This window comes from Stegostoma tigrinum, chromosome 8 (genome assembly GCF_030684315.1).
Source record: "Stegostoma tigrinum isolate sSteTig4 chromosome 8, sSteTig4.hap1, whole genome shotgun sequence".
In the NCBI taxonomy this organism is placed as follows: Eukaryota; Metazoa; Chordata; class Chondrichthyes; order Orectolobiformes; family Stegostomatidae; genus Stegostoma; species Stegostoma tigrinum.
In genome coordinates this window covers 98,929,104-99,217,461 of record NC_081361.1, presented here as the reverse complement: position 1 = coordinate 99,217,461, position 288,358 = coordinate 98,929,104, and the positions used below count along the sequence as shown (strand labels likewise).

General features: G+C 43.6%; 4 protein-coding genes and 1 long non-coding RNA gene across 21 annotated transcripts in view; 4 read left to right on the top strand and 1 right to left on the bottom strand.

Annotated features, from left to right (window-relative positions):
- The window catches only part of LOC125456052 (mucolipin-2-like), an 82,879-nt gene extending 66,257 nt beyond the window's left edge, over positions 1-16,622 (top strand). For 4 of the 6 annotated variants that reach the window (XM_048538711.2, XM_048538710.2, XM_048538707.2 and 1 more), the window contains 4 exons: positions 2,831-2,953; positions 5,578-5,784; positions 8,953-9,032; positions 15,861-16,622. In XM_048538711.2, the coding sequence (XP_048394668.1) occupies positions 2,831-2,953; positions 5,578-5,784; positions 8,953-9,032; positions 15,861-15,900 (450 nt within the window). In that variant the 3' untranslated portion in view covers positions 15,901-16,622. Of the gene's footprint in view, positions 1-2,830; positions 2,954-4,415; positions 4,475-5,577; positions 5,785-8,952; positions 9,033-15,860 lie in introns of those variants that run through there. The other 2 variants (XM_048538713.2, XM_048538712.1) reach the window with 2 other exon arrangements.
- A 9,612-nt stretch (positions 16,623-26,234) lies between these two features.
- On the top strand, positions 26,235-98,123 carry lpar3 (lysophosphatidic acid receptor 3). Of its 2 annotated transcripts, none has more exons than XM_048539745.2 (3): positions 26,235-26,510; positions 46,680-47,432; positions 97,204-98,123. In XM_048539745.2, the coding sequence occupies exons 2-3, from the start codon at positions 46,700-46,702 to the stop codon at positions 97,518-97,520; spliced, it is 1,050 nt and encodes a 349-aa protein (XP_048395702.1). In that variant the 5' UTR covers positions 26,235-26,510; positions 46,680-46,699; the 3' UTR covers positions 97,521-98,123. The 2 variants fall into 2 exon arrangements, with proteins under 2 accessions (XP_048395702.1, XP_048395703.1); XM_048539746.2 differs by lacking the exon at positions 26,235-26,510 and adding an exon at positions 27,093-27,167.
- A 14,265-nt stretch (positions 98,124-112,388) lies between these two features.
- On the top strand, positions 112,389-199,235 carry LOC125456373 (atrial natriuretic peptide receptor 2-like). Its single transcript, XM_059648169.1, has 23 exons — positions 112,389-112,495; positions 115,500-115,590; positions 123,598-123,730; positions 128,305-128,428; positions 133,985-134,089; positions 137,839-137,941; positions 140,718-140,863; positions 142,316-142,388; positions 142,474-142,621; positions 146,668-146,754; positions 149,973-150,116; positions 154,584-154,705; positions 154,801-154,942; positions 157,931-157,979; positions 158,081-158,188; positions 159,952-160,071; positions 164,127-164,220; positions 164,324-164,411; positions 166,291-166,430; positions 175,421-175,573; positions 177,857-177,955; positions 191,274-191,365; positions 198,866-199,235. Exons 1-23 carry the CDS (start codon positions 112,442-112,444, stop codon positions 198,908-198,910), a joined length of 2,460 nt encoding a protein of 819 aa, XP_059504152.1. The 5' UTR covers positions 112,389-112,441; the 3' UTR covers positions 198,911-199,235.
- Positions 169,727-201,374, bottom strand: LOC125456505 (uncharacterized). Its single transcript, XR_009446087.1, has 3 exons — positions 201,241-201,374; positions 179,422-179,467; positions 169,727-170,104 (listed from the first exon to the last, which is right to left on the bottom strand). It is a non-coding gene; the product is annotated as an uncharacterized LOC125456505 (long non-coding RNA).
- A 14,106-nt stretch (positions 201,375-215,480) lies between these two features.
- ssx2ipa (synovial sarcoma, X breakpoint 2 interacting protein a) lies at positions 215,481-282,591 on the top strand. Of its 11 annotated transcripts, none has more exons than XM_048539670.2 (14): positions 215,481-215,652; positions 242,571-242,652; positions 247,563-247,714; positions 251,530-251,733; positions 252,348-252,458; positions 254,188-254,323; positions 255,868-255,943; positions 257,017-257,194; positions 261,205-261,355; positions 263,860-263,993; positions 271,734-271,907; positions 272,810-272,927; positions 279,704-279,875; positions 281,844-282,591. In XM_048539670.2, exons 2-14 carry the CDS (start codon positions 242,610-242,612, stop codon positions 282,049-282,051), a joined length of 1,857 nt encoding a protein of 618 aa, XP_048395627.1. In that variant the 5' UTR covers positions 215,481-215,652; positions 242,571-242,609; the 3' UTR covers positions 282,052-282,591. The 11 variants fall into 11 exon arrangements, with proteins under 11 accessions (XP_048395627.1, XP_048395624.1, XP_048395629.1 ...); XM_048539667.2 differs by having other exon boundaries at positions 242,522-242,652; XM_048539666.2 differs by lacking the exon at positions 215,481-215,652 and adding an exon at positions 215,843-215,932 and having other exon boundaries at positions 242,522-242,652.
- The last annotated feature ends 5,767 nt before the right edge of the window (positions 282,592-288,358 follow it).

The following is a 288,358-nucleotide window of genomic DNA, read 5'->3' as shown; positions in this document are numbered from 1 at the left end:
GATGGAGGTGCGGCTTGGGGTGGGAGGAAGGGATGGGTGAGAGGAAGAACCGGTTAGGGAGGCAGAGACAGTTTGTACTGGTTTTGGGATGCAGGGGGTGGAGGGGAAGGGCTGGGCTGGTTGTGTGGTGCAGTGGGGGGAGGGGACGAACTGGGCTGGTTTAGGGATGCAGTAGGGGAAGGGGAGATTTTGAAACTGGTGAAGTCCACATTGATACCATTGGGCTGCAGGGTTCCCAGGCGGAATATGAGTTGCTGTTCCTGCGCAACCTTCGGGTGGCATCATTGTGGCACTGCAGGAGGCCCATGATGGACATGTCATCTAAAGAATGGGAGGGGGAGTGGAAATGGTTTGCGACTGGGAGGTGCAGATGTTTGTTGCGAACCGAGTGGAGGTGTTCTGCAAAGCAGTCTCCAAGCCTCCGCTTGGTTTCCCCAATGTAGAGGAGGCCACACCGGGTACAGTGGATGCAGTATACCACATTGGCAGATGTGCAGGTGAACCTCTGCTTAATGTGGAATGTCATCTTGGGGCCTGGGATAGGGGTGAGGGAGGAGGTGTGGGGGCAAGTGTAGCATTTCCTGCGGTTGCAGGGGAAGGTGCCGGGTGTGGTGGGGTTGGAGGGCAGTGTGGAGCGAACAAGGGAGTCATGGAGGGAATGGTCTCTCCGGAAAGCAGACAGGGGTGGGGATGGAAAAATGTCTTGGGTGGTGGGGTCGGATTGTAAATGGCGGAAGTGTCGGAGGATGATGCGTTGTATCCGGAGGTTGGTGGGGTGGTGTGTGAGAATGAGGGGGATCCTCTTTGGGCGGTTGTGGCGGGGGCGGGGTGTGAGGGATGTGTTGCGGGAAATACGGGAGACGCGGTCAAGGGCGTTCTCGATCACTGTGGGGGGAAAATTGCGGTCCTTGAAGAACTTGGACATCTGGGATGTGCGGGAGTGGAATGTCTTATCGTGGGAGCCGATGCAGCGGAGGCGGAGGAATTGGGAATAGGGGATGGAATTTTTGCAGGAGGGTGGGTGGGAGGAGGTGTATTCTAGGTAGCTGTGGGAGTCGGTGGGCTTGAAATGGACATCAGTTACAAGCTGGTTGCCTGAGATGGAGACTGAGAGGTCCAGGAAGGTGAGGGATGTGCTGGAGATGGCCCAGGTGAACTGAAGGTTGGGGTGGAAGGTGTTGGTGAAATGATGAACTGTTCGAGCTCCTCTGGGGAGCAAGAGGCGGCGCCGATACAGCATCAATGTACCGGAGGAAGAGGTGGGGTTTGGGGCCTGTGTAGGTGTGGAAGAGGGACTGTTCCACGTAACCTACAAAGAGGCAGGCATAGCTGGGGCCCATGCGGGTGCCCATGGCCACCCCCTTAGTCTGTAGGAAGTGGGAGGAGTCAAAAGAGAAGTTGTTGAGGGTGAGGACGAGTTCAGCTAGGCGGATGAGTGTGTCGGTGGAGGGGGACTGGTCGGGCCTGCGGTACAGGAAGAAGCGGAGGGCCTTGAGGCCATCTGCATGCGGAATGCAGGTGTATAGGGACTGGACGTCCATGGTGAAGATGAGGTGTTGGGGGCCAGGGAATTGGAAGTCCTGGAGGAGGTGGAGGGCGTGGTTGGTGTCACGGACGTAGGTGGGGAGTTCCTGGGCCAAAGGGGAGAAAATGGAGTCCAGATAGGTGGAGATGAGTTCAGTGGGGCAGGAGCAGGCTGAGACGATGGGTCGACCAGGGCAGGCAGGTTTGTGGATTTTGGGAAGGAGATAGAAACGGGCCATGCGGGGTTGGGGAACAATGAGGTTGGAGGCTGTGGGTGGGAGGTCCCCTGAGGTGATGAGGTCATGAGTGGTGTTGGAGATGATGGTTTGGTGCTCGGGTGTGGGGTCATGATCGAGGGGGCGGTAGGAGATGGTGTCCGAGAGTTGGCGCCTGGCCTCAGCGATGTAGAGGTCAGTGCGCCATACTGCCACTGCGCCACCCTTGTCTGCGGGTTTGGTGGTGAGGTTGGGGTTGGAGCGGAGGGAGCAGAGGGCTGCCCGTTCTGTGGGGGAGAGGTTGGAGTGGGTGAGAGGGGTGGAGAGGTTGAGGCGGTTAATGTCTCGACGGCAGTTGGAGATGAAGAGGTCAAGGGAGGGTAGGAGGCCTGGGGGTGGTGTCCAGGAGGAGGACTTGTGTTGGAAGCGGGTGAAGGGGTCAGTGGAAGGAGGGTTAGGTTCCCGGTTGAAGAAGTAGGCACGGAGGCGAAGACTGCGGAAAAACTGCTCTATGTCCAATCGTGACTGGTATTCATTGATGTGTGGTTGTAGGGGGACAAAGGTGAGCCCCTTACTAAGGACTGACCGTTCGTCCTCAGTCAGTGGGAGGTCTGGGGGGATGGTGAAGATGCGGCAGGGTTCAGTGTGGCTGTCCTCTCTGGGGTTGCTGGCTGTGGAGGTTGTGGGCGGAGCGATGAGGTCGTCGGCCGTGGGCGGGGTTCTGTCGGTGTCGGCTGTGGGCGGGGTTCCGTCGGCCGTGGGTGGGGTTCCGTCGGCGTCGGCGGTGGGCAGGGTTCCGTCGGCGCTGTACATGATTTGAAGATGTTTCTCAAACAAGTTCATTCAATGGAATCTTGACATTTTGATGCTGGGGCTTAATCTGAGGAGTTGAATCTTGAACCAAAAATTGTGGTAAACGGTTTTGGCCATAACTCACTCACTCTTAAAATGATCCAGTCTTTTGTACTATTCCAGCCGGGAATGCAAAACCTTGACCTAGTGACAAAAAAATGGACCCCACTGACTTTCTGGAAATTTCCAGTCAGATGTGTGATGCATGCTCTGTTTAATGCTGCGTTACCTGTTCACAGGTGCTCATTTTAACAATGCAAGGAGCTTTGCCCAAGGTACTGCGTTTCTGTTGCTGTGCTGGCATGATCTACCTGGGCTATATGTTCTGTGGGTGGATCGTATTGGGACCATATCATTCGAAGGTAATTACTGCTGAAATAATAACACATTAAATATAAAATCTCTTCCATAGGCTGAGAGGGTTGGTGCTTTTTCCGAAATGCTATGATTTCAGCTTTTTCCACTGGGCTAGCTGTAGGAGAGGGGGGACGGCAATGACTTAGTGGTATTATCACTAGACTATTAACCTAGAAATTTAGCTAATGTTCTGGCGACTTGGGTTCAAGTCCCACCACGGCAGATGGTGGAGTTGGAATTCAGTGAAAAGTCTCAAATTAAGAGTCTAATGATGACCATGAATCCATTGTCAATTGTCAGGAAAAACCCATCTGGTTCACTGATCCCCTTCAGGAAAGGAAACTGCCATCCTTACCTGGTCTGCCCTACATGTGACTCCAGACCCACAGCAATGTGGTTGAATCTTGACTGCCCTCTGGGGCAGTTAAGGATGGCCAATAAATGCTGGCCCAGACAGCAATGCCCTCATCCCCTAAATGAATTTTAAAAAGTGAAGCAATGAGAGAACCTTTCTCCTTGCATCAAAGAAGGGAGCTGTGATGATGTTGTTCAAAACCATGCGAGGTTTTGACAGGGGTGGTCGGGAAGCTACATCTTGACAGGCAGGTGAGTGGTCATGAGATGACACAGATGAAAGGGAATCTTTTCCAAAGAGAAGATGAAGAGAACCTTGTTTTACACAGTGAGTTGTTATTTGCAATGAAATGTGGATGAAATGGACAAATAATTTGGTCTGTCTTCACTATTAGAGGATACAAAATAAATCAATAATAGTTGTAAGTCAGGAGGGAGAGAGGAATTTAGTAAAATTACAACCATGAAGGAGGTAGTACTGAGCAAACATATAGGACTGTGGGTTGACAGACAGGTCTCCAGGTCCAAACATAATACATCCCAGAGTCTTAAAAGAGATTGAAATGAGGTAGCAGAAGCATCAGTATTAATTTTACAACATTCTTTATATTCAGGAAAGATACCATCAGCCTGGGCAATAACAAATGTAACACTGCTGCTTAAGAAGGGAGTGGGGGATAGGAAACAGAAACATTAGACCAGATACCTTGACATCAGCCATGGGGAAAATGTTAAAATTCATCTTTAAGCAAGTTATAGAAATGCATTCAGTAAAGATAATCAGGAAGAGTCAGCATAGAAAGGGAAAGCATGTTTAACCTAATTTATTAGAGTTCTTTGGCAGAATGTGGACAAAGGGGAGCATGTACATGTACTGTACCTAGATATCTGGGAGTGAACAAAGTGCCACATCAAAGGTGATTGTGTAGTATAAAACCCTTGGTGTGGGAGGCTACATATTTACATGGAGAGAGGATTGGCTAGCTGGTGGAAAATGGAGTATCTATACTTGGATGCTTGTATGATTGGCAGGATGTGATGTGTGGTGCACTGCAGCAGGTCTTTGGTCTCTGGTGAGACATTAAATGTTTACAATTTATGTCAATTACTTAGGTAAGGAGAAGAGACACACACTCAGCAAGTTCATAGAAGATGCGAAGATAGGCAGGAAGGTATGCTATAGAAGTCATGAGGTGTTTGCAGATGTTAATCAATAGCTTAAGTGAGTAGACAAAAATCTGCCAGATGGAATATCTCTATGGGGATACGTGCTGGAGGGAAACTCTGAAAGGTCTACATATGCCCAGTTTTGTCTCCCTGTTGTGTTGTGGAATTGGGAGGGGACATTTCAACCACTTCTTCTCCGTGTTTATTTTCAATTCATTCACATGATGCACAGTTGCTGGCTCAGTCAACCTTATCACCCCTCCACAGTTACCCTTGAGAAGGTGGTGGTGAGCTGTCTTCTTGAACCAATGCTGTCCATGTTCTGTGGGTTGACCCTCAATGCCATTAGGGAGGGAATTCCAGGATTTTGACCCAGCAACAGGGAAGGAACTGTGACATATTTCCATGTCAAAGAATGGGGACTGGCTTGGAGGGGAGCTTGTTGTGGTGGTGTTCCCATATATCCAAGTTCCCACTGCCCTCTCGATGAAAAAGCTTTTCCTCACCCATCCACAAAACGTCTTGCCCCTTTGCCACCCAGCCATTGATATCCAAACAAGGGGAAAAGTTAATGGTGTGAAAAGGCAAATACATTTGAGGACCCCTCAGGATCTTTTATGTTTCACTCAAATTGCCTCCTAATTTTGTAAACTCACGCGGATACAAACCCTGCCTGTCCATCTTTGTAACAAACTCTGATGTGATTGGGGATAATGGGAACTGCAGATGCTGGAGAATTCCAAGATAATAAAATGTGAGGCTGGATGAACACAGCAGGCCAAGCAGCATCTCAGGAGCACAAAAGCTGACGTTTCGGGCCTAGACCCTTCATCATCTCTGATGAAGGGTCTAGGCCCGAAACGTCAGCTTTTGTGCTCCTGAGATGCTGCTTGGCCTGCTGTGTTCATCCAGCCTCACATTTTATTATCTCTGATGTGATTGGTTTCAGTTCACCATGTGACCAATTGTATTCTATTATTGGTGTGTACAGGATGCAGGACTGCTAATACATGCAAGCTGCATGACCCAGCCATCCATTAAGCTGAATATTTATGATTCTCTTGAGTTATTCAAATCACCATCTTTGTTCTTTCCTCTTCCCTCCCAGTTTGAAAGGCTAAGCACTGTTGCTGAGTGTCTTTTTTCACTCATCAATGGTGATGACATGTTTGCAACATTTGCTGAAATACAAGAGAAAAGTAACTTGCTCTGGCTGTTCAGCAGAATCTACTTGTACTCCTTCATCAGTCTGTTCATCTACATGGTACTCAGTCTCTTCATTGCCCTCATCACAGACACTTATGAAACTATTAAGGTAAGGATTAAATACATTGACTGCTGGATGGTTTTCAACAATAGATTTTCTTTGTGTAAAAGTTTTGTTTTAATTTTTCATGTGATGTGTGCATAGTTGCAAAGCCCAGAATTTATTTCCTATTCCCACATCACCGTGTGGACATTGATGGTGAAGAACTCCTCACACTGCTACATTAAGTAATTTATACCTACAATACCATTAAGGAAGGAGTTCTAGGATTTTGATCCAGTGACAGTGAAGGAACAGTGACATTGTTCCGATTATGTCAGGATGGTGAGTGGCTCGGAGAGGAACTTGCAGGGTGTGGTGTTGCCGTGAAAGGTGATGGAAGATGGAAGTGGTCGTGGGTTTGGAAGGTGATGTCTAAGGATCTTTGGCGAATCTTGTGGATGCTGCACCCTGCTGCTACTGAGCATCGACGATGGGTGTGGCGCTAATCAAACGGGCTGTTTTCTCCTGGATGGTGTCAATCTTCTTGAATGCTGGAGCTGCACCCACCCAGGCAAGTGGGGAGTATTCCATCACACTCCTGACTTGTGTGTTGTAGACGATGGACAGGCTTTGGGGAGTCAGGTGGCATTGTGGGTCTACGTACTGCAAGTTGACTGCAGTGGTTCAAGAAGGAAGCTCACCTACATTTTCAAGGACAACTAGGAACATGTAATAAATACTGGCCCAGCTAGTGATGCCTGCATACCATGAGTGAATTTTTAAAAATGCCCAATCAGTGCATTCCACACGATAACTACCCACTGAGTGAAAAAGTTTTTTTTTTCTCACATCACCCTTGCTTTGTTTGTGCATCACTTTAAATCCATGCCATCTCATCTTGTTCCATTTATGAGTGGGAATGGTTTCTCCCTATTTACTCTATTCAGCCTGCTCATGATTTTGAAAACCTCTATCAGATCTCCTCTCGGCTTTTTTCTCTCCAACAAGAACAGTTCCAACTTCTGGTAAATTGCTTCTGCACTCTCTCCAATGCATTCGTACATTTCGTGTAATTTGACATCAAACACTGTACACAATACTCCAACTGAGGTCTAGCAAATGTCTTAAATAATTTCAACATCACCTTCCTGCTCTTATGCTCTATGTCTCGCTGAGGATACTGTATCAGAACAGTTCTCATATGGCTCTTTCATCTTGTTGCCTTTAGATCTTTTGCCCATTGTCTATGTCTTTCTATGTCTTTCTGTCACTGAACCTCCTGAGACTGAAAGCATTTTTTCCTTTTATAGTCTGTCACAAACCTTTGTGATTTTGAACACTTCTGCCAAATCTCCTTTTCTGCTGTAGGGACAATAATCCCAGCTTCTTCAGATCACTGAAACCAGTAAAATAAAGCAGTCCAAATTGGAAATGACAGCACTGGTATGAACTGGCATTCCATTTTCAGGAATGCAAGATGCAGGAATTTCTCAAATTCATTATTTCCAGCTTTTATTGGTTTGTCCCCTTTATGTTTATTTGTGGGATATGGATATTGCTCAGTGGAGCAGTAATTATTGCCAGTTCTTAATTGTCCTGGGGAAAGTGGTGGGCAGCTATATTGTTGAACCACTGCAGTGCGCCTGCTGTGGGTTGACCCACAGTGCTCTTTAGAGAGGGAATTGCAGGGTTTTTACCCAGAGAGCGAGAAAGAATAGCAATATATTTCCAAGCCAGGATGGTGAGTGGCGTGGAGAGGAACTTACAGGGGGTGGTGTTCCCATACGTCTGCTGCACTTGTCCTTCCAGATGACAGTACTGCATTTGCCATTTATTCTTTCTGCTGTCATCCATCCCGTCTAGTCTAGTTTGATGGGGAGGTGATGGCCTACTGGTATTATCGCTGGACTGTTAATCCAGAGACCCAGAGTTCTGGGGACCCTGGTTCAAATCCCGCCATGGCAGATGGTGGAATTTGAATTCAATAAAATATCTGGCATAACAAATCTAATGATGACCGTGAATTAATTGTTGTTAAAGGCCAGCTGGTTCACTAATGTCCTTTAGGGAAGGAAACCGCCATCCTTACCTGGTCTGGTCCGCATGCGACTCCAGACCCACAGCAATGTGGTTGACTCTTAACTGCCCTCTGGATAATTAGGGATGGGCAGTAAATGTTACCTGGTCAGTGTTGCCCTCATCCCATGAATGAATAAAGGAAAAAAAGATCCTTTTTCAATTGACGAGGATAGATTGATGGTCTGGGCTTGTACCCGGTAGAATTTGGAAGAGTGAGGGATGACTTGATTAAACAGAATACGATCCTCAATAACCTTGACAAGGTGAATGTGAAAAAGATGTTTCCTCTTTGGGATAAGTCAGAACTAGAAGGCACTGGTTATAACTCTTTGGTCTGAGATGAGGCGACACTTCTCTCCAAGGGCTGTGACACTTTGGAACACTCTGCTTCAGAAGGAGGGGGATGTGGACCCACTGGATATTTTTAAGACAGAGAATCTTGTGACACAGGGACTCAAAGATTGTTGGGGTTAAATGGGAATGTACCATTTCAGAACATAAACAGATGTGATCTTATTGGATGGCAAAACAGTCTTGAGACTGAAATGATTTGTTTCAGCCCCTATTTATTATATTCATGGGCAGCGTGGTGGCTCACTGATTGGCACAGCTGTTTCACAGTGCCAGGGACTGGGGTTCGATTCCACCCTTGGGCCACTCTCTGTGGGGAATTTGCACATTCTCCCTGTGTCTGCGTGGGTTTCCTTTGGGTGCTCCGGTTTCCTCCCACAGCCCAAAGATATGCAAGTTAGGGTGGATTGGGCATGCTAAATTGCCTGTAGTGTCCGGGGTGTGTAATTTAGCTGGATTAACCATGGGAAGTGCAGGGTTACAGGCAAAGGGTAGGGGGATGGGTTTGGGTGGGATGCTCCTCGGAGGTTCAGTCTGGACTTGTTGGGCTGATTGGCCTGTTTCCACATTGTAGAGATTCTATGAGTGACTCACTGAGCTATTAGAGCGGGAATATAATAGGTAACTACATTGTTTTGGGTCTGGAGTCACATGTGTGCTCCACATGTGCAGACTTGGGTAATGACTCCTTCTCTAAAGGATACTATAAAGGCACTGCAACCCCATACGATTGTTTGTTCTGTGTAAGTATGAGCGACAAGTGTCTGTTTTATTAACTCCTCCCTGTTGGATTTTGTGTTACAGAAATTTCAGCTGAATGGATTTCCACAAACAGACCTTCACGTTTTCATGAGAGTCTGCACAGTGACACCTGAACTGAGCAGGTAACAGTGGTGTTACAGGGTGCTTTACACACTGATGCTTAAGCAGCAGGGCCACCTTAGCTAGTGGTTACCAAGAAGAGAAAGACCATCTGAAGTAATACCTAACACTAGTGACATTTGAGTTTCCTTTTTTGCCTGTTTTAACATTCAGTCTTAGGCTCACAATCAAGGGCTGACTCCATGGAGAAGGAGATGACAATTGTTTTCTGCCAGACGGTTGAGAGTCTAAGGAACTGTTTTCACTTTGGAGAACATTTGAGGACAGTGTGATTGAATATTTTTAAAGTGACAGTAGATAGATTCTTAACTAATGGGGGAGTTGATGGGTATTTGGGAACTGATGCTATAATCAGATGAACATGATCTTATTGAATGGGCAGGTAGGCTTGAGGGGGTGAATGGCCTACCCCTTGACCTAATTTGTGTGGTTTACCGGATATTGCTGGAAAAACTCTGCAGGTCTCGCAGAATTTGTGGAGAGAGAGCAGAGTTAATGTTTTGGGTCCAGTGACCCCGCTTCAGAACTGCCCTCTGAAACAGCCCTAGCAAGGCATCAGTTCAAGGGTAATTAGGGATGGGCAACAAATGCTGGCCCGAACAGGGATGCCCACCTCACATGACAAGCTCAAGAAACAAACTAGAGTGTTAAATTCCAAAAATCCGGAAAGGGGGTTGGTGTATTTTTTAAAATTCATTCACGGGATGAGGGGTGTCACTGGCTCGGCAACTTTTGTTGTCCATCCCTAATTACCCTTGAACTGAGTGCATTGCTGGGGCTGTCTCAGAGGGCAGTTAAGAGCCAATTACATTGCTGTGGGTTTGGAGTCATATGTAGGCCAGGCCAGGTAAGGAAGGCAGATTTCCTTCTCTAAAAGAGATCAGTGAGCCAGATGGGTTTTAGTTTGGACTTACACACAAGGGCTGGCATCTGCTTCAACATTAATGAAGAAGTCCCTAATGAGAGGAATTTTCTGAATTTTTCCTCCCTCCTGATGTAGTCCATTTAGTTTATTGTACCCCCCCAGAAGATATTATGGCTGCTGTTGAGTGGGTCTCGCCTTCATGATGCTTCATCTCACTACAGTTGGACAGGCTGGTCTGTTTGTGTTCCACACTCAGCGTGTTGGTGATGGTGTACAGCTAATGTCCCTCACTGAGCTCAGAATCCAGCAGACTATGTTGGGACTTAAGTTCAAATCCTGCCCCAAGTGCTGGTGGAATTCAAATTCAATGGAGCGAGCTGAAATTGAAATCTTGTGACCACGGAAATAGTTACAATAATAAACTTCAAAATAGAATTCTTTGTACTCTAAATAAGAACATTTGGAATTGATAGGAAAGTGTCAAGGATATCCTAGACGAAGAGTTAGGACAAGTACAATGGGTGAAATGGCCTCTTTGTTGCTGTACATTTCTGTGACTGCATGATCAGGTAGCAACAAAGGAAACGCCATGGTGAATTCAGGAAACAGAACCTCTTACCTAGATAGTGGTGAGAACATGTAGCTCACTACCATTAGGTATGGCTAAGATGCGTGTAAGGTAAAGAAGATAAGCACAAGCAAGAGACGGGAGTGTGAGGTTTTGCTGATAATTTAGAGGAAGAGGGGTAAGAGGAGGCCTGTGTGGAGACATCACCCTGGGCCCATTGGGCTGAATGGCCTGTCCTAATGCCTTAGTCTGTATGGAGCACCTGCAATGGCAGGGGAGACATGAGATCAATTGACGAACATAACCCGTTAAATCTTGCTGAAAGATTATTCATTTACAGAGTTACTTGTAACATTTTAGGAGACACACTGCATACAAGGAATTAAAGGGAGTCAAAGGGTGACGGAGGGTAGGAATGGGCATGGTTGAGGATCTGCTATGATACCAGTGGTGGAGCCAGTAAGATCCACATCCCATGAATTAATCAAAAAAAGTCACAGTTGTAATGTAGGAAATATTGCAGTCAACTTACATATTGTCAGCTCCCACAAGCAATATTGTGGTGCTGAGCTTGTATTCTGTTTCAATGATGTTGGTTGAGGAACAAATATTGACCAGGGCACTATGGTGACTTCTTTGAATAGTGGTTCTCACATCTTTCGTGTTCACCTGAGACAGGGAGCATCTCAGTTGAAGCCCATCTACAAGAGTAAACATCAGACAATGCAGCATAAGCTCAGCATCGCAGTGGAATGCAACCATGTATGATCCCAGCTGAAATTAACAATGGACAAGTCAGATTCCAAAGTTAAATCTGGATTAATAGATCATATTTTGTTTTCCAATTTAGCATGGTGGTCTTTCACTGAAACATCTGCATCCCAAACTGCAGATTTGTTTCTAATAATAAAAAGAAATTTAATATTCAAAAGAAAGGAAAATAAAATAAGCCAACCCATACAATGCTGTTTTTTGCATACAATGCAGTTTAAAATATTTCCATTCCCTATCAAATCTGTAGGATTGATTGAACTGTTTCTTCAGTTCTAGTCCCGGTCAGGTCCTTTTCTACCTGGATAAAAGCTTTCTCATCTCTAATTTTAGCTGAGAAATAAACACCCTGTGATTATTCCAAATGCAAAAGTGAGCTAATGATTTCAATGGTTTCTCTCTCCTGTCATAAAATTCCCCAGTATAAACTTACTTCCGTTAACACTCCAGGAAGTCTTTAGTCATCTGCTGTTTGACAATACTGGTTTATAATTATGGTTCCAAAAAGATTGATCTACTTAACTATTAAGTAGTTAGTGGTTAGTTTCTAGAATGTACTGTCTGAAAGTGTGGCACATTTATTGTACATACATTTTATTGTACATAATCTTTTTGTAGATATCTTCAAGTTTAATTTTTGGAAGTTTTGACACACATTGACAAGTACAAACAATCCTGGAACTCCTTCCCTAAGGGCATTGTGGGTCAATTCACAGCTCATGGACTGCAACGGTTCATGAAGGCAGCTCATCATCACCTACTCAAGGGAAATTATGGATGGTCAAAGAATGCTGGCCAGCAGTGACAGCCACATCTCACAAATGAATAAACAGTGGGTTAGGAGTTAGGAGTAGGCCATTCAGCTCCTTGAGCCTGCTCTGCTATTCAATGAAACCATGGCTGATTCTTCCTTAAGAATATGGAAGTTCTTTACTTAGACCACCTTCTCAGGAGGAGAGTTCCAAAAACTCTTGACCATCAGGGAGATAAAGGTTTGGTCAATCTGTTTGAAATGGATGACCCCTGCTTTTTAAACAAATCTAGATTCTGGTTCCAGATTCTCCTGCAACAGGAAGCGCCCTCTCCACATGCACCCTGTCAAGACCCCTCAGGATCTTGTATGTTTCAGACAAGTCACCCCTTACACTATTGAACTCCAGCAGCTCCAAGCCCAACCTGTCCTGAGAAGACAACCAACTCATTCCAGCAATTAGTCCAATAAACCTTCTTTCAACTGCCTGCAATGCATTTACATTCTTCCTTAAATAAGGTGACCAATAAGGTATTCATAGTGCCCCAGATTCGGACTCATCAGTGTCCAGTATAATTGAACCATTACTTCCTTTAAAAATGCTTTGATATTCAATTCTGCTTGCAATGACTAGTAACATTCTATTAGAGATAGTAGGAACTGCTGATACTGGAGTCTGAGATAACAAGGCGTGGAGCTGCTGTGAACACAGGGGACCAAGCAGCATCAGAAGTGCAGAAAAGCTGACATTTTGGGTCTGGACCCTTCTTCAGAAAATTCTATTATCTTTCCAAATTAATCGCTGTACTTGTGCATGAACTGTTTCTGATTTGTACACGAGGACACCTTGTGGACTGTGACCTGTGGGATCTATAAGGATCAGTGCTGGGACCCGAATTGTTTACGATATCTATTAATGACTCGTAGGAAGGAAGCGAATGTATTGTAACCAAATTTGCAGATGGCATGAAAGTAGATGGAAAGACAGGTTGTGAGAGGGATAGAAACAGCTCACAGAGAGATATTGGTAGGGAAAGTAAGTGGGCCAATATTTGGAAAATGGAGTATCATATGGGAAAATGAGAATTGTTCCTTTTGGAAAAGTGAACAAAATAACGGAATATTGTTTAAATGGAGAAAAACTGGAACACAGAAACTTGGGGGGAACTTGTGCACTCAGCACAGAATGCTAGTACACATTGTGCAGCAGGGAATCAGAAGGCTAACGGAATGTTGGCCCTTATTTCAAGGGGGTTGGAGTATAAGAGTAGGGAAGTCTGATTGCAGCTGTACAAGGTCCTAATGAGATTGCATCTGGAGCATTGTGAGCAGTTTTGGTCTTTTTATTTAAAATATATCATTTCATTGGAGCTAACTCAGAGAAGGTTCACTATAGGCTGACCCCTGATATGGAAGGATTGAATATGAGCAAAGGTTAAACAGGTTGGGACTGTACTCACTGGAGTTTAGAACAATGAGAGGTGATCTCATTGAAACATATCAGGTTCTTAAGGGGCTAGACAGGGTGAATGCTGAGAGGATGGTTCCCCTCATGGGAGAGTCTCGGACCAGAGAACGTAGTCCCAGAATAAGGGGGCACCAATTTAAGACTGAAATATGGAGAAATTTCTTCTCTCAAGGGCACTGGTGAGAAGCAACCAAGGAGGATTCCAGGAGAAGTCAGCTCAGTTACCATGACTGAGAAGGGGATTGCAGACATAGGCTTGGCTGCTCAGGAACCAGGCTTGCAGACTGAGTGAGTAGTGTGTGGTGAGTGTTAATGTTTTGTTGTTGTACTGTTAGGAGTAGAAAGGGGATGTTTCAGACCTGAGTTTGGTGGCTAGTGGGTCAGGTTGGATAACCAGTTGCAAAAACAGAAAGTGCTGGAAAAACTCAGCCAGTCTGGCAGCATCCGTGGCGAGAAATAGAGTTAATGTTTCGGGTCCAATGACCCTTCTTCAGAACTGACTATAGCTCGGAAAAGGTTTGTACGGATGCTAAAGAAGGAGCGGGGCTAGGGAAAGGACTAAACAGTAGGAGGAGATGAAGCCCAAAGACAGAGAAAAACAGAAAAAGAAAAGAAAAACATAGATAAGCTGCAGAGCTGGGCTGAGAGGTGGCAAATGGTGTTTAATGCAGACAAGTGTGAGGTGATGCACTTTGGTAGGAGTAACCAGAAGGCAAAGTACTGGGCTAATGGTAAGATTCTTAGTAGTGTAGATGAGCAGAGAGATCTCGGTGTCCATGTACACAGATCCTTGAAAGTTGCCACCCAGGTTGACAGGGCTGTTAAGAAGGCGTACAGTGTTTTACCTTTTATTAATAGAGGAATCGAGTTCCAGAACCAAGAGGTTATGACGAAGCTGTACAAACCTCTGGTGCGGCCGCACTTGGAGTATTGCGTACAGTTCTGGTCACCGCATTATAAGAAGGATGTGGAAGCTTTGGAAAGGGTGCAGAGGAGATTTACTAGGATGTTGCCTGGTATGGAGAGAAGGTCTTACGAGGAAAGGCTGAGGGACTTGAGGCTGTTTTCATTAGAGAGAAGAAGGTTGAGAGGTGACTTAATTGAAACATATAAAATAATCAGAGGGTTAGATAGGGTGGATAGGGAGAGCCTTTTTCCTAGGATGGTGACGGCGAGCACGAGGGGGCATAGCTTTAAATTGAGGGGTGAAAGATATAGGACAGATGTCAGAGGTAGTTTCTTTACTCAGACAGTAGTAAGGGAATGGAATGTTTTGCCTGCAACGGTAGTAGATTCGTCAACTTTAGGTACATTTAAGTCGTCATTGGATAAGCATATGGACGTACATGGAATAGTGTAGGTTAGATGGGCTTGAGATCGGTATGACAGGTCGGCACAACATCGAGGGCCGAAGGGCCTGTACTGTGCTGTAATGTTCTATGTTCTAAGGGTTGCCAATCTTTGAAACTCATGCCACAGAGACCTGTGGGTGCAGAGTCCTGATGTATATTTAAGACAGAGATAAATCGATTCTTGATCAATCGGGGAACTAAGGGTTACAGCGAAATGCAGGACATGAATGTCAGATCAGCCAACATCCTATTGATTGGTGCAGCAGGCTCAAGAGTCCAAGCAACCTAATCCTGTTCCTATTTCCTATGATCTTACACCAAGATCCCTCTTGTTATAAAGTAGAGGTTGAACCCCCTCTGATAACTTAAACCAAAACACTCAGAGAGGCACGCCTCACCTAATAATCTGTTAAAAAGCCCCAATCTGTATAAAGGAGTGATTAAATAAAAACAAACCCCAAAACTCTCCTTATAACCAACTAATAAGAATTTATTTATCTAACTCTAACAATGAACAAACTAAACTATCAACAAAGTGAAAAAAAACCCTTCTAACTACTAACTATTCCCGAATAAAACAAAATTATAATGTTACGCTGTTCCAATAAATACAAGTGCTACTTATTTAAATAATGAAAAAAAATAGAATTTAGTCTTTTGAAATTACAGCCAGGTTATGCTCCGTGAATGTTCTGTGTCTTCTCCGACGAATTCTTCTGTCAGGTACATCTTCTTGGTAAAGAACCTACAGACATCCTTTATGAATCTCGAGGCATAGAAAAAGCACATCATCTTTTAAAGGGACCACACATTGCTTTCCCCATAGCATTTTACAAATGCCAACATTCGACAAACACCAACATTTTACATGGACCAAATTCTCATGTCCTCCTTCCAATCCAGAAGTACTCTACTCAACTTCACAAGACTCTGTGACTCAGGGCTGCAGTATTGATGAAGTTTATTGGTAAGGAAAGTGAAGTTGTTTTTAATGCCTTGCTATGGATATGATTTGCTAAGATGTACCACCTTTAACACGTAACCTCTTTCCACAGACGTTGCAGCTCTGAGAATGACGATCAACTGCTAATATAAATACCTCATCGCTGACTCTTGTCATTCTGAATGTTGTAGCCATTGAAATAACGAGCCCAGTGCGCGCAGCCAAAATGATCACCCATTTAGTAAAACTGATGACTGATACAGAGTCTCCCCTGACTGGCCATAATTGGTGCCATTCAAGTGGAAAGAAAGTCACCAAGCATATTTTTTTTTTAGCTGGGCGCGAATTTTATAATATAGCCACTTGAAAAGCTATATGTGGGCTGCATAGGTATATCTGATGCCTCGCCTATTGGGAAGTGCAATTGTGTTTGGGATCCAGGCAGGCTCAATAGCTACCAATTGCAATCTGACCTTATTTTAGTTTGCATTTGCTGTACTTTTACATATAAAAGTGTATGTCTGAAAGTTTGGGATTTCTCAGCCATCTTTACATCCTGATTTGTTTCGGTCACATCAATGTAAAAGTTCCCTTCCAAACCCTTGCTGGTTGTTGGTCTGATCTAGTCATTACAGATAAGATCTCATTCATTTTGTTAATATGGTCTGTATGAATCCCATCCTTTCTCAAAAAAAATCAAACTGTAAAACTATAGAGCTATGAAAATGGAAATACGGGTCAGAACTGACTGGACTGTAATTTGTTGAAGGTCAGTTTTGTGTCAGTGGCAGAATGATTGATTGTTTCATATTAAATAAAGTATATGATGTATTTTAATTTCTTGAGATTAAACTGTATTAATCTGTTCAGATCAGATGGTTTTCTGTCTCAGTAATAACCAAAAAGTAATTGATGTTTATTCAGCTTCATTGGGTGAGTATTTGAAGAAAAGTTTCAAGTTTTCCCATGGAGAAATATACCGTTTGATATTACATTTCAACAGTGACTATACTTTAGAAATAGCCTTGCTATTTCTTTGGGATGCCCTGATGCTCTGAAAAATGCGATATAAATGGAATTTATTTATTTTCAGGTATTTGAATTGCAATAGGATCTGAGTTCAAACATCTGAAATACATACCACAGTTCAAAATGTTCACCTGTGACACAGTGTGGAGCTGGAGGAACACTGCAGACCAGACAGCATTAGAGGAACAGGAAAGCTGATGTTTTGGGTCAGGACTTTTCTGAAGAAGGGTCCCGAACCGAAACATCAGCTTTCTTGTTCCTCTGATGCTGCCTGGCTTGCTATGGTCCTCCGGCTCCACACTGGGTTATCTCTGACTCCAGCATCAGCAGTTCTTACAATCTCAAAATGTTCACCCTGTTCAATTTTGATAGATTTTTTTTGAAAAAATGTTGTTTCTTTGACATGTATCTCCAGCAAGGCCAACGTTCATCTTCCACCCCGGTTCCCTTTGAGAAGGTGGTGGGTAAGATGCTTTCTTGAGCCACCACAGTCCATGTCCTGAAGGAGCAACATGGTGCAGTTAAATGGAACTTTGTAGGATTGTGATCCATTGTGATGAAGGATAAGGGACGGTACATATCACCAAATTGGCATGTGTGTGAAAATTGGAGGTGAGATTGGGGAGTTCCTGTGAATCTGCTGACCTTCCCCTTCTCATAGTTAGGTTTACAGGCAAAATAAACAAAATATTATATGATTAGTGACTTGGGGCAATCTGTCAGATTGGAACCATTGGTGAGAAAACTCCAAAGGACAGAGAAGTAAGGAAACATGTGGGCTTCGTGCCTGTGTAGGGTGGATTTTGCCAAGTATCTAGTTCTTTATGGGTCATTATTATCTGTTTTCCAAGTACTGCACCACATTCCACACGAAATCTGAAAAAAGCATTTGAATCCCACTCCTTAATCTACTTTGACCACTACCCTCTCTACAATGAGGGCACCCTTTTCAACAGTGACATTGGGAAAAGTGAGAGTATTCACCTTCTATCTTCTGCCCCCATGCCTCAAAACTGGGAATTCACAAATGGGTGTCTACTGTGAGACAGTTTATTGCAAGTGGTGTTGTGGTAGTGCCCTGTACCTCTAAGCCAGGAGGCCAAGGTTCAAGTCTCACCTGCTCCAGAAATGTGTGATAATCTCTGAGCAGGTTAATCGCCAAATACCGACTCGAACTCATTGCTCTAAGCACCATCTGATTTAACTTAATTTTTCTAATTATTTATTTTTAAAACAACCCTTCATGGATAAAATAAAGCAAAATACTTTCAGCACCTTTTCAAATGTGAATTGAAGATCTTAAACTCTGGGTGGAAACATTTCTCCTCATCTCCCCATGCATCCTTTCCCAATGATTTTAACTCAGTGGTAACTATGACTCACCGACTCACCAAAGGGATTAATTTCTCATCACATGCTCCATTAAAACCTCATCATCTCAAAAGCTTCCTGTAACTTTCCTGTTTCCTGGACAATAGTCCAAACCCCACCCCTCCCCCTCCCATCCAAATTGATGGTCCTTATCCTCTGTAAAGCATTCCAGGAGGATTCATCTGTAGCTCAGAAATTGTGAATCCCAGTACTGTCCACAATAATTCCAGCTGAGGCCTCGCCAGTGATTTATAATGTTCAAACGTTAATCTTCCGGGACATAGTTCTAAGTCAGAATGGTGAATGGCTTGGAGGGAGCTTTGGATTTATATTTCTGTTCCTCTCTTTATAAGCCCGAGTACTGCTTTAAGCAGCTAATCAACTTGCTCTTACACCTTTTCAAGATTTCAAGCCATCTGGATGGGTATGTGAACAAGAAGGGTTTAGAAGGATATGGGCCAAATGCTAGCAAATGGGGCTAGATAAATTTAGGATATCAGGTCAGCATGTACAAGTTGGACCAAAGGGTCTGTCTCCCTTCATCTGTACATCTCTGTGAATCTATTTGTATGCCTGGATACCAGAACATCTCTGCTCATCTGCACTTTCCAATTTGATCCATTTCTTTATACTGATGCTGTCCTCCCCATTATGGACCTCACGAAATGCATTCTTTCACACCTCTCTGCATTAACCTCCACCAGCCGTGTGACCCAAGCTCCTTTGACAGCTCCATACTGCCTGACCATCTAGATACATCGGAATACTACATTCTGCTAGTTCCCTCCAAACTACTCACCATCCTGACTTGGAAATATACCACTGTTTCTTCATTATTGTTGGATCAAAATTCCCTCCCTAATGGCATTGTGGGTCTACCGCCAGCACACCGATTGCAGCGGTTCGAAAAGGCAGCTCACTACCACCTTCTCAAGGGCAACTGGTGATGGCTGGTAAATTAGTGATACCCAAATCCTCAGAATGAGAGCAAAATGAACACCTGTATCAATTTTACTATTCTGTACATTATTCTGAAGTGTAACTATTCTCAAAACTATCTTTTTCAGCAACAGCCTTCAGACAGCAAATTGACATAATTAATCTGATATCCCACTGCAGCTTGTGATCAACTGCTATCCATTAACCTTTGTCTCTCCTTTGCAGGTAGAGTTCAATAGGAGAACAAACACTGAAAACTCCTTTCTGCCCAACGTGCTGGCGATTTTTCTCCATGGTTGGATAAATAATTAAATACTTTTACAGCATGGCTACAGTGGCCTTCTATGTTTCAATGAATGAAAATACAGCACGATCTACTGAAGTATAAGCAGAGCTGCCAACAAAAATGATCCTCAAAACTCATACACCTGAAATGAAATGTCTCTCTTAAAAGGCCGGGAGAGAAATTGTCAGTAAAATGAATGTCCAAAATAAAAACAAATGAAGAAAGCACTCAGTGAAGGGGTTAGCCAGAAGTCAATTATAGAATGAAGAGCACAGGAACAGGCCCTTCAATCCCCCCAAGCCTGTGCTGACACATTTTGCCTTTCCATAGCCCTAAAACTGCCCTGGCTTACAGAATCCGTATCCCTCTATTCCCTTCCTGTTCATGTATTTGTCCAGGTGCTCCCTGAATGCTGCTATTGTCTCTGCTTCCACCACCTCCTCAGGCAGCACGTTCCAGGCACTTACCACCCTTTGAGTGAAAGATGTGCCTTGCACATCTCTTCCCCTCCTGCGTCTTGAGCCTGTGTCTGCTTGTAATTGACCCTTCCACCCTAGGAAAACACATTACACTTTCCGCTTTATCCATGCCATTCAAAATCATATAAACTTCTATCAGGTCACTTCCTCAAACTCCTGCATTCCAGAGAAAACAAACCCAGCCTATCCAACTATTCTTAAGTGCTAAAATTCCCCCAGACCAGGCGACATCCTGGTAAACCTTGTCTGTACCCTCTCCAAATCATCTATATCATTCTGGTAGTGTGGTGACCAGAACTGTACACAATATTTCAAAGTTTCATAGAATCCCTACAGTGTGGAAACAGGCCACACAGAACCTCAATGCATTCCACCCCAACACCAATGGGAGGGGGAGTTAAAATGGCCTACATTCTCTACATTGGGGAAACCAAGCGGAGGCTTGGGGACCGCTTTGCAGAACACCTCCACTCGGTTCGCAATAAACAACTGCACCTCCCTGTCGCGAACCATTTTAACTCGCCCTCGCAATCTTCAGATGACATGTCCATCATGGGCCTCCTGCAATACCACGTTGATGCCACCCGAAGGTTGCAGGAACAGCAACTCATATTCCGCTTGGGAACCCTGCAGCCCAATGGTATCAATGTGGACTTCACTAGCTTCAAAATCTCCCCTTCCCCTACTGCATCCCACAACCAGCCCAGTTCGTCCCCTCCCCCCACTGCATCACACAACCAGCCCAGCTCATCCCCTCCACCCACTGCATCCCAAAACCAGCCCAGCCTGTCTCTGCCTCCCTAACCTGTTCTTCCTCTCACCCATCCCTTCCTCCCACCCCAAGCCGCACCTCCATTTCCTACCTACTAACCTCATCCCACCTCCTTGACCTGTCTGTCTTCCCTGGACTGACCTATTCCCTCCCTACCTCCCCACCTATACTCTCCTCTCCACCTATCTTCTTTTCTCTCCATCTTCGGTCCGCCTCCCCCTCTCTCCCTATTTATTCCAGAACCCTTTCCCCATCCCCCTCTCTGATGAAGGGGCTAGGCCTGAAACGGCAGCTCTTGTGCTCCTGAGATGCTGCTTGGCCTGCTGTGTTCACCCAGCTCCACACTTTGTTATTCAGTATAACCTCTTCTGAGAAAGGACTTCTGAGGAAGGGTCACCGGACCTGAAACGTTAACTCTGTTTTCTCCTTCACAGATGCTGCCAGACCTGCTGAGGTTTTCCAGCAACTTTGTTTTTGGTCCAGTATAACCCCTTCCCCTAGTTGGACTGATTACATACTGTATCAATAACCCTTCCTGAATGGTCCTTACAATTTCTGTCTCATCCAAGCCCCTAGTACGTACTGAATCCCAGTCAATATAGGAGAAGTTACAATCACCCATCACAATGACCCTGCTGTTTCTATATCTTTCCAAAATCTGCCCACATATTCTTTCCTCTATCACCTACTGGCTGTTGGGAGGCCTGTAGTATACCCCAAGCATTGTGATTTCATCTTTATTATTCCTGAGTTCCATCCAAATTGGCTCGCTGTGCAAGTCCTCTGATGTCTGCTTACCCAGTACAGCTATGCAATTCCCCCACCCCTTTACCTCACTTCCTATCACACCTGAAGCATCAAAAACTTGGGACATTCAGCTTTCAGTCATGTCCCTCTTGAAGACAAGTCTCCACAATCAGAATTACCTCCAATAGCACAGGATTTCCTCAGTCAGTACCTTCCAAAGCCCTAACCCCTTCCATCTCGGACAACAAGGGCAGCAGATACATGGCAACACCAACGCCTGCAATTTCCCCTCCAAACCACTCACCACCCTGACTTGGGAAATATATCACTCCTCCTTCACTGTGGTTGGGTCAAAATCCTGGAATTCCCTCTTTAGGGCATTGTGGATCTACTTACAGTGCATGGGCTGCAGGAGTTCAAGAAGGCAGCTCATCACCACCTTCTCAAGGGTAACTAGGAATGGACAATAAACACCGGCCCAGCCAATGATGCCCACATTCCATGAGTAAGCAAAAGAAATTCTGGGAATGCCGAGGCAGAAATCAGAGTCAATCTACCTGATTTAAAATTTAAAAGAAACTTGGCAGCTAAATGTCAGTTATCATTAACTGATACATTCTCTACAACAATGCCTCCAACAATCAGAGTCCCCTTTCGAACTAAACAACATGTTTCTCATGCAGTATAAGTGTCATTTTCCTTGTGAAGTGGCATTCTTGTGGAACATCCTGATGAATGCAAAATGAAAAGTTTTGACAAAATGTAGCTTTTTTCAGCAAAACCCAAGTTTTGTGTGACCAAAAAACTATTGGTACCCCAAGAGATGTCATTCAGCATTCTACAATGATCTGAGAGCAGACTACTTTATAATCATTCTGGTTTTCATCACAGGACATTGCATTTGAACTGAATGAATATATCGGCATCAGTCAGAGCATGAAAGTTGCCAATATTATCAATAGTGAGGGATTAAAGACTTTATTAAACACAATAAATCCTCAGCCAATTAATGGCTATTGGTCCACAAAGGATGAGACACATAAGTCAACATCAATTAAACTGCATTGGAATTCCGTTGAAGGCGTTGCAAAGAATAAAAATGAAATTTGTGGCTTTGTGCATCAATGTTTGAGACCAATACAGAGTAGGGGCAGAGTGAAGAGATAGTCTTTGTATTTGCCACCTCCTGGTGGATGGACTGGGCCTTCCCTTTTTGTGACTCAGCATTAACTTCAGCCACAAGAAGCATGTTTTAATGACATCTTCTGTTCCTGTGTACAGTGGAGAAAATATTGCAGGACAGCTTCAACCAAGGCCACTATCTCCCTTCTACATGAATAAAAAAAAAGAAAGAACTACAAATGCTGTAAATCAGGAACAAAAACAGAGGTTGCTGGAAAAACTCAGCAGATCTGGCAGCATCAGTGAAGGAAAAAAATCAGAGTTAATGTTTTGGGTCCAGTGACCCTTCCTCGGAATCCTTCCTCAGGAAGGGTCACCAGACCCAAAATGTTAATTCCGCTTTTTCCTTCACAGACGCTGCAGGACCTGCTGAGCTTTTCCAGCAACTGTGTTTTATGCCCCTTTTATATTCCAGATCCACAGGTTCTTGACTGTTAAGGGGATTAGAGTGAGGGGGAGAAGGCCTGAGAATGGGGTTGAGAAACATACCAGCCATGATTGAATGCAGGGGCAAACGTGCTGGGCCAAGTGACCTAATTCTGCTCCAACGGCCTATAGTCTTATGGCCACTGATTCAGTTACACAAAGACTTGTTTGTTAGTCCTATTCATGGTAAAATTTTAGAGCAGTCAACTTATCAGTAATGCAACAGAACTGGCCAGGCACAGAAACACAAGAGCAGAAATGGGTCATTCAGCTGCCCAAGCCTGCTCTGCCATTCAATAAGACGATGGGCTACATGCTGGTCCTTCCCCAGGAGGGCTGCCTCTCCCTCGTTCTGGCCATGCTTTCACCCGCACTGGGCAGATCTCACCGGGATTTGTCAATTGCTATGCAGCTGATTGCCACTGGGGCCCCAGCCGTTGCAATTCTGTCACCCGCAACCCCGCACCCCCCCCCCCCCCCACATACCTGCACCACTGCTCGCTGTCTCCACGAGTGAGCTCTCTTCAAAAGGTAAGTTAAAAAAACTAAAAACCGGAGAAAATAAGCAAAAAGAGGAAATAAGAATGAATAGCGGAAGGAAAGGATCAGACCTTTGCTCAAGAGCCTACCCTGCTCCTGCCATGTTGTTTATCCCACTGTCCAGAATGAAAAAGACTTTCACCACCTCTGGCTCAGTCCTCTAGGAAATAGGGAAAAAAGCTGGAGTTCAGACCAGAATCATAGAAAAAAACAGGAGCAGAAATAGACCATTCAGCTCTTCGAGCCTGCTCTGCCATTCAATATGATCATGGCTGATCATCCAACTTCTGCTTTCTCCTCATCCCTTTGGCCCTAAGAACTATCTCTACCTCCTTCTTGAAAACATTCAAAATGTTTGGCCTGAACCACTTTTCTGAGGCAGAGAATTCCCACCAATCTTCAGACTGTGACCCCAAGTTCTGGACTCCCCGGTCATCAGCACCACCCTTCGTGCCTTCACCATGTTTAGGCCCTGTTAGAATTGTTTAGGTGTCTACAAGCACTCCACAAGGTTCCTCAGGGTAGACTGGTGATCAAAGTTAGATCACATGGAATACAGGGAGAACTAACCACTTGGATACTGAACTGGCTCAAAGGTAGAAGACAGAGGGTGGTGGTGAAAGGTTGTTTTTCAGACTGGAGACCTGTAAACAGCAGTGTGCTACAAGAATCGGTGCTGAGTCCACAGCTTTTTGTCATTTATGTAAATTATTTGGATGTGGACCTAAGAGGTACGGTTAGTAAGTTTGCAGATGACAAAATTGGAGGTGTAATGGACAGCGAAGAAGGTTACCTCAGAGTACAATGGGATCTTGATCTGATGCGCCAATGGGCCAAGGAGTGGCAGGTGGAGTTTAGCTAAATGTGAGGTGCTGCATTTTGGAAAGGCAATAACTTATACACTTAATTGTAAGGTCCTGGGAGGTGTTGCTGAACCAAGAGACCTTGGAGTGCAGGTTCGTAGTTCCTTTAAGGTGGAGTTGCAGATAAACAGAATAGTAAAGGTGTTTGGTTAACTTTATTGGTCAGTGCATTGAGGATACGAGTTGAAAGGTCATGTTGCAGCTGTACAGGACATTGGTTAGGCCACTTCTGGAATACTGCATGTAATTCTGGTCTCCCTCCTGTAGGAAAGATGTTGTGAAACTTGAAAGGGTTCAGAAAAGATTCACAAGGATGTTGCCAGGGTTGGAGGTATTCAGTTATTGGGAGAGGCTGAATAGGCTGGGGCTATTTTCTCTGGAGCATTGGAGGCTGAGGGGTGGCCTTATAGAGGTTTATAAAATCATGAGGGGCATGGATAGGGTAAATAGACAAGGTGTTTTCCATGGAATGGAGGAGTCCAAAACTTAGAGGGCATAGGTTTCAGGTGAGAGGGAAAGATTTAAAATGGACCTAAGGAGGCAACTTTTTCATGCAGAGGGTGGTGCGTGGATGGAACGAACTGCCAGAGGAAGTGGTGGAGATTGATATAATAACAACATTTAAAAGGTTGTTTCAGAGATAGTAGGGACTGCAGAAGCTGCAGAATCTCAAATAACAAGGTGTAGAGCTGGATGAGCGCAGTAGGCCAAGCAGCATCATACGAGCAAGGAAGCTGACATTTCGGGCCTAGACCCTTCTTCAGAAAAAGGGTCTGAAGATGGGTCCAGGCCCTAAACGTCAGCTTTCCTGCTCCTCTGATGCTGTTTGGCCTGCTGTGTTCAGCCGGCTCCACACCTTGCTGTCTAACATTTAAAAGGTGTCTGGATGAATATACGAATAGGAAGAGTTTAGAGGGGTTTGGGCCAAACGCTAGCAATTGGGACTAGATTATTTCAGGATATCTGGCGGGCATGGAGGAACAGCTGCATTTGGAAAGGCAATTCAGGGTAGGGAAGTGTTGGCCTAGTGGTATTATTGCCAGTGGTATTATTATCCAGAGACTCACAAATATTCTGGGGGCCCAGGTTCAAATCCTACCATGGCAGCTGGTGGAATGTGAATTCAATAAAATATCTGGAATTAAGAATTTAACAATGACTGTGAATTGGTTGTCAAGAAAAAAAAATCTGGTTCACTAATGTCTCCTTTAGATTAGGAAACTGTTATCCTCACGTGGTCTGGCCTACATGTGACTCCAATCCTACAGCAATGTGGTTGACTCTTAACTGCTCTTTGGGCAATTAGGGAGGGCAATAAATGCTGCCCAGTCAGCAACACCCTCATCGTGTTAATGAATAAAGAAAAAAAAATTGGACCGAAGGGTCTGTTTCCATGCTGTACAAATCTATGACTCAAAGATGCCCCCATTCCTTCATCTGTTTCGTTATGGTCTTATCCAAAGGTGGAGCAGATCTGAATGGCCCACTCTGCTCCCAACTGTTGTGCACACATGGTATATTTGCCCCTCAGTATTTTGGGACTCCACCTCCTCATACTGTCAGTCTGCTGGCAATTCCCAGGGACACACGGCGTTGGATTAAAATTTACAGGATTCTGGTGTCACAGCTGTGTCCGCCCTCGCCAAAGGTCTGTAACCAGAACTGGCAACATGTTGAAATCTCCTGCCTTACCCAAGAAACCTCAGTCGCTGTTACCAGACTTGTTTGACATGTTCCCTTCCTCCAAGCGTCGGAACTTGCCCTAACATGCGGAGAAGTGACACTAACTTCCTGACAATGAGGGATGGGATGGACTCAATGTTCCCACCCAAACACAATTGCATCTTTACTTTTTTGGTTCAAGGCGACTGTAGTTACTCAAAGTGGAACTCTCCCTCACTGCTCCCCTGTCGGCAGAGGATTTTAAACTAAACTTTATACAACCCTTTAACTCCTGAGCTAAAGGCATTGAGCCAGAACTGCAAGTTTTTTTCAAGAACCAGCAAAAACAAAAAAAATCCTCCACAAGGTAACGCGGGGGTAGCGAACGAAACCGCATGGCCATGGTTCACTGTGGGTGAGACTGCGAGGGGAGAGCTGCAGTTTTCCAAACAGGCTGCTGGAGGAGGTGAGTCAATGCAGTGTGTTCCCAGATCTTGCTCCTGCCCCGGGGCTGACGCCGCTCCTTCACTACAGGTGCCTTTGAGATTTCCCAGCGGAGTCTACAACCCCATTAGATTATCCCTCCTTGCACAATGTGTCAGAATATCAGCTGAAGTTCTTTTTTTCAATATCCCGAACACCTCAATTAAAAAAAAACTTCATGGTCATGCTTTGGAAAGACTGAGAGAGGTGTTATTTTACGTTAAATCGTGATTTATTTTTCGACGATTTTCCAGAGTATAATGCGTTTAAGACAACGCCACTTTTCTAAAAGGAATTGCGCAAAGTAAAAACATTCCATTTGATAAATATGAACCAGGCTGACAGTGTGTTAAAAGTGACAGTGACTAACACTCAGCCTATTGTTTCATGTTGTAAATGCTGCGTTCCAGTTGCAATATTCTCCAACTCGCAGACACGCTGGGTACAGCCGATGATTTGTGAAAGGAGCAACGTGTTTGCATTGACATAGCACCTTACAATCTTTCCACACCAGGAAAGGCATGGCCAGTGATTTTTCTTTATTAAGGTGTTGAAATGTTGCGAAGAGCTTCAGCCGATTTTCTTACACAATGTTCCTCCAAACAGCACGGAGCTAAAGGAACAGATAATCCTCACGTTGGTTAGTGATAAATTTTATCCACTATCTAAGATCTTGTGCATTGTACTTAATTGCAACAAAAGCAGAATTTGCTGGAGAACTTCTGGTAGCAACTGTGGAGAGAGAAAAACAGAGCTAATGTTTGGAGTCCAGTGATCCTTCTTCAGATATTCTCTAATCACCCTGTTCAGGGATGTAATGACACACCTCTGGAGCAGGTGGGCCTTGAATCCAAACCTTCTGGCTCAGAGATTGGGAAAACAAACCTGTGTGTGTTTAATAAGATAAAATGCTTAGCTGATTCAATCCACGCTGTCTTCATTGAGTTCATCAAAGCCTTTCTTAAAACCCCTCACTTTGTGGTGTCTCCAATTAAATGCCATTGATTCACTCCCCATGTCACTTCAGTAAAAGGCCTTGGGAATGCTATCAAGTACACAATTTGTATTTAAAGATGCTTGATCTATACTAGAAATTTTCACGAATCTTTTTCTTTTTAAAGTTGCTAACTCACACTTTTCAAAAAGATTGATTTGTTTTTACTTCTTCAAAATCAGTAGCTTCTTTCTCTTTTGACCAAAACTTCGTTAAAATCCACAGTAATCCTTACTACGTTCCCAGATCAAGCAGGAACTATCCCAATGAGATTGGTTTTCTTCACTGTCCTCTCAATCAGGAATTAAGTTGTCTCTTTCAGTAGGTAGAATAGAATAGAATCCCTACAGCATGGAAACTGACCACCCAGCTCGACAAACCCAGACCGGCCGTCTGAAGAGTATCCCACCCTGACCCATCCCCCTACCCTTTCCCTGTAACACTGCATTACCCACGGCTGACACACCTAATCTACACACCCTTGAACACTATAGGGTCATTTAGAATGGCCAATCCACCCCAGCCTGCACATCTTTCAGTTGATGAATGCTCCATGGACTGGGAGGCTTCTTTTTGGCATTTGATTGTTTTTCTGGTTGCATTAGCTGGGAAGTTCTTAATGTGCTAGCCCACACAGAGAGATCACACATTGGTTTCCATCAATTTCTCATCAGCTTTGTCACAGCCAGACTATATCACATTGTAACCCAATGGCCCGGGTCTTCTCTGCTTCATGGGCCTTCTGAAAGATTGTGACCATGTAGTTAAACATATTGGCCCATTTGCTGTGATGCCATTGTGCACTGTAAGATGGAAAAGCCCTGAGTGATGCTGACCTTCCCATTTAGAAAGTCTCGCAAAACCCACCATGAAATGGTTTAGAATTGCCTCTGCTATTTCCGAGAAAAAGCGGACAATGCTTGTGCAGCTGGCGTTGACCAGGATCCAGGCTGGCAGACCTGTGGGATGCACGAAGGTCTCCTCCTGCTCCTGTGTTTCATGTTTCTCTATGTGTGCAACATAAAGAAGCAGCATCTTACCACTGGCTCAACAACAAATTCCTCTAGTCTTGACTTCAATCTTTGATAGGAATATACAGCACAGGAATGGGACACTTGGCCCAACCAGATTTGTGAAGAAGGGTCCCAATCCGAAATGTCAGTTTTCCTACTCCTCTGATGCTGCCTGGCCTGCTGTGTTCCTCCTGCTCCTCACTGTGTTATCTCTGGCTCCAGCATCTGCAGTTCGTACTATCCCCAACCAGACTATGTTGTTGTTTATGCTCCACTCAAGCTTCCTCCCATCCTTTCTTGTCTAAACCTACAGCCATTACCCAGTGTTCCCTTATCCCTCAAGTGTGTGCCTAACTTCCCCTTAAAGACATCAATGCCATTCACTTAAACTGTTCTCTGTGGCAAATTGCACACTCTCACCTCAATTTAGGTAAATGTCTTAGGTCTGAATTCTGATTTGGTTGTGTAAGAAGTTGAGCGGTGACCTTGTAGAGGTGTATAAATTCATGAGGGGCATAGATAAGGTGAGTGGCAGGTGTCTTTTCCCTAGGGTGAGGGGTTTCAAGACTAGGCGCATACTTTTAAGGTGAGCGGAGAAAGATTTGCAAAGTATGTGAGGGGCAACTTTGTTTACGCAGAGAGTGGTTCGTGGGTGTAGTGAAATTCCGGAGGAAGTGGGGATGTGGGTACAGTTATAACATTTAAAAGGCATTTGGACAATTTTGCAGATAAGAAATGTTTGGAGGGATATGGGCTAAGCACAGGCAGGTGGGACTAGTTTAGTTTGGGATTATGGTCAGCATGGACTGGTTGGACCGAAGGATCTGTTTCCATGCTGTATGACTCTATGACTCAATGACTATCTTATTGACGATCTCTCCTTTAGTTCTTTCTGATAAGGGGAAACATCTTCTCTGTAAGTAGTCTACAAAAATGTTCATAATTGTAAAAGCCTGGAAAGGATCACCGTTTATCCTTTCTTCTTTGAAAGAAAGAGCCCCAGCCTGTCAATCTTTTCCTGATATTTACACCTCACACATTTCTGGAATTGTCTGTGTTAATCCACTCTGCATCATCTTCAGTGACTCTATATCCTTAATACAATTTTGTCCTTGAGAATCTGTGTGGTTCATACAAATTCCAATACAGATTTAGCACAACTTTTCCTGCTTTCCAAACCTGTTTCTCTAGAAATAAAGGCAAATTGCTGTTTTTGTGACCTTCCTATGATGCATCTATTAGGCCTTGATATATTTGGAGCCTGCCTCCCTTTTGTTCATTTTCCAACCAAATTTGAATCTTCCAAATAGCTAATGACCTTGTTTCTACCAAAATGCATTCCACAACACCATAAGACCAAGGAGTAGGCCATTCAGCCCTTCATGTGTGCTCACACATTCAATGGAATCATTGCTGATCTGATAATCCCCATTGCCATTTTCTATCTTACTCACCTCATCCGTAATTCCCTTACTAATCAAAAAGTTGTCTCTTTCAGACTTAAATATGCTCAATGAACCAGCTTCGCCAGCCCATTGCATTAAAGTATTCCATAGATTCACTTTGCTTTAAGTGAAGAAATTCCTTATTCTGGGTGACCCTTTTTTCATCATTACATAAAGGGGAACAACCTTTCTGCATCTCCCTTGTCATTCCCCTAAGAATCCTGTGATAACGGGAACTGCAGATGCTGGAGAATCCACGATAACAAAGTGTGGAGCTGGATGAACACAGCAGGCCAAGCAGAATCTCAGGAGCACAAAAGCTGACGTTTCGCGCCTAGACCCTTCATCAGAGAGAATCCTGTATGTTTCAGTAAGGTGGTCCCACATTCTTCTACCTTCCAATAAGAAATGATCTAAACTACTCAACTTCTCCTCATAGAATACTCCATCCCTACTGCTGATCAGCACAGCAAACTTTCTCTGTCTGCCTCCAATTTCAGTATATCTTTCCTTAGAAAAGGGACCTGAAACTGTTCATATTATTCCAGCTGTAGTCAGATCGGTGCCTGGTACAGTTTTAGCAAACACCCCTTTGAAATAAAGGCCAAAGTACTTTTTGCCTTCCCTACTACTCCCTGAGCATGGCTGCTGGCTTTTTTGTGCTTCCTTCAAGGGGATTCCATCTTTGCTGCTGCTTCCTGCATGCAAATGATATTCAGGTCCTCTATTCTTTCTGCGTAACCTCGTATTTTCCCACAGGTTATTCGATCTGCCAAGATTTAACCTACTCGCTTAACCTGTCTGTGTCCCCGTGTTATCCTCACCATTTGCCTTCCCACCTATTTCCCTGTCATCTGCAAACTTGGCAATAATTCATTTAATTTCCTCATTCAAGTCATCAATATACATTGTAAATAATTGTGGCCCCAGCACTTATCCCTGTGGCACTCCACTGTTTACAGTTTGCCATCCTGAAAATGTTCCCATTGTTCCAATCCTATATCTTTAACCTTTTCAGTGTTTCCTGCACACCCCATACTTGGCATTTTTAAATACACTGACCTTGTCTTTCATCTCATCATTCAGTGTCATATCCACCCTCCTCTACCTCTCAGGTTCATAAGAGACTGAAATAATCTACTAATGTTTCTGCCACCTCTCTACTTTAATGTCTCCCAAAGGCAGTAGTCAGTGCGCCAAGGGTTGAAGATGAGAAATGACCTGAAGTCTAATGTATTCCAGGCTTTGGCATGCAACATATTCAACTGCCCTGTTATGGGAGGTTATTTCATTTTTCACCTCTCCAGCTTTGCAGTTTCATTTTTCCTCAGTTGGACTGTCGTTTACTTAATCAGATTAGGATATATGCAGAGACCCCTAGTTTAAGAAAAATGTACTTAGCAGACCTGCATGTTTACGATGAGTTAACTCATCAATGAGAATATTATGGAGCTTAGTGACATTTAATGTCTATGATAACTTGATGCTTAGAAAAGAAATTGTGACAACAGTTCATTTTTATCCTAAATTCCCATGGCATAGGAAGTTTGTTTCGGCTGGGCGTAGATATGGGAGCTGATGGTCTTCTGTAAATGCAAAGATGAAAGTTGGAGTTTAAATTGTGGTTGAAGTTCACACTTAGGATTCAATCTGAGAATCTCATTAATTATGTACTGTCGCGTAATAGAAACAAAGCAGACGTTGGCCATTCAGCCCTTTGAACCTGCTCCAGAATTTCAACAATGATCATGGCTGATCATGGCTTAATGTGGCTGGGTGTTTTCTCAAATGCCAAATGTTCAGTCATAATCTCAAAAGAGGTTTATTAGAATCATGCATTAGTTCATGCATTAAAGCTGCCTTGAGGTTTTAAAATTGAAAGGACAAAAAAATGTTGGCAAAGAAATTGAAATGTATCTGTACAGTAATTTATGAGCAAAGATTTTAACATTTAGCATTTGTCCAATGAGGTTAAGTGGCTAATCATCGTTTCTCAGTTTTGCAGAATGATGTTTACCTTGAATTAACATGACCCTGGTAATCTCAAATTAAGTCCCTAGGTAGTACGTAACTGTGGCTAGCATTCATGAAAATAAACTACAAGCTTTGACAGCTTTGTGAGTCCTACCTCATCAGTGATGCAACTAGTAAGATTCTGCTTGGCTGAGGCTTAAAACCTAGCAGTGCTCTAGATTCAATCATTGAATCATTTCTTGTTATTTAACCTAATTTGGAGCTGAAGTATTACATTTCATCTAAATGCCTCAGCATTGAGAAAGTAGACACTTTTGGCAGCTCTCAATTGCTTTTCAATGGTAGCAGTTTGATATTGGTGTGAGTCGGTGAAGTTTGCGATGTGACATGATCAAGCATAGCTATAATTCTCCTCCACTCAAAGAACTTATTCATTATTCACTGCCCACCATCGAGGGTGGATATTAATTGTGTAAGTCAAAGTGTGTACACATTGGACTGTCATATGAAGACAGGCTGGATCGACTGGACATGTACTCACTAGAATTTGGAAGAATGAGGGGAGATCTCATGGAAACATATAAAATCCTGATGGCACAGGACAGGCTAGATGCAGGAAGAATGTTCCTAATGTTGGGGAAGTCAAGAACTAGGGATCACAGTCTAAGAATAAGGGGTAAACCATTCAGGATTGAGATGAGGAAGAATTTCTTCTGAACCTGTGAAATTGTCTCCCACAGGAAGCTGTTGGGACCAGTTCTTTAGAGATATACAAGAGGGAACTGGACGTGGCTTTGCAGCTAAAGGGGTTAAGGGGTACGGGGAGATGGTAGGAATGGGATACTGAGATTGCAGCCATGATCATATTGAATGGTGGTGCAGGCTCGAAGGGCTGAATGGCCTACTCCTGCTCCTATTTTGTATGTTTTTATGTAACTCATTTGATAAATATTTGTTCTTTTATAAAAAGAAAAACCTCCACTGATCCATATCAATCCTTCATGTGACTATATTTCATAGACATTGCAGGGCCTGGGTGTATCAATATGCTCCTCATTGCATCTTAACTTTGCTGATCAGTTTCCTTTGAATGTTACAGTGGCCCCTTGAAGTGCTGCTTCTTTCGTTTAATTAGTCAACTTACTCTCAGTGAGGGTTGGGGTGAGCAAGGAAGGGATCTAAGGAAAAAACTAGCATCATAAATTCCAAACTTAATTCAAACCCCATGTAGACTAATATCGTGCTTGTCCAATACTGTGTGCCTTCGAGGTCTCAATCTCATTTTGCCATAATGGTTTACAATGTGAATCAATCCCTTATAGACTTTATTATCCTGTAATTATTCCATGATAACCCGGGTTCTTAGACTGATACATTCTTCAAGATGTTTTATGTTGAAATTATTATGACCATTGGAACCTGGAGAATGTTTTCTTCAAACATATTGTTTTGCAAATAAGTGACACCACTCTACACTGATTTTGATTTACGAACTTCATTCTGACACTAGGTTTCTTAGATACAGATGGACCCTTGAAAGTGCTAAATGTCTATCATCCTTGGTTCTAGTATGCAGTGTTTAGACACTGGGAATTGATTTGCAGGTGATAGAATCCTACAGAGCAGAAACAGGCCATTTGGCCCAACAAGTCCACACCAACCCTCTGAAGACCAGCCCACCCAGACTCATCCCCATCCCCCTATCCTTTTCCCTGTAACACTACATTTCCTGTAGCTAATGTACCTAACATACACATTCCTAAATACGATGGGCAATTTAGATTAGATTAGATTCCCTACAGTGTGGAAACAGGCCCTTCGGCCCAACAAGTCTACACCGCCCCTTGAAGCATCCCACCCAGACCCATCTCCCTATAACCCACACACCCCGAACACTACAAGCAAATTAGCATGGCCAATCCACCAATTCTTGAACATCTGTGTGGGAGGAAACCGGAGCATCTGATGTAAACCCACGCAGACACGGAGAGAACGTGCTCATGCACACAGACTGTTGCCCAAGGGTGGAATTGAACCCAGGTCCCTGATGCTGTGAAGCAGTAGCAGTGCTAACCACTGAGCCACCATGCTGCCCCTATGTTTCACATTACTTTAATCCATACCCATGGATAGAGAATAAGCAGTGATCTAGCTGTCCAGTGTATAACATTTACCAAATCTTCATGTGATCCCAAGATGGATAAACATCTGTTTGCTATGGTTGGTTCACTCGCTGAGCTGGTTCGTTAGTTTGCAGATGTTTCATTACTCTGCTGGTTAACAGTGCAGCCTCCGATGAAGTGCTGTTGTGTTTTCCTGCCTGGTATTTAAACTCTGGGGTCCATTGGATTTGATGATCTCATTTCCAGTTTTCCTTCGCAGTGGTGTATATATAGGGTCTAGTTCTATGTGTTTGTTGATGGCTTTCTTGATGGAGAACCAGGCCTCCAGGAATTCCCATGCTTGTCTCTGTTTGGCTTCTCCTAGGATTCTGGTGTTGTCCCAATTTCACTGGTGGTTCTCCTTATCATTGTGAGCGGAGACGAGTGAGTATTAGTCGTGTCTTTTTGTTGCTAGTTGGTGTTCGATTGGGACAATGTCAGGATCCTAGGCCAGGCCGAACAGTGAGAAGCACGGGAATTTCTAGAGGCCTGGGTCTCCACCAAGGAGGCCATCAATAAACATGTAGAATTAGAACCTATATAAACACCACTGTGAAGAAAAACCAGAAATGAGGTAATCAATTCTAGTGGACCTCACAGTGTGGGTAGTATAGTTGATGTTGTATATTTGGACTTCTAAAGGCCTTTGATAAAGTGCGACGCTTGTCAGCAATGTTACCTATTCAGTAATCAATGAAACAAGCACATCATGCCAATTAATGGGAGTTGTGTGTGCTTGGAAATGCTTTAAATGCATTGGTTCCTACAAAGATTTATACCGTGCTTCAGGTGCATACTTACTATCGGTGTTTCCAGTGCAAAGATTCTCGTCTTGTTCCTGTTTCACTGCAATGAAAAAGGCATATTTTCTTCAGGTGGATATCCCATTGAATACATTGGTCGGTGAAGTATCAGTTTTCTTGAGTTTCAAGGATGTTTCTCTCTGTGAGGCCCAGTGGGTTTACCCAGGCTATCGACAGAATCGATATTATCAATACAATGCGTAATTAATCACCTCCTTTGCCCTTGTGAGCCCCTCACACCTGACGCTAAGTCAATTCTCTCCTGTGCCAATAGTCAGAATGACTTGCCATCTTGTCCAGGGCACCAGGTTTAAAAGGCCATTGTCAACCTGGACAAGCACTCAGTGCAGAGCCGCCCTGCACGGTTCCTGAAGTTTGTCCCAGATATAGGAGATCAGGGGAAATTGGGGCCCCACTGCTTGCACCCAGAGATCCTGGTGCTGGACAGAAAGAATGTCCCCCTTTCCACCAGGACCACCAAAAAAGGCCATGTCTGGGCCAGTCTGGTTTGAGGTTGCCATCCATGTCAGTGCATGCGGAGGATGCCTAGCAATGCAGGAAGAAGATCAATGACCCTTTCTGCTCCGCCAAAGTGCCACCATTTGCCTTTCCCTGTGTCACACTCACTCCTTTTCTGCTCCTGGACTCTGCTGTCACCAAATCTCATGTTCCACCCCAGTCACTGTTATCTGCAACATCTTCCTTCAGTCACTGACAACTCCCCACACCCCTCACTGTTAGCCCTTCGTACTCACTCGCCGATGATACCTCATCATCTTTCCCCCACCTGCAATGGGCCACCCACTTTCATCTCCCTTAGTACTTCGCTTTCTCTCTCTCCAAGAGAAAATGGCCCCTAGTAGGCCAGAAAGAGATAAGGTGGCTGGTTACCTGCCCAATATTCAGCTCCTTGCTTCTCACAAGAAGAGGATGGTGACCCTAATGGCCCCTGTGAGGCAGCCTGACCAAGCCTAACCCCCAGTCAGGTTTTGGAGACTGTCCTTAATAACTCCTCATATAACAATTCCTCGGATCATTCTCGTAAACCTCCAAGGCCAGCACATCCTTGCTCAGATATAGGGCCCAAAACTACTCACAATATTCTACAAGCAGCCTAACCAGAGCCTTATACAGCCTCAGCAGCACATCCCTGCTCTCATATTCTTGCCCTCTTGAAATGAATGCCAACATTGCATTTGCCTTCATAAGTGCCAACTGAACCTGCATTTTCACCTGAAGAGAATCCTGAACTAAGATTCCCAAGCCCCTTTGTGCTTCAGATTTCTGAAGCCTTTCCGCATTTAGAAAGTAGCCTGTGCCTCTATTCTTCCTGCCAAAGTGCAAAAATCACACTTTGCCACATTGTATTCCATCTGCAACTTCTTTGCCCACTGTCCTAGCCTGACCAAGTCTCCTCAACACTACCTGCCCCTCCACCTATCTTTGTGTCATCTACAAACTTAGCAACAACACCCTCAGTTCCTTCATTCAGATCATTAATGTATAAGGGGTAGGGACTCAGCGGCAGGAACGTTACCACTGCACCAAAAGAGCCCCCTTTCTCCAATCTTGGAGCCTCAAGTGGATTGTTATGGCTCGGCCACATGATGTCATCTTTATTATTTGTTAATACCTCCCATCTGTAGGCAAGCAGCAGTAAATATGTGATTATCTTAGGATTTATTTATCTCTAATGAATTAAAGCAGACTGAAACTTTTGTGTTGTGTTAAAAGGTGCATGCTTACAATGTTTATGTCTATAAATAAAATGTTTATAAAAGTTTGCAAAGATTGGCTCCGGTTCTAGCCTTCACCAATTGGCTTTCAGGAGTTATATATTTGATGGTGCCTTCACTGCAGGGGGCGGTCTCGCTGCTCACGTACTCTCGGGGCCTGTAATGTGGCCAACTATGAAACCACAAGTAACTGCTGCCATTGGAGACAGAACAAATAGGAAAGTTAGAAACTGAAAAAACTGCAGATGCTCCAAATCAGGAACAAAAACAGAAGTTGTTCGAAAAGCTCAATAGATCTGGCAGCACCTGTGAAGAGAAATCAGAGATAACTTTTCAGGTCCTCTATTCTGAGGAAAGGTCATCGGACTCGAAACATTAACTCTGACTTTTGTTCACAGATGCTGCCAGACTAACAACTTCTGTTTTGGTTCCCAATTGGAGGGTTTATTTTCAAATGTTTGAAATCAATTCTGTTAAAATCCTGGGATTGTGACATTCACACTCTCCATTACATTGTAAGACATAGGAGCAGAATAGGCCATTCAGCCCATTGCGTATGTTCTGCCACTCAGTGAGATCATGGCTGATGTGATAACCCTCAACTCCACTTTCCTGCCTTTTCCCCGTAACCCTTGTTTCCCTTACTGATTAAAATTCTGTCTCAGACTTGAATATATTTAATGGCCCAGCGTTGACAGCCCTCTGTGGTAAAGTATTCCACAGATTCACTCCCCTCTGAGAGAAGGATTCCTTCTCATCTCTGTCTTAAATGTGCAACACCTTACACTGAGATAATGCCCTTTGATGTTAGACTCTCCCACAAAGAGAAACATCTGCATCCGCATCTACTCTGTCAAGTCCCGTAAGAATCTTGTATGTTTCAATAAGTTCTCCTCTCATTCTACTAAACTCCAATGACCACCTGCCAACCTGATGGGGTCTCCTCATAAGACCATCCCTCCATACCCTTGTGAACCTTCTCTGGACCTCCTCCAATTGCAGTCTTATCTTTCTGTAGATAAGGGGCCCAAAACTGTTGACAGCTGTGGCCTGACCAGTCTCTTGTATTCAGCGGCAGAGTAAGTGAGTTGTGACCTGTGACCGTGGGGTAGCAAAGAGTAAATGGTGGCATTTACCGCTGCAATGTGCAGAAGATCCTGGACCTCCTTGCTGCACTGTCGGGTGTCCTCATTCACACTGACTGCACCGAGCCGAGCTGCAATCTGTAGCCAGCTCGGCTCTGTTCGGTAGCGTGGTGCCCTGAGCTATCTAGAACATAGAACATTGAACAATACAGCGCAGAACAGGCCCTTCGGCCCTCGATGTTGCGCCGACCTGTCAACTAATTTAAGCCCCTCCCCTACACTATCCCATCATTATCCATATCCAAGGACTGTTTAAATGCCCCTAATGTGACTGAGTTAACTACATTGGCAGGCAGAGCATTCCACGCCCTTACCACTCTCTGAGTAAAGAACCTGCCTCTGACATCTGTCTTAAATCTATCACCTCTCAATTTGTAGCTATGCCCCCTTGTACAAGCTGAAGTCATCATCCTCGGAAAAAGACTCTCACTGTCCACCCTATCTAATCCTCTGATCATCTTGTATGTCTCTATTAAATCCCCTCTTAGCCTCCTTCTCTCCAATGAGAACAGACTCAAGTCCCTCAGCCTTTCTTCATAGGGCCTGCGCTCCAGACCAGGCAACATCCTGGTAAATCTCCTCTGCACCTTTTCCAATGCTTCCACATCCTTCCTGTAATGGGGCAACCAGAACTGCACACAATATTCCAAATGAGGCCGCACTATAGGGAAAAGAATGGCCCTCTTGTGCACCAACTCCTCCAGGCCCCTATCCACAAAGCAGGCTTAGCCTTGCTCAGGGACATGTTATCCCCAGTGATGACAGTCAAGCAGCACAGCAGAAGGGCAAAAATAAACCCCAAAGAACTGCAGGCTGGAAATCAGAAACAAAACCAGAAATTACTGGAAAAACTCAGCAGGTCTGGCAGCACCTGTAGGGAGAGAAGTCAGAGTTAACATTTCAGGCCGTCATCAGGACTCTTCTTCACACGGGAATATCACTGATTCACAGTCAGTTCTTGGGAGAATCTCTCAGAAGCTTCATGTTGTGTACATTCCTGAAAAAAAAGAGAAACTTGACCTGATCTCTCAGTCTTAACTTGTTCAACACTAACAGAGATCCTTGTCATTGATGCATGACAGCAGCTTACAGAGAATAAGGAGTGTGATTGACTGAGTTTTGTTGGTGATTGTGAGTCATTAATCTGTTGGGTTCATCCTGTGACCTACATCCCTCCCTTCAGTCACTATCTGCTGGTTCACACAACACCAGGCTCTAGTCCAACAGAGATAACAAAGTGTGGAGCTGGATGAACACAGCAGGCCGAGCAGCATCAGGGGCGTAGGAAGGCTGACATTTCGGGCCTAGGACCCTTTTCCGAAGACGAGTCTAGGCCCAAAACGTCAGCCTTCCTGCTCCTCTGATGCTGCTTGGCCTGCTGTGTTCATCCAGCTCCACACCTTATTGACTCAGACTCTCCAGCATCTGCAGTTCCTACTATCTCTAGTCCGACAGGTTTATTTGAAATCACAAACTTTTGAAGTGCTGCCCCTTCATCAGGCTTCACTTCTGACTTTGTCCACCCCAGTCCAACACCAGCATCTCCACATTATGAAAAATTGGCCATTCCTTCCCGACAGATTTATTTGGAAACAGCATAAAATACTGGACTGTGTTTTATGATCTAAAAATCTTACAAATAATTATAACTCCTTCTCAAATGTCTTTATTTAGATAAAGAGCTCTCTGTTCCCAAATATTTAGGACCTCTATGACACACAGAATTTTCGGGCGAAATACTGATTCTTGATTTGTGATTCCAATTTTCATTTACATTTTTATAGCATTTTGGATTGTCTTTCTGACTATTTTCTCTCACAATCTTGGAGAGAATCTATTGCAAATCCTGCATATAATGTTAAACATCAGACAGAGATAAAGGCACATTGCAGCAACATGCATGTACCTCCCTATCACATCTCTCACACATATTCCAAAGAATTGCATTCCATGGATGGCTTTGAAATCTAAAGATTTTATGATATTTGGCTGTTCCCTCTCACTTCACTCCCTCATCTGCTACGTTATTGCAAAGTTCCTTTGAAATAGTTCCCGTTAAAAGACAGACATTTTGCCATCTTTCCATACTTATTGATGCACTGAGGAGCCTTAGATGCAGAAAGTGATGTGGCTCAGAACAAGGTCATTCAGCCCGCTTCTAAAGGAGCGCCCCCCCCCACAACTCCCCCACCCCCCACACCCCCAATTAGGTCCCATCACTGTGGTCCTCAAAACATTTCCTTATCAAAAGTGTATCCAATCTCTTAAATATTATCATGGAATGTGCCATGGGTAGCACAGTGGCTCTGTGGTTAGCACTGCAGCCTCACAGCGCCAGGGGCCTGGGTTCAATTCTACCCTCAGATGACTGTCTGTGTGGAGTTTGCACATTCTCCCTGTGTCTGTGTGAGTTTCCTCCGGGTGCTCCGGTTTCCTCCCACAGTCCAAAGATGCACAAGCTAGGCGGATTGGCCATGTTAAATTGCCTGTAGTGTCCAGGGGTGTGGAGATTAGGTGGGATCCTCTGAGGGTCAGTGTAGACTTGTGGGGTCAAAGGGCCTGTTTCCACATTGTTGGGATTCTGCAATCTATGAAATGCCTTTCCAGCAATGGATTCAGATCGTAATAACTCACTAGGTATTTGTAATCGCCGCCATTACCATTCCCAGCGCTCACATGGGATGATTATAATGTTGAAATTCTTGTCGTTGGGCGCAAATAGCTGGATCTCAGATTAGACCATGATATGAATGATCTTTTCTGAGTTTGATTGTTTTGACTTGGAAAGGGGTTCTCTCTCTTCCTAAAAATCATACTGTATGAGCATTAATATCCAAGTGAGTAGGTCAGGGATTCAAAGGGCAGCCAGAATCTTCAATAGTGCAGGATTTCCTCAGACAGCACCTTCCAAACCCAGGACCACTTCTATCTAAAAGGACATGGGAACACCACCCCTGCAAGTTCCCCTCCAAGCCATTCACCATCCTGGCTTGGAAATATATTGCCGTTCCTTCACTGTTGCTGGGTCAAAATCCTGGAATTTGCTCCCTAAGGACATTGTTGGTTCACTTACAGTATATGTGCTGCTGCAGTTTAAGAAAGCAGCTCACCATCACCTTCTCAAGGGCAACTAAGGGCAGGCAATAAAGACAATGATACCCATACCTTGACAATGAGCAATTAAATAAACATTTCTCCGTTTTCATCAGAACCCCCCTATAGGAAACTACAAACGTCTGATTCAGTATTGCTCAAAAATTACAACAAAACACCAGGCCATTTGGCCCAGATGATCCTAGCTGGCATTTTTTTTAAATCTCTCACAAAATGTGGGCAACAACAAGCTAAGCCAGTATTTGTTGCTTATTCCTCACCACTCACTGTGCGATAAAGTTTTTCCTCGCGTCTCCGTTGCTTCTTTTAACAAACACCTGAAGTGTGAACCCTCACCTTCTCAAACCTTCCATCAGTGAGAAAATACTTTTCAATTCTATTCTCTCAACTCTTTCATTCTTCCTCATGCTTTTCTTCAACCTTAGGAATAGGTCAGGAGAACTGCATCTGAGCCCTTTACAAGGGCATTTTTCCATGAACGACCTAATCATTTGTTGTTTGTAGTGTGAGAGCCTTGTTGTGCGGTTGCCCCAATCTCCCCTCAATTCAAAGCACCTCCCCACTCCTCTCCACAGTGTAAAGTGTGTCCAGTTTAAATGTTTGATCTGATTGACTCAGTACAGGGTTGAAGGTCATAAATGTGGGGGATCTGGAGATTGAATTTACCTTGATACAATTAGATGATCGAGAAAGAAGTTTATATTCTTAACCAAGACAACAAAATGTGAGGCTGGATGAACACAGCAGGCCAAGCAGCATCCCAGGAGCACAAAAGCTGACGTTTCGGGCCTAGACCCTTCATCAGAGAGCTCTCTGATGAAGGGTCTAGGCCCAAAACGTCAGCTTTTGTGCTCCTGAGATGCTGCTTGGCCTGCTGTGTTCATCCAGCCTCACATTTTGTTGTCTTGGATTCTCCAGCATCTGCAGTTCCCATTATCTCTATATTCTTAACCACTCAGCTCACTTTGACTTCCATCAGCACTATCTGCAGAGAACAGGCCTCTCAAAACAGGGGACAAATTGACAGAGGAAGCATTGCCATAAATGGAAGACTTTCTAAGGTTTTTATGTATTAAGCTGCCTTTTACTATAACATCAGAGAGTCAACATCTTGCAACGATGGTCAGGCAGGATACCTCTCAGGGACAAGTCCATGAGGTTTGGTTTCCATAAAGGCCCATGAGGCTGTATTTGATCAAACACCCTGGGGAGACGGAGGACCCCGCACTGGCTTAGCGGTGAGGAGGCAGGTGGTGATGGAGTGGTGTCTTTCAGCTAACCTTCACTCGTGACCCCTTTGTGTATTTGCTGACTTTCAGGGGCACGGGTTTCTGCTCTCGCTGGTGGGTGAGCTCGGAGGCAGGACCAGCATTCAGGCAGAGGGTGGGGAGCTGGGGTGGAGGCGTGGGGACTTGTGCCTGAATCCTCTGCTCAATTTGGAGAGTATTCTCACCATGAGGCCCACGATCAGCTTTCCCATCCCACCACGGGTTAATGTCCTCTCATCGACGCTGGGATCAACCAAACTTCAGGGAAGGAAATCTGCCATCCTCACCTGGTTTGGCCTACCTGTGACTCCAGACCCGCAGTAATGTGGTCGACTCGCAACTACCCTCTGAAATGTCTGAGCCAACCGCTCAGTTCAAGGGCAGCTCGAGACAGGCAATAAATGCAGGCCCAGCCAGCAATGCCTGTGACCCACAAGTGAATAAAACTATGCAGCTGGGTGAGGTGAGGAGAGATGGCTGATGCTGTACAGTCCGGCCAATAGGCAAATTGCCACCTTAGGACCAAGGAGTCCATCAATCAAAAGCAATCAGCCCCTGAACCCGAGACACCCTCCCCATGTCACTAGCCTGAGTACTGTACGATGCTGGGATACTGGTTTTGGGGGAGTTGGTGGGTGTGGGGTTGCAGTCTGTTGGCACAGTGTTCTCAGGGATATTACACAATACCTTGTTGCTGCTAACTCTCGCCACTGAAGAATCTGCCACTGGGATCTTCCTCACTGCCCGATGATGCTGGTGGATTTGGCATTGTCGAGATAATGACACTGGGCGAGTAATGAGAGGCCCGGTCTAACATTCTTAGCGCGTGAATTCGAAACCCACCAAGGCAGATGGTTAAGTTTGAATTCAAATAAGCATTTGGAATAAAGAACACTAGCCAAATGGCATCAGCAGATGACTGTTGTGTAAACCCATCTGGTTCATCAATGGCCCTTTGGAAAGACAGTAACTTTTGTCACATGTACGCCAGACGCACAGCAAGGGATTTCTGAAATAGCTAAGCCAGCCCTTCAATTCAAGGATGATTATGAACTCACACGCTAGCTTTGCTAGTGATGTTCAGAGCCTGTGAAAGGATAATTTTTAAAAAAGACAATATTATGCTATCCACCTAAATACCCATAATTCCTGGAGGATTTTGTTCTTGCTTGAGGTGATAATTCTCTCCTGAACTGAAGTGGAATACAGTGTGGAAAATTTCCACTGGCTCTCTAACAATAATTGTGTCTATGGATGAATTGTCAGTACATCCATGATGTCAACATAGATACTACATGATGTAGCAGTCCGGCACATTCATTGTAAAAAATCATTTGTGAAATGCAAGTGTAGTTGGCAAGGCTGGAATTTATTTACCCCATTGCTAGCTACTCTTAAGATGGTAGTGAGTCTCTCCTCAGGATCTAACACACTAACATTGTAGGGAGGGAGTTCCAAGTTGTTGACTCAGCAATGCTAGAATCATAGACTCTCTACAGTGTGGGAGCAGGCCATTTGGCCCATTGAGCCCACCTTCTGAAGAGCATCTCACCCAGACATACCTGCCTACCCTATCCCCGTAGCCCTGCATTTACCATGGCTAATCCATCCAGCTCGCATACCCCTGGGCACTATGGGCAATTTAGCATGGCCAACCCACTTAACCTGCACCTCTTTGGACAGTGGGAGGAAACCGGAGCACCCAGAGGAAAACCACATAGACATGGGGAGAACATGCAAACTCCACACAGTCACCTGAGGGTGGAATCAAACCCAGCCAGGTCCCTGGTGCTGTGAGGTAGAAGTGCTAACCCCCACTAAGCTGCTGCCCCACCCTGAGTATGATTTCAAATCAAGATATTGTTTGACTTGGGAGGTTTCCAGGTGATGGTATTTCCACACACCTTCTGCCCTTGTCCTTCTAGATGGTGGAGGTCATGAGTTTAGAAAGTGCTGGCTCAGGAGCCTTGGGTAGTTACTGCAAAATCAGTATACGCTGATGGTACTGAGCGTCGGGGTTGAGGAAGTGGATGTTTTTGGATGTAGTGCCAATAAAGTGGGAAGTTTTGTTCTGGATGGTGTCAAGCTCTGTTTCTCAAACATACACACTTGCACTCTCTCTGCCTCTCTCTCTGTTACACACTTTCTGTCTCTCAAACACACACACATGTACACCCGCACCATCTGTCTCCCTCTGTTATACGCTCTCAAACATACACACTTGCACTCTCTCTGCCTCTCTCTCTCTTTCTGTCATATTCACTTTCTCTGTCTCCCTCTGTCACCACTCTCTTTCTCTCAAGCACGCACACACTCGCACTGTCTCCTAAACATTTACACACACTAGTACGCTCTCTGTCACAAGTGCTGTTTGTCTTCCAACTATACACACACTCACACTCTCTCTGTCTCACACTCCAACTCTGTGTATCAAACACACACACTCTGTCTCTCAAATACACATACATAAACTTATACACCTCTAATCTCTCTGTCTCCCTCTCTCTGTCATACACTGTCTGTCAAACAAGTACACTCACCCTGTCTTGCAACAAAAATTCACACTGTCAGACTGTCTCCCAAACGCACACATACACTACACTCTCTCTGTTCCTTTCTCTGTCACACAAACTCTCTATCTAACAATACATACACACAGTTTCCCAAACACACATGCACATGCATCTTGTTGGAGCTGAATCCATCCGTGCAAGTGAGGCGTATTCCATGACAATTCCTGACTTGTGCCTTGTGGATGGTGCACAAGTTCTGGGGAGTCAGGAGTGAGTTTCTCATCGCAGAACTCCCAGCCCAGAATGGCTTCTTCTTGCTGTTCCAGTTGGCTTTCTGGCCAAGGGTGTTCTCACAAATCACAATCCAGTGGTGGGAATATTATTAAACACGAAGGAGAGATGGAAAGACTTGTTTTTGATGGAGATGGTCATCGCTTGGAAAATGTATTCTGCATTAGTATTACTTACCATCATCAGTTCAGGGGGAGTGGCATGGATAAAGGAAAAGAACTGAAATGCTAGAAGCATCGAACTCTAAATTCCTTTTAGAACACGGGATATTCTCAAGCACATTGAGAGCGGATTTTACCTGTTGCTTTAGACTGATGTTCACAGCAGCAACAGTGATATGTAATAATGCAAATGCACTATGAAGATGGTAGAACTGTAAGATAAGTTTAATGCTCTCCCTTTTTTTGATGAACAAATACCACAGGAGGGATATCCATCAGCATCATTCACAGACATCCGCCCCCACACCACATGCTACTCCCCCACAAAACACACACAGGCACACATACACACACGCACACTCTCTCTCTTACATACACACACGCTCTCACACACATGCGCGCACACGCACACACACACACACACACACACACACACACACACACACACACACACACACACACACACACACACACACACACAAAGAACAAAGAAAATTACAGCACAGGAACAGACCCTTCGGCCCTCCAAGCCTGCACCGATCAAGATCCTCTGTCTAACCTGTCATCTATTTTCTAACGGTCTGTGTCCATTTGCTCCCTGCCCATCCATGTACCTGTCCAAATATATCTTAAAAGACACTAACGTGTCGGTGTCTACCACCTCCACTGGCAACGCGTTCCAGGCACTCACCACCCTCTGTGTAAAGAACTTTCCACACATATCTCCCTTAAACTTTCCTCCTCTCACTTTGAAGTCATGACCCCTAGTAACTGAGTCCCCCACTCTGGGAAAAAGCTTCTTGCTATCCACCCTGTCTATACCCCTCATGATTTTGTAGACCTCAATCAGGTCCCCCCTCAATCTCCGTCTTTCTAATGAAAATAATCCTAATCTATTCAACCTCTCTTCATAGCTAGCACCCTCCATACCAGGCAACATCCTGGTGAACCTCCTCTGCACCCTCTCCAAAGCATCCACATCCTTTTGGTAATGTGGCAACCAGAACTGCACACAGTACTCCAAATGTGGCCGAAACCAGTCTTATACACACACTCTCTCTCTCTCTCGCACACACACACACACACACACACACACACATTCTCTCTCACACACACTCTCTCACACACACACACACACTCTGTCACGCCTAGACACACACACACACACACACATACACACTCTGTCACACACACACACACACACACACACACACTCTCACAGACACACACACACTCTCTCTCTCTCACACACACACACACACTCACACACACTCTCTCTCTCACACACTCTCTCACTCTCTCATACACACACACACACACACACACACACACACACACACACCCTAGCCGCTGCCCTGTCCTGACTGCAGCAAGGGCCGTATAACAATCTCCGCTAAACCTCAATTGCATGGTTTCCTTGTTTCTGTTATTTAAATGGCATGAAGTTTTCTGTTTACTGAAGGGACTTTGTCTGCTGCAGAGGTCTCCCAGCTGCCTGGATATTTATTTTATTTACATTGTCTCCTTTTACAGACATAAAATTGGAAGGGAAGATGGCAACCTGCTACTATAACGAAACAATGAACTTTTTCTACAATCTCACAAGTCGCTCGAGAGAAAATAAATTGAAGGGCAGCTATTACCTTGGTCTGGGCTTTGGTATAGTTTGCTGCCTGTTTATCTTCCTGTCTAATACCATGATCATAATTGCTGTGGTACGCAACCGACGTTTCCATTTCCCTTTCTTCTACCTGCTTGCCAATCTCGCAGCTGCTGACATTTTTGCCAGCCTGGCCTATGTCTTCCTGATGTTTAATACGGGTCCAGTTTCGAGAACACTGTCAGTGCACCGTTACCTACTGCGCGAGGCGCTGCTGAACGTGAGCTTCTGTGCATCACTGTACAGCCTACTGGTAATCGCGATCGAACGCTACCTTTCTGTCATCAAGATGAGGCTCCACAGCAGCCTGTCAAAACGACGGGTCACTCTCCTGGTCCTGGTCATCTGGGGAACTGCTGTCTTCATGGCCACCATCCCCAACATGGGGTGGAATTGCATCTGTTACATCAGCACCTGTTCGTCACTGGCTCCCGTTTACAGCAGGAGTTTCCTGATATTCTGGGCTTTATTCAACCTCTTCACACTTGGCTTTGTTGTAATAATATATCTGCGGATTTATATCTACGTCAGAAAGAAAACCTTGAACTTGATGTCTCACACCACTGGCTCCATCAAACGCAACAAGATGCCTATGAAGCTAATAAAGACTATTGTGACTGTTCTGGGTAGGTGATTGCTTTTTTCAGTTATTTGTGTTATAACATCTTATAATACAGTCAGAAGTCAATGTAGCCCATTGGATCTATGCTTGGTCTTTGGGCAGATGAATGCTGGGAATAGAAACTTCAATGGCCACCTGCAAAGTTTGTTTTCTCTCTCAACAAGACAATGGTAAATCATCTACCTGCACTCTTCCTTTTCGCTCCATCCCAAATCCCACAATTCCTTTCGTATCCAACCATTGATCAAAGGTGGCTCAGTGGTTAGCACTGCAGCCTCACAGCGCCAGGGACCTGAGTTCAATTCCACCCTTGGGTGACTGTCTGTGTGGAGTTTGCACATCCTTCCGATGCCTGTGTGGGTTTCCTCTGGGTGCTCTGATTTCCTCCCACAGTTCTTCCGCACCTACACAGGCCCCAAACCCCACCTCTTCCTCCGTTACATTGATGATTGTATCGGCACCGCCTCTTGCTCCCAAGAGGAGCTTGAACAGTGCATCCATTTCACCAACACCTTCCACCCCAACCCCAAGTTCACCTGGGCCATCTCCAACACATCCCTCAACTTCCTGGACCTCTCTGTCTAGATCTCAAGTAACCAGCTAGAAACTGATGTCCATTTCAAGCCCACCGACTCCCACAGCTACCTAGAATACGCCTCTTCCCACCCACCCCCCTGCAAAAATTCCATCCCCTATTTCCAATTTCTCCGCCTCTGCCGCATCTGTTCCCAGGATGAGGCATTCCACTCCCATATATCCCAGATGTCCATGTTCTTCAAGGACCACAACATCCCCCCCGCAGTGGTCAAGAACACCCTTGACCGAGTCTCCCGCATTTCCCGCAACACATCCCTGACACCCCGCCCCCGCAATAACCGCCCTAAGAGAATCCCCCTCGTCCTCACATACCACCCCACCAACCTCCGGATACAAAGCGTCATCCTCCGACACTTCCGCCATCTACAATCCGACCCCACCACCCAAGGCATTTTTCCATCCCCACTCTTGTCTGCCTTCCGGAGAGACCACTCTCTCTGTGACTCCCTTGTCGGCTCCACACTCCCCTCCAACCCCACCACACCTGGCACCTTCCCCTGCAACCGCAGGAAGTGCTACACTTGCCCACACACCTCCTCCCTCACCCCCATCACAGGTTCCAAGATGACTTTCCATATTAAGCAGATGTTCACCTGCACATCTGCCAATGTAGTATATTGTATCCGGTGAGGCTACCTCTACATTGGGGAATCAAAGCAGAGGCTTGGGGACCGCTTTGCAGAAGACCTCCGCTCGGTTTGCAATAAACAACTGCACCTCCCAGTCGCCAACCATTTTAACTCCCCCTCCCATTCCTTAGACGACATGTCCATCATTGGCCTCCTGCAGTGCCACAATGATGCCACCCGAAGGTTGCAAGAACAGCAGCTCATGTTCCGCTTGTGAACCCTGCAGCCCAATGGTATCAATGTGGACTTCACAAGCTTCAAAATCTCCCCCTCCCCCCTGCATCCCAAAACCAGCCCAGCTCGTCCCCGCCACCCTCTCACCTATCCCCTCCTTCCACCTCAAGCCACACCTCCATTTCCCACCCACCAACCTCATCCCGCCTCCTTGACCTGTCCGTCCTCCCCGGACTGACCTACCACCTTCCCACCTATACTCTCCTCTCAACCTAAGTTCTCCTCTATCCATCTTTGGTCTGCCTCTCCCTCTCTCCCTATTTATTTGAGAACGCTCTCCCCATCCCCCTCTCTGATGAAGGGTCCAGGCCCGAAACGTCAGCTTTTGTGCTCCTGAGATGCTGCTTGGCCTGCTGCGTTCATCCAGCTCCACACTTTGTTATCATAGTTCAAAGATATGTGGATTAGGGTGGATTGGCCATGCTAAATTGCCCACAGAGTCCAGGGATGTGCAGCTTGTGTGAGTTAGCCATAGGAGACACAGAGATATGGGGTGATGGGTCTGGGTGGGATACTCTTAGGAAGGTAGGTGTGACCTGATGGGCTGAAAAGCCTGCTTCCACAATGTAGCGATTCTATGATTCTAACTTCTGCCTTGAATGTATTTAACAATAGAGAATGCAGGAGTTCTTTGGGCAAGACAATATACCAAAGATTCACAACACTTTCAATAAAGAGGATCCTTCTCATTTTTAGCTCAACGTGATGACCTATCTTCTTAGCTTTAATTTCCATGGTTTACATTCCCTAACTAGGGAAAACATTTTCTCATAATCTATGATGTCAGTCCCCTCAAAGGATTTTGTGTCTTTCAATTGGATCATCTCACAGTCTTATACTTTGAAAGAAATACAGACCTAACTTTCCAGGCAGGGAGATGGTGGGCCTGTCACTGGGTTAGCAGCCACTAAGTCTGGTGTAATGTTTGGGGATATGGGTTTGGAAATGAAGAAGGGTCTAGGCCCAAAACGTCAGCTTTCCTGCTCTTCTGATGCTGCTTGGCCTGCTGTGTTCATCCAGATCTACACCTTGTTATCTCAGATTCTCCAACATCTGCAGTTCCTACTAACGATGAAAAGGTTACTGGGGCAAAATCCATCTGGTTCACTAATAGACAATACACAAAAGGTGCAGGAGTAGGCCCTTCGGCCCTTTGAGCCAGCACCACCATTCATTATGATCATGGCTGATCATCCACCATCAGTATCCTGTTCCTGCCTTATCCCCATAACCCTTGATTCCACTATCTTTAAGAGCTCTATCCACTCTTTCCTGAAAGTATCCAGAGACTTGGCCTCCACTGCCTTCTGGGGCAGAGCATTCCATATAATGTCCTTAAGGGAAGGAAATCTGCCAACCTTACATGGTCTAACCTATATGAGACTGCAGATCCAGCAATGTGGTTGACTCTTAACAAATAGTGTTTGGCAATAAATTCTGTCGATGAGTGGAGAAAAGAACCCCACTATTTTCATTCCATGAACAGCATAAGGAGCCTATGTTGAACTAAACATACCTATTTGAAACATTTAAGACCTGAGAGGGTCTTGACAGGGTGGATTTAGAGAGGATGTTTCCTCTGATTGGTGGTGAGGGGGAGTCAAGAGCTCATGTGTTGTGATCATGGTAACTGCTGCTGTGTGGTTTGGGCTAAATTACAACAGCTGTGCCTCCCAACCCCCAAGACACCCTCTTTCTCGGTCAGGGCCTGTCACAATTGTCACACCTGAAAACAGGTCCACAGTGGGAAATGGTTGGGGTATGCTACCCCAGGGAAAGTGTATTCTAGAAATCTGGGTGACTACTTTGCAGAACATCTATGTTCTGTCCACAGAAATGACCCTGAGCTTCCAGTTGCCTGCCACCTCAGCGCATCACTCTGCTCCCTGGGCAACATCTCTGTCTCAGGCTTGCTGTGGGACTCCAGTGAAGCTCAGCACCAGCTGGAAGAACAACACCTCAATTTTCAGTTGGGAACTCTACAGCCCTCTGGACTCGATATCGAGTTCAATAAATTTAGGGCCCAAGCAGCTTTTCCAACCCTTTCATGGTTGTCCTTCCTCCAATTCCCACACACTGGGCCTTGTTAACACATGGGCTGCTGCTACAAACGACCCATTAGCAGCTATTCATTCTCCCAGGCTGACCTTTATCCATTCTTTTATCTGCCCAACTGTGTTTTTCTCTCTCTCTCTGAACTTCATCTCCACCCACCATTTACTCCTTCCCACCCCCCTCCATCTCCATCTTTAGCATATATACCATCTCTTTCCTAGCTACAAACAGTTCTGATGAAGGGACACTGGACTCAAAACTCTGCTTTCTCTGCATAGATGCTGCTGAGTTTTTCCAACAATTCCTGATTTTGTTTTCTGCCATTTCTTTAGTAAGGAGTCCTGAACTGCTCACAGCACTCCCGGTGTGCTCTCACCCTGGCCCTTGTGCCCCTGGGAGGTAGCTGTTCACTTTTATTCCTGTCTCCCCATATGGCAGCTGTGTGGATTTGAATCTTAAAATTGCCATAAAAGCCAGATGGATCATGAACAAGGAACAGGACCTGCTGTGCCATCCGCGTATGCACACCAGTACCAGTGGGTTCCTGCGAGACCAGGATCAGTGTGAACAATCATTGCTGGCCTTACCAACAACATCCACAGACACACTTCAACCAAAGGAGAAGATGTGTGTGCCATGCTTTTATAAATAAGTGACGTTTCGTGAGCACTGTAATTATGTGACCATTGGGTTTGTCAGGTAAAGAAGATTATTGTGTAGATTTTGAGTGATTAACAATTCAGCAGCTCTTTTTCAAACCTGTTGGAACTTGTATCTCCTCTGGGTGTGACTATACATTGTCAGGAGCAACAACAGTTCAATTTACATCCTATTTCACTGGGAACAGGGAGAGGTTGGAAGACAGTTCAGACAAACCTGAGTGGGTGACACACTGGAATCATCAAGGACACTGGGCCTGGGCTGTGGAGGGAGGAGAGCAGTAGGTATTTTAGAAAGGGTTTAAAGTGAAAATGGAGGGCAGATGAAAATCAACTGAATTATCCAAAATAATTTTGGATAATTCTCTCTGTCTCTGGACTCCATCGCTACCTACCATTTACTCCTTCCCCCCATCCCTAACTTCATCTTTTGCTGGCGAGTAGCTCATCCTTCTGGGCAATTTTTAAAAAATTATTTTAAATGCATTCGCAGAATATGGGCACTATTGGCTAGACCAGTACTTAATATCTGTCTCTAATTTCCCAGAGAGCAGTTAAGAGTCAACTACATTGCTTTGGGTCTGGAGTCACATGTAGGCCAGACCATGTCAGGACAGAAGAGATAGTAGGAACTGCAGATGCTGGAGAATCCGAGATAACAAGGTGTAGAGCTGGATGAACACAGCAGCCCAAGCAGCATCAGAGGAGCAGGAAAGCTGTTGTTTCGGGCCTAGACTCTTCTTCAGAAATGGGGCAGAGGAACGTGGTTCTGAAATAAATAGGGAGAGAGGGGGAGGCGAATCAAAGACGGATAGAGGAGAAGATAGGTGGAGAGGAGACAGACTGGGCAAAGAGGCAGGGATGGAGACAGTAAAGGTGAGTGTCGGTGGGGAGGTAGGGAGGAGATAGGTCAGTCCAGAGAAAATGGACAGGTCAAAGGGGCAGGTGAGGTTAGTAGGTAGCAGATGGGGGTGAGGCTTGTGGTGGGAGGAGGGGATAGGTGGGAGGATGGACAGATTAGGGAGGTGGGGATGAACTGGGCTGGTTTTGGGATGCAGTGTGGGGAGGGGAGATTTTGAAGCTTGTATCCCCGCCTCTTTGACCAGTCTGTCTCCTCTCCACCTATCTTCTCCTCTATTCATCTTCTATCTGCCTCCCACCCCTCCCTATTTATTTCAGAACCCCCTTCCCACCCCCCCATTTCTGAAGAAGGGTGGAGGCCCAAAATGTCAGCTTTCTGCTCCTAAGATGCTGCTTGGCCTGCTGTGTTCATCCAGCTCTACACCTTGTTATCTCAGATTCTCCAGCATCTGCAGTTCCTACTATCTCTGTCAATTTGGTAAACTGGGCTTCTAGTTCATCATAAACATTATAAACATAACCAACAGGTTATAATGCCTGCAGAGACAAACTACAAGATTCCATGTTACCTTTCATGGGGATGAGGGAATAAGTTGGACAAAAATAGGAATTGCTGGAAAAGTTCAGAGGTCGGGCAGCATCTGTGCCAGAAAATCAGAGTTAATGTTTCTGGTCAACTGACCCTTCCTCAGAACTGATGCTGCCAGCTTTTCCAGCAATGTCAACTTCTGTCTCTGATTTACAATATCGGCAGTTCTTTTGGTTTTTATTTGAATAAGTTGGACAGCTTCTTCCAGAGAGAACGTGGCCTTATTGAGACCACATCTGAAATATGGTGAGCAAATCTGGACTCCATACTGAAGACATATCTTGAGGGATCATTGCATTAAGAATCATAGAACCATGCAGTACAAGAAAGGCCCTTCAACCCATCAAGTCTATACGACTAAAAATGCACTACTGCCTACGTTAGTCCCACTGGCCAGCAGTAGGCCCACAGTGTTAAGTGGTATGACACTTCAAAGTGACCTGAGTTTGTAGCAGCTGGTTGTATTTAGCTTCAACCGAAATCTGGAATTAAGAGTCTAATGATGACCACTCTTTTAAGGTTGTGAGGTTTCCTGCCTCAACTCCCCTCTCAGGCAGTGCATTCCACATTCCCACCATGGTCTGGGTGGAAAAACCTTTCCTCAAATCCATTCTAAACCTTAGGACGCTCGCTTCAAGGCTACAGTCCCTTGTTATAATAAGGAGTATAATCAATATTTACTAGACTTGTTATGAATATTACATAAGCGGATAAAGACTGAAGAAAGCAACAGCACAGCGTCCATGTCCATAAACCACAAAACTCGAAGTTCAGCAGGTAATAGGGAAGGCAAATGGAATGTCTTTATTTCAACAGAATGGAGTGTAAGGATAAAATGGTTTTGCTATAACTTTATAAGACCACAGCTGGAATACAGTCAACAATTTTGGGACCTTTATCTAAGGAAAGGTAGACTGGCTTTGTAGACAGTCCAGAGAATGTTCACTAGGTTGGTCCTGGTTATGGAGGGTCTGTCTTATGAGGAGAGGCTGTATGAGGAGAGGCTGTATGAGGAGAGGCTGAGAGGGTTTTCCCTGTACTTACTGGAATGTTGAAGAGATGAGATTTAATTGAAACAAACTAGATTCTAAGGGAACTCGACAGGGTAAATGTGGAGAGGTTGTTTCCCTTGTGGGAGAGTCTAGGACCAGAAGGAATAACCTCAGGTTAAGGGTTTGCTCCTTTAAAACAGAGATGGGGAGGAATTTCTTCTCTCAGAGGGTAGTGGATCTGTGGAATTCCTTACCACAGAAGGCTGTTGAGGATGGGTCATTGAGTATACTCCAGAATGAAATAAATAGATTTTTAATCACTAAATGAATCAAGAGTTCTGGGGAAGAGGCAGGAAAATGGAGTTGAGGATTATCAGATCATCTATGATATCATTGAATGGCACAGCAGACTTGATTGGTGGAATGACCTAATTCTGCTCCTAGATTTTACGGTCTTTAAGCTTTTGGAATTAAGGGATTGTCCTAGGAGGACAGATTAAGCAAACTAGGCCTATATTCCTGAGAAATTAGAAAAATGAAAGGTGTAATTGTGAGATAGTAACAGCGATAGACTTCAGAAATATTGTTTATTTTATAATACAGCATTATGAACACCTTAAACCCTGTTTCCACCATCATCCCACTGTACATGATCAGTTTGAAATAAGAAGCAGTGTTTTGCCTTTAACACTAATCACATGAGCGTGACTGCATTTGTCCTTTTGCTGAATATTTGATATTTAGGTGTGCTTTCCCTGTGAGAATTGAGAATGTTTCTTGGAATAAACATGTTTAGAGTTATCAGCAGATTACCATTTATGAGCAGATTTGTCAGAGGGACATCTTGTCTGACTAATTTAACTGAGTTATTTGAAGAGGTGACTAAATATATTGACGAGGGTAGTCCAATTGATATGGTTTGCATGGACTTCAATAGGACCTTTGACAAGGATGCACGCAGAAAGGGGTCCAAAAGATAAGAGCCCATGGGACCCAAGGCAGATTGGCAAACTGGTCCAAAACTGGAGGCAAAAGGTGTTAGTGGACGGTTTTTTTGTCATTGGAAACCTATGAGCAGACAAGATTAATCATGTGATCAGAGATGATGGGAACTGCAGATGCTAGAGAATCCAAGACAACAAAGTGTGGAGCTGGATGAACACAGCAGGCCAAGCAGCATCTCAGGAGCACAAAAGCTGACATTTCAGGCCTAGACCCTTCATTAGAGAGGTCTAGGCCTGAAACATCAGCTTTTGTGCTTCTAAGATGCTGCTTGGCCTGCTGTGTTCATCCAGCTCCACACTTTGTTATCTATGATTAATCATGTGCTGATTTCAGACAGAGTTGGGGTTAATTTGTATCTTGACTGATGCCAGTGAAATGCTGACAGAATTATTGCTGGTGTTGGCTGTTGGTGGGGGAGTTGAGGGAGTAATGGTGGTTGTGGGAAATCAGCAGAACTGGGTATAAGCCTAACTACATAATTTTAATGACTTATTGATTGCCATTTCACAAGATCACATTCTAATGGTCCCAATAAGGTAAAGCATAGCAAAGAGCATTTTCCCATCGTTGAAACCTTAACCAGGTTCATGGTTAATGCAGAGGCCAGTTGCATAAAGTGACATGATAATAACGTATTTCCTTCTCAGTGGAGCCAATAATTATCTGGTCTCCTGCCTGAGCTCATCAAGATTGTCACAAAAGCACAATTTGCTGGAAAATACTCAGCAAATCTGACAGCACCTGTGAAAAGAAAGCAGAGTTAATGTAACCCTCCCCCAGAAGAAACTAGCCTCGATGTGACTGCAGACCCACAGCAATGTGGTTGGCTCAGGAACAGCATTAACAAGCCACGCAGTTCAAAGGCAGTACAGGATGGACAGAAAACATCAGCTTCAGCATGAAAATACTTAAAACATCAGCTTCAGCATGAAAACACTTAAAATACTCAAAACAAAGTTGTTTCCTCAGGGTGTTGGTACTAATATGACTGTTTGTCAGGATCTAATGTTTGAGGGTATAGCTCTCATTCTCAGAATTTCTAAGCCCCAGGCCAAATTCAACTTGTTCAGTTAAGAGCTGTGGCCTAGGTGTTCACGTGCACCTGTCATCATCTTCACCAACTTTACTTCCACATTCTTGACTCCTTTTAATTCTCCCTTAGCTGTCTTGCCCACTGCAATGACTATGGATCAGCAATGGTGACTATTGAAATGAAGGAAAAATAATGGCCTGTTAATGGAGTTGGCAGTTTTGTCATTGGGACCATTGTGTTGCCCACTGAGGAGCATTTTGGCAATTTGTTAAACTGACAGTGTACAGCCCTGGCTGACAGATATGAACAGGAGTGTCAGAGGTTCTGTTTACTCTGAGAGCTGGCTGTGAGGGAGCTGGATCAGTGTTAAATACTTTGCGGTTGTAAATAAAGGGCGACTTGGTGACAGGACTTCGCCTCTGTGCAGTAATTTCAGGGTGGAGCTGTAATATTTTTATTTGTTTTCTTTTGTAAGAGCTTTCCCTATAATTCTTTCTTTTTGATGTTCTTTGAGCCATTTCTTCAGAAGCCCTGCTGTTAATATATTGAAAAACTTGGGGTGAAGGTAAAGTGGGGAATACAGTTTAAGATAATAAAATGTGAGGCTGGATGAACACAGCGGGCCAAGCAGCATCTCAGGAGCATAAAAGCTGACGTTTCGGGCCTAGACCCTTCATCAGTTTAATTCTGTTTCATTAGAAATAAGGGACAATGAGTTCCATAATTCTTAAAATTAGGCAAGGCAAGCCCATCCCTTTTACATCATTTTGTGCAAACACACCTCTCTCCAACGCATTCACCTCTTGTCTTTCGTTCATTGGTTTATTCCAAAGTCCTGTTACTGCGTAAGTCAAAGCTTTCTGCCTCACTTCCCATCTTGGCCCCACCTCCTTCATTTTTCATCTTTTGGTATTGTGCCCACACCCAACAAATGATTCATTTTCATGGAGGCATTCCTGCCTTTGAACTGCAGACTTCAGTAGATTGCAGTCAGGTTTCCAAACAGAATCAGCCCAAAGAGGATCTATTTCTTCAGTCACTGACATGAGTGAGAAAGCTGGTGCAATTGGGAAAAACTGAGAACCGTTTTACCGTTGTATTTTCCTGGAATTGTTGGACAATACATCACAGCCAGAGGTTATTCAACCCTTCAGTCTAACCAGTCCACACCAACCCTAACCCTAAACCAGCCCGCCTGCCTGCACTTGGCCTATATCCCTCCTGGTTGCTGGAGGAATGATATTATTTAGCTAGAGAGGGTTTGGAAAAGATTTACCAGGATGAGCTTGGGAGGTTTACAAAATCATGGGGGCATAGATAAGGTGAATGGCTGGTGTCTTTTCTCTAGGGTGGGGGGATTTCAAGGCTGGGCCATATTTTGACGATGACAGGCCTGGGAACAGTGTCTCCCTATTGATTCTATCCAGCTCACTTGTGATGCTGAAAAACTCAATCAAATCTCCTCTTAGCCTTCTGTCCAAGGTGAACAGACCTACCACCTACAATCTATTGTGATAATTGTAATCTATTATTCTTCTCATTTTGTAGGATGTTAATAATCATCCTACTCCTGGAATCATTCACTGCTTGTTGTCATTCATATAAATGATTTGGATGTGAACATCAGAAGCATGGTTAGTAAATGTGCAGATGACACCGAAATTGGAGGTGTAAGTGGACAGCGAAAAAGGTTTACCTCAGAGTACAGTGGAATCTTGACCAGATGGGCCAATGGGCCAAGGAGTGGCAGATGAGGTTTAATTTAGATAAATGTGGGGTGCTACATTTTGGAAAAGCAAATCAGGGTAGGACTTTTACACTTAATGGTAAGGTCCTGGTGAGTGTTGCTGAACAGAAAGACCTCGGAGTGCAGGCTCATTGTTCCTTAAAAAGTGGTGTCACAGATAAACAGGATAGTAAAGAAGGCAATTTGGTATGTTTGCCTTTATTGGTCAGTACGTTGAGTTTAGGAGTTGGGAGGTCATGTTGCAGCTGGTTCAGCCACCTTTGGAGTAATGTGTGCAATTCTGGTCTCCCTGCAATGGGAAGGGTGTTGTGAAGCTTGAAAGGGTTCAGAAAAGATTTACAAGGATGTTGCCAGGTTTGGAGGGTTTGAGCTTTGAGGAAAGGCTGAATAGGCTGGGGCTATTTTCCCTGGAGCTTCGGAGGCTGAGGGGTGACCTTATAGAAGTTTATTAAATCATGAGGGGCACGGATAGAGAGAAAAGCCAAGGTCTTTTCCGCAGGGTGGGGGAGTCCAAAACTAGAGGGGCATAGGTTTTAAAGTGAGAGGAGAAATATTTTAAAATGGACCTAAGGGGCAATTTTTTCATGCAGAGGGTGGTGCGTGTATGGAATGACCTGCCAGAGGAAGTGGTGGAGGCTAGTACAATTACAACATTTAAATGACAGCTGGATGGTTATATGAATTAGAATGGGTTTAGAGTGATATGGGCCAAATGCTCACAAATGAGTCCAGATTTATATAGGATATTTGGTCAGCATGGACGACTTGGGCCGAAAGGTCTGTTTCCTTTCTGTATATCTCTATGGCTCTGACTCATAAATTGCTTTCTCCAATGCATTCACGTTTTTCCCAGAATGCAGTCTACTGAAAAGTCTGAAAGGTCCACTTCTGTTCCCATGTTTCTGTGTAATGGTACACAATAGTCCAGCTGAGAGAGCGGTCTAACTTTTTTTTAATTGAAAGAGTTCTTCAATTAGTCCAACTTTCACTTTTTTCCAATACTATGCAAACTCACCTCTGGTGTTTCCCTAATTCCTTTTGAAAGTGACAGTTCATATCAGCTTATTTAGTTTTCATGTTGCCTCTGGTACCTTTTTTTTCTGACCCTCTGTCCTAAGGCTGTAAGATAAGACCATAAGAAGAGGAGTAGAATTAGGCCATTTGGCCCATTGAGTTGGCTCCACTATTCGATGGTGACTGATAAGTTTCAATACCCCATTCTCCTGCCTTTTCCCTATAACCTTTGACCCCCTTACTAATCACGAACTCATCTATCTCAATACAAACCAAAAAGAGGTGCAGATTATTTAATCAGTTTATAAGTCAACCCTTTGTTTGTTACTCAGCCGTTAAGACTTTGCTCACATCGTTTGATACTCTTGATCACCTGCAGAGACTTATTATTCGACACTCCACTCATACTATTCATATGGTCTTTTGATTTCTCTACCCTTGATCTCTCTGCCTGTAAATTCTGTGTCTGCATGCTTCTCTCTCACTCCGCCTGCTGAAGGGGCAGTATTCAAAAAGCTTGTGATTTCAAATAAACCTGTTGGACTATAACTTGGTATCATATGACTTCTGACTTTGTCTACTCTGGTCCAACACCAGCACCTCCCCATCATGGTTCACTAGAAACCACCTCGCCAACATACTTTCAGTGGACCCTTTGCACTTACCCTGCACCACCTTGTCTCCATGCCCACTAATAACCCTTGCATCTTTCTAACGCCAACCATTTCTCCTCCAGTGCTATATCCTGTATTAAGAATCAGTTTATTCTAGTCTGTATCAATTTGTTGCAAATGAAAGTTCCCACATCTTCCTCTAATTCTTTTGCTATTTGCCTTCAGTGGGTGTCTTCAGGCTATTCTTCCACCTATCACTGTCTTTCACTATCAAAACTCTTCATGATTTTGAACACAATTTTAAAAAACCTGGATGGTGATGAAGGATTCTGCAAAATCACGTTCACAGCTTTATTTTGAATGCAGTTTGGATTATGAATAATCAAAAGACCAAGGTGCGCGTGTTTCTCTCAGTATCTTGCCTGTTAACTTAATATAACCCTTTCTGGATTTTTTTTGCATGTTATTCTATTGAAAGCTTTGAGTTCCTGCTGTAATAAAAAGACACATCCATTAAAGTAATTTTAGAGTTTCTGTTTCATAATAGAGGCATATGGTTCTGAGGATGGCTTACTCAACCTAAAACATTGACTCTGATTTCTCCCCACAGATGCTGCCAGACTTGCTGAGCTTTTCCAGGAATTTCTGTTTATGTCGTAAAAGCAAATAGGCATTAGTTATTCTTGGTTAGGTGCTATAAAAAATAGTCAGACAGTCCTGCAGGAACAGTGATCATATCCTGTATATTTCAGAGCAGGGAACCTGGAGCGATAATACAAACTGTTTGTACTGGGGTATATTGCAACATGGGGGGTAAATATTGGAGGCCATTAGTTTGTTTACATTTTGGAATAAATCATGGACTGAAAACCCTGAGACTGAATGTGTTCAGCGAGGTTCAGAGGACACCTAACTGGAGCAAGCGTAATCTCTCTCCTAAAATGGAGTCATATAGCCATAGAGGTACACAGCACCTTTGGCCCTTTGACACAGCTTGTCTAAGTTACCGACCAAGTTTCCTGAACTAGTCCCACTTGCCTGCCTTTGTACCCTATTGTTCTAAGTCATTCCTATCCATGTGCCTGTCAAAATGTCTTTTAAATTGTGTAATTGTACTCACCTATACCACTTTCTCTGGCAGCTCATTCCATACACGCACACACCCTGTATGAAAAAGCTGCCCTCTAATTTTGGATTCCCCTACCCTGGAGAAAATAGCCTCAGCTATTCACCTTCAGCACCCCCTGATGATTTTATAAATCTTTAAAAGGTCACCACTCACCCTCCAACGCTCCGGGGAATAGAGGTCCCAGTGTGTTCAGCTTCTCCTTATAACTTCAACCTTCCACTCGGTAAAAAAACAAAAGAACTGCGGATGCTGTAAATCAGGAACAAAAACAAAGTTGCTGGAAAAGCTCAGCAGGTCTGGCAGCATCTGTGGAGGAGAAAATAGAGTTAATGTTTCGGGTCTGGCGACCCTTCCCCAGAACTGATGGTGGCTGGGCCCAGGCTGAGCTTTTCCAGCAACTTTGTTTTTGTTCCATTCTCAGTAACATGCTTGTAAGTTTTTATTTAATTAGTAATTACAAAGCAGTTAAAGGAATAAGTTATCTCAGTAGATAAGTTCTGTCTTTGCAACTTTCATACCAGGATTGTTTGGTGAGAAATCTGTAGGTTCCTCGAAGCTCTCAGTTTTGCGAGTATTCATTTCAGGAAACTCCACAGTTCACAGGGGCAGAAACAGTTGAATTGAATTTATGATTTAAGATAACGGTGGAATTCCTCTCAACTTGAAACACTGTGAAGGGGTGGTGTTGGGGAATAGGTCAAAACTTTGTTTTGCTGTGTGCTTTATGATTTTTCTAACTGTGTTCTATATCTAGATGGTTCAGTTTGTTTTTGTATTTTGTGCAATAAACTTCTGTTGTTAAAGGAAACCGACAGCCTCATATGGCTGCTACATTAACTAGAATTTTTAAAAATGGTCTATCAGGTCAGGAGGTTAAAATTGTATCAGTGATAATGGGAACTGCAGATGCTGGAGAATCCAAGATAATAAAGTGTGAAGCTGGATGAACACGGCAGGCCAAGCAGCATCTCAGGAGCACAAAAGCTGACGTTTCGGGCCTAGACCCTGATGAAGGGTCTAGGCCCGAAACGTCAGCTTTTGTGCTCCTGAGATGCTGCTTGGCCTGCCGTGTTCATCCAGCTTCACATTTTATTATCAGGTCAGGAGGGTCCATTCTGGGATCTGGCACATTCACTAGCATCGTCAGCTAGGATTATGACAAAGCCGGAAAGTCAAAAGCACACATGAGACCGCTGAATTTCTGTCCTGCTACATGAAAGGGAATGAATTCTCCCAAGAATTGGAGTGTGGAAGGTGCAGTGGTGCGGGGAGAAAGAGAGAGGGGAGGAGGCTTTTCATAAGAAGATTCAAGGCTACAAGTTTTTCAAGTGAAACAGACCTTCTTCGTTCATGACGTTAAACAAGGCATGGGTTATGTTTATTTGTAATGTTCTTATTGTACAGGGTGTCCATTTGAATCAAGTATTTGTGATAGCACTGAGCACATTGAATTGACCTCAAGTGACTTGAGACCAACCAAGTGGAGGTCATTAGTGAATGAATTTTTTCTTACAACCCGTAGACTCATGGTCACCATTGTACTCAACCACAGCCAAATTCAGTTGCTCTCCCTGGGAGGATTTGATCTCATGACTACCCAGATTGCTTATTCAGTCAGATAATTGCTAGGTTATAATCACCTGAAGACAACACCTCTATTGATGCAACACTCCCTTAATTACTGCACTTATCCAGATTCTATCCTCAGTTCCTGGATTGACACAGACTTTGAACAGCGCAGAAATTTGACAGCTGACACTTAGCCAATTTTTGCCACTGCCACACAGAAATGACTCCCATCAAAACTCCATCCCTTCAACAACAACTTGCCTTTATATAGCAATTTAGTAAAACACTCCAAAATCGCCCATAGGTGCTTTAGTCAAACTGTGATTGAGCCATATTAAGACAGGTAGTCAAAGGTTCAGTGAGAGAGTTGGGTTTGAAGGAGCATCTTGAAGCAACAATGAGAAAGGAAAGTTTTTAAGGAGGGGTTTCCAGAGCTTAAAGGTATGCATGAAAATTCTAAATATAAGCTGTTGCCAGATAAGGATATGATGTAGGCCAGAACTCGCAGCGTGGATTGTGGGAATGGGTAAGCAGGAATGGGATATGGGCAGTAACAGAGGGTGGCAAGGGTCTTAATGTGCTCTGGGTGGGGGAGGTAGGGATGCATTCAACGTACAAGAGTGACTCAGCAGCACCATTACTGATGACGCTGCCTGTGTCCTAAAGGACATTGCTGTCAGGCTGGGTCTCTGGCACAGGGTAAGGGAACCAACAAGAGAGAGAAATCTATTTGGCTTTGTTCATAACAGTTTACCTGCTGCAGATGCATCTGTCTGTGATTGCACTGATAGGTCCCTTAGAGAGTGGTGCTATATTTTGGAAAGGCAAACCAGGCCAGAACATATACACTTACCAGTAGGGTCCTGGGGAGTGTTGCTGAGCAAAGATATCTTGGAAAGATTAAAAAAAACAAAAGATGCCGTCAATCAGGAACAAAAACAGAAGTTGCTGGAAAAGGTCAACAGGTCTGACAGCATCTGTGAAGGAAAATGTCAGAGTTAATGTTTCAGGTCTGGCGTCCGCACCCGAAATGTTAACTGTGTTGAAAGAGACCTTGGAGGCAGGTTCATAGTTCCTTGGACGTGGAGTTGCAGGAAGACAGATAAAAGGGGAAAGCTTTAAAAGGGACCTAAGGGGCAACTTTTCAACTGTATGCAATGAGCTGCCAGTGGAAGTGGTGGAGGCTGGTACAATTATAGCATTTAAGAGACATCTGGATGGGTGTATGAATAGAAAGGGTTTATGGGGATATTGGTTAAATCCTGGCACGTGGGACTAGAGTGATTTAGGATATCTGGTTGGCATGGACGAGTTGGACTGAAGGGTCTGTTTCTGTGCTGTACATCTCTATGACTGTGTGAGATAGTGCCACACAGCCTTTGTGGAGGCAAAAACTGTCCCCCTCCTCACATTGAGATATCTTCTATTGTGTTGTGTGACTCTGCCACTATGTTGAATGGAGTAGATTTTGAACAGATCTATCAACTCAAGATTAAGAGGCACTGTATTCAGACACAATCTTCAACCTCATGGCTAGCATGTTCCCCACATCCTGTGAAACAAAACACGCTTACAATCCACTGACGTTCTGGAATTATGAGGACAATGGAAGAAATAATGGGAATTCGGATGAATTTATAGCAGAGAGGGGTGGGTTGTATTTTCTTGAAGGGCAAAGGATACTTTAGGACCTTCACGGAGAGAGGGGGAGGCGAAGGCAGAGCTGTGGGTGGAGGTGGAGCACAGGGGCAGTTTCTGTTTGAAAGGGAGGGTGGTAAGCCTGATGTAGAGATTACCTTGGTGACTTTTGAATTCATGCTCTGATACAAGAGATTTCACTTTGGTCGTCATTTTTATTTTCTGTTCATTCTGCTTTCCTTTTACACCAGTGACAGCATGTTCTGCCATTATTGATGCAGCCAAGTGGATGCTCAGCTTTGTGACTGACCCGATTTACAAACAGTGCATTTTAGGGCACATTCAGGAGAGGAAGCCCCATTCAGCACAAGAAATTCCCAACATCGCCTTCAATGAGCTAAAGTTCTGTCTGAGATCACCGCTTGCAGAGTCTGACATTAACTACATCAGTTTATCTGCAGCATGACAGTAACAGTGTTTTGGGAGAGTGTATCCCAAAAGTTTCACAGCAGTTCATCTGCTATTGACCAAACTGGCCTAAATACCAGAAAATTTAACAGATCAGCGAGTTAGAATCAGGTGAAGCCCATTCAGTCTTTCAAGACTACGTCCTGAATTCAATATGAACATAGCTGATTGAAATCTTCAACTCCATTTTACTCACCCTGCCCCATTTGTCTCAATATGATTGGCAATCAGAAATCTATCAATCTTGACCTTAAATGCAATCAAAGTCTAAGCTTCCATAACCCTCTGTGATGGAGAATTCCAAACATTCACAACCCTTTGAGTAAAAAGCATACCTCTTCATCTCTAACCTAAGTGACTTCCCCATATTTTTAAATGGTGCCCCTTGGGTTTTGACCTTCCCAACCAGGGGAAGCATCTTACCAGTGTCTATTCTGTCTATCTCTTTAAGTATTTTGCAGGCTTCAGTGAGATCATCTCTCATTCTTCGAAACTCTAGAGAGTACAGGCCCAGGCTGCCCAGTCTCTCTCCATAGGACTGCCCTGTCATCCCAGGAACAGGTCTGATGAACCTTCATTACATTCTCTCAATGGCAATAATATCTTTACGGACATAATGAGACCAAAACTGCACATTGTACACCAGGTGCAGTCTCAGCAAACAAGCGAAACAATTGATGCAAGCCTTCACTACTTCTCATCCTCTTGTAATGAAAGGCTAACACTCCCTTAGCTTTACTAATAGCTCACTTGTTAACCTTCAGTGAACTATCAAATGAGCACTAAGTGTCTTTGTAGATCTAGACTTTCCAACCTCTTACTACTTAAGAAACATTCTTCACTCCGTCTCTCCTATCAAAGTGAGTAACCTTACGTTTTCCACGTAATATTTCATCTACCGTGTTTCTGCCCATTCAGTAAATCTAACCAAAACCTCCTGAAACTGCTTTACATCATCCTCACACCACACATTCCAACTCAACTCTGCATCATCCATAAATTTGGAAATAACACATGTGGTCGCCCAAAGCAAATCATTGACATAAATTGTGTGCAACTGGGGACTAAAACACTGATTGCTGTGGTCACCCACAAGTCACTTTCTGTCAATGTATGAATGACCTATTTATTCCTACTCTCTGTTTTCTGATTGTGAACCAATCATTAATCCATTACCAGCACATTACCTCCTACCCATGTGCTTTAACCTTTCTAACCAAACCACATATGTTGATCACTTTTCGCCATGTTTTCCTGGTCAGTTCAAGATTCAATTGTTCACCAAACTGACCATTCCCACAGGTCAACATTGAGAGAGTTCATCAATTAAACTGGCGCACAAAGATTCTTCCAATTGTGTTCATTACCTGAACCACAAAGGCATTAACTGTAATTTAGTACTGGAATGTATTTTATGATTTAGAAACCAAGTGGCCAACTAATCTATTACATTGTCTTGTTTCCAATGTTACTTTCAGTTGATTTTGAATGACAGAATATTACACATGGAAACATGCCATTTAGCCTGTTGTGTCCGTGTTAGCTCTTTGCAAGATGACTCAGCCAGTGTCAATTCCTAGCTCCTTGTCTGGACCTGCAGTTTGTTTCACTTCTGATAAAGATCCCATTCCCTTTTGAAGGTTACTACTGAACCTGCCTCTGCCACAATCTGAGGTATCACGTTCCAGACCCTAACCACTATATGAAGAAGATTTGTCATTGTCCACCTGCCAATTTTAAATCACATTATTCACAAAGAACTTATTGAAAATATTTGGTGATAAATTGATTTTCAGCTATATTAATGCAACTATACAATGAGGTTGTTGACTTGCTCGCGGCCTCTGACGAAACAATGGTGTTTATACGATCTGCTCTGGGACAATGTGACCATCTTAGCTCAAGCCAACTACAGACATGCACGAGAATTCCTACAGGCCTGGTTTTCAACCCATGATACAATCAACAAACATGTGGAATTAGACTCCAAATACAAACCCATGCAGAACAGAACTGGATATGACCCAACCCAACTTAACAGGCCAGATCCTACAAATTCCAAGCAGAGTAGAACAACATCGCTTCATCAGAGGCTGCACTGATGATGTTACCTAGCAGGGTGATGACATCTGTACAATAACAGCCAGCTTGGCGAGCAATTCAACAACCTCATCCACATCCCAGCTACAAATCTCCGCAAGAATCTTAAAGCAACGATACAATCCATAAAAAAAGTCAAGGAATATTTTTTAATGGACAAAGGAAGATAAAAAAAACTCATATTTCTGTATGGATATCCCAAAAGGCAATGGTGTACTTTTGATGTGTAGCCACTATTTTACTGTAGGAAGCATGGTGACCCATTTGTGCACAGCAAGATCCCACAAAGGGCAACACGGTGTTAAGAAGACAATCTGTTTTTTGTGATGTTGGTTGATCAGAACATTTCAGGTAAAGCAGTGGCAATAACTTCATTGAAATAGTGCTGTGGGACTTTTCATTTTTTTTTTCCTGAAAGGACAGCTGGGGCTTCATTTTAACATCCCACTTGGCAGACGAACCTTTGACCAGGGCTGCGTTCCTTCTGGGCTGCTCTAGAATACCAGCCCAGGTTTTCCTTTGGTATTCCACTCCTTGTGTGGGACTGTGACCCACAAACCTCTGACTCACAGATTAAAGCATTCCCCCACTGAGATGCAGGTAACATCCATGCACTGTGATGCTGCCTGACCTGTCTGGCTCAAGGAAGACATTACATTTGCAATTAATTTTAATGAAAACTTGAATTGTAAAGACAAATATGATTGACCAGTGCTCACACCAATGTGTCAAAATGATTGCTCAGAAAATACTACAGTGAGATTAAAGGACTGTGTTGTTGACCTTGTATCCATCTTCTAGTATGAGTAAGGCTGAAGCTTTTTCCTTATGGATGTCAACACCTGCGTGTTTATTCTTGCAGTGAGCCTCTGGCTGTAATGTTCCTCATGATGGGTATTTCCGCAGAGTTAGCAATCACTCATTATTGACCTTTGCATAAGCCAGAGGCCAGCAAGAGTGATCATGGCCGTATTAATCGATCATTTATCGGCCTAACCTGTTCCATATGTTTCTAACATCTGCCTTCAACCTTCAGGGTCTGTCACCACACCATCATCGTAGCTTTAAACAGTCGCTTAGTCTTTTGGTGGATGAGCTGGAAGTTTTTGCATTATTACATTTGGCATGTATTTTCAAAAGTACCTTTTGCACCACTTCACTGAAGCATTTGTGCATAAAACAGGTTTAGAATGTTCCCTCGAGTGTTTACAACAGATCACTGGAATTACTGATGTTTTATTTATGGATCTAAAGTGTGTTTCCACAGTCTCTCCCTGACACACCACCCTTCTGCTAGCTCCTCATGCTCAGAGCCATATCCAGCATCCCTAGCTGATGATTTCTGAATTCCTGTGTGGAGAACTCCTGATGACCTGCCCACTCCCCAAAATTCCTGAAAATATTGTTACATTCCTCACTGTAAACATTACCATTGACCTCCCCCTCTATCTTTTACAATTTCTGCTCTGTTTCCTGTACATAGTGTGAAGAATAGTAATTGCGTCCCCATTGATAATCATGCCTTTATCATAGAATTTTTAAAAACATTTTTATTATTTGTCATTTATTGAAATTCCTTTGCAGGATGAGAGCATTGCTGCATAGACCAGCACTCATCTCCCATCCTTAAAGGTCAGTTAGGAGTCAACCACATTGCTGTGGGTCTGGAGTCACATGTAGACCAGCAGATTTCTTCCCTAAAAGACATTAGTGAACCAGATGGGGTTTTAGCATTTACCAGAAATCCATTCTGGCTATATGGATACCAATACAGCAGATTTTCACTGAATTCCAACTTCACCAGCCACCATGGTGGCTTTCAAAGCCACTTAGAGAGACCTGGATCAGTAGCCCAATGACATTACCATTGTGCTAAAATCGCATTTGATAGCACACTTTGTTGAAGTTTTCTGTCTTGCACTGATCAGGACAATTCACAAGAAACAAGAGTTGAAGAGAAAATTAATAGTTACACTGTTTGAGAGGAAAGTGCTGATTGGTTTACAAGTCGACTGATTTTAGAAGTGTTGCCCTAGAGAATGCAGCACTTAAAGATGATTGACAGTTCATTGCCAGACTTAGAAGCAGGGGAGCAAGGGCAAAACTTTGCAGATGACACAAAGATAAGCAGGAAAATATGTTAGAACATGAACAAAGGACAAAGAAAATTACAGTACAGGTACAGGGCCTTTGGCCCTCCAAGCCTGCATTGACATGCTGCATGTCACAATTAAATCCCCCTACTGGGACGGTATCCCTCTCTTCCCACCCTATTCATGTATTTGTCAAGACACCCTTAAAAAGTCACTATTGCATCTGCTTCCACTGCCTCCCCGGCAGTGAGTCCCGGGCACCCACCACCCTCTGTGTATAAAACTTGCCTTGTACATCACCTTTAAACTTTGACCCTCACACCTTAAACCCATGGCCCATGGTAACTGATTCTTCCACCCTGGGAAAAAGCTTCTGACTGTCCACTCTGTCCATGCCCTTCATAATCTTGTAGACCTCTATCAGGTCGCCCATTGACCTCCATCGTTTCAGTGAGAACAATTCAAGTTTCTCCAACCTCTCCTCTTAGCTAATGCCCTCCATACCGGGCAACATGCTGTTGAATCTTTTCTGTACCCTCTCCAAAGCCACCACATCCTTCTGGTGGTGTGGCGACCAGGATTGAACACAATATTCCAATTGCAGCCTAACTAAGGTTCTATAAGGCTGCAACATTACCTGCCAATTTTTAAACTCTGCCCTGGCTGATGAACACAGGCATGCCGTATGCCTTGTTGACTACCTTTTCCATCTGTGTTGCCACTTTCAGTGACCTGTGTACGTGTACACCCAGATCCCTCTGCTGATCAGTACTCTTAAGGGTTCTGCCATTTAGTATATATTTTCCTACTGGATTAAACCTTCCAAAATGCATTACCTCACATTTTTCCAGATTAAACTCCATCTGCCATCTCACTGCCCAAGTCACCAACTGATCTATATCCTGCTGTATCCTCTGATGGTCCTCATTGTTATCTGCAATTCCACCGACCTTTGTGTCATCAGCAAACTCACTAATCAGAGCAGCTACATTTTCCTCCAAATCATTTATATATATTATAAACAGCACAAGTCACAACACTGATCCGTGAGGAATACCACTATTCACAGCCCTCCACTCATAAACACACACTTCCGTTGCTACTCTCTATCTTCTATGACTGAGCCAGCTTTTTATCCAACTTGTAAGCTCACCTCTGACCCCATGCGACTTTACCTTCTGTATAAATCTGCCATGGGGGACCTTGTCAATGGCCTTACTGAAGTCCATGTAGACAACATCCACTGCCCTCATTGATCATCTTCATCACTTGCTCAAAAAACTCAACCAAGTTAGTGATTCACAACCTTCCCTTCATAAAACCATATTGTCTCTCGCTAATAATCCCACTTATTTCCAAATGGGAGTAAATTCTGTCTCAAAGAATCCTCCCCAATAATTTCCCTGCCACTGACGTAAGGCTCACCAGCCTATAATTAGCTGGTTTACCCTTGGCACCCTTTGTAAACAAAAGAACAACATTAGCTATTCTCTAACCCTCTGGGACTTCCCCTGCAGCCAGTGATGACACAAAGATTTCTCTTAATGTCCCAGCAATTTCCTCCCTTGCTTCTCTCAGTATTCTGGGCTATATCCTATCAGGCCCTGGGGACTTGTCAATCTTAATATTTTTCATGACTCCAATACTCCTCCCTTTTGATCTCAACATGGCCCAAACTATCTGCACACCCCTCCCCAGACTCATCATCCACCAAGTCCTTCTCTGTGGTGAATACTGATACAAAGTACTCATTTAATACCTCACGCATTTCCTCTAGCTCCACACATAAATTCCCTTCCCTGTCCTGGAGTGGGCCAAACCTCTGCCTGGCTACACTCTTGTTCTTTATATATGTATAAAAAGCCTTGGGATTTTCCTTTAATCCTGTTGGCCAGTGACTTTTCATGACCCCTTTTGGCCCTCTGGACTCCTGCTTAAGTTTCTTTCGACTTTCTTTGTATTCCACCCTTGATTTGTGTGTTCCCAGGCATGTTGTGATGAAAATATAAGAATTTGCAAAAGGATATAGATAGATTGAATAAGTGGGCAAAAATATAGCTGATTGGTATAACTGATGGACAATGTGATGTTGTTCCCGTTGATGGGAAGAATGAAAAAATGAAAAAGGTGTTCTGATGCGTTAGCTACAAATGCTAATTGGAAATACAACATATCATTAAGAAGGCTACTGAGAGGTTATTGTTTATTACCAGAGCAACTACACCTAAAAATAAGGATTTTATAGTTCAGCTGTGCAGGGCATACAGAGACTACATCCTCAATGCTAGGTGCAGTTTTAGTCTCCTTGTCGAAGGAAGGATGTCAGTGCATTGGAGATGGTTTGGGGGATTGCAATGAGTGGGCTGACAGTTCGGCACTCCCTCAGTACTGACCCTCTGACAGTGCGGCACTCCCTGAGGAGGATGTTCTATAATTGCTCAGCTGACAGGACCAAAAACCTTTGTACGGTCAAAGAGGGTCACGTATAAAGGTTGCTGCATTTTCCTTGGACTTGTCTTCCTGTGAAGATCACATCCACTGGTCCTGTTGATAAACAGAATCTGCATTGTGATTCCAGGAGAAGCTCTTTGGGGCCAGAGAGGAGCATTTTCCAGTAACTTTTCCTTTGGTCAATGGCCGCAGGATCCCTGAGTAGTCACAGCTACTATTATAGTCTCCTTTCTTGAAGACAGTGACCATAATGGCATCTCAGTCTCTGACTCCTCTCATATCCAGTGGACACAAGCCTGGCTTGTCCAACCTTTCATCATGGGACTACTAGCTCATTTCACATTTCAGTCAATCTCGTAAATCTTCTCTGTACATGCTGCAACACGTTGACATCCTTCCTTAACTAAAGAGACCAAACCAATATGTCATACCCACCATGTGGTCTGACCAGCGCCCTGTACAACTGGAGCCTAACCTCCCCATTTGCTCTCGTAATAAATGATAAAATTCTGTTAGCTTTCCTTTCCATTGTTTTGCAAGAAAGAAAGGAATGCTTTGTGGATTTTTGTAGACATGGGAATGTTGCTCAGGATAATGAAAAATGCAACAAACTTTAGCAATGTGCTGTGGGATGTTTGCGACTGTGGCTTCTTTATCGATATGAGTTCATTCTTTATTGATGTCTAATGAATGTAACCCTTGCTTAGCACAGAACTATGTAGTGCTCGAAATCATGTACTCATGGCTTGAATCCAAAACCTCTTGGCTGCCAAACAAAGTGAAAATGTCAAAACAGGCATTAGGTAACCCACACCAGCCCCACAATCTGAGAACTTCTTCCTTGAACTGAAACAAAAGTGGTTATAATCCTCCAACACCGTCTGCTGCCTGGCTAAACTGGTTCTTTCACTCAATTGTACATGCTGGAACACCACCTCCTCCAAATACAAACTATTGCTAGGCAGGTCTTTTCATGGGATACGTGGATCATTTATTATTCCTGCTCAACACCCGGACCCCTCTACCTTTCTCATTTCCTTTCCTGATACCTTGATGGCTGTTTCACCAACTTTGGTCCCAAATTTTACTCCTTTCCCAGCTTCACATGCTCCGTCACCAGATCTTCTCTTCCCTTCCCTAACTTCTCTGTTTCCATTTCTGGGGGTGGGTTACAGCCAGTATTCATTCTGAGCCCATCTGCTCACATAATAAGTGATAATGGAAACTGCAGATGCTGGAGAATCCAAGATAACAAAGTGTGAAGCTGGATGAACACAGCAGGCCCAGCAGCATCTCAAGAGCACAACAGCTGACGTTTCGGGCCTAGACCCTTCATCAGATGAACCTCTGATGAAGGGTCCAGGCCCGAAACGTCAGCTTTTGTGCTCCTGAGATGCTGCTTGGCCTGCTGTGTTTATCCAGCTTCACACTGTATTATCTTCCTCACATAATTACCTTGGCTGGACCTCCTCAGAACCCACCTGCTCTAAAGGTCTCTAGTCCTTTCTCCCAGTTTCTTTGTCCCTATTACATTGATTCTGAGGATTGACCTCCACAATATCCATTCCATTTTCTTGCTTCTTTTCCTTTTTACTTTGGTTTGTTTCTTCCTAATTTTCCACACTGTTATTTTTCTCCTTACCACACTCGCTGTACAGGTTTTTAGATCTGTTGGAGGTCTGCACCTACGAGAGATGTTTGAAGAGGTAGGGTATCCTTATGGATAGGAAAGATAACCTTTTGGATATAGTCTCTTTTTAAAATCATTTGTAGGATGTGGGTGTCGCTGGCTGGATCAGAATTTATGAGCCATCCATAGTTGCCCCTTGAGAAGGTGAAGGTGAGCTGCCTTCTCGAACCACTGTGGTCCATGGGCTGTCGGTTTATCCACAATGCTGTTTGGGAGAGAATTCCAGGATTTTGACCCAGCAACAGTCAGGATGTTGAGTGGCTTGGAGGGGAACTTGCAGGGGGGTGTTGTTCCCATGTATCTGCTGCCTTTGACTTCCTATATGGAAGTGGTCATGGATTTGGAATGTGCCGTCTGAGGATCTTTGGTGAATTTCTCAGGACAATAATGGGGAGGTCAGGTGCCCTTTTGAAGAAGTAAGATGCCCTTTAGGATTGTTAAAATTAAACAGGAGCGTACTTGAAAAGTGTACAAACTTATTTGAAGTAACAAGCTCGTTGGAAAGATCAAGAGAACTTTCAAAATGAGCTGATAAGACATTTAAAACTCCTGCCGTTGAAATACTAAAACAAATATCAACAGGCTAGAAAGAAAGCTGTCCTTGCTATTTCTCTGTGTCCTTTGAAATAAGTCAGAGGTCATCCACACAGGTCAGCGTAGATTATTCAACATTCATTATCACTTTGGGATATCTGTCAGTTCATTGCTCAATTGACTGTCCCAAATTTGTTATAGACACTTCAACATGGGACTATAAATTTCATTCAAACAAAAACAGAAATTGCAGGAGAAACTCAACAGGTCTGGCAACATCTGTAGAGAGAAAGCAGAGTTAACATTTCGAGTCCAGTGACTCTTCATCAGAATTATGAATTTCAGTACTTGTTTTTATAAGGGATTAATGAAATTAAATGGGTTTTAATCAATGAATGTGTTTTATTTGTAATTGAGAATTCATGAACAGACATTTGAGAGTTTTATTTCTTTATCCATTTATTTATTTATTTCTTCATGACAAATGGGCTTTTCTGCATTTATTGCCCAACCCTAGTTACTCTAGAGAATGCAATAATGATTTCCTTCTTGAACAGTTGCAGTCCATTTGATGTAGTTAAATGCATAGTGCTGTTGAGGATTTTGGCTCAGTGACACTCGATGCGCAGAGATGTGTTTTCAAGTCAGGTCAGTGAGTATCTTGTCCTGACTGCTGTCCTTGTGCTTCTAGATGGAAGTGGTCGTGGGTTTGGAAGGTGCTAGTTAAGGAGCTGTGGTGAATTTCAGCAGTGCATCTTGGAGATGGTACACACTCATTCTACTGAGCATCAGTGGTGGAAGGAGTGAATGTTTTTGGATGTGGTGCCAATCAAGTGGGCTGGTTTGTCCTGGACGGTGTCAAGCTTCTTGAGTGTTGTTGGGGCTGCACCCATCCAGGCAAATGGGAAATATTCCATCACACTCCTGACTTGTGCCTTGTCGATAGTGGACAGGTTTTGGGGAGTCAGGAGGTGAGTTCCTCGCAGTAGGATTCTTAGTCTTTGACCTGCTGTTGTAGCCACAGCATTTACATGACTAGTCCGGTTGTTTATCTGGTAATCCCCTGGATATTGATAGTGAGGGATTCAGTGACAGCAATATCGTGGAATGTCGAGAGGTGATGTTTTGGAGATGGTCATTGTTGTATTTGAACACGGACTGCTCCAGTATCTGAGGAGTCACGAATGGTGCTGAACATTGTGCAATCATTGGTGAACATCCCCACTTCTGACCTTATGATGGAGGGAAGGTCATTGATGAAGCAGCTGAAGATGGTTGGGTCTAGGGCACTACCCTGAGGAACTCCTGCAGAGATGTCCTGGAGTTGAGATGACTGACCTCCAACAACTACAACCATATTCTTGTGGTAGGTAAGACACTCATAACTGAAGGACATTTGCAGCACAGAAGGAGTTTATTTGAGTCATTCTGTCAGAATCAATCAACAAAGATCTGACTGCACTAATCCCATTTTCCATCTTTTGGCCCATAGCCCTGGAGGCTATTAACAATGCAAGTGAATATCGAAACACTGCTTAAATGTTTTGAGAGGTTCTGACTAACCACCCTTTCAGGCAGTGAATTCCACACACCGATTACCCTCTGAGTGAAAATAATTCCTCCTCAAATCCCTTCTTAGCCTTCTACCTCTTACCTTAAATCTATTCCCCCTGGTTCTTGACCCCTCTACTAATGGGAAAAGTGCCTCTCTGTCTGTCCTATCTATGCCCCTGATCATTTTATCCCCATTTAACGGGTCCCCTGGCCTAAGGAAGACAATCCTAGTCTCTCCAATCTTCCTTCATAACTCAAACTCTCCAGCCCAGGCAGCATCCTGGTAAAGCTCCTTTGCATCTTCTATAATCACATTCCCCCTATAATGTTGGTGGCCAGAACTGCAAACAGTATTTCCAGTGTGGCCTAACTCGTATTTTATACAGTTCCAGCAGAACCCCGGCTCTTGTATCCTCTGCCCCAGCAAACATCACATATTCATTTTAACCACCTTACCCACCTGCCCTGCTCCCTTCTGTTTTTTTCATTATTCATTCATGGGATGAGGGTGTCGCTGGCCAGGCAGCATTTATTGCCCATCTATGGATATGCCACACTAATGTGCGTCTGATCTTCCATGTATTCCAGGGTCCTTCCATTCACAGTGCAATCCTTTGCCTTGTTAGCCCTCTCCAAGCGCATTACCTCACACTTTTCCTCCTTGAATTAGATTTGTCTCTGCTCTGCCTTTCTGACCAGTCTGTTGATATCGTCCAGAGATATCATGGTGTAGAGCTAGATGAACACAGCAGGCCAAGCAGAAGGGTCTAGGCCTGAAATATCAGCCTTCCTGCTCCTCTGATGCTGCTTGGCCTGCTGTGTTCATCCAGCTCCACACCTTATTATCTCAGATTCTCCAGCATCTGCAGTTCCTATTATCTCTGTTGATATCCTCCTGCAGTTTACAGCTGTCCTCCTCACTATTTACCTCCCTGCCAATTATATACCCTACATTTGGGCCCAAATCATGAATGTGCACCATACCATAACAGCCCCAGTTCTGAGGCTTTTGGAACAACAGCAGTCAGAGAAACATCCCTCTACAGTCACCCTCTGTTTCCAGTCTCAGTCTACGTTCCAGTGCGTCACTTTGCCTTGGATCCCGTGGGCCCTTTACTTTCTTGATCAGTGTACGATGAGGTTAAATAGAATTATAGAATCCATACAATTTGGAAATAGGCCTTTTGGCTCAACAAGTCCACACCGGCCCTCAAACCATCCCACCCAGAGCCATTCCCCAAACCCACCTAAGGTATACATCCCTGGACACTATGGGCAATTTAGCACGGCCAATCCATCTAGCCTACACGTCCTTGACTGTGGAGGGAAACTGGAGCACTCGTAAAAAATCCATGCAGACATAGCGAGAATGTGCAAACTCCACACAGTCAGTTGCCTGAGGGTGGAATCAAACTCAGGTCCCTGGTACTGTGAGGCAGCAGTGCTAACCATTGAGCCACCGTGCTGCACCATTTCTGCCTTAGATTGAGTCCAATGTATTGGAAATAAGACATCCAGAATTTCTGCCAAGCTACCTGCTAACAGCAGTATAACTAAGATCTAAGAATGCTGGGAAGTGTCGCAATGAAGATGAATCAGCAGCTAATCTGTGTATAGCAAGATTCCACAAACAATAATGCTACAGTGATTAGTTTAATCTGTTCATTTTTAACAATATTTGTTGACGGATAGATATCAGCAAAGAGACTTGAGAGCAGAACACCGCTGCTCTATTTCTGAAACAAACAGAATTTTCAGCAGCATCTGTGTACTCACAGTATTCCAAATGGGGTGTCTGTTTTTGTGCATTTCAGATCTCCTGCTTCCACAATTCTTTGCTATACTTTACTGCTTTATTTCTTTTCAAAATAGTTTCACAGGATCTTTCACATTGAAATTGGGGGCTAGGTACAGCCTCTATTTAAAATCTTATCTGAAAGACTAACAGTGCGATACATCACTGGCCCCTCACAGCCCACAGGGGAATGCCAGCCTAGATATTGTGCTCTTCAGTATTTCCTTGCTGAGAGTTTGCACATTCTTTTGTAACATTGGTATCATTTTAAATACATTAGTTCTTCAATACCTTAGATCAAGTCTGATGTATTGGAAATAAGATAACTAGAATTTCTGACAACGTGCTTGCTAACTGCAGTATAACTAAGATGAAAGAGTGCTGTTGAGTTCCATTCAAAGGCTTGACCTGAGCTAAGGTATGCTCACTGACATCATCTGAGCTCGGAGTTACTGAGTTACTCTGTGCCTCATCCCCACCCTATGGCCGGTGGTAAATAATGACTCTCAGTAGGACCAGGAGCGAGTGACCCCATGCTTTACTACTACCATAAGACATAAAAGCAGAAGTAGGCCATTCAGTCCATTGAATCTGCTTCACCATTCAGTGAGATCATGGCAGCTCTCCTAATCCTTAGCTCCACTTTTCTGCCCTTTCCCATAATCCCTGCTCCCACCATGAGGACACTGCCAGCACATTTCAGACCCTCATATGGATGGAGCAGTAAGATAAGGAAAAAAATGGGAATAACAAAACAAAAATGCTCTTTTATTTCTTCTTTAACTATGAAATATTGTCATATCCTCTGGGATCAAGGATAAATTCCTTCCACTCTGGTTTAATAAATTCTGGGATAGCTGATAAGCCCAATGTGTGATTGTCATATCTTTGCAGAATAGAGAGGGTATGGTAGTGGTCAACACCAAACTCAAACCAGTTTATTATAGTATATACATTTTAAAAATTCATTCCCAGGATGCAAGTGTTGTTGGCAAGGGCAGTTTTTAGTGCCCATCCCTAATTACCCAGAGGGTATTGCTGTGGGTCTGGGGTCATGAGTAGGCCAGACCAGGTAAGTATGGCAGTTTCCTTCCCTAATAGTGAAACAGTCTTCATTGGAATTTTAATTCCAGACTTGTTTATTGCACTCAATATCTCACTATATGCCATGATGGGAATCAAATCCAGTTTCCAGAACATTACTTGGGTCTTGAGATGAATAGCCTTGTGATAGTACCACTGGGCCATCATCTCCTCATAAATATCGAAAACAACAAGAGGGTGCTAATGCACTCCTCCCTCCTTAATCAATATGTTACATAATCTTCAAAATTCCATACAACTTATTTACATCGCTTGTTTTCAATTATTTACAAATCTAACTTAACCACTGGTTCACATTCCTAAGGCGACAGCTGCATTCTTAACCTGAACTTTTAGAACTTGGGAAAGAACCTTGAGCCATCAGAGCCTGAGACCAGAGAGACATGAGAGTTTATGATTGACCTTCAAGTAAAGTTTCCCCTTTGTCAGATACATCTGGTCTTTGTATCGAGCAGACTGGAGTATAAGGAGGCAGAAGCTATGCTGCAGTAATACAAACCCTAGTTAGACCCCACTTGGAGCACTGTGAGCAAACCCAGGCATCACATCTCAGCAAGGACAGCCTAGCCTTGGAGGGAGTACAACAGAGGCTTATGAGAATGATACCTGGGCTTCTGGGGTTAGGTTATGAGGAGCGATTATACAAATGAGGCCTGTTTTCTCTAGAATTTAGAAGTTTAAGTGATGATCTGATTGAAGTCTTCAAGATATTGCCAGAAAAAGATAAACTAGTTCCACTGGCTGGGGATTCTAGAACTAGTGGCATAATCGAAGAATTAGGGCCAGATTGTTCAGGAGAGATGTTCGGAAGCACTTCGACATACAAAGGGTGGGAGATTCTGGAACTCGCTTCTGCAAACAGATGCTGGATCAGTTATTAATTATAAATTATAGTTAGGAGCTGTGTTACAATAAATAAAAGGAATATTTTTGTCAGACTGCGGTTCAGTGACATTTGGCATTTCTTCCAGTTTGTATCTAACAACTGTAGAATGAGATGATGCTTAACAATTTGTACAGTACGCTCCACTGCTCTGTTTGAAGCAGGATGATAAAGGGCAGCTCGAGTGTGTTTAACCCTGTTCATCCTCAGGAAATTTGACAACTCTCTGAAACCCTCAGGGGAGGCGATGGCCTAGTGGTATTACTACTGGACTGTAAATCCAGAAACCCATATAACATTCTGGTGACCCAGGTTCAAAGCCCACTGTGGCAGACAGTGGAATTTGAATTCAACAAATAACTGGAATCTACCATTTCTCTGGATTTAAGAGTCTGATGATGACTGTGAATCCATTGTCGAGTGTTGTAAAAACCCATCTGGTTCACTCACATCCTTTAGGAAAGGAAACTGCCATCCTTACCTGGTCTGGCCGACATGTGGCTTCAGACCCACAGCAATGTAACTGACACGTAACCGTCCTCTGGGCAATTAGGGATGGGGAATAAATGCTGCATGGTCAGCGATGCCCACGTCCTGTGAATGAATAAAAACAAAGCTGGTTTGCTCTATTAGACATATGTCCAAAGGAAACCATTAGCAGCATTTAAAATACTGAAAATTTCCAAAGCTTTGCAAATTGTCTAATTTTTCAGAAACCCTTAAACCCACTTTGAATGGCTATTTATGACAGTCACTAGGTTCTCCATAGTATCAATGTGGATTTCACAAGCTTCAAAATCTCCTTTCCCCCCACTACATCCCAAAACCAGCCCAGCTCATCCCCACCTCCCTAACCTGTTCTTCCTCCCACCTATCCCACCTCCCACCTCAAGCCACACCCCCATCTCCTACCTACTAACCTCATCCCACCCCCTTGACCTGTCCGTCCTCCCTGGCCTGACCTATCCCGTCCCCACCTACTCTCACCTCTACTGGCTCCATTGCCACCTCTTTAACTTGACTGTCTCCTCTTCACCTATCTTCTCCTCTAGCCATCTTCGATCCGCCTCCCCGCTCTCCCTATTTATTTCAGAACCCACTTCCCCTCACCCTTTTCTGATGAAGGGCTTAGGTCCGAAACGTCAGTTTTTGTGCTCCTGAGATGCTGCTTGGCCTGCTGTGTTCAGCCAGCTCCACACTTTGTTATCTCAGATTCTCCTTCAGTCCCTGTAAACTCACCAAACAACCTATGCCCCACTGTGGCTGACCATTGTCTGCACTCTTTCACTGTGCCTGCCATCGTCTTAACTCACTTTGGGCGCCAAACATAGCTTCCTATTAGAATCTTTGTCAAACCCAAGTGCGGATCATGAAACGTAGAAACAAAGAAGATAGGAGCAGCTGAAGGCCACTAAGCCCCTGCTCTACCATTAATATGATTGCGGCTGATCATTGAGCTTAATTCCCTCATCTTGCCCTCCCCCATATCCCTTGATCGTTTTAGCCACAACAGCTATGTCTACTGGATGTCAGTTTGCTCGCTGAGCTGGAAGGTTACTCAGCATCGCGGTAGCCCACAAACCCACCAACACACTAAAACAGCAGCTAATGAACTTAAAAGACCCTATACAGACAACAAGCAAAACGAACATCATTTACAAAATACCTTGCAAGAACTGAGACAAACACTACATTGGACAAACAGGCAGAAAGCTAGCCACCAGGATACATGAACATCAACTAGCCACAAAACGACATGACCTACTATCACTCGTATCCTTACATACAGATGAGGAAGGACACCACTTTGTTTGGGACAACACATCCATCCTAGGACAAGCCAAACAGAGACATGCACGAGAATTCCTAGAAGCATGGCATTCCAACCGGAACTCCATCAACAAACACATTGATTTGGAGCCAATCTACCATCCCCTGAGAAAAAGAACAGGAAATGACATCACCAATGCAAGAAATGACATCACCAACCCAAGGAAACCTAAACATATAAATAGAAAGCGGGACATAACACCAGCGCTTCGTTGGAGGCTCACTGATGATGTTACCTAGAATGGTGACGAAACGTCTGAAAACTAACCTTCCAGCTCAGCAAGCAAACTCACATCCAGAACCTCAACCTGAGCTACAAATCTTCTCAGAACTCGCTAGCTATATCTACCTTGTTCTTGAAAATACTCAATATTTTGGCCTCAACCACCTTCTGTGGATAGTGAATTCCACAGTCTCACCATGCTCTGGGTGAAGGCATTTCTCCTTATGTCAGTCCTAAAAGGTTTAGCCCTTATCCTGAAACTATGGCCTCTTAATTCTGGACTCCCCGACCATCGAGAACATTCTTCCTGTATCTAACCTGCCTAGTCCTGTTAGAATGTTCTCAGTTTCTATGAGATCCCCTACCCCATTCTCCTAAACTCCACTGAATACAATCTTAAGTGAGGCAATCTCCCCTCATAGTCAATCTTACTATCACAGAAATCAATTTGGAAACCTTCACTGCACCCCTCTGCAGTAAGAACATTTCATAACTGTGATTTGAACTTTTGTGGAATTATAATTCTGGATCCCCAATGCAACCACTCTTGACTGATAGCCTGTTTTTGAGGATAAAGAAATTGTGACCAGTGTGATGACAGAGATAATGGGAACTGCAGATGCTGCAGAATCCGAGATAACAAAGTGTGGAGCTGGATGAACACAGCAGGCCAAGCAGCATCTCAGGAGCACAAAAGCTGACGTTTTGGGCCTAGACTCTTCATCAGAAAAGGGGGAGAAGGAGAGGGTTCTGAAATAAATAGGGAGAGGCGGATCAAAGATGGATCGAGGAGAAATAAGGTGGAGAGGAGACAGACAAGTTAAAGAGGCGGGGATGAAGCCAGTAAAGGCGAGTGTAGGTGGGGAGGTAGGGAGGGAATAGGTCAGTCCGGGGAGGACGGACAGGTCAAGGGGCCGGGATGAGGTTAGTAGGTAGGAAATGGGGGTGCGGCTTGAGGTGGGAGGAGGGGATAGGTGAGAGGAAGAACAGGTTAGGGAGGTGGGGATGAGCTGGGCTGGTTTTGGGGCGTGGTAGGGGGAGGGGAGATTTTGAAGCTTGTGAAGTCCACATTGATACCATTGGGCTGTAGGGTTCCCAAGTGGAATATGAGTTGCTGTTCCTGCAATCTTTGGGTGGCATCGTTATGGCACTGCAGGAGGCCCATGATGGACATGTCGTCTAAGGAGTGGGAGGGGGAGTTGAAATAGTTCGCTACTGGGAGGTGCAGTTGTTTATTGTGAACCGAGCGTAGGTGTTCTGCAAAGCGGTCCCCGAGCATCCACTTGTTTCCCCCACTGTAGAGGAAGCCACACCGGGTACAGTGGATGCAGTATACCATATTAGCAGATGTGCAGGTAAACATCTGCTTGATGTGGAAAGTCTTCTTGGAGCCTGGGATGGGTGTCCAGCTCTACACCGTGTTTAGATTAGATTCCCTACAAAGAAACCAAAGAAACAAAGAAAATTACAGCACATGAACTGGCCCTTCGGCCCTCCAAGCCTGCGCCGATCACGATCCTCTGTCTAACCTGTCATCTATTTTCTAACGGTCTGTGTCCATTTGCTCCCTGCCCATCCATGTACCTGTCCAAATATATCTTAAAAGACACTAACGTGTCGGTGTCTACCACCTCCACTGGCAACGCATTCCAGGCACCCACCACCCTCTGTGTAAAGAACTTTCCACGCATAGCTCCCTTAAACTTTCCTCCTCTCACTTTGAACTCATGACCCCTAGTAATTGAGTCCCCCACTCTGGGAAAAAGCTTTTTGCTATCCACCCTGTCTGTACCTCTCATGATTTTGTAGACCTCAATCAGGTCCCCCCTCAATCTCCATCTTTCTAACGTAAATAATCCTAATCTACTCAACCTCTCTTCATAGCTAGCACCCTCCATACCAGGCAACGTCCTGGTGAACCTCCTCTGCACTGTCTCTAAAGCGTCCACATCCTTTTGGTAATGTGGCGACCAGAACTGTACATGGTACTCCAAATGTGGCCGAACCAAAGTCCTATACAACTGCAACATGACCTGCCAACTCTTGTACTCAATACCCCGCCCAATGAAGGAAAGCATGCCATATGCCTTCTTGACCACCCTATTGACCTGCGTTGTCACCTTCAGGGAACAATGGACCTGAACACCCAGATCTCTCTGTTCATCAATTTTCCCTAGGACTTTTCCATTTACTGTATAGTTCGCCCTTGAATTTGATCTTCCAAAATGCATCACCTCGCATTTGCCCGGATTGAACTCCATCTGCCATTTATCTGCCCAACTCTCCAGTCTATCTATATTCTGCTGTAATTTCTGACAGTCCCCTTCACTATCCAGCTACTCCACCAATCTTAGTGTCATCAGCAAACTTGCTGATCAGACCACCTACACCTTCCTCCAGATCATTTACATATATCACAAACAACAGTGGTCCCAGCACAGATCCCTGTGGAACACCACTGGTTACAGGTCTCCAATTTGAGAAACTCCCTTCTACTACTACTACCCTCTGTCTCCTGTTGCCTAGCCAGTTTTTTATCCATCTAGCTAGCACATCCTGGACCCCATGTGACTTCACTTTCTCCATCAGCCTGCCATGGGGAAATAGTGTGGAAACAGGCCCTTCGGCCCAACAAGTCCACACCGCCCCTTGAAGCATCCCACCCAGACCCATCCCCCTCTAACCCACACACCCCTGAACACTATGGGACAATTTAGCATAGCTGATCAACCTAGCCTGCACATCTTTGGACTGTGGGAGGAAACTGGAGCACCCGGAGGAAACCCAAGCAGACACGGGGAGAATGTGCAAACTCCACACAGACAGTTACCCGAGGCTGGAATCGAACCCGGGTCCCTGGCACTGTGAGGCTGCAGTGCTAACCACTGAGCCACCGTGCCGTCCTATTATCTTGGATTCTCCAGCATCTGCAGTTCCTACTATCTCTGAATCACTTTTCAATGTGTTATTTTGAGTAAAAAAAAGTCAGTGTTTCTGAACCAGTCTGAAAATTTGATCTCTGCTGGACTGTTGCTTTAAAAAGGTCAGGTGACTTTATCTGCATTTTAAAGTTTCATTGTTATTTACCAGATAATACCCGATGCTCAAAGAAACATACACACCTCTGACTGACATTTTATGGAAGTTTTTGTTCTGTTGTGTTTAAATGATAATCTGATTGAGGCGTGTCAGAGGATTAAAGGATTTGATAGGGTAGATAAAGTAGAAACTGCTTACTCTGGTTATGGAAGCTGAAAACAAAGGAGTTGTGGGAGTTGTGAGGAGAGAGCGATGGGGGAGAGGAACCTTACTATGAAAGAGAGAGAAAGCATGTTTAACAGCAAGAGAGAGAGATACAATGGGGGCGGGGAGATAGAGAGACAGACAGACAGAGACTGCTTGTTGCAGTGTTCTAACGAAGCTCAGTATAAGCTGGAAGAACAACACCATATTTTCCGCTGGGGAACCCTACAGCCCTCTGAACTCAATATTGAGCTCAATAATTTTAGAGCCTAAACTCTCCCATGTCCCAGGCCCCTACCCCACACACCAGGCCTTGTTACCACATGGATAACACAGTGTGGAGCTGGAGGCACACAGCAGGCCAGGCAGCATCAGAGGACCAGAAAAGCTGACGTTTTGGGTCGGGACCATTCTTCAGAAATAGGGGAGGGGAAGGGGGCTCTGAAATAAATAGGGAGAGGGGGAGGAGGTTCACTTTTACCCTCTTTATCCCCGCCTCCCTGACCTTTCCATCTTCTCTCCACCTATCCGTTCCACTATCCACCTGCTATCACCTCCTCCCTCTTTCTATTTATTTCAGAGCGCCCTTCCCCTCCCCTATTTCTGAAGAAGTATCCCAACACGAACCATCAGCTTTCCTGCTCCTTTGATGCTGCCTGGCCTGCTATGTTGATCCAACTCTACACCATGTTATGTGAGATTCTAGCATCGGCAGTCCCTACTATCTCCTTGTTATCACATAGCTTGCCATTACACAGTACTGTTAGTCTCTAACAGTCCCCATTAACAACTATTCACCCTCCCAGCCTGATCGTTAACAACTCTGAGAGAACAAGGTGTAGAGCTGGATGAACATAACAGCCAAACAACATCAGAGGAGCAGGAAGGCTGACGGTTCAGGCCTAGACCCTTCTTCAGAAATGGGGGAGGGGAAGGGGGTTCTGAAATAAATAGGGAGAGAGAGGGAGGCGGATAGAAGATGGATAAAAGGAGAAGATAGGTGGAGAGGAGAAAGACAGGTAAAAGAGGTGGGGATGGGGCCAGAAAGGTGAGTATAGGTGGGGAGTTAGGAAGAGAATAGGCCAAGGGGGCGGGATGAGATTAGTAGGTAGGAGATAGGCGTGGGGCTTGAGGTGGGAGGAGGGGATAGGTGGGAGGAAGAACAGGTTAGGGAGGCGGGGACGAGCTGGGCTGGTTTAGGGATGCAGTGGACGAAGGGGAGATTTTGAAGCTGGTGAAGTCCACATTGATACCATTGGGCTGCAGGGTTCCCAAGTGGAATATGAGTCGCTGTTCCTGCAACCTTCGGGTGGCATCATTGTGGCACTGCAAGGAGGCCCATGATGGACATGTCGTCTAAGGAATGGGAGGGGGAGTTGAAATGGTTTGTGACTGGGAGGTGCAGTTGTTTAATGCAAACCAAGCGTACGTGTTCTGCAAAGTGGTCCCCAAGCCTCCGGTTGGTTTCCCCAATGTAGAGGAAGCCACAACGGGTACAGTGGATACAGTATATCACATTGGCAGATGTGCAGGTGAACATCTGTTTGATGTGGAAAGTCTTCTTGGGGCCTGGGATGGGGATGAGGGGGCAGGTGTAGCACTTCCTGCGGTTGGAGGGAAAAGTGCCGGGTGTGATGGGGCTGGAGGGGAGTGTGGAGTGGACATGGGAGTCACGGAGAGAGTGGTCCCTCTGGAAAGCAGACAAGGGTGGGGATGGAAAAATGTCTTTGGTGATGGGGTCGGATTGCAGATGGAGGAAGAGTCGGAGGATGATGCATTGGATCCGGAGGTTGGTGGGGTGGTACTTAAGGACGAGGAGGATTCTGTTTTGGTTGTTATTGCGGGGAGGGGGTGTGACGGATGAGTTGCGGGAAATGCGAGAGACACAGTCGAGGGTGTTCTCAACCACTGATGGGAGGATGTTGCGGTCCTTGAAAAACGAGGACACTGAGATGTATGGGAGTGGAATGCCTCATCCTGGGAGCAGCTGCGGCGGAGCCAAAGGAATTTGGAATGGGGGATGGAATTTTTGCAGGAAAGAGGGTGGGCGGAGGTGTATTCTAAGTAGCTGTGGGAGTCGGTGGACTTCAAACGGATATCGGTTTTTAGGCGGATGCCAGAGAGGGAGACAGAGAGGTCCAGGAAGGAGAACGAGGTATCAGAGATGGTCCAGGTGAACTTGAGGTTGGGGTGGAAGGTGTTGGTGAAGTGGACGAACTGTTCGAGCTCCTCGTGGAAGAATGAGGCAGCGCCGATACAGTCATCAATGTAACGGAGGAAGTGGTGGGGTGTATGACCAGTGTAGGTACAGAAGAGGGACTGTTCCACGTAACCTAAAAAGAGTCTGGCATAGCTTGGACCCATGCAGGTACCCATGGCCACCCCCTTTGTCTGTAGGAAGTGGGAGGAATCGAAAGAGAATTTGTTGAGAGTGAGAATGAGCTTGGCTAGGCGGATGAGGGTGTCGGTGGAGGGGGACTGGTTGTGTCTGCGGGACAGGAAGAAGCGGAGGGCCTTTCGGGCATCTGTATGGGGAATGCAGGTGAATAGGGATTGGACATCCATGGTAAAGATGAGGTGTTGGGGACCAGGGAATTGGAAGTTCTGGAGGAGGTGGAGGGCGTGGGTGGTGTCACCCACAGCATCCTTCGTCACTATCCACAACTCCACCCACCTTAGTGTCATCTGCAAATTTACTAACCCATCCTTCTACGCCATCATCCAGGTCATCTATAAAAATGATAAACAGCAGTGGACCCAACACCGACCCTTGCGGTACACCACTAGTAACTGGTCTCCAGGATGAACATTTCCCATCAACTACCACCCTCTGTCTTCTTTCAGCAAGCCAATTTCCGACCCAAACTGCTATATCTCCCACAATTCCATTCCTCCGCATTTTGTACAATAGCCTACTGTGGGGAACCTTATCGAACGCCTTGTAGGGAGGGACTTCCTGGACTAAGGGGGAGCAAATGGAGTCCAGATAGGTGGAGGTGAGTTCAGTGGGGCAGGAGCAGGTGGAGACAATGGGTCGACCAGGGCAGGTGGATTTGTACATTTTGGGAAGGAGATCTAGAACATAGAAATTACAGCACAGTACAGGCCCTTCGGCCCTCGGTGTTGTCCTGACCTGTCATACCGATCTCAAGCCCATCTAACCTACACTATTCCACGTACGTCCATATGCTTGTCCAATGATGACTTAAATGTACCTAAAGTTGGCGAATCTACTACCGTTGCAGGCAAAGCGTTCCATTCCCTTACTACTCTCTGAGTAAAGAAACTACCTCTGACATCTGTCCTATATTTTTCACCCCTCAATTTAAAGCTATGCCCCCTCGTGCTTGCCATCACCATCCTAGGAAAAAGGCTCTCCCTATCCACCCTATCTAACCTTCTGATTATTTTATATGTTTCAATTAAGTCACCTCTCAACCTTCTTCTCTCTAATGAAAACAGCCTCAAGTCCCTCAAACTTTCCTCGTAAGACCTTCCCTCCATACCAGGCAACATCCTAGTAAATCTCCTCTGCACCCTTTTTCCAAAGCTTCCACATCCTTCTTACAATGCGGTGACCAGAACTGTACGCAATACTCCAAGTGCGGCCGCACCAGAGTTTTGTACAGCTGCAGCATAACCTCTTGGTTCCAGAACTCAATCCCTCTATTAATAAAAGCTAAAACGCTGTTTACCTTCTTAACAGCCCTGTCAACCTGGGCGGCAACTTTCAATGATCTGTGTACATGGACACCGAGATCTCTCTGCTCATCTACACTACCAAGAATCTTACCATTAGCCCAGTACTTTGCCTTCCGGTTACTCCTACCAAAGTGCATCACCTCACACTTGTCTGCATTAAACTCCATTTGCCACCTCTCTGCCCAGCTCTGCAGCTTATCTATGTCTGTCTGCAACCTACAGCATCCTTCGTCACTATCCACAACTCCACCCACCTTAGTGTCGTCTGCAAATTTACTAACCCATCCTTCTACGCCCTCATCCGGGTCATTTATAAAAATGACAAACAGCAGTGGACTCAACACCGACCCTTGCGGTACAACACTAGTAACTGGTCTCCAGGATGAACATTTCCCATCAACTACCACCCTCTGTCTTCTTTCAGCAAGCCAATTTCCGACCCAAACTGCTATATCCCCACAATCCCATTCCTCCGCATTTTGTACAATAGCCTATTGTGGGGAACCTTATCGAACGCCTTGCTGAAATCCATATACACCACATCAACCGGTTTACTCTCATCTACCTGTTTGGTCACCTTCTCAAAGAACTCAATAAGGTTTGTGAGGCACGACCTTCCCTTCACAAAACCGTGCTGACTATCCCTAATCAATTTATTCTTTTCTAGATGATTATAAATCCTATCTTTTATAACCTTTTCCAACACTTTACCAATAACTGAGGTAAGGCTCACTGGTCTGTAATTACCAGGATTGTCTCTACTCCCCTTTTTGAACAGTGGAACCACATTTGCTATCCTCCAGTCATCTGGCACTATTCCTGTAGACAATGACGAGTTAAAGATCAATGCCAAAGGCTTGGCAATCTCCTCCCTGGCTTCCCAGAGGATCCTAGCGTAAATCCCATCCGGCCCAGGGGACTTATCTATCTTCACCCTCTGAAGGATTTCTAATACCTCTTCCTTGTGAACCTCAATCCCACCTAGTCTAGTAGCCATATCTCAGTATTCTCCTCAACAACATTGTCGTTTTCTAGAGTCAATACTGTCGAAAAATATTCACTTAGCGCTTCCCCTATCTCATCTGACCCCACACACAACTTACCACTACTATCCTTGATTGGCCCTAATCTTACTTTCGTCATTCTTTTATTCCTTAAACACCAACAGAAAGCCTTAGGGTTTACCCTGATCCTGTCCGCCAACAACTTCTCATGTCTCCTCCTGGCTCTTCTGAGCTCTCTCTTTAAGATAGCAGCAGGTGGTGCGGGGTTGGGGGATGATGAGGTTGGAGCCCGTGGGTGGGAGGTCACCTGAAGTGATGAGGTTGTGGATATTTTTGGAGATGATAGTTTGGTGGTTAGGGGTGGGGTCATGATCGACGGGGCGGTAGGAAGAGGTGTCGGAGAGTTGGTGCCTGGTCTCGGTGACGTAGAGGTCAGTGCGCCATACTACACTATCAACATACATTACCAACTCCTTTGTCTATCCAACTGCTCTCCCCTCTCTTCGGGCTCTATCTTTTCCCCTATTGTTTACTCCATACCCCACTCCCCTCCCTATTTTCTGCCTCTCAACCAATGTTTTCCCAGCTCCCATCAGTTCTGAGGAAGGGTCACTGGACCCGAAAAATTAACTCTGTTTTCCCCTTCACAGATGCTGCCAGACCTGCTGAGCTTTTCCAGCAACGTCTGGTTTTGTTCAAGAATTTTCAGGCTTGAGGCACCTCCTCCCAAATCCTTAACCCAACTCCCACACCCTAGGCTTTGTTGCCACATGGTCTACAATTACACACAAGCTACTGGTAGCCGCTAATAATGCCCGATAAAGCCTTTGATTCTCCTAGGCTGATCATTATCCACTCCTTTTTCTCTCCGATTATTCTCTGTCTCCGTCTTTTGACTGTATCCCCACGTATTGTTTATTTCTTACCCCCCTCTCCCCACCCTCTCTTCCGCACAAAAAACTAACTTTATCCTCGCTACCATCAATTGGGTGACTGGACCTGAAACGTTAGCTCTGCTTTCTCTCCACAGACGCTGTCAGACCTGCTGAGTTTCTCCAGCAACTTCTGTTTTTGTTTCTGATTTCCATCACCTGCTGTTCTTTTGCTTTTTTCAACTATGGGAAGCTCTTGTTCCTTCAGAGGGGAGTGGAAATTTGAAACTCTGTCCTCCAAATAACTGTTGAGGATATGTTGATTGAAAATTTTGCAGCATTAACTTATAGGTATATGTTGGGTGGGGACGGGGGTGCAGTGGTGTTGAAGCTAAGAAGGACTTTTATGGCACCGTGATAGTGTCTCAACCTCTAAGCCAGGAGACCTACGCTCAAGTCTTATTTGTTCCGGAATTATGTAAGAAACCTTCAGAAGAAATTGATTAGAAAATATCAGAGGGGGAATTAAGTGAACCGAGAGTGAGGAGGCAAATTGACCATGATCTGACTGAATGACAGAACAGGCTTGTGGGACTGAATTGCTATCTCCAGTCCTGACCATTTGAAGACCAGGGGAAGTCACTCATTGTACTGCCTGTTAAGCAACATATCAGGGTAACCGCTCATGTTGACTTTGTGGTTTTTGGTGGGATTCTGACATAGCAGTCAGACCATGTGCTGAGATGCTGCTACTTGAAATTCTTTCGTGGACTGTAATGTCAATCCTTTCACTGTCTTATTTCTAACCTTTTTTTAGTACAGTAAGTAACACTACTACTTTTTCTTTTATCCCTCTTTTGTTTTCAAGATTTGCACCTAATACTTGTATCCAGGCAGGGAGGCAATCGCGGAGCGATATTATTGCTGGGCTGTTTATCTGGGTCCCTGGATTATGTTCTGGGGACCCAGGTTCAAATCCTGCCACGGCAGAAGGTGGAATTTGAATTTAATAAATATCTGGAATTAAGAATCTAATGATGACTGTGAATCCATTGCCAATTATTGGAAAATCTCATCTGGTTCACTAATGTCCTTTAGGGAAGGAAACTGCCATCCTTACCTGGTCTGGCCTACATGTGACTCCAGACCCACAGCAATGTGGTTGACTTTTAACTACTCTCTGGGTAATTACGGATGGGCAATAAATGCTGCTGAGCCAATGATGCCTTCATCCTGTGAATGAATAATTAAAAAGAAGAGATGGTGGTATTAAATACTTTTCACTGTAATTCTGTACTGGAGTACATGTGACAACAAAGGATGTTTTATGTTCCTCCTAAGAATTAGTCTGCTACCATCGTAGGATTTGACCTGACAGTAGGTTCAAGAATGTATCGTTCAGATACCCTGTTTGAGGATTTTGATAAATGGTGAAACATCAGTTTATACGGGTAGCTTCTCAGGGCACAGATCAAAGCTGTGCTCTTGAGATATAGGATATTCTTCACAGAATGATCTTTGTTCATTAATTGTTCCAAGACTTTCTTGACCAGAACTCAAATCCTGATTATTTTCCAGCAATTTTTCTAGCAATTGTTGTTTCTGTCGCTCAATTTTTCCCATTTGTTCACGGGATGTAGAATTTACTGGCTAAACAACATTTATTGCCCATCCCTAACTGCTGAATGATTTGCTGTTGCTGCTTCGGGGGACAGGGCTGAGGGGGGAGAATAAGAATTAACCACACTGCTGTGGGTCTGGAGTCACGTGTACATCAGTCCAGGTGAATATGGCAGATTTCCTTCTCTAAATTACATTAGCCAACCAGGTGGCTTTTTAGGATAATTGGCAATGTTTACATGGTCAGTTCCAGGCTGGCTTTTAATTACTCCTTTTGTTCAATTCAAAGTTCACCATTTGCCATGTCCCCAGAACATTGGTCCAGCATTCTGGATGACTGGCCCACTAATAATATTAATAGAGCACTGCCCGATCATCAGTACAGCTTGCTCCAGGGCCCTGGAGTACAGATGGGTGGTGGGTGCCTGGAACGCGTTGCCAGCGGAGGTGGTAGACGCAGACACGTTAGCGTCTTTTAAGATATATTTGGACAGGTACATGGATGGGCAGGGAGCAAATGGACACAGACCGTTAAAAAATAGATGACAGGTTAGACAGTGGATCTCGATCGGCGCAGGCTTGGAGGGCCGAAGGGTCTGTTCCTGTGCTGTAGGTTTCTTTGTTCTTTGTACTTTGTACCTCCTGGAGGTATTTGATTCTTTTGGGCATGTCACATCGAGAGATTGGGTTAGCTTCACTTTGCCTCAGTAAATGGTCCGGTCTAAACACTGATCCTACTTTAATAAAAGCAGAAAATGTGAAGGTGCTCAGCTTGTCTGGTTGGACTGGAATATTGACAGTACTTTCCTTATTTTGTTTCAGGATTTCAGCCAGCACTGTGTTTTATTGTGCTGCCTCCTTCTTCTGTTTGGTGAGAATCTCTGGAGCTCACTGTCAGAGCTGGACACTCCTTGACCTGACATAAGCTGTGAATCTTCTCTCCCTCCTACCTGCCCCTCCCTTCCCACTGACCAATCCCTACCACTCCCTTCCTGCACTCTCTTATCACCATTCCACCTACCTTCCCCAGCCCCACCCCCTCCTCCATTTAAATCTGATCTCCCTTCCCCCCCCTCCCCCATTTCTGACCTGAAGCTTTGCAGTGAGGTTAAAATTGTGATCAGAGATAATGGGAACTGCAGATGCTAGAGAATCCGAGATACCAAAGTGTGGAGCTGGATGAACACAGCAGGACAAGCAGCACCTTAGGAGCACAAAACTGACCTATCCCCTCCCTATCTCCCCACCTATACTCTCTCCACCTATCTTCTTTTCTCTCCATCTTCGGTCCGCCTCCCCCTCTCTCCCTATTTATTCCAGTTCCCTCCCCCCATCCCCCTCTCTGATGAAGGGTCTAGGCCCGAAACGTCAGCTTTTGTGCTCCTAAGATGCTGCTTGACCTGCTGTGTTCATTCAGCCCCACACTTTGTTATCCTGACCTGAAGCGTCAACTTTCCTGCACCTCTGATGCTGGCCGGCCTGCTGTGTTCCTCCAGCTCCCCCTGTGTTGTCTCTGTTTTTATGTAGTTGCTTCCCATTAAAGTTGAATGATGTTCCCATATTTGTTGTTGAGGTAATGGTGCCACCTAGTGACGTGCCATTGAAAAATCCTTCAGTATGATCTCCCTTGTAGGATTTCAATGTTGCTGTACGGGCCAGCATTTGTTGCCCTTTCAGAGCAATCGTCATCGTGTTCTGTGGCGCTATCACTTTTGTAAGTGGGGCAGACTTCACACAGATCTAGCAACTCAAGGCTGGGCATCCATGAGCCGCTGTAGGCCCTCAACAGCAGCAGAATTGTATTCCAGCACAATCTGTAACCTCATGGCCCAGCGTATCCCCCACTCAACCATTACCATCAAGTCAGGGGATTAACCCTGGTTCAATGGAGAGTGCAGGAGGGTATGCCAGGAGCAGCACCAGGTGTACCTGAAGTCGAGATATCGACCTGGTGAACTCACCAAACAGGACTACTTGCACACCAAACAGCGAAAGCAGCAAGTGACAGAGCTTAGCGATCCCACAACCAACAGATCAGATCTAAGCTCTGCAGTCCTGCCGCATCCAGTTGTAAATGATGGTGGACAATTAAACTACTCACCGCGGGAGGAGGAGGTTCCGCAAATATCCCCATCCTCAATGATGGAAGAGCCCAGCACACCAGTGCAAAAGATAAGGCTGAAATACTCACAGCAATCTTCAGCCAGAAGTGCCAAGTGGATGATCCATCTCGGCCTCCTCCAGTGCTCCCCAGCATCACAGATACCAGTCGTCAGCCAATTCAATTCACTCCACGTGATATGAAGAAACGGTTGGAGACACTGGATACTGCAAAAGCTACAGGCCCTGACAACATTCTGGCAATAGTACTGAAGACTTGTGCTCCAGAACTTGCCGCTCCCCTGGCCAAGCTGTCCCAGAACAGCTACAACACGGGTATCTACCTGACAGTGTGGAAAATTGCCCAAGTATGTCCTGTACACAAAAAGCAGGACAAATCCAACCCGGCCAATTACTACCCCATCAGTCTCCCCTCGACCATCAGTAAAGTGATGGAAGGTGTCAGTAACAGCGCTATCAAGCAGCACCTGCTCAGCAATAACCTGCTCAGTGACGTCCAGCTTGGGTTCTGCCAGGGCCACTCAGCTCCTGAGCTCATTACAGCCTTCGCTCAAACATGGACAAAAGAGCTGTATTTCTGAAAAGTGTGTGACAATCCCTGATATCAAGAAACCATTTGACCGCGTGTGGCATCAAGGTGCCCTGTTGAAATCAATGGGTATCGGGGACAAACTTTCCATTGCTTGGTGTCATACCTGACACATAGGAAGATGGCCACGGTTGTTGGGGGTCAGGCACCTCAGCTCCAGGACATCTCTGCAGGAGTTCCTCAGGGTAGATAGTTTTGAATGAAGCTGTGCAGAGATGTTATTCTACAGCTCAGGAGTAGGTGGGACTTAATCCTAGACTCCCTAGCTCAGAGGTAGGGACATTATCACTGTACCACAAGAGCCTGAGGTGATTGGCAAAAGAACTAAGAGAAGTCAGCGAGTGATTCGGTCAGAGAGTGGGGGCAACAGATCCAATTTTGGCTTATAAAAGGGATTGGGTGAAAAGTAGACAAGGCAAATCAAGGTTTAGGAGGAATCATTGAATCCTACAGCACTGAAACAGACTCTTCGGCCCAACTTGTCCATGCAGACCAAGTTTCCCAAACTAACCTCGTCTCATTGACCTGCATTTGGCCCATATCCCTCCGAACCTTTCCTATCCATGTAACTGAACCAAATACCTTTTAAATGTAACTGCAGGAGCATCTAACACTTCCTTTCGCAGCTCATTTCACATACAAGCCACCCTCTGTGTGAAAATGCTGTCCTCGTGTCTCTTGAATCTTTCTCCCCTCTCCTGAAAAATATGCCCCCTAGTTTTGCACATCCCCCCACCCTGGGGAAAAGTCATTTGCTGGTCACCTTCTCTGCACCCCTCATAATTTCATAAACGTCTACAAGGATTCCCCCTCCACCTCCTATGCTCCAGTGAAAAAGCCCCAGTCAATCCTGCTTCTCCTTATAACGGAAATACTTCAGCCCCAGCAACATCCTGATAATTTTGTTTTTGCTCTCTCTCTCCAATTTAATAATATGTTTTCTATAGCAGGGGGACCAGAAGAAGCAGTGGAGTGAGCTTTTAGCTAACAAAAACAGAAATTGCTGGAAAAGCTCAGCATATGTGGGGAGAAATCAGAGTTAATGCTTCAGGTCCAGTGACCCTTCTTCAGAACCCAGGGCTTTTAACGAAATTGCTTTTACCTCTCGTGAGCTCAATGGGCTGAATAGTCACTGCGTGGATTCAGTGTTTAAGATTAGCCTAGGTCATTACAAACTCTGCTTTAACATGGAGCCAATAAAGATGTTGTTTCTGTAGTATAGTGGGTGATGCAGCATGATATATCATTAGAATTGCAAGCAACAAAATCATTTGATTATTAGAGCCAAGGATACGTTATTGATAGATTATTAGTATTATAATAATTCTATTGTTTCGATTTAGCAATGTAAAGACAGTTAATCCCAGTTTTGGAAGTAGTGATGCAAATATTTCTCAGTCCCAGAGGATAGCTGGAACGGGTAAAAGCTTTGAGTTCTGAGGAAGAGTCCCTGAGCCTGAAACGTTAACTCTGATTTCTCTCCACAGATGCTGCCAGACCTGCTGAGCTTTTCCAGCAATTGCTGTTTTTATTAGTTAAAAGCTCACTCCACCATCTCTCCAAGACTCCTCATACACATAACCTCTACTCTCCTCTTAATTTAACTCTACGAGCTGCCAATCACCATTTGAACAGAGTTTTGATGTTTTTGAGATGCATTGTTCCAGAGAAACCTGAGGGCCTCTGTTATCAATGTGTTTATAATCAGTATCAGCCCTGTCTCCCCACCATTCCCTTACTTTTGATGGCTTTCGTTGCTGTTAATGGGCTTTGCAGATAAATTAATCAGAAAATGTGGCACATTTACCTGAGGGTGGTTGATGGTTTTAAAAAAATCAGTTGCGAGTAAGAGCACTTCTGGATTTTTTTAAGAAAAGCAGATGTAGGGTCTGTCTTGGGCTGGGACTAGCCAATGTACACCATGAGGAGTGGCTCTATTTCAGTGCTCAACAATAAATGAAGTTCCTTTCCAAATATAAATCAGTGTCTGCCCTGCCTATCCACCTCTCCCTTCCCTTTGATGATTTTCGTGCTGTTAATTTGCTTTGCATGTGAGTTAATCAGTTAGAAGGCGTGATCAGAGATAATGGGAACTGCAGATGCTGGAGAATCCGAGATAACAAAGTGTGGAGCTGGATGAACACAGCAGGCCAAGCAGCATCAGAGGAGCACAAAAGCTGATGTTCCAGGCCTGCTGCGTTCGTCCAGCTCTATACTTTGTAATCTCAGTTAGAAGCCGTGGCTGCTTTGCAGGTTGTGGTTAATAGGTGGAAAGAAAACCCAGGGTGAAAGAGTGATCGTTGATTTCTGAAGAAGGGTCTAGGCTGGAAACGTAAGCCTTCCTGCTCCTCTGATGCTGCTTGGCCTACTGTGTTCATCCAGCTCTACACCTTGTTATCTTAGATTCTCCAGCATCTACAATTCCTACTATCTCTGGTAGTTGATTTGATTTGATTTATTGTAGTCATGTGTACCTACATACAGTGAAAAGCTTTGTTTGTGAGCAGTGTAGGCAGATCATAGCAAAAACAGACGCACAGATCATAGATAACAAGGTTTAGAGCTGGATGAACACAGCAGGCCAAGCAGCTTCAGAGGAGCAGGAAAGCTGACGTTTAGAATCTGGAATAGAAATAATGGGAACTGCAGATGCTGGAGAATCCAAGATAACACAGTGTGGAGCTGGATGAACACAGCAGGCCAAGCAGCATCTCAGGAGCACAAAAGCTGGCATTTCGGGCCTAGACCCTTCATTTAGGATCTGGACCCTTCTTCAGAAAAAAGCACAGATCATAGGGTGTTTAGACAGAGTGAAGCACAAAAGGTTACACTGCACAGAAGGTGCACAAAAGCAAGGTCAATGTTAGTGAAAATGTTCAGTTATGTGTAATAGTTTCTGGATATAAAAATAATCATTAACTGTAAGAATGATGAAAGGGCAGTGGAAGTAAGCTCATTTATTACACTCGAAAGGGAGTTGATCAATCATTAAAGGAGCAACGTTTGGGAGGAAAGAGCAGGGAGAGTGGGAATAATGACAGTTCTGTCCATAGTTGACAGAAGGAGATATACAGCCCCTTCTGGTCTGAAACATGTGACTTATTTTCTTCTTAATGTTCCAAAGAGGCTGTGAGGTGATAGGGGGTAGGAGGGGTGATGGAAGGGTTGTCTCAGGACCCTGCTTCTTCAAAAGCCATCCTCTCCCTCCCAAAAGCAATTCTAGGAGAAATTGCATAGAAAGAGTTGGAATAAAGGATGGAATCCGAGGAAAACATTTTTCACCCATGGAGCGGTAGAAATATGAAACGCGTAGCCTGAGAGGATGGTGGGGATATCCACTCTCACAACATTTAAGAAACATCTAGATCAGCACTTAAAGTGCCAGGGCATATTAGGGTATGGGCCAAGCAGGTAAATGGGATTAATCTAGTTTGGTGTTTGTTGATTGGCATAGACATGGTGGGCCAAAGGGCCTGTCCCTGTGCTCTACAACTCTAAAGCACTCAACATTGTTATGTTGCATTTCTCTTGCAGGTGCTTTTGTTTTTTGCTGGACTCCTGGGCTGGTGGTGGTCCTTTTGGATGGTCTTTGCTGCTCCACCTGCAATCTGTTGAGTGTGAAGATTTGGGTCCTTCTGCTGGCCTTGACCAACTCTCTGATGAACCCAATCATTTACTCCTACAAGGATTCAGACATGTGGCATGTGATAAAGCAAATGCTTTGTATGGCCTGTAAGAACAAAATTGAAGTGGAGCAAGATACACTGAAGTCCACCACACACCGGCAAAGCGTTGTCTCTGAAAACACCGACTTGAGCATCAGTCACTCTCAGCTTCAGGTGAAACCCTGAAAAATTCCGGCCCTTTGCCAAATCAACTCATGGCATTGTGTGCAAGACTGGCTCGGTGATTCTGAGTGTGTGGAGACCTGTCAACAAGCTTCTTATTTGACCCAAAGGACAATGGAAACTTCACAAGATTTTTACTGAACCTATTCTGCAGTTGCAGTTGAAATTTAGTAATAGGGTGCGGAATCTATCATTTTGTTAAATTAGTGTCAGGACGCTGCCAGGCCAGCAACTTCTGTCTTAGTTCCTGATATACAGCATCTGCAGTTCTTTCGGTTCTTACTTGGTATCAGGAACCTGTTGTGCTCTCGATAAATGAAGACGTCATTTTATTTCTGAAAGCGACTTCGTCGATAAGTGTTACATGTTTATCAGTACTTGTGTGGAACACTTAGTCAGCTTTTTGTAACTCGAAGACAGTTGCGAATTTTTACCACCAGGCTTGTTCAGGTGGACTGCTTGTTAAAAAGAAATACTTTTCTCAAATTGTTTAGGTTTAACCTACAAAGCAGAAAATCTTTCAGTCGGTTACGCAGAGGAACATTCTTCAAAATGATCCCTGGCCTCCAGCAGAAATGTGAGAAACAGTTGGGACACAGGACAAAAGTGAGGCGCTACAAGTGTAGCATTCTAGTTAATAAAATGTGAGGCTGGATGAACACAGCAGGCCCAGCAGCATCTCAGGAGCACAAAAGCTGACATTTCGGGCCTAGACCCTTCATCAGAGGGCTCTCTGCTGCAGGGTCTAGGCCCGAAACGTCAGCTTTTGTGCTCCTGAGATGCTGCTGGGCCTGCTGTGTTCATCCAGCCTCACATTTTATTATCTTGGAATCTCCAGCACCTGCAGTTCCCATTATCACTGTAGCATTCTAGTGTTTGGTTCCAACAAGCACACACAACTCCCTTCAGATTCAAAATCCTGACTGAGCTCCATTGTCGCCACAGCTCGTGCTGCAACTGTACAAAACGCTAGTGCGGCCTCGTTTGGAATATTGCGTGCAGTTCTGGTCGCCCCATTACAGGAAGGATGTGGAAGCATTGGAAAAGGTGCAGAGGAGATTTACCAGGATGTTGCCTGGTCTGGAGCACAGGCCCTATGAAGAAAGTCTGAAGGACTTGGGTCTGTTCTCATTGGAGAGAAGGAGGCTAAGAGGGGATTTAATAGAGACACGCAAGATGATCAGAGGATTAGATAGGGTGGACAGTGAGAGTCTTTTTCCGAGGATGATGACTTCAGCTTGTACAAGGGGGCATAGCTACAAATTGAGGGGTGATAGATTTAAGACAGATGTCAGAGGCAGGTTCTTTACTCAAAGAGTGGTAAGGCGTGGAACGCCCAGCTTGCCAATGTAGTTAACTCAGCCACATTAGGGGCATTTGAACAGTCCTTGGATAAGCATATGGATAATGATGGGATATTGTAGGTGGAGGGGCTTAGATTAGTTGACAGGTCGGCGCAACATCGAGGGCCGAAGGGCCTGTTCTGCACTGTATTGTTCTATGTAAAATGGTTTTATGCTAAGGAGTGGCAGATTTAAAACAAAGAGGAGAAATTACTTCTTTCAAAGGGTGGTGAATCTGTGGAATTCACTTCCCCAGAGTGATATGGATGCTGATACATTCAGTAAATTTGAAGGAGAAGATAAATTTTTAATTAGTAATGGGTTGAAGGGTTATGGAGAGTGGGCAGGACAGTGGAGTTGAGGCCGTGATAAGATCAGCAGTGATTGGATTAAATGGCAGAGCAGGCTCAAGGGGCCAAATGGCCTGCCCCTGCTCCTAGTTCCCTGTGTTCTTAACTTCAGTCTAACCCATTTAAGGCCGAGATAAGGAGAACTTATTTTCTCTCAGAGGGTCGGTGAGTCATTTGAACTCTCTTCCTGAAAAGTTGCTGCAAGGTGTTTTTATACATTTTGAAGGCAGAGCTAGGTTGGCTCTTGGTAAGCTAGAGGCCCACTATCACCTCCTTGAGGGCCATCTCAGGATGACTAATAAAGGCAACTTCACGAGACAAGGAATCCTGAGTAAAAAAATTTTAAATACTTATTGCCGCCTCAGTGACTCGATGCAAAATTGTAATGTCCAGGCAACAAAGGAGGCCTCAAGTCCTGAGTGAAAAAGAAATTATGGGATGTTCAACTATGCTGAGTCATTCAACCTAATCACTTACAAAGCATGTAACCTATTTTATATATAAAGCCAAAGATTGCAGGCTTGGGTTCATTTTCCTTGTACTGGTTTTGGCAATTTCTATGTAATTAATGATTTTAATTTTATTTCCTTACACAAAATTAATGGCTTTATCTTAAACTTTTTTTTAAAGTCATTTTGGTCTAATATATGAATCCAAAGTATTTTTAGGGTCTGTTTTTCCACTCGCTAAACAACAAATGCATCTTTTTAACCAAATAAAATCACTATCCTGTTGCCAAAAGAAGCAGATATTCAGAATGGATTGAAGATATTTATACAGAAGGCAGGAGAGAATTCAGTGCCATCATTAAATTACTCACAGGACTCTAATAATACTGCACACCTTTGGCCCCTGTTTCAAGGGGGTTTGAGTATAGGGGACAGAAAGTCTTACTGAAATGGTACAAGGTGCTGGTGAGCCAACATTGGAGCACTGTGAGCAGTTTTGGTCTCCTTATTTAAAGAAAGATATCATTTCTTTGGATGCAGTTTATAAAAGGTTCACTAGGGATGATCCCCGTTAAGCAGGGAACAAAAACAAAGTTGCTGGAAAATCTCAGCAGGTCTGGCAGCATCTGTGAAGGGAAAAACAGAGTTAATGTTTCTGTTCCGGTGACCCTACCTCAGAATTCATGGTAAGGAGGGATTGTTTTATGAATAAAGACTGGGATCTACTCACTGGAGTTTAGCAGGATGAGAGGTGTTCTCATTGAAACACATTGGAATCTTAAGGGGCTTGGCAGGGTAAGTGCTGGAGGATGTTTCTTCTCATGAGAGTGCCTAGGACCAGAGGGCATGGTCTCAGAGTAAAGGGGCATCAATTTAGACTGAGATGACAAGGAATTTTTTTTTCAGAGCATTGTGAGTGTTTGGATCTCCTTGCCACAGAGACCTGTGGGGGCAGAGCCCTTGTGTATATTTAAGGCTGAGATAGATAGATCGTTCATCAGTTTAGGAACCAAGGGTTACAGGGAAATGGCAGGAAAGTGGATGTAAGGAATGTTGGAACAGCCAGGATCTTATTGAATGGCAGAGCAGCTTTAGAGTCCAAACAGTATCCTCCTGTGCCTGTTCCTCATAAAGATAAGAAGTTGTGGACACACTGATTCTCAATTTTTCATTCACCCTGTTAAATGCCACTTGGAAGAAGCACCAAGTGTGACAAAGACACAAAATGTACAGACAGGGTGTTTCAATGCCCAGCACCATTGTTAACCAGACTGGAGAAGTCCTAGAGAATATCACAGCCAGGCTGGGCCTGCAGCAGATGCTGATACATCAGATAAGAATGGAAACACCATGTTACTATGCCGTCACAAATCTACCTGTTGCAGATGGACATGTCCATGACAGTATTGGTAGGAGTGAGCACACGGTCCCGAGTGAAGGTGAAGTCCCACCTTCACACTGAGGATCTCCTCCATCTCTACAGGGCAGACAGATTGAATGTTGGCCTTTATCCTAAAAGGAATGGAGTATAAAAGTAGAGCATCTTGCTAAAATGATATAAGTCAGATCACAGCTTTGGACAGTTTTGGTTTCCTTATCTAAGCCAAGGTATATTTACATTGGAGGCAGTCCGAAGAAGGTTCACTCAGCTGATCCTGGTGGGGACGGATTTTTTTTTAATGTAGGGAGGTTAGGCCTGTACTCGTTGGAGTTTAGAAGAATGTGGAAGACCATATTGAAATAAATATGATTCTTACTGAAATCGACAGGGTAGATATGGAATGGTTGCTTTCCCCAGATGGGCTAGAGAGCAGGTGCAACTAGGGATGGGCAACAAATGCCAACCTTGGGAGTGATGACCACATCCCCATCAACAATGGGATTGGTTCACTCAGATTTCCATCCAACTTGGACCACCACAACAGAAGTGTATTCAACACAATCTGAACTTATATCCCTATCGCTATGATAACCATCCTAGCACAGGCTAAATGAACAGTGCAGGCTAACATGCCAGGAGCAACACCATACATAACTATAACTGAGGTTCCAATTATAGATAGCTATAACACTTGGTTGCCGAACAGCAGAAGCAGAATGTGATAAATTGAAATAAGTGATCCCACACTCAACGTAGGAGATCAGAGCTCTACAGTCCTGTGAAACCCAGCTAGAATGGTGTGAGCACATTAATATACTCACTGGAGGAGGATGCTCTGGAAATATTCACATCCTCAATGATGGGAGAGCCCAAAGGTCCGCAACATCACAAATACCAGCCTTAAGCTAATCTGATTCATTGCATGTGATAGTAAGAAAAGGCTGAATATATGTAAAGAATGTGGACCCTGTCAACATTCCAGTCGTACAGAAGACATGCCTTCCAGAACCAGCCGCACTCATAGCCAAGTTATTCGAGTGCAGGTACAATGCTAGCTCCCTTCCAGAATTGTGAAAAATTGCACAGGCACGTTCTCGCCACAAAAATCAGGACCTATCCTGCCTGGCCAAAGTTGTCCAGTGCATAATCATCATTGGGATTTGTAGAGACAAATGGTTGGGGGTCAATTCTGTCAAAGTAATTCTTTTTAAAATGTCAAAAAGTCGCGTGCAACTGTGACCCAAATTCATCAATTTCCAGAAAGCATGTGACTGCAGTTAAGGGCCTGGTAGACCCCTGTAGTATTAGTTAATGGAATGCTTGTACTGCTAAGTGTACAACAGAACATTAGCTTCAGCTTTTCCAGCTCCATTCACAAGAATCAGGAATTTGGTTCAGAAGGAACGATAGTTTCGCCAGTAGGAGAATGGAGACTTTCAATGAGAAGAATCAGTCACTTTAGCTGGAGTATTTTACACTGTGGAGCCTCTAGCAGGGAGAACTGGATAGAAATCTTGAAGTTGTTAGAACTGAAGAACCTTAGGCCATCAGAATTGTGAAAGATTCACGCCTGTGAACTCAGAAAGGATTCGTAAAACTGTATGCACAGTTCAAGGAAAAGGAATTGAGGGGATGCAGCGAAGTAAACACTTAAAGAGCTGAGATTACTCTGGAATTGGGGCGGCACGGTGGCTCAGTGGTTCGCACTGCAGCCTCACAGCACCAGGGACCCAGGTTCGATTCCAGCCTCGGGCAACTGTCTGTGTGGAGTTTGCACATTCTCCCTGTGTCTGTGTGGGTTTCCTCCGGGTGGTCCAGTTTTCTCCCACAGCCCAAAGATGTGCAGGCTAGGTGGATCGGCCATGCTGAATTTCCCATAGTGTCCAGGGGTGTGTGGGTTATAGGGGGGATGGGTCTGGGTGGGATGCTGCATGGGGCGGTGTGGACTTGTTGGGCCGAAGGGCCTGTTCCCACACTGTAGGGAATCTAATCTAATTGAGTATGTGTAAAAGGATAGTGTTAGAAAATATTGAAAACTTTAAGTTGGCCTTTGTATTGAGATCTTTCTAACTGTTTCATGTAGCTCCTTTTTGGTTTAATAAATTTTGTTCTCTTGTTATAGAACGTCGGTAGCCTCGTGTGATTATCTTTCAATGATTAAATGCCGCAGTAACTGAGTATAAAAATTAACCATATGATCTATCAAGAGATAACAAGGTGTAGAGCTGGATGAACACAACAGGCCAAGCACCATCAGAGGAGCAGGAAGGCTGACATTTTGGGCCTAGACCCTTCTTCATTTTTCTGAAGAAGGGCCTAGGGCTGAACCATCAGCCTTCCTGCTCCTCTGATGCCACTTGGCCTGCTGTGTTCATCCAGCTCTACCCCTTGTTATCTCAGATTCTCCAGCACCTGCAGTTCCTACTATACATGATCTATCAAGCCAGGTTTCAATCTGGGATCTGACTTGTTCAGTATTACCATCAGCTGGGATAATAGCACCAGTCAGTCTAAGCCCGGCCCTAAATCTAAACCTAACTTATCACTCTATATTCAATAATCAGCAAAGTGATGGAGATATCATCAATGGTTTGGTCAAGTACACCTACTCAGCAACAACTGATGCTCAATTAGGATAAGACTTGGCTCATTCAGCTTTTGACCTCATTGCAGGACTAAACATGGACAAAAGAGCTCAACTGCAGAAGTGAGGTAAAACTTATTGCCTTTGACAATGTTTAGCCAAATGTGGTATCAAGCAGCCCCAGCAAAAATGGGATTAAGAGAGGAGGAACTCTGTTGGAGTCATACTTAGCACAAAGGAAGATGGTTGTGGTTTTTGGAGGCTAATCATTTCAGTCTGAAGATATTGCGGCAGGAACCCCTAAGGGTAATATGCTAGGGCCAGCCATATTTAGTGTCATCAGCAGACTTAGAAATATTACATCTGAGCCTCATATGCAAATCATTGGTAGAGATTATGCACAGCTGGGGCCCAAGAACTGATCTTTGCAAGAACAACTGACAAGCTGAAAATGACCAGTTTACTTGTATTTTCTGATCTCTGTCTGTTAACTGATTCTCATCCAGTGCCAGTAGATTATCCCAACGCCATGTGGTCTAATTTTCTTTGCTAACTTCTTGTGTGGGACCTTATCAATCACCTTCTGAAAACCCAAATACACAACATCCATTTCCTCGACGTCAGTGTATTCCGCTAGCTACACTCCAATGGGTGTGTCAAAACTCGCTCCTCTTTCGTTGATCCAAATTGACTCTGCCTCATCCTATTGTTAATTCCTAAAGTGTCCAGTTATCACATCCTTTGCAATAAATTCCAGTATGCTCCCAATCCAATTACCAATGCTAGGTTAACTGATCAGTGCTTCCCAGTTTCTCTTTCCAATAGCGGGATGACGTTTGCTACATTCCAATCTCCAGGAATTGTTTCAAACAATACTCCCTCCAAGAGGTAGTAGGAACTGCAGATGCTGGAGAATCTGAGATAACAAGGTGTGGAGCTGGATGAGCACAGCAGGCCAAGCAGCATCAGAGGAGCAGGGAAGCTGACGTTTTGGGCCGAGACCCCTACTCCCTCCAATTTTCCTTTTCCCCGGTGCACAGCAGCAATGTTCAACTGGGGAACTCAATGCACTGACACAGCAATTATGCCAACTGGTGTGGGAGGGACCTCAGAACAACTAAGAAGCTCATAGAATCCGTACAGTGTGGGAGCAGGCCATTTGGCCCATCAAGTCCACACCGACCCTCTGAAGTGTATCCTACCCAGAACCTCCCCCTACCCTATTCCTGTATTCTTCATGATTAATCCACCTAACCCACAAATCTTTGGACTGTGGGAAGAAACTGGAGGACCTGGAAGAAACCTGTGAAATTGAATTTTCCATTGGGAAACGTCTCCATGCCTAGAGCTCTCCCAAAGGCTCCATCAAAAATGGAGATATTGGACGCTTCTGATGAAATTTTATAAAATAGTTACTTGAGAAAAGTTAGACTAAGGCTGCTCAATTGAAAGTATCCCTTTTCTGAAAAATGGTTGGTCCTGAGACAATGGATATTAAAATTATTAGAAAATTAAAATTAGAATGATTATTATTAAAATTATTGTCCTGAAGAATGGTCACTGGACCCAAAACATTGTTTCTGCCTTCTCTCCAGGGATGGTGTGAGATCTACTGAGTTTTTCCCGCAATTTCTGTTTTTGTTTAAAATTATTATTATTTATTGAGGATTCACCAGTTGATATGATGGGATTGGAACGCATGTCCCCAGAGCATTAGCCTAACCTCTGGATTAGTTGACATACAGCTCTACACCAGGCAAAATGACCCTTCGGCCCTCCATGCCCACACTGGTAAAAACTGAGCCCAATTATTCTAATCCCATTTTCCTTGCATGCCTTGTATTACAAGTACACTCCTAAATACTTCTTCAATGTAATGAAGGTTCTGCCTCTCCCAACCTGACAGGCAGTGGATTCCTGATTCCCACTGGGTGATAAGGTTTTCCTCACATCTCCTTTAACCTGCTGTCCCTTCCCTTAAATCTAACCAGAGACATTACCACTACAGCATTACCTACAACCTGCTGGTACACCCCCTTGTTTCACTGCTGAGCATGAAGTGCATTTACCCAGCTCCTTTCTATCCTTCCCCCCTACTAGACAGTGGGAGGATTCTGTGCTTGATTTTTGTTTATATCCACTGCCAAACAATAAACTGACTAATGAGGCTGTACAATTAATATCAATCAGAGAACAGCAGGTGCATGAACTTTTATCCAGGCAGTAATTATAGTGCTGCTGGGTAGGTCACTGCAGAAGATGCACACCATTTAACATTTATTAAGAGGACTAAAGGACACAAAGGGCATTATTACCACTGTATTAGCGCACGACATCTAGAGGGAGCTGCGGAAGCAGCCCCAGAAGATGGTTACTACGGAGAAATTAAAGCCATTGACACGCCCTCAGAGAAAGCAGATTAACAAAAATGTCACACTGTTGATGCAACTAATCTAAAATAAACAAGGAAAGATTTGGGTTTCTATTGGACCTTTCATGGCTCAGGCTGACCCAAAATCACATCTTAGCCAATGAAATTCTTGGGTGATGTAGTCACTGTTGTAATCATAGCAGCATAGCAGTCAGACTGAAGGCAGTAAGTTCTCACACACAGTGATGCAATTATTATTGGATTATCTGTGCTTTTTAACTGGTGTTGGTTGATAGATATGTACATAGTGAGAGAATCTCCATGCTTTTCTTCAACTGGTTCCATTGGATTGTTTTATATTCACCTGAGGGAGCAGGCAGGAATGTGATTCTACATCTGAGCTGAAAAATGATACCTCTGACACTCAATCTCACCCTGCGGCATCAGTTGAGAGATTTACGTCCAAATCAACCATCAGAGGCATGAGGGTGCCGCCTTCTGAGACAGGCCACTTAAAACAACAGTTGGCAACATCACCAGAGTTGGTTCATCTTTTCAAGGCTGTTATCCCACTCGCATGATTGTAAAGTAGTTCAATGCAAAGCATGAATCCCTGAACCACAGGAGACCCCATGGTTCTTGCCCAGCCAATGGTCGTTGAATATTTGTGACCTGTTCCTCAGACAGCTTCATTGAAGTCTTTCTGTACCCAATATGGTCTGTGGACGTAAACCCCGAAAGTTTCTGTTCGTCTTCTGCTAAAATCTAACTGTACTGCAATAACACAGCTGTTTTCCTGTTGCCTGACTGCGGGAGTTGTTCATTCAACAGCTGTGGGCATTTATCTGGCACCTCTAAAGTAGTAGATTATCCCAAAACACTTGACAGAAACAAAAGTTGACTGCAAACCCACAGAATACTTCAGAAGGATCTTCAAAGAACGGTGCAAGAGATAATGGCTGGAACTGTTTGGTAATGCAGGAGGTGGCAGAAGGGAACAGTCCCAGACTTTGTGGATGATAGTGAATTTGTTGGCACATTAACTACTATCATTTGACTTTTAAACCAGAATTTGAATCCAATGAAATCTAGATAAATGATAACCATGAAAGAATTGTTGGGGGAAAGAAAACCCATCTGGTTCACTATGACCTTTAAGAAAGGAAATCTGCTGTCCTTACCCGGTCTGACCTACATGCAACTCAAGACCCACAGCCATGGGATTGATACTGAACTACCCTCTGGTCAGTTAGGGATAGACGATCACTGCTGACTTACCAAGTGATGGGCAGGGTTTGAACCCAGGCCCCCAGAACGTTAGCTGGGTCTCTAAGTTAACTGAGTAGTGATAATACTACCAAGCCATCACCTCCACTTTGTGACTCACCATCTGAAAATTCTTCTGATGTGTATGAACAGCTTTGTAACGCATTCAGACCTTCTTCAGTCTGCCCAACCAGTGCAGAAATACAATCTCATTGCCCAGATGTAGTCTAAATATATGCATCAGGACTGCTTAGAATTCCCACTGCACTGACTATATGGGGATCACCTGGAATCGAGTGACAATTACCCAACAACTGGAAAAGAATCTGCAACACTGAGACTTCAGAGGATTCCAGGTTACTTGGCAAAATAGCTAAGCAGGAGAAGTTAGAGAGAGATTAAAGATTATCAGGGTAGGTAGCAATGTGGAGAAATCAGATCATGCTAGTCCTGAATGGGAAAGCAGGATCAAGGGGCCAAGTGGCCTCCACCTGCTCCCAATTCATATGTTCACTTATTTATCCATAACACATGCAGAAATTCTACCATTAGCGTTACAAACAGCACCAATAACATTGATTTCTTTCAAATTAATCACTGGCTTCATTAAAACAACAACAAATTACATTCATATCACACAAGGCAGTCAGCAAGGTGCTTCAATTATCAAACACAGCTCGCCACTGAGCCACATGAGGTGATGTTAAAACAGATGAACTAAAGTTTGGCCAATCAGTAAGTTTTTGGTTACATTTGAGCAAAGGTCAGACCGAGAGGTTGAGGGAAGGATCCTTCAGGTCGAATGCAACAAACATGACCACTAATGGTGCAGTAAGGAAACATAAACAGAAAGTGCTGGAGAAACTCAACAGATCTGGTAGCATCTGAGGAGAGAGAAACAGAGTTTACATTTCCAACCCCAGTGACCCTTCATCAGAACAGCTCTGTAGAAGAATCATACCATTAATTCTGTTTTCCTCTCCCTCCAAAAATGTTGCCAGACCTGCTAACTTTCTCCGCCATTCTCTACATCTGTTTCAGATTTCCACACTGTATTTTGCTTTAAAATAAAGTATCTAATTGGTCATTTTGTTAACTGGTTAAAATATTGAAATGAATGCTGTAATCAGTGAATTAGTGAGGTTTTAGAGAATTAGAGTGCACTCCACTGTCATTGGGAGCTCAGGAACTCAACATCATCCAGAAAAAATAGCTGATTGTTAGGCATCCAAGACAGCATCTTCACCAATCCCTCCCGAACCACACTGTGGACTAAAGGGGTTCAAGAAGGCAGCTCAAGGGCAGTTAGGATTGGCAATGAATGTCTTTTGAGCCAACAATGCCACATCGAATAAATCAGTGAATTAAAGCAAATTAAAGCTTTACAGAAAGGGTCAGATATAGGTAGCAGGAGCAAAACCATTGGCACAAAGTAACTAAAGCAATCCTGTGTTAGTGATTGCACATCATAATAATTCCTTAGAGAATGAGGTAATGCATTTTTGTCGAAGAAATATGGAAAGACACTAGAGGTTCAATGGTACAAGCATGAAGCAGAAGGACCTTAGGGTTCACATACATAATTCTCTGAGGGTGGCCAAGCTCATAAGATCTTTGGGTTTATAAACAGAGGCATAGAGTATAAAAGCAAGGAAGTGATGCTTCATCTGTGCAAATCATCAGTCAAACTACATTTGGAATATTGTGTTCAGTTCTATGTGTCTTACTTAAAGATGGATGTTAAAGCCCTGGAGAGAGTGCAAAGGAGATTTACTAGAATGATACCAGGAATGAGGGATTTTAATTTCAGGGAAAGATTAGAGAATTTGGACTTATTCCCCTTGGAGCAGAGAAGATTAAGAGGTGACGTTATTGAGGTGTTCCAAATTATGAACAATTTTGATGGAGTAAAGAGGGTATTCGGTTTCTACTAGTTGGCATGTCAGGAACTAGGGGTCACAATTTCAATATTGTCAGCAAGTGAGCTAAGAGTGAGATGAGGAGAAACTTCTTTACTTAGAGTTGTTAGGATTTGGAATGCACTGCCTGGGAGAGTGGAGGAGGCAGATTCCATAGGAGATTTCAAAGGAGAACTGGGTATATATTTGAAAGTGATGATGTTGGAGGCCTATGGAGATAGAGAAGGAGAATGGGATTAGCTGGGTAGCTGTTTCAGGAGTTTGTTCAGACACAATGGGCCAAATGGCCTTCTTCTGTTCTGTGAAATTCTATGATTCTATAATAATTCTTCATATTAGTTCATTATATAATAAGGCCTTATATTGTCAGGTACATTCTTTGGTTAGTCACATACAAACCTGGGTGGATACCTACATCAAGCTTTTTGAATGCAGAATATTTACTAGGTCTGGAGCTAGACATGTTACACTTACTGAGACAATTTTTTTATTCATTCACGGAATGAGGGTGTCACTGGCTAGGCCAGCAATTATTGCCCAACCCTAATTCCCCAGAGGGCAGATTATAGTCAACTACATTGCTGTGGGTCTGGAGTTACATATAGGCCAGACCAGATACGGATAACAGTTTCCTTCCCTAAAGGACATGAGTGAACCAGATGGGTTTTTCCAACAATTGACAATGGATTCATGGTCATCATTAGATTCTCAATTCCAGATTCTTTATTGAATTCAACTTCCACCATCTGCCATGGGGGGATTCAAACCTGAGCCCTAAAAACATTATCTGGGTCTCTGGATTAACAGTCCAGTGATAATACCACAAGGCCAATGCCTCACCCTTGTGGTGAGCATATTTGTGAAAGCCAAAAATTGCGGGTGATGCTGATTGCCCAGCTCATGAGGGATTCTCAGCATGGCATAGTCTCCTGGTGGGCAGCATATGCCCCCTCCAGTTTTGTGTGTAAGTGTGAGTGATAATGGGAACTGCAGATGCTGGAGAATCCAAGATAATGAAATGTGAGGCTGGATGAACACAGCAGGCCCAGCAGCATCTCAGGAGCACAAAAGCAGACATTTCGGGATGAAGGGTCTAGGCCTGAAACGTCAGCTTTTGTGCTCCTGAGATGCTGCTGGGCCTGCTGTGTTCATCCAGCCTCACATTTCATTATCTGTGTGTAAGTGTGCCTGGTCCTTCACTGTTTCATCTGGGCTTAGGATACTGGAAAGATGAACTCAGCTGGATTCCTGTTGCTAATTGCATCCTTTGGGATGTTGGATTATTTCAATTAACAACTTGGAAAAGAATAGTCTTACATGTAATAGAACATAAACCACGGTTAGTGGCACGTCGAGAGAACATCTCAGTGCTGCAATACTCTCAATAAGGTCGTATTTAGCACAATAATGCTTCCACTTAAATGTTTACGTTCTTTACCCCAGTATGATCAACCTTCTCCCACTTTCTCCTCTGCCTCTTCTGAAAAATACGGGTTTGTAGTTGCTGCTGAGCCTCCAACAGTTTGGTAGTTATTTGCGCCTCAGGCAAAAGAACATCACACCAACAAGTATTGCCAGGCAATGACCATCTCCAACAAGAGAGAATTGGTCCAGCTTCCCTTAATACTCAATGGTATTACCATCGCTGAATTCCCTACCATCAACATCCTAGGGGTAAGCACTGACCAGAAACTGAGCTAGACTAACCACATAAACACAACGGCTACAAGGGCAAATCAGAAGCTACAAAGCAAGTAACTTAAGTCCTGAGATAGAAGAAACTGCAGATGCTGGAGAATCTGAGATAGCAAGGTACAGAGCTGGATGAACACAGCAGGCCAAGCAGCATCAGAGGAGCAGGAAAGCTGACTTTCAGAGATGCAAAAGGGTCTGAAGAAGGGTCAAAATGTCAGCTTTCCTTCTCCTCTGAAGCTGCTTGGCCTGCTGTGTTCAACCAGCTCTACACCTTGTTATCTTAAGTCCTGACTCCCCAAAGCCTGCCCACGATCTACAAGGCACAAGTCATAAATATGATGGAATACTCCCCACTTGCCTGGATGGGTGCAGCCCCAACAACACTCAAGAAGCCCCAACATCATCTGGGACAAGGAATCCTTTTAATTGACCCTCTGTCAATCACCTTGCCCGCCTCACTCTCTGACACACAGTGTCACAGTGACACATCTACAAAATGCACTGCAATGACTCTCCTTGGACACCACCTTCCAAACTCATGACCTCAACCTCCCAGAAGGTCAGCAGATATATGAAAACACCAATCCCTACAAATTGCCCCCAGACTACACACCATCCTGACTTGGAAATATATCACCATCCCTTTGCTGTTTCTTGGTCACAATCCTGGAACTCCTTCCTCAACATCATGAGAGTGGGTGTACCAGACGGCAGGAGCTCAAAGAAGCAACTTGCCACCTCCTGATGGCTATTAGGGGTGGAAAGAAATGAGGGCCTTTGTGGTATTTTCCCAGGTAACTTCCTCATCTTACAGTATTTACCACCTTTACCAGTACATGGTACTAGTTAATTGAGGTAATTCACTGCCACCTAGCCTCCTCTGTCTCTGTTTTTTCTTGGGCCTATCTTGTGATTAGTGGTCACTGTAGAGGATACACAAAAGAGTTAGTATTCTTGGATAACAAGAACTTTTTTACAAGATAGCAATAAGTCCAACTACCTTTTGGCCAGCCAGGATGAACTAAGACTTTAGGGAACCTTTCTGAATACATCTGCTCCTGAAAAGCTGGAGGAGAACTCCTGTCTTCACCCTCAGAGTGTGTGTGTGACATTAGTCAGGGTGCCAGAGACAATGTAACATGAAGATTAACCCTTTCAGAACTATGACCTGATACCACAGACTTGCTATCGACTCCCAAACCTCATAAAAAGATGAAAAGTATCCCTCAGTCCCCCTTGTCTCTATATTTCTCAATAACATCAGACATTGTGATTGTAAACCAATGCTGCTAAAAATATACATTTAGGCTGTTGATATCCAAGGAGGGAGCAAGCATGTTATTTCTCTGATTAAGATGACAAAGCCATCTGCTGAAGATTGTTAGGTTTATTTTTTGCCTTCCTTTGACAGCAGGGACCTTAATCATGGCCACTAGAGATAATGATTAATCAACTTCCACTGTACCTATCAGTGATTGGAAAAAAACCCATAATCAAGTGTTTGTGACAGACCTGGACAGAAGTAGCAGGAACAACTACAGAGGAAACATTGCAAAGATATCAGCAATGGAACATAAGAGACACAGGGCGGTTTTACAAATCTTCCCTCTTTTCTTCATGGTAAGTAAGCTTGGTTAGTTCCCGAAATATCATTACACAGAAAATATAACCTAGATTAATTTTTATTTAATCAGAATGAGTACAATTAAACAATGCGTCACTTTTATTAATGGAAACAGAGAGGAGCTTTTTGTGTGAAATAATCAAGATATTAATGAGTATCAAACGTATTGACTGGGAGCACAATGTTATACTCCTCTTCTTGACCAGTTAGTAAAACGCTGAGTCCGATTCTATTTGCTTCAATGATAAGGATTTTGCTATCGTGTGTTTTGACGAAAATACAAGTTTTTTAAAAACCCCAGTCTGTCAGCATGAGATGATGGCCCTTTTCCCTCTGAAAACAGCGTGTGTTCCTGATGCCATCACAAAGGTGAGATTAATCCAGTCGATGTGATGTTCAGAATAAGAGGTTGAGGAATTTGTACGTTGCACCTGTTTAATGAGCCTGTTCCCACACTGTAGGGATTCTATGATTCTGTGAGTTTCTCTGCGTTTGTAGCCAGGTTTTGCCTTGAAATCAACTTAAGGGAGATACCCTCATGGGAGATAAATTGGTTCACTTACTTCTAGCCCTGACTTAACAGATTGAAACTTTCTTCCTGATGTTTGCAATGACATGAAGTAGTAAATTCATCAGTAAATTTGTGGACTAAGCCATGACCTAATTTCTTTCTCCTTTTATTCTTTCATGGGTTGTAGGTGTCCAAACAAAAAAACCATAGGATATAACAGCAGAACAAGGCCGTTCAGCCCATCCAGTCTACTCCGCTATCCAATGAGATCATTGCCGACCTGATAATCCTCAATTACCCTTTCTTGCCTTTTCTCTATAACCCTCAATCCCCGAACTGATTTAAAATCTGTCTATCCCAGCCTTAAATAGACATAATGACCCAACTTCAACAGACCTCTGTGGTAAAGAATTCTACAGATTCACTTCCCTCTGAGAGAAGAAGTTCCTCCTCATCCCTGTTTCAAGTGTACATAAATCATACATATATAGAACAACTCAGCGCAGGAACTGACCATTCAGTCCATTATGTTTGCACTGATCATGATTCTATTCCAAACTAATCTCATCTGTTTGCAAATGGCCAATATCCCTCTGCTCCCTGCCTGTGCCTGTTCATGTGTCTGTCTAAATGCCTCTTAAATAATGCCAAAGTATTTACTTCTGCCACCTCCCCTGGCAACACATTACAGGCACCTACCACCCTGTGCCTTCATTTCCTTTCAGCATTCCACCTCTCACCTTAAACCTATGCTCCCCGGTATTTGGCATTTCCACCTGAGATAAAAAAGGGCCCCAACTATCCACCCTAACCGAGTTTCTCATCCCTTTGCATTCTTCTAACAGGTTGCCCCTCAGCCTCTGACACAAACACAATCCCAGTTTGCCCAACCTTACATTATAGCTTAATAAACTCCAATCCAGCAACATCCTGGTAAACCTCTACAATACTTCAAGTGTGACCTAGCTAAACCAAATGGGACTTATTCTGAGATGATGCTGCCTGGCCCTAGACTCTCCCACAGAGGGAGACAACCTACATCTGTTATATCTTATGTCCTGTCAAGTCCCTGAGGAATCTTGTACGCTTCAATAAGGTCACCTCTCGTTCTTCTAACCTCTAATGTGTACGAGCTAAATCTACCCAACCTTTCCCCATACCCAACCTTTCCCCATACCCAACCTTTCCCCATACCCAACCTTTCCTCATACCCAACCTTTCCCCATACCCAACCTTTCCTCATACCCAACCTTTCCTCATACCCAACCTTGCCCCATACCCAACCTTTCCCCATACCCAACCTTTCCCCATACCCAACCTTTCCTCATACCCAACCTTTCCTCATACCCAACCTTTCCCCATACCCAACCTTTCCCCATACCCAACCTTTCCTCATACCCAACCTTTCCTCATAAGGCAGCCTCTCCATACCCGTGATCAACCTAGTGAACCTTCGCTGTTCAGCCTCCAATTTTTCCTGCACAAGGGGACTAAAACTGTCCAGAGTATTATTGATGTCAAATAACTAGTGCCTTTTACTGTTTTGGTGAGACCTCCCTATTTTTATACTCCATCTCCTGTGAAATAAGGCCATAAATAAAAACAGAATTGTGGAGAAACTCACTTGGTCTGCTAGCATCAGTGGAGGGAGAAGCAAAGTTAATTCTTTGAGTCTAACATGGCTCTTCTTCTAAACTGAAAGGAGCTGGAAAATCATGGTTTTTAGGTTCGTGACAGACAATGAGGAGGAGCAAGTGGAACAGATGGTGAGGATGCCCAGGGATAAAGTGAAAGGTATTGATTAGAGTGGTAAAGAAGAGATCCTCTGTTCCCCAAATATGGAGTCATACAGTTGTACAGTACGGAAACAGAACCTTTGGTTGAACTCATCCATGCCGACCAGATATCCTAAATTACTCTAGTCCCATTTGTTAGCATTTGTCTCAAATCCCTCTAAACCCTTCCTATTCATGTACCCATCCTGATGCCTTTTAAATGTGTAATTGTACCAGCCTGTACCACCTCGTCTGCCAGTTCATGCTATACACACACCACCCTCTGTATGAAAAAGTTGCCCTTTAGGTCCCTTTTAAATCTTTGCCCTCTCACCTTAAACCTAGGCCCTCTAGTTTGGGGCACTCCTACCCAGGGAAAACAGCCTTGGCTATTCACCCTCTCCAAGCCCCTCATGTTTTTATGAGCCACTATAAGGTCACCTCTCAGCCTCCATCACTCCAGGGAAAATAGCCTCAGCCTTCTCAGCCTCTCCCTAGAACTCAAACCCACCAAATGCAGCAACATCCTTGTAAATCTTTTTTGCACCCTTTCAAGCTTAACAACATCTTTCCTATAGCAGGGAGACCAGTTGAGATGTTTAAGTTGATTAAGAAATTGATAAAGTCGACAGCAAGAAACTATTTCTGCCAGTGGGGAGATGACAATTGAGAGCAATGCAAATGTGACTGTTCAGGATTAATCTTTCTTTTAAGGTTACTCGATCTTGGCATGACTTAGATAACACAGAATATGACTGTTGGCCCATGGAGCACCCAGATGAACACAACATGATAGACTGTGCTGGTAAGATCCCATGTTGACTAAATCCTACACTGTTAAAGTACTGTCTATGCGTATGTGTGATTGACTTGGAAATGTTTGAGGCACTGATTATCATCATCAATTGAAGTGAAATTAGCCTGAGTATAGTGATTGTACTTTTTCACTTAGTTTTCCCCACACTATTTTGTGGTTTTGTTTCCTGTGAGATGTGAACCCCAGCAAGCTCTAATTAGAGATCATAGAGATGTATAACACATAAGAGGCCTGTTGGCCCATCAAGTCTGCACCAATCAATGTATACTAGCCCAATTTTCCCATACTAGGCCTGTAGCCTTGGACATTCTGACATTTCAAGTGCTTATCCAAGCACTTTTTAACAATTATGAGCTTTTCCATCTCAACTTCCCTCCCAGGCAGTGAATTCTCACCCCGACTCACTCTCTGATGAAAATCCCTCCAAACTTCCTGCTTTTCACTTCAAAGTGTTGCCCCTTTGTTATTGACACTTCAACTAAGGAGAATAGCTGCTTTCTATCGACCTTGTTCACGCCTCTCATAGCCTTGTAGACATCTGTCAGACTCCCTTTCTCTACTCTAAAGAAAACAACTCAAGCTTACCCAGCCTCTCTTCTTCACTAAACAGCCCCAACCCAGGCAATATATGGTGAATCTTCACTGCACCCCCCTCCAGTGTAATCATATCCTTCCTATAGTGTGGTGACCAGAACTGCGCACAGTACTCCACCTCTGCCCTGAACAAAGTGCAGTACAGCTCCAACGTAATCTCTCTATTTTTCAGCTTCTTCAATGCAATCCATGTGTTAATTCTATACAGACGCTTTGAGATAATGAAATGCCTTTTGGTACACTCCAGACGGCAGGTGAGAGGCAATTATCTTGGTGTAGAACTGGAATCACATATGGGCCACACCAAGCATGTTTGCTTCCCCTCATTTGGGTTTTTTTATGTTAATTGAACAGCAAATAGTCACCTTTTTTAATCAATACTTGACCCTAACCTTCCTCTCAAGATAGGATTTTCAACTGTTGTGGTTGGTTGGCTCGCCAAGCTGGTTTGTTATTCCACAGATGTTTCATTACCCCGCTGGGTAACATCATCAGTGCAGCCTATGATGAAGCGCTGTTGTGTTCTCCTGGTATTGGGTCCCAGTTAGATCCAACCCAAACTATGGACCCCAGACATGGACAGCACTTTCTTCAACATCAAATGAACCAAACTAGAGGAGACACACCAACTAATAAATGACGATCTCACCAGCATCAAATTCACCAAGGAAGAGGAAAGGAATGAAAAGCTCCCATTCCTGGACGTCAGGTTAGAACGCAGGGCCAACGGGGAATTCCTGCTGATGGTACACAGAAATGCCACACACACTGGCCAAGTACTGAATTTCAACAGTAACCACACCAACACCCACAAACAAAGTTGCGTGAAAACACTATTCAAATGAGTGACAACACATTGTAACAACCTGGAACTACACCAAAAAGGAGAAAAGTATCTCCACTAACTATTTAAGGACCACGGACACTCAAACAGCTGGATTCGACAATGCCTATCACACGTACAACACCAGGAAGATACTGCACGCCCCGACACACTCGCCACATGACCTTACATCATGAGCATGTCCGAACTGACCACAAGACTCCTACAACCATTGGGCATCAGAGTAGCGCACAAACCCACACCAACCATACGCCAACTGCTAACTCGAACCAAAGGTCCCTTACCCACTATAAACAGAACCAACATAATATATAAAACTCCACACAAGAACTATGACAAACATTACATTGGACAGACAGGAAGAAAATTGGCCACAAGAATACATGAACACCAACTAGCAACAAAAAGACACGACTAATACTCATTCATCTCCAGTCACATGGATAAGGAGAACCACCAGTTCAATTGGGACAGCCCCAGGCTCCTCGGACAGGACGAACAGAGACAAGCTTGGGAATTCCTAGAGGCCTGTTCCTCCACCAAGAAGGCCCTCAACAAACACATAGAACTGGACCCTTTATATACACCACTGCGAAGGAAAACTGGAAATGAGATCATCAAATCCAACAGACTCAGACTTTAAATAACAGGCAGGAAAACACAACAGCGCTTCATCAGGGGCTGCACTGATGATGTCACCCAGCAGGGTAATGAAACATCTGCTAACGAACGAACCAGCTCAGTGAGAAAACCATACACAGCATCTACAACTCGGCCTACAGATCTTAGATCCTTAGATTTTCAACTGTGTTCTCCCGAGTTTAGTTTGGGTCTCTGAATCCACTATTCAATAGGGGACTAGATTTCAGAATATCTCAAAGGGCTAAATTGTATCCCTTACTCCAAAGTTCTATGTTTCTGTATACTTAAAAAAAAACCCTTACCTAAGCCAACATGTCTAATGTTGTGAGAGAGATAATGGGAACTGCAGATGCTGGAGAATCTGGAGCTGGATGAACACAGCAGGCCAAGCAGCATCTTAGGAGCACAAAAGCTGATGTTTCAGTCCTAGGCCCTTCTTCAGAGAAGGGGATGGGAAGGGGGTTCTGAAATAAATAGGGAGAGAGGGGGAGGCGGACCGAAGATGGATAGAGGAGAAGATGGGTGGAGAGGAGATAGACAAGTTAAAGGGGTAGGGAAGGAGCAAATAGAGGTGAGTATAGTTGGGGAGGTAGGGAGGGGATAGCAGTAGGGGGAGGGAAGATTTTGAAGCTTGTGAAATCCACATTGATACCATTGGGCTGCAGGGTTCCCAGGCGGAATATGAGTTGCTGTTCCTGCAACCTATGAGTGACATCATTGTGGCAGTGCAGGAGGCCCAGAATGGACACGTCGCCTAAGGAACGGGAGGAGGAGTTGAAATGGCTTGCGACTGGGAGGTGCAGTTGTTTACTGCGAACCGAGTGTAGGTGTTCTGCAAAGCAGTCCCCAAGCAATGGTATCAATTTGGGTTTCACAAGCTTCAAAATCTCCCCTCCCCCCACTGTATCCCAAAACCAGCCCAGCTCATCCCCGCCTCTCTAACCTGTTCTTCCTCTCACTTACCCCCTCCTCCCACCTCAAGCCACACCTCCATTCCCTACCTCCTAACCTCATCCCGTCTCCTTGACCTCTCCGTCCTCACCTATCCCCTCCCTATCTATACTCACCTTTACAGGCTCCATCCCACCTGTGTTCTCCTCTACTCACTTTCGATCTGCCTCCCCCTCTCTCCCAATTTATTTCAGAACCCTCTCCCCATCCCCCTTTTGTGATGAACGATCTAGGCCCAAAACGTCAGCTTTTGTGCTCCTAAGATGCTGCTTGGCCTGCTCCCTTCATCCAGCTCACACTCTATGTCTAATATAACAAAATATGAGGCTGGATGAACACAGCAGGCCAAGCAGCATCTCAGGAGCACAAAAGCTGACGTTTCGGGCCTAGACCCTTCATAAGAGAGGGGGATGGGGTGAGGGTTCTGGAATAAATAGGGAGTGAGGGGGAGGCGGACTGAAGATGGAGAGAAAAGAAGATAGGTGGAGAGAGTATAGGTGGGGAGGTAGGGAGGGGCTAGGTCAGTCCAGGGAAGACGGACAGGTCAAGGAGGTGGGATGAGGTTAGTAGGTAGATGGGGGTGCGGCTTGGGGTGGGAGGAAGGGATGGGTGAGAGGAAGAACAGGTTAGGGAGGCGGAGACAGGTTGGACTGGTTTTGGGATGCAGTGGGTGGAGTGGAGGAGCTGGTCTGGTTGTGTGGTGCAGTGGGGGGAGGGGACGAACTGGGCTGGTTTAGGGATGCAGTAGGGGAAGGGGAGATTTTGAAACTGGTGAAGTCCACATTGATACCATTAGGCTGCAGGGTTCCCAGGCGGAATATGAGTTGCTGTTCCTGCAACCTTCGGGTGGCATCATTGTGGCACTGCAGGAGGCCCATGATGGACATGTCATCTAAAGGATGGGAGGGGGAGTGGAAATGGTTTGCGACTGGGAGGTGCAGTAGTTTGTTGCGAACTGAGCGGAGGTGTTCTGCAAAGCGGTCTCCAAGCCTCCACTTGGTTTCCCCAATGTAGAGGAAGCCGCACCGGGTACAGTGGATGCAGTATACCACATTGGCAGATGTGCAGGTGAACCTCTGCTTAACGTGGAATGTCATCTTGGGGCCTGGGATAGGGGTGAGGGGGGAGGTGTGGGGGTAAGTGTGGCATTTCCTGCGGTTGCAGGGGAAGGTGCCGGGTGTGGTGGGGTTGGAGGGCAGTGTGGAGCAAACAAGGGAGTCACGGAGAGAGTTGTCTCTCCGGAAAGCAGACAGGGGTGGGGATGGAAAAATGTCTTGGGTGGTGGGATCGGATTGTAGATGGCAGAAGTGTCAGAGGATGATGCGTTGTATCCGAAGGTTGGTGGGGTGGTGTGTGAGAACGAGGGGGATCCTCTTAGGGCGGTTGTGGCGGGAGCGGGGGCGGGGTGTGAGAGACGTGTTGCGGGAAATACGGGAGACGCGGTTGAGGGCGTTCTCAATCACTGTGGGGGGAAAGTTGCGGTCATTGAAGAATTTGCACATCTGGGATGTGCGGGAGTGGAATGTCTTGTCGTGGGAGCAGATGCGGCGGAGGCGGAGGAATTGGGAATAGGGGATGGAATTTTTGCAGGAGGGTGGGTGGGAGGAGGTGTATTCTAGGTAACTGTGGGAGTCGGTGGGCTTGAAATGGACATCAGTTACAAGCTGGTTGCCTGAGATGGAGACTGAGAGGTCCAGGAAGGTGAGGGATGTGCTGGAGATGGCCCAGGTGAACTGAAGGTTGGGGTGGAAGGTGTTGGTGAAGTGGATGAACTGTTCGAGCTCCTCTGGGGAGCAAGAGGCGGCGCCGATACAGTCATCAATGTACCGGAGGAAGAGGTGGGGTTTGGGGCCTGTGTAGGTGTGGAAGAGGGACTGTTCCACGTAACCTACAAAGAGGCAGGCATAGCTGGGGCCCATGCGGGTGCCCATGGCCACCCCCTTAGTCTGTAGGAAGTGGGAGGAGTCAAAAGAGAAGTTGTTGAGGGTGAGGACGAGTTCGGCTAGGCGGATGAGGGTGTCGGTGGAGGGGGACTGGTCGGGCCTGCGGTACAGGAAGAAGCGGAGGGCCTTGAGGCCATCTGCATGCGGAATGCAGGTGTATAGGGACTGGACGTCCATGGTGAAGATGAGGTGTTGGGGGCCAGGGAATTGGAAGTCCTGGAGGAGGTGGAGGGCGTGGGTGGTGTCACGGATGTAGGTGGGGAGTTCCTGGACCAAGGGGGAGAAAATGGAGTCCAGATAGGTGGAGATGAGTTCGGCGGGGCAGGAGCAGGCTGAGACGATGGGTCGACCAGGGCAGGCAGGTTTATGTCTAATGTTGTGTTGTTCACTCAGACATTAGATTCCCTACAGTGTGGAAACAGGCCCTTTGGCCCAACAAGTCCACACCAGCCCTCAGAACATCCCACCCAGACCCATCCCCCTATAGCCCACACACCCCTGAACACTACGGGCAATTTAGTATGGCCGATCCACCCAGCATGCACATCTTTGGACTGTGGGAGGAAACCGGAGTACCTGGAGGAAACCCACGCAGACATGGGGAGAATGTGCAAACTCCACACAGACAGTCGTCCGAGCTTGGAATCGAACCCTGGTCCCTGGCGCTGTGAGGCTGCAGTGCTCACCACTGAACCACCGCGCTGTCCTAAATTAAGGTCAAGTGTCTCTCATGACCTACGACAGCAAAATTTTGATTCATGATATCCAGAGATAAATAACATCTCTTTACAATAGAAATCACAAGTCTGTATCCTGCATTGTGAGTGGACAGTTGGATTATTGCACACAACAACCATCAAAATGTTGCTGAAATCCAAACGATGACGCCAGCAGGTACTGATCGTAATCACAGTGAAATTACTGGGAGCATGATACTCCAAGATGAACGATCCTGCTTGCCCTCAGCTTCAGGAGCAAAGTCCCCAAAATGGTATAACTTCCATTCACAGCTGCTCCTGAGCTATTGATGAATTGGAACTCAGCTTCAGGTTTGATGTGTCTCAAAGGATGGATTCCACTGTCAGTGAGAGAGGAGTTGTTTAAACTTTGCTCCTAGTCTGCTTTTGATCCGCTTGCCAGCTACAAGACTGAATGTTTTCCAACATTCCACAGCATCATTGGCACTTACATAGGCCAGTCAGTCAGTCCATGACGTAGATACCAGAAATATAAATATTTTATAGATAACTGATCTACAAAAGGGATAAGGAGGCACTGAAATTATTCTTCCATTGTCTATAATGTTCTGAAGGTTTCAGTATTGGACCTTCCCTCCATCATAAGGTCAGAAGTGGGGATGTTTGACAATGATTGCCCAATGTTCAGCACCATTTGCGACTCCTCAGATACTGAAGCAGCCCATGTTCACATGCAATAAGATCGAGACAATATCCGGGCTGTGTTGACAAGTGGCAAGTGACATTCGTGCCACACAAATGCCAGGTTATGACCATCACCAGTAAGAGACAATCTAATCACCGCCCTTTGATATTCAATGGTGTTACCATCACTGAATCCCCCACTATCAACATCCTGGGGGTTACCATTGACCAGAAACTCAACAGACTCACCACATTAACACAGTGGCTACAAGAGCAGGCCAGAAGCTGGGAATCCTGCAGCAAGTAACTCACCTCCTGACTCCCCAGAGCCTGTTCACCATCTACATGGCACAAGTCAGGAGTGTGATGGAATACTCCCCACTTGCCTGGGGACGGGTGCAGCCCCAACAACACTCAAGAAGCTTGACACCATCCAGGACAAAGCAGCCACTTGATTGGCACCACATCCACAAACATTCACTCCCTCCACCACCGACGCTCAGTAGCAGCAGTACGTACCATCTACAAGATGCACTGCAGAAATTCACCAAAGATCCTCAGACAGCACCTCCCAAACCCATGACCACTTCTATCTAAAAGGACAAGGGCAGCAGACATATGGGAACACCACTACCTCCAAGTTCCCCTCCAAATCACTCACCATTCTGACTTGGAAATATTTTGCCATTCCTTCACTTTGCTGGGTCAAAATCATGGAATTTCCTCCCTAATAGCATTGTGGGTCAACCCACCACAGGAGGAACGCAACAGGAGCTCTCTGATGAAGGGTCTAGGCCCGAAACATCAGCTTTTGTGCTCCTGAGATGCTGCTTGGCCTGCTGTGTTCATCCAGCTCCACACTTTGTTGTCTTGGGTTAAGAAGGCAGTTCACCACCACCTTCTCAAGGCCAATTAAGGACAGAAAAGAAATTTCTCAAGAAGGGTCTAGGCCCAAAACGCCAGCCTTCCTGCTCCTCTGATCCTGCTTGGCTTGCTGTGTTCATCCAGCTCGACACCTTGTTAACACAGGGAAGAAATGCTGTCCCAGCCAGTGACAGGGCTCTGTAATTACATAACTACACAAATGAATAGGAAAAAAAACACAAAACATTTGATTGTCCAAATTAGTAGTTAAGTAAATTGCATAAATTTGTGCTGCGGTCAGTGAATTAAAAAGGTAAAGTTACAATAGTCCTGGAGAGCTGCTCTGTCATTAGAGGGAGGTGATAGGTGGTGGCCTGACCTGAGGGTCATTGTACCTTCGGTGAATTGAGAGAATGAGAAAATTGGTCTTTCACAGCAACCTCAGATGGTGCAGGAATTGAACTCAGTCTATTGGCATTACTCTGCCTCACAAACCAGCCGGCCAGCTAACCAACCCCTATCAGTGACACAATGGGATTTAAGAGAGATACAGTGCATTCTTCCAGTTTTTGTTCTGATAACATGAAATTACCATCCTATCACAGGCGCGTTCTCAAACAGATAAAGGACAAGTGAAGAAGTGGAACATTACCCCAGCTTTTGACTGTAGACAATGAAGTGCAGGAGTTCTTTGGTTTTTCAGTTGTGTAGTTATGTAATTACAGAGCCCTGTTTATCTCCTGTTTAGTGTGATTTTCTTCCTCTCTGTTTTAAGGATTGGAGATGAGCTGGGTCATCAGACCTCCTGAGAAAGTGCGGAGTGGGGAGGAATTCAATGTCACCTATGCCCTCATTGCTTCCGATGACTTCTATCAGACAGCTGTCATGAATGGAATTCTGAAATACAGGTGGGAGCTAATGAGAAGGAATAGAGGCTTACCTTTCCTCCAAAATCACCCTCAATTTTATTCATTGCACCACCATTTTCAATTGGGGAAACAATGGAACATAAACCTCGCTACAGTTTGGACTCTCTCCTGATTATATATATTTTGCAAACAGAAAAAAGCAGTCTGCATGAGGTGATTATTTGCATCTTCCACAATCTGAACTTGCCATAAGATTAGGATTGGCCCTTTTACCAACATTTTCTCACTAGAGGTTGGATCGTCTGACCCCCACTGAGAGGCTTACCACACTCTCATCATTCAAATTAAAGCTAACTTTTGAATTTATTTGAAAAATCTATATTTAAATGGAAAGAACACAAGAGAAAAAAAAGAACAATTTAGCAATGAAATTAATACTGATTTAAAGTAACAAAGTCTGGAGCACAGCAGGCTAAGCACATCTTAGGAGCACAAAAGCTTGGCCTGCTGTGTTCATCCAGCTCCACACTTTGTTATCTCAATTCTCCAGCATCTGCAGTTCCCATTATCTCTAATAAGACCATAAGTCATAGGAGTGGAAGTAAGGTTATTCGGCCCATCAAAAGTCGACTCCGCCATTTAAATCATGGCTGATGGGCATTTCAACTCCACTTCCCTGCACTCTTCCCGTAGCCCTTGATTCCTTGTGAGATCAAGAATTTATCAATCGCCGCCTTGAAGACATTTAATGCCCCGGCCTCCACTGCGCTCTGTGGCAATGAATTCCACAGGCCCACCACTCTCTGGCTGAAGAAATGTCTCCTCATTTCTGATTTAAATTTACCCCCTCTAATTCTAAGGCTTTGCCCACGGGTCCTAGTTTCCCCCCGTAATGGAAACAACTTCCCAGTGTCCATCCTTTCTAAGCCATACGTTATCTTGTAAGTTTCTATTAGATCTCCCCTCAACCTTCTAAACTCTAATGAATACAATCCCAGGACACTCAGCCGTTCGTCGTACATTAAACCTAATAATGATTTAAACTGTGTTTCAAATATTTAAGTCATTCATTTATCAATCCCATTTGAGCTGAGAATTATACAAACAGCCAATTTAATATCATCATTCAGTCTTGCAGCCTGCTAACATGTGTTCTAGGAGTTGTGTGCTTTGCAAATAAAATGGGTGAGTTCATGAACTGCACCTATTCTAAGTCAGAAAAGGGCTTGGGGACACTCAATGTTGGTTCATTCCCCATGGCATTGCCTTTACCAATCAGAGGACACTTGCCAATCAATGATCACACTCTTCTCAGGCATTAGAAATTGTTATTGTAATAAAGAAGTCAAATCCACACTGATGCCAACAGGTTCAATTCCCACACAGGCTGAGGTTGCCGTGAAGGTGCCTCCTTCTTGGCCTCTCCCCTCACCTGAGGCATGGTGACCATCAGGTGAAACCCCCACCAGTCATCTCTCTCTCTAATGAGAAAGCATCCCTATGGCCTCCTGGAACTATAGCACCTTTATCTTTCTTGCCTTTGAGAATTGGTATTCTTGCAATTCTGTTCTGATGAGTGTAAGAAGAAAATCTTTGGATGTGAGTTTGCTCGCTGAGCTGGAAGGTTAGTTTTCAGACGTTTCGTCACCATTCTATGACAAATCACATAAAATGACATCACCAACGCAGGAAATGACATCACCAACCCAAGGAAACCTAACCAGATAAATAGAAAGCGGGACATAACACCAGCTCTTCGTCGGAGGCTCACTGATGATGTTACCTAGAATGGTGATGAAACGTCTGAAAACTAACCTTCCAGCTCAGCGAGCAAACTCACATCCAGAACCTCAACCTGAGCTACAAATCTTCTCAAAACTCGCAAGAAAATCTTTGACAACATATCTTTTTCAAATGATACTCAAGTTCTACACTGCCAAGACCCTAATGAAAAGACTTTTTCTTCCTAACCTGCCCCACCTCAATAACTTGATTGGAAAGTAAACAATTGAGGTAAGATAATTAGAAGTGGGTCCAATATACAGGTATTTCCAGGAAGGATAATAACTGAGGCTCCAGGGATCCCCTCCTGATTTGGGAAAAGTGTTGGATGGGGAGGAGATGGCCTATTGGTATTATTACTTAATTATTAGTCCAGAGAAAGAACTGCAGCTGCTGTAAATCAGGAACAAAAACAGAAGTTTCAGGATAAACTTAGCAGGCCTGACAGCATTTGGGAAGAAAAAAAAATCAGTGTTAACGTTTTGGGTCACTGAAGGGCCACTGGACGTGAAATGTTAACTCTGATTCTTTCTTCACAGATGCTGCCAAACCTGCTGAGTTTTTCCAGCAACTTCTGTTTGTGTTAGTCCAGACTCCGAGGCAATGGTTGAATTAGGTTCACAATCCCACCATGACAAATAATAGAAATTGAAGCCAATTGTTTTTGGAATGAAAAGCTTAATGATGAACACGAAGTCATTATTGAGTGTCGGGAGAAAATGACCCCTGGGGAAGGAAACTGCCATCCACACTTGATCTGGTCTACAAGTGACTCCAGGCCCATAGCAACATGGTTGACTTTCAACCACCCTCTGAGTAATTTGGGATGGGAAATTAATACTAGGTCAGCCAGCATCGCCTACATCCCGTGAATGAATAAAGCAGAATTTACTCAAGCCCTTTGCATTGAAGTGATTGGACGGGCTGATTTCTGACTTGTTAAGGTTGTTTTTGCTGTCTGATTTACAAAAATGCCCAGGACCTGAACACTATAGAGGCTGTAGAGACTCACAATTACAGCTGGCATCTGCCTCCAGGAGGCTGTTGGAAAATGTTGTTCTGAACAGAGATACCTGTCTGCAAAACTGCATGGTGCAATATCTAAACCATGAGACAGAGGGGGCAGAGAAGGAAAGAATTGGAAGCGTATGGATCCCAGTACATCCTTGCCCCATGTGCCCACAAATCTGTGGACTGCAAATAGTCCTGCCCTGGAAGTGAACACCCACCTGCAGAATTCCAGAATGGAAGCACTACCAATGAAGGTGGGTTGAGTCTGACAAGATTTCTAAATGTTTTAACCTCTCATTCTTATAAACTGTAGGAAGTATATGCCCATTCCATTCAAACTATTCATAGGTCAACCATCTGTCCCAGGAATAAGTTGAATGAATCATCACAACATTCCTCTTAAGCCAGCTTTATCCTTTGTTATGGTAATCCTGATAAATCTGATCTCACTGACTTGCTGGACCATAACTTATATTTTCTTTCCTCCTCCTTACTGTGGGGGTCAGTCACTCGAACATATTCTCAAGGAGCTGCAAATGTACTTTAACAAAATAACTTTAAAAGCTTTTAACACAAAAGAAAACCACAAACTATTTAACCTCATCACAAAATTCAGCAAAAAGGATGTGCCTCTTTACCCTCAGCAATAACTTCACGGATATTCGAATCACAACGAAGAGGCACCTATACCTTCATGCTAAACCTTCTTTTGCTCAGCTGGCACAGGTTTTTTCAGCTTTTTTTTGTGACAAGTTTTTGCACATTCACCGAATACTGTTTTCTTTGTGGATCCTGAAACGGAACTAGTATCTAGCTCACTTATTCCTCAGCAAAGATTCCCTAAGCTTGAGTCTTCAACAGCCTTATAGAATATCTTCCTCTCCAATACCTCCACTACCGTCTGCTTCTGACTTTCTTCTCACACTCCTAAACTTCTCAAGATTGCACCCTTCAGTTCTCAGCTTCAATTGCTTGGAAACTGTGAATCATTGCACCTCTGCTCTCATGGACTTCTTCTCTCTGCATGAAAATACTTCTAGTCCTTTCTCTCCTTCTCCATAAAGCTCTAGTCAACATCACACTAGCAATTGTCCCCCAATTGGCTTCCTAGTCATTTAGCTTAAATTGTATGACTTCTTGTAAAAGAGATAATGGGAACTGCAGATGCTAGACAATTCAAGATAACAAACTGTGGAGCTGGATGAGCACAGCCTAGGCCTGAAAAGTCAGCTTTTGTGCTCCTAAGATGCAGCTTGGCCTGCTGTGTTCATCCAGCTCCACACTTTGTTATCTCTTGACTTCTTGTAAATGCTGTTTTGAATTAACTGGTCATTTTTTAAAAACTTTTTCTAGAAAAAAGGGTCAGCCCTTCTTCGAATGGAAGTCATCTTGATCTAGATTCAAAGTGCTTGTCTTAGCACTGTCTTCTCCCTATCAAATTGCATGTAAAATATGGATGTCCCTACAACCTATGAATACATGCTCATAGAGAGAATATTTGCAATGTTATGATGGCTGGGATTAGTTGGGTAACTCTTTCAAAAGAACCAACATAGCCATGATGGGCAGAATGGCTTCCTCTGAGCTGTATGATTTTAGGATTCTATCAGAAAAGGTCTATTGTGAACATTAATCAATTTATACCAGCTTGATTAAGCAAGTACCACAGTGTCTGCTGATTGGGTGTTGTTAAGTGTATAAACAATACCAATTCTCTATTAAACAAATGGCTTTCAACAAGCATAAAGGGTACTTTCTTCTGCTTTGAAAAGATTCCAATGTTGCTTTGTTTCACACATTTTTGCTTTGTTAATGCACAGCAATGCAAGTGAAGCCAAAAGATTTTGTGAAGAGAAGGAATGTCCAATCAACTGGAAAGATGCAACTGAGAGGAACTGCTGTGTTTACCATGCCAACATCCACTCCTGTCCTCTGGCATTCATGGTGCGTACTTACTGTATTTCATAGTTATTCCCTGAGCAGCTCATTTACAACTCTCTCTACGGATTCACCCTTTCCACCTTTGTACCCTCCTCCAGAATCTTACCCTTTCTGACGACTTGTGCCTGCCCAATTTTCATCACAATACTTAAAAGCAAAGCAGATTGAGGAAATCTGAAACAAACACAGAGAATGCTGGAGAAACTCAGCAGGCCTGAGGAGAGAGAAACAGTGAACATTTCAAGTTCAACATGTCTTCTCTTCAGAACCATTCTGAAGAATAATCAAACTGTACGCGAAATGTAAATTCTGCGTCTCTCTCCTCAGATGCTACCAGACCTGTTGAGCTTCTCCAGCACTTTCTGTTTGCGTTTCCTCATTCCGCCATTGGCAGCTGTGTTTTCTGCTGCAGACCAGAAGGTTCCTCTCTATCTGGCCTTTTTGCAAATGTAACCTCAAACTCAATAATTGACTAAGCCTTAATTCACCTATTCTAACATAACTTATGCGGCTCAGTGGCAAATTATGTTTGATTATTGGCTCCCGTGAAGCATCTTAATAAGTTTATTGTGCCACACAAATGCAAATTGTTGTTGCTTTAATGAAGTCTGTGGAAATTTAATGGAAATTATTGTTTCCGGTGCTGTTTGTAACACTGATGGTAGAATTGCTACATAGGGTATGTTGAATAAGTGAACTAGCAGGAGGAGGCCATTCAGCCCCTCGACACTTCTTTGCCATTCAGTATGGCTATGATCTGATTACTCCACCTTGCGACCTACCCAATAACTTTGCACTCTTTCCTTACCAAGAATCGATCCATTACTTTCCTTCATCGCTCTGTCCTTTGAGTATAGGATTTGGGATGTCATGTTGAGGTTGTGCAGAACATTGATGAGGCCTCTTCAGGAATATTGTGTCCATTTTTGGTTATCATGCAGTTGGAAGGATTTTATTAAGCTGGAGAGGGTTCAGAAAAGATTTACCAGGATATTGCCAGGAATGGAGTGTTTGCGTTATAAGGAGAGGCTGGATGGACTGAGACTTTTTTCAATGGAGTATAAGAGTTTGAGAAGTGACTTTACAGAGGTTTATAAAACCATGAGGCGTATAGATAAAGTGAATGGCTGGTGTCTTTTCCCTAGGATGGGGGATTTCAAGCCTAGGGGCACATTTTTAAGGTGAGAAGAGATGGATTTAAAAAATACATGAGGGGTTTTTTTTATTACACAGAGCGGTTGGCATGTGGAATGAACTGACAGAAAGTGGCAGATGCTAGTACAGTAACAGTTTTAAAAGACTTTGGGTAAGTACATGAATAAAGAAACATTTGGACTGATATGTGCCAAGATCAGGCAAATGGGACTAGTTTTGTTCGGGTATACACTCGGCATGGATGGTTGAACTAAAGGGTCTGTTTCCGAGCTGTATGATTGTACCTTAGAAATATTCAAATGATCTGCTTCCACCACCTTTTCAGAAAGAGAGTTCAAAAGACTCATGACCTTCTGAGACAAAGAAAAGTCTCTTCTCAAGTTTTAAAAGGGTGATCCCTGATTTTGAAAGTAAGTGACTCGTATTTCCAGTTTCTTCCAGAAATGGAAATGTCCTTTCAGCATCCATTCTATCAAGACTCTGAAAAATCCTTTTTTATTAATTAGTAAAACTTTGAACACTGAATTACTGGGAATTAACCTGTACCCCTTGTTTACTTCGCTAGGAACCTCATTATTACAAACCTGTGCTTGTGTATTGCTCAGGTGGAACTGCTAAATAAGCCACACTCTCTCTTACTCAGAAATTAATGTTATCAATATTACCGGCTCAAAGCTTCAATAAGGTTGAATGAAATATCTTCCCCTGTTTCCTTGGCACCATTTGAATCGATTGGCAGTACATTTCTGGACAATATTTCACAGGACTGGCAGCATCAGTGCAGGAAGAAGCAGAGTTAGAATTTTGGGTCCAGTGACCCTTCTGAGGGAGGAACTGCTCTCTGCTTTCCCTCCACAGATGCTGCCAGGCCTGCTGAGTTTCTCCAGCAATTTCTGTTTTTGCTTCAGGTCTGCAGTATCCACAGTTTTTATTTTCCTTTGGAAAATTAGAGCCGTTCTCCTGAGAGAAGAGAAAGATGAGAAGAAACAGATGGAATATTTCAATAATGAGATGCCTGGACACGGTAGATAGATCGTCTATGCTAGGGGGAGGTTAACAACCAGAGGATATGGAGTTAAAGTGAGTTACTAAAATAGCCACAACAATATGAAGGAACGCTTCTTAGCATGATGAGTGGATCAGGTCTGGAGTGCACTGCCTGAAAGTGTGGTGAATACCAATCAAATTGAAGTGTTGAAAAGGGAAATAGATGCACTTGACGAGTTGGCTGGGGGATGGCGTTGCGGTATAGTGGTAGTGACCCTACCTCTGAGTCACATGAGCCAGATTTAAGTACCAACCTCTCCACAGGTGTTAATAACATCTCTGAACAGGTTGATTGGAAATGTGCAAACACTAAAAGAGGGAACATTTGTCGGGGCACTGGGGAAAGGGCAAGGAATTGAGCTGAGTGAAGTGATTTCCTCAGAAGAAATTGGATTTTTATTTGAAAAGGAAGAATGCACAGGCTTACAGGGAGAAGATGGGAAAATAGCACAAAGTGAGCTATTCATTCAGGAATGATATCTAGTGGTCCACTGGTAATGTCAGCAGGCTGGTAACCCAGAACAGCAAGCATGAATGCCCTGAGCACATAGGATCAAATCCCACTGTAGGAATGTCAATAAAAAAACTGGAATTTTAAGCTAGCCTCCTGGTGAATATGTAGCCGATACCAATTACCAAAATTAATTTCGGTTGGTTAGCTCAGTTTGCTGGACAGCAGATTTGCAATGCAGTGATCTCAAAACTTGGGTTCAATTTGTGATATTTTTGCTCAAGCTTTGGAGGTCGAGGGACAATCTGATAGAAGGATATAAAATTATGAGAGGATATGGATAGTCAGAGTCAGTTTCCCAGGGTGGAAATAACATATACTAAGGGCATACGTTTACGGTGAGAGGAAAAGGTTTATTACACACAATGTGATAGGTGATTGGAACGCACTGCCAAGGGAGGTAGTGTTAGGAAAGGATTCAAAACCCTCTGATAATTAAAATCAAAACACAAGCCCCCAATGTTGTACAGTGGGAGTAGAGGTTCCCTTCTAATAGTTAATCACAAAACACTCAGGGAAGCTAGCCTCACCTCATCTAATCAGTTAAGCTGCTGTGGACCAGGGGTAGTTATATTAAAGAAAATTCATTTATAAGTAACAAGCAACAATTTATTTATTTAGCCTTAACAGTGAAGGAATTAACAGAACTACTAACAAACTAAACAATTTCTCCCAAACTCCTAACTAATACCCTAACTGAACAAACTTCAGTGGCAAGATAAGGGCTGGAAAGCCCAGAGTGGAATTCTGGTGGAGGCATGGAGAGGGCTGTAAAGTCCTAAGTGGGAACTGCCACAGTGAAAAGGAAAGTTAGACTCTCTTAAATTTTTTTTCTTATCTTATTCTAAGTTAATGTGAATGGCGGCTTTGTATGTGCGGCAAAGGTACACAGTTTTCATTATAGTTTTACATTGAATACACATGGCAATAAATTATTCAATTCAGTTCAATTCTGCGGGAATGCTGTTCAAATAAACACAAATCCCACCTACATAACAGATTAAAAGAACTGCCGATGCTGGAGTCAGAAATAAAACTTCGAGCACAGCAGCACAACCCGAGCTACAAATCTATTCTAAAACCTTAGAAATTTGGCTGTCACACAAAAAAGAATCTTTAAGCTCTCTTTAAAATAAACCATCAAAGGCACCATAGCAGTTTGTCTTTAAGATCAGAATTCTCAGGGGAAATTATAGAGAAAACGTTCATTACGGCGAGATCAATGGAAGAAAGATGTTTGTGACTTGAGATCGACAGAGGAAAGGCTGGAGAAGGCAGAGTGCTCCAGAAAACACAGTTATGTGCAAACTTGGAGAGATTATGTTTTAATTTATTGTTGTCTTATTAACTGGGTTTATGTAAGTGAGAGATAACACAGGGTGGAGCTGGAGGAACACAGCAGGCCAGGCAGCAACAGAGGAGCAGGATCCCAACTTGAATCAGCAACTTTCCTGCTCCTCTGTTGCTGCCTGGCCTGCTGTGTTCCTCCAGCTCCACCCTGTGTTATCTCCCACTTACATAAACCCAGTTAATAAGACAACAATAAATTAAAACATAATCTCTCCAAGTTTGCACATAACTGTGTCTTCTGGAGCACCTTGCCTACACCAGCCTTTCCTCTGTCAATCTCAAGTCACACACGCCTTTCTTCCATTGATCTCGCTGTAATGAATGTTTCTCTATAATTTCCCCCGAGGATTCTGAGCTTAAAAAAAACTGCTGCGGCACCTTTGATGGTTTTTTTTAGGGAGCTTAATTTTTTTTTATGTGAGAGCCAAATTTCTAAAGTTTTGAGTAGATTTGTAGCTCGGCCTGTAGATGTTGTGGTTGGTTTGCTCACCGAGCTGGTTCATTTGTTCTGCAGACGTTCCATTACCCTGCTGGGTAACATCATCAGTGCAGTGTCCGATGAAGCGCCGTTGTGTTTTCCTGCCTGGTATTTGAACAAGCACATAGAGCTTGACCTCACATACACTCCATTGTGAAGGAAACCCGGAAGTGAGGTAACCCAGCTCGACGGACCCCAAAGTTTAAAAACCAGGCGGGAAAACACAACAGCGCTTCATCGGAGGCTGCACTTTTGATGTTACCCAGCAGGGAAACGTCTGCGGAACAACAAACCAGCTCGGCGAGCCAACCAACCACAAGAGCCAATTTTTTTTTCTCAGATGACAGATTTCCTTTTGCTTTAGATGGCCATTGACTCTCCCTGATTTTCCAAATGCCCACTCTTTTTTTATACCCTTGATGACCCTTCCATTTTCTTACAATATAATCGGTTTCTAGGTTGGCAAAACCATCAGCTTCAAACTTGGTAGGTTTTGAGTATCTCAAGGCTTGGTTTAAATTGATTGACTAAATTTGAAAAGACTTGTCTTGGTAAAAATGCAGCATGGCTGTTCAATGCAGAATGTTTCAATGTAGATGCTGTCTGTACCCTTGCACTTTTACCTGCGTTCAGACTTCCTTTTTAACTCTGAGCACCGAAAAAACAGCATCTTTTAAGGGGACAATGCAATGCTTTACCCCATTTTACCATTTTACACACACCAACTTCGTATATGTAGTAGAAGCAGGTGCAATAGCGATGCTTGAGGGGTGAAAGACACATGAACAAGCAGGGAATAGAGGGGCACAAACCATGTGTAGGCAGACAGGATTAGTTTAGAATGGTCAACACAGATATGGTGGGCTGAAGTGCCAATTCTTGCACTGTACTGTTCTAAGTTTCTTGTTCGAGGAAAGCCAGCCCAGACATGATGGGCTGTATGGTCTCTCTGAGTGCTATAACCATTCTACCATCCCACAGGTCACACAATCAGAGTTTCCAATCTTGTTTATTTCAGAAAAAAGGTGGAATCTGTGGTCCGTGGATACCAGATGATGGGAAAATAGTTACTCACACCATTTCTCAAGCTGGCAAGATGTCTCAACAAAACTGGACAAGTAAGGTACAGGTTTATGAGCACTTCGACTGTTCATATTTGAGCACAAGACTTCGCTGCTGGTATATCAGCTACTCACTGTCAGTGAATCAAGAAATAAAGAGGAAGTTACAATTCTGCTTCAGGACTGGCTTTGTGTAAATTCATGGTTGTACAATTCAAAAAAGGTTTAGTCTAATGCAATATGTGTCTGGTATTTCCCCTGAGCAGAGTCACCGTGGGCTTGTGGGCCACGATGATTCCTAGCAGTCTTAGGAATCTCGCTGTCAGTTCTTGTAGAAGCCACTCTACGACAAATACTTACAAGGATAAAAGACCCCATTCCCACAAATTGCAGAACCAACATAGTTTACAAAATACCGCACAAAGACTGCCACAAACATTACATCAGACAGACAGGAAGGAAACTCGCCATCAGAATGCACGAACATCAGATAGAAGCAAAATGGCGTGATGAGCTCTCCTTCATATCTGTACATTCAGACAATGAAGGCCATCAGTTTAACTGGGACAGAGTAACCATAGTTGCCCAAGCCAAACATAGACACACACAGGAATTCCTCGAGGCATGGTTCTCCACCCATACTTCACTCAACAAACGTATAGAATTGAACTGCATTTATAAACCCACTCAGATCAAAACTGGAAATGACAATACTCACCATAACAGACCAGTCAGTATAAATTCCAAGCAGCTTAGAACAACATCACTTCATTGAAGGCTCTACTGATGATGTCACCTAGCATGCTGATGAAAAGTCTGAACAAAACTTTACCTGGTCTGTCCTACATGTGACTCCAGACACATAGCAATGTGGTAGACTCTAAACTGCCCTCTGGGCAATTGTGGATGGAGAATACAAGCTGCCTAGCCAGTGACACCCACATCCCACTAAAGAATAATAAAAAGGAAAACAAGCCAACTCGATGAGCAAGTCAACAACCACATATAACTTATCAAACATTTTGTCCACAAATTACATTAGTTGGGATTGTAGAACAGACCTTCAGGATTGAAGTGATGAGTTCCCACTCTGGTTTGATGGATGGTAAGTCCAACGTGTGATCTTTGCAATATCCCATAAATGTGACATGTGATGTCTGAAGGATCAGGTGGATGGGTTGATTGTGAGCTTGTGCACTCACTTTGACTTCACCTCTGTACGTTTGTGTTGAAAACTCCCCAATGGGTTCGGCACCTTCCCAAGTCAATGCTCTCCATTTTGGAGAGTCACAAGCCAAGTCAGTAGGAATCTTTGGCCCCTTCAGGGAGGCTTTGAGGATATCCTTAAATCATCTCTACTGTTTTCCTTGGAATTTCCTGCCATGACTGAGTTCATATTAGAGCAGTTGCTATGACAATCAAATGAATGAATGTCTCACCAAACAGAGCTAGTTCAAGTGATTCGTGCGTCAGTGTTAAATATAGCTGCTGCCCTTGTCCTTCCAGATGGAAGTGGTCATGGATTTGGAAAGTGCTATCTAAGGGGCAACACAGTGGCTCAGTGGTTAGCACTGCAGCCTCACAGCACCAGGGACCTGGGTTCAATTCCATCCTCGGGTGACTTCTGTGTGGAGTTTGCACATTCTCCCCATGTCTGCGTGGGTTTCCTCCAGATGGTCCAGTTTCCTCCCACAGTCCAAAGAGGTGCAGGTTAGTGTGGATTGACCATGCTAAATTACCCATAGTGTTCAGGGATATGTAGATGAGGTTGGTTACAGGGAAAAGAGGTCGGGAGGTGGATGGGTGGGATGCTGTTTCATGGTTCAGTGTGGACTTGTTGGGCCAAAGGGCCTGTTTCCACACTATAGGAATTCTGTGATCTATGGTGAATATATGCAGTGCATCTTGTAGATAGCGCACATTCCTGCTACTGACGGTGAGGTGTAGATGTCGTGCCAATCAAGTGGGCTGCTTTGTCCAATGGTTTTGAGCTTTTAGAGTAGTTGCTGGGGCTGCACCCATCCAGGCAAGTGGGGAGTATTCCATCGCACTCCTGACTTGTACCTTGTAGATGATGAACAGGCTTTGGGGAGTCAAGAGGCTAGTTATTTGCCATAGTATTACTAGCTTCTGGCCTGCTCTTGTAGCCACTTTCTTTATATTTTATTTCCCTTTATTCATTCTCAGGATGAGGGCATTGCTGGCTAGGCAGCATTTATTGCCCATTCCTAACTGCCTAGAGGGCAGTTAGGGATCAACCACATTGTTATGGTCTGGAGTCACATGGAGGCCAGGCCAGGTAAAAATAGCAGTTTTCCTCCCTAAAGGACATTAGTGAACCAGATGAGTTTCTCCAACAATTGACAATGGATTCCCAGTCACTATTGGATTCTTAATTCCAGATATTTATTGAATTCAAATTCCATCATCTGCCCTGGCAGGATTTGAACTTGGGTCCCCAGAATGTGATCTAGATCTCTGAATTAACAGTCCATTGATAATACCATTAGGGCATCGCCCCCCCTAAATGGTGAATCTAGTGGCTTTTCTCGTCAATGGTAACCCCAGGATATTGCTAGTTGAGGATTCAATAATACAACACCCTTGAATACCAAGAGCGGTGGTTGGATTGTTTCTTGTTGGAGATGTTCATTGCTGGAATTTATGTGGTACGAATGTTACTTAACAATGTGGACTTCACAATGTTTAAAATTCCCCTCCCCCGACTGCATCCCAAAACCAGCCCAGCTCATACCCGCCTCCCTAACCTGTCCTCCCAACTATCCACTCCTCCCACTTCAAGCCGCACCCCCATCTCCTACCTACTAACCTCATCCCACCCCCCTGACCTGTCTGTCCTCCCTGGACTGACTTATCCCCTCCCTAACTCCCCACTTACACTCACCTTTACTGGCTCCAACCCCGCCTCCTTGACTGTCTGTCTCCTCTCCACCTATCTTCTCCTTTATCCATCTTCTATTCACCTCCCCCTGTCTCCCTATTTATTTCAGAATTCCCTTCCCCTCCCCCATTTCTGAAGAAGTGTCTAGACCCTTCCTGCTCCTCTGATGCTGCTTGGCCTGCTGTGTTCATCCAGCTTTACCCCTTGTTAACTCTTACTTATGACTTATCAACCCAAGCCTGGATATTATCCATATCTTGTTGTATTTGAACATAGTTTTACAAGAGACACATTCTAAGAATCAGTAGTAGATGTCAGAAAAGTGTATAACTTGATGAGGTAAGAAACTTTGCACCAGAAAATCAAAATTTCAAACAAATATCTCTGAAATGCAGGGCCACCTGAGTGCAATTTAGAGCAACTACATTCCAGTGTGTCTGAAGTTACATGCTGGCCAGACTGGGTAAATGTGGCAGATTTCCTACCCCAGAGGACATGAGCGAACCAGACAGGTTTTGCCAAAGATTGATTGTAATGTCATGGTCACCATTAGACTCTTAATTTATTGAACATGAAATCCATTATGTTCCATGATGTAATTTGTACCCAGGTCCTCAGAATCTTACCTGTAGTTCTGAATAATAGGCTAGCAATAATACCACTAGGACATCATTCAAAACCCTCTGGAGTCAGGATTTGACAGATTTGCAACTTGCGGGTTGGGGAAATTTCTCCTTGCTGCAACCCTGAAGGTTCAACTCCTTCTCCTGAGACTGTGCTGCTGTGTTCTGGATTCCCCAGACACAGAAAACGATCATTCACATCAAATAACCGTTACACCGGCTTGCCAAACCCCTTCAGAATTCTCTGTTTGATTTATAATACTTCTCATTTTTGCTCTGTTCTTAGGTGGTCCTGATCCATGTAGGAGTGACTTCTCTAATTGCCCATGTTAAAGTAGGGCGTATGCATGCTGCCTTGGAAGCGAAAACAACTGTATTAAGCGCACAAGGTATTGGTTTGGTTAGTTCTATTTATGACACTAAGCAACATATGGGCTGCAAATTCTCATATGTCAGGGAGATATGTAAATATTGGTAAACAACAAGGTCTCCATAGCCCCATTCTGTCAGAGAGATAGACAGAGATGATTAGTGATGTTTTAATCTGAGGGTCACCATGCCTCAGGTGAGGAGTGAATTTAAGGAGGTGACACCTTCATGCTGACCTCAGAATTACCCGCACACTGTTGGCAGCACCCTGCATTCAGCCAACTGAACTAACCGACCCCCTCCCCAGTTTTCTTTCAATAAGAAAGCACTTGTTGCAATGACAACCACAACTTCTCCACAAGGATGAGCGGTGACTTGATAGAGGTGTACCAAATGATCAGAGGTATAGATAGAGTGGACAGCCAGCGATGTTTTCCTGGGGCGGAGGTAGCTATTACGAGGGGAGCATAGTTTTAAAGTGAGTGGAGGTAGATACAGGGGAGACGTCAGAGGTAGGTTCTTTACTCGGAGAGTGGTCGGGGCATGGAATGCATTGCTGCAGAGGGTAGTGGAGTCGGCTTCATTAGGGGCATTTAAGTGGCTATTAGATAGGCATATGCATGATAGTATAAGGTAGGGGTGGAGGTCAGATAGACCTTACGATTAGGGTAAAAGTTCAGCACAACATCATGGGCTGAAGGGGCCTGTACTGTGCTGTACTGTTCTATGTTTTATGTTCTAAGCACACTTAACAAAACAAAAAAGATGGGACTTTTACCAATAAAATAGCAGCAGTACACATTTCTCAGCACCTGAGAAATAAGAAGCTGAGGATCGTTCACTTTTATTCGATTTTATTTTAACCCTGAGTCCAGAAAAGTGGCCTCTAGCCAGGGAAAGAGACTGGACGTTTGTGGGGGTGAGGTGTCTATATGTGGGGTGGGAGGAATGTGGGCAATTATCCCTTCAGCAGCAGCAGAAAGTTTCTTCACTGATGTTCCCTGTCTTCCTCAACATCTCATCTTCAGGATTCCTGATCTGATCTTGAGTGCTGACTCTACTCCAGGAAGCATCACCTTATCCCTCTCCTCATCGTAAACCTTTAGTGTTAAAACTGAGCAGTCAGTTCACCTCTCTCTAGTGGTTGTCAGTGTTTATCTGCTCCAATGGAGCTGAATACAGAAATTGGTTTGAAATTATCTGATTAATATACTTCGTATTAATGAGGGTCATAGAGTCACACAACCTGGAAACAGACCTTTTGGTCCAACACGCCCATGTGACTAGGCTCCATAAACTTAACTTGTTCTATTTGGCTAATCGCCTTATCTCTACCCCTCATGATTGGATAAACTTTTAGGCTGTACTTTTCTAACGGTCATTATAATTTGTTTCTCTTCTGCCACCTCAGCAAAGTCTTCGATAAAGGCCAAAAGGGGTCGGTGGGACTTAATAAACATTTGACTGACCAGGCCCTTGATCATTCGGTCTGCTGGACCAGGTTTTAATCTCACATTCTGCATGGGCTTTCCAGGTTTTTTTTCACGTTGTTCATGTGAACACCTGAAATTGTTTACCCCTGAGAGGGAATAACATTGAATCTACAGAACTGAAACAGACCATTTGGCCCAACTGTAGCACGTTGGTTTTTATGCTCCTCACCATCTTCATCCAACCCCACCAGTTCTGAGGAAGGGTCACTGGACCCGAAACGTTAACTCTGTTTTCTCCTCCACAGATGCTGCCAGCCCTGCTGAGCTTTTCCAGCAACTTTGTTTTTGTTCCTGATTTACAGCATCCGCAGTTCTTTTGGTTCTTATTCCACCTTTATTTGACACCATCACTGTATCATTCTACTCCTCTCTCTCTCATTTGTCGCATTAATATTTTTCCAACTTCCTCTTAAATTAATCATATTAATTCACAGTAATCACTTCTGGTGATTGTGAGCTCCCCATTCTCGCCATTGTCTGGGTAAAGAAGTTTCTCCTGAACTCCTGATTGAATTTATTAATGTTTACCTTACCCATCTCCTGACTGTCTCAGGTGACAAGTGAAAATGTTTTCTCTCAATAAGAAAGCATTCGTTAGAATCAGAACCACACCTTCTCCACAAGCCCACAAAAAAACAGAAAAGCTCAGACTTTTATCAATAAAGTAGCAGAAAGCATATAAGGCTCTGGGTCAAAAGCTGGAAAGTGGGCTTATAATAGTTAGGTAATGCAGTGTGGAGCTGGAGGAACACAGTGGGCCAGTCAGCTTCAGAAGAGCAGGGAAGTTGACATTTCGGGTTGGGACCCTTCTTCAGAGAAGCTGCCTGACCTGAAACATCAGCTTTCCTGCTCCTCTGATGCTGTTTGGCCTGCTGTGTTCATCCAGCTTCATACCTTGTTATCTCGGATTCTCCAGCATTGGCAGTTCTCACATCTGTTATAATGGGTAGATGGTGGTTTTGGGCCAACATAGGCTCAATGGGCCAAAGGACTTTTTTTTCTGTGCAGTAGATTTCTATGACTCTATTCAAAGCTTTCACCTCCAGTAAACGTCACAGTTCCTTTCTGTACCTTTTGGTCAAACCAGTGAATTGCCCTGAGCAATGCCACATCAGATCTGCTATAATTTAATAATTTTGTTTGTGTTATATCTTTAAAATTAATATTTTATCTCCTGAAGTAAGAAGCACCTTTTCATTGTTAGGACATTGTTATCTACTAAAAGAATTAAATAGAAACTGAATTTTTCCGAATTGTGTCCAATGCAATGAGGTACATTAGCTTTAAACCTGTGTTGCATTAGTTTGTGACGATGGTGTTTGCGATGGGGATGAGCGATGTGACACCTGTCCTGCTGACTGTGGAACCTGCCCCATGACGATTGGGATCAAAGTTTCAATTGGACTTCCGATCACCCTGTTCTGTGGTGGCTTTATACTCACTCTGGTGGTAGGTAATGATATTCCTCCTTGACTTTAGTTTGTCTCTTTAAATGCATTTGAACGAAGAAAAGAACAGAATTTTCTTTAAATGGAGAGGAACTGCACAAATTAGGAAACTTGAGCGCAAAACACAGAAAGCTGGCACACAGGGGCAGCAGGGAATCAGGAAGGCTCATGGAAAGTTGGCCCTTATTCAAAGGGGTTGGAGTAGAAGAGAGAAGTCTTACTGCACCTGTACAGGGTGCTGGTGAGACCACATCTGGAGCACTGTGAGCAGTTTTGGCCCCCTTATTTAAGAAAATGTATCATTTTCTGGAGGCGGTTCAGAGAAGGTTCACGAGGATGATCCCTGATGTGGAGGGATTGTCTTATTAGCAAAAGCTAAACAGTTGGGAATCCATTCACTGGAGTTTAGAAGAATGAGATTGATCTCATTGAAACATATCAGATTCTTAAGGGGCTGGACAGGGTAAATACTGAGAAGATGTTTCACCTCATGGGACAATCTAGGACCACAGGGCACAGTCTCAGAATAAAGGGGCATCAATTTAAGACTGAGATGCAGAGGAATTTCTTCTCTGAGAGTTGTGACTCTTTTGGAATTCCTTGCTGCAGAGAGCTGTAAGGGTAGAGGCCTTCTGTATTTTTAAGACTGACATAGGTAGATTCTTGATCAGTAAGGCAACTAAGGGTTACGGGGAAAGGACAGGAATGTGGACGGGAGGAATGTTGGATCAGCCATGATCCTATTGATTAATGAATGCAGCTTGAGACCTGTTCCTTATGAAGATGTGAAGTTGTGGACACACCAATTATCAATCTTTCATTCACCAGTTGAGGATTTACACTATCACCATGTCTCTGAGGTTGGGTTTCCCCATTTTTTTCCATTCAAGAAAGGAATTTGCAGAGACCGGGAATAACTGTTTGCTTAGGATTTTCTTTTGCCTCTCCATTCACAGCAGGTAGAGAGAGATGGAGGGACAGAGATATTTTCTCCTTCACAGGCTAGACATTCCTGCTGTATTGTCCAAATGCACAGCTGTAGCCACTCACCCAGGAAGGAGTCACATTGTTGTGGCCATGCTGAGTACTCACTATGGACACACAAATAGTCCTGGCTGAGAACAGAAACCAGAAGTAGCTTGGAATGGAGGGTGTGGTGGGGTTGTATAACTAGAGGAGATTTTATACATACTTAGAGGGAATCAAGGTCATGGAGGGATTTGGATATAAACAAAGCTCATTAAACAGGAGGTGAACGGACGAATAGAAACTGCATACAGGGGCAATAACAAGGGGATCTGCACAAGGTTTTGGTGGATAGGCTTGATGGGCTGAAGGGCCTGTTCCAGTGCTGTATTGTATATGTAACACACGTTATGTGCTGAGATGGTAGCTCACAGCATCAATAATCTTTGTCAAATCTGGTTTAATTCTCACGTGTATTTCTTTCCAGTGGCTGCAATACCAAAAGCAGAAGATGCTCTGGGACGAGAGCTGGATCATCAATCTGAATGAAATTAAACTAGGTACTTCCATATGCTTAGTGTGTTCAGAGAAATATTCTATTGGTTCTCTTTGACTCTCATTTCCATTGCCTTTTTGTCTTTGTAGGGAGAGGTATCACTGCAGCAGCTGGCAGCGTCATTACTGTCCAACAAGCCAATGGCAACTCGGTCACAAGTCTCATGACAGACATTACTACAAACACATGCACTGCAAGCCCATCACATAAACAAGGATTTATACAGACAGGCATTTAGTAAGTTCATAGCCCAATCACATACTTGTGTCAACATTTGTGGTTTCAGGATATGTGGATCCCTTGGGAAATGGAATCATGCTTTATTTTGTTGGCTATTGGAGCAATTTGATGGGCTGAATGTGCTATTCATAGAGCCATAGAGTCATACATCATGGAAACAGTCCCTTCAGTCCAACTCGTCTGCACCAACCAAGTTTCCCAAACTAAATTGGTCCCACTTGCCTGCGTTTGGTCCATATCATTCCAAACCTTTCCAGTTCATGTACTTATCTAATTTTTTTTAATGTTCTATTTGTACCTGCACTTTGAATCACCTTCTCTGTGAACAAGGTCCCTTTTAAATCTCTCTCCTCTCACCTTAAAAATGTGCTGTACCCTGGGGAAAAGAGCTTTCCTATTCACCCTACCAATGCTCCACATAATTTTGTAAACCTGTACAAAGCCACTCCTAGATAATGGCAACTGCAGATGCTGGAGAATTCAAGATAGCAAAGTGAAGGGTCTAGGCCCGAAACATCAGCTTTTGTGCTCCTGAGATGCTGCTGGGCCTGCTGTGTTCATCCAGCTCCACACTTTGTTATCTCAAAGTCACTCCTATTCCTGTTTCTCAATCTTATGGCTCTTATTTAATTTGTTTTCTGGTTTAATTAAAGCCTGTGTCCAACCATTATTAATAAGCCTGGGTCAAAGTAAATGTGACATGGGGCCGCAACCAAAACATCATTCATTGATAAAACTACCTGTGATAAAATATTCATTGTCCACAAATCTGTTCTTATCTCTGTGCAACACTGGTTCTGATTGGTTGTTACAGAGTCATGCAAGGTTGTGCCATAGAGTTCCCAATGACAATGGGTTAGAATGGACTGACATGCCAGGTTTCCCCCAGCCTTACATTGCCTCTAGACTACTGCTGCCAGGCCAAGAACAGGCATGACAGTGCCATAAGAGAGACTCACTCATTCATTCCATTTCACTTCCCTATTACATAAGGCAGCTAGGACTTGAGAGGGGTAACTAACACCATGAGACGTTCCTTCCATCAGGTTATAAAGGACTGTTGTAGGGGACAGCTAATGAATTGTTTTTCAGCTGTTATACATAAGAATGGTTAAGTAGTAGCAGCAGTATTGTGCAGTTATCTCTAAATCTCACTTGAGATATTATCTTGAACTCTCATGTAACTCAGACAGAATAAGACTAGCTCTTTCTTGTAATGTAATAACCCTATTCTGCCCATCAAGACTGAGCCCATCTTCTGCCAAAGATAATGTTTGGGCTTCATTCCCAGCTTGGCATCAGTAATGTAGACTAAAATCAAAAGGAAGGGCTGGAAGCAGTGAAGGCAACGGCCTCGTGGTATTATCACTGAGCTGTTAATCCAGAGACCCAGATAACATTCCGGAGACTTGGGTTTGATTCCTGCCAGGGCAGGTGGTGGAATTTGAATTCAATGAATATCCTGAATTAAGAGTCTAATGATGTCCATGAATAGATTGTTGGGAAAAACTCATCTGATTCACTAATGTCCTTTTCAAGAAGGAAACTACCATCCTTATCTGGTCTGATCAACATGTGACTCCAGACCATAGCAATGTGGTTGATTCATAAGTGTCCTCTGAGCTACTAGGGATGGGCAAATAAATGCTGACCTAACCAGTGACATCCTCATCTCATGAATGAATGAAAATAAAGAATCTACCCAAGGCCCTCTCAGAGGAATAGAATCACAATGGTAATACATTGGAAACTGCTGGAGAAACTTTGCTGATCTGGCATCTGGGGTTGGTGGGACATGTCAAAGATTTAAGTCCAATGCCTATTCTCCAGAACTGAAAGGGGCTGGAAAATCATGTGTTTTTTTAAAGCTGTCAACAAAGGAGAGAGGAAGCTAGTGGAAAAGATGGTGAGGGTGCCCAGAACAAATGACGAAGGACGTATTCATGGTGGTAAAGGAGAAACTGAGGTGCAAAACAGTTGTTAATGATAGATGAGAATAGTGGAGAATAAATAGGCTCTGTTGAGAGAAAATCCATGGAAAGACACAGAAGTGGGAGAGAACAAAAGAACAAAGGACAAAGAAAATTACACACAGCAGCAGGCCCTTCGGCTCTTCAAGCCTGCGCCGATCTAGATCATCTATCTAAACCTGTCACCCATTTTCCAAGGATCTATGTCCCTCTGCTCTGTGCCCATTCATGCATCTGTCTAGATACATCTTAAATGACACTATCATGCGCACCTCTACCACCTCCGCTGGCAACGCGTTCCAGGCACCCACCACCCTCTGCGTAAAGAACTTTCCACGCATATCTCCCTTAAACTTTTCCCCTCTCACCTTGAAATTGTGACCTCTAGTAATTGAGTCCCCCACTCTGGGGGGAGAAAGTTTCTTGCTATCCACCCTGCCTATGCCTCTCATGATTTTGTAGACCTCAATCAAGTCCCCCCTCAACCTTTGTCTTTCTAATGAAAATAATCCTAATCTACTCAACCTCTCTTCATACCTAGCGCCCTCCATACCAGGCAACATCCTGGTGAACCTCCTCGGCACCCTCTCCAAAGCATCCACATCCTTTTGGTAATGTGGTGACCTGAACTGTACGCAGTATTCCAAATGTGGTCGAACCAAAGTCCTATACAACTGTAACATGACCTGCTAGCTCTTGTTCTCAATGCCCCGTCGAATGAAGGAAAGCATGCCGTATGTCTTCTTGACCACTCTGTTGACCTGTGTTGCCACCTTCAGGGAACAATGGACCTGAACACCCAGATCTCTCTGTGCATCAATTTTCCCAGGGCTTTTCCAGTGTGAGGAGGGGTATGTAATTAGAATATGATCTCCATCATCTCCTATCATGCTTTCAGAATATTAACTCTGTTCTGGATTGGTAGGTCACTGTTATTAATACTGCATCACTGATCCTACCTTCACTACCATTTTGTGGATAAGAGTTGTAAACATTTCCCTCCCTTTATGTGTCAAAGTGTTGCCTAACATCTCTTTTGAGTGGTCTGACCCTAATTCTCAGACTAAGCCCCCTGTTCTAGAATGTTCAAGCAGTAGAAATAGTTTATCTTTATCTACCCTGGTTTTTTTCCTGTTAATATTTTGAAGACTTCAAACTGATCACCCCTCACCCTTCTACATTCTAGAGTAAACAGGCCCCATTTGTGTAATCATTCCTCATAACCTAACCCCAGAAGCCCAGGTATCATTCTTGTCAACCTATGTTGTACTCCCCCACAAGGCGAATCGATCCTTCCTTTGGTGAGGTGTCCAGATCTGCTCACAGTGCTTCAAGTGGGGTCTAACCAGGGTTTTTTTATAACTGCAGCAGAACTTTTGCATCCTTGTATGCCATATAATCACAGTGCAGACAGAGGCCACTCGGCCCACCAAGTCTTCACCGACCCTCTGAAGTGCATCCCATCAAACCTTCCCCCCCCCCCCCATCCCTGTAATCCCATGTTTTCCATTGCTAACCCACCTAACATGCACGTCTTTGGACTGTGGGAGGAAAGCCGTGCAGACATGGGCAGAATGTGCAGACTTCACACAGTTACCTGAGGCTGGAATCAAACCCAGGCCCCTGGTGCTGTGAGGCTGCAGTGCTAACCACTGAGCCAATGGCCTATATCCCATTAGATTTCTTGATTATTTTCTATGCTATCTTTATAGCCACCCGTGTCGAAGAGTGTATTGGGACCAGAGTTGTTGGTAGGTCTGATTATCTGCTTTGCTTTGCTCCAGGAAACTATAAGAGAAAATTCCAAAGGCAATCAGTGTACATTTGAAACAAAAACAGAAATTGCTGGTGAAACACATGAAGGTCTGGTATCATCTGTGGAAAGAAAGCAGACATTTCGAGTCCAGTAACTCTTCATCAGTGTCAGAAATTTTTGTCCGTTTCAGATCTCCAGCAGCCACTGTTCTTGACTTTGTTTCAATGTGCATTTGATAAAATTATTTTTTGAAAAAGTCAGGAATGATGAAGTACATCATGGTTTTAGTTGTTAATCACTTTCCTTTTTTCTTGCAGTGATGGTCAAACAGTGGCTGTCAAAAGGATTCCAAAGAAAACTTTTACTCTCTCAAAAACAATCAGGAAAGAAGTCAAGCAAATGAGGTCTGTATAAATATCTGAACAATGACATATCAAAGGCAAACAAAAAACAGAGATAGTAGGAACTGCCGATGCTGGAGAATCTCAGATAACATGGTGTGAAGCTGGATGAACATAGCAGGCCAAGCAGCATCACAGGAGCAGGAAAATTTGACGTTTCGGGTCGGGACCCTTCTTCAGAAATATTTTCTGAAGAAGGGTTCTGACCCGAAATGTCAAGCTTTCCTGCTCCTCTGATGCTGCTTGGCCTGCTGTGTTCATCCAGCTTCACACCATGTTATCTCAAACAAAAAACATGTTGTTTCATTCTGATGTAATTCAATTTAAAATATAAAGTAGCACAGTATCCATCGTCACTTAAGTTGGAGGAATTAAAATTGATAAAAAGACAGTTACGTTGTTAAAGTCTTTTTCATTGCTCTAATCAGGACATAGGCAAAAAAGCCAAACTTAAAACAGTACTGTGATGGGTGTCAGGTCAGCATGGCTAAGATTGAAATGGAGGGAGAAACCATACGGTCCCCAACCTCTTTCAAGGTTTGGAGCTTAACCAAATGCCTTTTGTTTGCAGAGAACATGCCCCTCTGTAGAAGCATGATACTTCCAGCAAAACATAAATACATTACAAATTCAAATGATTACCTTCATTTTCAGCTAGTGTAGATATTAATGCGCTCTGAATTATTTAGCAATTAACATAGAAACATCAAGCCGTAGAAGACAGGACCAGGAGGAGGCCATTTGGCCCTTTGAGCTTGCTCCACCACTCTTCAAAATCAAGCCTGATCATCCAACTCAACAGCCCCATCCTGCTTTCTCCCCAGAGCCTTTGATCCCATTGGCCCCAAGTACTATATCTAGTCACCTCTTGAATACATTCAATGTTTTGGTAACAACTACTTCCAGTGGTAATGAATTCCACCGGCTTACCACCCTTTGGGTGAGGAAATGTCTCCTCATCTCCGTCCTAAATCGTCTACCCTGAATCCTCACACTGTGACCCCTGGTTCTGGACACACCCACTATCAGGAACACCCTCCCTGCATCTACACTGTACAGTAGTGTTAGAATTTTATAAGTCTCTGTGAAATCTCCCCTCATTCATCTGAACTCCAGCCAACACAATCCCAACCACGTCAGTCTCTCCTCATTTGTCACCACCTCTGTTTGCTGCCCCATTACAGAGTATGGACCACTCTCCACCTGTCTGCACTTCCAAAGCCCAAATATACAGTCAGATGTAATTCTAAAATATTTCAGCATACTCGACTTCTGTATTACCAAGTGACTACTCAAAATATAAGAGGGAACATGCTAAGTGACACCTGGCATTATTCTTTGGTTGCTGTGATTTAAATAACAGTTTGAAAAGTATGTCTCAAGTCCAGTTCAATTCAATGCTCAGATGTGTGGATGCTGCCAAATTCGGGGAGAGGGAAAATAATTGATTAAATACATACAGCATAGGGGTGGCAATGGCCTAGTGGTATTACACTTAGACTATTAATCCAGAAACTCAGCTCATGTACTGGTGACTTGGTTTCAAATCCTGCCACGGCAGACTGGAATTTTAATTTTTTAAAAGAATGTGGAATTAAGACCCTACTGATGACCACGAAAACCATTGTTGGTTGTCAGGAAAATGCCCTCTGGTTCACTAATGTCCTTTAGGGAAGGAAATTACCATCCTGACCTGGTCTGGCCTGCATGTGACTCCAGACCCACAGCAATGGGGTTGATCTTAACTGCGTTCTGAAATTGCATAGTAAGCCACTCAGTTGTATATACCAGTTGTTCCAGAAGGCAGATCACCACCATCTTTTCAAGGGCAAATTGGTATGCTGATCCAGCCTATGACATCTACATCCACAAGTGAATTAAAAATAGAGCAAGGCATCCTGTAACTCTCCTCATGGTGCCTTCTTGATCAAACATTATCACACTGCTGAGAAGATGGCAAAGGATGGTGTACAAGCAAATAGCTTGGATATATAACAGTGGAAAAGAAGAACATAGAACATTACAACACAGTACAGGCCCTTTGGCCCTCGATGTTGTGCCGAACTGTCATACCGATCTGAAGCCCATCTAACCTACACCATTACAAGTACGTCCATATGCTTATCCAATGATGACTTAAATGTACCTAAAGTTGGCGAATCTACTACCATTGCAGGCAAAGCGTTCCATTCCCTCACTACTCTCTGAGTAAAGAAACTACCTCTGACATCTGTCCTATATCTTTCACCCCTCAATTTAAAGCTATGCCCCCTCGTGCTCGCCGTCACCATCCGAGGAAAAAGGCTCTCCCTGTCCACCCTATCTAACCCTCTGACTATTTTAAGGAGACGGTGTCTTTCAAAATAAACAGAGCATTGGAAGTATGGGTGGGTAAGGGTTGATGTAAAATACAGACAGAATATCAGAGCAAGATAACCAGAAGGTTATAAGACTTTGGAGCATAAGTGGGCTATTTAGCCCAACAAGCCAGGGTGGCTCAGTGGATAATGCTACCTGACAGTGCCAAGGACCTGGGTTTGATCCATCCTCGGGTGACTATCTGTGCAGAGTTTGCACATTCTCCCCGTGTCTGTGTGGGATTCCTCTGGGTATTTTGATTTCCTCGCACAGTCCAAACATATTCAGCTTAGGTGGATAGGCCATGCTTAAAAATCCATAGTGTTCAAGGATGTACAGGCTAGGTGATGAGCATGGGATAGGGTAGGAGGTGGGTCTAGGTGGGATGCTTTTTGGAAAGGCCACATGACTTTCTTCCAGCTATTAGATTCCATTTAATAAAAATAAGTTGGCAAGAGACTTTTACTTTGGATTAGGAGATTGAAACATGTTATTCTGCAACAAAAGGATATTTTTAAAAATGAAAATGGACCAGTAAACCATAACATACAACTTCTCATATATTTAGCCTTAGTTTATATGACAAAAAGTTAACAGTTGCGTGAATCTGTCACGTGTGAAAATACTATGAGTGAGAAGAGTGAAAATGTGATGTGAGAGGTGTCACCATTAAAGTCACTGATTTTCAGTTTCAGTAGAAAGTAGTGGTGTTTTTTCCTCAAAATGCTGAAATATTCCCAGAACCATGCACGATAAGGATGAAATGTAACCTACGGCAACTGAATGCTTCTTTTGTTTACTTATCGTTAGTTAAAGGTATTTCAGGAATGTTTATTCTTCAAATGCCTTTCTGTCCATTCCAGGGAACTTGATCATCCAAATTTGTGCAAATTTATTGGTGGATCTGTCGAAGTCCCCAGTGTTACCATAATTACTGAATACTGTCCAAAAGGGAGCCTGGTGGATGTTCTGTTCAATGATGACATTCCCTTGAACTGGGGATTCAGGTAAATAATAACATCAAAAATAACTTCATGATCCCAGTGTGATCAGAGATAACTTCTCTTTCGATTCCTCCCACTTCCTACAGACTAAGGGGGTGGGCCATGGGCACCCGCATGGGCCCCAGCTATGCCTGCCTCTTTGTAAGTTACATGGAACAATCCCTCTTCCGCACCTACACAGGCCCCAAACCCCACCTCTTCCTCTGTTACATTGATGACTGTATCGGCTCCGCCTCGTGCTCCCAAGAGGAGCTCAAACAGTTCATTCACTTCACCAACACCTTCATCTTTGAATCTGAATCATTTTGACGTGTGCACCTCCATAGTCTTCATCCTCGTCCCAGCTCAAATGCCTTGATTACCTCAGGTATGACAGTCCAAAGCTCCGGTAAACTCCCCCCTTGCATCCTTGATACATTTAAGGTCATCTTAACCTCTTCTGGTCAATCCTGACTTGCAACAAATTGCATTTCCCCACCGCCCCTATGCACGCTGGTTGTAAGACTGGTTAACTGTTGTATGAATACATCATCCTGCTAGTGTACATTGGTTTGCCATCTGACAACTCCTTAAGTTCAAACCTCATATCATATGTGCTCACTTATTTTCATATCCTCACCTGAACCAATTTTTTTAATGTCCTCCAACCTCACAGCCTCTAAGATTGCTGCACACATCTCCCTGCTCCACCACTGGTGACTTTGCCTTTAAGCTACCCATGCCCTGAACTTTGGAATTACCTCCTTAATGCCTACCTCTTTACTTCTCTGTCCACCTTAAGACAGTCTTGAAAGCACAACTCATTGACTGAACATCTTAAACCCTTGATAAGGCTGAAGGGGCTCCTCAGTGTATGGTCCTGGATTCAACCAGCTTCAGCTGCTTCATCCATCACCTTCTGTCCATCATTAGGTCAGACATGGGAATATGGCTGAAAGTTGTTGAGAACTGCTTACCATTCTTCAGATACCGAAGTTGACTGTGCCTACAAGAAACGAGACCTACCCAACAGTCAGCTTTGGGCTGATAAACAGTGAATCATCTTCAAGCACCAGACAATAGTCTGGTCTAATAAGAGAGAGTTCATCTCATCATTCAAAAACATTATCATTGCTGAATCCTGTACTAACATTCTGGGGCTCACCATTGCCTAGAAAGTGTAGACCAGCCTTGTAAAAGAAATGCAGATTTAACATGCCTGCCATGTGATATGAGGGGATTCATTTCCAAGTCAGCCGCATTGCCCAGGATAAGTAAGGATGGCAGATTTCTCTGCCTCAATTTGCAAACCAGATGGATTCTTGCAACATTCAACAATAGTTGTCATGGTTATTGTTAGTAAGAAAAGCTTTATTTTCCAGATTTACTTGACAGAATGTAAATTCTACCAGCTGATCTAGTGGCATTTGAGCTCAAATCCCCATAATGAGGCTGTGCCACTGGATTTTAAGTTCAGTAATATTAGCATGACAGCAGTGTCATCCTCCAGCTCAGAGCCTAAAGGTTCTGTACTCTGTGAGTCCCCAGATTCAACAAATCTAACAACTTAAAATTCATTCCCGTCACTGTTGACAGACTGTGGCCCATCTAAAAGAAGCTCACCATCTGATCTCCTATTCACAAGCTCCTATTCACTTGTTCACCTAAAAGCTGAGGTTTATTGTATTCTGCAACATATCTGACTCTTCCCATCAGCCCAGTCTTTACTGATCTACATTGCACCCCAATCGCTGAACAACCCAAATTTATATTTCAAAATCTCTTCATGTCCCGCTCCCCAACACCACTCCCATCTCTATATGTGTAATGTCTGTTGCGTCAGAGTGTAAGGGTCTGAAAGGGTTAATATGGGGAGTGCCTTAAGCACTACCCACTATGCTGATCTTAATTGGGCTAAGTTGAAGAAGAAATTAGAATATCAAAGAAGTAAGAATGGCCATCCAAGTCCCCCAGCTATTCAATCATATCAGCATAACATGTACCCAGTTGTGATCATACAACAAACAAGAGTCTTTTCCATGACCATACGAGACAAAGGAGATCCTGTAGATCCTACCCTGAAAGGGAATGGTGTCGGCAATACAACCTTGTAGAGTCGCAGAGCCATACAGCATACAAGCAGACCCTTCAGTCCAACTTGTCCACACTGACCATAATCACAACCAAAATTAGATCCACTTCCCTGTGTTTGGCCCATATTCCTTGAAACCTTTGCTATTCATGGACTTACCCAAATGTCTTCTAAAAGTTCGAGTTGTACCTGCATATCTCACTTTCTCTGGTGACCATTCCACATTTGAACCAACCTCTGAGTGGAAAAAGTTGTCTTTCAGTCCCTTTTAAATCTTTCTCCTCTCACCTTTTAAAAAAATTTGCCCCCCAGTTTTGAAATTCCCTATCGTAGGGAAAAGACTTTGCTATTCGCCTTATGATTTTGGCTCTCATGATTTTATAAATCTCTATAAGATCAACTTCCGACATTCGATGGGAAAAAAAAATCCCAGCCTATCCAATCTATCCTTATAACTCAAGCTCCCCAGTTCTGGCAACATCCTGATAAACTCTCTCCAATTTAATAATATCCGTCCTATAGCAGGATGATCAGAACTTGTCACAGCACTCCAAAAGTGGCCTCACTTCAACATGATATCCAAGTCCTGTACTCAAGTTAACTAATTTGTAAAATTAGATCACATGAGATTCAGGGTGAGCTTGCCGATTGGATACAAAATTGGCTTAAAGTCTTCTTAACCACCCTGTCTCCCTGTGATACAACTTTCAAAGAATTATGGATCTGAACCCTTTGGTTTCTCTGTTCAACAACACTACCCCAGTCCTACCATTAACTGTATAAATCCTATCCTTGTTTGTTTTGCCAAACACAACACCTCACGCTTATCAAAATTCAGCCCCATTTGCAACTCCTCAGCCCATTGACCCAATTGATCAAAACCTCTTTGTAATCTCAGATAATCTTCTTCAATGTCGAATTTACCACCAATTTTGATGTCATTCACATAATTACAAACCAGGCTTCCTAAATTCTCATCCAAATCATTTATATAAATGAACAAACAAAGTGGACCCGGCACTAATCCCTCACCACTAGTCACATGCCTCCAGTCTGAAACCAACCCTCCACTACTGCCCACTGCCTCCTACTATCAAACCAACTTTGTATCCAATTGAAAAACTCTCCTGAGTCCTATGAGATCTAACTTTACTAATTGGTTTACCATGCGGAACCTTGTCAAAGCTTTACTAACGTCCATGTAGATATCCACCACACAATCAAGTTAGTGAGACATGATTTCCCATGCACAAAGTCACACTGACTATCCCTAATCAGTCATTGCCCTTCCAAATGCATGTAGATCCTGTCTCTCAGAATCTCCTCCAACAATTTACCCACCACTGACGTCAGACTTACAGGTCTACTGCTCCCAGGCCTCTCGTGACCAATAGTACAGCAACCATGCCAAATGCTTTCTTGACCATCCTGTTGACCTGTGAGCAGTGGTGGATATAGAAATGTCCTAGAGTCACCCTGAAATTTCCATTCTTTATTTTCATTCACGGCAATGTATTTATTGCCCATCCCTAATTGCCCAGGGGGCAGTTAAGAGTCAGCCACATTAGCCTGGGCCTGGAATCAAGGCAGCAGCAGCTTCCTCTCCTACAGGGGCAGCACGGTGGCTCAGTGGTTAGCACTGCAGCCTCACAGCACCAGGGATCTGGGTTTGATTCCAGTCTCAGGTGACTGTGCAGAGTTTGCATGTTCTCCTCATGCCTGCGTGGGTTTCCTCTGGGTGCTCCAGTTTCCTCCCACAGTCCAAAGATGTGCAGGTTAGTGCAGATTGGCCATGCTAAATTACCCGTAGTGTCCAGGGATGTTTATGTAAGGCCAGTCAACATGGGAAATGCAGGAGTAGTGAAAAGCTCTTTGGAGAGGCAGTGTGGACATTTAGCCTGTTTCCAGGGGATTCTATGATTAAAGGGAGGATATTAATGAACCAGATGGGCACTTTTTGTTCCCCAGAAAGTCAGCAATAGCTTTATGGTCACCATACAACTCTTAATTTCCACGTTTCATTTGAAATTTGCCTTTGTGGGATTTGAACGCAGTTCCTCACAGCATTACCTGGGTCTTACAATTAATAGCCCAGTGATATTACCACTAGGCCAACCTCTCCCCTTTAGTCTGACTTCTTCTGTGTGTCACCTTCCTTCACGCCCACATTAAATTCCACACTGAACAATCCCTCCCCCTGTAATCTCCTCATCACTCTGCCTCTTGTTCATCCTGTTACATCCGGCTCCTCATAAAGTCTTCTCTGTAGTTCTCTTAATAATTCCTCCCTCTTTGGGCTCACCGTCCATTTATCTCTTTTAATTTGGTCACGCACCTTAGAACATTTATTTTCCACGTTAAAGACTCAATGTAAATGTAAGTCTTTGTTGTTGTTTTAGATTGTCATTTGCCACTGACCTGGCTCGGGGAATGGCTTACCTTCATCAGCACAGAATTTACCACGGGAGGTTACACGCTATGAACTGCATCATCGATGATAGATGGGTCTGCAAAATCTCAGGTAATTTCAGTCATGCAAGCTGGCCAGGATAATGCAATGCAGCATCACAGTCAGGATGGCTCTCTGAATTGCTGTTTCAATTTTACTTTGTAAAGATTACGGCTTAGCAGCTTACCGAAAGGATGATTTTGAAGAATTTTCTCCCACGCTCAATGCAAGGGCAAGAAGCATTTACTGTGCTCCAGAAGCATTTACAGGCTTGACTTCCAATGTTACCCCAACTGCAGATGTTTACAGGTAACTTCGCTCCAATACAAACTGCTCCGTTCACTGGTTGCTTATAAGGTTGGGATGATAGTTAATGGAGATGTATTGGGTTTAACAGATTTAGAGAGGGCATGGAAAATGGGGAGAATATTGCGGTTGGTCTTTGTGGGACACAGGTTTGGCCTTGGCTGGGTCTATTCTTTTGTAGTAATGTCAGCACATTGGACAGGGTGAAGGAGTGGGAATGTTTCTGGGCATGATAGACTTCTGTCTCCTGAATAACTGAAGCAGTTAGAATCTCCTTGAGGATAAAGGAGCTAAGAAGGGATTTGATTTAGATTAGATTCCCTACGTTTCACCCAACAAGTCCGCACCGCTCCTTGGAGCATCCCACTCAGACCCATCCCCCTATAACCGCATTACCCCTGAACACTGCGGGCAATTTAACAGGCCCGATCCACCTAGCCTGCACATCTTTGGACTGTGGGAGGAAACCAGAGCACCCGGAGGAATCCCACACAGACACGGGGAGAATGTGCAAACTCCGCACAGACAGTCACTCGAGAGTGGATTCGAATCTGGGTCCCTGGCCTTGTGAGGCTGCAGTGCTAACCACTGAGCCACTGCGCCACCCTAATTTAGCATTCAAAATCCTGAGGACTCTGCATAAAGAAGGTAGGGGGAAAAAAAAGATTGTTCCCATTGGTGGAAGGATCAAGTACCAGAGGGTATAAGGCAACTAGGAAAAGATCCAGAGGAGCCATGAGGAAAAACTATTGTATGCATCAAGGTGATTAGGATCTGGAATGCATTATCGCGGTCTGTGTTCGACACTAGTTCATTCATGGTCTTTATAAATGGAATTGGATATTGGGAGGGCAAAGATTTGCAGGACTGCAGAGAAAAATGGGAGATTCAGAGCAGCTGAATTTATCCTGCTGAGAGGTAGCATTAATACTATGGGCTGAACAATCCCCTTCTAGATTGCAACCATTCTGTCTTTCTACTATTCCATGTGCTTCTGAGTATCATTGGTGGAAAAGGATAGGAATCCGATCTGTGATTCATAACAACCCTCTTCATCCAGAGAGTGGTTAGAATTGATTTGATTTAATTTATTGTTATCACATGGACCCGAATACTGTAAAGATCCAAGTAAAGATTTGTTTTGCATGCCATTTGGGGACTTAACAAACAAGGACATGCAGATCATAGTGTGCTTAAACAGATACAATGTTACAGCTGCACCGGAGGTGTACTGAAGCAAGATCAACATTAGATTTGAAATTTGAGAGGTCCATTCAGCAGGCTACCAAGAAGGAGGAAGAAGCTGTTCTTGAACCTCTTGGTATTTAAGCTTCTGTACCTTCTGCCTGATGGAAGAGGTTGGAAGAGAGTCTAGCCGGCATGGGAGGGAATATGTTGGCAGCCTTTCTGCAGCAATGAGAAGTATAGATGAAGACAATGGATGGAAGGTTGACTTGCCCGATCGTCTGGGCTGTGCTCACAACTTTCTGCAGTTTCTTACAGTCCTGGGCAGAGCAGTTGCCGTACCAAGCTATTACGCACCCAGGTAGAATGCTTTCTATGGTGCATCTGTAAAAGTTGGTGGAAGTCCTTCTGGACATGCTAAATTTCCTTCTGCTCCTGAGGAAGAGGTTGTACCTTCCTGACCGTTACATCTACAGGGGAGGACCAGGACAGATTGTTGGTTATCATCACTTCTAGGGACCTGATGCTCTTGACCCTCTCCACCTCAGCTCCATTGACGTAGATATGGTCATGTCCTCCTCCTTCCTGAAGTTAGTGATCAGCACTTTAGTTTTGCTGACATTGAGGGAGAGATTGTTATCTTTGCACCGCAACATTGTATCTTACAATGTATGACAAGCAGTTGAAGTGAATTGATGAATTTACAGGTAATTTAGATAAAAGGCATTGATAGACTTAAGTGAGTATGATGGGCAGATATTAAAAAGTAAACAGACAGTGAGGAAAAATTCAGTTTTTAGTAGCACTGGAAACACAGGGATGGATTTTTCTTCTTGTTTCTACAGGACAATTGGACTCAGGAGTCGGGATTTCTTTAAATTCAAGGGTGGAGAGGCTCTCTGATAATTGTTTTGGCTGCTGCTGGGATACTGATGCAGGATGCTGGGTATGGAGGCAAATTGGACTGAAGTAGCTGACCTTTCCCAGATGACATCAATTTTTGAATCAAAACAATATGTACAACATAACACTCTCTAAACCCCACCTCATCAATCCATGCTATCTCATGCCTTGCAGACACCCACCATGACCCCTCATGCCAACCGAGAATTTCTCAAGAATGGGCCAGCGATTTTTGTAACACTCTCAAGATTGGATGTTGTGGAATAACCATAACATATGGATAGTAAGGTATTGCAGTACAGCATCAGTAGCCGTGCCTCTGAGCTCTCAGTTCGAATCCCACTTCAGAGTTTGATTGCCTAGGAAGAAGTGTTTGGCCAAACATGTTAAGACTTTTCAGATGCACCAAGGGCATGTGGTAAGAGGGTGTAAAGCCTGGTCAGCAAGTGATGGAAAAAAAATTTGTTGGTTCAACTGGGAGACTTTTGTTTGGTTCATTTCAGGATGCACATGTTGGAATAAGACTCTCCCATCGCTTGTCAAGATGGGTGAATCAATCTAGTGGAAGAGCTGAACGTCATTTTAATTTGATTTATTAATGTCACATGTACCTAGGTACAGTGGAAAGTTTTTTTCATGCAGTACAGGCATGAGGGTAATAGAACGGAGCGAGGAATACAATGTTACAGCTGCAGAGAAAGCGCACAGCGTGCGAGATTAACATTAAATTTAAAATTTGAGAGGTCCATTCAGAGGTCTAATAACAGTAGAAAAGAAGCTGTTCTTGAATCTATTTGTACACGTACTCAAACTTTGATATCTTTTTATACATTTTCATTCATGGCATGAACTGGGATTGTTTTCTTTCAAGTGAATCTGAAAACATGTTTTTTCTATATTCAGCTATTCCATTATACTGCTTGTAATTGCAACACGCTGTGAGCCAGTCTCAGTAAGTATTTACCCATCTTGGTGGTCAACTTTTACAATACAGTTCACAACCTTCATGAACCAGGATTAAACTGCATTTTATTACATCCACTTGTGTTCAAGGGGGACATTGACCTCGATAAGGTTGCACCAACTTGGCGTCCCTGCCTTCCCGAGATTAATGATGAAAAGCCCAATAGTGATTGCCCAAACCAGGGGGATTACACTGAGGTAAGCTGCCTGCTCAGTAAAACGAGATCCTGCACAGTCATTTAATGAATGCAAGCAGTCTTAAGAGGATTTAGCTGGAAATTCAAATACAATTTGCCACCCACTAAAGCATTTTAAATAGTGGTTCTTCGGTAGCAGAAGGGTTGGCGTCTAGAAGGTGCAGACAATAGGCAAAAGAATTTTGAAGAGACAATTTTTCTACATGTGGAATGCATGGCCCTAAAGTATGTTGGAAGCAAATTTAATAATAATCTTCAAAAGGAAATTGCCTAAATATTTGAACAGTGAAAAAAATACAGAGCTTGAAAGGAAAAGTATTTGGGTCTAAAAATGCTTAGGGTGGTGGTAGAAGGCTGTTTGTGTGACTGGAGCCTGGTGTGCAGTGGTCTAGCACAGGGATCAGTGCTGGGTTCCTTATTGCCTGTGACATTCAGAACTGACATTGATGAGAATGTTGGGGGGAGGGGGGAAGATAGAGTAGTTTAAGATGACATGAGATGAAGATTGACTGGGTAGTTGACATTGAAGAGGAAGGTGTTAGGGTACAGGAAGATATAGTCAGTAAAGGTGGAGCTGGAAAAACACAGCAGGTCAGACAGTATCTGAGGAGCAGGGAAGTCAAAGTTTCAGGTCATGACTCAATCAGTCCTGGAAAAGGTTTTCACCCTGACACGTTGACTTTCCTGCTCTTCTGATGCTTTTCCAGCTCCACATTTGTTGACTCCAGCTTCCAGCAACAGCAGTACTTACTGTCTCCAATTTACAGGAAGATACAAATGTTTTGGTCTCATGAACAGATCAATGGCAGATGGAATTTAATCCTGGTAAATGTGAGGCAATGTACTTTGGAAGACGGAATAATCTAAGCGAGTACTTCATGAATGGCAGGACAATAGGAAACTCAGAGGGACAGAAGGATCTTGGTGTGCTTGCCCATAAACCCCTGAAGGTGGCAGGACAGATTAATAGGGTAGTTCAGAATGCAAAGCAGGCACTTGTCTTTACCAGTCAAGGCATGGATTATAAGAGCAGGGAGGTCATGCTGGAGGTGTACAGGGCAGGACTATGGTTAGGCCACGGCTGGAGCACTGTGTGCAGTCCTGGTCCCCACACCACAGGAATGATATGATTGTACTGGAGGAGGTGCAGAGGAGGTTCACCAGGATTTTAGCTGGGGTTGAATATTTCCACAATGAAGAGAGGCTGGATAAGCTCAGGTTGTTTTCTTAGGAGCAGTTAAGGCTGGAGGGTGGGGGATGGAGGGCAACATGATTCACATGTGTAAGATTATGGGGGGCCATATACAGGGCAGAGATTAGATAGCAGCTTTCCCCTTCTTTGAAGAGTCAATAACAAGGAGATAAAAATGTTAAGCTCAAAGTCAGGAGGTTTAGACCAGATTAGAAGGATTTTATTTCACCCACAGAGTGATGGGGATCTAGAATGCTCTGTCTGGGGGGCGCTGGTTGACGCAGGAAACCTCCACTTTTAAAAAGTACTTGGATGAGCATTTGCAATGTCATAACATTCAAAACTATTATGCAAAAGTGGGACTAGTGCAGGGTTAAAGTAGTTTAAGTTGAGAAGACTAGATGGACCACTCTTCTGCACAATTCTATGATCCTATGAACATTTGAGTGGAACAGATGTGAACTAGAACAGGCAAAATCGTATTGTGATTGGATGGTACAAAATTGTTCGTCATAAACACATTTGTGAATTTGCATGGCAATTTTAATGCAATGCTCGTTCTTTTCCTGAAGCTAATCAAAAGGTGTTGGACACACAATCCTCTTATGAGACCCACGTTTGAACAAGTTAAGAAGATGCTTGAGAAAATGAACCCCAACAAAGTAAGCCCAGTTGACAAGATGATGAACTTGGTAAGATGTTTTTTTTGGATTAGCTAACGAATTGCAAGAAAGTGGGTCAATCAGAATTATTTTCAAATTCTTTCTGTATATTTAAAATCCAAGCTTGTCAAACTGAGGGATGTCAGAGCTGGAAGTGTAAGCATTTGGTTTTCAGGCATTAGACAGATACAACCCACGGTGTGACACAGAATAGGTTCACAGATACACAGGACAATTTGCCTTTGGGTAGTGCCTTTTATAGCCTTGTGCCACACCAAGGCACTTTTTAAAAGTTATTCATTCAGGGGAATGATTGCAGCATTTATTGCCCATACATAATTGCAGAGCACAGTTGAGAGTCAACCACATTGCAGTGGGGAAGGAGTCACGTGGATTCACAGGTAAGGATGGCAGATTTCCTTCCCTAAAGGATATGAGTGAATCAGATGGGTTTTACAGCCAAAGTATAATCATAACAGTGGGGAGAATATGGCCAACAAATTATGTGCAAGTTCCCACAGACAGTAATACGATAATAACTGGGTAATCTGTTTCCAATTATTTTTATTAAGGGTCATATATTGACCAGAATATCTGGGGTGAACTCCTGTCCACTCCTTTGGACAGTGCCTTGCTATATTTGATGAAAGCGTTTGGTACACCTGCCTTCATTTGTCAGTGTGCTGAATGTAGGGTTGGGATGGCATGTTACGGCTATACAGGACATTGGTTAGGTCACTTTGGAATAATGTGTTCACTTCTGGTCTTCCTGCTGTAGGAAAGATGTTGTTAAACTTGAAAGAAATCAGAAAAGATTTAAAAGGGTGTTGACAAGGTTAGAAGGTTTGAGCTATAAGGAGGGATTGAATAGGCTGGGGCTTTCTCCTCTGGAGTGTCACAGGCTGAGGGGTGACATTATAGAGGTTTATAAAATCCATGAGGGCACGCTAGGGTAAATAGACGAGGTCTTTTCCACAGGATAGGGGAACCCAAAATTGGAGGGCATAGCTTTAAGGTGAAAAGAAAAAGATGTAAAAGGAGCAACTTTATCAAGCAGTGGGTGGCATATGTATGGAACAAGGTGCCAGAGAAAGTGGTGGATCTGGTACAATTACAACATTTCAAAAATATCTGAATGGATACATGAATAGGGAGGATTTAGAGGGTTATGGGTCAAATGTTGACAAATGGGACTAGATTAATTTAGGATATTTGGTTGGCCTGGATAAGTTGGACTGAAAGGTTTATTTCTGCACTGTACACCTCAATGACTCCATGACATTGACTTGAGAGAGTAGACAGGGGCTTGGTTAAATGTCACAGCAGCGAGGTGGTACCTTCAACACTGTGGGCTTTGATTTTTGTGCTCCAGGATAAGGATCCCCTGTCTCAGAGGTGAGACAGCTGCCCAGTGAGTCACAGCCTCCCCCTTCATTCTATCTTACCATCTGAGAACAGCATTACCTATTGCGACAACAAGGTGTAGAGCTGGATGAACAGAGCAGGCCAAGCAGCATCAGAGGAGCAGGAAAGCTTTCCTGCTCCTCTGATGCTGCTTGGCCCGCTCTGTTCATCCAGCTCTACACCTTGTTATCTCAGATTCTCCAGCATCTACAGTTCCTACTATCTCTAACCTATTGCAACGTTACTAAACACCTCCACCGTCACGCACAACATCTTCCGATTACGCACCATTCCATCTGTAAATGTACTGACAAACATTTGTCATCGCCAGGCCTGACAGAGCTGTGAAAATCCTTCACCACACAGACTGCAATTGTGCAAAGGCAAAGATTCAAGGAAAACTAATGTTTGGCAGCAATTGCCAGCCTTATCAATGAAACAACCAAATAAGGAACCAATGTGAAATAACTGTGTATTCTCTCAGTCAGGCCTTGATCAGCACATGTTCACCGGACAAAATGGATTACAGCTTCAATTTGGATCATGTAGCTTGGGACAAATCAAGCGTATTTTGTTTTTCTGATTAATAAACAATGTCATAGTGCAATGGGGAGGTAGATTTCTAGACTTATCCCGTGCCCGGCTCGGGTTACACTTGTCTAATAGTGGGTGCAAGTTTTGTTGTAGTGGTAGTGCCCTGCCTCTGAGCCAGGAAACCTGCATTCAAGCCCCTCTTGTTCCATGTCTGTGTTACAATAACTCTGTAAATGTTGATTGGAAAATAGATACACTTGTCTGTTGAGCATTTACTAATGATGAAAATAATCTGGCACAGGACGCCACATCGAAATAATTTGAAAGCAGTTGTGAGTGCAGTGAAAACAGGGTGAATACCTTGTGTAGATTAAGGGGATGGACATCAACTACTTTAACCCTATCGCTGCTGAATGGCCACACATTCCCATTGGATCAATTCACCCGGCCTCGGTTTCATCAACAATCATGCCATGGCTGTGTGCATTGATGCTGATGTTGCAAAAATAGTGCCTTAATGAGAAACGTCTGCCCGATCTGACTTTTCAGTTGTCCTCATTTCCAAGGATCGAGACATGGACTCCCCATTGAGACCTCTGAGGAAGGCTCACTGGACCCGACATGTTAACTCTGACTTGTCTCCACAGACATTGCTAAGCCCGCTGAGGTTTTCCAGCCATTTCTGATATTGTTTCAGATTCACAGCATCCGCAGTTCATTGGTTTATTTTTTGACTGCCCCATTGGATTGATCCATGCTGTGGGTGAAGGTCATTGGTAGTTTGCGATTACCTTCTACAGGATGCCTGATCAGAAGACCATCCCAATCTTATTGCCTGCGTGTGGGAAGGATTTACAGACCTGGCATGACACTTCCTCTGAAGCAGACAGGATTTGTACCTGGGCCTCCTAGGTCAGAGGCAGGACACTATTACTGTAGCACAAGAGCTGATGGCCTCCGGTATATTCCATTTTATATTATGGGATCCAATAACTTTTGGCTGTTGTTTTACAAAGATTGGTGCAGTTGTGGACAGTGAGGAGGATTGTCAGAGGATACAGCAGGATATAGATCAGTTGGAGGCATGGGCAGAAAAATGCAGATGGAGTTTAGAACATAGAACAGAGAACAATACAGCACAGAACAGGCCCTTCGGCCCTCGATGTTGCGCCGACCTGTGAATTAATCTAAGCTCTTCCCCCTACACTATCCCATCATTATCCATATGCTTATCCAGGGACTGTTTAAATGCCCCTAATGTGGCTGAGTTAACTACATTGGCAGGCAGGGCGTTCCACGCCCTTACCACTCTCCGAGTAAAGAACCTGCCTCTGACATCTGTCTTAAATCTATCACCCCTCAGTTTGTAGCTATGCCCCCTTGTACAAGCTGAAGTCATCATCCTCAGAAAAAGACTCTCACTGTCCACCCTATTTAATCCTCTGATCATCTTGTATGTAACATCTGGACAAATGTGAGGGGATGCACTTTGGAAGGTCACATAGAGGTAGAAATTGTACAGTGAATGGCAGAACCCTTTAGTGTATTGAAATGCAGAAGGATTTGAGTGTTCACTGAAGGTGGCAGCGCAGGTAGGTAAAGTAGTAGAAAAGGCTTATGGCATGCTTGCCTTCATTGGGGGACTTTAGCTATGAAGGAGGGTTGGATAGACAGGGCTTATTTTCACTGGAACACAAAAGGTAGAGGGTGACCTGATGGAATTTTATAAGATTGTGAATGGCATGGATAGAGCGGAAAGAATGAGCCTTTATTCCAGGGTGGAGGGGACACAGGTTCAAGGTGCAGGGGGAAGGTTTAAAAGAGAGGTGTGAGATAATTTTTTCACACAAAGAGTGGTGACAGCCTGGAATGTGCTGCCAAAGGAGGAGTTGGAAGCAGATACAGTAGCAGCTTTCAAGAAGCACCTGGACGAATACATGAACAGGAAGGGAACAGAGGGATATGGATCCTGTAAGTGAAGGCACTTTTAGTATGGAAGGGCAAAATATGTCAATGCAGGCTTGGAGGGCCGAAGGGCCTGTTGCCGTGCTGTACTGTTCTTTGTTCTTTTGTTCTCCATTTACAGAATTCACTAATCAGTACCTCTCCTGATTGTACGTTGACCCAGAACTCTTCTTTCTACTTAGATGGAAAAGTACAGCAAGCACCTGGAATCTATTGTGGCAGAAAGGACTCAAGACCTACTTCAGGAGAAACAAAAGACAGATTCCCTGCTTTACAGTAAGATACTCCAGTTAACATTCAGTCTGTATCATTGCTGTGAACAGAACATTCCCTGTCTGTGAACCTGATTTGATGGTTGTGTTGTTGTTAATGTCACCAGGCATGTTACCAAAGCAAGTCGCTGATGATCTTCGCCAAGGGATTACCTCACAAGCTCAAAGTTATTCAAATGCTACTGTGTTTTTCAGGTGTGTCATTTGGGTATTGTGAGTCTGATTTCACTCTGATGATGGTGGTGGCATTGCTTTGGATGTTGGTGTCCCTGTTGGCACCTTTCTCAGTTACTGTCAAGTCAATGCATGTGAAATAAACTGCTTTATATGTTCAGTGATGACTTTTCACCCTATACCCTGGTGGGATGTTAGCCAAGGAGAATGAAATACTTCCTATTCAAACATTCCTAAAGCAAACACAGCATAGATGCAAAGCAAACCTCAATGTTTCTATCCCAACTTCAGAGTACTGGGCAGAGACCATGAAGATAAAATACCTTCATGGGTCAGGGCAACATTACGGAGATTGGAACAAAGTTAAATTTTAAAATTGATGATTTTCAAAAGTGAGTTCAGATGAGGGGTCATTAATGTGAAAAGGTAACTCTGTTACTTTCTCCATGCTGCCTGACTAGTTGAAGGTTTGCAGCGTTTGAGAACACAAGTAAGCCATTAGACTCTTCAAGCCTGCTCTACCATTCAGTAAGAACTTCTCATGTATAAAATGTTCTCTACTTTCTCCAATAATATTATCTGAATGGTGTCAGTTTAGGAAAAGGTAAGGTGCAACAAGAGCTGGGTGTCATAGTGGAACAGTCACTGAAGATTGGCATGCAGGTACAGCACGTGGTGATGAAAGCTAATGGAACGCTGGTCTTCATAGCGAGAAGGATTGAATGTCAGTGTAGGGATGCCTTATTGCAGTTATACAGGGCCTTGGTAAGTCCACACCTTGAGTATTGCGCGCAGTTTTGGTCTCTTAGTCTCAGGAAGGGCACCTTGCTATTGAGGGAGTCCAGTGAAGGTTCACCAGACTGATTTCCAGGATGGCAGACCTGACATATTAGGAAAAACTGGATCAACTGAGCTTGTATTTGCTGGAATTTAGAAAAATGAGAGGGGCATCTCACATATAAAATCCTGATGGGACTGGACAGGGTGGATGCAAAAAGGATGTTCTTGATGTTGGGGAAATCTAGAACTAGGAGTCAAAGTCTAACAATAAGGAGTAAACCATTCAGAACTGAGGTGAGGAAGAATTTCTCTACTCAGAATTGTGAACCTGTAGAAATCTCCCCCACAGGAAGCTGTTGGATCCAGCTCATTGGATAGATTCAAGAGGAAGCTGGACATGGTCCTTGTGGCTAGGGGGATCAAGGAGTATGGGGAGAGGGCAGTAATGGGATACTGAGATTGCACGATCAACTATGATTGTATTGAATAATGGTACAGGCTTGAGGGGCCAAATGGCCTATCCTTGCACCTATTCTCTATGTTTCTACATCTTCCATTCATTAACTTTTACACAGTTTTTCAATTTTGCAGAAAAAAGACTTATTTTGTCATGCTCTCATCAGGTAAAGGTAAAGTCACCATAGTCCTACCTGACTATTGGTTGCTCTTTTGTTAGAGAGAAAGAGGGAACTGGTGGTGGTCACTATGTCTCAGGTAAAGGTAGATGTTGCAAAGGTTAGGACCTTCATGGTAACCTCAACTGGTGCAGGAATTAAACCCGTGTTATTAGCATCATCCTGTATCAGAAATGAGACCAGCCAATTGAGTTAACCAGTCCCCTGCGCTCAACAGGCCACTTCACAAGAATAACAATGTAAAAAGAAGACACCACTTCTATATTGTATGATAAAAATGTTCTGATTGGTTGGCAAGTGGACTTTATAAATCAGCAGGTCCATTTCTTATGGTATAGAAATGTTCCACTTTACGGTGATATTTGTTATACATGTCCCAATGAGTGACATTCTTCACCACCTTCTCAGCCAGCTACATGTGACAAACTCATCATGAATTTAGTGTTTGAAACTAAGAGCTCCTTGTATGTTTTTCTCCTTCAAAGTGATATAGTTGGATTCACCCAGCTCTCCAGTGCCAGCACGCCTTACCAGGTGGTGGATTTCCTCAACAGACTCTACACCTGCTTCGATGCTATCATTGATAACTACGACGTCTACAAAGTTGAGACAATTGGAGATGCATGTAAGTGTATTTTACAGTCAGGTAACTGCGTGAAGCCATTTCACAGATAATTCTACTTATTTTTTGATTTCTGCTGCAAGGATCTTTCACAGAGTGAAGATCCAAGGTTTATTGAACAATGCAGTTTTATTTAAACTAACATTTTGGACATGACAACTTTTTGATAGATCGCATTAATGCCTGTAGAAAACCCCAGGTCCCTTATTAAGATAGGGAGCCTTAGGAGTGTATCAGATGCCCGTTTTGGGTTTTTGAAAATTCTTCATTCAGGAGATGTGGATGTCGCTGGCTCATTCATTGCCTGTGACTCTTTGCCCGTGCAAAACTGGTGCTTGTTATGCCTCATGGCCAGAATGTCATATGCTTTAAGAGTCATTTTCATGAATTAATCATTGAATCATAGCATAGAAACACAGAAAACAGGAGCAGGAGTAGGTCATTTGGCCCTTTGAGCCTGCTCCACATTCTATAGGATCATGGCTGATCATCCAACTCATTCCACTGTTCCCTCATTCTCCTCATGTCCTTTCAACCCCTTTAGCCTGAAAAAGCTATGTTTAACTCCTTCTTGAAAACATTCAATGTTTTGGCCTCAACCAGAGAATTCCACAGACTCACCACTCTCTGGGTGAAGAAATTTCATGAGCGATTCAGTGATGGCAATACCATTGAATGTCAAGGAGCAATGGATAGATTCTACATTACTGGAAATCGTCATTGCCTGGAACCTGTGTGTCACCTATCAGCTCAAACCTAGATGTTTTCCGGGTGTTGATGCATTTTGACATGGCCTGCTTCGGCATCTGAGGAGTAATGAATGGTGCTGAACATTGTGCAAGCATCATTGAACATCCCCACTTCTGACCTTATGATGCAGGGAAGATGATTGATGAAGCAACTGAAGACGGTTGGGCCAAGAACACTACCCTGAGGAACTCCTGCAGGCATGTCATGGAGTTGAAATGACTGACCTCCAACAACCACGACCATCTTCCTATGTGTCAGGTATAACTCGAACCACTGGAGAGTTTGACCCCTGACACTCATTGATTCCAGTTTTGCCAGGGCTCCTTGATGTCACACTTGGTCGAATGCAGCCTTGATATCAAGGGCTGTCACTCTCACCTCACCTCTGGAATTCAGCTCTTTTGTCCATGTTTGAACCAAGGCTGTAATGAGCTCAGGAACTGAGTGGCCCTGGCAGAACCCAAACTGGGCGTCACTGAGCAGGTTATTACTGAGCAGGTGCTGCTTGGTAGCTCTGTTAGTGACACCTTCCATCACTTTACTGATGGTCGAGGGGAGACTGATGGGGTAGTAATTGGCCGGGTTGGGTTTGTCCTGCTTTTTGTGTACAGGACATACTTGAGCAATTTTCCACACTGTCAGGTAGATACCCGTGTTGTAGCTGTTCTGGAACAGCTTGGCCAGGGGGAGCAGCAAGTTCTGGAGCATGAGCCTTCAGTATTATTGCCGGAATGTTGTCAGGGCCTGTAGCCTTTGCAGTATCCAGTGTCTCCAGCCGTTTCTTGATCTCATGTGGAGTGAATCGAATTGGTTGAAGACCGGTATCTATAATGCTGGGGACCACTGGAGGAGGCTGAGATGGATCATCCACTTGACATTTCTGGCTGAAGATTGCTGCGAATGCTTCAGCCTTATCTTTTGCACTGATGTGCTGGGCTCTTTCATCATTGAGGGTGAGGATATTTGTGGAGCCTCCTCCTCCAGAGAGATGTTTAATTGTCCACCATCATTCACAACTGGATGTGGCAGGACTGCAGAGCTTAGATCTGATCCATTGGTTGTGGGTACACTTAGCTCTGTCACTTGCTGTTTCTGTCATTTGGCGTGCAAGTAGTCCTGTTTGGTAACTTGGTTCTTATTGTTAGGGTCAAGATACAGCTTGATCTCAGTTGGTATGTGTCCTATGCTAATTTATGACTTTTATGTTTAACTGCCATGAGTGCTGTCCATTTTATTCTTATCCAGCCCACCCAGAACAACTGAGAGCAGATACCAGTTCCTTCTGAATCTGCAGGGGGCAAGAACAATGAAGGAATTAATAGTTACTGGGATAATGGATTTCCTGTTGGGATACTAACCAGGTCTTATATAGGGCAGCATGGTGACTCAGTAGTTAGCACTGCTGCCTCACAAGCACTTAGGGACATAGGTTCAATTCCAGTCTGTGTGGAGTTTGCACATTCTTCCTGAGTCTGTGCAGGTTTCCTCCAGGTGCCGTGGTTTCCTCCCACAGTCCAAAGATGTGCAGGTTCGGTGGATCAGCTATGGGAAATGCAGGGTTGCAGGGATAGAGTGCGTGTGGGTCTGGATGGGATGCTCTTCGGAGGGTCAGTGTGGACAAATGGGGCTGAATAACCTGCGTTCACACTCTAGGGACTCTATGATTCTAGGTGTTCCGCAGGTTGAACTTTCTGATTGTCAGACTATCAGGTTTACCAGTGTTGGCTATCTGCCCAGTATATCTAACTGACCCTTCCCCCTTCTACCCACCCCTGAAAGTTAACATGCATAGTGCAATACGTAGAGGTCATGTCCCTGTCTCTGTAATGATTGCCACTAAATATTGTTTAAATATGTCTTTCTGTTCAGCTTGCGAGTTGCCTGAGGTGTGAGAACTTAGAGCCAGGATTTATTTATTTATGAAGTAAGCAGTGCAAAGGACATTCCTATCAAAAGCCTCCAACTAATTACTGTGAAAGAGTGGGTTGAGGAATGTTGTTATCTTGGAGATAGCAAGAACTGCAGATGCTAGAGTCAAAGATAATAGTGTGGAACTGGAGGAACACAGCAGGTCAGGCAGAATCAGAGAGAGCAGGGAAGTCGATGTTTCATGTCAGGACCCTCCTTGAGCAAACCTGAAATGTTGATAAGATGCTGCTTGGCCTGCTGTGTTCATCCAGCTCCACACTTTGTTATCTCAGATTCTCCAGCATCTGCAGTTCCCATTATTTCTGTTACAATGTTGACTTTCTGGCTGCTCTGCTGCCTGACCTGTTGTGGTCCTCCAGCTCGACACTGTATTGAGTGCTTCATCTTGGAGCTCAATCATTTCGCCATGCAGAAATAATAGTAATTCCTCCCATTGCATTCATACAACATCTTTCAGATAAAAGGGAGATTTCTGGAGGAATAGAATTGAAAAGCAGAGAAATGGTGTCAACCTGTGTAAATTTAAGGCAGTTGAAATAAATAAAAACAGACATTGATAAATCCAACTATGATTTCAAAGGAAGCTTTTTTTACTGTGAGAGTAAGGGTAATGTGGAACAGAGATAGAAATTGCTGGGAAAACTCAACAGGTCTGGCAACATGTGTGCAAAGAAAGCAGAATTACATTTCAGTAAGAGATACTAGGAATTACCAATGCTGGAGAATCTGAGATAAAACGGTGTGAAGCTAGATGAACACAGCAGGCCAAGCAGCATCAGAGGAGCAGGAAGGCTGACATTTCGGGTCAAGGCCCTTCTTCTTACATTTCAGTAACTGTTTTCTCTCCACAGGCCTGCTGAGTTTTTTCCAGCAATTTCTGTTTTTGTTTCTGAGTTCCAGCATCGGCAGTTCTTTGGTTTTCTCGTTCAGGGAGAATGTGGGACTGGTTCCCCTTTGGAGTAGTTGAGATGGAAGAGGTTGATGCATTTAAGGGTAAGCTGGATATAGACAAGAGGAAGAAAGAGAAGGATAAGTACATGAATAGGAAGGTTTAGAGACACTTGGGCCAGGAGCAGGCAGGTGGGACAAGTTTAGTTTGGGATCATATTTGGCATAGATTGGCTGGTCTGTTTCTGTGCTGTATGACTCCATACCAAGAGGGTCCCTTAAAGAAGCCTGTGACGCGTATAAACAACCGTTTAGGCCAATTAGATTGAGAGATCTGTTTCTGTGCTGTGGACTCAATTTTATTGGAGATTTTTAAGAACACTGTGTGCTTTATATATGTCTGGATGACTTAAGGACAATACACAGTGAGCAAATTCTTCCAACAGTGACTAGATTATACTGGGCTAAAACTCAATTTACTGTTATTTTTGGCCTTTGACTGTGTGGCTTTCAGCCAGGAAGAATGTTTTTTAAATAAGTCTTCATTCTCTGCAGATGGATTTGCATCATAAATCCCTGCTGCAAAGCATAAAGACAGCTCTTAAATTAAATGGTTAACCTATTTGACACCACTTATCATTATTTGGCTGACTATATTGTATGAGACCAGTTTCATGCATATTACATTACGGTTCACAAAGAACACAGGGACAGATGTAAGAATCCTAGATATTCCAGGCAAACAATATCGCAAGTGTTTATTGCAGTCCACAACAAAAACGATTCCTGTCAAACAGCTATGGCTATTCCTGCTGCTGTGTGTTAATGATAACATTTAATGATTCTGTATGGGCTCTGTGTTCCCAGTCAGATGTGAAGGGAACAATCAAAGTGCCAGCACAACATTAGAAGTTCTTTACAGCAAATTGACAAACGTCCTTACTGTATCCAAACCGAAAGAATAAAGGTCACCACAAAAAAAATTAATGCTGTGATTATCTTTTAATGGAAATGAGAGTTGGCCTTTGGTTCCCTTCAGAAGGAAAAATTTAAGGACTGTTTTGTGAAGGTTTTAAATACGCTGAGCGATTTCCTAGTTCCGTCTCTCTGGTTCAGCTTTAATTCAGTTGAAAAGAAAACTAGACTAAATCTAAAACACAGTTCCTGCTGCTCTGTTTGTCTGAGCTTCATAATTCATATCAATCAAGCTTAGCAGGGCACTTCAGGAAAGCAGTACTATCCAGGATAAACCAGCACACTTGACTGGCACCCCCATTGACATCCTTCAATATTCACTCCTTTCACCACCGACACTGAGTAGCAGCGCCTGGAAGATGGACTGCAGCAACTCACCTAGTTTCCTTCACTAGCACCTTCCAAACCCATGACAATCTCTCTCTAGAAGGACAAGGGCAGCAGATACATGGGAACACCACCCCCTGCAAGTTCCCCTACGAGTCACTCACCATCCTTCACTGTCCCTGGATGTGAAAATCTTGAAAGATGTCAATGTGGATCTACCTACAGCATGTGGACTGCAGCAGTTCAAGAAGGCAACTCACCAACACCTTCTGAAGGGCAGCTAGGAAGGGCAATAAATTCTGGTCCAGCTAATGTCGCCTACATTCTTTGAATGAATAAGAAGTTGGTGGATGTAAAAAGTATTGAATTTTCAGAATGCTTTTGATAAAAAGAACACCACGGAAGGTTCTACGACAAAACTAAAGCACATGAGGCAGGAGATGATGGACAGCGTGGAATAACAATTGGCCAACACAGAGCAGGAATAAAAGAGTAATTCTCACACTGACAGAAGGTGACTAGTGGGGTATTCACAAGGATCAATACTTGGACCCAAGCTATTCACTGCAGATGACAATGATTTAGAGGTGCCAATCAAATGTGATTGATTCAACTGCACAGAGACCAGTATCCCATCACCATATTACCCTTTGTTCACTCATGCATAACTCACAGAATGAATAGAACGTCTGACTCTCCTGTTTATATCTGTCAGCCAGGACTCCCTAATTGGGGCTGTTCATCTGGGCCAATCAGGAAACTCATACGCTAAGAAGTCCACCTGACTGATCTCGTTGCAATCACAACAGTAGTATTTCCAAGCTAACACAGTGCGGAGCTGGAGGAACACAGCAGTCCAAACAGCATCAGAGGAGCAGGAAAGTTGACGTTTTGGGTCGGGATCCATCTTCAGAGCCTGACCTGCTGTGTTCCTCCAGCTCCACACTGTGTTATCTCTGACTCCAGATTTGACAGTTCTTACTATCTCTGAGTAATATTTCCAATGATGACGCAACGCTAAGTAGAAATATGGACTAAGAAGAAGAAGCAAAGTGGTTTCTAAGAGATTTGGACGGGCCTAGTGAATGTGTCAGTTTAACTAGTTTGTTAGGAAAAACCAATGGACAGACGTTACAAAGTGTATGTGTACAGAGGGAACGAGGTGTCTTTGTCAGTAAGTCACTGACGGCGAATTTGCAGGCACAGCAGTCTAATGATATATTAGTCCTTATTGTAGGAGGACTTGCATTCAGCTGTAACAAAGTCTTGCTTCAATTGTAAAGATTAGTTAGATTACTGCTGGAGTATTGTGTCTGAATTTCATCCCCTCATTTTTACGAAGGATATTGTTACCATCAAGGGAGTACATTGCAAATTGGTTCCTCAGAAGAATGAGGTGGTTTCTTTGAAAAAAGAGGATAGAAATGGGTCAGACGTTTCCCTTGTTTGCAGAGACCAGAACCAGGGAAAAGTTTCAAAATCAGAGAAAAATCACTTTGGACCAATTGCTTGTAGAGAGATTGTGTTTTTCTCAATGGTGTCAAGCTTCTTGAGTGTAGATGGAGCTGCACCCATCCAGGTACGTGGAGAATATTCCATCACACTCCTGATCTGCCTCGTGGACAGAACTTAGGGAGTCAGTGAGTCAGTTATTTACTGCAGGATTCCTAGCCTCTGATCTGCTCTTGTTGCTGCAGTATGTACATGGCTGCAATGAACTGAAATGGGTTGTCAGGGAGGTATCCTGTGGGTGGTGGGCAGGCTTTGGGGGGAGTCAGGAGGCGAGTTACTCACCACAGGTTTTCTAACTCCTGACCTGTTCTTCTAGCCACTGCATTCACGTGTCCTTCTCCCTTTCCCCCTGGCCAGGGAGATGTTGCTATGAGTAACCTCAGTCCCGATTGCAAACTGCAGTCAGAAAGAGATAATGGGAACTGCAGATGCTGGAGAATCCAAGATAATAAAATGTGAAGCTGGATGAACACAGCAGGCCAAGCATCATCTCAGGAGCACAAAAGCTGACGTTTCAGGCCTAGACCCTTCATCAGAGAGGGGGATGGGGTGAGCATTCTGGAATGAATAGGGAGAGAGGGAGAGGCGGACCGAAGATGGAGAGAAAAGAAGATAGGTGGAGAGGAGAGTATTGGTGGTGAGGTAGGGAGGGGATAGGTCCGTCCAGCAAAGACGGACAGGTCAAGGAGATGGGATGAGGTTAGTAGGTAGGAAATGGAGGTGCGGCTTGGGGTGGGAGGAAGGGATGGGTGAGAGGAAGAACAGGTTAGGGAGGCAGTGACAGGCTGGGCTGGTTTTGGGATGCAGTGGGGGGAGGGGAAGAGCTGGGCTGGTTGTGTGGTGCAGTGGGGGGAGGAGACGAACTGGGCTGGTTTTGGGATGTGGTTGGGGAAGGGGAGATTTTGAAGCTGGTGAAGTCCACATTGATACCATTAGGCTGCAGGGTTCCCAGGCGGAATATGAGTTGCTGTTCCTGCAACCTTCGGGTGGCATCATTGTGGCACTGCAGGAGGCCCATGATGGACATGTCATCTAAAGAATGGGAGGGGGAATTGAAATGGTTTGCAACTGGGACCTGCACCTCCCAAGCAACATCAGAGGAGCAGGAAAGCTGACGTTTTGGGCCTAGACCCTCCTTCAGAAATGGGGCGGGGGGGAAGGGGGTTCTGAAATAAATAGGGAGAGAGGGGGTGGCAGATACAAGATGGATAAAGGAGAAGATAGGTGGAGAGGAGAAAGACAGGTCAAAGAGGTGGGGTTGGAGCCAGTAAATGTGAATGTAGATGGGGAGTTAGGGAGGGGATAGGTCGGTCCAGGGAGGATGGACAGGTCAAGGAGGCGGGATGAGATTATTAGGTAGGAGATGGGGGAGGAGGGAACAGATGGGAGGAAGAACAGGTTAGGGAGGCAGGGACTGTCTGGACTGGTTTTGGGATACGGTCGGGGGAGGGGAGATTTTGAAGCTTGTGAAATCCACATTGATACCATTGGGCAGCAGGATTCCCAAGCGGAATACGAGATGCTGTTCCTGCATCTTTCGGGTGGCGTCATTGTGGCACTGCAGGAGGCCCAGGATGGACATGTCATCCGAGGAGTGGAGGGGGTGCTGTGGTGGGAGTTGAAATGGTTTGCAACTGGGAGGTGATTTTGTTTGTTGCGAACCGAGCATAGGTGTTCCGTAAAGCGGGCCCCAATCCTCCGCTTGGTTTCCCCAATGTAGAGGAGGCCACAAAGGGAACGGCGGATACAGTATGCCACATTACCAGATGTGCAAGTGAACATCTGGTTGATGTGGAAGGTCTTCTTAGGGCCTGGGATGGGGGTGAGGGGGGAAGTGTAGGGACAGGTGTAGCATTTCCTGCAGTTGCAGGGAAAAGTGCCGTGGGTGGTGGGGCTGGAGGGCAGAGTGGATGTGTCTTCAACAGTGTGGACCCTAAAATTTGGAATTCCCTCCCTAAGTATTTCACGTATCACCTCTTCTCAGATATATAGGGGAGTTGACAGCCTAGTGGTGCAATGATTGGACTGTTCACCCAGCGACACAGGTAATGGTCTGGGGACCCGTGTTTGAATGCTGCCATGGTGGGTGTTGTAATTTGAATTCAGTAGAAATAAGAGTCTAAAAAATTGATTGTTGGAAAAACCCATGTGGTTTATTAATGTTCTTTATGGAAGCAAGCTGCCAACCTTACTAGGTCTGGCCTACATGTGACTCCAGACCCACAGCAATGGGGTTGACTCTTAAATATTCTCTGGGGCAATTGGGGATGGCCAATAAGATGCTCATCTAACCACAAATGCCCACGTCTTGTGAATGAATGAAAGAAAGTTTGTTTATCTACTTTTTAATCTGCTGTTTGACTTAACACCTTCCTGAGTAGTCTAATTTTGCCAGATAATCTTTCCTGCAACTTGCCTCGGGATGTTTCAACTTAACAATGGGGCTTTACAAATGCATGTTTGTTGTTTCACAGTATAAGATGGGCCGGTGTTCATTCAACTGCAGGTGGGATTGAGCAGAAAAGCCCTTTGAGAAATGCAGAGAGACAGCGCCTGCACTCTGACAGCGCTCTCCATTCTGCTGATGCTGTCTCTGCTGTTTCTGCCCCCAGATATGGTGGTATCAGGAGTGCCAAAAGAGAATGGCATCAAGCACGCGGCCGAGATTGCAAGCATGGCATTGGATTTGGTTGCAGTTTGCTCTTCATTCATCATCCCACACAAACCAGATGTTAAGTTGAAAATCAGGGCGGGCATACACTCAGGTAACTCATTTCAGTTTCTCAGAGGCCCGGTAATTGACAAGTTATTAGAAATCTCCGCAACAGGAAGTTGTCCAATAGCTTTGTCAGCAATTACTTAGCATTGAAAGATGGCTCATGCTCTTGCTGCTGCCTTCTTGATGGTATTTCTTTGATAGTTAAAACCTTAGCCCGTCAGTATACTTTATTCCAAGATAATAAAATGTGAGGCTGGATGAACACAGCAGGCCAAGCAGCATCTCAGGAGCACAAAAGCTGACGTTTCGGGCCTAGACCCTTCATCAGAGAGGGGGATAGGGAGAGGGAACTGGAATAAATAGGGAGAGAGGGGGAGGCGGACCGAAGATGGAGAGTAAAGAAGATAGGTGGAGAGAGTGTAGGTGGGGAGGTAGGGAGGGGATAGGTCAGTCCAGGGAAGACGGACAGGTCAAGGAGGTGGGATGAGGTTAGTAGGTAGCTGGGGGTGCGGCTTGGGGTGGGAGGAAGGGATGGGTGAGAGGAAGAACCGGTTAGGGAGGCAGAGACAGGTGGGACTGGTTTTGGGATGCAGTGGGTGGGGGGAAGAGCTGGGCTGGTTGTGTGGTGCAGTGGGGGGAGGGGACGAACTGGGCTGGTTTAGGGATGCAGTAGGGGAAGGGGAGATTTTGAAACTGGTGAAGTCCACATTGATACCATATGGCTGCAGGGTTCCCAGGCGGAATATGAGTTGCTGTTCCTGCAACCTTCGGGTGGCATCATTGTGGCACTGCAGGAGGCCCATGATGGACATGTCATCTAGAGAATGGGAGGGGGAGTGGAAATGGTTTGCGACTGGGAGGTGCAGTTGTTTGTTGCGAACTTAGCGGAGGTGTTCTGCAAAGCGGTCCCCAAGCCTCCGCTTGGTTTCCCCAATGTAGAGGAAGCCGCACCGGGTACAGTGGATGCAGTATACCACATTGGCAGATGTGCAGGTGAACCTCTGCTTAATGTGGAATGTCATCTTGGGGCCTGGGATGGGGGTGAGGGAGGAGGTGTGGGGACAAGTGTAGCATTTCCTGCAGTTTTAGGGGAAGGTGCCGGGTGTGGTGGGGTTGGAGGGCAGTGTGGAGCGAACAAGGGAGTCACGGAGAGAGTGGTCTCTCCGGAAAGCTGACAGGGGAGGGGATGGAAAAATGTCTTGGGTGGTGGGGTCGGATTGTAAATGGCAGAAGTGTCGGAGGATAATGCGTTGTATCCAGAGGTTGGTAGGGTGGTGTGTGAGAACGAGGGGGATCCTCTTGGGGCGGTTGTGGCGGGGGCGGGGTGTGAGGGATGTGTTGCGGGAAATACGGGAGACGCGGTGAAGGGCGTTCTCGATCACTGTGGGGGGAAAGTGGCGGTCCTTAAAGAACTTGGACATCTGGGATGTGCGGTAGTGGAATGTCTTATCGTGGGAGCAGATGCGGCGGAGGCGGAGGAATTGGGAATAGGGGATGGAATTTTTGCAGGAGGGTGGGTGGGAGGAGGTGTATTCTAGGTAGTATACTTTATTCACAGTATACTTTATTCACAAGACCAGCTAGACAAGGCTTAATAAATAGGTGGTTGACAAACAAGAGGCTGGAAGAACCTCCAATTCTAGAGCCTTGTTCATTGCATTCTTCCTTTGCTTTGCCAATAGTGGCCAAATCTAAGGCTTGAAATTTCCTCCTTAGGCAACGATACATCTTCTGCTGAAAACCTATCTTTTTGATTAATGTTTTAGATCCTCCTCGTCCTAGTATTTCGGCTCTGTGCCATTTTCTGACTCAGCATGCTCCTGTGAAATATGTTGCCTTTTTTACAACATTAAAAACACAGGTTGTTCATGTCCACAAAGTGTACCCAGTGACTTTTCAAAAGTTAGAACTTGAGATAATTTTGTTACTTTCCCTATCTCATTTCATTGAAAGAAGTTATGGTTGGTGTTTCTCAATAAGCATCCGGGGTTAATATTTCTGGCCTCTTGGTTGCCTAGTCCATCATTCTCCTCAAACATGACAGCCAGCTGTCAGAACACACAACTGAATCTCTTTTTAACAAAGTGTGAAGCTGGATGAACACAACAGGCCAAGCAGCATCATTGGAGCAGGAAGGCTGACGTTTTGGGCCTAGACCCTTCATCAGATTTTCTAATGAAGGGTCTAGGCTCGAAACATCAGCCTTCCTGCTCCTATGATGATGCTTGGCGTGCTGTGTTCATCCAGCTCTGCATCTTGTTATCTCGGATTCTCCAGCATCTGCAGTTCGTATTATCACTGAATTTGTTTTTGTCTGTTTGTTTGAAAGGTCCACTGGTAGCTGGTGTGGTTGGAACCAAAATGCCTCGTTACTGTTTATTCGGAGATACCGTTAACACTGCATCAAGGATGGAGTCAACAAGTGAGGGTAGGTTAGACAGTGCGGCACCTGTACCTTAATGATGATCGACTCTGTGACTGTGATAAACGATCCCTTCCCATTCCCCTCCACCTGTCTATCTTCCTTCTCGACCATCTGCCCCACCCATCCCACTGACCAATCTCTACCATTCCCTACCTGCATCCACCTATCACCACCTCAACTACCTTCCCCCAGCCCCAGCCCCCTTCGTCTATTTATTTCTGAGCTCCCTTCCTCCTCCCCAGTCCTGATGAAGGGTCTCAACCCAACACGTTGACTTTCCTCTTCCGATGCTGTCTGACCTGCTGTGCTCCTCCAGCTTCACACTGTATCGACTCTGCAGGAAGTGTGTCTGGCTGCAGCTCCTCTCAGACTGCATGGATCAGTTGGAAGCATACAAAAAGCAGAGAGTGTGATAGATGGGAATTTTAGGGAGGTGGCCACACTGCAGGTACAGCCAGGTAGATGGGTGACCATCAGCAGAGGCTGCAGGTAGTGCAGGAGTCTCCTGTGGCTAAACCCCTCATAAACCAGCATATCATTTTGGATACTGTTGAGGGAAATAACCGCGCTGGAGAAAATGGCAGCAGGCAGGTCTGTTACACCATGACTGTCTCTGCTGTAAAGCAAGGAATGGCAAAGTCCAAGTGAGTAATTGTGATCAGGGACTCTCTGGTCAGGGACACAGACAGGTGCTTCTGTGGCTGACATCCAGACTGGAGGATGGTGTGTTGCCTCCCTGGTGCCAGGATCGAGGACGTCTCTGAGCAGTTACAGCAAACTTTCAAAGGGGTGCGTGAGCAGCCAGAGGTCATTATACACATTGGTACCAACAATATTGGTAGAAAAAGGGATGAGGTCCTGCAGAGTGAGTATAGGGAGTTAGACAAGAGGTTAAAAAGCAGGAGCTCAAAGTAGTAATCTCTGGATTACTCCCGGTGTCGTGTGCTTGTGAGAATAGGAAAAAGAGAATAGAGCAGATGAATGCATGACTGAGGAGCTTGTGCAAGAGACCTGTACAAGAGGTTGCAACTGAACTGGAGGGGAATCAATATTCTAGTGGGGAGATTTGCTAGAGCCACTCAGGGAATTTAAATTAGTATTGAGGAGGTGTGGGGCGATCTTAAGCAGCAGTGTCACAAGAGAGAAGATTGAGGCTTATACAGAAATTAAAGAGAGTAAGTTTAATAAACAAGGCAAGCAAGAACATGGCAGGGAACATGGGAAGTCTGATGAATTAAATTGTACTTATTTCAATGCAAAATGCCTTACAGGTAAGGCAGATGAACTCAGGACATGATAGGAACATGGGATTGGCATATCATAGCTATTACAGAGACGTCGCTGAGGGAGGGGCAGAACTGACAGCTTAATGTTTGGCAGTACAGATGCTATAGAAAGGATAGAAGGGGAGGCAAGAGAGGAGGGGGATTGGCATTTTTGATTTGGGAAAACATCATGGCAGTACTTACAGAGGATATTCCTGGGGGATCATCCAGTGAAGTTGTTTGGGTAGAACTGAAAAATAAGAAGGGGGTGATCACTTTGATAGGCTTGCACCATAACATCCACCTCACCGCGCCCCCCCCCCACCAAAATACGTGAGAAAATGAAGAATAAAAATGTAAGAAAATTGCAGACAGCTGTAGGAATAATAGGGTTGTGATAGCAGAGGATTTTAACTTTCCAAACATAGATTGGGACTGCCACAGTATTAAGGGCTTGGAAGGGGGTGAATTTAAGCATGCTCAAGAAAACTTTCTCAATCAATATGTAGATGGTCCTACTAGATAATTGGCAAAACTCCACCTTCTTTTTGGAAATAAGGCAGGACAAGTGACTGAGCTGTTAGTGGGGGAGCACTTTGCAACCAGTGACCATAATTCTGTTAATTTTAAAATAGTTGTGAAAAAGGATAGGCCTGGGCCATAAATTAATGTTCTAAATTTGGACAAAGCCAATTTTGATGGTATGAGATAGGAACTTCCAAAAGTTGGCTTTGAGACCATGTTCACTGATAAAGGGACATCTGGGAAGTCAGAGACGTTCAAGAGTGAGATAATGAGCGTTCAGGGACAGCATGTTCTTGTTAGTGAGAAAGATAACACTGGCAGAAGTAGGGAGCACTGGATGTCTCGAGATATTGAGGCTCTGGTCAAGAAAAAGAAGGAGCCATATTTCAGGTAGAGACAGCTGCGATAAAATGAATCATTTGAGGTGCATACGAGATGTAGGAGTATATTTCAGAGGGAAATCTGGAGGGCAGAAACTGGACATGAGATAGATTTGGCAGTTAAGGTTAAGGAGAATCCAAAGAGTTTCTATCAGTATATTAGGGAAAAAAGAGTAACTAGTGAGAGAATAAAGCCCCTTAAAGATCAACGACACCATCTACAAATGATGGGTGAGATACTAAATGAATATTTCACCTCAGTATTTACTGCGGAGAAAGACATAGAAGCTAGGGAACTTGGGGAAATAAATAGTGATGTTTTGAAAAGACTCCACTACTGAAGAGAAGGTGCTAGAGACCTTAAAACATTAAAGTAACTAAACCCCAGGGACCTGATCAAATGAATCCCAGGTCATTGTGGGAAGTTGGGGAAAAATGTGGGAGAAAAACTAAAAGAACTCCAGACGCTTTAAATCAGGAACAAAGACAGAAGTTGCTGAAAAAGCACAGCAGGTCTGGCAGAATCTGTGAAGAGAAATCAGAGTTAACGTTTCTGAGAAAAGGTCACCGGACCGAAACATAAACTCCGAATTTCTCTTCACAGATACTGCTGGACCTGCTGAGCTTTTCCAGCAACTTCTGTTTTTATTCCTGGAAAAGAATATGGGGCCCCTTGCTGAGATATTTGTATCATCGAGAGCCATTGGTAAGATGCTGGAAGACTGGAGAGTGGCTATTGTGGTGCCATTATTTACAAAAAGTGGTAAGGAAAAGCCAGGGAACTGTAGACCAGTGATGAGTAGGTTGTTGGAGGGGATTCTGAGGGACAGGATCTACATGCATTTGGAAAGACAAGGTCTGATTGGGGATAGTCAGTGTGGCTTTGTGTGTGGTAGACTGTGTCTCACAAATTTGATTGAGTTTTTTCAAGAGGAGACCAAGAAGATTGATGAAGGTAGAGCAGTAGATGTTATCTGTATAGACTTCAGCAAGGCCTTCAACAAGGTTCTGTGTGGTAGACTGATTCATAGAGATAGATCACATGGGATCCAGGGACAGCCAGCCAACTGGATACAAAATTAGCTTTACAGTAGAAGACAGAGTGTGGTGGCATAATGTTGTTCAGATTAGAGGCCTGTGATCAGCAGTGTGCTGCAAGGATTCGTGCCGAGTCCACTGATATTTGCCATTTGTATAAACAATTTGTATGAGAATACAGGAGGCATGGTTAGTAAGCTTACAGATGATACCAAAATTGGAGGTATAATGGACAATGAAAAAGGTTACCTAAGAGTACAACAGGATGTCAATCACCTGGGCCAGTGGGCCGAGGAGTGGCAGATGGCGTTTAATTTAGATAAATATAAGGTATTGCATTTTGGGAAGGAAAACCAGGGCAAGACTTACACAGTTACTGATTGGGCCCTGAGGAGTGTTGTCAAACAGAAAGATGTAGGGATGCATGTCCATAATTCTTTGAAAGTTGAGTAGCAGGTGGACAGGATGCTGAGGTGGCATTTGGCACGCTTGCCTTCATTGGTCAGAGCATTGAGTACAGGAGTTAGGATGTCATATTACAACTGTACAGGATACTGGTAAGGCCATATTTGGAGTACTGTACATTCTGGTCACCCTTCTACAGGAAGGATGTTATTAAACTGGAAAAGATGCAAAAAAAAATTACAAGGATGTGACCAAGACTGGAAGATTTGAGTTATAAGGAGAGGCTGGATAGGCTGGGACTTTTTTTCATGGAGTGTAGGAGGCTGAGGGGTGGCTTTACAGTTGTTTCAAAATTTTGAGAGGCATGGATAGGGTGAATAGCCGAGGTCTTTTTTTTCCCAGGGTAGGGGAGTCCAAAAGGTTGAAAGTGAGGGGCAAACGATTTAAAAGGACCTGAGGGATAACCTTTTCACACAGAATGGAACACACTGCCAGAGGAAGTGATGGAGGTAACTACAGTTACAACATTTAAAAGACATTTGGACAGGAACATGAGTAGGAAAGGTTTCAAGGGATATGGGCCAAACAGAAGCAAATGGTACTAGTTCAGTTTAGGAAAGCTGGTCAGCATGAACGAGTTGGACAGAATGGCCTGTTTCCGTGCTGTACACTGCTCCTTCATGGGGTGGTCTGATGAAGGAGCAGCACTCTGAAAACTTGTTATTTAAGATAAACCTGTTGGACTACAACCTGGTGCCGTGCAATTCCTGACTTTGTCTTCCCTGGTCCAAAACCAGCACCTCCATATCATACCTTCAGTAGATACAGCAGGTTAGAGGCTCTACCACACCTGGCAATTAAACTTTGATTTCAGAGCACTCATCTGAAAACTTCATGCAACATTGTACACAATGAGCCTCCTCATCGAGAACTTCCGTGAGTAGGATTCTTTTAAATTGGAAATGCCAAGCATGGCTGATCCAAACCTAATCACACTTCCTGGTTTTGGAGGTGCTTTAACGTTCCTCCTGAGTGAAGCTTTGATCTCCCTTTATACCATTTTGCTTCTGTGTCTAGTTTTTGCTGGATTTAACGCTAGCAATTATTTTACGAGCCTTCGGTCCTTAAAGAGATTGTTCGACAATTATGGGATGTGAGTGAGTTTATATCCAACCACGTTGTGCTGTTGTGTAATGCTTTGCTCATCCTGAAATTGTAGCTTTGTTGTAAAATGCTTTGATGTTTTGTCCTTTGCAATCTCAGTTGTAAAAGGGACTTATTCCATTGTTAACACGGCTTTAATTTTGTTCTTTTTAACTGCTTGCATCTGTGATCAAAGGCCTGGCATTCAAAAGCCTTAACTTAACCCTTTCAGAGCTTTGTTGCCATCATTTACTGCCAACTCCAACTACTTATTTTGGAATTTATTCACGCCGGTCCTTACAAAGTACAATGCATTCGGCTCTGAAAGTTTCCCATCTCCAATGTTATCATTGTGATTGTAGTCAACAGATAGTGTTGCAGGCACACTGTTTAAACCCATTCTGCCTGCTTTATTTAGAGTCATAGTCATAGAATCATAGAGGCATACAGGACAGAAACAGGCTTTTCAGTCAAACTCATCCATGCCAACCAGATATACTAAACTGCTGCAGTTCCATTTGCCATCATTTGACCCATATCACTTGAAACCCTTCCTATTCATCTACCTGTCCAGGTGCCTTTTAAATGATGCAATTGTACCAGCCACCACCACTTCCTCTAGCAGCTCATTCCATACACGCACCACCGACTGCATGAAAATATTGCCCCCGAGGTCCCTCATAAATCTTTTGCCTCTCACCTCAAAACTACTTCCTCTAGTTTTGAACTCCTGTACCTCTGGAAAAAAGACCTTGGCTATTCATCCTATCCATACCCCTGATGATTTTATAAACACCTATAAAATCACCCCTCACCCTCCAACATTCCAGGAAAATAGCCCCAGTCTATTCAGTCTCTCCCTCTAGCTTAAACCCTGCAACATGGCAACATCCTTGTAAATCTTTTCTTCACACTTTCAAGTTAAACAACACAGCACGGTGGCTCAGTGGTTAGCACTGCTGCCTCACAGTACCAGGGACCCAGGCTTGATTCCACCCTCAGGCAACTGTCTGTGTGGAGTTTGTACATTCTCCCCAATTCTGTACAGGTTTCCTTCGGGTGCTCTGGTTTCCTCCCACAGTCCAAGGATGTGCAGGTCAGGGCGGATGACCATGCTAAATTGCCCGTAGTGTTCAGGGATGTGTAGATTAGATGAGTTATGGGGGATGTGTCTGTGTGGGATACTCTGAGGGTTGGTGTAGATTTGTCAGGCCAAGGGGCCTGTTTCCACACTGTAGGCATTTGCTGATCTATGAACATCTTTTCCATAGCAGGGAGACCAGAACTGAATGGAATGTTCTAAAAGTGGCCTCACCCATGTCCTGAATGGCCACAATATAACGTCCCAATTCCTACGTTCAATGTTATGACCAATAAAGGGAAATATGCCAAATGCTGCCTTCGTTCTACTTGCTATTCCAATTTCAAGGAACTGTGCACCTAAGCCCATAAGTCTCTTTGTTCAGCAACACTTCACAGGGCCTTACCAATAACTGTATTAGTCCTGCCCTGATGTGTCTTACCAAAATGCAATACATCACACTTGTTTAAGCTAAATTCCTTCTGCCCCTCCTCGACCCATTGGCCTCTGATTAAGATCCCATTCTACACCTGAGATAATCTTCTTCACTGTTCACCCAATTTTGGTGTTGTCTGTGAACTTACTAACCACACTTCCTATATTCACATCCAAATCATTAAGCAGCGGGTCCAGGCACCAATTCTTGTGGCACACCACTGGTCACAAGTCTCCAGTGTAAAAAAACAACCCTCCACCACCACCTTGTCTTCTACCTTCAATCCAATTTTGCATCCAATAGGCTAGCTCCCCCTGGATTCCATGTGATCTAACCTTGCTAACCAATCTCTCATATGGGTCTTGTTGACAACCTTGCCGAGGTCCATTTAGATCATGTCTACTGTTCTACCTTCATCAATCATGTTTGTCACTTCTTCAAAAAATGCAATCAAATTAGTGAGACATGACTTCCCATGCACAAAGCCATGTTAAATATCCCACATCAGTCCTGACCTTTGCAAATGCATATAAATCCGTATCCACCACTGATGTAAGGTTCATCTGTCTATAGTTCCCTGGCATTTCCTTACCACTTTTCTTAACTAATGGCAACACATTAGCTGACCTCCAATCTTGGGACATCTCACCCAGGGCTATCGATGATGCAGATAACTCAGCAAGGAGCCCAGGAATCTCTTCTCTTGTTTCCCACAATGTTCTGGGAAACATCTCACCAGGTCACAAGATATTATCCACCTTTGAGTTTTAAGATGCCCAGTACCTCTTCCTCTGGAAAAACCAAAAGAACTGCGGATGTTGTAAATCAGGAACAAAAACAACGTTGCTGAAAAAGCTCAGCATCTGTGGAGGAGAAAGCAGAGTTAACGTTTTGGGTCCAGTGACTCTTCCTCTAAAGAGTTCTGAGGAAGGGTCACTGGACCCGAAACGTTAATGCTGTTTTCTCCTCCACAGATGCTGCCAGACCTGCTGACCTCTTCGTCTGTAATATGGGCATTTTTCAACATATCACTTCCCCAGCTTTCATGTCCTTCTCCACTAGAAATACTGATACCAAATATGTATTTAGTATCACACCCATCTCCTTTTGTTCCACACATAGGTGGCCTTGTTGATCTTTAAGGGGACCTATGCTCTCCCTAGTTACTCTTTTGCTGTTAATGTGTTTGAGGAATCTCTTTGGATTCTCCCTAACCCTAGTTGCCAAAACTGTCTCTTGTCCCATTTTTTTGCCCTCCTGATTTACCTCTTAAGTATATTCCTAATGCCCTTATATTCCTCCAACCATTCACCTGATCCCTGCTGACATATGTCTTCTTGTTTTTCTTTACCAGAGCCTTATTTTTTGTTGTCATCCAGCATTCCCTACACCTACAAGCCTTGTCCTTCACACTAACAGGAACACACTGTCTGTGAACACCCATTATCTCATTTTTGAAGGTCTTAAATATACACAAGGGCTCTGCCCCCACAGGTCTCTGTGGCAAGGAGATCCAAACACTCACAATGCTCTGAAAAAAAAAATTCCTCGTCATCTCAGTCTAAATTTAAGCCCCTTTACTGTGAGACCATGCCCTCTGGTCCTAGGCACCCTCATGAGGAGAAACATCCTCCCAGCACTTACCCTGCCAAGCCCCTTAAGATTCCAATGTGTTTCAATGAGAACACCTCTCATCCTGCTAAACTCCAGTGAGTAGATCCCAGTCTTTATTCATAAAACAATCCCTCCTTACCATGAGTTCTGAGGTAGGGTCACAGGAACAGAAACATTAACTCTGTTTTTCCCTTCACAGATGCTGCCAGACCTGCTGAGATTTTCCAGCAACTTTGTTTTTGTTCCCTGCTTAACGGGGATCATCCCTAGTGAACCTTTTATAAACTGCATCCAAAGAAATGATATCTTTCTTTAAATAAGGAGTAAGAAAGTTTTTTTCTGAACACACTAAACAAATTCACTTCCATCCAAGCCTATGGCAGTATCAGCAAAGTTTGGAAAGTTAAAATCTCCTATCCTATTTTTCTTACAGAAGTCTGAGATGTCCTTACATATTTGCTTCTCAAAATCCTGTTGACTATTGGGGGCCTATAGTACATCCCAATAAAGTGATCATCTTTTTTTTATTTCTCAGTTCTACCCATATAACTTCACTGGATGTTCTTCCAGGAATATCCTCCTTATGTACAGCTCTAATGTTATCTTAAACCAAAAACATCACTCCCCCTAGATAATAAAATGTGAGGCTGGATGAACACAGCAGGCCAAGCAGCATCTCAGGAGCACAAAAGCTGACGTTTCGGGCCTAGACCCTTCATCAGAGAGGCTCTCTGATGAAGGGTCTAGGCCCGAAACGTCAGCTTTTGTGCTCCTGAGATGCTGCTTGGCCTGCTGTGTTCATCCAGCCTCACATTTTATTATCTTGGAATCTCCAGCATCTGCAGTTCCCATTATCTCTGATACTATTTTAACATCACTCCCCCTCTTCTTTTGCCTTCCTTTCTATCCTACATTAACATCTATACCTATATTAAGCTGCTAGTCCTGCCCTCCCTGAGATACATTACTGTAGTAGCTATGATATCTCAGTCCCATGTTTCCATGGGCTGCACGGTGGCTCAGTGGTTAGCACTGTAGCCTCACAGCACCAGGGACCCGGGTTCAATTCCAGCCCCAGGCTACTGTCTGTGTGGAGTTTGCACATTCTTCCTGTGTCTGCGTGGGTATCCTCCAGGTGCTCCGCTTTCCTCCCACAATCCAAAGATGTGCAGGCTAGGTGGATTGGCCAGGCTAAATTGCCCGTCGTGTTCAGGGGTGCATGGGTTGTTGGGGGATGGGTCTGGATGGGATGTTTCAAGGGGCGGCGTGGACTTGTTGGGCCGAAGGGCCTGTTTCCACACTGTGGGTAATCTAATCTAATCTGTGCCTCAAATTTGTCTGCCTTTTCTGTTAGGCCTCTTGCATTGTAATTAATGCAGTTTAATTTATCAGTCTTCCCTCCTTCTCTGCCTAGCTTTTGCCTGCCTTGATTATTAAACTTGCTCCTCTTCTCCATCATACCAGCCTCAGACTTAATTCTTTTCTCACTACTCTTTGCGTCCCATCATAACTCCAACCTCTCCCAAGCAGCTCTAGCAAATCTCCCCACCAGGAAATTGGTCCCTTTCTAATTCAGGTGCAACCCATCCACCTTATACAGGTCACTTCTGCCCCAGAAGAGATCCCAATGATCCAAAAAAGTGAATCCCTGCCCGCTGCACCAGCTCCTCAGCCACACATTCTTCTGCTCTATCCTCCTATTTCTAATCTCACTAGCACATAGCACCGAGAGTAATCCAGATATTATTGATCCCAAGGATATACTTTTTAACTTCTGGCTTAATTTCCTACATTCTCTCTACAGAACCTCATCCCTTTCTATTCCAATATCATTGGTTCCAAAGTGTATAACAACCTCCTGTTGGTCTCTCTCCCCTTTGAGAATATTCTGCACCCTCTCTGAGAAAGCCTTGATCTTGGCGCAAGGGAGGCAACACTCCATTCTAATGTCTCGCTGTCAGATGCAGAAACGTCTCTCTGTGCCTCTGACTAGGTAGTCCTCTATCATAATTGATCGCTTGGAACCCTGACATACCCTTATTACAGTAGAGCCACTGTCACTGGGCTAAAATCCTAGAATTTCCTCCCTAATGACATTGTGGGTCAACCTACAGTAGGAGGACTACAGCAGTTCAAGAAGGCAGCTCACCCCCACCTTCTCAAGGACAAGTAGGGATGGGCAAGAAACCTGGCTGTCAGTGCTACATTTCAAAAGAGTCCATCACCCCTACAGGGTCCAAAACAACATCCTTGTTTGAGATGGGGATAACCACAGAAGACTCCTGCCCTTCCTACCTCCCGCTCCTTCTTTTCCTAGCAGTAACTCATCCACCTGACTATATCTGCAGTGCTTCTACTTTCCTCAAAACTGCCATTCATCACACTTGATGGTTTCTGTAAATTCCTCATTGCTCATGTCTGCTGCTTCAACCAAACCATGCGATCCACTAGGATTCATATCCAAGTGCAGTTCCTGCAGACATAATCTCCAGGAACATTGAAATTCTCCCTAATCTACCATTCCTGACAGGAAGAGCACACCACTCTACTAAAATTCGTCTCTGCACCTAAACAATGTACAGACCCAGAATCTAACCAAAACTCAAATACAACACACTTTCTCAAAAACTCAGCATTAGCACAGTCTAACTGCTTGAAAACACTGCTCTAACGTAATTTAATTTCTAACTTCTATGTTAAAAATTAAATAAAGAGACAGATTTTAGTAAAATACAAAAAAAATCCAAACCCTACTCTCTATAATAGATTTACAAAAGAAAACAGATGAAGACTTATAAGTTTTATAACTTCTTATAAGCCTTAAAATCAAAAGCTTAGCAGATGGGCTCTGAAATCATCTCTGAGCCACAGAGAGTTTTGCCATTCTACGGTCAGTCAACTGTGAAAGTGCACTCTTTGTTCCGCTGACCTTCCACGTGGTTGCTCTCCAAAAACTTCATCTCCTGCTCTTTTATACCTCCCACTTAAAGTCTCATTGTTTTTGGTCTTCTGTTAAAGTTCCATAAACAGTACAAAACTCATAAAAACAGCAATTACTGATCCAAGGTAGTGAAGAAATCACTGAGAGAAAACTTCTCAAAAAAAGGAGCAGTTTGTACCTGATTTTCTGCATGGTTATGTACCTGAAGTCTGGTAACCTCCAACGACATGTGCTGGAAAATGGAATCAGGCTGGATAGTTTGCTTCTGGGCTGGCGCCGATCTGATGGGTAGAAGGGCTTCCTTCAGTACTATTAATTGGTTCTGCATTTCCTAAAGATTCTGAATATCTAAGAGCAGGATTGAGCAAAGATGTTGGCGGGGGTGGGGGGGGGGGGGAAGGCACAAAAAAAGCAGTGCATGAATTGCACATTAGGAGGACAGCATAGACATTATGGGCTGACTGACCCTCATCTCCCTCTACAATTCTATGAATTCTACGATTCTATGAAGCCTAAACCAATGATGTCTTGCACTGAAACAAAGAACCACAAACACACAGGTCAATCTGTCGTAACAGACTAGAGGGCATATTTGTAAGGTGAGAGGAGAGAGATGTGAAAAGGTAAGAGAGGCAACGTTTTTACGCAGAGTGTGGCTGATGTGTGGACAAACTTCCTGAGGAAGTGGTGGATGTAAATACAATTACAACATTTAGAGGACATTTGGATAAGTCCATGGATAGGAAAGGTTTGAACTGAAATGGGCCAGAAGCGAGCAGGCAGGATTAATTTAGTTTGGCATTATGTTCAACATGGACTGTATAGACCAAAGGGTCTTTCTCTGTGCTGTGTGACCGTATGACTGCGACTCTATAACATATTGGATTGAAGTCACAGCCTTTACATTTATCTTGTGTAAACAGCCACAGAATGAATCCTACTCATGGTGGTGTTCTGTATATGTAACTAGCAAGGTGGTATTTTGGCCATTGCATACTGCAGTTAGACTGAAGAGTGTAATGTTCTCCTTGAGATCATGATTAGCAAGTATTTGTTTTCTGCAATCTGGTATTATTATCTCAGATTAACACACAGCAGCTGCACAGAACGGTGCACTCATTATTTATGACAGTGGAAGATTTGCTGTTTCAATTTCAGAGTTACTGGAAAGGCGAGACCCAAGCACATTTTGTTATTTATGCATTGCATTTTATTCTTCAAAAGCCAAGCAGACAAATAGTTATTTAGGAAGAGATGAACAACTCTGAGGATATATATAGAGATAAGAAGGAATGTGATGTCTTCATTCACAATTTGTGATCATTAAGATCATTAATGCCATCCTAAAACCATTTTTAAACATTTCTCACAAACAGCCAAGGTCTTTCTGATATAAAAATTCTAAGAACTGTGGATGCTGGAGATCTGAAACAAACAAAATAAAAATTGCTGGAGAAACTCAGCAGGCCTGGCTCAATCGGTAGAAAGCGAAAGAGAGTTAATATTTTGAGTCCAGTGACCCTTCTTCGGAACTTGAAGAGGCTGGGAAAAGGTGTTATTTATGCTGATAATAGGTAGTGGTGAGAGGACAGAAAGAGAAGGTCTGGCAGGCAGAGGGATTGTTGAAATTAAGCCAAGGGAGAAGAGGAGCTAGATAGTTGCCAATATGAACTGTGAATAGTTGAACTTGAGTTGGCTTTGCAGAAAGGAGCCCATTTCATAACAGCATTGTTGGGGGGGTGGATGCAAAAGACAAGGAAGGAGGTGGTAATGCTCTGAAGTTGTTAAATTTGACTTTGAATCCTGGAGATTGTGAGATATTGGAGTAAAAATACATAAGAAAGAAAGTGAAGTAGAGGAAGGATCGCTCAACCCAAAACGTTGACTCTAATTTCTCTACACAGATGTTGCCAGACCTGCTGAGCTTTTCAGCAACTTCTGTGTCTGTTGCTGAAGATTATTAGAGCAGCCACGATCTTCCTGAATGAAATGGGGAGGCAATGGCATTGTGGTATTATCGCTGGACTGTTAAATCAGAGACCCAAATAATGTTTGGGGGACCTGAGTTCGAATCCTCACCATAGCAGATGGTGGAATTTGACTTCAATAAATATTCAGAATTAAGAATCTTATGATGACCATGAATCCATTGTCGATTGTTGGAAAAATCCATCCGGTTGACTAATGTCCTTTAGGGAAGGAAACTGCCATCCTTACCTGGTCTGGCCTACATGTGACTCCAGACCCACAGCAATATTGTTGACTTATAACTGCCCTCTGGGCAAATAGGGATGAGCAATAAATGCTGCCTGGTCAGTGACACCATCATCTTGTGAATGAATAAAGGAAAAAAAAAGCAAATGAACTTAAAGAATTAAGTGGCCTACTCCGGCTTCAAATCTTTTTAAAATGGAGGAAATGCTCATGTGTGTATTATTGTCAATCTATTTTCAGAACTAAAAAATGATATTTCTTTGCTCCTTTTGTTTTTAGCTTTAAAGATACAATGCAGTTCCAGTTCTTCTGAACTCCTGAATGAAACCGGTGGCTATATTCTTAAATGCCGTGGGCCGCTACTTGTAAAGGTAAGATTCTCAACTGGATTCATCAGAAATGTTTCTTATACATTTTTGGAATTGAAACTTGCCCTTACCAGCAGCAAGAAAAGGGCTCTTTAGGGATTGTCAGTGAAATAACTCCACTGAAGCTAATGTCCCATTATTTTTCAATTTAAACATGCACAGTCCTTGACTTTAATACTGCCTCATATACATTCAATGCTTTTTGTTAGCCAGGGCTCCCTGATTGGGCCAGATTAACTGCCAAAATCAGGGAACTCATATTCTATGAGACCCACATGGCTGACCATGTTATTAATTTCTCTAGTAAACCTAAGCAGAATGTAACTTGATGGAAAGGCCTGGCTTCCAACACCAATCTGGTAACATCTTCTTCCTGCCACCCACCTCCTCTGCCCCACCCCCCAACAGACTGATCTCCAGCACTCTAGAGAATGGAGTTGCTAAATGGCAATACGAACCCTGCAACGAGGGCTCTCAACCCTGAGGGAGAGATTTAATCAGTGCACTGATCCAACGTTTGGGTGGGAATCCCATCTCTGTGTGTTGCATTAGATGTTTCAATCTCTGAAGAAAGTTAAGGTGGGGTAGGATGGGGATCATTGGCAAGGTGTCAGAGGAGAGGCTACATTCAGCCTTTTTACCTCTGCCTTACTGTTACTTCGACTCTCAATCAGGCACAAAGTACCTTTCATTAAGGAATCTCTTCCATCAGAAGGACAAGTCAAGTTTGCTTGTTTTCTTTCACAATGTGGGGAGACACCCATTTTTAAACTTTTCTCACAAATGGCAAGGTCTTCCTGGTATAAAAACTCAAAGAACTGTGGATTCTGGAGATCTAAAGCAAACAAAAACAGAAATTGTTGAAGAAACTCAGCAGGTCTCACATAATCAGTGGCGAGTTAAACAGTGGGATTAGGCTCTTAAGTGAGAATTACATTTTTTTAAAGTCAATTAATGCAATGAGGGTATCACTGGCCAGGCAGCATTTATTGCCCACCCCTAATTGCCCAGATGGCAGTTAAGCGTCAACCATATTGCTGTGAGTCTGGAGCCACCTGTAGGCCAGACTAGGTAAGGATGACAATTTCCATCCCTAAAGGACATCAGTGAACCAGTTGGGTTTCTCCTGAGAATCCTTCACCACCGACACTCAGTAGCAGCAGTGTGTACTATCTACAAGATGCCCTACAGAAATTCAGACAACACCTTCCAAACCGACAAACATTTCCATTTGCAAGGACAAGGGCAGCAGACATATGGGAACACCACCACCTCCAAGTTCTCCTCCAAGTCACTCACCATCCTGGCTTGGAAATATACCACCATAACTTCACTGTCACTGGGCCAAAATCCTGGAATTCCCTCCCTAGTAACATTGTGGCTCAACCTGCAGCAGGAGGACTGCAGTGTTTCAAGAAGGCAGCTCACCACCACCTTCTCAAGGGCAAGTAGGGATGGGCGAGAAATGCTGGACCCAGCCAGCAATGCCCATATCCCACAAATGAATAGAGTAAAAAAGTCAACAATGGTTTCATAGCCACTGTTAGACTTGTTACTCAAAATTTTTAATGAGTTCATTTATTGAGTTTTATTGGATTCTTGTTGTTAATATAGCAGAGTGATAGGTAGGTACTTGATTAGTAAGGGGATCAAGGGTACGGGGAGAAGGCAGAAGAATTGGGCTGAGAAACATTTCAACAATGATCGAATGGTGGAGCAGATTCAATGGGCCAAATGTTCTAATTCTGCTCCTACATCTTAAGGCCTTATGGTTCAAATTTCACTATCTGCCAAGGCGAGATTCAAACTCATGTCACCAGAACTTTACTGAGTCTGTAGATTCGTAGTCAATCTAGTTGACAAGAGAATTGTCACAACACAGAGGCCACATTGCCCATCGTGTCCATGCAATAGTGCAGTACACCCTCGGTACCACACATCAGCTTCAGTGTGGTAAACAATGTGAAGGATATATCCTCCCTGAACTCATGCTGAACCAACATTGGGTTTAAAACCAGTCTCACGAAACTGGGAATAATCATATCGTCTGCTAAATCCATGTCTCAATGGCTACAATTCCTTTGGGCAGAAGGAGATTCTGTCAAAATGATGTGTAGGCCAAATGTGCGTATCACATCAGTGAGGCGGCAGGCTGTATTGCGTGGTTCATTCCCTGAGGGAGAAAGCTAAAGATGGTAGTAGGGAGTGCACACAGCTGGCTGCCACTGTGAGATCCCTGGAAGGCTCAGCTGTTCTGAAATTGGAAACGTTGCAGCTAATTGCACTATTTGCCACTCAAAAAAAATACACACGCTCCCCAATTACTGCTGTCAGCAGAGATCATCCTCAACAATCCTATCTCTATTTCAGACTGTTTATACTTGGCAGGGGTTTTGTATATTTTTATTGAAAGCAAAATATTTTACTGGAGACTGGAGGCCTGTGACCTCAGCTACCAGCTCCAGCTCAGTATTTTCAAGGGCTGCCACTCCCCAGCCCCGGGCCAATGGGAATTCACCCTCAAGCCCAACTCCACTCTTGCCCCTTAGCAGGAACAGGTAGCCACCCCACAGGGAGAACAAATTCTGGGGTGCAGGCTGACATGGCACTGCCTACCTTCCTCTCCTTCTATCCCAGAGGTTCTGGAGCATTGGAGGAGATCCGTGGCAATCCTTTGGCACCACCAAGAGAGCCCAGGCCTCAACCCGGCCATGGTGGGATGGGGGTGAGGGGTGTAGTGGGACAGAGAGCTATTGCTGTGCAAACACCTGGTGACACTCAGGACCTATCTCCTCTGGCCCCTCGACAAGGGATCCCCATCGTTCATGTTAATTTCAGCAAATTTCCTGGGATGATTTCAAGAGCCATCAGGAGATAGGTTCCAATTCCACTTGATACCTGGCCATTCTGGAAGGTTTTGCAAGCCTGAAGCAACATTATGCTGTAGCTAGGCTATTTGTCTATCTGCCTGTCTGTATCATGGTTAGAATGCCATCTCTTGCACAGAATGGTTTAACGATAAAGTTAGAAATTGGAAGGAGCTGTGCTATCAGAATGAATCCAAATTTAGTATTAGTTTGGAGTGACTGAGTTTTGTAGAATCATAAGAAATAGAGGCAGGGTTATGGTGTAGGCTATTCAGCCCATCAAACTTTTTCTGCCATTCAACAATGTCATGATGATAATGGCAGCTTTAATGTCACCTGAGTGGCTGCCCATAACCTCAAACCCCTGTCAATCACAGCTCTGCTCTACTCAGATTCAGGTACCCATTCTCTATCCTCTCTAGGGAAGAGATTTCTAGAGACTAACAACCCTCTGTGAAGGAACAAATTTCTCTTCATGTCCATCTTACATGCAAGTTCCCTTAATTTTAGACTATTATTCCTAGGTCTAGATTCTTCAAACCTCCTCATGATTGTATATGTTTCTATAAAAATATTAATTGTTAATCATTGAACCTGAGATGATGGGACTTTTGTATGAGGAGAGTTTGAGGCAACTGAGTTAATGTTCTCTGGAATTTAGAAAAAACAAAAGGCAATCTCATAGAAACAGACAAAATTCTTAAGAGATGGACAGCGTAGATGCAGAAAGAATGTATCCCCCAGCTGTGCATCTAGAACCTGGGGATATAGTCTCAGAATAAAAGGCAAGCCATTTAGGACTGGGATGGGGAGGAATTTCTTCACTCAGAGGGTGGCAAATCATTGGAATTCTCTACCCCAGAGCCAGGGAGGCTCAGTCATTGTGTAAGCTCAAGTCTGAGATCAATAGGTTTCCAGTTATTACTGACATCAAGTGATAAGGCAAGAGAACAGAAATATTTCATGGATATAGAAGATCAGCCACGGCCTTGAATAATGGAGCAGGTTTGTTGGGCTGAATGGCCTCCTCCTGCTTTAATATGACTGTACAATATGATTGGAGACCTTTGATATGCAGCTGAAATTGTCTTATATGTTGACTGCTCAGTTTCCTGCCTATGCTTTTTGTTGTCCATGTTTTCCTGAGCTGAATCAGTAAAGCATTGTTGTATTCCAATGGAGGCAGTAATGGCCATCATGGAACTCAAGTTACCACCCTTCTCCCTGCACCCCCCCCCCAACCAAAGAAAACTGATCCTCCTCCTCCTCACCTCCTCTCCCCCACCTCTCAGTATTGACCCAGGGGTTGTGACAATTTTCAAGTCCTGAAATGGGTTCTTTGTGGGAAAACGTTTGGGAATCACATCCCTTATAGGAGGCATGACGTTGGGCAGTGAGAGCAGCTCTCTGATTTCTGATGATATCCAGGCTGCATTTAATTCACCTTAAACATCAGTTCTGGGCAGACTGACAAGTACAGAGGGTGATGATCTTGGCTTGGCTATCAGTGGGCTGTGAAGCACTGGTGGAGGAGGGGGTTAGAGCCAAAACTTTAAGCTGCAGTTGACCAGGAAGCAGGAACCTTGGCTGATTATTTCCTCTTCTCTTTCGTTTTGTGAAAAGGCACTTCTCCAAGTCCCAGCGCCATAAGGCCTTGGATCAATAAACTGATCAACAAACTGGGGCTTGAACAAAAGGCTCTCCAATCTGTATAGCTCAGTTATTAACAGCATCACCAAGGGAAGCCCTTCTTTTTTTAAAACTCTGTGGCATTTGCTTGAAATAGAGAGGTTGACAGCATATTTGTGTTGCATGATGTTGAGGAGCAGCAAAGTTCCAACATGCACTATTCATAAACAGCAATGACAGCAACTTGAGAATTTTATTGGGCCTTTGACGGATGAGGAACTATTTCCAAGTGGCCTTTCAGGGGTTTTGTTGAACAAAGATTTGGCATTAAATCACATAAAGAGATGTTAGGATGGGAGAGCATGGCATGAAAAGTCTTAAAGGAGAAGCAAGAGCTGGACAGGTTTAGGGAGCGAATTCCAGCTGAAGTCACAGCCACCAATGGGGGAAGGACTAAAGCTGAAAATGTGCAAGATACCAATTAAAGGACCACAGGGATCTTACAGAATTGTTATAGTGTAAAAGGAGGCCATTCAGCCCATCATATCTACTTTGGCTCTCCAATCATTTCAACTTAGTGTCAAAATCATGCCTGTATCCCCATGACCTCACACATTGTTCCTACTTAAATAAACATCTCATGATCTCTTGAATGCTTCAGTTAAGTTTGTCTCCAGTGCATGTCCACACATTTCAGACCCCGATACTCACTGTGTTTTCTCACCACGCATTTGCTTCTTTTATGATAATTTGTGCCCTTTGGTTCCCCATCCCCTTAAGAGTGGGAACAGCTTCTCCCTGTTAACTCAGTGAGACCTCTTAAGGATTCAGGAGGTCAAAGGGATCAGAATGGGAAAGCCCATGCAGGAACTGAAACCAAGGCTGAGGTGATGGATTGTTGAAAATTTATTAACAGGATATGATGGAATTTATTATTAAATTCCAAAGACCTCGGCTTGATGATAAACACCAAAGGTCCATCCAAGAATTGAACTCAGATTAACTAGCTTTGGCAAGGTGTGTCAGCAGTGATTTAAGTAGTGACCAGGAGTCTGAGCATTAGCATGAACCTTAAAAAAAATCTAATCCAATCAGTAGTCTGGTATGTTGCACTTTATGGATGTGACAGTTTGATTCTGAAGAGAACGAGAGGAGGATTGAAAATGTGCGTTTGGTAGATGATACCCAGAACCACTTGGAAAGATACTAAAACAAAACAAGCTGAAGAGTTGAAGTTCAGGAATCATAAGTTTTGATAAGCAGTTAAGAGAGAGAGAGAGCTTAGTCACAAGTAATGAAGACCTGACAGTCTTATCTTGTCAACAATTAGAGGTCAAATTGAATATGAAAACAGAAGAGGGAAGAAAGAATTGATTGAGATTTGGATATGGGCTGAGTGAGTGTTGAAGAAAGTAAGATGACACAAGAGGCTCCACCAAGGATATCGTGCCAATGAAGGAGACGGTGGTAGCAATGGGTTCTGGGATGTGATTCATCTTAAACCAAGGACAAACAGCCCCTATAGTGACTAAATGGCAGTTTACCATCTCCCACTTGCTCACTGATGGGGGTGGGGGCTGATCTGGGGGCAGTTGTAAATATGCTTCACACTATCTATCATCTGCCCAAACACTATTATAAGAACATAAGACATAGGAGTAGAAAATAGGCCATTCAGCCCACCGAGTCTGTTCTGCCATTCGATCATGGCTGATAAGCTCTGCAAACCCATTCTCCCACTTTCTCCCCGTAGCACTTGATCCCCTTGATAATCAAGAACCTATCTATCTTAGCCTTAAATGTACTCAATGACCTGGTCTCCACAGCCTTCTGAGGCAGTGAATTCCGTAAATTCACCACCCTCTGGCTGAAGAAGTTTCTCATTATCTCTGTTCTAAAAGATCTTCCCTTTAGTCCAAGGCTGTACCCGCAGGTCCTAGACTCTCCTACGAAAGGAAGCATCTTCCCAACATCCACTCTGTCCAGGCCATTCAGTATTCTGTACGTTTTAATTAGATCCCCTCTCACTTCTAAACTCCATTGTGTATAGTCCCAGAGTCCCCAAACGTTCCTCATATGTTAAGCTTTTCATTCCTGGACCATTCTCATGAACCTCCTCTGAACCTGCTCTAGGGTCAGAACATCCTTCCTGAGATATGGGGCCCAAAACTGCGCACAATACTCCAAATGTGGCCTGACCAGAGCCTTATAAAGCCTCAGTAGTACATCCCTGCTTTTATATTCAAGTACTACATTAACAGTCAGCACAGAATCAAAATCATAGAACCCTTACAGTTGGGAACCAGGCCAATCAGTCCAACAAGTCCACACTGCCCTCTGAAGAACATCCCGCCCAGATACATCCCCCTCTCCTTTCCCTGTAATCCTGCATTTCCCATGGCTAACCCACCTAACATACAAACCCCTGAATATTACGGGCAATTTAGCATGGTCCAACCTAACCTGTACACCTTTGGGGAATCTTTATTTCACTGGTTAGAGTACATCCCACCGGTTGCAAACATCCAAAATGATGTGGAAGCTAGAAATCAATCAAAAATATCAAGACTTAGATTGATTATATTTTGTTAGGTGAAGATACTAAGAATTATGGAACAAAGACTGGGAGTAGTTATGATATAGAACCAGCCATGATCTAAATGAATAGCAGAGCAGGCTGGAGGGGCTGAATGGCCTTCTCCTGTTCCTAAATGGAAATTAGGATGGAAAAGTGGAAAGTAAAATGCCTTATTTAAGAAATAATCTACATCATGAAAACTATTTTCTGGTTAGCTTCGATTACCACAAAACACAATTGTGTTTTTTTCAAAACAGAAAACAATATAAATTTGCTAACAGATATTTTTGTTCAGTTGTTGCTGCTAAACTAACAATTTGGACTGTTGAACAAAGTTAAGCATTGGAAAAGGTTAATTCCATTACAAGTTCATTCGTTTCAGATTGACTTGAACACCAAAGTCACTAGATGATATATTTTCCTCTTCAGGGTAAAGGAGAAATGACCACATGGTGGCTGGAAGGGAAAGCATGAGCTGGAAAACAGTAAATCACAGACCAAAGAAGTTCAAACCTAGTTATTTCCAGCTGAAGACAGCAGTTCTGCACTTGACAAAATTTTCACAACCATTAAATATCCCATCTAATGTCCAAATCAGAGCTTTGTGATCATACTTGTTTTGTATGGTGTATGAATAGGACTGTATCAAGTTAATGTTGTCAAAGGTTGTTCATAGCTTTGGTTTTGTATTGGCCCGTACTTTTGTGTGAGCCCACCACTGTTGTAATTTAACACTCCCGACTTCCTGATCGTTTAAGCAAAACTTATTGTTGGTATCAATTATTTAATCATCAGTAAAAGACTCTTTAGCCCATTATTATTCCAGTTAGGCAAACCTTACAATGGATTAGAAAACATTAAATCTAAAGGAAAAATACATGGCCATGACATGTAATGAGGACTGATTGAATCTACAGGAGGATGGTTGGTATGCACAAGTAACTCATTCATTCTTCTTTCCTGTTTCTTCTCAGTGTCTTTTATTTTTATGACTTCTCAAATTAGCAGAGTGTAAGAATCTTTGAGAGTATCTCTCCACCATTTCTATACTGACGTCTCCCAAATTTATCTGGCTTTATGCTGTTCTCAGAAGTCAACCCTTATGGAACTATAATGGACTCTTAATGTCCTGTGTTGTAGGAAGTGACCAAGATTCATATTTTACACCTGGAAAGATTATTATTTATTTTGCCCAAGCTGAACTATTTATAACGACAATCCAGTCTAGGTGTACTAATCCTGGAACTTGCTTCTCAACAGCACTGTGTATACCTAGACCATATGGAATGCTGTGGTACAAGAAGGTGGCTTATCCCACCTGCTTATGAATATTTACAGATGGGCAACAAATGATGGCCTAGTCAAACATATCTACATTCCATATGAAGAATACTGCTAACACTCCTTGCCAAAATTTTGAGGCAATTGGTTGTTTGATCATGTGACACAGTGCTCACTTATAATGAAATGCAAAGTTGAGAGAAGGATCGGAAGAAATTTGGCAGAGTAAATTATCAAAATTTAAGCAAAAGTGGAGAGTATGGTCACTTTCAGGCTTCCCAGCACACATTTCCCATTCTCAGCCGCAACACCTGGGCAACAGGATTGCAAAGCCACATTAGTTCTTGACGTGGAGGTGATGGTGTTAGACTGGAGTGGACAAAGTCAGAAATCAAACAACACCAGGTTACAGTCCAAGATAATAAAGTGTGAAGCTGGATGAACACAGCAGGCCAAGCAGCATCTCAGGAGCACAAAAGCTGACGTTTTGGGCCTAGACCCTTCATCAGAGCTCTCTGATGAAGGATCTAGGCCCAAAACGTCAGCTTTTGTGCTCCTGAGATGCTGCTTGGCCTGCTGTGTTCATCCAGCTTCACACTTTATTATCTTGGATTCTCCTCCATCTGCAGTTCCCATTATCTCTGATACCAGGTTACAGTCCAACAGGTTTATTTGAAATCAGACGCTTTTGCTGTTCTCCCAGAACTCATTTTCAAATGCACGTCAAATTGCACTGCCAGATCTGACACCATTTTCAACGCTAGGCTAAAAGTGAATTTTGCATGTGTCACGCGAGTACCAATCCTAACAGTAATTCCATTAAATCAGATTATTTTCCAAAGTTAAGCAAAAAATATCAAACCATTATATGAAATTATATTAAATTCCCTGCACGGAACCAGGCATTTCAAACTCACAGCCCATGTCAGTGCTGATATATCCACATGAGCCCTTTGTTAAACTCTCTTCATCTCATCCTATCAGATTAACCTTTTAAACTTGACCTCACATAATTGGTCTATTTTTTACGTAAATGTATCAATACTATTTGCTCAACCATTTCCTGTGATTGTGAATTTCACATTCTAAACTACAAATCCCCTCATAGGGGAGGCAATGGCCGAGTGGTATTATCGCTGGACCGTAAATGTTCATAAGAACATAGAACATAGAACAATACAGCGCAGAACAGGCCCTTCAGCCCTCGATGTTGCACCGACCAGTGAACTAATCTAAGCCCCTCCCCCTACACTATCCTATCATCATCCATATGCTTATCCAAGGACTGTTTAAATGCCCCTAATGTGGCAGAGTTAACTACATTGGCAGGCAGGGTGTTCCACGCCCTTAACATTCTGAGTAAAGAACTTGCCCCTGACATTTGTCTTAAATCTATCACCCCTCAATTTTTAGCTATGCCCCCTTGTACAAGCTGAAGTCATCAACCTCGGAAAAAGGCTCTCACTGTCCACCCTATCTAATCCTCTGATCATCTTGTATGTCTCTATTAAATCCCCTCTTACCCTCCTTCTCTCCAATGAGAACAGGCCCAAGTCCTTCAGCCTTTCTTCATAGGGCCGGCGCTCCAGACCAGGCAACATCCTGGTAAATCTCGTCTGCACCTTTTCCAATGCTTCCACATCCTTCCTGTAATGGGGCGACCAGAACCGCACGCAATATTCCAAATGAGGCTGCACTAGTGTTTTGTACACTGTAGATTAATATTTAATCATGCGATACATTCATTGGTGTTAGGAATTAGGCTTGTGAGCTTATCATAAATACATATGCCAATGTACATTTTCATTGTATTCGCCATGGATCACAAGTTTGTGGATATTATCTTTACCTTCTGAAGTGACCTGTGATGTGGTAGCTAGTAATCATTGCAATTAAAATGCATTGCTGTAACAAGCAGAAGGAACATTACGGAGGACACTGGATTAAAAACAGAAAACTGGAGAAACTCAGCAGGTTTGGCAGTAACTGTGACGATAGAAACTGAGTTAACGTTTCAAGATCAACGTGATTCTTATGCAGAACTGAAGAATATTATATACCTGGAGATTTGCAATGAAACTCATTGGAGTTTTTAAGAGTGGATGAATTAATATAAAAATACACTGGGGTCGATTTGTGATTTATGACAAATGCCTTGGCTGCCTTGGGTGACACTGAACTGCATTGTGCCACAGAATAGGAGACTTTCTCCATGCTATCCTTCACCTACCACCTCCCAATACTTTCACAGATTAGTTACAGGACAGAAGAAGGTCATTTGGCTCACCAGGTCTGCACTAATTCTCCAAAACAGCAATTCACTGAGTGTCACTCACCTTTCTTCACCTCATAACTCTGCACAGACAGAAGTTCAATTCTCATTTGAAAGTCATAGCAATGTAAAAACATAGAAGATAGGAACAGGAGGAGGCCATTCAGCCCTTCAAACCTGCTCTGCCTTTCTTCACAATCATGGCTGATCATCTAACTCAATAGAAGAAGGGTCCTGACCCCAAATGTCAACTTTCCTGCTCCTCTGATGCTGCCAGGCCAGCTGTGTTCCTCTAGCTCCACACTGCGTTATCTATGACTCCAACATCTGCAGGTCTTACTATCTCAATTGCCTAATCCTGCTTTCTCCCCATAACGTTTGATCCCATTCACCCTAAGTGCTATATCTAGTCGCCTCTTAAATACATTCAATGTTTTTGCATCAACTACTTCCTGTGGTAATGAATTCCACAGGTTCACCACTATTTTGGTGAAGAACTGTCTCCTTATCTCCAACCTAAATCGTCTACCCTATATCCTTATACTGTGACCCCCAGTTCCTGATGCACCCCCCCATCAGGATCATCTTCCCCGCAGCTACCCTGTCAAACCCTATTAGAATTTATAAGTCTTTATGAGATCCCCCCCTCATTTGTCTGAACTCCAGAGAAAACAATCCTATCCTGGTCAATCTCTCAGCAGTCACCATCCCCAGAATCAGCCTGGTAAACCTTTGCTGCACACCCTTGAGAGTAAGAGCATCCTTCCTCAGAAAAGGAGACCAAAACTGCCCACAATATTCCAGGTGTCGCGTCACCAAGACCCTGTATAACTGCAACAACACATCCCTGCTCCTTTCGCAATGAAGGCCAATATACTGTTTACCTTCTTTACCTCAATACTGTCAATACTCTCCACTGGCCTCGATAGATGCAATGCCCAATAACACTCAAGAAGCTCTACACCATCCAGGATAAAACACCCTGTTTTATTGACACCCCATACACCACGTTCAACATTTGTTCCAAATGGTTGTTTATATCACAGGGGGAGGCCAGTCATGTCTGCACCCATGAACAAAGATCTGACTACACTGATTCCCTGTATAACTGACACAGAGTGACAGCACTGTGTACCATCTACCTGGTGCACTGAAGCAACTTATCAAGGCTCCCTGGACAGTACTTTTCAAATCTATGACTTCCACTAACTAGAAGCACTAGGGCAGGCAATGGCCCAGTGGTATTATCACTAGACTATTAATCCAGAGACCCAGGTAATGTTCCATGGACCTGGGTTCAAAACTAGGATTTGCGTTCAGTTAAAAATCCGAAATCTATATGTGACTCCAACCCAACAGCAATGTGGTTCACTCTTAAACTGCCCTTGAATAATTAGGGATGGGCTATAAATACTGGCCTAGCCAGCAAAACCCTCATCCTGTGAAAAAATAAAAAGGATAGTGGCTGTAGCTCCATGGGAACACAAATTCTTGCAACTTCATAATTTTAAGGTGATTGGAGGAAGGTATAGGGGAGATGTCAGAAGTAGTTTCTTTACACAGACTGTGGTGGTTGCATGGAATGCACTGTCTGTAGTGGTAGTAGAGTCATATACGTTAGGGCCATTTGAGTGACTCTTGGGTAGGCACATGGTTGATAGTAAAATGAAGGATATGTAGGTTAGTTTGATCTTGGAGTAGGATGATAGGTTGGCACAACATCATGGGCCAAAGGGCCTGTACTGTGCTGTACTGTTCTATGTTCTATGTTCCATGTTCTCCTCCAAACCATGCACTACCCTGACTTCAGAAAAATATCACCTTTCTTTCATGGTTGTAGAGTCATGGAGTCCGATAACATGGAGAGAGGCCTTTTGGCCCAAACTGCACCATGCGACCAAAATGTCCATCCACGCTAAGCCCACTTCCCTGCTTGGCCGATATCCTTCTAAACCTTTCCAGTCCATGTACTAGTCCAAATGTTCTTAATGTACCCACCTCAACCACTTCTGCTGGCAGCTCATTCCATATGCGTACCAACCTCTGTATAAAAAGGTTGTCCCTCAGGTTCCCATGTAATCTTTCACCTCTAACCTTAAACTAAAGCCGTCCGGTCCTCAATTCCCCAACCCTGGGGAAAAGTCTGGGTGCATTCACCCTATCCATGCCTTTCATGAACTTATACACTTAAATATGATTTCCCACAATCTCCTATGCTCTCAAGAAAAAGTCCTAGCTTGTCCAACCTTTCCCTATAACTCAGTCCCTTCAGCCCTGGCAACATCCCTCTAAATTTCTTCCGCACTTTTTCCAGTTTAATAACATCCTTCCTATAGCACGGTGATCAAAACTGAACACAATACTCCAAATGTGCCCTCACCAATGTCCTGTACAACTGCAACATAACTTCCCAACTTCTCTATTCAAAGCCGTGACTGATGAAGGCCAGTGAGCCAAAAGCCTTTTTCACTGCCCTATCTACCTGCGACTCCACTTTCAGAGAACTATGCACCTGAACTCCAAGATCACTTTGTTCCACTACACTCCTTAAGCCAGCACCATTCACCATGAAACACCTTGATTTTACTTTCCAAATTGTAACACCTCACACTGTTCTATATTAAATTCCATTTGCCATTTCTTGGCCAACTTCCCCAGCTGATCATGATCCTGATGCAATTTCTGATAACCATCCTCACTGTCCATGATACTGCCTATTTTAGTGTTATCCACAAACTTACTAATCATGCCTTGTACATTCTCATTCAAATCATTGATATAGATAGCAAACAGCAATGGGCACTGACCAGCAAACAGCACCGACCCCTGAGCACACTAGTAGCCACAGGCTTCCAGTCCAACAATCATGCTTCCAGTATTACTCGCTGTTTCCCAACATCATTTTGTACTTCCCTGGATTTCATAAGATCTAACCTTCCAGAGCAGCCTACCATGTGGAACCTTAACAAAAGTCTTGCTGAAAGCCATCTCTACTATATCTACAACCCTGCCTACGTCAACCTTCCTGGTCACTTAGAGTCAGAAAGTCATAGAGTAATACAGTATTGAAACAGGCCCTTCGGCTCAAACTGGTCCATGCTGGCCATGGTGTGCACTCAGTTAGTTCCAATAACCCGAATTTGGTCAACATCTCTCTAAACCCTCCCCATCCATGTACCTATCCTAATGTTTTTTAAATGTTGCTATTGTACCTGCATCAACATCTTTCTCTGGCAGCCCATTCCATACATGCACCACTCTCTGTGTGAGGAAGTTGCCCCTCAGCTCCTTCTTAAATCTCTTTCCTCTCACCTTAAGATTGTGCCCTCAAGTTTTCAATTCCCCATCCCTGGGAAAAACATATCCTTTCATCCTCATGATTTTATACACCTCAATAAGGTCATCCTTCATTCTCCTACATTCCAAGGAATAAAGTCCTATACTGGGCAAGCTCTTCCTATAACTCAGGGCATACTAATCCTTCTTTGCACACTCTCCCGTCTTTCTTGTAACAGGGTGATCAATACTATACACAATACCCCAAGTGTGGCCTCAGCAACAATTGACAGAACTGTAACATAACATCCCAACTCCCATACTCAAAGCTTTGACTGATGAAGGCCAGCATGCTAAATGCCTTCTTCACCACCTCTCAATTTGTGACACCACTTTCAGTAAACTAGGTGCTTGTATACCTAAGTCCCTCTGTTCCACAACACTGCTCAGGACCTCATCATTTACTGTACAGTAAGTCCTACCTTAGAACATAGAACATAGAACATAGAACAGTACAGCACAGAACAGGCCCTTCAGCCCACAATGTTGTGCCGACCATTGATCCTCATGTATGCACCGTCAAATTTCTGTGACCATATACATGTCCAGCAGTCTCTTAAATGACCCCAATGACCTTGTTTCCACAACTGCTGCTGGCAACGCATTCCATGCTCTCACAACTCTCTGCGTAAAGAACCTGCCTCTGACATCCCCTCTATACTTTCCACCAACCAGCTTAAAACTATGACCCCTCGTGCTAGCCATTTCCGCCCTGGGAAATAGTCTCTGGCTATCAACTCTGTCTATGCCTCTCATTATCTTGTATACCTCAATTAGGTCCCCTCTCCTCCTCCTTTTCTCCAATGAAAAGAGACCGAGCTCAGTCAACCTCTCTTCATAAGATAAGCCCTCCAGTCCAGGCAGCATCCTGGTAAACCTCCTCTGAACCCTCTCCAAAGCATCCACATCTTTCCTATAATAGGGCAACCAGAACTGGACGCAGTATTCCAAGTGCGGTCTAACCAAAGTTTTATAGAGCTGCAACAAGATCTCACCACTCTTAAACTCAATCCCCCTGTTAATGAAAGCCAAAACACCATATGCTTTCTTAACAACCCTGTCCACTTGGGTGGCCATTTTAAGGGATCTATGTATCTGCACACCAAGATCCCTCTGTTCCTCCACGCTGCCAAGAATCCTATCCTTAATCCTGTACTCAGCTTTCAAATTCGACCTTCCAAAATGCATCACCTCGCATTTATCCAGGTTGAACTCCATCTGCCACCTCTCAGCCCATCTCTGCATCCTGTCAATGTCCCGCTGCAGCCTACAACAGCCCTCTACACTGTCAACGACACCTCTGACCTTTGTGTCGTCTGCAAACTTGCTGACCCATCCTTCAATTCCCTCGTCCAAGTCATTAATAAAAATTACAAACAGTAGAGGCCCAAGGACAGAGCCCTGTGGAACCCCACTCACCACTGACTTCCAGGCAGAATATTTCCTTCTACTACCACTCGCTGTCTTCTGTTGGCCAGCCAATTCTGTATCCAAGCAGCTAAGTTCCCCTGTATCCCATTCCTCCTGACCTTCTGAATGAGCCTTCCATGGGGAACCTTATCAAATGCCTTACTGAAGTCCATATACACCACATCCACAGCTCGACCCTCATCAACCTTTCTAGTCACATCCTCAAAAAACTCGATAAGGTTTGTAAGGCATGACCTACCCCTCACAAAGCCGTGTTGACTGTATTTGATCAAGCCATGCTCTTCCAGATGGTCATAAATCTTATCCCTCAGAATCCTTTCTAACACCTTGCAGACGACAGACGTGAGACTTACCGGTCTATAATTGCCGGGGATTTCCCGATTTCCTTTCTTGAAGAGAGGAATTACATTTGCCTCTCTCCAGTCCTCAGGTACGACTCCAGTGGAGAGCGAGGATGCAAAGATCTTCGCAAGTGGCGAAGCAATTGCATTTCTCGCTTCCCAAAGCAGCCGAGGACAAATCTGATCCGGGCCTGGCGACTTGTCAATCTTAATGTTTGACAAAATTTTCAGCACATCAGCTTCCTCTATCTCTATCCATTCCAGCATGCACACCTGCTCTTCAAAGGTTTCATTCACTACAAAGTTCATTTCTTTCGTAAAGACAGAAGCAAAAAACTTATTTAGGGCTTCCCCTACCTCCTCAGACTCCACACACAAGTTCCCTATGCTATCCCTGATCGGCCCTACTCTTTCTTTGACCATTCTCTTATTCCTCACATAAGTGTAAAATGCCTTTGTGTTTTCCCGGATTCCTTCTGCCAAGCCTTTCTCGTGCCCCCTCCTGGCTCTCCTCAGACCATTTTTGAGCTCCTTCCTTGCCTGCATGTAATCCTCTCTAGCTGAACTTGACCCTAGCTTCCTCCACCTTATGTAAGCTACCTTCTTCCTTTTCACTAGAAGCTCCACCGCTCTCGTCATCCAAGGTTCCTTAATCTTACCCCTTCTTGCCTGTCTTCTTGCCTTGTTTTGACTTTCTGAAGTACAACACCTCACACTTACCTGTATTGAATTGCATTTGCCAATCCTCAACCCACTTCCGCATCTAATCAAGACTTCTCTATAACTTTTGATAATCTTCCTCGCAATCAACGATACCTCCTAATTTTGTATCATTACTATAGTTCTGAGGAAGGGTCACCAGACCCGAAATGTTAACTCTTTTTTTTCTTTCACAAATGCTGGCAGACCTGCTGAGCTTTTCCAGCAACTTTGTTATTGTCACTGATTTACGGCATCTGCAGTTCTTTCAGTATTAACCTATTAATCTTGCCATGTACATGACATCTAGATCATTTATGTAAGTAGCAAATTACACATAACAAAGGTCCCAGCACTGACCCCTGTGGCACACCATGAGTAACAGGCCTCCAGTCCAAGAAACAACCTTCAACTATCACCCTCTGCTTCCTACCATTGAGCCTATTATGAATCCAATTAGCTGTCTCTTCCTGGATCTGATGTGACCTAATATCCATGACTAGCCTGTCATGTGAGACCTTGTCAAAGGCCTTACTAAAGTCCATATAGACAACATCCACTGCCCTACCCTCATCCATCCTCTTGGTTATCCCTTCAAAACACTCTAAAAGGTACATCAGACATAACTTCCTGGGTACAAACCCATGCTGACTATCTCTAATCAGACCTTGACAATCCAAATGTTGGTTGATCCTGTCCCTCAGTATCCTCTCCAATAACTTGCCTACCACTGATGTCAGGCTCACTGGCCTGTAGTTCCCTGGCTTGTCTTTGCTACCTTTCTTAAACAATCAAACAACATTAGCCACTCTCCAGTCTTCTAGAACTTCACCAGTGGCTAAAAATGAAGGAAAAATCTCTGCAAGGGCCTCCGCAATTTCTTCCTTAGTCTCCCAAAACGTCCAAGGATGGACTTGATCAAGCCCTGGGGATTTATCCACCTTAATGTGCTTTAACACTGTAAACACATCTCTCTCTCTCTCCCTCTCTGGTAATGTGTTTGTGATCCAAAACATCCCCCACTTGTTTCACTTATTTCCTCAGCATCCATGATTCTCTCCTCAGCAAACACTGAAGAAAAATATTCATTAAAAATCTCTCCCATCTCCTGTGGCTCCACACAGAGACAACCATGCTGATCTTTAAAGGGGACCTATTTCTCTCCCTAGCCACCCTTTTACTCTTCATATAGCTATAGAGCCTCTTGGGATTATCTTTAATATTATCTGCCAGATTCATTTCAGACCCAATTTTTACTCTTCTGATTTTCCTCTTAAGTGTGTTCCTACATTTTTTCTAGTCATCTGGGGATTTACTTGAGCCCAATAACTTAAACCCAATGCATGCCTTCTTCTTTTTCCTGACCAGAGCCTCAATATCCCTCATCAGCTAGGGATCCCTAAACCTTGAGAGCAGCACGGTGGCTCAGTGGTTAGCTTTAGTCACGTTAGTCACCCTCCCATATATCAGAGATATTTCACAGATGACCATAAGACTACTCAGGGCCCCAGGTATCAGAGTAGACCACAAACCAACAACCACCCTGCAACAGCTACTGACGAACATAAAAGATCCCATACCCGCAATCAATAAAACTAATGTATTATACAAAATACCATGCAACGACTGTGAGAAACATTACACAGGCCAAACTAGAAGAAAACTGACAATAAAGATACATGAACACCAACTAGCCACCAAGAGACACGGCCAATTCTCACTGGTCTCAATACACATGGACAAAGAAGGACACGAATTTGACTGGGACAACACATCCAATATAGCATCAGCCAAACAGAGACATGCTAGGGAACTCCTGGAGGACTGGCATTCCAACCAGAACTCCATCAACAAACACATTGAACTGGATCCGATATATAAAACACTGAAAAACAGAACAGGAAGTGATGCCAGCCACCCCAGCAAACCGAGGCTTATAACTAACAAGTGGGACAGAGCACCAATGTTTTACCAGAGATGCACTGATGGTGTTACCTGGCTGGGTGACAAAATGTCTGCAACCAAACTCTCGGGCTCAGCGAGCAAGTCTACAATCCCAAATGCCTACTTCTCATGATGTTATGGATTATTTGAGGTTAGTATCTGATCACGCATGATCTTGCTGCCGGTCATGGTAGGCTTGGTAGGGTGATGGGGGCAAGTAGAAACTGAATAGCCTATAACTGCTCCTAATTAATTGCTTTGAATGTATTGAAGTTTCAAGGTCACCTTTACCAAGGCTAGTTTTCAATTCCAGAATTTATTCATTTGTATGTAAATTCCAGCAGCTGTCCTGGTGGAATTTGAACTTGCTGCCCAGAACAGTAGCAATGGACCTCTGAATTGCTAGTCCAGTGATACAAGGTAGTGGTGGCAGGAATGCAATGGGGTGGATTTTTCAACCACCGGCAGCATGTATATTCCAGAGAGATTGTATTATGAGAGATAAGGGGGATACATGAGGAGAATTAGGTTATAGATTACTTTCATATCTTTTCCTCTAATTAACCTGTTTTGAGATTTTGTTGTAGACTTCTGGAGCAGTTTGGATTTGAACGTAGGACTCCTAGACCAGGATCAGGGACACTACAACTGCTCTACAAGAACATAACAGCTTACTTTCATCTTTAATACTTTCATCAGCCTGTTCTGGGATTCAGTCATGGCCGATCCAGTGATGGTGACCATCTTCTTTACATTATGCACAGAGCCATACCAGACCGCAAGCTTCACTGCCCACCCACCCCAATAGCTGTTGCTGCTGCCTAAGATTATATGCCAAATCCCCTGCAAGAGAGAAATAAATTTGCCAGAGGGTGCACTGTTTGTGTAACATGGCTCTTGTAGTTGAATGGGGAGCAGAGGGTACAAGCTGTATGTTGCAGGGTGAGAGTCCTGCAGCAGTTTTAACTGTTTGAGAATGAAACAAAGCTAGAAATTCAAGGAATGGCTCTTAATTGTCAAAAATTGTTGGGTGGTGAGGTGAGTGGTGTAGCTGATGGGATATGGCATTTTGAAGGTGCATTCTTTGGCTTTGAACACTCATGGGAGGTCAGTGAAATTCTCACTGTTCTACATCCAGTCCTCAGACCTTCACTGTTGACACTCAGCAGCATCTGCTCCTACATCCATCACAGGGTCTACTAGAATATTTGCAAATGAGACCTTCGTTGCTTCATCATAGACCTTTGCCACTTCCTTCTTGCTCCATAGTAGCTCTTCTTGTAGTTCTGCTCCTATCAAATGAGTGTCCCTTTTATGAAATGCAACACCGTTAAATAGTGCAGACTAGCCTGTACTCATACCGGCCGCTCACTATTCTGTCAGCCACTGTTCAATACAAACCTTAGTCACAAGCAACACCAGATTTGTGTACTGCTTACGTCAGAAGGAATGTACCTGGATTAATCGCACATCATTGCTCTTCCACTTGTCTGGCCTTATTTAATTTTGCAGACAAACGGATAATTAAGGTTGAAGGGGGTCCGTATCCTTCATATGTGGATTACTTCTGTTACTAATTTGTTACATTTACATAGGAATGCAGAATAATTGACAGACACATTGCACAATTAAGGCAGACATAACTCATTGGAACTCTCTGCCTAAAAAATATTTTAAAAGTATTTAAATGATTATTTGAAGTGCCATCGCATTCAAGGTTATGGATCAAGTGCTATAAAATGGAACTAGAGTAGATAGGTACTTGATTGATTGATTTATTGTCACATGTACCAGAGTACAGTGAAAGGTTTTGTTAACAAGCAGTACAGATGTTGCACGGGCTGACGAGTCCCTTCCCATGTAGCAAAATTCTTCTCACTTCAGGAAGTATCACTCAGGGTTCGGAATCAGTGTAGGCAATCTAGGTCCAGATGCAAGGACAACTGCATGAGGACAGAGTGAAGATTTGTTAAGAATTGGACTCTACTAGTCCTAAGAACTAGAAGCAGGAGTGGGCAACTCAACTTCTTGAGCCTGCTCTGTCCTTTAAAACAATCATGGCTGATCATAGCTTGGACCCAACACCACCGCTCCCTATAACCTGGAACTAATTAAGAATCTACCTGCTTCCTCAAGGAACTGTCTCAGGAACTGAATAATTACTTTGTGTCAGTCTCCATGGTGGAAGTCACAAGTAATATCTCAAAAATTCAAGAGAGTCGGGGCAGAGCTGGGTGTGGTGGCCATCACCATGGAAAAGATGCTACTAAAACTGATTGGCCTGAAGATGGACAAGTTCCCTGGACCAGATGGGCTGTACCCCAGAGTTCTCAAGGAGATAGTGGAAGCGTTAGTGGTGAATTTTCAGGAATCACTAGAGTCAGGGAGGGTTTTAGAGAACTGGAAAATCACTAACGTGACATCCCTGTTTAAGAAGGGAGTAAGGCAAAAGATGGAAAATCCAGGCCAATTAGCCTAACCTTGGTCGCGGGCAAGATTTTGGAGTCCGTTGTGAAGGATGAGATTTCTGAATATTTGTAAGTGTACGGTAAAGTAGGACATAGTCAGAATGATTTCATCATGGGGAGGTCATGCCTGACAAATCTGCTAGAATTCCTTAAGGAAGTAACGAGCAGGGTAGAGCAAGGAGAGCCAATGGATGTTATCTACCTGGGCTTCAAGAATGCCTTTTGATAAGGTGCTACACAGGAGACTGCTGAGTCAGATAAGGGCCCACAGTGTTAGAGGCAGCATGCTAACATGGATAGAAGATTGGCAGTCTGGCAGAAAGCAGAGAGTAGGGATAAAGGGGTCTTTCTCAGGATGGCAATGGTGATGAGTGGAGTTCCACAAGGCTTGGTGTTGGGACCATAACTCTTCACTTTGTACATTAATGATCTAGATGAAGGAACTGCGGGCATTCTGGCTACGTTTGCACACAATACAAAGATAGGTGAAGGGACAGGTAGTACTGAGGAGGTGGCGAGGCTGCAGGAAGACTTGGACAGGTCAAGAGTGGGAAAAGAACTGCCAGATGGAGTACAATGTGGGAAAGTCTGAGATCATGCACTTTGGTAAGAAGAACAAAAGCATGTACTATTTCCTAAATGGGGAGAAAATTCAGAAGTCTGAAGTGCAAAAAGACTTGGGAGTTCTAGTCCGGTGTTCTCGCAAGGTAAACTTGCAGGTTGAGTCAGTAGCAGGAACGCAAATGCAATGTTGGCATTTATTTTGAGAGGACTTGAATATAAAAGCAGGGATGCACTACCAAAGCTTTATAAGGCTCTGGGCAGACCACATTTGGAGTATTGCATGCAGTTTTGGGCCTCATGTCTCAGGAAGGATGTACTGGCCGTGGACAGGGTTCAGAGGAGGTTACTGAGAATGGTCCCAGGAATGGAAAGCTTAACATATGAGGAACATTTGAGGACTCTGGGGCTATACTCACTGGAGTTTAGAAGGATGAGGGGGAGTCTAATTGAAACTTTCAAAATACTGAATGACCTGGACAAACTGGATGTTGGGAAGATGTTTCCATTGGTAGGACCCGAGGGCACAGCCTTAGAGTAAAGAGAAGGCCTTTTAGAATGGAGATAAGGAGAAACTTCTTCAGCCAAGGAGTGGTGAATTTATGGAATTCCCTGCCACAAAAGGCCGTGGACGCCAGGTCATTGAGTACATTTAAGACTGGGATAGATAGGTTATTGATTATCAAAGGGATCAAGGGTTGTTGGAAGAAAGCTGGAGAATGGGGTTGAGGAACTTATCAGCCATGATTGAATGGCACAGCAGACTTGAGGGGCCAAATGGCCTAATTCCACACCTATGTCTTATGGTCTTATTTGCTCAGTTTCTCAGCAACCTGCTGTACTGAATTCCACAGATTCATGACTCTTTGAGAGAAGTAATTTCTTCTCATCTCTGTTTAAATATACCTTACCTTATCCTAAAACCGTGACCCTTTGTTCTACGATAACAAGGTGTAGAGCTGGATGAACACAGCAGGCCAAGCAACATCAGAGGAGCAGGAAAGCTGACATTTCAGGCCTAGGCACTTCTTCATTTTCTGAAGAAGGGTCTAGGCCCGAAATGTCAGCTTTCCTGCTCCTCTGATGCGGTTTGACCTGTGTTCGTCCAGCTCTACGCCTTATTATCTCAGATTCTCCAACATCTGCAGTTCCTACTATCCCTGAAACCCTTTGTTCTTTATTGTCCCACAAGGGGAAACATCCTGTCTACGTATACTTTGTCAATTTCCTTAAGCATCTTATGTCCTAAAAATGGATCTTCTCTCATTCCCCTCAGCTCTAAGCCATAAAGGCTGAAACCTCTCAAATTCTCCTCTTAAAGCAAGCTTTTTAATCGCTGGATAAAAACCAAACAAACTGTGGATGCTGTAAATCAGGAACAAAAACAGACGTTGCTGGGAAAAGCTCACCAGGTCTGACAGTATCTGTGAAGGAAGAATAAGTTAGGATTCAGTCGTGAGAAAGGGACATTAACTCTGATTATTTTCTTCACAGATGCTGCCAGACCTGCTGAGCTTTCCCAGCAACTTCTGCATTTGTGTTCATCGCTGGAATTAATCAAGGGAACCTAAACTTTCTTAGCAACAAATGTAAAATCTTACAAATAGTTCCTAACATCTATTACAGAGGTACTTAGAAAATCTTTTCTGAATGGTCTCATCCTAATTCTCAGACTATGCACCCCATGTTCAACAATGCCCAACCAGGATCCCACCTTCCACCTCTGGAAAAACTAATGAACCCAACTTCTTCCCTGAAATTAAGGTAGTGAGCGTAACATTTAATCTCAGTTATTAACGGAGTGAAACATGCAACGGAAATTGCTGTTCCCTTCGGTTTGGCATTCTCGCTATGCTGCCCTGAGGCTAGGCAAAAACTGGCACAAGCTCTAGACCACATGACCAGCGGCAAAGTCGCGGGGACAGATGACTACTGGATGTGAGTTTGCTCGCTGAGCTGGAAGGTTAGTTTTCAGACGTTTCGTCACCATTCTAGGTAACATCATCAGTGAGCCTCCGACGAAGCGCTGGTGTTATGTCCCACTTTCTATTTATCTGGTTAGGTTTCCTTGGGTTGGTGATGTCATTTCCTGTGTTGGTGATGTCATTTCCCATTCTTTTTCTCAGGGGATGGTAGATTTGCTCCAAATCAATGTGTTTGTTGATGGAGTTCCGGTTGGAATGCTATGCTTCTAGGAATTCTCGTGCGTGTCTCTGTTTGGCTTGTCCTAGGATGGATGTGTTGTCCCAATCAAAGTGGTGTCCTTCCTTATCTGTATGTAAGGATACGAGTGATAGTGGGCCATGTCGTTTTGTGGCTAGTTGATGTTCATGTATCCTGGTGGCTACCAGCGCTTCATCGGAGGCTCACTGATGATGTTACCTAGAATGATGACGAAACGTCTGAAAACTAACCTTCCAGCTCAGCGAGCAAACTCACTACCTTAATTTCAGGGAAGAAGTTGAGTTCATTAGTTTTTCCAGAGGTGGAAGGTGGGATCCTGGTTGGGCATTGTTGAACATGGGGGACATAGTCTGAGAATTAGGATGAGACCATTCAGAAAAGATTTTCTAAGTACCTCTGTAGAACCTCAACCTGAGCTACAAATCTTCTCAAAACTCACCAACAGATGACTACCACCAGCTAAGCCAATCATCGTTGGGTTTACTCCTCGACGTGCCGACTGCCGGTCTTGACCAATTGGCTTCCGCTTTGGATGAAGGCGCCGGCGTCGACCTGCTTCAAATAAAACCGTGAGAGAGGGAGGGAAAGACTGTAACGTTCGCATGACTTCAAATGCAGTCGCAATGTGGTGATAGAGTCACCGGCGCTGGAGTCGATGAGGAGGAGCCAACTGCCTGAGGCCAGAGATGTCGGACTGATGTAAGGGCAGTTGTTGAAAGGGGCGGGGAGGCGAACCACAACAGTCGCCGCCGTTGGCGGTTATTTGAGTACGGTCCTGGGCTAGGCCCGGTTACCATGGTTTCCGAGTGAGACGCGCACGCAACCGTCACTGGGTTCCAGTGCGCATGTGCTTACCCGGGCCCGGCTGCAACTCGTGACGCTTGCGCAGTACCGGGCCCGGTCTGCGGCACTGCGATGTTACTTCTTGTGCAAGTTACGCTGCTCGCTCATTCATCCAGGGGCACCAGCACTGCAAAAGGTTATTGTTTGTTTAAGAAAACAGTATATATTTTGGCTCTCCTCGCTGTATTGATCGTCAGTCAATGTGCAAATTGTTAAAACTGGCTGTGAAATTGAAACATTTTTCTTTCCTCCTTTCCCGCCCCGCCCCTTCACTGGAGAATTATTGCCTTGTTTAAACAGGTAACGAACTTTTTTGCCGTTTAATTATTGTGTATTTCCGTGTTCCGAATTTCTGGGCTTGAGGTGGAGGTGTGGTTCTCATTGCAACAAGTGCTTTCATACCTAGATGATACGTTTGTGTAGATTGAGACCGAAAAGACGGGTCGTGACCACAGCGAATATGCCCAATAGGGAATTCAGCAGAATCCCGGGAGTGGTGTAACCCTGGAACTCCGGATCGTATGCGGCGAATTTATAGAAAAATTAGAAACGCAGTTGAGAATCAACCAAGTGAGAGAAAAGTGCAGAAGGAAATAAAAAAAGAATTAGAGCTTCGAGCCTACGAACACTACCATAAACCAGTTTGATTGAAAAAAACATTGAATTCGTATTGAAACGTAACTTTTTTTTTAAAGGGACCTTCTCGCTGGTCGTACTGTATTTTAAGTACAGGTCTAGCTGTCAGTTGCTATACCTAACTCCAGTGAGGTAACGAGCTTATAATTAAATATTCTGGGGTTTTGTAATCAGTGCGACTTCACGAATAAATTTAGAAACTGCAAAAAAAAACAGCAAGCCATTGTAGCTGGTGCAGTTTACATAATTATATGCTTGGCACGCCAGTAGCCCAGTTTTGAAATACATTTGGGTGGTGCAGAAAATTACTGGATGAAAAAATACTTACATTTAGAATTATGTTCTGCATTTTTGAGTTGTGAAAAATTCAGTTTCTTGTCACTGTTGTCTAACTCCGCTATTTGTTCAAACCTTTATACTCTGTCAGATCCCTCCCTAATTGGTTTTTTTAAAAAAACAAGGTCTTACAACAAATGAGCAAATTCTGTCCTGTTTGGTGAAGTCATAGTTAAACGTTTTGCTTTGAATTTTTTTCCCCATCTATACCTAATTAAAAATAATAAGGTGTGAAGCTGGATGAACACAGCAGACCGAGCAGGAAAGTTTTTTTTTGCTGTTTTGGGTCAAGATCCTTCTTCAGAAATGGGGGAAGGGGATTCTGAAATAAATAGGGAGAGGGGGGAGGCGGAGATGGATAAAGGAGAAGATAGGGTGAGAGGAGACGGACAAGTCAAAGAGGTGGGCTTAGAGCCAGTGAAGGTGAATGTAGGTGGGGAGTTAGGGAGGGGATAGGTCGATCCAGGGAGGATGGACAGGTCAAAGGGGCGGGATGAAGTTAGTAGGTAGGAGATGGGGTGGGGCTTCAGGTGGGAGGAAGGATGGGTTAGGGAGGTGTGGACAAGCTTGACTGATTTTGGGACGAGGTAACAGGAAGGAAGATTTTGAAGCTTGAATATTTATATGTTGGGTTTTCAAAATTGTAACAACACATAGGATTGTATTTGTAAATACGACTGTTTGTAAATCAGGGAATTCTTTAGCGAGTTTTGAGAAGATTTGGAGCTCACGTTAAGGTTCTGGGTGTGAGTTCACTCGCTGAGCTGGAAGGTTCGTTTTCAGACGTTTCGTCACCATTCTAGGTAACATCATCAGTGAGCCTCCGACGAAGCGCTGGTGTTATGTCCTGCTTTCTATTTATCTGTTTAGGTTTCCTTGGGTTGGTGATGTCATTTCCTGTTCTTTTTCTCAGAGGATGGTAGATGGGCTCCAAATCAATGCGTTTGTTGATGGAGTTCTGGTTGGAATGCCATGCTTCTAGGAATTCTCGTGCGTGTCTCTGTTTGGCTTGTTCTAGGATGGATGTGTTGTCCCAATCAAAGTGGTGTCCTTCCTCATCTGTATGTAAGGATACTAGTGATAGTGGGTCATGTCTTTTTGTGGCTAGTTGATGTTCATGTATCCTGATGGTTAGCTTTCTGCCTGTTTGTCCAATGTAGTGTTTGTCACAGTTCTCGCAAGGTATTTTGTAGATGATGTTCGTTTTGTTGTCTGTACAGGGTCTTTTAAGTTCATTAGCTGCTGTTTTAGTGTGTTGGTGGGTTTGTGGGCTACCCTGATGCCAAGAGGTCCGAGTAGTCTGGCAGTCATTCTGGCAGGGAATTCTTTCTTTTTATTTAGAATGACATGTTCTGGACCCAACCTCAGGACAGGCAATACTAGACCTAGTGTTGTTCAATGTGATGGGATTAATTTGGAGTGCGCTTGTCGCTCGGGAGCAGTAAAAATCAGAATTTTATATCCTATTTTGAAGAGGTGGCTGTGTCCAATACTATTTCAAAGTTGATTAAGACACAAAAGTAGATATTAACTGACAAGCTTGTTTTTTTTAAACTCACTTATGGGATGTGGATATCAATTTCTTTTTTTTTGCCCATTCTTTGATAGTGGTGATGAGCTACATTCTTGAACCATGTATTGCATGTGCTGTAGGTAGATAAAGGATATGTTAATGGATGCGGTGACAGAAATTAGATATATTTCAAAATACCGAGATTAGTTCCAAAAAAGAAATTCCAAATGGAGGACTGGTCGCCCATGTCTAACTTAAAAGCAGTTAATAATAGTATCAACCCGAAAGGAAAAAGCTGGGTGGCAAGGCAGAAGATTAGACACACTGTACATTACAGCAAAGAACGGCTAAAAGATTAAAGAGGGAGTATAAGTGAAGCCAGGTGGGAATATAAAAGACAGTAAGAGTTAACAGACTAAGAATTGATCTCTGGAAAGTGAGTTTGGAGCATTAATGAGATGGATGAATTGAATGGGTAGTTTACATTGGTGTTAGCTATAGAAGATAGTAGTGACATCCCAGGAATAGTTGTAAATCCAGAAATGGAGTGGAGGGAGGAACTCCCAAAAAAAATTGCAAGCAGGGCAGTACTACTTAGCAAGTTGTTGGAGTTGCATCTGACCAGTCCTGTTGAACATCATCCTATATTCCTAAAGGAAGCGGTTTAATGAGAAAGTTAGTGTCTGTTTTAATCTTCCAAAACCCAGTTGATTTAGGATAGTTCCAGTAGATTGGAAGATTGCAAACATTTTGCAACAAGAGATGGAGGCAGAAAGTTCAAAAGTTCTTAGGCCAGTCAGCTCCAGAGGAGGCACTCGCCGGACTGTTAACCCAGAGACTCCGGTTCGAAACCTGTCACAGCAGAAAGAGTAACTTGAATTCAAAAAAGGAAATCTGTAATTAATTTGTCTAACAATTGCTATGAATCTGTTGTTGATTGTCAGAATTAAAACCCACCTTGTTCACTAATGTCCTTTAATTCAATACAAATCTAGAATAAAGAATCTAATGGTGACCACAAATCCATCGTTGATTGTTCGAAAAAACCCATCTGGCTCACCTAATGTACTGGAGGGAAGGTAACTGCAATCCTTTTTCGGTCTAGCCTATATGTGACTCCAGACCCACAGCAATATGATTGACTCTTAAATGCCCCCTGGGTAATTAGGGATGCACAATAAATGCTGCCAAGCCAGTGACACCCATACCCTGTGAATGAATTTTTTAAAAAAACTGCCTTGGGAGAAGATGTTGAAAGCTATTATTAAAGGTGGTAGAGTAGGCACTTTATTTCATGACTTGGAAAGATTGAGTCAGTGTGGATTTGAAAGAAAAATTGGTTGTCCAATTTATTGGACAACTTTTTGAAGTAATGAGGAACTGTTGGATATGATGTACTTGGGTTTCCAGAAGTCTTTTAAGGTGCAACATCAAAGGTTATTGTTGGCAATAAAAAGCTGATGGTAGAGGGAAAACATTAGCAGTGATTTAAAAATTGCTAGCTAACAGGAAACTGGCATCAATGCATTGTTTTGTTTTGGCGAGACTTAAATGCTGTGCCACAAATCAATGCAGGGACCCCAACTTCGCGCAGTTTGCTTAAATGACTGTCAAGGGACTGAAGATATCATTGCCGGATTGCTAAAGGTAGGCAGGAAAGTAAGTTTATTAAGAGGATGCAACCTACCTTTTTAACTGAAGTGAGTGGCCAGAGATCTGTCAACTGGTGGAAGCCGAGCTTCTGAATATTTCCAGGGCAGAGATGGACTAGAGCTAAGCGAGTGGGTGACACAAGCTATCAATGGTAAACAGGGATAATGGAAACTGCAGATGCTGGAGAATCCAAGATAACAATGTGTGAAGCTGGATGAACACAGCAGGCCAAGCAGCATCTTGAGCACAAAAGCTGACGTTTCAGGCCTAGACCCTTCAGAGAGACCCTCTCTGAAGGGTCTAGGCCCGAAACATCAGCTTTTGTGCTCCTGAGATGCTGCTTGGCCTGCTGTGTTCATCCAGCTTCACACATTGTTACAGTGGTAAACAGGAAAGGAATGTGTTTCTGAGGTCACAATCAAATTGGCTGTGATCTTATTAAAAGACAGTCCCTCTACTATGTTTTACATGACCTGCTCGGAATTCATATGTTTATCCACAACCCCTATCTGTACTTAAGTATTCATTACCTAATTATGGCTTGAATTAATAATTAAACTTGTAAAACTGAAGTGCAGCTTCTTTCAGACTGTAAACTATTGAAGTAGGTTGAATGGGCAAGCAGGATTTGAGGCAAGATACCTGTACAAAGAGTTTCTAACATGTATGAGTTCGTGAAGAGGCCAGTAGAAGGGGCATTGAAGTACTGCTTGTGATTTGAGATAGTAGGAACTGCAGATGCTGGAGAATCTGAGATAACATGGTGTAGAGCTGGATGAATACAGCGGAGCAAGAAGGCTGACGTTTCAGGCCTAGACCCTTCTTCAGAAAAGTCAAAAATTTCTGAAGAAGGGCTAGGCCCGAAACATCAGCTTTCCTGCTGTGTTCATCCAGCTCTACACCGTGTTATTTACTGCTTGGGATTGACTGGTTTGCTGTTTATAGGGCCAGAGACACATGTTTTCAATGGTAGAAGGGATGTAGGGTGTGAAACGAAGCTTGGATGCATAGTAATTTCAAGACGGCAAACCATTTGCTTGATCTTTGGAAGGAGGTAGTGAGAGGTGGCAGCTGTAGAAAAGGAACAAAGTTTATGGCGCAAGTTATAAGCAGTGATTTTCATTTTTCCTGGTAATAAGCTGATCCTCTTCCAAGACCACTGACTACTTTCTCAGACAGAACAAAGCCATTTGAGGAGCAGGTGGAATATGAAAATTTTTGTTTGCATAATTGAAATAGAATCATTTGACAGTGTGGATTGTTACTCCAGCTGTCATTATTTTGGTTTTATAAACTGGACTTGTCTGGGTAGTTGTAAGGAGACTGCATAACTTTTGGTGGGGGGGGGGGAAGGTTGGGGAGAAGGATGATTTAGAGATGCTGACTTATTTGCTGGAGAGATGGATGGATATGTTCATAAATTGTAATAGTTTTTGAGGAACGGGAGTTGATATTACAGCTTTGTGGGGTAGATGTGAATACAATACAATAGGACTGTGGCGAGCACGTATAGATGAGAAACTTTAAAATCAGTAGGAAGTTGGGAGCTGCCTACTAGAGGCATAAGAACATGCAGAATATAACTGGGCCTTGGAAGCAAAGGAATGGAGAGGGCAGTTGAGGTATGATTAGTAAGAGTAAGGAAGCCTGATTGCAACTGCGCGAGTGAGACCACATCTAGAGTACTGAGAAGTTTGGACCCTCTATTCCAAGGGAAGATATATTTTGTTTGGAGACAGTTCAAAGAAGGTTCTCCAGGATGATCCATGGCATGGAGAGATTGTCTGTCTGTTTTATGAGCAAAGGCTAAAAGCATTGGGACTCTACTCACTGGAGTAAATAAGAATGAGAGTTGATCTCATTGAAGCCTACAAGATTCTTACAGGGCTTGACAAGATAATGCTGAGCGAATGTTTACCTCCTTGGGAGAGTCTAGGACCAGATGGCGCAGTCTCTCAAATGGTCACCAATATGAGACTGACTGACTGGAGGAGGAATTTCTTTTGAGAATTAAGGATTTGATACTCATTGTCACAGAATTGTTGGGGCAGAGTTCATGTGTATATTTAAGTTGGTCTTAAATGTACATAATGTTGTGGAAATCCAGGGTTATGGGGAAAAGGCAGGAAAGTGGATGTGAAGAATGTCAGATCAGCCATGTTCCAATTGAATACAGGGAAGGCTTGAGGGGCCTTCTGTTTTATTATGCTCGTGCTAGGGAAATCAAGCTATCCACGAGGCTCCTGAATATCCATTGACTGCTCTCATTTGAACTTTGTTTTTGTTTTAATATTTTTGCACTATTTTTAAGAGATTATTCACAAAATGCTTGTACTTGTCTACAATGTATGCCCAAAGACATTTGTCATAATTCGTAGTTCCAACAGTGAGTTGTGTGACTGTTGTGATTTTTTTTAGCCTCGGTACAGCTGAAAAAAAAGCCATTAGCTTGTATTTTTAAACTTCTGAAGTAGTCAGAGACACTAGATAATGAGCCATTCGTTGGATAGTTGCTGCTTGGTTTCACTTCAGACTAGTGAATCATGCACTTGATGTCACTATTGGTATTTTATCTCCGGTAAACAAGTAAGTTCACTTTATCTTCTGCGATTGAGTCATTGTGTTTTAATGCACTTGAGCAAGTTCCAGTCACTTTCTTAAAGGAGGGAAAAATGAGTTTCATTTTTCTTTGTTTTAATTCCACTTTTAAAATAAATTACCCTTGACTTTTTTCAGTTTCTGTTCCTCACCTTGATATGTTTTGAATTTCCATCTTTTGGCTCTACAGCAATAAATTACCAAGTAGCGTAGGGGGAGTGTCGCGTGGGGGTACGCAGCTGCAATACAATGGAACAAATCATAATATCTGTTGCAAGTTAGGGCTTTTTTTTTGGCTGGCAAGGAACCCAAGGATTTTCTGCAGTCTTGTCTTGTCTCCTACATAGAACATTATTACCTTGTACTGAGATTAATACATGAAATCATGTATTGTGTGTAGCAAGAGTTGTACACTTGTCTAATGGTAGTAATTGTTGTAGCCTGAGAGTTCTGTGGTAGGATTTATTGTAGCTTTTCTTGGACACATTTGAGGTGTTTGAGTAATTTTTGCTTCTAACAGTAAAGGAATTGAGTTGTATTTTGTTTTAATAAGTATTTGAAAACTTCACATAGCTTTTGCTTTATTCATTCGCTAGGCAGCATTTATTGCCCATCCCTAATTGCCCAGAGAGCAGTTTGGAGTCAACCATATTGCTGTGGGCCTGGAGTCACATGTAGGCCAGACAAAGTAAGGATGACAGTTTCCTTTCCTAAAGGATGTAAGTGAACCAGGTGGGGTTTCCCCCTGACAATTGGCAATGGATTCACAGTCATCATTAGATTCTTAATTCCAGATGCTTATTGAATTCAAATTCTACCAGCTGCTATGGCAGGAGTTGAACCCAGGTCCTCAGAACGTTAGCTGGGTCTCCGGATTAACAGTCCACCGATAATACTACTAGGCTATTGCCTCCCTCTCTGCAGGATGAATGTGGAAATGGTTATAATGTTAATAGTTCACTTTGGATCCCAATGAACACAGTCCGCTGATTTCTCAGCAACAAACCTAAACAGACGACAAAACGGGCCCAGAAACCATAACCACTGTCCCCTACATCAAAGACATTTCGGAAATGACTGCCAGACTACTCGGACCTCTTGGCATCAGGGTAGCCCACAAACCCACTAACACACTAAAACAGCAGCTAATGAACTTAAAAGACCCTGTACAGACAACAAGCAAAACAAACATCATCTACAAAATACCTTGCAAGAACTGTGACAAACACTACATTGGACAAACTGGCAGAAAGCTAGCCACCAGGATACATGAACATCAACTAGCCACAAAAAGACATGGCCCACTATCACTAGTATCCTTACATACAGATGAGGAAGGACACCACTTTGGTTGGGACAACACATCCATCCTAGGAAAAGCCAAACAGAGACATGCACGAGAATTCCTAGAAGCATGACATTCCAACCGGAACTCCATCAACAAACACATTGATTTGGAGCCAATCTACCATCCCCTGAGAAAAAAGAACAGGAAATGACATCACCAACCCAAGGAAACCTAAACAGATAAATAGAAAGCAGGACTTAACACCAGCGCTTCATCTGAAGCTCACTGATGTTACCTAGAATGGTGACGCAATGTCTGAAAACGAACCTTCCAGCTCAGCGAGCAAACTCACATCCAGAAACTCAACCTGAGCTACAAATCTTCTCAACTCGCTAGATAAAGAGAGCACCAAGTATGTCTGATTCAATGTCGAAATATTGTAGGCACCAGTGTTAAGTGAGCAACCAACAATAAAACTGTTTCTTTGTGTTTTTATCTTGGTGTTTTCTCTCCATATTGACCTAGCAAAAGAACAATATACCAAATGCTTGAATTTGATGACTGGGATATAAATTAGCAGTTTTGTTCTGATATCAGAATCCACATTCTGTGTTAATTGCTTGAGGAACCAGTAGATAACATTTAGTTAATTCAGTTGTTATTGAACTGCGTTAGGTTGAACCACACCCTCCCGCTTTATTTCCACTAGTGTTACAGTATGAACATGTTTGTTTAAAGTATGCTTTCTAACCAGCGCTAGTTTTCTTTTGGGTCAATTTTGTTATATTTATTCATGGGATGTGGTATGGGAGGCCCATCATTTGACAGTGGTGGTGAGTCACTGTCTTGAACTGCTGCTGTCATCTATTTGGCCAAGGACTGATGTCCCTGACCTTAGCATAGTTGGCTCTTTTGCAGCCATGGGCCCTAATATCTCCTTCTGTCCTGTGTCCTGGGTCGAGTGTTGTTGGGGCATTCCTGAATCATCATCCAGCGATGAAGTAGTAGTGATACAATTCCAAGTCAGGATGATGTGTTGTTGAGGGAATCTTTGGATAGTACAATTGTGAAACAGCTCAGCTATTTTGCTCTATTGGAGTGGTGGGGGGAGGTGTTGTTGGAAAAACTATATAAATTAAAACTGCTGTGGTTTTGAGGCCTGGCTCATGACATTAACACTTTGGGTAAAGCGATATGATTTTCAGCCAAGAGTGCTTATCTCCTAGACCAGCAAATAAGATGTTAAATGTAAATTGGAGTGACCTCTTGCTGGATCAGAAGATTGTAGGGAAAGGTACTGATTTTGAACTCTGCCCAGAGAGTGATCTGTTGTAACAGTTATATTCATTCTGTTGTAGAATCACTTGTTTTTATTTTGATCTGTTGAAAGCTAGTGTTGCTTGATAAGCTCAAAGTCACTGAAAATCAAGTTGCTAACTCAGTGAAAGATTTGAGTCTAGCTGACCATGTACCTGAACTGGGAATCTTCTGTCACCCTGCTGCAACCTGATCCTGTGGATGGAAACAACATAGAACATAACAGCACAGTACAGGCCCTTCGGCCCTTGATGTTGTGCCGACCTGTCATACCGATCTGAAGCCCATCTAACCTACACTATTACAAGTACGTCCATATGATTATCCAATGATGACTTAAATGTACCTAAAGTTGGCGAATCTACGACCGTTGCAGGCAAAGTGTTCCATTCCCTTACTACTGAGTAAAGAAACTACATCTGACATCTGTCCTATATCTTTCGCCCCTCAATTTAAAGCTATGCCCCCTCGTGCTCACCATCACTATCCTATGAAAAAGGCTGTCCCTATCTGACCCTCTGATTATTTTATGTTTCAATTAAGTCACCTTTCAACCTTCTTCTCTCTAATGAAAACAGCCTCAAGTCCCTCAGCCTTTCCTCGTAAGAGCTTCCCTCCATACCAGACAACATCCTAGTAAATCTCCTCTGCACCCTTTCCAAAGCTTCCACATCCTTCTTATGATGTGGTGACCAGAACTGTACGCAATACTCCAAGTGCGGCTGCACCAGAGTTTTGTACAGCTGCAGCATAACCTCTTGGTTCCAGAACTCGATTCCTCTATTAATAAAAGCTAAAACACTGTATGCCTTCTTAACAGCCCTGTCAACCTGGGTGGCAACTTTCAAGGATCTGTGTACATGGACACCGAGATCTCTCTGCTCATCTACACTACTAAGAATCTTACCATTAGCCCTGTACTGTGCCTTCGGGTTACTCCTACCAAAGTGCATCACCTCACACTTGTTTGCATTAAACTCCATTTGCCACCTCTCAGCCCAGCTCTGCAGCTTATCTATGTCTCTCTGCAACCTACAGCATCCTTTGTCACTATCCACAACTCCACCGACCTTAGTGTCATCTGCAAATTTACTAACCCATCCTTCTATGCCCTCATCCAGGGCATTTATAAAAATGACAAACAGCAGTGGACCCAACACCGACCCTTGCGGTACACCACTAGTAACTGGTCTCCAGGATGAACATTTCCCATCAACTACCACCCTCTGTCTTCTTTCAGCAAGCCAATTTCCGATCCAAACTGCTATATCTCCCACAATCCCATTCCTCCGCATTTTGTACAATATCGGCCTAACCTTTTTTATGTGGTTAGGACATCGGCATTTCATATGTGACATCTTTCTAGACTTTTTTGCTTCTTCTCCCCCCACCCACCATATCTCTGTAGAGCAATATGTCCAATCACTAAACATGTGTTATTTGGATTTAAATGGAATGCACTTTAAGTTTCCAGCATAGTGGTTTTGTCAGTTGTTAAAGACTATGTTTGTTCTTGATGTCTTGTGTCTATTAATAAAACCTGGTGGGAAATGGTTTTTAGTCCTAGGTACAGTAAAAGTAAAACAAATTAACTAACGTTAGTAATTCAACTGGATTTTTCACTTTTTTCCAAGGGGGCCATCTTGTGGTTGCGCGAGGCATTGATTAACAATGCCCTCCTGTCAGGCGTAACAACAATGCGGAAGAACTGTCCTCTTTCATATCCGAAAGAAGTAATGTGCTTTCAAGAAAGAGGTCAGACTAGTCCATTCACAGACTTTGCATTTCTAAAAGCAGCTCTTTTCTCTAGAAAGGATGGGTTTACCTGAGTGGGTGGTGAAATGATTAACTTGCTGAATAGTGTCGGTATTTTTATTCATTGTGGATGAGGTATCGTTGGCCACACCAGCATTTATTGCCCTTCCCTAATTGCCATTCGGGCAGTTAAGAGTCAGCCACATTGCTGTGGTTCTGGAGTTACATGTAGACTTATCCAAGTAAGGATACCACTTTTCCTTCCCTAAAGTACATTAGTGAACCATATCGTCATTTAGACTTGTAATTCTAGTGTTTTTTTTAAATTTAAATTCTGAAAAACACCATCTGCCTGGTGGGATTCAAACCTGGTTCCACAGATCACTAACTAGGTCTTTGGATTAACTATCACTTCTTAAATTACCCCTTTTAAATGAAGTGACTTACTGGGTCATTTTAGAGGGTGATTAGGTAAAGTTGACAGATTTCCTTACCTGAAGCATATTAATGAACTAACTTTTAATTCCAGATCTGTGAAGTGTTTAATTTCCAATAACTACTGTGGTAGGATTTGAAATAATGATTCCTGAGCAATCAACTGGGTCTCAACAGAATACAATACAGAAATGTTAAAATGTAAAATCAGTAAACTCCAAAGACAGATCTAAAAGTGCCAGTGGGCAGTTTATGCTGGAAGGTCTTTTTGGTTAGTATCCAAGTATGCTAATTTAGTGAATAGATGCAGAACTTCTTTTTTCTTTAAAATTTAAGGGCATCACTAAGGACATTTTGGATCAAGTTTTGATGACAGCAGAATTGGATGTGTACTTGTGCTGAATTGTGGAATAGTGTCCAGGAGACTGCAGAAGCCTAGCAGTGTTTTTATTGAAAAGCCAAAGTTTCGACAGTTGAAACAGTGACTACATGAATGTAGGTCTGGTTATGGTATCCATATTCCACAGGTGGTGACGAATCTGGGAGGCATTGAGACACTTCATTTTTAATACTTTTTAAGGCAAATAAGTATAATTCTGTCTTGCCAGCACTCAAAGAATTCTCTTTTCCAGGAAGTAGTGGCAGTTGGACCTTCAACTTATTCAAGGCTGAGTTAGACTTTTTTGATTGAACAGGGAGATTAAGGTAGCATGATACAGACTGAAAAATGGAGGTGAGACCACAACCAGATTGGCCGTGATCTTAATGGCCTATTCCTGCCCTTGTTTTTCCCCCACTTGGCATGACTTCCTTTTTGTAGAAGAGGGCAAAAAACGTGCCATGGTTGTTGGAATCTGAGGTGAGCAAGTGGTAACTACCTATTCTGTATTTACCATTGGTAAAATACTTAAATGACGATGGCTGTGTAGTAAGATGAAGACTGAATTATGAAAGAATAGTGAGAGGGAACTATTCCAAACCAGTAGGCATTGCAATGACTGCCCATGCTGAATTGTCTCAGTTGAATTCTCCCTTTAAAACCAATACAAAAGGCAAACATTTAATCTAGATTGAGATTGGGGAATTTGTAAAATAATCCGATTGTAAGTATTAGCATAAACAAATGATATTAACTTTATTTAAATCAGGTGAAGCATTTGCTTTCCAGATTTAATCGAACTAAATTGAAAGTTTTTAGTGTCTAAATCCATTCTCCGGGCTACTGGTCCAGTATTATGACCACTTTACTACCATACATGGATCTTTAATGTTTCCTTGGCATCCAACTCCAGCATTTTGGATTTTGTCTGTAGGTCAATGGAGTGTATTTGAGTGTTGTGGTGATTAAGTAACTTGTATAAATGTCAATGCTATTTGAAATGCACTGACTACTTGATTCTGTGGAATGCTGTTTTTGAGATATGTCACTGTCTGTTTTGCAGTTCAACGAGAGCTGCAGTCATGAGCTGTAGTTTAGTGTTCCTTCCATTTGAATGTTGTGAAGTTTATGTTCTCATTTTTTTTAGTGCTTGTATTTGAAAGCAGCACCTGAGTTGTGAAACAGATGCCTCCCAGTTTCATTTTGGTGGGTGGTGTGAGCACAGTGATTTCGACAGCTTGTAATAGGCTTCCTATCTGGACATTCTTTGTAAATACACAGCTATTATTATAAATTAAATTACGGCCTCGAGTGAGTGTTTTTAAAAATAATTTTCAAACAGAAAATTGCCACTACTAAAAAATCATTTGAAACATTTTTAATTTGCGGGCAAATTACTTACTTTGTAAACGACATCTTGACTGCATGAGACTCTTGAGGTATGTAACAGATATTCAATTTCCATTTTGTTTTTAAGTATAATTTTGGTTTCAGAGTAGGTGTGTGTTTTTTTTAAAGAAACTGTTGTCTTTGGATTGAAGGACCTGTTGTTGTTTATTTTGTATTTCTAGTTCCCTGCAAGTATTTTGTCATAAGGGATAAAGATGTTCCTTTTCATCCAATTTTAGTATGGCATGAGTGTCATCGCAACTTTTCTGCTTTATTTTCCACTTTGTTTGACAAAAGGCTCCTCATTTAAAATGCTTCTTTTAAAATGATGTGACTTTGAAAAGTGATTTGCGCAAGAATACCCAGGCTGTGGGAAAGGAGCTAAAGGGAACCAGTGGTTTGTACCAGGTTTCAGCGAGACATTGACAGTATGCAGAACTGGGCTGAGAAATGGCAGATGGAGTTCAACCTGGATAAATGCAAAGTGATGCATTTTGTAAGGTCGAACTTAAATGCTGAATATAAGATTAAAGGCAGGATTCTTGGCAGTGTGGAGGAACAGCGGGATCTTGGTGTTAAGTGCATAGCTGCCTCAGAGTTGCCACCCAAGTGGATAAGATTGTTAAGAAAGCATATGGTGTTTTGGCTTTCATTAACAGGGGGATTGAGTTTGAGAGCCACGAGGTTATGCTGCAGCTCTACAAAACCCTGGTGAGACCACACTTGGAATATTGTGTCCAGTTCTGGTCACCCTATTATAGGAAAGATGTGGAGGCTTTGGAGAGGGTGCAAAGGAGGTTTACCAGGATGCTGCCTGGACTGGAGGGCTTGCCTTACGAGGAGAGGTTGACTGAGCTCGGACTCTTCTCTCTGGAGAGAAGGTGGAAGAGAGGTGACCTGATCGAGGTGTACAAGGTAATGAGAGGCATTGATAGAGTTGATAGCCAGAGACTTTCCCCAGGGCAGGATTGACTGCCACGAGGGGGTCATTGTTTTAAGGTGTTAGGAGGAAGGTATAGAGGAGATGTCAGAGGGACGTTCTTTACCCGGAGAGTTGAGTACATGGAATAGTTTACCAGTGGTAGTCGTGGAAGCAGAGTCATTAGTGACATTTAAGCGACTACTGGACATGCACATGGACAGCAGTGAATTGAGGCGAATGTAGGTTAGGTTATTTTATTTTTTGATTGATTAGGATTATTCCACGGCACAACATCGTGGGCCGAAGGGCCAGTACTGTGCTCTACTTTTCTATGTTCCACTCAAAGCTAGCACAACCAAAGTAGTCAAAAAGTGTAAGATTCTGTTTCCAGTACATTGGGTCATGGAACTTAAAAAGCAGGAGTCGGCCATTTGGTGCCTCAAGCCAGCTCTGCCATTCAATAAGGTTATAATCAGTCTGATTGTGATGTTAACTTGCATTCCTGTTTACCTGCCCTATTGTCTCCTAATATCCTTTTTTGATTCCTTCATCTGCTAAAAATCTATCTAATTTGGCCTTGAATAAATTCAACGACCCAGCTTCCACTGTTTTCTCGGAAACTAAGTTCCACAAACTAATGACAATTATCCGTTCCCCTCACTTCTGTCTTTTAAAAGAGATCTCTGGGAAGTGACTGAATTTTCTGAAGAAGGGTCTAGGCCCAAAACGTCAAGCCTTCCTGTTCCTCTGCTGCTTGGCCTGCTGTGTTCATCCAGCTCTGCACCTTGTTATCTCTGGGAATTGACCTCTCTTTGATCTACCCTTTTTAAGTTTGTTCGAGATCTTGACTATTCCAATCAAATAATCTCCTCTCTTTTAAACTCCACTGGTTAAAGGACCAACTTGCTTAACTCTGCTGTAAAAACAAAACCTTCATTCCAAGGAATGAATCTTGAGTACTTTCTCTGAACTGCTTCAAATGCAGTCTGTTTTCCAAAAAGACCAAAACGATTCACCACATTCCATGTAATCACAGCAAGCTGTAAGAAGATCTCTACTTTTGCAATTGGTTTCCCTTCCACTAAATACCAACACTACACTTGCCTTCCTCATCACTCACTGTACCTGCAAACAGACTAAGGTTCACAAACCAATGCACCAAGAAATTCCTGTACCTCCAGTTATATAGTTGCCCTGCTTTTAAGCAGTTTATTCACTTTTTTTCCTGTCAAAATGGACCAGTTCCCACTTCTCACATTACATTAAAGTTCAGCCATCATGACACCTTGTTACTGTCCAACAGGCTTATTTGAAATCATAAGCTTTTGAAGCACTGCTCTTTTGTCAGGTGAAGTGAAGAAAATCACAGGCACAGAATTTATGGGCAGTGAGGTCAAAAGATCATATGAATGTTTTTCTCCTCACTTAATCTGTTTATATCCCTTTGACAGACTGTCCCCTTTCTCTTGACATCTTCTGTTATTTGGCACCATCAACAAGATAATGCACTTTTTTTTGATCTTTTCAACCACGTCATAGATTTTGGAATGAAGGATCATAGACTCAAGTGTTATCTCTGCTTCTGTCTTTTATTTTAAACAGATGTTGCCAGAACTGCTGAATTTCTGCAGCACTGTCTGCATTTTCAAGCATATTTCCAACATTTGCACTTCTTTGGTTTTATATCGTGGATTATAAACTGTATGTTTAAATCTTAGCACTGATCCACGTAGCATTCTACTAATTGAGGATTTCAAACTGGAAAATGACCCGCTCGTGCCTACTTTTTTATTAGCTATTTTTGTATTTCCCGGTGTATGTAATATGTTTCAGCTGACCAACCGTCCACTATATCCATATTCCTCCAATGCCTTCCACTTGAGCATCCTGATTTTTAACCCTTATGGATTCACATAGCTTTCTGCCCTCAGCCAAGGCTGAAATTCCCTCATTGCATCTCTCCACCTGCTACCTTGCTTTCCCTCCATGATATTCCGTAAAGCAAATCTCTTTAACAAAGGTTTTGGTCATTTGCCGTAATACCTCAGTGTGCAAATTGATGTCATTTTTGTTTTGTAGCACCTCTGTTAGTGACTTGGTATTATGTTAAAAGCCCTATATCAGTGCTTGCAATGCAACTTGTAGTTTGAGAGAGAACCTTCTCCTTGGGCATCTTCTAGGTTTAAAATAACTTGCTTCTACTCTAGATTGGATGCATCAGCTGTCTCAAAAATCAACAATGTGTAGTTTGCACACTCTGCACTGTAGGGCAGCTGGTGCTTGAAGGGTTTGATATGTTAGTAGTTTGGAGGTTTGTGTCTTGACTGTGCCCTGTACGTGAAATGTCTTGAAGAATTTCGTACCTTACCAAATAAGCCACCTTTGTTTTAGTTGGTCACAGGCCAGTGTTACTTATGAATTAGTTGCTACACCTGAGCTCTTCAGGGTTGCTTTCAAGGCATTTGTAAAGTGTCTGCCGGGAGTCTCCTGAGATTGCATTCCAATTAGAGGAATTGTTTTAAGAGCCTGATATTAAGAAATAAAATGGTGTCTGCGCATTTTTTTTAACTGTTTTGAGTCATGAGGACTTGATGCTAAAATTGTTGGCTTGAGAGGGGGCCCAGTTGTTGGACTGCCTTTCTTGAAAGGCACTGCTGGTGTTACCTCTCTTAAACTAAGGTACCTCCTGTAGGTTGTCCCAGTCTCTGTAGTACATAGAAGGGCTGGGATTGCTACTATCTAGTACCCTATGACCTTCAGATGAAGGTCAAAATCCTGTTCCACAAGAACAGCATCTCATGACTTACATGTCATATGTAAAAATGAACTGACTTTTTTTGATCTTGCAGTTTGTGTAACTAAACAGAATGGACCTTTGCAACCAGTTGCATTTTGAATAAGTGCAATTTGCTATTGGCTTAAAATTATATTGTATGTTGAAACCAAATGAACTCTACATCTCCTCTTCTGAGCATCTTCACTCAGATTTGGGAATTAGGAGTTAAGATAAGCAATGAATTATGTAGAGTGATAAAATGTAGAATTCTTTTGCAAAGAGCCTACAAGTATGGTCTGTCTTGCATGTAAAGCTTAATCTGAAGATTTATTCATGCAAACTTGATTTAACAGAATGGATGCACTGTAGTATACACTTAATGGGTAAATGAAAACTAAAAGAAAATTAAATATTAATCTTCTCATTGTCTTCGTATGATTTCTTGGGGCATTATCAATGTAGGTCATAGGGCATTGATTTAAAATATAGTTCACACACAGAATTCTTAAAATACAACTTTAATCCCTGCCTTAGCGATATACTCTAGAAAATGACTTGTATAGCCATTCTGTTTGAAACGGAATGAATAAAGTGCTTGTGTGTTTGCACTTTGATCTGTGTATTTTAAAAGTTTGAGGCCGCTCCCGCTGATTGCAGGCAGTTTTGTTCTTGTATTAACAGACTGGCCATCTGTGTGGAGGATTACCAAATGAAAGGCTTAGATGCTGTAAGCAGATTTTTAAGCATTTATATTGGAACTTCATGTTCAAAAAGATAATTGAGTAGCATGTAGTTTTAGCAGTGTAGCTGCCTACAGTGAAACCAGACTGGAGAGGAATTCTACACAGTGTCATTCTCTTCCTTGCTCACTTTTTTTAAGGTTGCTTAGTCACTTTGGGAATAGTTTGAATGTGAGTTGGAACGTTGGAACTGTGGAACTGGATTATTGCAGTGCGTGTATCACTGCTTTTCAAAAAAATCCAATTTGATTATCATTCTGAGAAGGATAATGGTATTGATGAAATTAAACTTTAATGTGTAATAGACCATAAAATTCAGGTGCAGAATTAGGCCATTCGGCCCACCAAGTTTGCCCCACCATTTGGCTACAGCTGACTTTTTTAAATTTTGATTCCCATTCTCCTGCCTTCTCCCCATAACCCTTAATTTCATTGGTAATCAAGAATCTATGTATCTCTATCTCTTAAGTATGCTCAATGACCACCACGCTTTTGTGGCAGAGGCCAATGAGTTTTGCAGATTCATCACCCTATAGCTGAAGAAATTCCTCCTCATCTGTCCATAGGGTTTCCTTTCTGAAGGCTGTGCCCTCTTGTCCTGGTCTCAAGTACTAATGGAATCATCATCTACCTGTGTACTCTATCCAGGCCTCTTAGCATTCACTAAGTTTCACCTGAGATCCTTGTCCTCCTCCTCAACTCAAAGTACAGACTCCGGGTCCTCAACCATTGCTCACGTGACAAGCCTTTCTTCCCCAGGATCATAAACTTTCTTGGGTTCCCTTCCAAGACCAGCGTATGTATCCTCAGATACAGGGCTCAAAACTGTTGACAGTATTCCAAATGTGATCTGACCAGAGCCTTGTACAGTCTCCGCATCTACTTTTTTGTATTCTAACTCCATTGAAATGAATGCTGACATTGCACTTAACTTCCTAACTGCCAACTGCACTGCACATTAACATTTAAGAAAATCCTGAACTAGGACTTGTAAGACACCGCCCCCCCCCACTTTGTGTCTCAGATTTCTGAACTTTTCCCCATTGTTCAAAAATAGTCTCTCTCTCTGCCTCCATTCCTCCTACCAAACTGCATAACCTCACACTTCACACATTTTTGTATTTCATCTGTTACTTCATTGCATGCTGTCCTAGCTTGTCCACGTTCTTTTGCAGTCTCACTGCTTCCTCATTCTACTTATCTGCCCACCTATTTTGGTGTCATCTGCAAACTTAGCATCAGTGCCCTCAGTTTCCTCCAGATTGGTCATCGGACAGAGTATTGAGTACAAGACATGTGCAGGACATGTTACACCTGTATAGGACTTTGGTTTGACCACATTTGGAATACTGCGTATACTTCTGGTCGTCGCATTACTAAAAGGTTGTGGATGCTTTGGAGAGGGTGTGGAGGAGCTTCACCAGGATGTTCCTGGTATGGAGGGTACTGGCAATGAAGAGAGGTTGAGTAGGTTAGGATTATTTATATTAGAATGATTGAAGGTTGAGGGCGGACCTGATTTGAGGCCTACGGAATCATGAGAGGTATAGACAGTGTAGATAGCAAGAAACTTCTTCCCAGAGTCGGTGACTTAGTTACTCGGTCATGTTTTCAAGATGAGTGGGAAAAAAGTTTTTAAGGGAGAAATGCGTGGAAAGTTCTTTACGCAGCGGGTGGTGGGTGCCTGAAACATGTCAGTGGAGGTGGTAGAGGCGGGCACGATAGCATCATTTAAGATGTACTTAAACAGATACGTGAATGGGCAGGGAGCTGGGATACAGATCCTTGGAAAACAGGTGACACGTTTAGATACAGGATCTGCATCAGTGCAGGCTTGGAGGGCTGAAGGGCCTGTTCCTGCCCTGTAATATTCTTTGTTCATTAATGGATATTGTGAATAGTTGTGATCCCAACACTGACCTTTGTGGCATTCCACTAGTGACCAGCTGCCATCCTTGAAAGGACCCCGTCCTAATACCCTGTCTCTGCCTTCTTGCTTCAGCTAATCCTCTGTCCATGAATGTATCCTGCCCCTGATGTGGAAGTGTCTGTGTTGGACTGGGGTGAACACGGTCAGAAGGTCTATAACCTGCGTGTTGAGAGACAACAGGCTTATTTGACAACACCAGCTTTCGGAGCCCCACTCCTCCTCCAGATGTTAGTGTCAGACACAGAATTTACAAGTAAAAGATCAAAGGGTCGCACTTCTGAGGGTGTATTAAACAACCTGAGATGCTGTTAAATCTTTCTTCAGATAAAAGATTTTAACAGATTTTAATGTATATGTAAATCCCTGAATTCCTTTAACAGTCATTGTCCTGAGAGAACTAAAAGTTTTCTTCTTCTTCTTTCCCATTATTACTTCTCCAGCCTCACTTCCTGGCAGCCAGTGTACACTCTCTTGCCTTTCTCACCTTTTTTATATATTTTTCTGCTTTTTTTTTAGAAAAAGCTATCAATGAACTAGAAGTATTCCTGGTTATCCAGCATCGAAGTATGCCCTTTGGCCCAGCATGTTTATGCTAACCAACAAAACCAAACTACTCTAACATCATTTTACACTTGGTCCATAGCCTCCTGTGCTCTTGCATTTTAAGTACTCACCTGCATGTTTCTTGAATCTTGCAAAGATATCTGCCTCCATCATCCCCTCAGGCAGTACATTCTTTATTTCTACCACCATCTAGGTGAAATTACTTGTCACCTTAAACAGAGGCCCTCTGTTCTTAGATATGTCTGCCATGGGAAAAAGATTCTCCTGATCGGTTTGTGCCCCCTCATTATCATGTATTGCACTTTTTCAGGTTCCCCTCAGCCTCCTCTCTTACAAGAAAAGCAAACCTGGCCTATCTAGTTGCCCTCATAACTGAGAATTTTCATCCCTGGCAGTCTCCTGGTGAATCTTCTCTGCATGCTGTCTAGTGCAATCGTGTCGTTTTCATAGTGTGGCCTAACCAATGGGGTTGTAGCAAGACTTTGTTGCATCAATATTCTACACCCCAGTTAATGAAGTCAAACATCCCATATGCCTGCCTCCACCACCCTACCTACCTGTGCTGATACCTTCTGGGCTCTATGGACTGGTATATGAATGTCCTTTTTGTCCCTCGTACTCCCCAAGGACCTACCATTTGGTGTGTAATCATTCACTTATTAGACCTTCCAAATTGCGTTGCCTTGCAGTTATTAGAATTAAATTCCATCCGCTGTTGCTCTGCCCAGTTGATGAGCTGATCAGTATCACAGTGGCCTGAGACTGTCTTCTCCCTATCAACAACACGCCCACCAATTTTTGTGCCATGTGCTAATTAAACTTCTCCCTTCGCGTTCTGGTTGTTTAGTGTACATGATAAACAGTACAATCTCTTTGGAACTGAATCTTAAACTCCTGTATTCCCACTTGGTTGCTTAACTGCACAATAGGTTAAAAACGATGTAGACAGAAATTTATTGCATGTATGCAAGGGCAAATGTTAATCCAACAGACGTGCGGTGCTATTTTTTAAAAAAAAGCACAACGATTACAAGGAAAGCGATGGCCTCAAAGGCTACATGAAGAAAAATTTGAATATAAAAGTTTGAAGCAGAGTTGTAGCCGTTTTGTGTTGAGTGAGAGATTGTGGAACTTAACAGTGGGGATTGATAAGCCTCTCAGACTGCATGGTTGTATGCAACCACTTTCTTGGGTAGTTAGGGATGGACATTGGTCTAGCCAGTCCCTATCTCCTGGAAAGGATAGGCCTGGAAAACACACTCATTGATTTTAATTTAAAGTGGCATATATGAAAACCCATAAAACATTATTTAGCTGCGAAAGGACATGCCAGCAGGACAAAGGTCTAAATAAAGGGAAATTAACAAATTTAATGTTAATACAAAATGTAATGATCTTAAAATGGTTAAAACGTGAAAGTCACTTGTGGATGTTCTTAAGAAGTTTTTGAGCTTCTGGATTCTACCTCTTCTAAACATGGGGAAAATTGTACGAGCACTCAGCAGTTTGAGGAAGGAGAAACCAGATGACTGCAGGCCTACTCTGAAGTGACATTTGCTTAATCATACCAGATAGTCTAGTAGAATGTTCTCTAGGGTTTCTGAGCACACTTGCTGCAACAGTCCTTACTAATGTCATGTGGACTTCATAGGCTTCTCATAGAATACCTACAGTGTGAAAACAGGCCCTTTGGCCCAACAAGTCAAGGCCACACTGACGCTTTGGAACTTCCCACCCACCCTATCTCTATAACCCACGTAATATACACTGAGTAATTTAGCATGGCCAATCCACCTAGACCGCACATCTTTGGACTGCGAGGAAACTATAGCCCCAGAGGAAACCACGCAGATGTGGGGAGAATGGTGCAAATTCCACACAGACAGATGTCTGAGGGTGAAATGGAATATGGGTTTCTCACACTATAGCACAGCAGTGCTAACCACTGAGCCACCGTGCTGCCCCCAACGTGGTTCAATGAGCTGGTTCTGCAAAACAAAACATTGCAGAATAGAAGTGCATGTTGGATCTGGCAACTAGTGTTAAAAACCTTGAGTTTTCATAATCTGTGTTAACAAAATTTAACACATTGTGTAATCTGAGTTTTAAGATCAGCAAGTTTTTTTTTTTCCTCATTTAAAATCATAGAATTCCTACAATGTGGAAACAGGCCCTTCGGCCCAACGAGTCCACACTGAATCTCAGAGCATGCCGCCCAGACCCATCCCCCTATAATCTACTTAATCTACACCTCCCTGAACACTACAGGCACTTTTGCAAGGCCAATCCACCTAACCTGCACGTCTTTGGACTGTGGGAAGAAACCAGAGCACCCGGAGGAACCCTGCACAGATACAAGGAGAATGTGCCAACTCCACTCAGACAGTTGCCCAAGACTGGAATTGAACCTGGGTCCCTGGCGCTATGAGGCAGCAGTGCCAACTACTGAGCCACTGTCGAGGCCATTGCTGACTTGGTCAGTATGCATTGCCTGTCGCTAACTGTTCTAGGAAAAAGGTTGTTGAGCTGCCTTCTTAAACATTACGGTCTTGGATGTGGGGGCACACTCTTGCTGTTAATGAAAGAATGCAAGGATTTTGACTCCGTGACCGTGAAGAAATATTGCCATCTTGATTTTAGAACTATATCAATGGTTTGGAAGGGAACTTGCAATTGTAGTGTTCCCATGCATCTGCTGCTCTTGTCCTTCATGGAGATAGAAGCTATAGTTCATCAACCCTCTTCCTAATTGCCTGAAGTTTTAAAAGTACGTGTATAAGCTCCTTAATGATCAATTCTAACACCTTTCCCACAAAAGGTGTCTGAAGCCAACTGGCCTACAGTTTAACAAAGTGTGAAGCTAGATGAACACCGCCTTCATCAGAGGGGTCTAGGCCTGAAACGTCAGCTTTTGTGCTCCTGAGATGCTGCTTGACCTGCTGTGTTCATCCAGCTTCACACTTTTTTTGCTATCTTGGATTCTCCAGTATCTGCAGTTCCCATTATCTCTGGCCTACAGTTTCCTGCTTTTCGTCTCCCATCTGTCCTTGAATAGCGGAGTTACTGGCTACTTTTCAAATTTGGAATTTTTCCTGAATCTTGTGAATTTTGGAAAATCCACTCGTGCTTCTACTGTATTTGCGTTCCTTTGGGCCTTGGGATAAACTGTCTTCACCCAGAGTCTTGTCAAACCACAGGTCAGTTAATTTGCTTAATACCACTTTCCTCGTGTAGTTTCACTGAGTCTAACTGCCTTTGATCTTGAGACAGAAGACTAGCTAGACCTAGATCTGTCAGGTTGCTGTAGTTCCACATTCTTACTCTGCTTGGCTAGAACAGCTGCAGTGGTGGATCCTACATGCATGAAGCTATCTAACTTTCAGTGTCATGTCATTCACTCTGATAGATGTATACTGTCAACATCCTGAACCATCACTTCTGTCTTCCTGATGTTGATGGCCAAACTAAACTATTTAGGAGTGTGCAAGAGCCTCTGCTTCAGTGAAGGTGTTTCTTAGTATGGATTGCTTGTGTGGCTTTTTCAGTGGAAAAGAAACTATGCGGACATGGCATATCTTTCTCTGAGGCAAGCAAGGCTGAATCACTTTTGGTACGAAAGTAGACAGCCATCCTCTGTTAATTAACTTGAAGGCATGTAACAGCAGCAAACATGTTGTGCCAGAACATGACCCAGTCTGTCGTCACTGCAGAACTGGAGTTTTGAATCTTGATCAGTGACCTTGTTCAGCATATTATCATGGAAAGGAGATCACTCTTTTTGGGGTGTACATGTGGGTTGGGTTCTGTCTTTATTATGAGTGATAGTTTGCATTTATCTGAATATAGTTTATTTAAGACTAAACAAAGCTTTATTTGACAGTTGCTGGCCAAATTCAAGCCCTGAGGAGGTGCCGGTGTTGGACAAGGTCAAAACTCATGTGACACCAAGTTATGGCCCAACATTCCAAAAGCTTGTGTTTTCAAATAAGCCCAGTGTTGCAAGTTTTGACCGTGTCCAACACAGCTCAAGTAGCCCTGTTTCTTTTGTTTACTTATTCTGATACCATAAAATCAAAATGGTGCTTTTATTTGTTTAGCAGATGGTAGTAATACAATGGCTCCAGCTCTTTATTTGATAATTGTTTTCAGCAGCAAATCTCCTCTGTCCCTGCCAATGTCCATAAAACCAATTAGTGTTACTGTAATACACTAATTAGCTAATAGAAATGAGCATGCTGAAATGGCAGTGTTAATGGAAGCAATCAGCGCTAGTCCCTAGCAACAATCTAGGTCTGTCAAAAGTCTCTCCATTTCACTCTTCCATGAACATTTTAACAAGTCAACTATTTAACTGCAGAACATCCAGGCTGCAAGCATTATTCCATTTGAGATTTATAAAATGTCAAGAAGGAATCTGAAGCTGAATATTCATGAACTAATTGGGTTAGTTTGTAATTAACTTCAGTAATCTTCACAAATAGAATGAATCCATTTCACCGTCTGCTTACTTCTGGAGTTTTCTTGAAGTTTTATTAAGTTTGTTGTTGGGTTGGCTTCAACCACCTGGAAGAACAGGATAGCAGGTCCATAGAACAGCATCCTGTAAGCAGCCCTCCAAGATGAGTACCATCCTGGATTGAATGGATGTTGCTGCTCCTTCGCTATAGTTGGGTCACAAATCCTGGATCTGCCTCCTGAGTGTCCCTTCATTGCTTTAACTGTGGTTCAGTACAATCTTTCTTATCTCTTTTTGAGCAGCTGTGTATTAGCAATTTATTCTGTAGAGGCCTAATTGGAGAATAAACTATTAATAGAATTCCTGCAGTTATATTTGGAATTTTTGTTTAGAAACAGGACACAACAGTAAGTTGGTCCTTTTTTATCTAAATCCCACTTTGGTACAAATCAGTCAACCATTATTTTAATTTCAAGTCTCTGTCCTTCATTAATGTTTTACCCATTTTATATGTTGGCTTTCTTTGTCTTATTTTTAAACCCTGTCCCCTGTTTCTAGTTTCTCCCATGAGGAGAAACAAATAGTCATTGGGTTATATAACACAGAAACAGATCCTTTAGTCTAACTCATCCATGCCAACCAGATATCCCAAACTGATTTAGCCCCATTTGCCAGCATTTTGCCCAGATCCGTCTAAACATCACCTATTCTTATGAAAGGCATCTGAATGAGTACATCTTGTAATTTGTATCCACTTATACCGCTTCCATTTAATGCACCACCCTCTGTAGGGGGTAAAGTTGCCCCTCCAGTCCCTTCTAAATCTTTTTGCCCCCTAGTTTTGGATTCCCCTACCCTGGGAAAAAGACCTTGGCATTTACCTCAGTCATGCCCCTCATGATTTCTTTTATAAATCTAATATAAGGTCACCCTTCAACCTCCACTCACAAAGAAGCAGTAGCCTTTTTCAGCCTCTACCTACAACTCAACCCTTCAACTCAGCTGCTTTGTATTCTTTCTCTGTTCTGAAAGTTGACTGCCTGAAATGCCCAGCAATACCCTGTAGCAATGGTAGAATAGTTCTAGTTAGTTTTGTTTCATAATATCCTCTGATATAACAAAGGTGTTATATTTATGTATATAAGGTGATAAAAGATATATTTTTATATGGAAAAGCTACAGGCTGTGTTGCTTCTCGGCTCCCGTTGATCTTTGACCCAATGTTATTGGAGAACTGACCTGTGACCTTTAACAGGTGCTCCACAGCAATTTTGGCACAGCTTTCACCACCAGGTTCAGGGGATTGGGGTAGTTTAAAGGGATGATGACTGAATTGAGGTTGAGAAGCCCTCAGATGCCCAGGGGAATGACAAAATGGCTTCCTGCCACCAAAAGGCAGAAGTAGGATGAGGCCCTGAATCGGTCAAATGGCTCTGCATAAGGACCTCAAATGGCTCAAGGGTAGGAGAGCCATGCAGTATAATGTTTCAGATCTGTCAGGCAGCTTGAAATATGGGCGGCTACCTGCTGGGTTCTACGTTGCCTGCACTTTAAACTTAAAGCTCCTGGTTAATTATATAAACTGTTGATTTTAAGCTCTTCTATTAGTTTACTTTTGAGTTTTCTGGAGACAGTGTTAACACTATGTTGATGGGAAGCCTGTCTTTAACATTACCTAATGTGCTCATAATTCCTCAAGGACTTGGCATATTTCAACAAGTCTGCTCCTTTCCACTCCACCCCAACCCAATCAAACTGGTAAAAATGAGAAACCTTGATTTTTAGCTTGACCTAAAGAATGAAGATCACACAATCTTTGTGTGTGACAGTCTAAAGATGCACAATGCTTGATGCATACTCCTCAAGCTATGGTCCAGTGGTTGTTGAATTGCTTTGACAATCCTTTTAACCACCTCTCAAAATTGATCAATAAATGAGTTCTAAAATCAAAGTTTGATCTTGATAATGCCATTGTGTTGCTGACACAAATCTTGAAAAGCCATCAGATTAATTTTTAGGCATTACTTTCTATTTTTAGGTGTTGCCTACATTGACATATTTAAATCAGTGAGTTGTATGTGTTACAGCTGAACTGGTTGTGCAATTAATCAAGCTGCTTACTTGCTATGGGAGATTGGAGAGCTATAACCATGCCAGAGCCATCGCCAGGTATGTGTGCACTAATTTTGCTTAAATTGGGTGTTTAAAATACCCAAATGTTTCATTTTGGGGAAATTCCAATGTCTGTGTACCTTGTGTTATAATTTTGAGGAAAGTGCTTTCCTTTCCTGTGGCTTACATGCTTCTAGTAAATTACAGTTGTTAATAATAGATTATTTCACAATACAGCTACATAGCTCTGAAGTGCATTGTGTTTTCAAATTTTGAGTCTATCTGTTCTACCTCCCTGTCATTTTTGCAGTTTCATCAATCTTTTAACATTTTCCATTAGTAAGTTGAAATTGAAAGATAATGGAGACTGAACCGTTTTCATACAGATCTTTTCCTCTTGGCACTTGCCCTATAGCACTGCCACCTTTTGGATAGAAAAAGTCAGCACTGAAGCTGACAGTTAAATAACAACAAATCCATTGGTAACTTGCCACATGTTTTAAAATGTATGTATTTTCTAAACAACCTGTTCAGAGGTAATTTTATACACCTTTGGCGCAGGTGGAACTTTGAACCCGTCTCTCTTGGCCCAGTGGTAGGGACATTACCACTGCCCTGCAAGCTCTGAACCTGCCTCTTACAAATTTTAAATGAGCATTGTTACACTTGAGGCAAGATCTCAAGATAATTCAAGTATTGAAACCCATAGGGGCTGGTTCATTTTTGCTTGACTTTTATACAGGTGTGCAAGATTACTCTGGTAGTACTTATTACGCTGTGATAGTGTCCCCTTCTTTGGCCTAAAGGTCTGGTTAAGTCCCACTTGAGAAATGGCTCAACATATCCAAGCAAATTGTTTTCAAAATGCATATAGGTTTGTGGTATGCATGCAAAAACGCATCATAAGTACAGTTTAAATCAGTCTCTTACCACATCCTTCAATTCTTTCTTATTTCATAAACCAATTCAGTTATTTCTTGAGATAAGTGTGAAGCTGGATGAACACAGCAGGCCAAGCAGCAGGAAAGTTTTGGGTCGAGACCCTTCTGTTGAAATGAGGGAGGGGGAAGGGGATTCTGCAATAAGTAGGGAGATGGGGGAGGTGGATAGAATATGGATAAAGGAGAAGATAGGGTGAGAGGAGACAGACAGGTCAAAGAGGTGGGGTTAGACCCAGTGAAGGTGAATGTAGGTGGGGTGTTAGGGAGGGGATAGGTCAGTCCAGGGAGGACAGATAGGTCAAGGAGGCGGGATGAGGTTGGTGGATAGGGAATGGGGGTGGGGCTTGAGGTGGGAGGAATAGTGAGGGAGGTGAGGACTAGCTGGGCTGGTTTTGGATATGTTTGGGGGTGGGGAGATTTTGAAGCTTAAGAAGTCCACATTGATACCATTGGGCTGCAGGATTCCCAAGCGGAATGAGTTGCTGTTCCTGCATCTTTCATTTGACGTCATTGTGGCACTGCAGGAGGCCCAGGATGGATGTGTCCTCCCGGGGAGGGGGGTGCGTTGAAATGGCTCACGACTGGGAGGTGTAGTTGTTTGCAACAAACTGAACATAGGTGTTCCACAAAGCGGTCCCCAAGCCTCCGTTTGGTTTCTCTGATGTAGAGGAGGCCACAATGGGAACAGCGGATACAGTATATCACATTTAACAGATGTGTAAGTGATCATTTGATGTGAAAAGTCGTCTTAGGGCCTGGGATGGGGGTGAGGGGGAAGGTATAGGGGCAGGTGTAGCACTTGCTTCGGTTGCAGGGAAAAGTGCTGGGTGGTGGGGCTGGAGGGGAGTGTGGAGCGGATAAGGAAGCCGCAGAGAGAGTGGTCGCTCCAGAAAGCGCATATTTCTTGATCCTGTTTGGTCCTTTTGGCAATTCATGCTACTTGTTTCATGAATCCTACTCTTAACTTTTGTCATTCCATTGCCTTAATAAAAACATTTTATGAAATGCTTCAAAAGTAAATGTTACTTAATTTTTTCATATTTATAAATGTTAAATTTGTACTAAGCATTATCTGTAATTGCTTTTTTTCGAGAGTGAAGATGTAGAGGAGTTGTAATAGAAGTGTTTTAAGTTGTTACAAGGTCTACCCAGATAAGGGAAAGCTTTATCACTTGAGAAATAGGACACAGTTGTAAGGTTATTGGCAGAAGATCCAAAGATAGCAGAAGGACTAACTCTACATAGCAAACAGTTATGATCAGGAATGCATGATGAAAGAGACTGACCAGATTCAAAATTGTGGTTTATGAAGGGAAATTGGATAATTACCTGCCAAAGGTTTGAGTAGTACTAGCTAATTGGCTTTGCAGGGAGGGACAAGGTAGCTGAAGGCTAGACTGTATTCTGAATCTGTAAAACAGAATAATGGAGTTCATTATTTAGGCGTGCCTATTTTGCATTTGTACAGCTGCATTTATGTTGTACGCCTGACATGAAACGCATGTTCACCAGAGTTCAGCTTCATTAAGTTAGTATGTGGCTCAAATTAAGGATTTCAGGGAACAAAAGTTGTAATGTATAGCCAGCTGAACATGAATCTGAACTACGGGGTGATTTGTCAACTATCCTTGAGTTGGCAAGCTGGATCCCAGTGCTTAGAGGAGTATCAATCTTGTACGGACCCAAATGGTAAAGCCTCATCAGTTTTAACATTTTTAAGGAATGTAGCCATGTCTTTAGGTCAAATGATCAAGACACGAAGCCAATTCTTCGCCCTGCCAATGCTGAAAGTGCTCAATATGAAGTTACACACAGAGACTAGACTAACCTAAACCATAAACCAATCTTTAAGTGTCTTAATGACTACTACCCAATTGCTCTGACTTCAATAATCATGAAATAATTTGAGGCTGGACATGGTCCACATCAACTCCAGTCGCCTAGCTGCCTCAATCCCCTACAGTTTGCCTACCACAGGTCCACAGAGGATGCCATATCCCTAGCTCTGCACTCATTGCTGGAGCATCTGAACAACAAGGACACCTATATCAGTCACCTGCTCATTGAGTACAGCTCTGGCTTCTACACCATTATCCCCTTCAGAATGATCTCAGAACTCTGTCACCTTGATCTCAGCTACACCCTCTACAACTGGATCCTTTGCAGTCTGTGGGTCAGAAAGCTATCAGTGAGGATCAGTAACTACACGTCCTCCACAATAGCACTCGATGCTGGAGCCCCCCAGGGATACATCCTCAGCATCCTACTGTACTCCCTGTGCACCTACAATAGTGTTGCCAAGTTCTAAACAAACGCCATCTACAAGTTCACTGACAACGATTAAAAAAAAACCAGGGTGATAGAGGGCTTTGTGGCCTAGTGCGGTGGAAACAATCTGTCCCCATGTCAGCAAAACTAAAGAACTGATCACAGACTTCAGAAAGAAATTAGAACATGCCCCCATCTACAGAACTGAGGTTGAGAGTGAAGAGCAAGTTCCTCAGTGATGATAACCGATCTGTCCTGGATTTCCCACGTAGATGTAACAGTCAAGAAGGCACAACAGTGCCACCCACCTCTTCCTCAAGTGGCTCAGGAAATTTGTCCATAAGGTCCCTTACCAACTTCTACAGATGAACCATTGAAAACATACTGTCCGGGTGCATCATGGCCTGGTATGGCAACTGCTGTACCTAGGACTGTAAGAAACTACAGAAGGTGGTGTGCACTGTCTAGACCATCACGGAAGCCAACCTTTGATCCACGGACTGTATTCACACGACTCGCTTGGAAAGGCGGCCAATGTAAAGATCCATCCCACCCTGGTATTGATCTCCTACAACCTCTTCCATCAGGCAGAAAATACAGAAGCCTGAACACACAAACAAGCAGGTTCAGAAATGGCTTCTTTCTGGCCATTATCAGACTGTTGAATGGACTGTGGACTCTAGCCTCAAATAGTGTAACCTGTATGCCTCTTCAGTCTTTTTGGGCTGAACATCCTTTGCTTGCTGTGATCTGCCTGTACCACCTGTAATCAAACCAAAGCTTTTCATTTTTGGTACATGTGGCAATAAAATCAAAAATCATTATCAAAGGAAGAGAAGAGTCCATGTATAGAACCTACTTTTTTTAAAAAGAGACAGAAGTTGCTTGAAAAGCTCAGCAGGCTTGGCAGCATTTTGTGAAGAGAAATCAAAGTTAATGTTCCAATTCTGGCGTACCTTCCTCAGAAGGGTCTCTTCACAGATGCTACTAGACCTTCTGGGCTTTTCCAGCAACTTGTTTGTGTCTGATTTTTATAGCATCAGTTTTTATCTAGAACCTAGTTGTTTGTTTTGTTAATAGTTGAAACCAATGGTTGTATTTGTAGTTTAACATATTTTGATTATCTTCCTTTTTGTCTGTGTTTGACCAGACATGCATACTATCTGAGCTGGTTCCTTCGTTTGTCAACACGCAACTCCTAAAGCCTTTTGTGAAATGGGAGCCTTGAAGGATTGTGTCAAAATTTGAAACTGTCATTCCAGAAATGTGCACAATCTGCAGAGCCAAATCTTAAGTGGTGCAAACTTTTTCTCTGGTTTTTTTTGAGTTGCTCGCAACAGCTCTTGAGGTTTCACACTAAGACTGGGAGATTTTGCAACCCCCATGAATTATAGATTATGCATCAAGTAGTTGCTTAAGTAAATGTCATGTTCCTAATGTGGTTTTATAACTTTTTAACAATGTAAAATGTTCATGATACCTTTGTTCATTGAAATATTTCTCTGAACCAAACTCTCTGTATCTGGCATTGAATAGCACAAGTTTGTCAGCAGTAATGTGACAATAAATATTCGGGCTGCTCTGTCTATTTGCAGCATCATTTAATAGTTAATTCCTAAAAGGGTTCAAATGCTTAAAATCATGTCTTAATATATTTTGTAGATGGTATTAATTAGTCTCAGACTGAGTTACTTTCTAAGAGTCTGTTAGCTGTTGTACAGGACTGGCTCAGTTAACTTTCTGTTTTTCTTTTTACAGCAGACAAAAAGTTTATTTATCGTTATATATCCAGACCCCACATGTCTCCCCACAACAGTTCCACTGAAACACTGCCTTTATTTACCAGTCATAATTTAAGTTTATTTTGCACAAAGGAGAATGTTGAGCAATGCACAGAATACCTCAATCAGGTAAGTTGTTTCTAAAATAAGACCATGTTTGGCTTTTTTTTCCCCATACGTTTTTGGTCTTGTAGCACCCTGTACGATGTGACTTTTTAAAAAAAACACAATCTGTCGAAGAATGAATATATCTCCCCCGGCTTTACCTCTTGCCTCAATAGGATTATATTTGAGTAGATTGTTGTCATCCTGCTCTCACTTTGCTGTGGTGACAGCAAGTTTTTTTGTCCTTAATCAAAACTTAATTCCAATGTGCATCCTGCCGAAGATTGCATCCTTCTAAAATAGGGTTGGGATATTGGCATTACCCACAGCAGTATAACTAGATATTACTGAAAGCAATGCCTTGCAATGCAGAATTTGAAGTGTGTAACCAGCCATTATGAAATGCAAGCATTTCATGCTAACACTTGCAGGAGAATTTGCAATTTCAAGAGGTATAACCATGTAAGTGGCTTGAATTTCGCCTCTATCTCAGATATGAATGGCATTTCCAGCAGTCCCTATATTTTCCCAATGTTTATTATGCTCTTGAAGTGATGGTGCCCCTGCCTTAATGTAACTCTTCTGGCTGGCTGTTAGGTTTGAGCCTTGATGGTGATGTACATGTGGTCTGTTATACTTTTTGGACATGCAGAAAGCCAGATATGGCAGTAAATTCCAGGCCATATATACTTAAGATCTGTAGTAACCTTCATTGCTTCTCTGTTTTGTAGTTAGTAGTTACAGGAGTATAACGAAGTATGTTCTGGGGGCCTGAGTTTGCCTCTGTTCTCCTCCCTGGTGTGCTGTTGTTGTTGTATTCCCTCCTGTGTATACTGTTGGGCTGCCGGCACTGTATATGGTGTTCCTGTGCAACTCAAATTTTCTTCTCCTCCTTTCCCCCTGCGCGCCCCCCACCCCGTCCTCAGATGAACACAGAGGTTATATGATGTCCATTGTCCAATATCCACTTCCCTTCCCTTTCTTTCAAGGCAGTCTCTGAAGTGTAATCCCCTTTTGAAACTCTCCTTAATGACAGCTCTTTCTGACCTTTTTTTGGTTTGTGCGCTATCCCTTTTAATCTTTTGGAGCAAACCTTGGACTCGGTCACTTCCTACCTTGTAACACTATACAGCCATCAAATTTGAGCACCCAAAAATCAATCTAATTGACTCCCTCTTTAAGCCAGAAGAGTGATTTGAGAGTCTGGCAGTTTAAAACATGACTTAGCTATGTTGAATTAATGAGTTACTGAAGGTACAGAAGACTCAAGTAAGTTTAATTTAATCGGGAAGCTACATTAAATCCCACATGTGTACGTAAATAATATAGAAATATATAAAGGGGGCAAGTGAAATGCAACATGTGGCCTTCCCAGTGCCTAGCTGCCTGCCTCAATATGTTTTATTGTTCAGGAAATGTGGGTATTGCTGGATAGGTCAGCCTTTATTCTTCATCCTAATTAAGAGTCAGCCACGTTGCTGAGACTCTGCAGTCACATGTAGCGCAAGCCAGGCCAGGTTAAGATGGCGGGTTTTCTTCACTAAAGGACATCTGTGAACCAGATGGGTTTTTCCTGGCAATGAATGAAACTCGAGGGCTTTTTACACATGCATGAAGAATAAGCGAATGACCAGAGGAAGGGTAGGGCCGATCAACGATCGCAAAGGAAACTTGTGCACAGGGCCTAAAGAGATAGGAGAGGTCCTTAATGAATACTTTCTTTCAGTATTCATATCTGAGTGGGAACTTGTAGAGGAGGACAGTGTGAAATAGGCTGGTAGGTTAGAGGAGGTGGATGTTAGTAAGGAGGATGTACTAGGAATTTTGAGGAACTTGAAGATGGATGAACCCCCTGGGCCTGATGGATTTATCCAAGGATTCTGTGGGAAGCAAAGGAAGAGAGTGCAGGGCCTTTGATTATCTTTTTGTCCTCACTGTCCACGGGTATAGTGCTGGAAGATTGGAGAGTGGCAAATGTCATTCCTTTTTCAAAAAAGGAATAGGGATAACACTGCAATTACATGCCAGTTAGTGTTACTTCAGTGGTGGGCAAATTATTGAAAGGGATCAGAGAGAGGATTTAGATCGGCAGAGTTTGATTCGCAATAGTCAACATGGATTTGAGAGGGGTAGGTCATGCCTCTCAAACCTTTGAATTCTTTTAAAGGGCTGACCAAACACACGGATGAAGGTAGAGCAGTGGATGTGGTATACATGGATTTAAGGCATCTGATAAGGTTCCCCATGGTAGGCTAATGCAGAAAGTAAAGAGGCTAGTTTAGGGGGAAATGTGGCAGACTGGAATCAAAATTGGCTGACAAAGTATGGTAGACGACGGGAAATATTCAAAATCATGCTCAGTTATGAGTGGTGTACCACAAGGATCAATTATTTTTCCTCTGATTTTTTTTTGTAAATGATTTGGATGTAGGAGGGGAAGGGTGGGTTACTAAGTTCTCAGACAATACGAAGGTGGGTTGAGTTGTGGATAGTGCAGAGGGCTGTTCTAGATTACAAAGGGACATTTGATAGGATGCAGAGCTGGGCTGAGAAGTGAGATGGAGGTTGACACTGAAAAGCGTGAGGTGATTCATTTTGGGAGGACATGGTTGAAAGCATAATACAGGATTAAAGGAAAGATTCTTAGCAGTGTGGAGGAGCAGACGGATCTTGGATTTATCTGTGCAGTTCCCTGAAACATGCCACCCAGGTGGATAGAGTTGTTAGAAGGCATATGATGTGTTAGCTTTCATTGAGAGGGATTGAGTTCAAGGGCTGTGAAGTTATGCTCCAGCTATACCAAACCCTGTTTCAGCCACATCTGGAGTATTGTGTCCATTTCCAGTCAACTCATCCACAGGAAAGATGTGGAAGCATTGGAAAAGGTGCAGAGAGCTTTATCAGGATGTTGCCTGGAATGGAGGGAATGCCTTACAAGGAAAGGTTGCGAGAGCTAGAACTTTTTAGAACAACCAGGAATGAGAAGTGATTTGATAGAGGTGTAGAAAATGATCAGAGGTATAGATAGAGTGGACAGCCAGAGATGTTTTCCTAGGGTGGAGGTAGCTATTATGAGGAGGCATAGTTTTAAAGGAGTGAAGGTAGATACAGGGGAGACATTAGAGGTAGGTGCTTTATTCAGTGGTCAGGGCATGGAATGCATTGCCGGAGAGGGTAGTGGAGCCGGCCTCCTTTAGGGGCATTTAAGCAGCTATTAGATAGGCATATGGATGATAGTATAAGGTAGGGATGGAGGTTAGATAGACCTTAGGTTTAGGGTAAAAAGTATGGACCCTTCAGCCCACGATGTTGTGCCGAACTCTTCTATGTCCTACGTTTGTGGGCGTCAGTTGACTTAATTCCATTTTTTTTTAGTATAATGAACTCCGGTTCCAACTGCTGTAGCAAGATTTGAACTCTGGGCGGGGGGGGGCAGAACATTCCGTGGTCTCTGGATTATTAGTCGACTGATAATACCGCAAGGCTGTCAGTACAAACATGCAGGGGAAATTATGGATGCCTGACCTCCTGTAGGTCTTGTGTGCCTGAAATGGTCAATCAGTGGCTAATTAAAAAAATTCATTTCCCACTCCCAACCCACACTTAAATCAGTAATTTTAGCTTTGACAGCCTAAGCAAGGTTCTTTTGAGTGCCATCTCAGCCCCTTGAAGGTGCATTGAAATCAGGTGCCCATTGAGATAATGGGCAATATTCCCCCAGATTTTTGATTTGAGGGGGCTGTGAATGCCAGGACACCCTGTAAAATCAGCTCCATAGTATTTTAAAAATTTACCACACTATATGTAGCTTTGTTAAAAATATTTCTTCAATATTTTAGGAACTCACTGCATTGGGATTTCCATCTTTTTACACTGAAGACACCACACAGAAAGAACTAAATCTGGAGGCCATTCTAAATTGCATGTATGACCTGCTTCAACTTCATCGCAAAAGTCTTCGTGCGTTAGAAGATATGGAAACACAAAATCTGAAATCCAGTAGTGATATGGATCATTTGTACCACAACCAAGTTAAACTAAAGGTAGAAGGCAATATGAGTAACCCACTTTAACGCTATTTTGCTGTTAGTCATTTTATTGAAGGTAACAGAAATACCTGAGTTGAACTTGAACATGCTCCTTAATGATCAAATAGGACTGCCTCCTTTATATGTAGTTCCCACAAAGTGTAGCTTTTTCTTTTCAAAGCTGGGGCAGTCCTTTTTCTATGATCTTTGACACACCCCACCCACTTCCATTGGTGATAGCTCATAAGACTTTTAATTGAGAGGGATATTGATCCCATAATTAAATGTCAACTTCCTTTTTTCTGAAGCAGGGTCTAGGCCCAAAACGTCGCTTTCTTGCTCCTGATGCTGCTTGGCCTGCTGTGTTCATCCAGCTCTATGGCTTGTTTTCTCTGCCTTTTTCAACTTCTGTTTGCAAGAGGGGTGTGGAAAGAGGAAATTACTTGTCTTCCAGTTGAGCAGGTTAAGCTTGAAAATGCCAAGCAGGATTTTGTTGTCAAAACCATGAACTAGTGATTTATGATGTGCACATGCTTGACACTTGCTTTGCAAGTTGATGTGCTGTAATATTTTAAGTGACAGAGATGACTCTCTTGGGGTTTTGAATAATCCATTTTGAATATTCATAGGATCAACTGGAATTATCTCGTAGAGAAGTTGTAGCTCTTCAGGAAAAAGATAGACAACTACAGTTGAAGAACAGAACTTTACATGGCTTACTAAAGAATGAAAAGGAGGAGGTAAACACTTAATGTGTACCGAGTAAAGCAAAAAGTACCTTTAATTCTGTACAGTTTACCTGAAACGTTAACTGATTTCTCTCCACAGATGTTGCCAGACCTGCTGAGCTTTTCCAGCAATTTGTTTTTATTTGATTTTACAGCATCTGCAATTATTTCGGTTTTATCTTTAATTTTTTGATCATTTTTATTATTCTGCCAAAATTTCTTTCTTGGTCTTGTCATTTTTAAAGCAAATTTTTTTTAAAAAAAAGTCAGTTCATGTAGAGAACTTCATTTAAAGGTTCATCTGGTTCTTATTTATACATTTTTGACTTGGAAAAGAGTTCTCTTTTTTATACTTTAATGCATGGGTACATGGAATGTCTTCCAAAATAAGAATGTTGCTAGTGAAATTGCCACCTTGATTTAGGTGCATTTTTGAACTAGTTTTCCTTCTAAAATTCCTGTCTGTTAAGTCAAGGAAAATCTAAACTATTAAAGCAATCTTTAATTTTATTCATTGCAAAGCAAAGTAAATACTGCAAGGTCAGAAACTTTTATCACTCCACCTGAAAGATGATGAGATCCAGTCTACCTGTGTCAGTGAATTTCAAAGATCCTGTATCACTATTTGAATAACTCATTTGCCTGAACCAGCATTGTACCTCAAACATGTCTTGTCATTCTCTCCATTTGTTTGGTCCTTGTTCAGTGCAAAGTTTGGGCAGGACAGTAGTTAGCACCTACTGATCAGAACAGGGACCCCAGGTTCAATTCCGGCCTCAGGTGATTGTCATTGTGGAGCCTGGACTTTGTCCCTGTCTCTGTATGGGTTTCCCCTTGGTGCTCTGGTTCCTCCCACACGTCTGCAGATTGGGTGTATCAGCCATGGCAAATGTGGTGTTAGGGGTAGGATGGGTGGTGGGTCTGGGTGGGATGCTCTTTGGAGGGTGGTGCAGACTCAGTGGGCCAGATGGCCTCTTTCTGCACTGTTGATTCTTATAATTCCATTCTCATTCAAATTTGATGCATGTTCATGAAGCACTTTCAGACATTCTTGGGAAGTGATTAAAATATAATTTAAAAGCAATTGCTTCCTCTCTGTTTGTTTTCCTGAGTTTCTGTTTTTTTGTCTTTCTATTTTATTCAGTCTCTTACTTCTTAGCACTGACTCCTGTACATCTAAATCAGAGCATGCTAAAATCTCAGTTTTTGGACAGCAGTTCTTGTTTTTACCCTGTAAGATGAACACTAATGTTGAAAAATGTTAAACTCCAGTACAGTGTCAAACTGTGAACAGGTTTCTGTTACTGTGCTTTTGACGTTATTTCTACTGGTGCACTACTTTTAAGCCAACCAGCTTTTGGCTAAAATATTTTCACTGATCTGTTGAATTTCCATTGAGCATACGTACTGAATTTTGTGATAGTGTGTTAAAACCTATCCAAGATATTTTCAATTTGAAGTACCTGGACTTCAGGAACTAGAGATAGAAAGTGCCCTGATTAGTGTTTGGATTAGACCCTTTTTTATTAACTCAGATTTTAGTGAAGTAGGATATTCTCCTACTGAAATTGCTTGAAACTTTATATTGTATTTCAATTTGTCAAGTATTGTGGATTTTCTTTTAGTTTTCATAGGTGGTGTAAACTAGTTTTTGAATATCACAAATACTTTAAGACTCTTGATCGCAAACTAAACAGTTTAGAACTTTTAAATTACTGAATTTGTTGCACGTTGTTTTTAGACACAAAAATTACAAAATATAATAGCAAGTCGCGCTACCCAATACAATCATGACTTGAAGAGAAAGGAACGAGAGTACAATAAACTGAAAGAACGCTTGCACCAACTCGTGATGGATAAAAAAGATAAAAAGCTATGTAAGTGTTCCTGGGATTGCAATCTTTGGGCTGTTTGTGTTGGTGGAGGATTTCGTCACGTATGTTAGTGAAATGTTGGGGCAACTGGAACCAATATTTTGTTATTGCCTAATGGATTGCTTTTAATAACTTAGTGTACAGTGATCCTGGTGTATCCTACTTCCTTGCTGTACCTGTTGCCTTTCTTCTTGAGAAGTGTCACTGATCAGTAATGATGCAGGTGATATGCAACAATAATGGAATGAAGTGTCATGATAATTTTAGAAAGGTTCAACTAATTGTATGACTTTTCATGATTTTAATGTTACAAATACTGCCTTTAAAATCATGAGATAAAGTCTGCAATGTAGTTTACCTGTTTGCACCACAAACTGTTTACTGGTGTTACAATGCCAGCTGATGGCAATACCAGACTAGTTCAATAGAAGATTGCAGTTTGGTTTGATAGGCCATAAGTTGTTTTTGCAATTGATTGATCATGGAGTACTATCATTGGTGACCTCTTATGAGTATGTTCAATGTACTTTAACAAAAGAATGAGTTGTTTGCCCTGAAGACCAACACAAACCATGTTGCACTGTACTAAACTATTTGTAATAGACTCCTTGCAAACATCAAAGATTTATTCAACAATACTGTTCTGACACTCAACCCACAATGAAGTTTAGTCCAGAGTCTCTGATTTTGTTTTTAAAGTTCCTTGTTCAGCAACCATGACTATAATTGGATTCTAATTAGCAATGTGTAAGTACTAATCTGTTTCTTTAGTTAATGTCTCTTCTTGAGACCCTTAAAAAAAATCTACTTAAGCTGTTTAAGGAATAAGCTTCCTTATTTTTTGACATGTATTCCTTTTGTTTTTAACAGCCTTGAAACCTCAAACCTTCTGTTTCTGAAGCTTTTCTGTTACAGTGGCCCTTAGTGCTGTTACACAGATGATCCCACAGCTCCACATCTCTTTAGCTGAAAAGTGATTTCTGTCTGTAGTGGTTACCAAGATTAATTTTAAAGAAATTTTTGTAGGGATAGTATGAGATTTGTACCAATATCTGCAGTTATTAAAAAAAAAAATTATGACTTGGTCACCACCGTGGATAGTTTTTTTGGTTAATGAGCATATTCCTGTTCCCTAACTTTGCACTTCGTGTTTCTAGTCCAATAATTTATCTGCTCCGCACTTAGTGCCACCTGCTGGGCTAATCAATTTAATGCAAATAGCATTTAGAAATGTATCTCTCCAAACAAGATTGTTTTTAAAATAATAATTTTAATTTAATGCTATAATGTAAATCAAGCAGTATGGGATGACCCAGTAGTCCTCTGCCAGATGTTATTGCTGTTATGAAGTGAAGAAAGTACTGTACTGAGAGTGTAAGTCATGGTCAGACTGATTTGATTTGTCATAAGCAGATATTTCATCAGTGAAATTGATTAGATCTACACTCACTTCCAATAGAAGTGGTTGGCAGAACATTGGTAGTTTTTGTAAGCTCTCTACATTTTAAATGCATTCCTGACTTTACCTTTTCAAAAATTCTTTAAAGGTATTGACATTCTGAATTATGTGGGTCGGTCTGATGGCCGGCGTAGTGCATGGAGGACTGGGAAAACCGAAGCCAGGTACTGTGAAGTTGTTTTACCAAATCCGTCTTCTGTTTCATACTGTAGCCCACAAATATAATTTCACAATTTCCCACTGCAAAGACATGAAAATTAGTGGAGTTGTGAATAGTGAGAAATGATGTCAAAGAATGCAGGAGGCTGTAGAACAGTGGGAAAGTTGGATGGAGAAACAGCAGATGGGGTCTAATCCAGGCAAATGAGGCGATATGTTGACTTCCTAAAGTACAAGAGCAAAATATACAGTAGATGGCAGAACTGTTAAGGGCATTAATGTACAGAAGAAGCTTGGGATGCAAGTCAGTAGCGCTCTGAAGGTAGCAACACCAGTGGTAGAGAAGGTATACAGCATGCTTGCTTAATCAGTCAGGGCATGAGTGTAAAAGATGATGAGTCATGTCAGACTTGTATAAAACTTTTTAGTAAAGTTACATTTTGAAGTATTGTGTGCATTCTGGTTGCCACACTTAGAAAGGAATGTCGAAGCTCTGGAGAAGGTACGACCTGGGTCTACCAGAATATTGGAGGAACACAGCAGCCAGGCCTGCTGTGTCCTCCAGCTCCACTCTGTTGTCTCTGACTCCAGAATCGGCAGTTCTTGCTATGTCTTAACAGAACCTTGTCTGGATTGGAGTGTATCAGCTACAAGGGGAGGTGGAGCAAACTTGGATTGTTTTCACTAGAGGGCCAGAGGCTGCGGGAGCACCCTGATGAAAGAATATAAAATTTAAGTCCTAATCAGGTAGATAGTTAGAAATTTTTTTTGTTTTCCCCTCGTGTGAAAATGCCAAGTACTGGAGGACATAGGTTTAATGTGAGTGGGGAAACATTTTCAAGGTGATGTGGGAGGCAAGTTTGTTTCTAATGTGGTGGATGGTAGGTGCATAGAATGTACTGCCAGGAAATGTGGTTGAAGCAGGTGTGGTAGCAACATCTTTTTTAAGAGGTACGAAGTAGTGATGCAGACCATGTGGGGGCAGGTGGGCTTAGTTTAGAAAAGTTTCATGGTTGTGCAGATGAATGCCAGTGAGCCTGTTCTATGAGCCATTCTCGTGTTTCTCCCAAAAATGCAGGAATGAAGGGGAAATGTACAAATCTCTCATAAACAACTATGAAAGGCACCATAGAGAACTGATGCTGGAAAATATTGAACTGAAGCAAGTTCTACAGCAGATGAAGAAAGATATGATGTCTATTCTTAGCCGCATAAAGCAGAGACCAAAAGAACACCTAGAAGATAGCAGTGGTATAGTGAGTGTCACAATATTTATTGTTAGTGTATTCAAAATTTTAATATAAAACTGCAATTTTTCTGTATATGATCCAGCAAACTAGTTTACTACTGACAATGCAATCTGAATTTGTTATTTTTATTTTTTGTTCAATTTAATGATCTTGTGTATCAACGTTCATCTTTTTATTGTAAACTACAGATCCATAACCAACTCTTGTATCTTATTGAATGTGTAAATATAATCAGAGGTGACTTGTACTTTGTACCATTTTAAGGAGTATTTCTTCTATTATTTCGCCTGATGAAGGCTAGCAGTTCATTTTGCCACGCCAATGAATTGTACAGTGTTGAGTACCTCTGCACTCTGTCATATAAATTAAATACGAGTGTTCATGCATTTTCCTCAATTTTAAAAATTGGATGCTCCGACTAAGCTATGTGACAACACATTGATTTTCTTTTTTGTTCAATCCCTTCAATTTTCTTCTCTCCTTCGTGGTTGATAGAATGGAGTTCTGAAACCAGTGAAGTTTTGATTTGTTTTTATTTTTTACCCAATTTTATTTTTGTTGTTTGTTTTTTTTTGAAGTCATTCGCATTGGCGAGGCCATCCCTAACTCGGTTCAATTGGCTGTTTCAGAGGCCAGTGAAGGGACAACAACATTACTGTTGGCCTGGAGTCAGTTGTAGTCCAAATCAGTTGAGGATAGCAAATTGCCTTTGCCTTTACCCTTGTCGATGGTCATTTGATAACCAGCTGAGTTTTTACAATCTATGGCCTTGTTATTGACACTGACTTTGAATTCTAATAATAAAATCAGATATTACATCAGCTGCCATGATGGGGTTTGAACTGGTATTCTCAGATTATTGGTCGTCCAGTGACCTAGCCCCACTTGTAATGACTTAAAATTTTCAATGATTCCTAACTCTTCACCTACTTGATACGGAACAACTGACAAATTTTAAATCAAAAACATTACTGGAGAAACTTGGCAGGTTTGGCACTTCTGTAAAGAGAAAATGGAATTAACAATGAGTTCAGCAACCTTTCAGAACTGGGAGGCCGTTGGGGTGGAAAGTGAAACCTAGGGGGACCCTTTCTTGTGGGAGGGAAGAGAAGTGAAGGAAATGGGTCAGACATGGCAGAGGGCCCTGCCAACCATGGTGGCAGGAAATCCTTGGTTGAGGAGAAATAGTGGAAGTTTCCAAAGATCCCTGCAGAAGATATCATCACAGAGCGGAAGCAAAGGCGATGGAGAAACTGAAAATGGAAACCATACAGGAAGCAGTTCTTCAGATGCTGCCAGTCCTGCTGCATTTCAACAGCAATTTCTGATACAAACAAAAACAATCTCCAGCATCTGCAGGCGTCCATTTTATTTTAGGCAGTAAATGCCCTGATTTTGGACATGGTTTTTTGTTTTGTCACTTCAAAATTGGTTTCGTAGCTGCCATAATGTTCTGGTTAGCCGCATGCCACTGTAGAAGTGGTGATAATGGGAACTGCAGATGCTGGAGAATCCAAGATAACAAAATGTGAGGCTGGATGAACACAGCAGGCCCAGCAGCATCCCAGGAGCAAAAAGCTGACGTTTCGGGCCTAGACCCTTCATCAGAGAGGGGGATGGGGGTGAGGGCTCTGGAATAAATAGGGAGAGAGGGGGAGGCGGAACGAAGGTGGAGAGGTAGGGAGGGGATAGGTCAGTCCAGGGAAGACTGACAGGTCAAGGAGGTGGGATGAGGTTAGTAGGTAGGAGATGGAGGTGCGGCTTGGGGTGGGAGGAAGGGATGGGTGAGAGGAAGAACAGGTGAGGGAGGCAGAGACAGGCTGGACTGGTTTTGGGATGCAGTGGGTGGAGGGGCAGAGCTGGGCTGGTTGTGTGGTGCAGTGGGGGAGGGAAGACTTTTGAAGCTGGTGAAGCCCACATTGATACCATTAGGCTGCAGGGTTCCCAAGTGGAATATGAGTTGCTGTCCCTGCAACCTTCGAGTGGCCACATTGTGGCACTGCAGGAGTCCCATGATGGACATGTCATCTAAAGAATCCACCTCCTCCTGCAAAAATTCCATCCCCTATTCCCAATTCCTCTGCCTCTGCCGCATCTGCTCCCACGATGAGGCATTCCACTCCCGCACATCCCAGATGTCCAAGTTCTTCAAGGACCGCAACTCCTCCACCCCCCCCCCCCCGCGCGCACACAGTGGTCGAGAACGCCCTTGACCGCGTTTCCCACCACGCCCCCGCCACAACCACCCAAAGGGGATCCCCCTCATTCTCTCACCACCCCACCAACCTCAGGATACAATGCATCATCCTCCGACACTTCTGCCATCTACAATCCGACCCCACCACCCAGGACATTTTTCCATCCCCACCCTTGTCTGCTTTCTGGAGATACCACTCTCTCCGTGCCTCCCTTGTTCACTCCACACTGCCCTCCAACCTCAAAACACCCGGCACCTTCCCCTGCAACTGCAGGAAATGCTACATTTGCCCCCACACCACCTCCGTCACCCCTATCCCAGGCCCCAAGATGACTTTCCATATTAAGCAGAGGTTCACCTGCACATCTGCCAATGTGGTATACTGTATCCATTGTACCCGGTGTGGCTTCCTCTACATTGGGGAAACCAAGCGGAGGCTTGGGGACCACTTTGCAGAACACCTCCACTCAGTTCGCAATAAACGACTGCACCTCCCAGTCGCGAACCATTTCCACTCCCCCTCCCATTCTCTAGATGACATGTCCATCATGGGCCTCCTGCAGTGCCACAATGATGCCACCCGAAGATTGCAGGAACAGCAACTCACATTCCGCCTGGGAACCCTGCAGCCCAATGGTATCAATGTGGACTTCACCAGCTTCAAAAATCCCCCCCCCCCCCACCCACTGCATCCCAAAACCAGTCCAACCTGTCTCTGCCTCCCTAACCGGTTCTTCCTCTCACCCATCCCCTCCTCCCACCCCAAGCCGCACGCCCAGCTACCTACTAACCTCATCCCACCTCCTTGACCTGTCCGTCTTCCCTGGACTGACCTATCCCACCTCTCCACCTATACTCTCCTCTCCTCTCCCCCACCTATGCTCTCCCCCACCCCATCCCCCTCTCTGATGAAGGGTCTAGGCCTGAAACGTCAGCTTTTGTGCTCCTGAGTTGCTGCTGGGCCTGCTGTGTCCATCCAGCTCCACACTGTTATACTGTAGAAGTGGTGATTGTTTCACCACTTCAGGGGTATGGGATGTGAGCTGCTGCTGGAGGTCTGATCTAAACTCTTAAGTAAACAGAATGGAATGACCTCCAAAGATGTTCTAGCAGCGGAGATATCCAAAGGTTAATGGGTCTTCAGAGAAGATAAAATTTGACTTTAACCATGGAATTGCTAGTTTGCCACTCTCGTCAGATTTTTCCACTGAATATTGGAACCAGCAGAGCAAGGCAATGAAGTCTTGCTGTTCTGTACTGCTTGCTCTTCAAGTGGCTGAGCATTTTAGCCTTGCCGTCATAAGAACAGCTGGCATTCTGATGTATAGACTGGTTATACATTACCTTCCCAGCTGTTATGTGTGACACATTGCAGCTTCATTGCTGCCTGGACTAATTGCTGGAGCATGCTTGGTTCATAAAGTTTATAATGTGTCTTTGATCTTTATTTGTTTCTTTAATTATTTCACAAGACCTAAAGCTTTTTTCCCAAATTTTGCACCCCCCCCCCCCTCAAAGAACTACTGAGCAAGAAAACCAAAATAAATATTTCCTCTAACCTACTAGTGGTTTTGACTTTGAATTTACCTCCGACTACTTTTTTTATTTACTATTCATGAGGTGGGCGCCATGTCTCGTACTTGTTTTCTGAATCCAATTGTCCTTAAATGATGGCCAGCAGCTAGCTTGACCCACTTATTTGTAGAAAAGACATTAAAATGCTTCCTATTGTTGGGAAATGGAAGTCTTGATTTCATGTGGAAGGATGTGTTTGTTTTAAAGCAAGGAGCAGTTTCTTTCTCAGCTTTTGATTTCTCAGGCAGGATCTGACAATGAAGAGGATTCTCATGAATCAAACAAAGAAAATAGCTTGGAGCTTTCGTGCGATGCAGTCCGGGAGCAACTCACAAACAGTATTCGACAACAGTGGAGGATGCTGAAGAGCCATGTTGAGAAACTGGACACTCAAGGTATGATTTTTGACTTGTTCATAATTGAATTGTCCAGGGCAGCAGTAAGCAGTCTGTTTTTGACAGTTACTTTTTTTAAAAATGTTCTTTCAAGTTGCAAACCTCACTGACATGGCCAGGATTCATTGTCAATCCCCAGTTGTCCTTGGCACGAATGGCTTGTTAGTCTGTTTTAAACTGCCCTATGTTGCTGTGCCTGGAGTTGTATGCAGACCAGTCAGTGAAGATAGCAGATGTTCTTCTCTGAAGGGCATTCATGAATCATGTGGGTTCCTGTAGCAATTATTAGTTTCACCACTGCAGCAATGGTAACAAACTTTGTGTTCCATCAACTACTGTCATAAGATTTGATCCCAGTGTCCTTGGTGAGCATTTATTTGAGCTTCTGGATTACTAGGCGTATTACGTCACTACAACACCATCATCCCCTCCAGTTCCACAGAATCCCTACAGTGTAGAAGAAAGACATTCAGCCCATTGTGCCCACACTGACCCTGACTCACCTGTAACCCTGCATGTCTCATGGCTAATCCACCTAACCTACATATCCCTGGACAGTATGGGAAAATTTTAGCTTGGCCAACCCACCTAAACTGAACACATTCCAAAAAAGGAGTGGGAAGAAATCAGAGCACCTGGAGGAAACCCACACAAAGACTGTACAGACTCCACAGACAGTCACCTGAGGATTGAATCAAACCCAGGCCCCTGGGACTGAGGCAGCAGTGCTAACCACTGAAACACTGCTGCCCCAAGACCACTAGGCCATCGCCTTCCCCCAGTTGTATTGGTCTTGTGAGTGCCATGGGATCTTGTGGGCTGTAAAGAAACTGCTAATAAACTCAGTCCCAAATCAAAAAATTTCAAGTAGATCAAATAAATAGCAAGGAATAAAGTACAAATGTAATTCTTTACCACACTGAAAGGCTTGGCATGCATATGCAACCCACTGATGTTTTTGGATAACCCTTGGTCTAAGTTAGTTATTGTTTTCATTTTGGTTTTTGAGGACGCCTAAATATGGAAAATATTCATAGATTAATCATGCTGACTAGCTGGTGTTATGGTAACATCAGTACACTATCATTCCAGAGGCCCGAACTAATGCTATGGGAGATGTGTTCAAATTCCACGATAGCAGCTAGTTGAATCTAAAATCCATTAATTTAAAATATGGAATTGGAAATTGGGTTCAGCGACAGTTTCGTAATATCATCAATTTGTCATCTATCCTCAATGTGTAAACATCCTATCTAATTCGCATTTCCTTTGCGCCCAGCTGGGCCTATGTGACTGCAGACTCTAAACATTTTGGTTGACTCTTAACTGCCCTTTTTGAAATGGCCAAGCAGCCTATTCCGAAGGCAGTTACGGTTAGGCAACAAAATACTGGCCTTTCAAGTGAGTCTCATCCATGCAAGAATGAATTTAAAGATTAGTTCCAGCTAAATGATTCCCTTCTAGAAGTCCAAAAAAATAGGAATGGGAGTAGACCATTTGGCCCCATTCAATAAGATCATGGTTACTCTGACCAGCATTAATCAAACCACTTGCATTTTTACCTGTAACTCAGATTCTTGTTTTGGTTGGGAATCCGATCTATTTCAGCCTTTAAATATATACCCAAGAACTGTGATCCTGCAACTGTGGCAAGCATTTCCAAAGACATTCAACCCTCAGAAGAAATTCCTCCGGATTTTAGTCTTTAATTAATATCCCTATATTCTGAAACCATGCCCTTTGATCCTAAACTCTCCTGTGAGGGGAGACATTCTCTCAGCGTTTAACCCTGTCAAACCCCTTAAGCATCCCATATGTTTCAATGATATCACTATCTATCTCTCATTCCACTTTACAAGAGTGTGCAGCCACAACAGCACTGTTTCCTGTTACGAAGAAACATCCATAAAGGTTCGTGAGTAGATGTGTAGCTCGAGGCAGTGCTGATACAGTTATCAATGTAGCATAGGGAGAGGTTGGGGGTTTAGTGCCAGCATAGCTCAGGTTGTGGATGCTGTTTGGTTTGCTTGCGCGCTGAACTGGTTCACTAGTTCACAGACCATTCATTACCCAGCTAACTAATGAACCAGTGATAATGGGAACTGCAGATGCTGGAGAATCCAAGATAACAAAATGTGAGGCTGGATGAACACAGCAGGCCCAGCAGCATCTCGGGAGCACAAAAGCTGACGTTTTGGGCCTAGACCCTTCATCAGAGAGCTCTCTGAAGGGTCTAGGCCCAAAACGTCAGCTTTTGTGCTCCTGAGATGCTGCTGGGCCTGCTGTGTTCGTCCAGCCTCACATTTTATTATCTTTAATGAACCAGTTTGAGTGAGCTGACCACACCAAATATCTATAAAGTAGGAATCTTTCTGAAGTTCCCAAGCCATGATTTGTTTGTTTTTAAATATGTGGAAAATCAAAGCATTGTTATTTTTAAGCACTTTCAGTTGTTTTACATTCAATTCATAAAATTCTGATGGGCTGAATTGTATTTATTGCAGCATCCTTAGTAAACTCCAGTTTTCATGAAAGTGGTGAAATTATCAACAATGATCATGTGCAAGAAATTGAGAAGCTGAAAATAGAAATTCAGCAGTGCAGAGATGTGATCAAAGCTCAGCAACAGTTGTTACAGGTAAGGTTGGATTTCTAAAAGAATCAAGACCATAAGACAAGTGTGGAGCTGGAGGAACACAGACCATGCAGCATCAGAGGAGTAGGAATGTTAATGTTTTGGTTTGGAACCCTTCAGAAATGGAGAGGGGGGGCTAAAAGGAGTTCAGAAATAGAGAGGAGGGGCTGGGGCTGGGGCTGGGGAAGGTAAGTGGGATGGTGATAGGTAGGCAGTGGTGGGAATTGATCAGTGAGGTGGGAGAAGCAGATAGTTGGGAGAGAAGATGGACAGATTGTGTCTGCCAAAGAGGCAGGATGAGAGGGATGTTTGGCCACGGGATGAGGCTGGCGGGGGCGGTGGGGCGGTTTTAAAACTGGTGAATTCTATGGTTAGGCCATCAGGCTGCAGGCTCCCCAGGCAGAATAGGAGGTGCTGGTTCTCCAACTTGCAGATGGTGTCATTGTGACACTGGAGCAGCCCAAGATGGACATGTCACCCAGTGAGTGGGAGGAGTAGTTAAAGCGGTTGAACCAGAAAGTGTTGTCATTTGTTGCGAACAGAACGCAGATGCTGTACAAAGCAGTGTCCGAGCCTCCACTTGGCTTCTGAGGTAGCGGAGGCCACATCTGGAGCAACGGATGCAGTTGACACATTGAACCCATGTCTAATGTGCCTTGAATGGAGGGGGGAGGTGTAGCACTTGTTGCAGTTGCAGAAGAGTTGCCAGGGTGGTGGGATTAATGGGGTGTGTGGAGCGGATGAGGGAGTCGCAGAGAGTGGTCCCTACAAAAGGCAGATAGGGGTGGGGTGGGAAATAGATCTTTGGTTGTGGGTTCAGATTTTTAGGGGGAAGAAGTGGCGAAGAATGATTCGTTGGATGCGGTGGTTGGTGGGGTGGTACGTGAGAACAAGGGTGATTCTGTCTTTATTTTTGCAGGGAGGGGATGTGAGGGCAGCAATGCAGGAAATGCAAGAGATGCAGTTGAAAGCATTTCCGGTCACCAGAGTGGGGGGAAAGTAGCAGTCCTTGAAACACGAGGACATCTGGGATGTAGAATGCCCCATCATGGGAGCAGACGCAGCAGAGGCGGAAGAATTGGGAGCAGGCGATTGTGTTTTTGCAGGAACGGGTGAGAGGAGGTGTAGTCTAGGAGTTGGGGGAGTTGGTGGGCATGAAATAGGTGTCTGTTTCAATGTGGTAACCAGAGATGGAGACAGAGGGTACAGGTAGGAGAAGTATGCATTGGAGATGGTCCGGGTGAATTTGAGGCTGTGGTGAAAGGTGTTAGTAAAGTTGATGAACTACTCAAACTCCTCACGGGAGCACAAGGCAGCACCAAAACAGCCATCAGTGTGATGGAGGGAGAGGTGGGGTCTAGTGCCAGTGTAGCAGCAAAAGAGGAACTGTTCCATGTATCCTACGAAGAGGCAGGCATAGCTTGAGCCCATGTGGGTTCCCATGGCCACCCCCTTAGTCTGTAGAAAGTGGGAGGAGCTAAAGGAGAAGTTGGTAAGGGTAGGACGAGTTTGATTAAATGGATGACAGATTGGTAGGGCCTGCAGGAGAGGAAGATTTGGAGGACTTTTAGGCCATCTACTTGGGGCGTTTGAGGTGAAGATAGTGATTGGAGACAATGAGGTGATTGGATAGTGAAGATGAGGTATTGAGGCCAGGAATTTGGAAGTCTTGGAGGTGGAGGGCATGGCTGGTGTACCAGACGTAGGTGGAGAGTTCCTGGACCAAGAGGAATAAATGTACCCCAGTCAAGAGGGAGAAGTTCCGGAGTAGACAGACAATGGGTTGGCTGGGGCAATCAGGTTTGTGGATTTTGGGAAAGAGATAGAAACGGGCAGTGTGGGGTTGGGAACAAAATGAGGTTTTGAGGCTGTGGGTGGGAGGTCACTTGAGGCGATGAGGTTATGAATGGTTTGAGAGATGACTGTAACATTTTCCCCCCTCCCCTCCCTTTTTTTGGTAATTGGAAAAAATGTTGTCAATCGCATCTCTTGCGTTTCCTGCACCTCTGCTCTCTCATTCCCTCCGCCCCCCCCCAACAAAAATAAAGACAGAATCCCCCTTGTCCTCTCATCACCCCACCAGCCACCGCATCCAATGTATCATTCTCCACCACCTACAGTCTGACACGAGGACAGAGATAATTTCCCTATCTGTCTTTCATTGGGACTGCTCTCTCCGCGACCCCCTCATTGGCTCCACACTCCCCACCAGCCCCAGCACCTTTCCATGCAAACTGCAGGAAGTGCTACACCTTCCCACCCCCATCCCCTGCATAGGCACCAAACAAAAGTCCATATTTGGACGGGTTCATGTGCAATGTGGTCAGTGAGACCAAGCAGAAACTCTGAGACCATTTTGTACAGCATGTGCGCTCCGTTTGCGACAAACGACAACACCTCCCGGTCACCAACAGTTTTTAAAACCACCCCCACCCCTGCCAACTCCCTTGGCAGCCCAATGGCCTAAATGCAGATTGTACCAGTTTCAAAATCTCTCCCCTCCCAACGTCATCCCATGACTAACCCTCCCTCTCATCCCTGCCTCCTTGACCTGAGACAACCTGCCCATCTTCTCTTCCTCCTGTCTGCCCCTCCCACCTTACTGACCAATCTCCGCCTCTGCACTCACCTATCACCGTTCCACCTACCTTCCCCAACCCTACCCCCTCCTCTCCCCCTCTCGCTTTCTTTTTTTATTTTTAACCTCCCTTCCCCCCCCTCCCCATTTCTGAAGAAGGGTTCTGACTTTATTGATTCTTTGCTGCCTGGCCTGCTGTGTACCTCCAACTCCACATTATCTTTGACTTGCTATCTCAGAGCGAGTCAGCACCATGCTCTGTTACCAATTGTGTGGTAACCATAAACCCAGCAGTGATCAAATAGTGCCTTGAATATAGAATATGTAAGTTAATACTGGTCTTTATGAAGTCTTCCATGACCTTTTTGAAATCTCAAACCTTTTGCAGCCAATTAAATTCTTTTGAAGTAAGAACGTGGAAGCAGGTAAGCGCTATTTGGTCCTTCCAGCCTGATTTAAGGCTGATTGTCTGTATCTGCCATTTAAGGGGAAGGTGATGGCCTAGTGGTATTATCACTGGACTGTTATTCCAGAGACCCAGATAATGTTCTGGAGACTCTGGTTCGAATCCTACCACAGCAGATAGTGGAATTTGAATTCAATAAATATCTGGAATTAAGAGTCTGTAATGATAACCATGAGTTTACTGTCAATTGTCAAGAAAAAAACTACCTAATTCACTAATGCCCTTGAGGGAAGGAACCTGCCAGGCAAACCTGGTCTGGCCTCCATGTGACTCCACACCCACAGCAATGTGGTTGACTCTGAACTGCCCTGTGGGAAATTTAGGGATGGGCAATAAATGCTGCCAGGCCAGTGACTCCCTCATTCTGTGAACGAATTTTAAAATAAAAAAAATTCCTCATAATCACTATATCCTGAAGGCCCATGTGCCTCTATGCGAGGAGCATTTGTAATAAGGTGGATGTATTAACTGCACAAACAGTTCATAATGGATATGATGTAATTGGCATAACAGCAACCTGGCTCCAGGGTGACCAAGAATGGGAACTGAACAGCCAGGGTTAGTCAATTTTTCAGGAAAGACTGACTGACACAAACAAACGAAAGGTGGAGTAGTGTTGCTAGTTACAGATGAGATTAACATAATAGTAAGGTTGGACATTAGCCTGGACGATATCAAATTGGTATGGGTGGAGCTGCAGAACACCAAAAGGAAAAAGATGTTAGTGGGAGTTGTGTACACCTAGACTGGGTATTGTGTAACAAGAGGGTTACTTAGCAGAATTGTGGTAAAAGATCCTTTTGGGAAAGAGTGACCTAATATGGTAGAATTCTTCATAGAGATGGAGAGTGACACAATCAAATCTGAAACTAGGAACCTGAACTTGCAGCTAACTTTTCAGTGTGAGGCATGCATTGGCTGGGATAAGCTGGCCAAGAATACTTAAAGGGTGGATGGTGGCCAGGCAACGGCAGACATTTAAAGAAAACATGGATGAACTTTGACAATTGTACATCCCTGTCTGGCGTAAGACGAAAACAGGGAAGGTGACTGAACCATGGCTAACAAGGGAAATCAGGAACAGGTTAAAGCCAAAGAGGAGGCATACAAATTGGCCTGAAAAAGCAGCAAACCTGTAGACTGGCTGAAATTTAAAATTCAGCAGAAGAGGACCAAGGGTTTAATTTGGAGAGGGGAAATTTAAACAAAGTAAGCTAGCAGAAAACATAAAACCTGACTGACTGCCAAAGCATCCATAGATATGTGAAACAAAAGACTGAAGACAACTGTAGATCCCTTGCAGTTAGGATCAGGCAAATTGATGATGGATAACAGATGGCAGACCAGTTGAACAAATACTTTAGATCTGACCTTACTAAGGAGGACGTATAATCTTCAGGAAATGTTAGGGGACAGAATCAAGTATGAAGGAGGAACTGAAAGAAATCCTTACTAATAAGGAAATGGTATTAGGGAAATTGGGATTAAAATCCTGTAAGTCTCCAGGGCTTGATGCTGTGAGACGCAGAGTACATAAGTGGGCTTAGAAATAGTGGATGCATTAGTGATTGTTTTCCAGCATTGTGTAGACTCTGGAAGAGTTTCAATGGACTGGAGGGTAGCTAATGTGGTGGTGAAAATGCTGGAGTCATTTAAACATTTAATAACAGGATACACTAACATCAGCTAGCAAAATGGCATGATGAACTCTCCTTTAATACCTGTACATTCAGACAGTGAAGGCCATCAGTTTAACTGGGACAAAGTAATCATAGTAACCCAAGTGAAACATAGACACACACAGGAATTCCTAGAGGCATGGTTCTCCACCCATACTTCAATCAACAGACCTAGAATTGGACCCCATATACAAACTCATACAGACCAAAACCAGAAATGACAGCACTCACCATAACGGACCAAACAATATAAATACCAAATGGAGTAGAATAACACCGCTTCATCGGAGGCTCCACTGATGATGTCATCTAGTATGGTGACAAGACGTCTGAACAAAAACAAGCTGACTCAGTCAGCAAGTCAACAACCTCACCCACAACCTGAGCTTCAGATCTTTGCCAAAGCTTTAAATGTAATAACTGAGCAATTGGAAAACAGTGACTGAATTGGTCCTAGTCAGCATGGATTCACTAAAGGAAATCTTTTGGGAATTTTCTAAGGATGTGACTGGTGGATCAGGTTTATTTGAAAACACAGGCTTTCAGAGCTTTGCTCCTCCTTCTGGTATTAGTGAGAAGTACTATCCAACACAGAATTTATCAGTAAAAGATCAAAGGGTCACACCCTATCGCATATATTAAACCAACCCAAGATGCTGTTTGTCTTTAATCAGTTAAAACCTTTCAACTGATTTAATGTCTATATAAATCCCTGAATTCCTTAAGTCACTGTCCTGAGAGAGCTAGAGGTTTCATTGTAAAGAAGTGACATTTTATGTCCATAAGACCATAAGATACAGGAGTGGAAGTAAGGCCATTCGGCCCATCAAGTCCACTCCGCCATTTAAATCATGGCTGATGGGCATTTCAACTCCACTTCCCTGCACTCTCCCCGTAGCCCTTGATTCCTTCTGAGATCAAGAATTTGTCGATCTCTGCTTTGAAGGCATCCAACATCCCAGCCTCCTCTGCACTCCATGGCAATGAATTCCACAGGCCCACCACTCTCTGGCTGAAGAAATGTCGTCTCATTTCAGTTTTAAATTTACCCCCTCTAATTTTAAGGCTGTGCCCACGGGTCCTAGTCTCCCCGCCTAACAGAAACAGCTTCCTAGCGCCCACCCCTTCTAAGCCATACATTATCTTGTAAGTTTCTATTAGATCTCCCCTCAGCCTTCTAAACTCTAATGAGTACAATCCCAGGATCCTTAGCCGTTCATCATACGTTAAACCTACCATGCCAGGGATCATCCGTGTGAATCTCCGCTGGATATGCTCCAGCAGCAGTATGTCCTTCCTGAGGTGTGGGGCCCAAAATTGGACACAGTATTCTAAATGGGGTCTAACTAGAGCCTTATAAAGTCTCAGAAGCACATCGCTGCTTTTATATTCCAACCCTCCTGAGATAAATGACAACATTACATTCGCTTTCTTAATTACAGACTCAAGCTGCAAGTTAACCTTTTAGAGAATCCTGGACCAACACTCCCAGATCCCTTTGTACTTCTGCTTTGCGAATTTTCTCACTACTTAGAAAATAGTCCATGCCTGTATTCTTTTTCCCAAAGTGCAAAACCTCACATTTACTCACATTGAATTTCATCAGGCATTTCCTGGACCACTCTCCTGAACTGTCTAAATCTTTCTGCAGCTTCCCCACTTCCTCAGTACTACCTGCCTGCCCACCTAACTTTGTATCGTCGGCAAACTTTGCCAGAATGCCCCCAGTCCCTTCATCCAGATCACTAATGTATAAGGTGAACGGCTGCGGCCCCAACACTGAACCCTGCGGGACACCACTCGTCACCGGTTGCCATTCTGAAAAAGAGCCTTTTATCCCAACTCTCTGCCTTCTATCAGACAGCCAATCCTCAATCCAAGCCAGTAGCTCACCTCTAACACCATGGGCCCTCACCTTGCTCAGCAGCGTCCCATGAGGCACCTTATCAAAGGCCTTTTGGAAGTCTAGATAGATAACATCTACTGGGTTTCCCTGGTCTAACCTACTTGTTACCTCTTCAAAGAATTCTAACAGGTTTGTCAAGCATGACCTCCCCTTACTAAATCCATGCTGACGTGTTCTAATCTGACCCTGCACTTCCAGGAATTTAAAAATCTCATCCTTGGCAATGGATTCAAGAATTTTACCAACTACCAAGGTTAGGCTAATTGGCCTATAATTTTCCATCTTTTGCCTTGATCCTTTCTTAAACAAGGGGGTTACAACAGCAATTTTCCAATCACCTGTGACTTTCCCAGACTCCAGTGACTTTTGAAAGATCATGACCAAAGCCTCCGCTATTTCCTCAACACCTCCCTCTGAACTCTAGGATGTAGCCCATTGGGGCCAGAAGATGTATCAATTTTTAGACCTTTTAGCTTTTCTAGCACATTCTCTTTTGTAATGCCTACTATACTCAACTCTGCCCCCTAAGACAATGCATGTTAGATGTGAAGCTTTGTTTAGAATTTGTTTTGCGTTTTGGTTTGGAGTCAGACAGGTTTTATTTCTAAGCTAGGAATTTCCAAAATGCCTCATTGACGGACGGACTGTCCGTCAGTCATCGGCAATTAGAAATTTACCCCAGGACATTTACGTGTGTGCATGCAAGTCGACATGTCTGTTCCCTTCTCTTCCTCTCTCCCACCACCACTACCTAATTCCACCCCCACCCCCACCCTTGCGCCGGTCATAACATGAGGCAGCTGACCCGTATACTCCATTATTGAATGTACATTTCAGAAACCAACCATCTGGTATAACATATCCACTTTGTTTATATTCCACACCTGCCAAGTGGCTGGTGTTTAATTTTGAAACAGTGAATCTGTGAAAGATCTATTGCATGTAGCCATGGATTTATTATCGATGGGATTGCAAATGTAGCTGAACCGCCTTGATCCTTTGTTCTTAACAGCTTTTGAGTTTTACTAACTTTTAAAAATCAGAACCTATTGCCGCGAACTGATATCATCCGTTTCCAAATGTGGAAAGTTATTTTTGCCTTTCCTTTCCACAGCAACAGCTTAATCCCCAATGTGATGATGAAACAGCTGTATTAGTGCGCGACTGCTACTTACTGGAAGAGAAAGAACGATTGAAAGAAGAATGGAGACTATTTAGTGACCAGAAGAAAAACTTTGAAAGAGAAAGACGGAATTTTACAGATGCTGCCATTAGATTAGGACACGAGGTACTACTCTTTAGTTGTTTTAGCTTAGCTTAGTTAGTCGCCAAATCAAAGTTAACCACGTCATATTCCAGATCAGCTAATGAAGATTTGGGATCTAATGGATAAGGCATTGGCCTCCGAAACCAGGGATTGTAGATTCAGGTCCCATTGTTTGGTTTTGTGCCGGGCTTTCAACTTTAGACAGACCACATTGCTCTGGATGATGTCAGTCATCTTGAGTGTTTGTTGCAGCTGCACTCATCCAGGCAAGTGAAAGGTATTACATCAAAACACAACGCTAGAGTTTGAACCGTTAGGAATGGTCTGGGGAGTCACAAAGAAAGACTTTTGCATATTCTAACACAATTTGCACTAATGTGTTACAATCCAAATCTGAGCATTTACCCTAATTGTGATCAGAGACAATGGGAACTGCAGATGCTGGAGAATCCGAGATAATAAAGTGTGAAGGTTTACCCTAATTGTGTTTGTTTTTTCTGCATCATTGTGCACAACATTGGACATTATAGCAAAAGTCAAGAGATTAGCTGTCTTGTGATGTGAAACAATGGATATGAAAATTTACAAATTGCAACTTGTACTCAACTGTGTTCCTGCATTTGCTTCGTTATTAACAGGACAGAATCCACAATGCTAGCAGGGCCAGATACTATGGAATAATTTTGCTTAAAATCAATGCATGATATTTAGTAGGCACAAGGATTTTCTTACCCAGTTCCAATAGTAGTGTTTTGGTATCTACCTTTTTCATAAAGGAAACTCTTTGCATTATCATTTTGATGAATGTAAAATTAACCAAAGTAGTTTGTGAAGTTGTACATTTGACAGTATTGGAAGCAATGCATTGCAGATTAAGGAAGGGACACTTGTAATTTTTTTCCTTTTTTTTGTTTTATTTGCAGAGGAAAGGTTTTGAAGAGGAACGAGCAGCGTGGTTGAAGCAGCAGTTTTTGAACATGACTCCTTTTGTGGAGAGCAAAAGGCCAAAAATAATGATGCCACAAAGTGCCTCATCCATTAGTAAGTATCTTTTTTAAAATAAGAACGTACAATCAATTGAATGTTCATTAGACTGTGATAACTTAAATGTACACTGTAAAGCCACACACAGACCAGGTACTGAACTTCAGTAGTAATCATCCCAACGCACTCAAACAAAGCTGCATGCAAACACTCTTTAAAAGGGCAACAAAACACTGCAGCAACACGGAACTACACGAGGAGGAGGAATACCTCTTCCGAATGTTCAAGGATAATGAGTATCCAAAGAATTTGGTCAGAAGATGCCTACAGGAACAGCAGCAGAACGATTCTATGCACCCCGACATACTCATCACACTACCCTACATCAGGAACACGTCGGAACTCCCCACAAGACTCCTATGACCGCTGTCGACTCTACAACAACTGCTCACCCGAACTAAAGACTCTCACTCTGCCACAGACAGGACAATGTCATCTACCAGATCCCCTGCAGAAACTGAGAAATACTGCATCGGACAAACAGGAAGGAAACTAACAACAAGAGAACATGAACAGATTAAAACCTTAACTTGTGTAATCAGCGGCCTCCCTTTTTTTTTGGCTGCAGCAGCAGCGGGAGCAGTGAGAGCGAGGACCAGGGGCCTGCCGGGAGGTAAGTTCTTCATTTCGGCAGCAGAGCTGAGTGGGAGTGGACAAATTGCGCTCTCAATGTGAGTGAACTGATATATTTGAGCAGTGGCTAAACCCAAGACACTGCACGTGTAGTGCCTTCCACCTGCCCCCCTCCTCTGACCCCCAAAAAAAGACTCTGCTGTGTTGATAAGGTAAATGTTTTTCTTTTTCTTTAATCGTGTGCTGGTAAGTAGAGTGATTTGCTACAATTTTCTTTCACTTCATTTATCTAGTATTTGATATTATAACAGGACTAAGTTTAAGTTTAAAAGTAAAAATGGCAGGAGATTCCAGACCCATGTTACGCCCCTCTTGCTCAATTTGGGAGCTCTGGGATGCGGCTGATGTCTCTGTCTCCTACATGTGCAGGAAGTGTCCAGCTGCAACTCTCGTCAGACCGCATGATGGCTCTGGAGCTGCGGACAGACTCACTTTGGAGCATCCATGTTGCTAAGGAAGTCATGGATTGGTCACACCGCAGATTAGGATTGCTGAGGGAGGAAGGGAATGGGTGACTTTTTAAAAGACGGAAAATAAAAGCACAAAGGCAGTGCAGGCATCCCCTGCAGCCATCTCCCTCCAAAACAGGTATATACTGTTTTGGGTACTGCTGAGGGAAATGGCTCACTAGGGGAAGGCAGCAGTAGTCAGGTTCATGGCACCATGATCGGCTCTGCTGTACAGAAAGGTGGGTAAAAGAGTGGAAGGGCTACAGTCATAGGGGATTTGATTGTAAAGGGGGTAGTTAGGCAGTTCTGTGGTCGAAAATGAGCCTCCTCAATGGGATGTTGCCTCCCAGGTGCATGGATTAGGGATGTCTCAGATCGACTGCAGGACATTCTGAAGGGGGAGGGGGAACAACCAGCTGTCGTGGTGCATATAGGCACCAATGATATGGGTAATAAATGGGATGAGGTCCTACAACCAGAATTTAGGGAGTTAGGAGCCAAGTTTTAAAAAGTAGGACCTCTGAGGTAGTAACCTCAGGATTGCTACCAGTGCCACATGCTGGTCAGAAGAAATGAAAGAATAGGCAGGATAAATGAGTGGCTGGAGGGAGGGGTTCAGATTTTTGGGACACTGGGACCGGTTCTGGTAGAGGTGGGACTAATATTAATCAGACGGTCTACACCTGGGCAGGACTAGAACCAATGTCCCAGGGTGCTTTTGCTAATCCTGTTGGGGAGGGTTTAAACTAATGTGGCAGGGGCATGGGAACCAAATGAGGTTAATTGACAGTAAGGAGGTTGTAACTAAAGCCTGGAAGGAACTAGATAATGAAGCCAGTGTGACTAAGGGGAAGAGTAGGCAGAGAGCAAATGATGAACACAGAGGGCCAGGTGGCCCGACGTGCATTTGTTTTAATGCAAGAAGTGTAGTAGGTAAGGCAGATGAACTTAGGACTTGGATTAGTACCTGGGAGTATGATGTTATTGCTATTACTATTACTGAGACTTGGTTGAGGGAAGGGCAAGATTGGCAACTAAATATCCCAGGATATCGATGCTTCAGGTGGGGTAGAGAGGGAGGTAAAAGGGATGGAGGAGTTGCATTACTGTCAAAGAGGATATCAGCTGTGCTGAAGAAGGGCACGATGGAGGACTCGAGCACTGAGGCAATATGGGAAGCTCAGTAAGGGTGCAGTAATGATGTTGGGGCTGTACTACAGGCCTCCCAACAGCGAGCATGAGATAGAGGTACAAATGTGTAGACACACACTATTGAAAACTGTCAGAGCAACAGCATGGTGGTGATGGGAGATTTTAATTTTTCCCAGCATTTGACTGGGATTCACTTTAGTGTTAGGGGTTTAGATGGAGCAGAATTTGTAAGGAGCATCCAGGAGGGTTTTCTAGAGCGGTATGTAAATAGTCCCACTAGGGAAGGGGCCATACTGGACCTGGTGTAGGGGAATGAGACCGGCCAGGTGGTTGAAGTTCCAGTAGGGGATTACTATGGGAATAGTGACCGCTATTCCCATAAGTTTTAGAATACTGATCAACAAAGATGGGAGTGGTCCTAAAGGAAGTGCTGAATTGGGGGAAGGCCAACTGTAGCAAAATTCAACAGGAGCTAGGGAATGTGGATTAGGAGCAGATGTTTTGAGGGTAAATCCATATTTGATATGTGGGAGGCTTTTAAAGAGATGTTGACTTAGAAGTGCAGGGCAGACATATATCCCTGTGAAAATGAGGGATAGAAAGGGCAAGATTAGGGAACCATTGATGACAGGTGAAATTGAGACTAGCAAAGAGGAAAAAGGAAGCATACGTAAGGTCTCGGCAACTGAAAACAGACGAAGCTTTGGAAGAATATCAGGAATGTAGGACCAATCTGAAATGAGGAATTAAGAGGGCTCAAAGGGGTCATGAAATATCTTTAGTAAACAGGGTTAAGGAAAATCCTGAAGTTTTTTTATTCATACGTAAGGAGCAAAGAGTAACTAGAGAAAGTGTTGGTTACTGAGGGAAGCAAGAGAGGAAATAGCTAGGGCTTTAACAGATATCTTTGCAGCATTGTTGAGGACAGGTGAGGTCCTGGAGGACTGGAGAATTGCAAATGATGTCCCCTTGTTTAATGAGGATAATCCAGGTAATTAGAGCGGTGAGCCTGACATCAGTGGTGGGGAAGCTGCTAGAGAAGATACTGAGGGATAGGATCTATTTGCATTTGGAAGAAAATGGGTTTATTAGTGATAGGCAGCATGGCTTTGTGCAGGGAAGGTCTTGCCTTAACAATTTGATAGAATTCTTTGAGGAAGTGGCAAGTTGATAGATGAGGGAAGGGCTGTAGATGTCCTATACATGGACTTCAGTAAGGTGTTTGATAAGGTTCCCCACAGTAGGCTGACGGGGAAAGTGAAGTCGCGTGGGCTCCAGAGTGTACTAGCTAAATAGATGGAGAATTGGCTGGGCAACAGGAGACAGTTGTAGTGGAAGGGAGTTTCTCAAAATGGAGAATTGTGACAGGGATCCGTGTTGGGACCGCTGTTTGTGATATACATAAATGATCTGGAGGAAGGCATAGGTGGTCTGATTAGCAAGTTTACAGATGACACTAAGATTGGTGGAGTAGCAGATAGTGAAGGGGACTGTTGGAGAATGCAGCAGAATATAGATAGATTGGAGAGTTGGTAGATGGAGTTCAATCCAGGCAAATGCGAGGTAATGCATTTTGGAAGATCCAATTCAAGAGTGAACTATATGATAAATGGAAAAGCCCTGGGGAAAATTGGTGCACAGAGAGGTCTGGGTGTTCAGGTCCATTGTACCCTGAAGGTGGTAACGCAGGTTGATTTAGTGGTCAAGAAAGCATACGGCATGCTTTCATTCATCCTGGTTATTTGAGTACAAGAGTTGGCAGGTCATCTTACAGTTGTATAAGACTTTGGTTCGACCACAATTAGTATACTGCGTACGGTTCTGGTCACCACATTACCAAAAGGATGTAGATGTTTTGGAGAGGGTGCAGAGGAGGCTCACCAGGATGTTGCCTGGTATGGAGGGTGCTAGCTATGAAGGGAGGTAGAGTAGATTAGGATTATTTACATTAGAGAGATGGAGGTTGAGGGGGGGAGATCTGATTGAGGTCTACAAAAATCATGGGTATAAGCAGGGTGGATAGCAAGAAGCTTTTTCCCAGAGTGGGGAACTCCATTACTAGGAGTCACAATTTCAGCGTGAGAGGGGAAAAGCTTTTAAGGTAGCTATGTGTGGAAAGCTCCTTACGCAGAGGGTGGTGGGTGCCTGGAATGCGTTACCAGTGGAGGTGGGCACAATAGCATCATTTAAGATTTATCTGGGCAGATACATGAATGGGCAGGGAGCAGAGGGATACAGATCCCTGGAAAATGGGCGATAGGCCCAGACAGAGGATCTGGATCGGCACAGGCTTGGCGGGGTGAAGGGCCTGTTCCTGTGTTAGAATTTTCTTTGTTCTCTTTTGTCTTTAACACCAACTGGCTACAAAAAGACATGACCAGTACTCACTCATCTCAATCCACATGGACAAGGTGAACTACGACTTCGACTGGGACAACACCAAGATCCTGGGATAGGCTAGGCGGAGACAAGCACGAGAATGTCTGGAAGCATGGCGCTCCACAAAGCATGCTATTAATAAAAAAAGCATTGAACTCGACCCCATATACATTCCACTACGAAGGAAACGCAGAAGTGAGGCAATCCATCTCAACAGACCCTGGAGTTTAAAAACCAGATGGGATAAAAACACCAACACTTCATCGGAGGCTGCACTGGGAATGTTACCAAGCATGGTAGTGAAAAGCCTGCCAAACAAGAAACCATCTCAGCAAGCCAACCAACCTCCACACACAAGCTGTGCTATAGATTTACTGCGTAACCTTAGGGGCTGTGATAACTTGACCATTGTGCTTCTTTCTCTGCCCTTGAGTTAGTTAATGTTTAGGTTCATTACTAATCTAAAAATGTTTTATTGTTGGATTTCCCTTTTTTGAACGCAGGCTGCTTGGCCAATATCCTTGATCAATGTTGAGTAACTTCTCACACTTTTACGAATGTCAATACTCAGTATATGCCCAAGTGTTTCCAAGCGAAACATTCAGCAAATGAAGATATGAAATAAAAACAAAAATTGGTGGAAGCACAGTAAGTGACATCTGTGGACAGAGAATTAATGCTTTTAGTTCTGTGACCTCTCAGCAGACTTTGTTTCTTGACCATCTGTTGATATACAACGTCGGTTCAGTTTCTCTGCACAGCATCTATTCCTTCACACTTCAATACCCTGGCCTCAGCAGAAAGTTTAACACCCAAATTTCCTCCTTTCTGCTCCTATCCATAGGCTCTCCACATTGATGAGCTGAAATTAGAATGCCCAAAGTTTTAAACATTCTGCCAGCGTTCAAATATTTATAGAAGCTGCTGTGCTCTAATACAGTTCATTCAAATGTAAATATGCCATGTGCCTATATTGTTTCTCTTGCCACTGTGGGTGCTGTATCGGCAGGAAAGCCACAATGTACTTGAGTAGACATCAACCTTGCAAAATCGTGCCTTTTCATATGCCTTCAGTAAAAAGCCCACCTTTTGTTTGTTTTTGTGGAATCAAAGCCCAAAATCTCAAGAATGAAAGCACGATCCGGGAGATGATATACTTTCAATGAAGTTGAGATACAATGAAAATAATTAAAGTATTTGTAGCTAATCATTTTGTACATGTAAACTAGTCCTATTTAGTCAATTATTAGTGAACAAACTATAAATAACTTGCTGTGTTAATTATTACACTAATTACTGCAGCTAACTTTCACTACACTTAGGACATAGAACATTACGGTGCAGTGCAGGCACTTTTGGCTCTCGATGTTGCATCGACCTGTGAAACTAATATGAAGTCCATCTAACCTACACTTCCATTATCATCCATATGTTCATCCAATGACAATTTAAATGCTGTTAAAGTGGCAAGTTTACTACCGTTGCAGGCAGGGCATTCCATGCCCTTTCTACTCTTGAGTAAAGAACCTACCTTTGACATCTGTCCTATATCTATCACCCCTCAGTTTAAAGCTATGAGGAAAAAGGCTCTCACTGTCTACCCTATCTAATCCTCTGATCATCTTGTATGTCTGTATTAGGTCACCTCTCAACCTTCTTCTCTCTAACGAAAACAGCCTCCAGTCCCTCAGCCTTTCCTCGTAAGACCTTCCCTCCATACCAGGCAACATCCTAGTAAATCTCCTCTGCACCCTTTCCAGTGCTTCCACATCCTTCCTATAATGCAGTGACCAGAACTGTACACAATACTCCAAATGCCCTAACACACCATATGCCTTTCTAACAACCCTGTCAACCTGGGTGGCATGGTCATTGCTGATCTTCACCTTCGACTCCATTTTCCCACCTGCTCTCCATATCGTACCAGTTGCTGAAGCTAAAAACACATGCATCCCAGCTTTAAATCTGTTCAACAATGGAACATTTGCGATCTCCTGGGACAGAGAATTCTGAAGATTCATAACCCTTTGTCATGCACAAATAACACCACCACATCCTCACCCCTGCATGTGCACTGAAACCACCTGCACAACACGTTTTACCTGTGCAAACATCATTACTTCATTGGTTAATAGTCTGTAAAGGTTACTTATCTTCTAGGTCCTGGGCAGGAGAACCACACGATACAATCACAGCCAAATATGTCTTCTTACCTCCGACCTAATACAGCTCCAGTAACTACACTGGAACCTTCAAGTACCAAATTTCCTCCAATAAATAGTGCCAAGTCTACGGAAACGGGTCGAACAATGCACCTCACTCAAGGAACTAGGTGTGTAACAGAACCTTTTTTCATTTTTTTGTGCCTGTTTTTTAAATGCCATCTGATCATAAACTAGTTTTCTGTTTGGAAAATGAGTAAGCAAAGTTGTTTAAAATTGTGAAACACAATCTTGTGGTTTCAGTTCTTTAGTCACGTCAGTATCCTGTAAGAACGCCCCCTCCTAACAACAGGTAGCAGAGTTGCAGCTCAAAATATAACTTCTGTCCCTTTTTGGGCCAGTGGGAAGGGGATTGAGTGGGTCTTAGAGCAACTCCTTAGCTGTATTAATTTCAGTTGCTGAAAATAAATATGCAAATACAACAGGTGGTGAAAAAGACGTGTTGGCCTTCATAGCTGGAGGAGCAGGGATATCTTGCTGGAATTCTACAGGGCCTTGACAGCACGTTTTTGAGTATTATGAGCTGTTTGGGCTTCCTTATATGAGGAACAGTGTTCTAGCTACGGAGGGAGTACAGCCAAGGTTTATCAGACTGGATTCTTGGACTGATATCTGAAGAGATTGAATCAGCTAGGACTAGATTTACTACGGTTTAGAAGAATGAAGGGTGTTTCTCAAAGAAAACAAAAATTCTAAAAGAACTAGACCGAGTAAATGCAGAAAGGATGTTCCTGATGACTCCAAATCCAGAAACAAAGGTCACAGTCTAGAGATGCAGGGTGTGACGTTTAGCACTAAGAGGAAGAAACCCTTTCACCCAGAGATTGACCGATGTTATGGTTCAGCCCAAACACCCTCAAAGATATTAAGATAGTCTAGACCCAAACATTTTCTCATTTTAAAGGTAAATGTAATGTGTTGCATTACAAATGCAGTTTGGTGAAACTACTTGATATTAAGCAAAAAATACTTTATTCATACACTGATTCTAATTTCTTTTGTTGCATTTTAATAACTGAACACTACTGGGAAAACTTAACAGGATTACTAAACAGTAACTGCACCAATATAGTAACATCCCATAAAATTACCCTTGGCAAAAGGCAATTTCAGAAACTAGATTGTCTCAGGCAGTTCTCCAGCCCAGGAGGAAAAATATCAAGAGAAATATGTGTCTGTCTGCCTCCAGTTACTGATATTGGGCACCTCTCTACTCGAGATGGTTTGTGATTTGCAGATAGAAGCTCACCATCGTCCCAAGAACACCCAGAGATAGGCATGTTATACTGGCCCAGCCAGCAATGCCCACAGGCCCATGAGTAAATTTAAAGTGAACAGATTTCAAGAACTGTTTCCCTCTTCTTTCATTACGGAAGAGTGTTCCATACATAGGTACAGTCGAGAGAGAGGAAATTTTGCCTAATTGCTTTAAATGGGGAGTCCTGATCCTTATACAATGACCCCTCCAGTGGCAAAAAACATCATCTGTCCAACCTTTTACCCCATAAGGCAACCTACTCATTGCAGGAACAAAAACAAGTTGCTGGAGAAGCTGAGCAGGTTTGGCAGCATTTGTGAAGAAAAATCAGAGTTAATGTTTCGGCTCCAGTGACCCTTCCTCAGAATTGAGGACCCAAAACATTGGAGGAAACAGATCAGTTAATGTTTCGGGTCCTCAGTTCTAAGGAAGGGTCACTGGAGTCAAAACATTAACTCTGATTTTTCTTCAAAGATGCTGCCAGACCTTCTGAGCTTTTCCCAGCAACTTCTGTTTTTGTTCCTGATTTACAACATCTGCAGTTCTTTCAGTTACTACCCATTGCAGATATTCCTTGAACTGTGTGGGGCAGCAGTTCAAGAAGGCAGTTCACGGCCACCTGTACTAATACCTTTGAAAGCAATTGGGGATTGGTAGCTGGCCATGCTAGAGATGTTGTGGTTCTGTGACTGGGAAAATCTGTAGGTATCAAATTTTGTTTGATTTTTGGTTGTATTTTTCTTGACTTTTGCAGATCTGGGTGAACACAGTCTAGATTGTCATGCGCTGCCTTCATTCATGCTTCTAATTTTCATTGCAGCTCAAGATTTGTACCAAAAAGAGGAGATTCAGGCAGTTACGACACAAAGAAAAGTGGTGGAGCCCCTCATGAGAAATGGAGGAACTCAAAGGCCAGCCCCGATCACTGGTATATTAACGGGTGTTCTACGCCTTTGAACCATTCACCAGAAGATGACAATTTGGACAAAAATTCTGCACAGTCTGCAATTGACACTAATCTCAAATGACCTACGCAGGAACTGTGACTCCAGATTCTGTAAATCTCTCTGGTCGTTGGAATGTAGTATTCTACTGAAATAATGCACTTGCATTTATACATGTCACAGTGACATTTGAAGACTACTTCAAGCAGCACTTTGTATGTTGAGTGGAAATTGTTGAATAGGAAGCCTGTGTGACTTTTAATTTTCCATAGGAACACTGTTTACATCTGAGTGGGTTGGAAGAACCTCATTTTAAATGGGTTTTATTTTTCTCCTGGCTATTGACTTTATTTAAGGAGTAGGAGCAAGCATTTTTTAAAGACTTTTTAAAAATTTTAAGTATTTTGACTTTGGAATGTGTTGGTGTAGTTTAAATAAACCACAAGAGCAGCTGAAACATTTTTTTAACCTTTTGACATTACTGGCAATACCCAAAATATCTTGCATGTGTGAAATCATCACTGCCAGCAATAGCTGCTCAAATCAAGTCGTTGTAAAATGTGCTGATTATTTAATTGTTTATTTTTAAACTAGTGCTGCTTTAAATGTAACACATTAGATTTTTGCCCCTGAAAGATGGGAATTTAATAAAATGTGTTCACAGCAGATCTTCCGTGGTACGTTTATTCAAGGTACAGATCTTTGTTTGAGTGGAATCTTGCTACACTGGAGCTGTTCTCCCCTAAATCGTGTCTTATTTAGTCCCAATGAACACATTTCTGAAGAAGGGTCCGACCCAAAACGTCAAGCTTTCCTGCTCCTCTGTTGCTTGGCCTGCTGTGTTCATCCAGCTTCATGCCGTGTTATCTCTGATTCTCCAGCATTGGAAGTTCCTACTATCTCTTAGTTAGTCCTGTTCTTCAACATTCTCCTCACAATCCTTGCAATGATGTCCTCTTTCAAATACCTGTTTGTTGTTCTTTCAAGGATGTGGGCATCACTGGAGACAATAAGGACTTCTGATGCTGGAAGCCAGAGTCTATAGATATGAGGCTGGAAAAGCAGTGGGTCCAACAGCATCCAAGGAGCAGGAAAGTCAACGTTTTAAGCTGAAATCCTTCATCAGGACGAGGGAATCCAGAAATAGGAAGGGTGTGGGGTCTGTGGAAAGAGTAGCAGAGAAGGTGATCGGTGAATGCGGATAGGTACTTGATCCATGGGAAGAGTGGAGCAGGCAGGTGAGTAGGAAGATGGACAAGTAAGGTCAAGTCAGGGAGGTGAAAAGGAAGGGGAAGGCCGGACGTGAGGAGGCTGGGAGTGGAGGGATCTTGAGGCTGAAGAAGTCAATGTGAGGTCATTGGGCAGTAAGCTCCCAAGGTGAAATATCAGGTGTTGCTGCTCAATGATGGGGAGGCGATGACCTAGTGATATTATTGCTGGACTGTTAATCCAGATCCCCAGATAACATTTTGGGGACCCGGGTTTGAATCCTGCCAAGGCAAATGGCGGAATTTGAAATTAATAAATATCTGGAATTAAGAATCTAATGATGACTGAATCTGCTGTTGATTAATGAACCAGATGTGCTTTTTTCCCTTTAAAGGACATTGTCATCCTTACAAGGCCTGGCCTACATGTGACTTCACAGCAATGTGGTTGATTTTGACCTGTCCTCTGGGCAATTAGGGATGAGCAATAAATGCTGTTCTAGCCAGCAATGCCCACATTCCATGAACGAATGAGAGGGGAATAAAAAGCTTGTTTGGCCCTATTCTGATTGTGGAGGAGGCCAAGTATGGACATATTTGTAGGGCAGTGGGAGGGGGAAGATTGGGTTGGTTGATGCTCTGCAAACTGGTCCCCGAGTCTGTGTTTGGTCTCCCCGATTATAGAAGAGACCGTACCAGGAGCAATGAATGCAATAGATCAGGTTGGATAAAGTGCGGATGCATCTCTGGATCTGCAAGGGGCTATGGACAGAGGCGAGACGGGAGGTGTAGGGGCAGCTGTCACGCCTCCTGCTGTTGCAGGGAAAGGCACTGGCCGTAGTGGAGAAGTTGGTGGGGAGTGAGGAGCTGATAAGGGAATCGCGAAATGAACCTTCCCTGAGGAAAGCAGATAGGGGTGGGGAGGGAAATACTTGCTGGTGGTCAGGTCAGATTTTAGGTCGTAGAAATGTCAAATGATGTGTTGGATTTGGAGCTTGGTGGGGTGGTATGTGAAGACTAAAGGGACTCTATCCTTATTGTTGTGGGGAGGGATTGGAGAGCAGAAGTGTGGGAAATGGAAGAGATGTGGTTGAAGGCATCCTTAATTACAGAGGAGGGGAAATTATGGTCCCTAAAGGAGGAGGATAGCTGGGGTGCCGTGGACTAGAACACCTCATCCTGGGAGCAGATGTAGCAGAAGTGGAGGAATTGGGAGCAGGGGATAGCATTTTTGCAGTGGGGGGTGGGTGAGAGGGGGTGTAGTCAAAGTAGTTGAGTCAGTGGGTTTGAAATGGATGTCTGTGGTGAGTTGGTACTGGAGATGGAGATATTTAGAAAGGTGTCAGAAATAGTCGAGGTGAATTTGAGGGTGGGGTGGAAGGTGTTGATGAACTGTTCGAGCTCCTGATGGGAGCATGAGGCAGTATCGAAGCAGTCATCAACATAGTGGAGATAGAGGTGGGGGGGGTGGTGCTGGTGTAGTGGAAGGGGAACTGCACCACAAATCCTACAGCGCTAGGCAGAGCTTAGGCCCAGGTGCGTGTCCATTGCCTCCCCTTTGGTTTGTAGGAAGTAGGAGGAATCAAAGGGAAAAGTTGAGTGAGGACCAGTTCAGCCAAGTGAACGTGTCAGTGGTGGGTGACTGGTTTGGCCTTTGGGAGAGGGAGAAGGCAGAGGGCCTTTAAGCTCTCCGTGTGGGGGATACAGGTGTACAGGGACTGTACATTGATGTTTTAAGATGAGGTATTGGGAGGCTGGAGAATTAAAAGTTTTGGAGGGTATGGGTTATGTCCTGAATATAGGTAGGGGGTTTGTGGAACAAAGGGGGTAAAAATGGAGTCCAGGTAAGAGGAAATAATGGGAACTGCAGATGCTGGAGAATTCCAAGATAATAAAATGTGAGGCTGGATGAACACAGCAGGCCAAGCAGCATCTCAGGAGCACAAAAGCTGATGTTTCGGGCCTAGACCCTTCATCAGAGCTCTGATGAAGGGTCTAGGCCCGAAACGTCAGCTTTTGTGATCCTGAGATGCTGCTTGGCCTGCTGTGTTCATCCAGCCTCACATTTTATTATCCAGGTAAGAGGAGGTGAGCTTGGTGGGGTAGGAGCAGGCAGAGACGAAGGGTTAATTGGGCAGGTGGGCTTTGTGTAGGAGATAAGTGGGTGTGGGGTTGGGGAACTGTTTCTATCAGGTTGGAGATCTCCCAAAGTGATGAGGTTGTTGACGGTCTAGGAGATGATGGCTTGGTGATCAGAGGCAGGATCATGATCGAGGGGACAGTAGGACAAGATGTCGGAGTTGGTGCCTGACGTTAGCGATGCGGGCATCACTGTGCTTGCATTTATTGTCCATCCCTGGCTGCCCTTGGAAAGGTGGTGATCTGCCTCCTTGAGCTGCTGCAATTCATGCTGTAGGTTGACCCACAATGCTGGTTGGAGTGCTGAGATATTGACTGAAACATTTTAAGGAACAGGTGACATAACAGGTTTCTGGCTTGGGTTGTTCTGTTGCCATATATCTGCTGTCCTTGTCCATCTAGATGGAAGTAGGTCTTGGCTTTGGTGGGTGTTGCCCAAGGGGTCTTGGTGAATTTCTGCAATGTATCTTATAGCTAGTACACATTGTCCTAACTGAGCATTGGTGGAGGAATAAAGTTTATGGATGTGGTGCCAGTCAAATGTAATTTTTTGTCCTGGATGGTGTCAAGCTGATTGTGTTGTTTGGATTTGCACCCATCCAGGCAAATGGGGAGTATTCCGTCCGTCACAATCCCTGACTTGTGCCTTGCAGGTTGGACAGGTTTTGGAGAGTCAGGATGTTGGTCGCTTTCCACAGGATTCCTAGCCTGTGGCCTTTAGCATGCAGGACTTTTGGGAGCACTAATGTACAGGGAGCTTTTGAGGTGCAAGTCCATAGCTCCCTGAGAGTGGCAACACCATTGCATAAGGTAGTAAAGAAGACATGGCATGCTTGCCATCCTTGGTCAGGGCATTGAGTATAAAAGTTATCAAGTCATATTGCAGCTGTATAAGACTTAAGTTGAACCACATTTGGAATATTGTGTATTTCTAGTCACCACAATATAGGAAGGAAGTGGAGTCTTTGGAGAGGATGCAAAAAATGTTTACCAAAATGCTAAACAAAAACAGAAGTTGCTAAAAATACTCAGCAGGTCTGGCAGGATCTGTGAAGAAAAATCAACTCCGAAAGGTGGCTGGACCCAAAACCTTAGCTCTGATGTTTCTTCACAGATTCTACCAGACCAGCTGAGCTTTTAGCAACTTCTGTTTTTGTTCCTGATGCACAGTATCTGCAGTTCTTTTGGTTTTTATTTACCAGAATGTTAACTGAATTGGTTTGTATTAGCTATAAGGAAGGTTGTACAGATAGAACATAGAACAGTACAGCACAGAACAGGCCCTTCAGCCCACAATGTTGTGCTGACCATTGATCCTCATGTATGCACCCTCAAATTTCTGTGACCATATGCATGTCCAGCAGTCTCTTAAATGACCCCAATGACCTTGCTTCCACAACTGCTGCTGGCAACGCATTCCATGCTCTCTCAACTCTCTGTAAAGAACCTGCCTCTGACATCCCCTCTATACTTTCCTCCAACCAGCTTAAAACTATGACCCCTCGTGCTAGCCATTTCTGCCCTGGGAAATAGTCTCTGGCTATCAAATCTATCTATGTCTCTCATTATCTTGTATACCTCAATTAGGTCCCCTCTCCTCCTCCTTTTCTCCAATGAAAAGAGACCAAGCTCAGTCAACCTCTCTTCATAAGATAAGCCCTCCAGTCCAGGCAGCATCCTGGTAAACCTCCTCTGAACCCTCTCCAAAGCATCCACATCTTTCCTATAATAGGGCGACCAGAACTGGACGCAGTATTCCAAGTGCGGTCTAACCAAAGTTTTATAGAGCTGCAACAAGATCTCACGACTCTTAAACTCAATCGCCCTGTTAATGAAAGCCAAAACACCATATGCTTTCTTAACAACCCTGTCCACTTGGGTGGCCATTTTAAGGGATCTATGTATCTGCACACCAAGATCCCTCCGTTCCTCCACACTGCCAAGAATCCTATCCTTAATCCTGTACTCAGCTTTCAAATTCGACCTTCCAAAATGCATCACCTCGCATTTATCCAGGTTGAACTCCATCTGCCACCTCTCAGCCCATCTCTGCATCCCGTCAATGTCCCGTTGCAGCCTACAACAGCCCTCTATACTGTCAACGACACCTCCGACCTTTGTGTCGTCTGCAAACTTGCTGACCCATCCTTCAATCCCCTCATCCAAGTCATTAATAAAAATTACAAAGAGTAGAGGCCCAAGGACAGAGCCCTGTGGAACCCCACTCACCACTGACTTCCAGGCAGAATATTTTCCTTCTACTACCACTCGCTGTCTTCTGTTGGCCAGCCAATTCTGTATCCAGACAGCTAAGTCCCCCTGTATCCCATTCCTCCTGACGTTCTGAATGAGCCTACCATGGGGAACCTTATCAAATGCCTTGCTGAAGTCCATACACACCACATCCACAGCTCGACCCTCATCAACTTTTCTAGTCACATCCTCAAAAAACTCGATAAGGTTTGTGAAGCATGACCTACCCCTCACAAAGCCGTGTTGACTGTATTTGAACAAGCCATGCTCTTCCAGATGGTCATAAATCCTATCCCTCAGAATCCTTTCTAACACCTTGCAGACGACAGACATGAGACTTACTGGTCTGTAATTGCCGGGGATTTCCCTATTTCCTTTCTTGAAGAGAGAAATTACATTTGCCTCTCTCCAGTCCTCAGGTACGACTCCAGTGGAGAGCGATGATGCAAAGATCTTTGCAAGTGGCAAAGCAATTGCATTTCTCGCTTCCCAAAGCAGCCGAGGACAAATCTGGTCCGGGCCTGGCGACTTGTCAATCTTAATGTTTGACAAAATTTTCAGCACATCAGCTTCCTCTATCTCTATCCATTCCAGCATGCACACCTGCTCTTCAAAGGTTTCATTCACTACAAAGTTCATTTCTTTCGTAAAGACAGAAGCAAAAAACTCATTTAGGGCTTCCCCTACCTCCTCAGACTCCACACACAATTTCCCTATGCTATCCCTGATCGGCCCTACTCTTTCTTTGACCATTCTCTTATTCCGCACACAAGTGTAAAATGCCTTTGTGT

What these genes read in the sequence shown, in the direction of transcription:
- ssx2ipa (XM_048539663.2), top strand. Translation starts at nt 215,869, where the DNA reads ATGTTACTTCTTGTGCAAGTTACGCTGCTCGCTCATTCATCCAGGGGC. An exon ending in TAAAAAAGATAAAAAGCTAT is followed by an intron (nt 254,324 to 255,867) that starts GTAAGTGTTCCT and finishes AATTCTTTAAAG; the next exon opens with GTATTGACATTCTGAATTAT. An exon ending in CACCTCACTCAAGGAACTAG is followed by an intron (nt 279,876 to 281,843) that starts GTGTGTAACAGA and finishes TTTTCATTGCAG; the next exon opens with CTCAAGATTTGTACCAAAAA.
- lpar3 (XM_048539745.2), top strand. Translation starts at nt 46,700, where the DNA reads ATGGCAACCTGCTACTATAACGAAACAATGAACTTTTTCTACAATCTC. An exon ending in GACTATTGTGACTGTTCTGG is followed by an intron (nt 47,433 to 97,203) that starts GTAGGTGATTGC and finishes TTTCTCTTGCAG; the next exon opens with GTGCTTTTGTTTTTTGCTGG.
- LOC125456373 (XM_059648169.1), top strand. Translation starts at nt 112,442, where the DNA reads ATGGAACATAAGAGACACAGGGCGGTTTTACAAATCTTCCCTCTTTTC. An exon ending in CAACATGATAGACTGTGCTG is followed by an intron (nt 115,591 to 123,597) that starts GTAAGATCCCAT and finishes CTCTGTTTTAAG; the next exon opens with GATTGGAGATGAGCTGGGTC. An exon ending in GCTTTATACTCACTCTGGTG is followed by an intron (nt 140,864 to 142,315) that starts GTAGGTAATGAT and finishes ATTTCTTTCCAG; the next exon opens with TGGCTGCAATACCAAAAGCA.